The sequence below is a fragment of the Artibeus jamaicensis genome, unplaced genomic scaffold (genome assembly GCF_021234435.1).
Source record: "Artibeus jamaicensis isolate MK-2021 breed Jamaican fruit bat unplaced genomic scaffold, CSHL_Jam_final scaffold_584, whole genome shotgun sequence".
NCBI lineage: Eukaryota > Metazoa > Chordata > Mammalia > Chiroptera > Phyllostomidae > Artibeus > Artibeus jamaicensis.
Genome location: NW_026522048.1, coordinates 3,391,155 through 3,679,512, shown reverse-complemented (window position 1 = coordinate 3,679,512; position 288,358 = coordinate 3,391,155). Strand labels below are relative to the sequence as shown.

The 288,358-nt window shown below is 36.7% G+C and overlaps 1 pseudogene; it reads right to left on the bottom strand.

The window, feature by feature from the left end:
* Positions 1–249,563: 249,563 nt before the first annotated feature.
* LOC119050668 (importin subunit alpha-1-like) lies at positions 249,564–254,430 on the bottom strand (annotated as a pseudogene).
* Between the last annotated feature and the right edge of the window lie 33,928 nt (positions 254,431–288,358).

The following is a 288,358-nucleotide window of genomic DNA, read 5'->3' as shown; positions in this document are numbered from 1 at the left end:
ATAACACCATTGTTAATAGTGAAAATACACCACAGTGATCACGTTTGCTCTATGGATTACCTAAGTAACATAGAGATTGAGATTTTTCAATAGTACATCAAAGGAGTTTTTGTGTTTATCTCTGTTTTTGTTTAGCTTTTCATGGACACCAGAGAAAGGCATGCAAATCTCCCTTAACTATTTACTTAGCTTCCATGCCGTCGAATGCCCACTGAAGCAACTCGGTGTTCTATGAAAATGTGTTACATCTTTTACCTAAATTGTGAAAGAGCAAAAGCAGACAAAAACACATAGGTAGTTTTTGAACTATTTTATTAGTTGCTATATATTCCGTTGGTCTCCCAATGTAATATCCCCAGGTTTTGATTCTGTGAGTTTGTTCTCCCTGACTATGGTTTTACCCTGCTACACTCTGACACTTACACTGCTAACCTTGAGTTTCATCCAGAATTCTATCATTTTCTTAGGGAGTGAAAAGGGCTGAGGAGGAAAGAACAAGTAGAAGAGAGGAAAATGACTGCAAGCATAATAATGTTTGTTTGAAGACATAAGCTGTAGGCATAGTGAAGTGTATGTTGTACATGCGTACTATACTTAAGAAATAAGCAGTGCTGTGGAGAGGTATCCAGAGTTTAAAAGAAGTACACCAGGGTTGATGCTAGAAGCAGAAAATCCATGCACAGACTAGTTGAACTTTGGTTCAATGGAAACAACTAAAATAGACACTGAGTTTATATGTTGGCTATTCAAGGGAGGCAACACCTAATGTCATACCAGGGACTAGAGGTATGGGACTATGTAAGGTTCTCAGATAAATAGATTTATTGGCTTAAGTTCTGATTTTACCTGTATATTTTTAATGTTTCCTGGAGACTTGGGTCACTTATTGCAAGGATATAGGATGTGGCATTTCCTGAAATGTAGATCTTGTGACAGCACCTGCCAGATTGCAATATTTCATCCTCCACACAAACCTTTCACAACAAATTTAGACTTCTTGAGATGGCACATCATCCCCCTTAGGGCCTCTGTAAACTTCTCTCTAACTGTGACTATTTCACACACAACACACTCCCTCCACTGTCACATAATATATATGCAATTCTTGCAACAGGATAACTTTCTACACCTGTAGCCTTCACAGCTCAACACGGGCACCTAGGGCTCTTACCCACCTTTTCAATATTTATACTCAGCTAAAACATTTCTCTGGTCTCTACGGTTTAGGGAGAGTGTATCCGCAATAGCTCTACTATTCCGATTTATGCATACCTCCAACCAGTGCATCCAAGTCATTCTACCACAATTGCGGGGTCATGTTTCTACCGTTCCCAGTAGAGTCTAAGTGCCTTACAGACAGGGACCATGGCTTATTTCTTTATAATGTCTGACACATGGAACGCAAAAATGCATAAATATATTTGGTAGGATACATGATGAATTCATTAATGGAATTTATTATATGATATTATACATGAAAATTGGTATTTCTTTTCTCATTTTTGGATGTTTATTTTGAAAACATTTAGAAAATGAACTAAATATAGGCACGAGTTAAAATCATCTGTCATTCTACTAGTCAGAAAATAAATAATTGTTAGCATTTTAATTTCATGAATTTATTCACATGTCCCCCTGTGTTTATAATTTAATGTAAAAACAGAACATTCTAGTCCTACAATTTTTATTTTGTATTATTAAAAGGAAAGCAGTGGCTATTTCTAAAAAGATGGCTATAGCAATCTAAATTTCAGCATTATGCCAGGTTACTTTTAAAGAAGATAACATTTTTTTTTCTTGGAAGAAACTTGAATGAGATCTTTAGTTATTTTAAGGAGAGACTGGAGTAGATTAGGGAAACTGAGATAAATTGAAGCTAATTTGGTCAAGGAGAATGTAAAAGAAACTCCGCTTCTCACATTATAATAGAGTTGTTGATTTTTAGCTAAACACCTGGCTGCCTAAAGTGGAAACATCTCCAGGCCTTTCAGGTGAGATGACTAAGGGCTGCACAGTAAGATACTAAGATACAGCGACCTGCAGCTGTCTGTAGAGGCAGCTGGTGTGTATTTGTTGCCCCTTCTTCATTTGTTCCCTCTCTCTGCTTCTTAGAATGTGGTGTGATGGCTGGACCTCTATTTATGTGTAAACAATTCTATAATGACTTTTGAACGTGAATCTGATGCACATCTGTGTTTTGTAGAGGAACATTCCTAGAAATGGAATACACGTTGAATGCATTGCATGGTCATTATCAAATCCTACTCTAGAATAGTTGCAGCAAAATATAGTCAGACAAACAATGGATAAATATTCCAGTTCAAAATGTTCTAAATATTACTGGATTTTCTCATGTTTGAATACTTGTAAAATTTCAAACACAACATCTCACTTATGTTTTAATTGGCAAGGTTAAATTTTATTCATAATTATGCCTTTTATAATGTTTCTTAGTCTTTCTTTTATAACAACTTTTTTCTTTATTAATATATCACATTTTCCTAATAATTGAAGGTAGCAAGAATTATTTATTTATTTATTTCCCACACCCAAGGATATTATTTATTGATTGTAGAGACAGAGGATGAGACAGAAGCATTGATGTGAGAGAAGCATTAATCTGTTGCCTCTCATATGTACCTTTCAGTCAGTTGCCTGACCGAGTACTGCACGTGCAACCTAGTTATGTACACTGACCAGGAATCAAACTTGCAGACTCTCAGTGTACGGGACAACCCTCCAACCAACTGAACCACCCAGCCATGGCAAAGGTGTCAGGTATTTGGAAATGTAATTCTTTTTGCCATTAAAGCTGAAAATACATTTTTTCTAGTTTAAATTTTTCTTTAATTTTCATTATGGTAATATTTCAAGATACAAAATTTAAAGTAATGTTATAAAATATGCTTCTGTCAGAAATGTTTTTAGCAGAAGAGTGACTTGGGTTATTTATTTTTTTAAAGAAAAACCCTTATACCTATACATGTGTACACATACAGAGAAAGTAGGGGAAAATGTCCAACACTGACTTTAACTGTAGGTTTCAGTGGAATCTTCTATGTTGAGAACACCTGCCTGACTCCACACAGCTTAATAAATCAAGAGTTATTTCACAGCTGACATTAACAAGAGCTCCCTACTTAAGGAAGTTCCACACCAGGCAGATAAATTTGTGACTATTCTATTTTAGGAACTTTCTAAAAAAAATTTTGTCTGAATGATATACTGCATCAATATCTCCTTCTCAGGACAATATGTTACTCATTATGGTAAACATCCCCCTCCTTAAGGTAATAAATTATTTAACTGGGCCAAACTCTTGCTTCTCAAAAACCACTTTACTCATTAAATCCTTGTCTCACTGTGTCCACAAGTTCTAAACAACTCTATTATAAACATCACCCAATAGTAATCAAATTTCTGTATCAGTGAACTTAAAGGTGCCTCATACCAAATCACAATATCTTATAAATATATATAGCCTTGACAACTCCAGCCCCCATACACAGTTCAGAAGGACTACCAGAAAATATACCAAGGTGGCAAGGTTAAGTTTCCCTTATTGCAGTAGGTGATAAGCTTGTTTTAAATTGAATAATTGGTCATTAAGTTTATTTGGTGGATTCTTGGAGAGTAGATCATATGGACTGTCCAGGAAGTTGAGATTTTATTCGTGTTCCCTCTCATCTATTTAACTCCTCTTCCCTCACACCTTTTTAAAACGTGTCCTTTGATATCTGCTAGAGGGTATTTTCAATTCTAAGCACTAGAAAATCTTCACTTCCCTAAGGATCATCTTCATTTTTTTCTTTTACTTCTTTTACCTTTTTTTCATCTTTGACTATAGCATTGTTTTTGACTCATTCAGCTCTTTTAAGACCCTTCTTGGAAGAGTGGGCTATGGGGGCAAGAGTGTAGAAAAACCATGAAAGGAGTGGAAGACCCACAGCTGGCTAAAATGAGCTTTTAAAAAAATTGTATTTTGAGTTAGCTATCATGTTAAAAGGGGACTATTCTCTTCCTCTGTCTTGATTTACATGATCCAATGTTGCCTTTTTAATCCTAGTGGATAAATTTGGAGACCAAAAGCTACATCAGATCATACGTGACATTGTCAGGAAATCTCATAGACCCTGCATTGCTGAGTGACCGGGTAGGCATGGAGGGAAAAAGCACACATCACTCCCTTCAGTCCCCACAGACTGAAATGTTCCCTTCTATTATGCAGTAGAGTTTGCGTCAGAGTCGAATTTCAGCTTTGATGGCATTTCGCTGTTACAGCAAAGAAAATCATCTGGATTTTAGCAACAGATAGATTGCCATTTGGTTTGTCAGAAGCAGTATGAGTTTGAAATAAATGTAATTTATACAAATCTCCCTAAAGTTTTCTTCCATTTTATTAACATGCAATTGTAATGTTTTGTGAATTTCATTTATGCCAAGTCAATTGACTACTTTCAGCATTTTCCACAGGAATGTAATTCTTATTTTATCTTGTCTCATCATTCAGGTATCAAAGTCATATGTTTTTGTTCTGCATATGTAAATGTTTATGTAGACATCATTTTCACACAGTACTCATTACATTTTCTAAAGGGGAACTCACTTATACTTTAGTATTTCATAACTAAAATTTCTTCTAATATTTTATCTAAAAATGTAAAGTCTAGAGAAAACATACCAGTGATTCAAATTACTTGCATGATAAAAAATATTTAAAAATTTTCTTAAAGTAAGATTACAGAACAAAAACAAATAGCTTTTTCTTCAATTAACTATAAATATATCCAGGTGTTCTATTCTTGCCCTTAATCAGAAAACAGACCAAATTTTAAATTACAATATCCTTTTGCAGTTGCTATCTTCAATATTATGATTAATATTATCATTAAAAATGATAAAAAGCAGAGTTTACAGAAGCACATGCATAAATTCTAGTCCCAGTATTATATATGTGAGACTTATCACATACTACTTTATTTTATAAAAGCCATTTGAGTAACGAGGTTTTCCCTTAGTTTTTCTTTTTCTTAGGAATATTCAATTTACTAAATGTAGTTATAAATCTGTGCTAATATTTAGCTCAGTGAATATTTATTGAAAACCTACTATGTGCAAGATGCTCTGCAAAAAGTCTAAATTAGAATCTAAAATAGAAATCTAAATTAGAAATCTAAAATAGCTGTTGATTCAAGAAACTATGCTGTCATGTGAATAAAGGCTGCTAGCCAAGAAAGTGTTGTTAGATAAAATGCTACAGAAGATAATAAAGTAGTTTAGAAATCTCAAATTTTGGATAATCAGATTTGGGAAATCAGATTCAGACCTTACATTGTAGAATACACTGGATCTAGATGTGTGGAGTTGAAAAGATACAAATTATAGTTAATAGGCTGTGGAAGGAGACCATTAATTTCCAAATGACCCCTGAAAATGGACATGAATATTCCCATCTTGTCTTTCAAAAACATCACTACTCTGTTTTCATTGTTAACTTGAAATATATTTTATAAACTGATTTCTGATTATGAGATTGTCCTTTCCATCTCAAATGGCTCACAAAACACCAGAGAACACTGCACAGGCCGCACCAGGGAAGGAAGGGCATATGATAGAGCAAAGCTGGAAGGTAGGCCACATGTAAGAAATATGGACAGTAAGTCTGAAGAATGATTAAGCTGTACAGTGGAGAGCCTTATGAAAGGTCATATCTTCTTAGATAGATATCTCAGTTTACAAGTTAAGTCTTAAAATAATTGCAATTGGGGCCCTGGCTGGTGTAGCTCAGTGGATTGAGCACGGGCCTGCGAACCAGACAATCGCCGTTCGATTCCCAGTCAGGGCACATGCCAGGGTTGCAGGCCGGTTCACTGCAGGCCAGTTCCCAGCAGGGGACGCACGAAAGGCAACTATACATTGATGTTTCTCTCCCTCTCTCCTTCCCTTCCCCTCTAAAGATAAATAAATAAAATCTTTAAAAAAATAATTGCAATTGGCTTTATTAGCAGATATGTTTCTATTGCAAAAATTAGAGAGCTGCCACTACAAGGTGCCCTTCCCCTTCCGTGGTCATATACCCAAGTCCTAAGGAGCCCAGTTGAAATTAGTGAGATTCCTTGGCCGAAAAGAATATTTGTTATCACTCTGGTATCTCTTAGTAGTCAATAGAAAAAAATGGCATTTTTTTAAAGCAGGGGAATTATGTGATTAGAACTGAACATTGCTTAAAGCAATTTGGCAGCAGTGTCAAAGTTATATCAGAAGAAATACATAAATTATTTAAATAGACCAAGAGTAAAGTAATAAAAGCCAGCAAGAGGCATCCAAAGGCAAAGCTTAGGTCTGGATTTGAGAGGCAGCGTTAGAATTCACAGTGACTGCAACTAATTGAATAGAGAGAGGTGCTAAGGGAGGAAAAAATAGCTAAGTTTCAAGTCCTGACTGAGAAAATATTTGAGTTTATAGACAGAAAAATTCAAGAGAAAAAAGTAGTTTTGAGGTGGAAACAGTCAAAACTGAGTTTGTGCCCAACAGGGATTATACATAAATATGTTCAAAAGACAAAGGAAAATTAGATCTGACTCATGAAAGAAAGATGAGAATCAGAGATTTAGAGGTACGGATTTGGTTCACATGCACAAGATGAAAATTCCCCATTGCAAAAGATATGGTGAATGTATATTTAAAAAGTTTATATTTAGGAAAGAAACAGCAGATGGTTATTGTTGATCTTTAAAATATATCATGTTAACCTTCAAGTAAATGTCTTCCTAATTAAAACTTTGAAGATAATGCTAACTTTCTCATGGTAATATTGGAATAAGAAACAAACAAAAAAATAATGGGACAAACAAGTTTAATTTGGAGACATTCTATTTTTGGCTACTCATAGTTTAAAGATTTAAAAGCAAAGATTTTTTAAAAACTTAAAAACAAATTAAAATAAATGACCCTCAGGGTTCAAGTATTGGCACTCATTAGGTTTACTTGCATCAGGAATCTCATAGCTTTGAATCTAGTCTGTTGTACCGAAGTGGGTAAATTAATGTGAAAAACTTCTACAGGATTTTCTTTTATTTTAAATCAAGCATACATAAAGAATTGCATGATATGTATTCTAGCATTTTGAACCAAAAGTTCAGTGTTTATAGACCTCAAGCAAATGTTCAGTACCTTCCAAAAGTATAAGGCACACAGTCAAGAGGAAAATTCTCTCTCCATTGGAGCCTACTAAATCAACACCTTTCATATGAAATCCTTCATCTCTTTCCATTGTTTAGAAAATAAAGGGGCTAATCTTAATGTGAAAGTTCAATACAAAAATTATATAATATATGAAGCTGGAATTGTGGTAAACAAAGCAAATCAGTTAATAGTTACCAACTATGATTTATTTATTATTGCAATTTAGATTTTAAAAATCTGAAAATTTAGAATCAACATGTTTTATAACTGGAAGGGAACGTCCTAAAAGAATATATACCACAAGATATACCAAGAGTTTTGGGGAATTTTGGAAGAAGCTTGGGTCATTCCACAAATGTTTATTAAAACTTAATTTTTAAAACCTGCAGTGACATATGTACACTGAAATATCATACACTAAATACCAATACATTGTTTTTTGTTAGTTTTGAGTTTGTGCTCTGGTGGTAATTCAGCCTGGAGAGAAATCTGTGGTAAAATCTCTCCATCGTGCTTATTTAATTGAAGAGTATGTAGAAATTACAAATTCCGTTTAAAAAAATGTATTACTATATAATATAAGTAACAGAATGTATGTAGGATCCCCTGCAAATAAAAGATAAATTTAAGTTTTTCAACATTTTAAGGAAACATATAAGAATATATACAACAAAGGTAAACAAACAACAAAAATAATAAAAAGTAACAGAAAATAATGACATCTTTAACTCCCTTTTTAAAATATTTTATGTTCATCATAACTAAACTATTATTTTGGTTGGTTGACTTTATAACTATTAAATGCTATAAATTTTGCATATAAAATTAAAATAGTACGTAAATCCGGCTTTTAATTTTGAACGCATGGTCACCTGCTTTCTATAGTTATTTATTTTAGTCGCCAGGTTGTTATAACAAAGTACCATAAACTGTGTGTCTTATAAGCAACAGAAATTTATTTTTCAAAATTCTGAAGGTTAAAAGTCTGAGTTTAGGGTACCAGCATGATTGGATTCTCTGAAGACCCTTCCTTGAATGCAAATTGCTAACTTTTTGTATCCTTATGTGGAAGAAAGAGAGAAAGCTAGCTCTTTGTCTTCTGTTTATAAAGGCACTGGTCCCATTTATGAGGACCCCACACTCATGACCTAATTAACTGTCAATGGCCCCAACCACCCAATATCATTATGTGGAATTAGAGTTCAACGTATAAATTTTGGGTTGACACAAATATTCAGTTTCTAACAGTATTTGATTAGTAGTATATAATGATGATATTTTATTTATCTCTATTGCCACATCATACCATAGATCACCAGTGCCCTCTTTACCAGTTGATACAGTCAAGAATGCCTTTAAATTCAATCATATTGGAAAACCAATTTTTTAAAACCCAGAACCAATTCCAAAAACTCATCTTTAAAACTCTGTTTAAATAAATCCGACAGAAACCAGAGGGGAGGTGGGAAGGGATAATGGGGGTAAAGGGGGGAAGGGTTTTTAAGAACAACTTGAAAGGAAAATATTAATTAGTAATACATAGGACAAGTGAAAAACAAATAACAAGAAGGAACACTGAGGTTTGCAGATCCAAGACAGCAACAATGCAGGTGAAAGGTACATGTATCTCCTCCCAGACCAAACTGGAATTACAACTACATTATAGAACAATCATCCTGAATAACCAATAGGAGACTAGCTCCAGAGAAATTTTATAACCAAGGATTTACAGAAGAAGACACATCAAGACTGGTATAAATGGCAGAGACGTGAAAGGGGCTGGCCCCGCTCCCCCAGTGGCAGCTGAGGTTCCCGAGAGATATCTCATCTGCAGGGCCTTCCCCCTAAGGAGCATGGATCTAAACCCTAAATCGGCCTCCAGGCCCACAGCACCAGAGCCAGGAAGAGGTACCTACATAATACCTGGCTGTGTAAAATGGCAGGGATCGTGTCCACTAAGGAGAGGCAGGAGTCTGCTAGAGACACAGGTGCACTCCTAAAGGGCGAACACACAAAATTTTGTTCACAATCACTTGGGCTGGGTTCTGGCAGAGGGAAGGTAGAGTGGACTAGAGTCACAAGAGTAAAGTCTGGGGTTTGTGGCCCTGTGGAGAGTGCCTAAGCGATAGCTGCCAGGACCCTGTGCTGAATCATTCTGCCAAACTACAGACATCACCATCTAAGGTGAAGACCTCCCCTTCATAGGCATTAGCCTGGAAGAATGCAACAGCCTCACTCTTGAAAACTCCCTTTCAACCCACTCTGCCAAGCGCATGCCCCACTGTGAAGTCTGCTGCCTTGGCCAGAGTGTAGAGATCTGGGCAGAATCAAGGGGTGTCAGTGACTGAGTTGTGTGGCTTTAGGTTGCGGGCATTTCCCCCTAATTTCCTATGAACCTGACTGGCACTTCCCCTTTATGGGAAATCTGCTAGAACCTCAGGTTTCTGGCAAACATACCCACTGGGCTCCAGAGGCCCCACACCTGCCTGACTCCTAGTGGCTCTACCCTGCTAAGGTCAGGAAGAAAAATTCAGAATAGACTGAGTTGTGTGACTCTGAGACAAGAACCATAATCCCCACTTTTCCTGAAGCTTGACTGGTACCTCCCCTTCATGGGAGATCCACTAGTTCTATCTTTCTGACTCCTGGTAGACCCACCCTGCTTAGCTTCATCTCCTCCTGGCAGAATCTGGGACAGAGTTATGAGGGTCTAGGAGAGAGGCCATTTTTCCATTGCATGCCAGAGAAGAGCCATCCATTCAGAGGGTCGAATCTTGGTCTACTTGTGCCTGATAAACCCTGCTGGCTTCACCTTGACAACTCTTTTAGACGTCACTCCACTACAAAGTTCTGTGGATAGGTGGCAAGGGTCAGCCAGACTAATATACCAGGGACATTTGTTGAGTGGCCTCAGACCCAACACTGGCCCTGAGTTAGAAACTGTATTGATCTAGCGAACAGCACACTCCACTACCTGGAGACAGACTGAAAGCCTAACTAATGCAATTCAAGTACAACTACAGGCTCTTTCACTGACTGAGCCTAACAGGCAGCCAACAGACAAAGGCAGGTGGAGGCAGATCATCAGGTGACTCGGGACTTTTGCCGACATGCCCCTGGGCATATAGTGTTGATGAAAGCTGGCTTTAATATTTCCCACACACATCCAGGCCCAGCAGAGACAGCCACACATTTATAGCTTATAGCTCCAAAGAGGTTGCCTAGGGCCAGTCACAGGCAGAGTTTGACATTGGACTGAACCAGAGTCCCTCCCAAGAGGCTCAGAACCAGCACACCCAGCAGCCAGCTTCAGACATTACAGCAAGACCAATAAGCTTCACAGGCAACATATCCAAAAGGAAAATACCATGAACAACTATATGCCAACAAATTGGACCATCTGGATGAAATGAATAAATTATTAGAGACATATAATTTTCCAAAACTGAATCTGAAAGAATCATAGAATATTACAACTAGTGAAATTAAAGAAATAATCCAAAAATTCCCAACAAACAAAGCCCTTGACTGGATAGCTTCACAGGAGAATTTTACCAGTCAAAGAAGAATTTATAATCACCCTTCTCAAACTATTATAAAAAATTCAACGGGAGAGAAGAGTCCTAAGCTCATTTTGTTAGACCTGTCCCAAAAGTACCCAGCCATGAACTATGAAAAATAGAGACATTTAGTGAAGAAAGATACAAGATACAGGAAACATCATATGCAGCACAAGGGTGGCTCAGTCCCCTTCTGGGCTGTAGTGGGGCTGAGTCACCTGGGAGATTTCTGATGTTCTGCTAAAAATCTCTGGACGAGACATGTTTCATGAGTGGGTGTGCTGTCATGATGAAGCTGCTAATCACCAGTTGCTCATTCCTGTGGCCTTCTGAATTATCCAAATAGTTCCCTTGGATGAATGTTCAAGCCTAATGCAAAATTTGATGCATATTTGTTGCTCTCCTTGTTCAGTCATTTAGAGCATGATTGCCACAGAGCTATACATGCTCACTCAAAAGCATCTACCACCCACACTGACTAGTGCACTGAAGTCACCATTGCTCACATCATTGTTCGCATGTGCACTCCAGTCCACTCTCCTTGGTGCCGGGTTACATCGATGTTGCGTGAACTGTACTGGTTTTATTAACAATGGCTGGACTTTTTTCTGGACAGATATCATATAAGTCAAAGTAACAAAGACCACATATGACAAACCCACAGCAAACATTATAGTCAATGGGCAAAAAATAAAGCATTTTTCTTAAAATCAGGAACAAGATGGGGATGTTCACTTTTACCACTCTTATTCAACATAGTACTAGAAGTCTTCACCACTGTAATCAGACAGAAGTAGAAACAAAAGGCATCCAAACTGGAAAAGAACTGAAACTGAAATTATTTAAAGATGACATGATACTCTACATAGAGAACCCAAAAACACCACTAGCGCTTATAAATGAATTCAGTAAAATATCAGGACACAAAATAAATGTAGAGAAATCAGTTGCATTTTTTTATACCAATAATGAAATATCTGAAAGGAAAACTAAAAATACAATTCTACTTTCAATTTCATTTAAAGGACGCATAAGAGTAAATTTAATCAGGAATTGTAATAGACCTGTACTTGAAAATTATAAGACACTGAAAAGAAATTGAAAAGATACAAATCAGTAGAAGCATATGTCACGTTCATAGATTGGAAAAATAAAGATCATTAAACTATCCGTACTGTCCAAAATAATCTATAGATTCAATGCAATTCTATCAATATATCAATGGTATATTTCACCAAACTAAAACAAATATTTCACAAATTTATTTGGAACCACAAAAGATCCTGAATAGCCACTATAATTTTGAGAGAGAAGAACAGAGTTGGAGGAATCATGCTACCTAATATCAAAGTAAAATATAAGGCCATAGTAATTAAAACATCATGGCACTGGCATAAAAACAAACATAGAGATCAATGAAACAGAATAGAAAGTCCAGAAATAAACCCACAGCTTTATGGTCAACTTACACTTGATGAAGGAAGCAAAAGCCTACAATGGGGTAATGATAGCTTATTCAATAAATGGTGTTAAGAAAAATTGGACAGATATGTACAAAAAAATAAAACTAGACCACCTCTTATACCATACACAACAATATACTCAAAATGGATTAATGACTTAAATGGTAGACTCAAACCCACAAAACTAAAAATAACCATAGACAGTAGTATCTCCCACATATTTTATAGCAATCTATTTTTCTGATATATCACCTCAGGCCAAAAAAACAAAAGAAGAAAATAAATTGGACTACATCAAACTGTAAAGTTTTCACCATAGCAAAATAACTTAGCAACAAAATGAGAAGACAACCCAAAGAATGGGAGAACATATTCACCAATGATAGATTTTGATAAGGGGCCAATTTCCAAAATCTACAAAGAATATACAAAATTAAACAAAACAACAAACAATCCAATTTAAAAAATGCTCAAAGAACCTGAATAGACATTTCTCCAAAGAGGACATACAGCTAGCCACTAGACATGAGAAAATGTGCTCAGTATTACTAATCATCAGAGAAATGCAAGTTAAACCATGGTGACATATCACTCCAAACATATCAGATAGGCTATCATCAATAAATTAATGAAGAATTAAGTGTTAGTGAAGATGTGGAGAAAAGGGAACCATTTGCACTGTTGGTGGGAATGCAGATTGGTGTAGCCACTACAGAAAGCAGTATGGAGATATCTCAAAAAATTGAAAATGGAACTGACTGATGACCCAACAATTCCACTTTTAGGAATATATCCACAGAAACCCAAAACACTAATTTAAAAGAATACACATTCCCCTATGTTCACTGCAGAATCAGTTACAAAGGCCAAGATTTGGAAGACACTCTAGTGTTCATTAGCAGATGAGTGGATTAAAAAAAACTGTGGTATATTTATACAGTGGAATACTATTAAGCCATAAAAAGGAAGCCTGACCTTTCTTGACAGCATGAATGGACCCAAAGAGCATTACATTAAGTGAAAAAGGCTAGGCAGAGAAAGACAAATGCCATATGATTTCACTCATATATGGAATGTAATGAACAAAATGGGAACAGACTCATAGGTAGAGAACAGACTGACAGCTGTCAGAGGGGAGTAAATTTATGAGGCTGGATGAAAAAGATGAAGGAATGAAAAAGAAAAAAAAATCATAGACACAGACAACTGTATGGTGAGTACCAAAGGGAAAAGGCAGGTGTGAGCAGGTATAAGAAGGTATAAATGGTGATGGAGTAGAGGGTATAAATGGAGACATGCATGGTGATGGAAGGAGACCGAACTTGGAGTGTTGAACACAGGACACAATACACCGATGATGCATCATGGAATTTTACACCATTAACCAGTGACCCCAATAAATTCAATAAAAAAGAAAAAAGACGAAACACTGAAATCTCACCTAGTAGTAATTTCATTCAACGTAAAAAGTATAAATACACTAATTTTTGGTAAAAGGCAGGTATTTGCACACTGATTATCAAATGGTACTGAACTACAAGCCATCTAAAAGCAATCACCTTTAATGAAAAGTCAGATATAAAAGTGAAAAGAAAAGTGTTTATTGTGAAAACCCAAATAACAAGAAAAGTAGAGAGGCTATATTAATTTAAGATAAAATAAGCTTCAGGAGAAAAATATTACCAGAAATAAAAAGGAGCATTTAATAATGATAAAAGTATAAATTCACCAAGAAAATATATAAATATGTATGTAAATAATAATAAAAGTTAAAGAAATTTTGACTTTTAATTTTGAAATCTTTGAAGCTAAAGATTTTAAATGGTACTTATAATTTCCAGTAAGTTGTTAGTATGGAATTGAAATATAATTTATGATAAATGTTATATATTATACATTTCATATAATATATATTTTACATAATATATATATGTATTTATATATAATATACATTTTCCTCAGTGAAAAGAAAAGGACACAGAGAGCAATGTTATTATTTTCCTTATAGTACAAAACATGCTGTGTGGTAAGTTTTGGTCCCAAAGGAATCAGCCTTTCCCATTTTATATTCAGAAGGTGAATGAATTACGGTTGAACCGAAGCACAGGAAAGTTCTGTTAGTAAATACCACTTTGAAATGCTGCCCTGAGTGATCATATAACTTTACCGCATTTTTCCCATTTTAAAGCCAACGCTGCAAAGTTTCATACAAACTGACAATCACTCTTTTGTCAGTTTGCGAATTCAAATAATACACTATACAGTGAATTATATTTGGAAAACAGTTTTCCTGTGTAACTAATTTACTTTGCTTTCAGTGTTGCTGGTAGACACAGAGCATTTTCTATTCTCCTCAGCAAGGACAAGAAATACAGCTTTTAACATTAAGTCTGACAAGAATTTGAGAGGTTAGAAACAGCAACTAGGTTCTCTTTCTCTCCTCTCTGTCAGTCACTTACTGCACACTAAACTAATCTCCTCAGCAAAAACAAAACACACATCAAAGCCAGGGACTTTAAACATAAAAATAAATGAACTTTAAAGACAGATTTTTGTGCAGAATATGTGATTTCCACACAATTCCCCAAAGCCCAAAGTGTTAATTAAAGGAAGATAATGACATTTCAACACAAGCAGGAATCATCTTGAATGGGAACACTCCGGCCCCCTCAAAGTAATAGTCACGAGTGCCCGGCATACTAATATACAGCTTGTGAAATTCATGTATCAGTAAGCTGTCACCGATGTTGTTTATATGCCTTTTGGTTTAGAGGTTACAATATGGTCTGACAGTGTAATGTGCTATTTATATGATTCCTAGGTTACGTTTCATATTTCGATTAGATATATAAGTGGTGCTGCTGTCAGGTGCTGAATGCTGGTCCTCTGCAAGCAGATGTTTAAGAGGAGGGGGGAGGAGGGAGGAAAACAACAGAAACCACCAGGGGCGTTAGTTTAACGTGTTTCTGGGAGCACAAAGGATTCTGCTCTTGGCACATCTCATTTCAGCCGCATGATATAAATTCTTCACCATCAAACGTATCTTGATATTCATTTGCCCTCTCTTTCAAAACCCAGGGACGCAAAAAGGGTTGTTCAATTAAACTTTCGTTGACTTTCTTTTAGAAATCTAATAGATTCCAGAGCTTTATGCACACTAGACCATTTAGTAAAAACCTAGTAGACAATGATAACTACTGCAGCTGACAGTTTCAAAGTCAGTGCTAAGTCTTACACTCCACCTGCCTAAGAATGATCTGGAGGGAATGTTAAAACACACTTTGGGGGCCCGAGTTTGTGCCTGGACATGTGAACTTGCATTTCCATAAAGTTCCTGGTGATAGTAATGCTGCTGGCTTGCAGACGACACTAAATAACGATGCTCTTGTCATCATCTGGAAATATTTATATTCAGGTAGAGTAAACAATTACCTATGTTAAATTCTGTTCCATTAAAAAACAGTCAGATTCAGCCTATAAATTTTTAGCAAAATGCTCTTTCTTTGTATAGGCATCAGAGAACACTAAGAAAGCTGAAGACAATTTATCTTTCAGGTTCACAATTCTAAACAAGTGCCTCAGCCCTATGAGATCCTTAGATGGTAGATAAATGAGTTTCATCACAAAGATGACCTTTATAAAAAGTGAGAAATATGTCTAGTACTACATAAACCATTAGCCCCATGGTCACCAATGGCCACAGCTGTATCTCTACTTTAAATGGGTTTCTTCCAACAAAAGCAAGACATAGGCCCTGAGGGGTCATGATTAAGGCATGCTGAAGAGATCTCAAAATCCACACTAAGGATTGTGAATTTTAAAGTGATTGTTATGAAATTACAGTATTAACTTTGACATTTATCCACCATTGCAATCTGGGCTCAGTAAGGAGACACAAAACTCCACAACAGCTTAAACAAAGGTCATTTAGTGTAAAGAATAATTATTTACAATAAAAGGGTAACTATGACATATAAGGATCTCTGCCCCTAGGTCTCGCTGTCAGGCCTGAGCTGCTCAGCAGTTTCTGGGCAAGCAACAGGCCACTTTAGAATGCAGACAGTCAACAGCTCATGGTGTGCAAGCATTCAGTGGAAGTCCAGGCACTGATAGGAAAGGGTACATGCAAAGAGCATCGGCCACGGGGGGAGTAGCTGTGAGCAGGCTGCCAGATGCTTCCAGAAAGAGTTCAGGCACAGGACGCTTGGACAGGAGACCCTCAAATCACACTCTCTGTTAGAGCCTATCATTTCAGTGCTCAAGGATGGGGAACGGTTATAATCTCTAGGCCAGTGCTGAAAGATCCCGGAGACCTCCTTCTGCTCCTCTGCTGAGACAGTGCTCAGCGGCTGTTCTCAGGCTCACACTCACTCTTCCTCTTCAGCATCTCCTGTGTAAGGAGGAATGTCATTTACACCTCCAAGACCTAACAACAAAAATACCACTTACCTTTCCTAACTCGAATTTAAATGGTAATCTGGGAATCATAAAAATAACATCTGTCCTATAACATTTTAGCATCTGTCAATGTTAAAACCTTTTAAACCAAAGCCATATAAACAAAATCAGAGAATGCTTTGTCATGCACAAATTTCACAAGCATATAATTAGTATGCGGGCTATTTGTGACTATTAATTTGAAGAGGCTTAAGTGTTGCCATTCACGTTGAATAATGTGTTGATTTTATAGTTTTCTATTGTATTTCTATTTCTATTTTTATCTTAATTGTTTTCTTCCTTCCACCTTTTTGGGTTAAATTTATAAATTTTTAGCTCTTAAGGTACATTCTCAGTAGCCTAGGTTACTGATCTCGAACCTCTCTTCTTTTTCTTTTAAACTTTGTTTTATTGTTGTTCAAGTACAGTTGTCTCCATTTTCCCCCCTGTACTCTCCCCACCCCAGCCATCCCCACTTCCCACCTTGATCTTACCCCCCTTTAGTTTTGTCCATGTGTCCTTTATACATGTTCCTGGAAACCCTTCCCCTTTCCCCCCATTATCCCCTTCTATTTCTCCTGTGGTTACTGTCAGTTTGTTCTTAATTTCAATGTCTCTGGTTATATTTTGCTTGCTTGTTTGTTTTGTTGATTAGGTCCCACTTATAGGTAGTTGTCTTTCACTGCTTAACTTATTTCACCCAGCATAATGCTTTCCAGTTCCACCCATGCTGTCACAAACAGTAGGAGCTCCTTCTTTCCTTCTGCTGCATAGAATTCCATTGTGTAAATGTACCATAGTTTTTGATCCATTCACTTCCTGGGGGACACTTAGGTTGCTTCCAGCACTTGGCTATTGTAAATTATCCTGCTATAAACATAGGGTGCATACAAACCTCTCTTCTAATAGAAGTATCAAAGGAAAAAAGTATCAAAGCACAAATTTTGCTCAAAATATTGCTTTTTCTGCAACCTACAAATTTTTGAATAATTTATTTTTATTGTACTTTTTCAATTACCATTTAGCCCCTCTAAACCATCTTCTACCTCCACCCATGACCCTCCCCTGCAATCACCACACTGTTGTTGTCCATGTCTATGAGTCCTTTTTCCTTCTTGCTCAATCCTTCCACTCTCCAAACCCCACCCTAGAGCTGTCATCCTGGTCTCTATTGATGAGTCATTCTCTATTTTGCTTGTTAGTTCAATTTGTTCATTAGATTCTACATGTGAGTGAAATCATATGGTGCTTGTCTTTCTCTGACTTATTTCACTTAGCATAATGTTCTCCAAGTCCGTCTATGCTGTTGAAAAGGGTAAAATGTTCTTCTTTTTTTATAGCCAAGTAGTATTCCATTGTGTAAATGTACCATAGCTGTTTTATCCACTCATCTATGGAGGGACACTTGTGTTGTTTCCAAATCTTGCTATTGTAAAATATGCTGAAAATTTTAACAGATTTTTAATTTTTTTATTATGTTTCAAATATTTTCTAACTTCCATTACCATTTTGCCTTTGACTCATGAGTTGTTTAGAAGTATTATGTAAAGTTTCCAACTATTTTCCAGATTTTTAAAAATTTATTTCTAATTTAACTTTATGTTCTCAGAGAACATTCTCTGAGCGATCTTCATTCTTTTAAACTATTGAGGCTTTATGGCTAAGCATATGGTCTATCTTGGTTAATGTTCCATGTACAATTGAAAGTGCTGTGCACTCTGCAGTTGCTGGGTATAGTGTTCTATAAATGTTAATTAGGTTAAAGTGGTTGATAATGTAATTCAAGTAGTCCACCTTCTTCCTGATTGTGTCTACTTGTTCTATTAGCAATAGAGGAGTCTTGAAATTACCAGCTTTAATTGTGGATTTATCTACTCCTTTCAAAATTATCAGGATTTTTTCACATTTTCTAAAGTTTTTATATTTTGTGTATATACATTTAGGCTTATAATGCTTCTTGTTCTATTTACTCTACTATCATTGGGAAATGTCACCTTAGTATTTGGTAATATTTCCTGTGCCAAAGTCACCTTTGTCTGATATTTATATAGGTACTCCAACTTTCTTATTATTAGAGTTTGCACAGTATATTCTCCACCATCCCTTTTCAAAAATCATCTGTGTCTTTATAATTAAAATGTGTTTCTTGCAGAGTAAACTTAATTGGGAAAAAAAGCTTTGTTTTATCCATTCTGAAGATTACTGGCTTATAATTGTCATGTTTAATTCATTTATATTTAATAGAATTATTGATGTAGTTCCATTAACTCTACCTTGCAATCAGTTTTCTATTTATCTCTTAGAGGTTTTCTTTCCTATTCTTTTCATTTTTTTCTTCCATCATTTAGGTTGAGTATTTTTGGTTTTAAATGATATCTCTCCTCCTGGGTTAACTTTCAATTTTTTATAGGGCGTTCTATTGGGTAAATATGCATCTTTAACTTACCAGTGTTTCAATCTTATCATTTTTGCAATTATTGTTATAAAATTTACTTCTCCTAAACTATAAACCCACATATATTTTCATTATTTTGCTTCAAATATATGATTTTTCAAAGTAATTTTAAAAGTAAAAATACAATGAAATTTATTAAGTTTACTAGCATGGTTATCATTTTGTACAGATCTCATTTTATATAAATCCGTCTGTTTTAGCCCTATTCTTTTTCTTCATAGAATTTCCTGAGTTCTTAATATGGCCACTTCATTCTGACTGACCATACCCAAGGGCCTCTCAGCCTTTTTCCAGTTCTGGTAATGTTTTTGGTTTGAAAAACTCATCATGATTATTTTTTTCCCATTGTTATTCTCTGCATGGCCCTGTGAAATCTTACCCTACACATAGACAGTTTAGTATTCAAAGACTCAAGGAGAAACCTATGCAGATATTGGAAGTTCTTTTTTCTGCACAGTTTAAACAAATACTGAAACCAAATGCATTCCAAAATGAATTATAAAAATCTTCGATTTATTTAAATCTAATCAATCCCCACCTAATATATATATATTACTTTTCTTTGTCACTTTTTTTCTATCTAATTTTTATAACATCAGAAAAAAAGCACAGCTTTGAGTTAGGAGAATATGGCAGTAATTAATTCAGGTGATAAACAGCAATGTTTTAGAGTAGTGGTGACAGCAATGACCATGGTGGAGAGGAGAAGTGGTTTGATTTGGAGTGTTATAGTGAAGGCACTGAATAATGAATTCCCTTTTGGACTAGCTCCGGGTTATTACAGAAGGAAGGGAGACAAGGCTGACTCCAACCTTTAGAAATGATTAACTGGTAGATTTACACTGTCATCCACTAAGGGAAAGCATTAAGGGAGGAGCCAATTTGACCTGTAGAAACCATGAGTTTAATTCTGGAGAATTTAAGTTTAATAAATCAATTAAACATGTAGGTGGAAATATCTAAAATTAGATGTGAAGCTAGAATTCAGAAGAAAAGGTCAGCACTGGAAATAAAAATTTGAGAGCTGTCCACGTGTACATAGAATTTAAGGACATGAAACAGGATACAATCAACTGGTATAGTTTATGTAGACACAATAAAAATTAGCCTGAGGGGGAATCCTTGGCCATGGCAATATTAAGGGAGTGGAAGGAAAAGTGAATCTAGAAAAGGAGACAGAGTAGCCAGCTACCAGCTATGTAAGAGGAAAAGTGAGAGAGTAACATCCTGTAAGACATCTGAGGAAAGTATTTCAAAAGAATGAAATGGGTCAAATACCATCAATAGCTTAAGTACTTTCAGGTGAGGTGGCGGTTGGATCCGTTACTTTTAGAGTTTACAGATGTCAAATGAAAAGGTGTGTGTCAGTGGAGCAAAATGACAAAAGCGTAACCGGAATTGATTTAAAGGGAAATGAAAATGGAAGATGTGGAGTCAGCTAATAATGACAACCCTTCTGAGGAGTTTTTCTATGAAGAAGAGCAAGAAGTATATTGGAATCTCAGTAGATTGGGAAAAATCCCAACCAAAGCAGTGTCCTGGAATAATAAGTGGCAAGAAATGAAATCCAGAGGAAAGATGGAGGGAAAGAATTTAGGTAGCATTTTAATCATTCACTAGGAAAGAAGGGAATGGAAATGCTGATACATTAAGTTGGTAAATTTGATGCTGAAGTGGACATTTTGTTATAATTAGTACTATTTTGCAATGGTAGGAAGGAGAAAGAGATAACTTGATTACTGGTTTCCAGAAGGACCAGATGAAGAAAGGAGATCCCGGCTACACACATGATTTGCAAAGTCCCAAAACATAAAATATCACCACCTCCTCACTTCTACAAACATGTACACTTAACTCAAAGACAATGTTGACTTTTTGTAGGAATTCTTAAGTTTCCTATGGCCTGAAATGACTGTCAAGTAACTTTGAAATCAAAATTATTTTAATTACTTTAAAATTTTAAAAATTGCAATGAAAATATCTTTTAAAGATATTCATATGAGCAACAACTTTTCTATTCCATGCAAAATGTAATTAATGCAACCTAAGGTGCTTTAATAACATGAATCAGAATATAGAGTAATCACATAGTGGAATGATACATGATTGCAAATATTTATAAAGTTTTGAGAGAGGTAGGAAGGCTCTTTATCCCTGAATGGTTTGATATAGAATAAAACAGGGATAAGGAACTCTCCAACTACTACCTTCCATATAATTTCTGAAGGCGAATTCAACAACTAAAGGAAAAGGGAAGAGAACACAGATGTTCCCTGTCAGTAATGAAACTGAAACAGAGGAGGCCCAGGGAGAACTACATGAAACACAGGCTGTCTCCTGGATCATCTCTCTAAGGATAGGAGCGTTAACATGAAGATTTGAGTCAAGATGGAAAATGATGAACAATCATAATTAGGTATGCATTGGATGGATTTTCTTTACTTTGATTCTGTTTAAAGGGAATAAATAATGATTTACAATATATTCAGAGTGTGGATTTTTGCTTCTAGCTTATAATTCCCAAAGGAATTCACTGATGATTACACTACAGCCAGCAAAGCTATCAGTTCTCTATTTGCTAGTTTCACTAGGATTTTGTTTTTATTCTTTCTTGCTTGTTTGTTTTAACAAAATAAAATTGTACCTTTCCAAGATTTTTATTTTTTCATCATATATATCTGTAAGACATTCACTTCAGCATTTCCATTTGCAAAATAATTGTTTTATGTGTATGGTGAGCTACTTAAAAGTAAATAAAATTAAATACAGAGAATGCATTTTTATGAAAGCATATGTTCAGGGACTGGGAAATTAAGAAGCTCCCTGAAGTAAACAAAGCCTCCAGGATAACACGGAATGGGTGGGTCCCATATCACAACCAATGGAACAGGGGATTACAGAATTTTCACCAGACACCAGTTGTAAAAAATAGTTATTTTCCAAAAATCATTCTCCATAAATCAGACATACTTAAAACAAAAAGGGTTTCCCTTGTCTAACTACAATTTTAAAATAATTATCTACATATGCAGAGAGAACAAGATTTGAATTATCCAGATAACTCTAGCTAGTAATAAATTTGAAGAAATGGTTGTATCTGGGTAATTGCTTTCATTCTCCACTGCTTTTACATGATTGGAAATGAGGTGTTTTTTTTAAATTACATTGCAAAACAGTGTGAAATAAATGATCAGAGCAATGTCAGCAATAACCTAACTCTTTATTACGAGACCACTCTTCAGTCTCACATTGTTGTACCCATGATCCTTTTATCTAGTTTTCTAATCTTGTAAGACAGTTAAAAATATATTTCTTGCCTATCTTTCAAATGTTCTTTGTGCCTTTCAACAAAGATTTCCTAAAACAACAGTTAACAGCCATTGTTGAAAAAATAAAGTCGTCTGTTCATAGTAAACTTTGTCTACACTTATCATCAGATTAACTTTTTTCCACTGTTACTGGGAAAACAATGACTTTATTTTTCTAATAATTAGCACTTCTATGGAGTTTGGTCCCAATGTGTATTGCCAAATGTACTCCTTTTTATTTCCCAGAATTAGTGATATCTACAGTTCGGTCTGATATCTTGTTCAAAGGATTATTTAGATCTTTCCCTTAATCTACTATAGCATATATTCATAATCACATGTTTATATGATTTGATGATTTCTTTAAAAATTAGGACATTGTTAGAATAGTTCTGGTATAAAATCACAATTTCTTCTAAGAAGTGTAAATATTTTCCAACTGAACTTCTGACATTGCAAGGATATTGATATTTACATAGAATTTTAAATGTTTAAAATTGACTTCGTAATTTTATTTTGTTGGCTCAGTAGAATTATTTCTATGCAATTCTCTTAAATATCTACCCTGGAGGGATTCTTTTGCTTAGGATCTAGGCTTTTGATTTTTTTCAAGATCAAATACAAGGCCATGTCTTTCAAAACTGTGAAAACCAAAGGGAAAAAGAGAAACAACATAAAAGAAATCCCAAAGGGTGCAGTGAATTCTGCAAATTTATGCCTTAACACCAAACCAAACACATTGGCTTCTTGTCGATGACTATGCTGGAAAGGGAATTTCCAGAAAATGAGGAAAGTGAATACAAATTCCAAATTTGTGATACAAACAAAAATAACTTATCTTTCTTTGCACATGTTTCAATATCTGGTTACCTTCACAATATGTACCAGACCACTAAATATACACTCTTTTGAACAATTAGTTCTTAAAAGAGAAACCCACTTATTGGAAAAGTAGAAACCCACTTATTGGAAAAGTAGATGTTAAAAGACTTCCGCATACTGAATTACTTTCTTTATTTTCTCCACAAAAGGATAAGCTATTTCCTACTGATGGAGCTCCATAGGCTTATGAGCCCCATTAATTCAGATAATAAAAACAAAAAATACAAAATAAAGCTGCCTGTCTTAACTTAGTTCAGATACTTGATAATCACTGAGACCACAAAGTTCTTTTCTGAGGAAGGCCCCTGAATCAGAAAATATCAGATTTGGTATTGTTAAAACATTATTCTGATACTTAGTAAAGTGGGGAAAAAAAGACTTTATTCACAACTACTGAGATCAATGTCAAGACTATCATAATAGGGAAGAAAGATATGGATGGTCCAGGTCCACATACAGTGAAGATAACCGAGGATGTCCAGCCAAAGGACAAAGTGCAGGACTCAGTAGGTGGAAAATTATTAAGAGGGGACGTTAATGCTGGGGGAATTCTTGCTAAACTGACAATAGAATTTTTGTTGAAGGCAGGTCAGAGAATTACACATCAAAAGTGGAGGGTGAGGGACTTGATCAGAAACTGTGTGTCAGCAGATGTCAAGCGTATGGGGATTCTTGTTAAACTGACTTAGAATTTTTGCTAAAAATGTGCAATGTGGGCCTGGCAGCACAGGATGGACACAGAAGGCCAAAGTTGAAAAGAGGGCTCAGAGGAACCTCAGGTTTTGTCAGGAGGGTCTTTGTCAGTAGCATGATCCGGAAGTACAAAATTCACAGTAGCTTATACAGGTATAGATTCACATTTTCTTTTATCACAGCACAAGGCTAAGATAAAGCTTCATGACTTTAGGAAAATAGGCTCATAACTTGCTAGAGCATGTCCTTAAGACATGGCTTACAACTCATGGTCAAAAATGGCCAACTGAAAATAAAAGTCATCTGTTCATCCTCCCACCCGGCATATACAGAACATGTCAAAGGCTTGTGTGGCTCCTTTTGCTCCAAATATTGCTACCTCAGATGGCACTAATATTGCTGGATTATTCAATGTGGCCTCACATACTCATCTGCAGGGGGAGAGAGGATGGAAAGTAGGCATTGGTATTAATTTTTTAGTGGGGAACTCTGTTCTTCTTCAGGGTCCTCTTTCCTCCTTTATTATCTCTTATCCCCAGGGTTTCCCTCTCTTCACATAGCTTTCTGGGAAGATTCAGGACATCTTTGAATAAAAGCTGGTTTCCAAAAAATAAAAACGGGGACTATAAGATCTCTTAACACAGCAGCCAAAAGATATACTATATTACATATATCACATTGTTCTTGTCAAGTGATGTCAAGGTAAGCCCAGACTCAAGAGAAGAGGAAATGAATCCTCTGCTATGTGGGAGAATTATTATACATATACAAGAATAAAAGGAATTGCTGGCAGCCATCTTTGCAGACAACCCACCACAGTGCATCTTCAGACACTCAAACTCTATTGTACTTTTCCACTTTTGACTAAAAGCAAACTCTGGGAACTTTTTTTTATCATCTCTTACACATTTTGATCAAACCCAGAACCTCTTCATACATTTCACATTTAGCTAACATGGTACCTTTGGAGAGTTTTTGTTCCTCCAGATATATATTTATTACTAAAACAAGTTGAAAACATGTATCTATGATTAATTAATGTTTTAACATCAAACTCCAGTATATGTATTCTTATTAACATCAGGCACCATGACAAAACATGACAGAGATGGAATAAGTAGTGAGGTATTTGTAAGTGCAGCATGCTTCCCCAAATTATTTCTATCCCATTACAGAAGTTTAGAATTATATGGTCCTTAAAGAGATAAAATTACTCAAACTGATGAGAATTTCAAGCCCTTCATCCAGAAGAAACATTTTGAATTGTGCTCTGTGCGGAGCATAGGTGCAGTATTACGCCAGATCCTCGGGATTGCTATCAGAAAAGGACACTGATGATGGTGAGGTACTCACTGAAGTGATCATGGAAGTATGTGTTATGAGGAAAATTGACATAGTGAAAGTCAGCCATCTTATTTATAGATGTGTGTGAACAGTAATATTTTGTATTGTTTCAACTCAATCAGAAGCAGTGGTAAAATTTTCAAAGAGATGCACCTTTTCTTAAATTAAGAAGCAAGGTTTGGAACAATAGAACCACAAAAAAATGGTTGTACTTCAGTCACAAGAGATACATACCTAATTCAACACATGACAAAGAGTAAGTACTTACTATAATTTTTTAAATGAAATACTGAATGGCCAAGTAAGGGGTAAGGCAGAGAAATAATTCCTCAGTGAGCAGTAGGAAGAAATAAGGAGAACCTTTGAAGCCCTTTATAACTCTGCAAACATAAAGGAGGCAGACTCCCTTTGAATCTCATCTAGAAAGGTTCAGCAATGAAAGAAACAACAATCATGTTGTAAAACTGCCAGATATTATGCCAGCCTGGACCACTGAGCAAATTATTAGCACAACTCCAGTACAACAACCCTGAAAAGACTTATTGGTGTAGTGATGGCATTTTATCTTCCTGCTTATCACTTTAGTTCTTCTCATGATTTTTTCCTTAGATGTGTTTATAAAAATGTGCATGTCCTTGTATATTTTATTCAATTTCCATGCTTATTAAAACTTATGTGTTATAGGCTAATGACCATATCTACTTAATCTCCTTTGTATTAAACTCAAGTAGGCATCAAATAAATGTTAATTCAAGGTTACTTTCAAGATGATTTATCTCCAGTGATGATTTGATTTTTTCACAATATCAGACACTAAGCCAATATCTCAAGTCTGGAAAACAATATAATAAGAAGACACTATTATTATAAGTGTATAAACTCATGCACATTCATACACACATACACATACACAATAATTAATTTCAAGTGCTTTCACATAAGTAAGAGATTTTATTTTTCCTCAGTCTCTACTGAATATATTTATTTAATAGTGAAATTACTCATAAGATACTTCAGGAAAAACTGGACTTCTCGAAGCTCAGGAAACTTTTAATCTGAAATAGTTTTAAAACTCCAGAAGCCTGCAGGAAAGTACACAACAGGCATTTCAGAAGTGCCACCTCTACCTTTGTGCCAGTTCCGCTTCATCATTGGGAAGTGATTCTTAGGAAGGGAGAATGGAGAGCCTTTACTCTGAGGGCTGAGTTTTGTAATTCTTGCCCACCATATGGTTAGGCAAGGATAACGCTCTTTCTCAGATCCATGAAAATAAAACCAGTTATCAATCTTTACCCATTCTGATGCTCATTAATTATGTATATTTTAAACACTTTTTTAGTTGATATACGGAAGCTTCTCTCTTCTCCCCTGTGAAAGGATAGCATTTGTAAATATACTTGACAGATCATTAGCCAGGCACTGGCTATGTCATTTTCTTTATAAAAGTGATATTTATTTTACCCACCAATAATTTATCATTATTGTCAATAAATTACCATTAAAATAATGTCATTTTCTTAAAGTCAAAAATTTCAGAGCAAAATAAAAAACACTTTTACTGACTTTTTCATTTCTATTAAAACTGGCATCTTGATGTACATGAATCAAACAGTCAGTTATGGACCAGAAGACTCATAAATAGGACATTGAGTAATGTATAAGAAACACACTGAAAAAAATCAATCAATTCATTTAAACATCATTTCAAGTATAAATTTGGATACTGTAGTCAGGAATCAGAAAAAATAAAGGAGTTACCAAGTAATGTTCATACAGTGGTTAAGAGCATGGACTCTGATGCCCAGTGAAGTAGCTCTGCTTCTCGACAATTACATAGTCCTGAGCAAGTTTGTGTCTTTGAGATGTAGTTGCTTCGAATGTCAGTATGAAAAGCAATGCTAAATTCTTGAGTAATTGTGTGCATTAAATGCAATAAAACATAAATTGCTAACAATAGATCCTAGCAAACAATAAGCTCTCAATACATGATACATACAGGGTCCAACAAAAGCCACGCCTGCTTGAGTGATAGGGTGAGTTGAGGTTGATAGGGTGACAACATGGGTGTAATCATTTTTAGTTTAATTTGAACATTTCTCCTAAAATGTCATATGGTATGCTTGAGTGGGATACTATTATCTTAAAGAATTACATGCTTATGATTCTATAATAAAAATGTAATAAAAGAGGGTGTCATTCGTGCTGTACCATATATACATAAACATATATATTCATCATATATACATACATGATGAATAATAATTAACTGTCAATTAATGCAACAAATAAATACTGGCAAAAATCCTGTACCAAAGATTAAGTTAGACATTTAGGCATAATAATAGAAGAATGAGACAAAGCCCTGTCCTTAAGCGCATACAAGAATCATCAGGGACCCGCCAAGTTAAGTAAATGGGCTACTAGGTGACAACTGTTATAACAGAGGTCTTCAGAATGTCACCTTACTGTTACTGAGGAGGACAGGTGGACAAAAGACTGCTGATTTAGGCTGCTTCACCTGAGATATTTTTTGTTTGAGTTATCTAGATATAACATTTCTGTTTCACTTTATAGGTATAGCTAATAGCCTAATTTAATAAACTGTTTCAAAGGCACTTAGCTCCCCTCCTGAATTCTTAAGCCAGAGGTCAGTTCCATGGTCATGGTGAGAAACTACCTATGGATTTCTGCCTGAATTTAAGAACTGGCCTTACATCTCTACAAAAAGAGTGAAGTAAGATTTTTTTGTTCCTTTTCCAACCTACAGAGAAAATATTGTAGTAATCCCAGGAGCCAAAAGAAAAAAATGCCCTTTTTTTCCTTTATTATGAGCAATCTTAATTTCAAATTTAAAGACAGACTGGAGGGGAAAAACTCTAGCTAAAATGACTTCAGGGGATACTGAGTAAAAAGTATATTTTACAGAAAATACTTAGTAATATGATACATAAATCATCACACTAAAACCCAAATTGGAAGTTGACTCAGGGGAAGTTACAAAGGTTAAAGCTTAGACAAGTAATAAATGAGAAAATCATCCTTATTACCTTAAGGGGAGGTGTTGTATCAGAACAAGGTTTTGTACAGAACTGATTTATAATACTTTCAAGCAAAAATGTACTAAAAGCCTTGTTCATAAAGATCACGCTATAACTATTTGCATGAATGCCGTGTGTGTATTTGACTCTTGGACAGAGATTTTCCATAAAAAAACATGACCCAGTATTTGCCTAAGCAACAGAGAATCAAGAAAATTTTACATATAGAAGCACCCATTTTCACTCTGCTAAAGAATGTTACTCAATGCCTATATTTTAGATTCAATAAGACTGAGCCAGGCAGCTGTGTTTCATGTCAAAATAAAAAGAACCATCATCTGTCTTTGTCAGCCAACCTCAAAATTTGAAAATTATGTTTTACTTACTTGCCCCCAAAACACCATTTAGCTATTTGTCAAGCCTTGTCAAAGTTGATTCTCAATATATCTCTCGTATTGATCCCTTCTTTTCCAGTCTCTCTGTAAAAATGAGAGTGCAAATATCATGACCTTTTACCTATTATTAGCATAGTCTCCTAATTAATTTTCCTAACACCCAGATTTCTCTTCTCCTTTTCATTCTTCTCACAAATACAAAATTATTCTGTCTAAAATATTTCACTGATCACACAACTTAATTGATTCAAAGTCTTGAAAATTTCTGAGGGAAAATAGCTTAGATCTACCATACTTTATGCACAGAAGAATTAAAAATATATAAACCTTCCATCATTTAATTCAGACAGAAATTTGTTTCAAGAAACTACAGATACTGAAATATTTATCAACACAATGTTGTAAGCTGAACATATAGGATGGTAATAATTAACTTACAATGACATCACTGATTCAGGACTAATTAACATTACTTGCACAAAAGGACTTTGGATAGTCATTTGATATTGGGAAAACAGATAAAGGCAGAGTCATAGAGTCACTTAAAAAAGGTTTAAAAATAAAATGAATTGCTTTGAATAGATCACTGTCAAACCAAAAAAAATAAAAATTTAAAAGAACCTTAATTTCTCACCATAGCTCTTAATGTCCAAACCACGTCCTAACTGCTATCCACTCATTCCTTTCCACCAGCACCATGGCTCCTTTGAATTTTCTTCTCCAAGATGTACATTTTAAGAAAAACACAGGATCACAAACTACATAGAGAATAAGTATATGTTCATTTCTGACTGGTTTTGTCTTCATGTTTTTCCTCTTACTCTGTACTGAAGTTTCTACTACCAGTAGATTGGTCATTTTTGCACTCTTTTGTATAAAATTGACAGACTCTTCAAACTTTCCACATAAAAATCCCTGATCTAGGTCTTCACCTAATCCTGGTGCTCTAAATGACATTACTGTCCTGGTAAAGAAAAAGGGAAGACCTACTGCTGGCCAAGCTTCCTAGTGGCACAGCTAGGCATTTCCAGGGTGGAGTAAACACTCTAACAGGCAGCAACCTGGGTGCATGTTTATATAGCAGCCACTTGTGAGAATTGATAAACAGTCTGAATAGTCTGTGAATTTCCAAAATATCAAATCTAAAGGTCCATGCCAGAAAGACTTAAAGACTTATATTCTTCGGAATCAATCACTCATTCATTTGACAAAAATATGAGGTTTGTCTAGAAGGTATCCAGCCAATGTAATATGAAAAACAGAGACATTTATGGAAGGAGATAGAAAATACAAGAAACCATGTATCCTCAGTCCTCTTCAAAGTAGGCACTTTGGGACCTCACACAGTTTTCCCAATCACCATCAGCTGCCCCATCATATTTTTCTGAATCTCATCGAAGGTCTGAAATATCTTCTCTTTCAAAGGTGATTTAGTTTTGGCAAAAGCCAGAAGTCATAAGGCACCAAATCTGGATTGTACTGGGGCTGAGTCACCAAAAAAAAAACTGTATGAGGTGTGTTTACATGAGCAGGCATCTTGTCATGATGAAGCTGCCAATCATCAGTTGCCCATAGCCGTGGCCTTCTGAATAACCCAAATAGTTTCCATGGGGGAATGTTCAAGCTTAATGCAAATTTTGATGTAGATTCATTGCTGTACTTGCTCAGTCATTTTGAATGTGACAGCCACACAGTGCACATGCTCACCCACTGGCATCTACCACCCCTGCAGTACAGTGAAATTGTCATTGTTCAAGCATTCCAGTTCACTCTTCTTAGTTACCAGGTTACACCAATGTCATGCAAACTTTTCTCATCATATTAACAATGGCTGGGCTTTTTCCAAACAGACCTCATATATTAAAGACAAAATAACAACAGTAAAAATTGGAAATAAATAGTAACCAAAGTAGAAATGATAAAATATGCCTTCATAAGGTGTAAAATTAAGATAGTCAGATAATAAAACTAGACTTTACTCCCACAATCTGAATAGTGTTTTGATAGAAGTATAATATGCTATGGGCTAAAGAAAGAAGAAAAGGGTCAAACAGAAGAGGCATTAACCAAGCCGAAGACATTCAAGAAAGACATGTATAGGAAATACAATCTAAATTGAAATTTAAACAAACCCACAAAACCTTGAAGGAAGCAGAGTATATCATAGAGCAAAAATAAAATAATAAAAGATGCTTACACCAATACAAACTACCTGTCATGAATTGACCCTTTGACTATCCTCCTGTATTTTATAGTTTTACAATATCTGTAAAACTATAGCATTATTATGAGAAACAGAATAAGGATCAACACTTTTTTCTAAGGTATAATGGAACTAGAGTTATTTACTATAATGATTCGATCCATGTTATAGTATTTAAGGCCAAACATTTAACCAGTCACCAGTGTTTCAAGGACAAATAGAGAACAAATATTTACTATCAGGGGAATAGATCATACATGTGTAAATAGGGTTGTTTTGATAAATTATTGGTAGTTCCCCTATGACCAGGGTACAGCCAAGGGGACCCCAAATAAGGATTTTTAATGGGATCCAGAACTCAGGGTGTCCAGGAAATACTAGAAAAAATATATATATGATGTCCTCACCCCCACCAGTCTGAACTGGGGGATGGGACACATGGAGCAGGGCCATTGAAAGTTGTTTTGCATACCAACCATTTTATAGCTAACCTCTGCCATGATCATTTAACATATCTATAACTTTTAACTTGTTTCTTGGATATGTTAAATAGCTGTGGCCATGCTTTGAGCCAAGGAGATGGGAGTGACTTGAACCCAGGATGTAACTGGGAGGCAACTCCCCCTGGTTATAGGGCCTGTATGAGGGAGAAAAAGAAACCTTTTCCCCAAAAAGGTTGGGGCACACATGACTTTGGAGTAGATTTGGACCATGCAACTTTGGGGTGCTCCCTTTTGCCATGTGGCTTAGAAAGCAGGAGAGATCTTGCTGGGAAGGAAACCAGTGAAAGGACTCTTGCTGGTTGGCCATGAGAAAGTGCCATATGGTCTTGGATTAACTGGAGATCATGGTGGCAACACAGCTGATGGTGCCAGAAACCAAGAGCCTGCGTGAGACACAGACTTCTACTTCTTTTCCTGAGGTACAGCACCCAAGACTAGGCAGAGGGAGAAGGAAGGACTGTGTGTGTTTAGGATTTTTATGAAGACATTAAGTCATTACTCTAAGTTTGTAGAACTTTTTGAATAAATAATTCCTTTCCACCAATCTCTGGCGTTTGAGAAATGTCTTTCCCTGGTAGCGGACAAGGTGAACCTACTATGGGGTTGAGGTGGGGAAGCAGAGCACAAGGAGGGTCCATTCAGTAATGGCTTGTTCACCCCCTGCTGGGTCTGTTATGTAACACCCCATCTGAGTGAAAGCTATGACTACACATTAAATAATTTAGCCTAAAGGGTCAGAAAGGCTGGGGAATGTTTCATGATCAGAAATAGTAGTGACTACCATTTTTCTTGACCTTAAATATCTGTGATGAGATTTCCCCTAGAGTAATCTTCTCAGTTTCTCTTCAACTAATGCCTCCACCCCCACTGAAACACATGCACATACATTACTTCTCATGGTAGAAATTACTTGTGTGATAATGAGTTAAGAGAAGTAACTGAGCATTTCAGTCCTATCATTTCCTCTCTGTTAAAAGACAGTACACTCTGGCCCATCCAGGCCATATGGCAATCACTCTGTGCCTCTGAAGGATGACCGAGGTGCCATGGTTGTCTCCACAATATAGCACAGGGACCAGAGCAATAGGGACATGGGTAAGCATTTTTTCTTGAATGTTCAGGTAGGTTAAGGACAACTGAACTAGAAGCTGCTCAGCATTTATTCTGTGGCCTCTTATAAACCTTGCAAACACTAGCATGAGTTTAAAAAAATAAGGGATTTCTCTGAGTAGCTTGAATTCTGAAATTTTAAAACTGAAAAAAAAACTTGGAAAACTTCTGGAGCATTATATGCATTCTAAATTTAGAGCTCATTACTAGCCATCCTTAGCAAAATGAATTTCTAGTCATTCAAGCAACAAGTGTGTATTATAAATATTCATTATTTTTCTTATTGAATTCCTACTGTGTACTAATATTATTTTAAGCATTGGAGATAAAACAGTGAACACATAGAAATCTTTATATGTGTATATGTGAGTATGCGTAGGTGTGTAAACATGGTACATTAGTGATGAATGCTGAGGAAAAAAACATTCCTTACTGATGACCGCTGAGGAAAAAAGGAAGGAGGATATAAAATGTCAGAGGTGGGAGATGAAGCAAGTGATGAATCATGTAGAGAAGGTTAAACTGGACATGAGAGCTCACAAGTAGGCTAAAATTTGAGACTGCTTTAAAGTTTTTGAAATATGTTTTAAATATTTAGAGGACAGTTTGAGTGTTGTGTAGAAGAAAGGAAGAGAATGAAAGGGTTCATCTCACACTGTTATTCAAGGACATTTTTGTTAGCCCAAAGCTTTAGGTTCCCATCAATCAAACAAAAGCCCAGTGGTTGCTGGAATCATCCTGACAGAAAGGCAGTTCACAAAAGATGCAAGCTCACTGTGTAGAATTGTCCTTTAAAGGAGTTTTGGTAAAAACAGTTTTCTTCATCTCATTATATTACCAACCATGTTGCACGATACTTTGTGAACAGAGTCTCCTGAGAGCTGACTGACTAGCTGATGGACTTCTCCATCTGGCTCTGGGTAAAAGTGGTGAGGCAAGTCTGGTTTCCACTCCAGGTGAGGGGAATCACAAGGAGTTTCATGGATCTGGACTAGAAGCAGGATTCAGAGAAACTTGGCCTAAAGGAAAGGAAAAACATTTACCAACTTCATAATTTAGGGCTATAGCTGCAAATGCAATGCCTACCAAAGTTATCGTTTTACATAGGATATCTCTAAATTGTTTTAAATGACACTTTTCTCTCTCCTATTTCTTTCTACATGAAATTCTAGAAAGAGCTCATTTATATCCTATCTTTTACAGACATATGCCCCTATTTACTGCCAATGGGTTTATTTGCTGCTAAGTGGAAAGAATTATAATGACGATGGCTTGCAGCTTCTTATTTTTATGTAAATGTTCAATTAGAGCTGACTAAAGGAACCTCTCATATTCTCCTCCCCACACATTTTTCCATGAAAAGTTTGGTAGATTAGGCTCTCTTGCTATCAAATTTATCAAATTGACTGTTTTTTATGTCTGCCTCCATGTTCACAGCAATTTCTTGGCTTCTTTTGTAAATTTGCCAAAATCTTAATTGCATTTGCAAAAACAATCAAGTTAAATACTTAAAGGAATATACCAAAAACAGAGGTTTGATGAAAGGAAAATATAAAATATAATGAACTAGAGAGAGGAACAATTAAGGCTCATTTTATTTTTTGACATTTCCAACTATTACCTCATTAATATGGACAAAGGACTTTGGTTGTCTCCAGAAAAGAAATAAAAATTATCACTTTCTAAAATTAAAACTTTTAAAGTAATCCTTTAGCTAGTTGATTCAAATCTCAGTACCTGAGTGTTCATGCCAGAGCAATTAACAAGATAGCTTATTCGGTTGTGGAGAGTCTAAAAAAAGTTCCAAAAAAGTAAAAAACAATAAATTAAAATTTTTAAATATTAAATGAATCTTTTGTTTTTTCTTTGTAAAGTTTTTGTACTTCATATCTACTTATAATATATTTTGTAATATTACCTTTCAAGTATAAAGAAAACATTAAAAATAGATACAGCTTTATAAAAACATGAATATTATTCTAAAAAGTCACTCTAAGAATCATCTTCTCTGACTTAAAGCAATGAAACTAGATTTAATCAGAGTAGAGAGGTCCTACATAATTCTTGCCATTAGAATAACTAGTTGATAACAAAACACCTAACAAAAGCAGCAAAGAAATGAAAAATATAGAGCCTCTATGTTCCAAGTTGACAAGATATATTTGTACAAGAATAAGCATTCTTAACAGCTGCTTTCGAGGCTTAACATGCTAATGAGAAATAATATAACTTGGCCATAAAGTTGCATTCTAATTTTTGCCACCATGTGACCTAAGAGAATTTAACTCCAAACATCCTTCCAAGAGCTCAGACAAACTTAAAGGCTAATAATATCTTTAATTATTGTAAGTCATGCCATTACACTTCTCATAGTTTAAGTAAAATAAATCTGACTACCCCCATGGTAATCTAATGATTAGTCATTAGTCATCACTTATTTTACATTTGAAGGGGTGAACCCTTAAACATCTCTATACTTGTAATAATTCAATTGTAGGTTATTTCTGTAATTGAAAGCTTTTAAACCGGTCAGTCAATGAATCAGTTAAGATTCTATGTGCTGAAATTGACATAAGACTCAACCTAAACTAGGTTAACAGGGATAGTTCAGGTCAAGTTCCATAAAGTTTTACCTAAGACTCAATTTATGTGCAGCCAATTATGAAGTGGTTCCCAGTAATTCTAGTATTCTAGAATTTGTGCCCTCCCTCAATGTGTGATCAACAGAATACTGTAGTAATAGTCATGTGGAAATTTCAAGACAGCATAAAAGACATCACCTTTCACACTAGCCTTGTGGATCACTAATGCTGGGAAAAACTTGCTGCTATTTTGTGAGGAAACTCAAGCCATCTTGTGGGAAAGACCATCTGTTAGTAAACTGAGACCTTTCACAGCAGCCTGTGCCAACTTGCTGTCCTCAGAGGCAAATCCTGCAGCTTCAGTTCAACCTTCAAACAAGTGCAAGACTGGCCACAACATGACTGTAACTGCAGCCCCATGAGAGACTCTAGTCAAAACAACCCAGCCAGGCCACTCATTAATTCCTTACCCACAAAACTGTGAGAGATATTACACAATTATTGTTGTTTAAAGCCATGCAGTCTTCAAATAACGTTATGTAACAATGCATAACTAGTAAACTCTGCCACCAAGAACAAGTCTTTGTACATGTCTTTGCTTCACATATTCATATTAGCTTCAGTCTCAGGCTTCAAAAAGTCTAGGATATCTGCTAGCAACTGGGAGGAGTGTGATATGAAATTAGAGAGTGTAATGAAGAAGGTCATGAGGATCATTATAAAAATTTTGGCTTTTGACTTTTAGTAAGATGGGAAGCCACTGAAGGAATTTAAGCAGAATTATTATTTTATCTGGCCTTCATTTGAAAGCATTATCCTAGGTTCTTTGTAAAGAAGTCTATTGTAAACATCAAGCATAAAGATGATAGCACTCTCTTTTTCTGGAACCAACCATGCCTACTTCCATTAGGTGCGTCTTTTTTCCCTTTCTCTCTTAAGTTCTCAGGGCCCTGGAGAGACTTACAACTGGGGAACAGCAGACAGTGGCAGCTCATTTTGGGCTGCCTCCCATCTTGAACCTGTCTCCAAGATGCCCTTTTCTCTGACTTTTCAGTCAGTGAGCTAACACCAGCCAAGCTTTGGCTCACTTCTGTCACTATGATGTTCACTTCCCAGTGAGTGCAGGCAGTCCAGCATGGCTCACTTCTTACCTATAACATTTCTAGGGAGCCAGTGCAGCCCTGCCTAGGTTCTCTCCCATTGCTTGTCCTACCCTAAGCCCTTTCTTTGTTTCATTGTTTCACTGCCCCCAGATTTAATAAAATTATTCTCAAAACAAAAAAATAAATAAATAAATATGATGTACAAGGCAAGAGCAATAGAGATAGTGAGAAGTCATCAGAGTCACGCACTACTTGCAATACCTTTGGCAAGTTACTAAACTCTCTGAATAGGTAACATGTTTTTTACATAGAAACTGGAAGCAGTAATACATTTCTCACAGCATATTACCCAGTATTATACAAAAGAAGAATGGAACACAGTCAATGGGACTTGCCCCCAGTCTCAACCAGTCAGGAACTCTTAGTAAAAAAAATACATGCATAGAACAGGACAGCAGAACTCCGAGGCTGTAAGTCATTGGATGAGGCTACTTGAGAAATGTTTAGAAAACCCCTTTTTTTTATAAGTTAACACTTTTGTTAAAATTAGGAAAATAATAGAACATTGCAAAAATAACACAAAATGAGATTTTTTAATTCTATAGAACTTCTCCACTGAAGTAACTATGAAATAAAAGAAAATTAAGTTGTGCCACCTTAATATCCCTCAAAATAATATCTTGTCAATAAATTTTATTGAAAGCTGCTAAATCATTTCAACTTGAGGCTGTTGATCTTCACTACTATAGTTCAGAACATGAGCAGAGGTCAGTGTAGACGTAGATAACCAACATGATTCCTGAATCGGAAGATCAAAGGTAGAGCCCCAAGGATCTCCTGGATGAAAGGAGCTTTGGTCCTATCAATGTGATAAAAGTGGGGTCTTGAACACTGAGCCAGGGGTCTCTAACTTTGTGGAAAAGAGTGTTATAAAAAAATAAGATCGAGCTTGATATCGACCACTCAGTGTCTTCCTGTACATACAGCTGTAAGCAATTTTAGGTTAGTAAATATTGAGGTATTTGGGGGATATCAGAAAAAAATGAAGTGCTAAATCATTTTCAAAATATTTCTAATGAGGGTCAATCCACTTATATTCTAGTCCATTTGCATTGTTTCTTTTTTTTTAATATTTTCTTTATTTATTTTTCGAGAGAGGGGAAGGGAAGGAGAAAGAGTGGGAGAGAAACATCAATGTGTGGTTGCCTCTCATGCATCCCCTGCTGGGAACTGGCCTGCAACCCAGGCATGTGCCCTGACTGGGAATCGAACCGCGATACTCTGGTTTGCAGGCCCGTGCTCAATCCACTGAGCTACGCCAGCCAGGGCCATTTGCATTGTTTCTAATGGACTTGGTGTGTAGTGAGCAAAGTCAGCAAGGAGCTGTCATCTGAACATTTTAGCCTTTCTTACCTTTCCAAACATAAAACCAAACTCAGATAAAAATATATGTCAAATAATATAAAATATAACCCAAAATATACTTATTCACATAATTGAAACAAAGACAACACTTGAAAAACATGCATAACCCCTATAAATTCCTTTTTAAAGACTGGTTAAAGAATGAAATACAAACAATATAACACTAAATCTGAGAAAGAAATTAGCATACCAAATTGCAGACAGTTATTTACTTGTATTAATGCTGTTTCCTGTGTTACTTTTAACAATGTGTTGCTACATCATATCCAATGTATATAATTGTAACCCATCTTTACTGTCTATAGGACAGCACTGTTTTTTATCTGTGAGTTCACACAGCTCAATATTGTACCTGACTCGTCTTAAAATAAGCCATGATTATTGTCCTAAAGAATCTCACAGCAAGGCCAGGTTATGAAAAAGCCTGGCTCTCTGTGTAATGACTTCATATGACACATTAAATAAGCAGGTGGGGACAAGAAGAGCTTCTACTTGAGTATGCATGTCTTTAAACAGGCAGGAAAATTTCCCAGAAGTCATATGACCTATGAAGTGGCGGATACTAATATGAGCATCCTGTACACTTTGGAAATTATGATTGCATGGCAAATAATGCCCACCTTCTTTAATGACAGCACAGGTGATTTTTGTTCCTTACCACTCAGAAAGTTTTGTGTAAAATATCCCCTAGATAAAGACAATTTTTAATAACACAATTAAAAGTGTTATTCTATGTAGTATGCTGATAAAAGTGTGTGAATGAGGCTGATGATAATGTTATGTTAAGATTTTACTAAAACACACTTTATGTGTATATAAAATATATCACTAAGGAAATCTCTATATTATGCCTTTTCGTGTAACTGTGTGTAAATGAAATGTCTTCATAGGACAGCTGTCACACCATCTACAAAATGCAGTTGTCATGCTTTCTGTTCATCCTGAGTTAAATCACTTACATTTTTAGTAAAGGTTTTTACTCCACCCAATGCAAACATCTGATGACAAGATAGAGTACCTTTTCAATTTATCTAGTGTGTTTAATTAGCCTGGAGATAAAGAGGAGGCACTTAGTCCTGCCTAAGCCAGTGACTGTCTGATAGGAGTGGCAAAATCTCTACCTCTTTGTGGCATGGATTCCACATGTAAAATGATTGGTGGTGGGCTGTTTATTCCCAAGACGCAAGCTGTTCAACACAGTGGTCACTTCCCACATGCAGTTCCTAAGCATTTGAGATGTGTTAGCCCAAACTGAAATGTGTTGTAAGGGTAAAAGGCACACCACATTTCAGAGACTTAGTACAAAATACAAAGGTAAAAACATATCAGTCGTAAGGTTATGTTGATTACTTTCTGAGATGATAATATTTTATACATGTTGGAATAAATTCAATAGTGTTGGGAATCACTCTGCCTGGTTTCAGGAGTTGCAACTGCCCCCCCATGGCTAAGACTGAGTGAGTGAACTCCGGAATGCAAGCCACTAAGGAGACAGAGCCTGTCTCTGGTAGCAAAGACAAAGCTTGTCCCCTGCTCCCAGTGCTTGGTTGGTTAGTCAGAGATGGGTAAGACCCCTCAGAGGAGGGGTAACCTAAGCCAGACACGATCACTAGGGAGGCCATCATGGAAGGACTCGGAGGGGTTCAACAAAGAAGTAATGGACCCTTGCCCCAGCCTATTCGGACGTAGCCTGAGTCCCCACATCCTCTGGGAGAAGTGCTTCCTAGCTCTAATGCACTTAAGCCTGAAAACTTATGATGTGGGAGGCAGTGCCAGCTAGAGTGGGATCTGGGGTGATCGGGCATAAGAAATAGTTTCTAAAAGTCCCGTGAAGCCTGTTTTCCTAAGAATGCTTTCATTCATGTGTTAAGCATCTGAGCAGGAAATCAGTATGTCTCCCAAAGTTTCTGCAACTCCCTTATCTGATAGACACTGACTCAGACTAAGCCCTCAGATTTCTTTGAAATGTTATCTACTGTTGGATCCTTACTGCCTGTATTCCTGTGTATTACAACCCAATAAAAGCCCCTAGAGGAAGGGGCTTTTGGCCTTTTTTCTCTGAGAGATTGGCCACCTCTCCTCCCCAAGCAGATCATGACTTGGTAGTGTTACTTTCATCCATGGCAGACAGGGGGACTTGCTGGCAAAGTTGCCCCCACACAATATAATATAAGATCATGTTTACCTGTTTTGTTTTGTTTTGTTTTTTCTTTTCATGTGACTACTAGAAAATGTAGAATCCAAAACGTGGATCACTTTCGCTCCTCCTGCTCTATGGCTGTTAGATGGATGGCACTGCTCCCATCTTCCCCACACTCCTCCAGGCACCACAGCTTTTCAGGGGGTTACAATTCAAAGGGCAAAGTACATTTTAATCCAACTACCAAGTAATGGCTTTCTTAGTTCTCACATAGCTTTCTGGGCTGGGAGTAGTATGAAGATGCAATGAAAGGAAATCTATCTTCAGATTCATTCCTTTAATAGAATGAGTTAATCAATTTATTCTTCTGGGAGGGTTAGGGACTGGTTATTGCTTGTCGATGCCACCAGTTGATCTATGGAAGATCCCTGTCTTTACCAATGTGTATTCCCGCTTAACAGAGTGACAAAGTTAATTTCTACCTTATAAAGCCTCCAAGAACCTCTGTACTTCTTTTCTGTCTCCCATCATTTAAAGTACTCACAACCCATTTGAGCAACACCCTTCTCCACACCCAGCCTTTAACAGAAATTGCAGAGTTCTGCTATTTGTCAGCCCTGACATTTCCCTCGAACATAAATGACCCTGAGCTCGGCACCATTTCTGCATCCTTTTGGCACCTACATCCATTTCTCAGATGACTGGTTGGGGCCATAGAGTGCCAAATTCTACCTTTAGTGCTGAATTAAAGCAAATGCCTTAATTGTAACTTGCTTTGTAACTCTGAAGTCCTAGAATTAATACTTCAATATTTATATCAAAAAAGAACACCAGAAATGTATGTTTTCTATTTTGTATTTGCTCACTTTTATGAGAATTAATTTGCATAAGTTTGAGATGTATTTTTCTTTTCAGCTTTTTAAAATCATATTTTTCACCTACATATTGAGCATATGGCATCTAATTTCATACAGGAAGCTGGCTTGTTTTTCTGTTCTCATTTTACCACGTACTCCCTAGAGTTGTCATGTCAGCAATTCCTGACAGAAAAAGAAACAAATATTCCTACCACTCTGTTGCAACTAAGCAAAGGCAATGCTTCTACTCTAGGTTCACAGAACCTTTAAAAAGCAAGGCACAAAGAACTATAGAAAATGCTGACTTTGTCAACGGTGAAGTTCTGTAGCTCTTCCATGTTTCACTATAAAGTACTGTGGCATTTTATCAAAATATCTTTTAAGACTATAATGAGAAGCATACAAAATTGTTTTTCATAAAAGGATATATAAAAGGAAAAAGGAAAAAGTTTCACAAGTTTATTCATTTCTTTATTCATTTCTTTGTCATTTCATTTTTAATAAAGAATAAGCCATTGGTAGAAAAATGAGCAAGATTGCAAAAATAGCCTGTTGATTCACAATATAGCAATGAGCAAATCCTCGAAAGTGTAAAAGGCAGAAAGAACTCTGCAAAACCTCAGCAGATTTGCTTTAAGAACATCAGACAGAAACTGAGGAGATTTAAGTCACTTGAAGAAATGGAACAAAAATGGGATTTTTTTAAGCCACAGAGAGTCAAACTTAAAAATGAAATGAACCAGAGAGGATCGCAGTTCGATTCCCAGTCAGGGCACATGCCTGGGTTGCAAGCCAGTTCCCTGCAGGCCAGTTCCCAGCAGGGGACGCACTAGAGGCAACCATACATTGATGTTTCTCTCCCTTTCTCCTTCCCCTCTAAAGATAAATAAATAAATATTTAAAAAATGATCTCTAGAGTATTAGACTCAGTATTTTAGAAGAAGCCTCATTCTTAAAACTATATGCTATAACCATAGATTTTACATATTAGTATAGATACCCAGGAAAGTTAATGACTTAGATCAAAGGTTATTTTTATTTTGCAAGTTTGGGCCAAAGTTCACATGAGATTCTCTCATCCTTGAGAGAATCTTAAATTACACATTAAAACTCAATAAAGTTCTAATGGAAAGGCACAGACACCAATCAGATAATGAATTAGCACTCTTTTTTATTTATTTTTTTACTTTTTCTGAAGTGGGCCTATTTGCACATAATTGAATAATTAATCATAATTATTGGTTTCTCTATAGTCTGTTTTATTGGTGTATTGATGTGGAAGGCAGAATTCCTAGATCTCCTGCTCTTTGGTATATGCACCCTGCCTAATCTGTCAGACAATGTCATGGAATTTTACTTCTGTGATTAAATTATGTGGTCTGGCCCAATTAGCCTTGAGATAGGGAGATTATCCAAGGGGGCCTAAACTAATTATATGGACCTCTTAAAAATTAGAAGTTTTTTCCAGCTGATTGCAGGAGAGGAAGGGATTCAAAGCCAGACAACCACTCAATATGCCTTTGACAGAGTGAAGGGTCACAGAATGTAGGGAGCATCTAAAAACTGAGAGGACCCTCAACTGACATCCAGCAATCCTATAGCCATACAGAACTGAATTCTACCAACAGCAAGGAGGACACTAATAGCACAGTTTACCCCAAAAGCCTGTACACAAGAACTTAGCCTAGAAAACACCATGGTTTTAGCTTTATTCTCCTGATGGGAGAATCCAGCCACACTGGGATGAACTCCAAATCTAAACCACTGTTAGCTGACAAGTAGTTGTTTTTATAAGATACTAAGTTTGCAGTAATTTATTAAACAGCCAGAAAAAACTAATAAAATATATTCATTTTGTATGTATTAATATGTAACATTATCTATATATGAATATATGATGTGCTATATATTTGTATTAATATAACAGACATCTATGAACTCACTACCTAAGCAAAAAACTAGATGTCTAAATATAAATAACCCTACCCATAGTCTCTTTTCTTTGCTTACACCCTAACTCCTCTCCAATATCCCAACTTTTTATTAGTCCTTGCTTATTATTTTTATCAGATATACATGTATAGGTATATAAATAAAAGTATTGCTTGAATAAATTGTTTAGTTTGGGATTATTTTAAACTTTACAAAGTGGGGGTTATTATGGTTGAAATATTCCAAGACTTCTTATTTTCACAAAAATTGCATCATTAAAATTTATTCATATCACTTTATATAATCATACATTTTCAATTTTATAACTATATTACATCCTGCCTACTTCTTGATATGGACATTGGGGTTTTTTTACAATATTAAAAGACTACATTACTTAGATAGGACTATGCATCTCTCCATGTACATGTATATGAAGTTCATTTCAGATGTGCCTAGAGAAAGAAGTGCTAGATTGGAGGAGATATAAATGCTCAATTAAGACACTGCCGAACTGGTAGAGCAATGGTTAAGGAATTCCTTTTTCTACATTTTCTCCAACATTTAGTATTGTCAGATTTCTTATTTTTTGCCAATAGAATGACATCTCTTTGTTGTCTGTTTGTATTTTCATGGTCCCTAATGAAGTTTGAGTCTTTTATGATTTGAACCAAATAGGTTTTCTCTTCTGTGAAATACCTTTCCATGTATTCATTTTTCTTTTAGATTGTTGATTTTCCTTATTGAGTTTTAAAGTTCTTACATAGTCTCTATAATAATTTACAATTAGTTATATGTGAAAAACATGTTCCCCAGTTTGTGGCTTTTTGCTTTCTAAAAACAAAAAGTTCTTATTTTTTAAATAGTCAAATGTTTCTATTACAAATAATGCTGCAATGAACACAGGCCACATCTATTCTTTAGAATTAGTGATCCTGATTTATTTGGGTATATTTCCGGAAGTGGAATTGCTAGATTATAAACTAGTTCTCCTTTTTAATGTTTTTGAGCAAGCTCCATCCTCTTTTCCGTGGTGAGTGCACCAGTCTGCATTCCCACCAACAGTGCACAAGGGTTTCTTTTTCTTCACATCTTCGCCAGCACTTATTCATGATAGCCATTCTGACGGGCATGAGATGGTATCTCCTTACTGTGGTTTTAAATTGCATCACTCTGTTGATTACTGATATATGTCCTCATTTTGGAGAAGTGTATTCAGGTCATTTTCCCATTCTTAAATTAAATTGTTTGGTTTTTGGTGTTGATTTTCTAAGTTCTTTGTAAATTTTGCATATTAACCCCTTATCAGATGTGTTCTCAAATATGTTCTCCCATTGTGCAGCTTGTCTTTTCATTTTGTTGATGGTTTCCTTTCCTGTGCGAAGACTTCTGTGTTCACTGCAATGGTATTTACAATAGCCAAGATTCTGGAGCAGCCCCAGTGCTTATCAGTAAATGAGTTGATAAAAATGCTGTGGTATATTTATGCAATGGAATAATACTCAGCCATAAAAAAGGAGCACTTACCTTTTGTGACAGCATGGGTGGACCTGGAGAGCATTATGCTAAGTGAAGCCAGTAACAGAAAAACAAATATCATATGATTTCACTTACATGTGGAGTCTAATAAACAAAATAAACAAAGTAAAGACAGAATCATGGATACAGAGAAGAGACTGATAGCTTTTAGAAGCAAGGGAGTTGGAAGCTGGGTGAGAAGGGTGAAGGGATTAATAAAGAAAAAAAGAGTTATAGACATGGACAACAGTATGGTGACTGCCAGAGAGGAGGGGGGTAGTAGGAGGTAGATGAGGGTAAAGGGGGGATAAATGGTGATGGAAGGAGACTTCACTTGGGGTAGTAAACACACAATACAATGTACAAATGATGTACTATAGAATTATTTACTCCAAACTTATATAATTTTATTAACTACTGTCACCCCAACAAATTCAATTAAAAATAAAAATATTAATTAAATAAAATAGTCAAATGTTTCAATATTACAGAATTTTTTGTATGTTATGAATTATTCTTGACCCAAGATCAGAAAGTTACTCACCTTTATATTCTTTTAAAATGTTAAAGATTTGCTTTTGATATTTTAAGGCTTTAATCTGGGATTGGAACAGAGGTGACAGCGTTGGGATCTGGGTCACCTGTTTATGCCTCTTATCTGGCCCTATCAATGCTTTATATTGGAAGACCACTTTTATATTACAATGATTTCTCCTGGGCCTGCTGATTACATGACTTGGTGACATCTGGCAAAATCTAGACCATGATAGCAGTTTGGCTTTATGGGTCCCTTGTACCCCATCATCAGACACCCCATCTCTAACACCTCTGGTGTTAGTTTGCCAAAAACAACTCTACTCTTTCTATTTGTCCATCTGTTACTTAGATGCATAAAACACAAGCAAGGAATTTAAGGCCAAATAAGTGAAAAAGACTCTGAATCCTTAATGACTGCAAAGAAAGCCGTCTACCAGACAATGCGTGGAACTCCTAATTGAGAGATCTGTAAACTTATATTGGTTTTACATTTCAGAATTTAGTTTACTCAGTATAGAAGATTTTCTGCAAAAGGTGGAGTTTTTATTCCAATAAAAACAAGTTCTCATAGCATGTGGCTAAATACCAAGTTGTAGGATTATGGGATTGTATGTTAAGTATATAATTAACTTTAAGAGCTGTCAAAGTATTTTCCAAAGTGGCTAAATCATTTTGCATTTTCATTACCAGTTGGTCTGCATTCAGGCCAGAATTTGGTGTATGTGTATATATGACAGGATGTGCCAAAAAGACAGGGTTCTGTGATTTTGTCACTTTAGTCTTTCCCAGTGAAACCAGGAAACTAAATTATATGGTACCTCTGTTAGAGAAATGCTATTCATAGCAAATTGCAAAAATGACCATAAGCCCTTATCCTTTTATGTATTCATGCCCTTTTGCAAAACAATTTTGCCATTATTTCTCCACTCCTTATATCTGGGCTAGCCTTATCACTTGCTTTGATCAATAAAATATATAATAGCAGAAGTAAATGGCCAGTTTTGAGCCTGGCCCTCAAAAGATTTTGCATGCTTTCACTCTGGCTTTTGGAACCCTGTGACTAGTATGTGAACAAGGCTAGGAGAATATGCAAATACACAGAGCACACTCAGAGCACCCTAACTGAGGCCATATTATATTAGCCAGCCTACAAACAATCTGGCAACTGACCACAGACGTGAGAATGTACCTGTTGGGAACCGCTGTGCCTGGTTACAAGAGTTGTAACTGCCCCCTGTGGATAAGGCTGAGTGAGCAACCCCCAGACTGTGAGACACTAAGGAGACAAAGCTTGTCTCTGGCAGCAGCGCTGCTTCTGCTTCTTCCCCTGCCCCCAATGCTTGGTCCATTAGTCAGAGACAGGTAAGACCTCTCAGAGAGGGAGCAACCTAAGCCAGACAAGATCACTTGGGAGGCCCTCAAGGAAGGACTCAAGGGGCTGCAACAAAGATGGAGCAATGGACCCTTGCCCCGTGGCTATTCTGACATATCCTGAGTCCCCATGTCCTCTGGGAGAAGCGCTTCCTGGCTCTAATCCACTTAAGCCTAAAAACCTATGATGGGGAAGGCAGTGCAGCCCTGTGCTGGAAAGGGTGGGTTCCCCAGCGTAATCAGGCCTAAGAAAGAATATGTAAAATTCTGTGAAACCTGCTTTGTTTAGAATGCTTTCATTTAAGTGATAAGGGTCCAAGCAAGAAGTTTGCTCCTCAAAGTTTCATGGCTCTTTAGCTATCTGACCCCGACTGAGAATAAGCCCTCATAGTTCTTTGAATGCTATCTATTCTTTGATCCTTACCTGTATTCTTGTGCAAAATGAACCCACTAAAAGTCCATTGAGGAAGGGGCTCTTGGTCCTTCTGTGAGAGACTGACCACCTCTCCTCCCCAAGCAGATCATGTCTTGGTAGTATTCATTTTCATCCGGGGCAGATGGGGGGACTTGCGGGTAAAGTTGCCCCCACATGTACCCCGTCAAAACTGAAAGAACTACTTAGCTCAGCTCATAAAAAATTGCCAAACCATAGAATCATGAAGTGGGTATTTTAAGTCACTGAGTTTTGACATGATTCATTTTGTTGCAATAGCTAATTGAAATGCTGTTTCCTTCCTAACCTGTTTTTATAATCCAGAATAAAATGCATGCTGCTATTATTAAACAAAATTAATGTTCTTACTAGCTTCTATTCATGGGACTATTCAAATTTGAAACAAAAAGGGGTTTTCTTTAAAAATAAAAAGGTACTTCACAAAGTATGTACTTTGGTTTCTATAAACAAGCTATACTCTTGGTTCTGCCAATTATAAACTATATGATTTTAGAAAAATCATTTAACTTTTGTTTGCCTAAGATTCTTCATAAATAAAATAAGGATATTGGAAAAATCACATTATAGCAAAGGAAGTATATATATACGAGGTCTGTCCAGAAAAAGGCCAGTCATTGTTAATATAAGAATGATTTGTGTGATATCGGCATAACCTGGCAGACAAGGAGAGAGGACTGGAGTGCTCGTGCATGAATAGTAACAACAGTGAAGTTGTTGAGATAGTCAGTGGGCGAGATAGACACCACTGAGTGAGCATGTGTACTGTGCGGCCATCACCTTCAAAATGACTGAGAGTAGGGCAATGAATCAGTATCAGATTTTGTATTAAGCTTGAACATTCCTCCAAAGAAACTATTCGGATAATTCAGAAAGTTGCAGCTATGGCCAACTGGTGACTGGCAGCTTCATCACCACAAGCCTGCTCATGCATCACATCTCCTGCAGTTTTTTGGTGAAACATCAAATTACCCAGGTAACTCAGCTCCACTACATCCCAGATTTAGCACTCTGTGACTTCTGGCTTTTTCCCAAACTAAAATCACCTTTGAAAGGATAGCGATTTCAGACTATCAATGAGGTTCAGGAAAATATGATGGGGGAGCTGATGGCAAATGGGAGAACTATGTGAAGTTACAAGGTGCCTACTTTGAAGGGGACTGGGGCATCGTTTTCCTATGTACAATAATTCTTTTTTAAAAGATTTTATTTATTTATCTTTAGAGGGGAAGGGAAGGAGAGAAGGAGAGAAATATCAATGTATGGTTGCCTCTCGTGAGTCCCCTGCTGGGAACTGGCCTGCAACCCAGGCATGTGCCCTGACTGGGAATCGAACTGCGATCGTGTGGTTCACAGGCCCTGTGCTCAATCCACTGAGCTACACCAGCCAGGGCAATAATTCTTGTATCTTGCCTTTTGTTTAATAAATGTCTCTCTTTTTCATAGTACATGGCTGGATATCTTCTGGACAGACCTCATATATTCATATATATGAATACATATTATATACATCTATATATAGATACTACACACAAATATACCCATATGCACATTTGTATGGTTCTATGTGTATGTATATACTCTCGCATGTATGTATTTTTGAAAGATCATAAAAGAACAAGCTCTAAATTGAGTGGAGTCAGAAAAGGTGTTAGTGCCCTCAAGATATATAAATCAGGGATTCATATTTCTGGACCATCTTGGAAAGCCCCAAATACATGTGAGTTTATAATTAGTAGAGAAAGACAAAGAAATAAGGGCAGTAAAAATGTATAATATATATTCTAATACAACCATCTCTGTGACTGATAAGAAAAGCTTCTGTGGTTAATACACGAGTGAAAGATGCAAGTAGAACTTCATATACAGCACAGTGAGAGCAAACCACAAGTACTCAGTAAATGAATCATGATGGAGCTTAAGAGGTGGCAGAAACTTTAAAAATCAAGTTTAACTTTCAGAGGTTTTTAGACTGCCTTGATTGAAGTCATTTCACTCCAACAAAGATTTTGAAAAGCTTTTTTTGTGAAGCATACTATGCATATATTATAAACATTCTATTTTGGAGAATCCAATAACTTACATGAAGTCAACTAGTTAGAAGTTAAGAATAGAAAAGAAGTTTCTTGTGTTCCACTGTAGTCTTTCTACCATGTGAGGTAACTACTTCAAGTAAAAGCTCTCACTCTCTCTCTGGCAAGTTATTATTGCATATTAGTTACATATTAAATAAAAAAAGAATTTTAGCATATTGCAAGAAAACTAGTTATTATTTGTAAATTTATTTTGAAAAGATTTAAGAGAAAAGAAGGTGAGGAAAGTTTCCCTACTTAACTAAAAGACCAATATAATCAAATTCCTCCATCTCTGTTGGATTTCTGGGATCTTATCTATGTAGAATCTAAATTGTTCTGCCACTCACAGTTAGGAACTGGGTTATAAACTGCTGAAATCAATTTATACCTTGCCCACTTTGCTCCATATCTTTAAAAGGATCCCATCAGCACTGTACCAGGAGAAAACTTCTCTTTTCTGATACCAGTTTTCTTCATGCTACAAAACTTTCAATCATCCTATGTCACAAAGTCTTCAAATTAATTCTTCTTTGAGTCACAATGATTTTCTTTTCCCCTTTAATTTTTCAAGTATACTATACCATGGTATCTGGACTATTATTAATTTGAGATTACATTCCTGTTTAGGGGAGGCGGAGAATGTCCAAATTCTCTTGATTTTATGAAATAATGGTGATAAAGAGATGGTAGTTTCCTTTAAATGTTTCTACTTGCAAAACAAACAAACTGTTAGTTAGGCCTTAGGCATGTGTCCTTAACTATTTTCCTCACTATTTCAGGAAATTCACAAGTCTAGGAATCCAACAATAGGGTCTCAAATTGCCACATTGATAAAGCAGATATAAATTCTCAGAAGAGTTAGCATACCCTATTACTTGTTGATTTTTATTCCAACAATGAAGCAGATATATATACATACACATATATATGTATATGTGTATATACATATATATATATATAAAACACCAAAGGAATGTTTAATTTCATCAAATCAAAAAATAAAGGAAAGTCAACTTAGTCAAATTAATGGTTGAAAATAAATTATTAACAAATAACATTACTAAAATATGTTATAATTTCCTAAAAACTTTCACGAATAGTATATCTTTTGGTAAAGCCAGACCATTTTTCTGGCCTCATTTTACATGAAAAAAGTGGAGTTAACAAAAGTCAACTGACTTACTAAAGATCTAATAATTCTTTTGATTAAATGAGGATCTAATGAGGAATACAGACATAAATCATTTGGCTTTAATTCTGGCATTGTTTTCATTGCCTTCGATTGTAAATAATATTATTTCTGAGAAGAGTAATCTTGGTTGTAGGTTTCTTACTTTTCATCGCCTTGAATATTTCTGGTCAATCCCTTGTGGCCTGCAAAGTTTCTGTTGAGAAATCAGCTAACAGTCTTATGGGAGCTCCCTTGTTGGTAATTAACTGCTGTTCTCTTACTGCTTTTAAGGTTTATCTTTATTTTTAAACTTGGGCATTTTACTTGTAAGGTGACTTGGTGTGGGCTTTTTAGGTTTATCTTGTTTGGGACTCTGCTTCATGGAATTGTATGTCTGCTTTCTTGAGAAGGTTATGAAAATTCTCTATCATTACTTTTTCAAATAGGTTTTCAATTTCTTTTTCTCTCTTTTTCCTGCACCTCCATGATGTGAATGTTGGTATGCCTGAAGTTGTCCCAGAGGTTCTTACACCATCACCATCTTTTTGGATTCTTTTTTTTTTTTGCTGTTATCATTGGGTTTTCTCTGTTTCCTTATGTTCCCAATCACTGATTTATCCAATCTACTATTAATTCTCTATAATGTCTCCTTCATTTCATTTAGTGTACTTTTTATGTCTAACTTTTTAATGTTCTCTATCTCTATTTCTATGTTTCCTGCCCTTTTTTTAAGTTCTCACTAAGCTGCTCTACTCTTCCCCTAAGTATACAGAGCATCCTTGTAAATACTGCTTTTAATCTGCATCTGGTAGATTATTTATCTACACTTTGTTTAGTTCTTTTTCTGGAGTTTTGTTCTGTGCTTTCACTTTGAATATGTTTCTTTGTCTCTTCATTTGGCTGCTTCCCTGTGTTTGTTTCTATGTGTAGGTGCAGCTGCTATGTCTCTTATTCTTGGACATAAAGATAAGACTCTCTACTAGAGGCTACTCATAAGGGCCTAATGGTACAGCATCCCCAATCACCTGAGTTGGGTACTCCAGGTGTACCTCCCTACTATGTGGTCTGTGGGCACCACCTATTGTGGTTGAGTCTTGATTGCTGTTGGCACATCAGTGGAAGGGATTACTCCTAGTCCCATCAGCTCTAAAGACTGCCTGCAACCATCTTCAAGGATCTGCTGTACATGGGCCAGTTCCACAGAGCAGAACTCACTTCAGCGGGGCTCTGTTGCCCACTGTGTCCACCCCTTGAGTGCATTGCTGATGGAGGTGGTTGGGTGCTTCAGCATTGTCTGAATCTGTCCACAAGGTGCGCTGGCTCTGACGCGTCCTGGGATGTGCAGGCCAATGTCAGCCTCCACCTGGGCCATGCCTAGGGCTACTCAGAATGAGCTACAAAGCAAGCTGCAGGTGGCTAATACTTGTACTAGACTTAGAGGTATATGGGAGAAGCAAAGCTGCAAACCAAGACCATCTGTTGCTAGTGCAGGGCCTTAGGCCACGAGGTATGAAGTATGCAGAGGCCAGATACTGCTCGTTTGAGAAATTTTTAGGAAAGTCAGCAGCATAAACCAAGTCAGTATATTTTCATGGAAAAGAAAGTTGGATGGACCTAGAATTTGAGAGAGGTGGGGTCTCGGGGAATCAACAGGGCTAGGTAAACCATACTAACCAGGTTGATGGTGCCTACCTTCTGGCTCTATGGAGGAAGGGCTCAGAAAAGGATTAGTGGTCTCTGCTAGAACTTCTGTCTAGGGGAAATCTACACCTTTAGACCTCAACCTGGTTTCAGACAATTCAGTTCCGACCCATGTATTCCTGATGCCTTTCAAACTGTTATCCCCATGCTGGAGCCCAAAAAGAATGAATTCAAGAAATTCTATGTGAACCCTAAGAGGAACACATGAGATTCCAGGAGGCTTCATTCACTCAGACACAATCCCCACTAGTTTTCACAGCCAGAAGTTATGGGAACTTTTCTTCCTAGCACTGGAACTCTGGGCTGGGTGGCCTGGTGTGGGGCTAGGAACCCAGACTCCTCGGGGGCAGGGGAACCAATGCCACTGAGAAATCCCTCCTGATTTTTAACTGCCGCAAGGTGTGAGGTCAGCCCATTTTTGCATCTCTGTTCCTCCTGTCAGTCTTTATGTGGTTTTTTTCTTTACATCTTTAGTTATATACCTTCTGTTCAACTAGATTTCAGGTGGTTCTTAATGGTGGTTGTTCTGTACTTTAATTGTAATTTTGATGTGATTGTGGAAGGTTCTGCGTACCATGTTTACTTACCTACATTGCCATCTTGACTGGAAGCCTATAAAAATACCATTTAAATTGAAGAACTTTATGCTAAAGGTAACTAGGAGAAGAGAGCTGTAATGTGTAAAGCAAATACACAACATATGCTTTCAAATCCACAAGAAAAAGAGGACAAAAAAATGAAATGGCAATTTACATACCAGCAATCCAATAGCTAAAAAATATATGTAGATATGATCATTTGCATATGAACTTTTGCATAGAAATGGAAAATAAAATGAAAATGATATCTTGCTTTATATACATCCTAGTGGTATTTAATGTATAGTGGTATTTAAATAAATAATATCAACCTTCAGCAAATATGAGGAAGTGAAACCTTCATGAATTACTGGTAGCAATATCATTTGGGATGACAATTTTCATGAGAATTCAGGAGATATATCTGTGAATTTAATATGCATATAAATGAAGAATCCCACTACTGTATATGTACAGCCAAGTAATTCTGTCACTAGACCATAGGAGACATGGGAATACGTCTTAGCAAGGTGTTCATAGTAGTGAGTAGCTGATATCCCTAATTAATGAAATGAATATTTGATAAATATTTGATAAATATATACATATGTAGATTATGTAGAGGTTTGCATGAAATATCATGCAGTAGACAGAAAAAATTAACAATATAAACTCCAGAAATTTTAACATAGAGGTATTAAATGAAAAATTTTTTTAATTATAATTTAAAAGATGACAGATATCCACAAGTGAGAATCTCAATATACAATTCTATTTTCTACTTATATTTCAGAGCAAAATAGATAAAGCAAAAATATTTACCGATAAAAGCAATGTTTCTGGGCTACATTGGTCAATCAAAACAGCTTTACAAAAATGTAACATAACACATAAGACTGACAGGTTATATAGTAAACAACCTCTAGGTTTAATGTCTAATCCAATTCAAGTTTATTTCTTGCATACACAAATCTGCTACAGTATGGACGACATTGCTAGAAAACTGGCCTCCCTAAAGCCGCTGAGCCATCCAGGCTGCTTCTGTATTAAAGTACTCTATCTCAAAGTGAGCACCCACAGTTTCTGTGGTGGGGAAATAAAGCCCAGAAAATCACAGAGCAGCTCTTATATGTACATACACATCCCTTCTGCTCTTGGCCCATTAACTAGACTGGCAGCATGGCCAATTATCAAGAATGCTAGGAAATAATAGATTCCATATGTCCAGCCAATGGAGAGGAACAGATATACTGGTGAGCACAAGCAATATTTCTTCGTTTGATATATAAATCTCTTTTGTGTCTGTACTCAGTAACATAGTTCAGACAAATTTGTAGTTTGAAAATTGATGATTGTGCATTTGCACTTATTCATCTAGAATGCAGGTGACTATGTGGAAGAAAGACAATCCTTCCTTAAATCAGAGGTCTGTAGATTATGGGTATAGTCTAGATGCATATATTTATTTATTATGTGATCTTTAGGAAATTAATTTATTTATTTGGGTCACAATTTTATTATTGTGAACATAATAACTTATATAATTACACTGTTTTGAGTGTTTTTCCTGTCAAGTATTCTAATGTTTTGCATATATATAGCTTAATTAATCCTCACAGTAACCTCTGAGGTTCTGTTAAGTACACTATTTTTCAGTTGAGGACACTCAGGGAGGTGAAGGTTAAGAAATCTGTTTGAAGAATGAAGACTAGAACCCAAGCAGGCCGACACCAAAGCTCATGCTTTAATCCTAGCATGTGCTCTTCCTCCTACTAGTGGCATTCTAGTCTCTTCATTTCATGTGTCTGATTAGAATTTCAAATGAGATTATAAAAAGGTATACATTGAAAAGCCCTGTGCAAAAATAGATGGTCAAATCATCTACTCTTTTCCACATTCTTTACCAGCCATTTCTCTGCTTGAGATATAAAATCCAGTGTAAAGTGTGATATTTCCTTGTTATACCTTAAAATATATATTATATATTTTCCCAAAATAGGTAGAAATTATTCTCACCATAATCCTTTAAAAATACATGCATCGATGGATCAAAATATGACAGAAACTGGAGAATTATGAAAGCATAATATTATTTGATTTCTACATTTTCAAACTCTCTTCTACAATGTATGAAAATATTTATTTTTAAAAATGTGCAATAATAAGGTTACAGATTAACAATATGAAGATGTGACTATTTTGCCTATAATTATATAATTTTTCATTGTTTGAAAATGAAGCAATTCTTTCCTGAGCTCATATCTTTCTTATAATATCTCATTAAAGATAAGCAGTAACAGCAACATGGGCTAGAGCATTCTGGTTCTCAGCAGTTTCCCCTCAGTCTTTACATTCATAGGCACATGGTCACTTCCACGGTTACCCCGGGCCATGCTTCCCCATGGCATTCCTGGCATGTCCTAACCTCCACCTCGTTTTCTTTCTTGCTCTTTATTGACAGCCACCCAACCACTCAGCTGTGGCCACATATTTTAGGTTTGTTGTAGCAGCACCCCACTATTAAAATTTTGTATTAGTTAATGTCATTTGCTGTACTAAACACATATAAGCTATCAGTGGCTTCATAAATTTCATGTGTAAGTAACGATCTAGTGCAGGTGTTCCAAGTTTTAGGCGCTGGGGTCTGATCTGGACTCAGGATGACACAGACAATGTCACATTTAATATATGAGCCATGTTTTCTCTGCACATTGACATTTGGCCAAGAGAGAGGAAAAAAAAAGATGTTTGGAGAAGATACATTCTTCTTAACTAACAGGGTCTAAGGGTGGCATACATCATTTTTGGTAGCATTCCCTTAGCAAAAACAAGACACAGACCCTAAATTCAAAGAATATTGGGAAATAAAATCATTGTCTAAGTAGACAACACCGAGCAGTAACACTATATTACAGAAGGAGAAAAACCATCATCGTTGGACAACCATGCATTTCTGCTACACAGAGACCATGATACACTTAGCTCTCCATGAACATCAGCTGTTTTTGGTTGACTATTGCTATGATGTTTTTAGTCTAGCATCCACTCACACTTGCATTTCTGTACCCCAGGATTATCTTCCTCTAACTCAGTAATTATTCCTTTACTTGGCCATGTTTGAATACTTGAGAAACTTTAATGAATACCAATGTCTGGAGCTAATCAGTCTCTGGTTAAGGACCTAGGCACATTATTTTGAAAAATCTTCCCTGAGTTTCTAATTGGCTACCAGAGTTGATGTTCTATTGCCTAATAAGTTGTGGGAAATCAGAACTTTTGTATTTACATAACCCCTGAGCAGATTTTTTAGTCAGTACTCTGCTGCCTCTACTGTAGCCTTTTGTTTACTCTGCAGCTATTTTTTTTCTGAAATGCTGTTGCCTCTTTATTGGTGCCAGCAGAAAAGTGGGTGTGGGGAACACTACAAAGAGTTACAACTCTGGTGCTCTGTATGGGTGTGCAGGCTTAAAATGTTGCATCTTGGAACTGGTTTTAAACCCTTCAAGTTACTTTATAAGATTTAAAGTTTTCTTTTTTTTTTTTTTGTCTTTTTATAGAAGGACACAATACATGACACAGGTAAGCTGGATTTGTATAGGGGGCAGTTGATGTATGGCAATCAGGTTTCTTAGGCTCCCTGAGGATTGGCTAATGTAAATAATGCTATGGATTTAGGGCTCTGTCTAGTTATCTTGTGCCTGGTCCACACCACAGTTAGGGTAGCAGCATAGAGGCTCCACTGTGAGAGCCCTGTAAAGAAGGTGGTGGGGATGTAGATTTAACCAGCTGCTCAGGAAGAAGAGCTGCCTGGCTTCCAGCCAGGGCTTTAAATTTAAGTCAAGATAGCATTGCACACAAAAAAATCTATATCACAGATTGACCCTGTGATGTCTTGGCAGAAGTTTTGAATTCTAGTATTTCAAGTATTTGAGTTGCCTGAATAATAGAGGAGCCTTCCAGAGAGTAGGGTATATGATGTCCTAAACAGTGTAAAAAAATTTACCACCAGAGTAAAAAGGAGGAAAACAAGTGAAATATAAGTAATCCTTTGTAAGGCAGCCCACAACCAAGTTCCCATTTATATGGCATTAGCCAAGAAAACAGATCTGAAATTTCTAGGGTCTCTAACAATATCTTCGTATAGCCATCAAGTGTTTAAAAGTATTAGTTATGTTTTTCATGACAATATCTTGCTGTATCCCTTGGGTCAAGCTGACAAGTCCAGAAGTTGTATTGTTGGAAGATAAGAATGTATAGTTTGGTGAGCTAGTGTATTTAAAAGTTGTGGTATCTTTTTTGTAACTAGGAAGGAGGAAGGGATCATTGTGATGGTTATGGTCAGAGATAAAGAATGAAAGGTTTGGTGGAAAGCTAGAGGGACAGACTAATAAATCATGCTGGAGAGTAATAGATCCTTTCACCAGAAGGATGGACTCACAAGAGACAGTTACCCCCCTGGGAAAAGCAATAATCTTCATTATTTTTTTAGAGTGGCAGACAGTAGTATCTGCTACTAGATTTTCCTGTACGCATGGCAGTGTAGGGGTATATGTTTTGACAGATAAGAAGGAGTATACCGGATCATGGGATAAGCAAACAGAAGTTCAGAAAATGTGATAGAATCTGTAATATTGATGGAATAAAAGTAATAATTGTTCCATGACATGTCTGTCAGTCATTAGAAGAGGTAGGCCCCCAGGTATTGCTGGGACACTGGTCTAAGTGTCTAGAGTGAAGTTCCCCACCAGTGCAGGGAGAATGTTATCCCCAATGTCAAGTACTTGGGCTGGGGTATTGTCATCTGAGGCAACATGTTGCTAGTGATGAGTTCCAGAGCCAGGCGAACCCCATGTTATATCTGTGATATGCGGTTAAAGTACTCTTCCCAAGTGGCTATCCACTCAGTTTGATGTAGGTCATGTTTTTGTTACTCTGGTGTTATAGTAAGGCTGACCTACGTTTGGAATTTAAAGGCAACATTAGGTCTGGAAGCTTGATTTGCAGATATCTTGTAAGTTAATGAGTTCTGTGGCTACAGAGCTTGCAAAAGTGATGTGTCACTGCCATAATCTGTGACACTGTCATAATTGAACAAAAGCATTGGAACCTGACTAGTAAATTTAAAACTCCAGCTAAGTATGGCTATACCTAACCACTCTCAACAATCCATATGATTTCACCTATAATTGGAACCTAATCAACAAAACAAACAAACAAGCAAACTAGAACAAGACAAAAGGAAATAAAGAGCAAACTGACAGTAACTAAAGGAGAGGACAAAGGGGGACAATAGTGGAAAGAAGAGTAAGACTCAGGGAACATGTATAAAAGTCCCATAGGCATAGACACTGGGGTGGGGATTGACTGTGGAAGTAAGGGGGCATGGGAGAGCTATGGGGGAAAATGGGACAACTATAACTGAGCAACAATAAAAAACAGTGACAGTGAGAAAGGTACTTGTAAAGCATACCTTTGAGCCAATAATTTTAACTCTCTATTTAAAAGAGTTCATTTAAACCTGTAGATTAAAAAAATCTTTGAAAAAGAAATATTAAAGTTTAATAATTTTTTACTCCTACTGCTACTGTTTCCTTCTATCCTTTTTTTCTCTTTATTTTTTTTCCTTTTTTAAATTGTAGTGCAATTAGTTGTCCCCATTCCCCACCCCCACCCCCACCTCCCACATTCAATCCTCCCCCATTGTCTTTGTCCCTGGGTCCTTTACACATGTTCCTTGATGAATAAATAAAGGCTCTCAACATCAAGGTCCTGCCATAATGTAAAAGATGATAGAGATTGTGCTGAAAATGGGTTTCGAGTCATGTAGACTGCTTTGGGTATATGCTGTTAACAAAGTAAAGGATTGTTTATTAAGTAAAATATCTGTGGCTGAGATGGCTGAGATTGGACCTCTAGCCTTAGCTTGTTATCAGCCCTCTAATGTAGCTCATTGTTTTGGGTCCTTTGTCTCAGCTGTCAGTTCATTTGGTGACCCGCAAACCAGCAAGGTTTTGGGGCTGCATGGCTCTCATTAGCCACACTCAGTGGCATGTGGGACTCAGTGTTTGCCATGTCTGGTTGAAGAAAACAATCGGACTCAAAGTAACAAGACCTATACCCAAATGTTGTGAATTTTGTATAGTTGCACTTGACAGTCTTGCTGTCTGATGTTGATTTTCCTTACCAAGGACGAACTTTCATTGTTGTTGCATATGATATTGATTCCATTATTACCTTTAAATGCGATTTTAATTTACTAAGTAAAGTCTTCTGTTTTCTTCTTTATAGTCCATACTATCTTTGTAAATGGCCCTGAGACTCCAATTTTAGTGTCCTACAGGATGTCAAAGAGAGAGCCTGAATTATCCACCCCTTATAATCTGAATATTGCAAAAGGTTTTGGGTGGTGTTGAAAGTTTTGGACTCTGTTAAAATAGTTAATGTGGTCAAATTTAAGTAACAACTTGACCCTTAAAGATTCAAAGGTACCCTATACAAGAGCTATTCATGAATGGCTCTCCCACTACTTTTCCACATGACAGCCCCATTTTACCTGTCCTTAAACATAGAAACAATGAGCGATGCCTCACAGTGGGTTACTACAACTTCCCTGCTGTGTCTTATCCATTAAAGCCCTCATACCCAATATCATATAAATGAATTTACTAATTTCATCAAATCAGCAACTGATACATATTCTGCTACTACATATTTGGCTAATATGTGCTATTCAGCGCCTACTTCTATAGGCTGTCTATCACTTTGAAGAAGACTGAAAGATCAATTATAAAATTTTGGCACTATATGAGGTTCCTTCCTCAAGGGGACACAGCCACCCTTTCCTTCAAAGAGTTTTGGGTCTATATCTTGCCTCAATTTGGGAATTGATGGAGGGTTCATGACTCTTTCTATGATTCATATTAGACTTTAATTCACTTGACTTAGAACTTTTCTGTTTATACACATGAAGTAAGAATTTAGTAGACCTCCTATATACTTCACATTTAGGAACACCATGATCAGCTGGCCAACACCACAGGTCTGAAAACATAAGACTATTCTGGTTACTGCTTTGACACTGCTGTCCACTAGGGAAATCACGCTAACCTTCCCTTTGTTGGCTGAGTGTTGCCACTTGACCTCTGACATCCCAGAATCCAATTATTCTTACTGCATTTTGATTTCCCAATTCAGAGATTACAGTTTCCACCGTAAGTTCTGGCCCACAAAGAACAATCACAGAGCTCTTCATAGATGCTGGGGCTCCACTCAAAAATGTACTTCTCAGAATTGGTGAAAGGTGTGTTTTCTGGATATTCCCAGTGTGGGTGAGTGCATAGTAAATGACAAATCCACTCCCACATTTCAATAGCCCTAAATTTTAGATTCTTTCAATAGCATTAAATTAAAGTAGGTCCAGCATTTTCAGCTCACTCACTGTGAGCCATCTTTTGGTCCATGTTTTAGCTAACCAACCAAACAAACTCTTGGAGCTCTTTCTAACTTCCTGAGGCATGGTATTAAATGCAGAATCTCTGCCTAGTGAGCCCATTTCAATAAATTCAACCAAACTAATTTTATGGTCCTCCCAGAATTATGCCACATGTTTAGTGTCCCTTGCCATATATATCTGTGTCCTCCCTGAAATTCACACATTGAAGTCCTAAGCCCCATATGATAGTATTTCAAGATGGAGCCTTTGGTAAGTAATTAGGGTCAGATTACATTATAAGGATAGGTCACTTGTGATGGAATTAGTGGTGTTTTGAGAAGAAGGAAAAAATCAATCTCTCTCTCTCCCTCCCTCCCACCCCCTCTCTTCTTCTTTCCCTCCCTCTTTCTCTCCATGTGAAGACATAGTATGAAGGTTGCCACCTTCAAACTAGGAAGAGAGCTTTTACCAAAACCTAACCAAGCTTGCACCTTGATCTCAAACTTCTAGCCTCCAGAACTGTGGGAAATACATTTCAGTTTTTAAGTCACCTAGTCTATAGTATTTTTTGTGGGTGTATATAATGCATATCCAAGAAAAGTTATGCATTAACACAGTTCATATAAATACATGTACGCTTTTGCCATGTCAGATGAGTTGGCCTAAAAGAAACAATCCAGAAGCAATGAGCACAGGTAGTTCACAGATCTTGGTTTCTAATACCACTCTTCAGTAAAGTTACTAGGGATCTCTGAAGAAATGCCTGATTCTAAGATTAGGAAATGAAATACAAGATGAGTCTAGAGCAACTTGTAGTGCCAGAATACAAGAAAATGTCCAAAAAATACACAAATAAGAACCAAAATGAAAAAGTACCAAAAAACAAATAATTTAATGTGGTTGCTATTCTGGAACCCCCAAAAAAGACAAGATAAAAACTAAGAAAATCTAAATAAACTACGGACCTTAGTTAATAATAATATCTTATTTTATAACAATCTTAGTTATAATTAAGATTTGTTTCTAATTATAACAATGTATCATACTAATATAAAATGTTAATACTAAAACTTAGTGTGTAGTATATAATTCTGTACTCTTCTCAGTATGTGTGTCAATCTAAAGTGTTCTAAACAACAAGGTATATTAAAAATATGTACTCAGTCATGTGTTTATTTTCATGTTTTTTTATCAGAGTTCTCAATATACTCTATTTTCTTTGATATCTTCCCCCCAAACAATCATTTTCAAAGTGTGGTCTTTGAGCCAGCAATATCATCATTAATTAAGAACTTACCAGAAGTGTAATTTCTTGCATCCCACTCCAGAGTTACAAAACCATTAACTTTGAAGTTAGAACAACTGGTGTTTTATCAAGTCTCCTGGGTTATTCTAGTACATGTTAAAATTTTCAACCCACTGTCCTATATTATTATATACTTGTCCTTAAGGATAAAAATAACTTTAAAAATAACATAGCTATTTAGGGATGCGAACATTCTAGATCTAAATACTCCAACACAAAGAAAATATTTATTTAGAAAACAATAATCATATTTTAATTATCCAGAAACTTGATAAACAATGATTTGATACTATAAAATATGTTGGAAGAATTTCCATTAAAAAAATCACAAGTTAAATATTATGACTCAGTTATAAGTCAAGAAGAGAAATCAGAAAAATTAAGTGACTTGGTCAACAAATTTGACAGGACTTTGGTTAAGATTGCAGATGTTTGATTAAAAACGAGAGCCACAAAACTCTAAAATAGGTGTTCTTGTTATTATACCATTTGCTTTTTACTACTTTTTAAAAAACTTGAATATACAACACCATTAAAAATTGATAAACCAGAAGTTTGAATCTTTGTTCAATCACTTTTGCTCTGTGACTTAGTTATTAAAATCACTAAGTCTCAGTATCTTCATCTTTAAAATAAGACTGATAATATTTTCTTATCACACCAGCCTCTCACAGAGAAGGGTTTTAAACATTAGAGGACAAAAATTAAGTTGTTATAGTTCTGACTCCTTTACCAGTTCTTAGTACCAGGTTAATGGGTCTTGGTTGTCAGGGTTACCTCTCAGTTTCTTCACAAACATGGGGACTCATGAAATGTAAGCAAAGAGCAAAAATGGGGGAAAGAGAGGCACATATTAAATGTGTTCTAGTTCTATTTCTTATTTCTTTGCAGATAGTAGGGGATTCTGACCAGGTCTGTTGCCTAAGATTATTTAGGTCCATTGGCATGGATCATCTAAAACTCTCAAATTAAGCAACTTCAGTGTAATCTGGAAGTGTAGAAAAAATCTATATTATCTATTGCATAAATTGTATTTTTTTAAATGTCTTATTTATTTATTTTTAGAGAGAGGGGAAGGGAAGGAGAAAGAGTGGAAGAGAAACATCAATGTGTGGTTGCCTATCATGGGTCCCCTGCAGGGAACTGACCTGCAACCCAGGCATGTACCCTAACCAGGAATCAAACCAGCGACCCTTTGCTTCACAGGCCCATGCTCAATCCACTGAGCTACACCAGCCAGGGCTATTGTGTAAATTTTAAAAATCATATTTTAAAGTCAACTTAGATGTATATTTAATACATTTATTATGATATTAAAGACATGGTAATTGTTAGTAATGCAGAAACTGAGTAGAGGAATAAGAAAATGGAATAATTATAAGCCAATCGCCTTAATTAATACTAAAAACAGAACACTAAATAGCAAAGATTAGAACTGATCCTATGCAAATTCATTTAAATGACTTACATGAGATTTATAGTCAAGAGCCAGAAAATAATACAAGCTCATAGTTTGATCTCAAGAATGTAAATTTAAGCATGAAATCATACCGACTCTAATATCTTTGATGGGGTTGTTTGATAGAATGAGCTTTAAATAGATTATCTTAGCTTTTGAAATCTCTCACTTTTAAACAAGGGGAAAGAATGACATGGTTTTACTTTTGATCTAGCAGAGACAGGTTATAGTTTCCTTCAAAAATACACCATGAGGAAGTTCCAGAAGAAATCAGTACCATGATCATTACTAGACATTTCACAGGTGTGCCGTCATGGTTCCATCAGGGAGGCTGAACCACTAGGTGTGAGGCAGAATAAGTGATTTATTATGAAGATTACATTTTGGCCAATTTGTGGGAGCTCCTAAAGAACTCTAAGAAAGCTGTTTCTTTTTTTTTTTTTTGATTGTTGTTCAAGTACAGTTGTCTGCATTTTCCTGCCACCACTGCCCGCCCCTACCCCAGCCATTCTCACCTCCCTCCCCTGATCTCACCTCCCTTGGTTTTGTCCATTTGTCTTTTATAATTGTTCCTGAAAACCCTCTCCCTCTATTCCCCCATTATCCCCCCCACCTCCCCTCTGGTTATTGTCAGTTTGTTCTCAAAGCTGTTTCTTTCCAGTCTGGGAGTATTTCTAGAGTTACTATGGGGAAGAAAAGCCAGAAGAAAGGAAATAAGGCTTACAGAAACTAGGGGGAAACCATGAAAATCTGGCACCTTCAAGAAAAACTGCAACTCACTAGGACAAACAGGAATTACACCTATATTTCAAAGCTCCAAGTTTTCAGATCTGCATAGTATGCAGAAGAATCTGGCACCTTTATCACAGCACTGCTCCCTCATTTGGCTAGGGACTCACAGAGGATAAAGGCGATGAGGCCCCAGGGCCTGTCCACACCAACAAAGTTACCGAGGACATCAGCACAGTGGGGCAAGCTTTGGTGCTGCCTGGACTTCAGTATTGACCTTCGGAACATGATGACTGTTGATTTGCTCCTGCCTTCCAAATTTTGTGTGGTTTCTCTTGTGGTTAACCTTTCTTTACCCAGAACTATGTGGAGAAAGAAATTCTGAAAAACGTAATTCTATCTTAACTACTCGACAGTATAAAACCACCGTAACAAGATTTTGATCATCCCTTTCCAAATAATAGAGAGCCTAACACTAAAAGAGGCAATGAAGCAGTGGAACAGTCCCCATCCACTCAGAATCAGATGATCCAGCTTTGCACCCTTCATTCACTCCAACACTTTCAGGTTATGGGACTTTCTTGAAACAGTCACTTCAGCCTTCCCCATACTATTCATATGTTATCAAAGTATAACATTATGTATTTAATAGGCCTGCTGTGAACATTAAATGAGATCAGTTATATAAATCATCTAGTACCATTTCTTACTCATAGTAAGTGCTCAACAAATAGGAACTATTAATCAGATGACTGATACCCAAAATAAGCCTTGAAACATGGGGACACATGAGTTTCATACAGAACTTCAGCTTCAAGTTTAAGTTGTGCATGACTTGACATTCACCCAAATATTTTATTGAACTACATCAACGCAGTGATATGGAACAAGTTCTATATGTCAGTCAAAAAACAGCCATATGATCCCAATCTCTATAAAATAAAAGCTATCACAGAAATAAACTGCTCTTTATTTTATAGTTAAAATTAAGGATAAAGGGACCAAATATTTCCAGAAGAAAAGTGAAATTTTGTAAGATTATCATCCGTAAGTATGCCTAAGAATTACAATTAGAAAAAAATTATCATCTTCTGGGATAGCTGTGGTGGACTAGTTATTAATTATCCCAAATTTCCTTTGTATAGAGCATATGAGGACTTATGTTTATGCTATTACCATTAATCTTGATCTTCAGGGTAATCTCTTCCTAACTTTAAGTACAACAGTGAAAGCATGAATGAACATTTGTACGCAACCTTGTCTTTTACAGTTGTTATCTTGACGCTCTTTCCTCATGGACCCACACTTGCTTCTGTGCTTCAAAAGTGCCACTGTCATACTTCTCGATCATTCCAGAGAGGATCACTAGTGAGTGCTAAAACTGACTGAAACGTATTGAAAAATTAAATTGTCTATAATATATGTATGTAATTATCTTTTATATGTGTATTATTATAATTATAAATTATATTTTATATATGTGTAACCTATCTATATATAATTATATTTTACTAAAGTTATGCTCCAAGTTCAATAACTCACCCTGAGACTCATGCCCATGACTTCACGGTTCATTACATTCTGTGTTATCAAGAAGTCAACAGTTTTGCCCATGATCTGTAATTGCATCTGCTATTCTCCTTGCATATCCCAATAAATGAAGGACAGAATTATATGATCGGAAACTCTACCAGAACTGGGAAGTTTATTGAAATGAAATTGCTGAGGTCTGCCTGCTAAGTGTTCTTTATATAATGCAGCACAAAATACTGAATATTTTGTGTTTAATAAGAATATGATGACATTAAACTGGAGAGACAAACAGGAAAGGATTAGTTATCAAAAAATAAATAGAAAAAGGCAGTTTTCCACAGGTTCAAAAATCTAAAAGAAGGAGAAGACTACTATATATTCGGGGAAATTTAATATTAATCATCTCAGATTGATTCTAAATATATCTAATAACTAAAAATACCTAATAACTAAAGATATTAAAAAACAGCAATTATCCAGTAGCTGACTGTTCATCTAGTTTCGTTAATAATATAATTGAGTGAGTTTGCCAATACAAGCATCCCATGTCTTTATAAATAGTGGTACATTGAATTTTTATGTTTTCTTTCAATTTTCCTTCCTCAAACCATACTTTGGGCACTATTGAAATCAATACACTAGTATTGCATAATATAATCTTAAAACACTGTGTGAAAAATTTTTTGCTCAGTAACACTCTGATGTTAAGTTATATTGATTCATAGATGGTTTTTAGCTTGCAGTTCATAAACATTCTTTTTTGCCTTCATCGTCCCCTTTTCTCCCATCTCCTCTGCAGCACTGGCAGATGCTGTGTTACCCAGACAGCACACATACACTTCTGCTCCTCAAATATCAGTGGAGCTCTGAATGTTCCTCAGTGCTTCATCCACATGAGCCACAGACCACTGAACTGGTAGTTAATTACAGTCATGTAATGCCTTTTAAAAAATATTCCTAAGCATCACCAGCAACTTTTGTCATGTTACTTTAGGATCTCTTTGGAATGAATAAGTATGTTCTCTGACTCTCATGTTAATTAATAGACTAGCTCTCTGTAATTCAGTTAGGAATATTATTACTTATTAATAAATTTCTCATCATTTGATTAGATATAAGATACATATCTTAGTGATATTTTCAAGTTTTTTTTAATTAGGGGAAAATAAACACACACAGGCATATCACCGTGTAAGTTTCCTATTCTGACCACTAAGGACATATTGAGAAAAGCTATTCCAAGGAGCTTGAAAACAATGAAAATATTTCCCTCGGCTAGCTTTTCCCTGAGATAAGCTATAGAAGATTTCTCAGAGGAAGTAGCACTTAAGGATTTTTTTATAGAGAGCTAAAGGCACACTAGGTCCTCAAATTTGAGAATGAACTTGAACAGCAGTGTAAAGAATTTCCTTAAACTTCAGTAGATAACTAGAACTTTTTTCAAATCCTGAAACTTCACTTGTTAATAGTAAAAATATAAAACTTCATTTGCCTAATATAAGTAATTATAAATTATACTGATAAATAGCTCATAAATAGGCCTAGGACGAACTGTGACATTGAGAAACAGTCTAAAACTAAGACTAAAACAAGGTAATTATTCCAGAAAAGGATTGCTTAAAGTCCAACTTTTCAGGCATCACTTGCTATGGCCACCCTGCCTGAGCTATAAAGCAAGCTGAGATGGTTGCTGCTGGTGCTGACAGGGAGATTCCTAGGCGAGCCAAGCTGTGAAACTAATATGGCTGCTGCCAGTACCAGGCCTGGGGCTCACTGAGGCAGCTGTTGCTTATTTGATAGGATTTAGGAGGTTGCGATACATTTGCTGAGACCAGACGTTCATACGGAAAAGCAGCTTGGATGGGTCTGTAAGTTGAGTGGGCCAGAGTCTCCGGGGATCTCTTAGGTGGGTCAAACAGTGTTAGCTGGGTTGATGGAGTCTCGGGTACTATACCAGTCTGCAGCTCTGTGGAGGGAGGGCCCAGGAAAGGGACAATGGCCTCTACTCACTTTGATGCCAGACACCTCAGCCTCCCCCTGCATGTCACTGGTGCCCCTCAAGCCACCTCCCTGTGATACAGGGTGCAGCCAGGGGGGCCCCCCAAAAGATTTGGAATAGTGTCCAGAATTCAAAGTGTATAGGAATATTGGAGAGACATATAAGATGTCCCCACCCCACCCCAAGGGGGAAGGAACGAATGGAGCCAGGCCATTGAGAGCTGTTTTGCATAGCAACAGTTTTGGAGTTAACCTCTGGAATGGTTATTTAACATATGTATAACCTTTAACTAGTTTCATAGATATGTTAAATAGCAGTGGCCAAGTTTGGAGCCAAGGAGAAGGGAGTAGCAGGGGACTCAGGAGAATGTAACTAAGGTCTACACTCCTGAGTGAGAAGGGTTTGGACTCAAGATGGGAACTAGGATCTGCACTCTGGAGTGAGGAGTGCCTGTGTGGGAGCTTGGAAAAGACTGGCTCCAAGACATGAAGGGTCCCCACTTGGCCAGATGGGGAGAGAGCCACGCGGTTTCAGCAGAGTGAGGACCCCCTCTTGGTGAGGTGGAAGAGGGAGCCACATGGTTTTGGCAGGGTGTGGACCCCCTCTTTCCCAGGTGAAAGGGAAAAACCACGCAGCTTTGCCAGAATGGAGATCCCTGCAGCCAGGTGAAGAAGAAAGCCACATGCTTTTGGTGGAGTGCGGACTCCTGCAGCTTTGGTAGAAGTGGCCCACGCGGCTTTGGGGTGCCCCCTTTGGCCGCGGGGCCTGGAAAGCAAGAGAGACTTTGACTGGAACTGGGTACAAAGGACTCTTGCCAGTGGACCATGAGAGGGTACCACAGTACTTTGGATTAACTCGAGATCCTGCCTGCATGGTGACACAGCTGACAGTGCCAGCGGCCTGCAACACAGATGTGTGCTCTTTTCCTGATTTACGGTACCCGGAGTTGGGACAGTGGGAGAAGGGAGCGCTGTGTGGGTGTAGGTGTATACCCTAAAGGACTTTGATATTTTAGTGGTGGCATTAGGCCTGAATAGCATTAAATAAACATTTTGTTTCCTTTTCACAAATCTCTGGCATTAAGAGATGTCTTTCCAATTGGCGGCGGACAGAAGGGCCCAGTAGATTTTAGTATTTTGTTTTTGGGAGGGGCCCATGTTGTATAGCAGTTTTAGGCATCCCTAGGTGGGCCAAATATTGTACTGCCCCTCCCTCGGACCTCTTGTTCGGTAACACCTGTGCCAGAGCCCAGAGGGAGTGAGTTTGAGTAGGTCAGTCTGTGTGTGGGTTTTTTAAGAGGAACTGCTTGGGGCTCCAAGCAATTGGGGCCAGAAGTTCTGGGGACTTATCTTCCTGGCACTGGACTAGGAAGCCTGGGACTCCTCACTCTTGAGATATCCCTCCTGAAGTTTTATCCACCACACATGGGTGAGAGAGGAACCTGTTCCACATCTGCGCCCCTCCTACCAGTCTCAACGAATGTCATTTCTTTAATTTTGTAGTTGTCAGACTTCATTCAACTCGATTTCTGACCATTCTGAGTGATGGTTGTATTATATTTTAGTTGTAGTTTTGATATGATTGTGCAAAGAGGTGAGCTGCCATCTTGACCAGAAGCCTTGATTCCAAATATTTTCATCAAATATTCACACTATATTGACTCAGAACACGTATTCTTGATTACTAGAATTTTAATACCACTACCACTACCACTTCCACCAGCACATATTTCTCATTATTAAATGCCCTCAAAATCCTATTGTAATCTGGCTCCTATAATATTGCTTCTACAGACTATCACTACTCCTGGGCACAAGCCCCCGTAATGGTAACAGTAGGTAGAACAACCTTCTGACCAGGTTACTCTCTTTCCCTAATTCGGTACCGTAGTGTTGGGATCAATCTTTTCCCATGATCCCTGACATCAGAAGTAACCACTTCATCCAGGGAAAAGTGAATCCTACCTACACAGAGATTCTTTCTTTGTGACTTCATGGGAACAACTAAATTATATAGAGTTCAAAAGAATTTTTTGGTTACTCAATCCAAATCTTAGGATTGGTTGTATACTGAACGCAATTGTATGTGTTGTATATGACTGGCAGCACAGTAGGTTTGTTCACACCAGCATCATCACAAACACGTGAATGCTGTGCTACAACATGGGGTGGCTCAGACGTCACTAGGCAGCAGGAGTTCTCTACATCCACTATCATCCTATGGGGCCACTGCCATATGTGCAGTAGGTCTGGTCACTGACTGAATCTGTTATGCGGTTCGTGACTGTAGTTTGTATTGAATTGTCAGAACCATCCAATTCCTTTTCAGTTTCTCCTTTTAGTCAAAGTTAAAGAGGACAGACTTAGAATTTCCTTAATCATTCTCGTTTCTGTTCCCAAACCACTGTGAGAAACTTGGTGGTAAATACCTGTAATGTGTCTTCTCAAGAGCAGACAGCTCTTGAGAATCACACCACTCGCTCACATGTGAGCGAGAATCACACCACTTGGAGATTTGATGTTTCATGACAGCATCTCTGCACTGGACTGGAAGTACAAGTCAAATCCTTAATCAGGAGACTGAATGACCAAATAGGACCCCAGTTATAGGCAACCTGGCTGTCATGGCCTCAGTAGGATTAACCACAAATGTAGTGTGATGCCTTATTTCTCGAGGTCTGATTGGTTTCAGACCCATACAGGAAGATAACCCTTAGTCAGAGATTGTGCAGTGGGACAAGAATCCAGAAAAATCCAGAAACAAATATATCTTCTTACGTTAATATTCTGATTTAGAGATAGAAGTCCCCTACCTATTTTCAAGAGTTTCGACAACACATTCTAACTATAAATTTTCTTATATATTAGGTTTAATAAGTGCCATTAAAATGCATCTTCTAAATCACATACTCACATTAAAGTAGGCTCTTATTAAATTTAGACTTCTTAATTTAAGGTCGTGATATTAGTTTCTATACCTTCTTGCTCTAGGAATACTATAAATGCATTTTTCTTGGATAAATCAAGCTGCATAACTTAGGCAGAACAGTTCACTCCAGCTCAGGGTAGAAATGTGATCTCTTTCATGGCAGTCAACCTTATTATCTTTTATTTTTATTCTTCCCATCAAAAGGGCACATTCATACCTTTAGAAAGATCTTATTAAAATAGACTTCTTATATTTTCATACTTCATTAAAACTGTACATACTATGAAAAAGCCAACAACATTATTGCAGTTCCTATTGAAATTAACTTCTTTTATAAGCAGAACTATAAAAATATTTTACTTAGGGTGAAAAGCTTGACCCTCTGCCTCTTACTAGCCGACCTTATTTTGTAGCAACTAACATTTGCACTTCGGTCGGTCAGTCCACTAGTACTTACTGTCCATCACAGGTCACATTCACCCCGATAATGGGGCAGTAAAGAGAACATGAATAAGTTAAATTTAAGACAAGCTTCCAACTTCATCAAATCAAGAGCTTCAGGATACTTTCTTAATCAAATATTGGATAGGTCTGACAAATAAAAAAACTATTTAGGTTTCTCTATTCTTCCAGAGGATTCTAAAGATAGATGGCCCAATACAGAAAATGGCATGTAAGGTAGGGTAAAAATATATTATCATCTAAGAAATCAGCCTATTTTCAGTATTTAAAATAAGAAAACATATATTGAATAAAGGCAAATAGAATAAGATTATGTAGTTACCATTAAAACATAATAGCTCACATGATTAACCAGATTAGAGACAAGGAAATATCTGACTATGTAAAGTGAACTAAGGAAAGAATATGTCCATGGAAAGAACAGGGGTAGTATCTGGTTAGCACTGGAAATTCAGAAAAAGGAGTCTCTGTGGAAACATTGTGTTTTCCCTTTTAACTGCCATCTAGAGAACATCAGACAGCATAGTTTAAATACTCTGATTTCAGTACCCAGCCAACACCTTGGTGAAACTAGCTAAGCTGAATGTTATTAAACGCATGCATCATTTCTGACTCCTTCCATGCTGATTGTGTGGTCTATTAAACATTTGTAATATTTGTGGTAGCCCTGCATGTTTTGAATAGTCATTCTTTATTTGTTTATTTCATTAATTTCTTATATTTTATATAACTATAATGTTGCAAATTTGAACTTTATGAGTAAGGTTTCCTTAATATAAAAATCTAAATTTAGCTTCCCAGATTTCTCATTTCGACTCTGATTTCTAAGCAGAGTTAAAATGAGCTCAGAAGCTACCATTAACAAGACAAACAGCTGAACAAACTGAAATTCAACATTTCTTTGACTCATGGAGAATACATGTTGCACATTTAACCATCACCCCAACATCTGAAGATACGTCTGAAGGCAAAATCAGTGAGACACAGATTTTTTGTTCTGGGACAGAGGCCCCTGGATCCATTAACTGGTATGAAAACTTAACAGTAATTTTGATGAATTAGCAGAAACTGCATGTCAACTAGAATGAGACTAAAAATCTCCTTGGACTAGTTTTAAGGGGGATCTCACATTCACCAGGTTAATCTCCAGAATGTTCACTTTTCAATGCGAAGAGTCAAGAAGAATCCCATTCTAGATCTGACACTGGAAAGTATGTTCAGTTTTCTCCACAACAAAGGCCTGCTGTGTGGGTCCGGGGAAGACTCTTGACAGCTGGGGGAAGGGCATTTCTCCCACTCCAGCCACTAAATACTAAAAGGGGAAAAAAATCTCAAAAACACTTGTGAAAGTTATTGTGTGAGATTAAGTTATAAAATTAGAGAATGCTTCCCTTCCTCCACATTTTATCACCACACAAAGAGCTCGAGTATGATAACTAGTTTTATATATAACTATATAAACTATATAAAAACTACATATAAGCTATGTATATTTCTTTCATTCTTAATTAATCTAAAAATGACTTTAAAGTAATAATACTGATAAAGTATTGGGTATTAGAGCATATGGATAAATGAAAGGAATGACAGCAATGAATTGGAAATACGCTGTTATAGGGTACCAACAGTACACATGAAGCATATAGTGTCACTTGAAGGTTGATCTAGATTTGTTGTAAAGTATACACAAATGCTAAGGCAACCTGTAGAAAATGTTAATGAAGTATAATTAACATACTAAAAAAGAAAGGAAATATAAATATACAACGTGCACAGGTAAGATCAGAGAAAACTTGCCTTGACCTTGACCAGTGTGGCTCAGTTGCTTGAGCAGGGTCCCTCAAAGCTAAAGGTTGCAAAGTCACAGGTTGGATTCCTCATCAGGGCATGTGCTTGGGCTGCATCCTGGTGCCCAGCTGGGGCAGGGAGTGTGTGTATGTGAGGAGACAGATCCATGTTTCTCTCACACATTGATGTTTCTCTCCCTCTGTTTCTCCCTCCCTTTCCCTCTCTCTAAAAATAAATAAGTCTTTCAAAAAAAGATTAGAGAAAGCTAAAAGAAAAAATATGACTACAAAAATTACAAAGTATATATATTAATCCAACTGTCAATAATCACTTAAATGTGAATAGTCTGAAAATCCTAATTGAAGGATAGAGAAAGATATACGCTGTTAATAATAATAAAAGAAACCTGGATTAATGATATTAATTTCAGAAAAGCAAACTTTAGTACAAGGAAAGGTATCAAGAATAAAGTGGGCAGTACATAATAACATTTATGCACCTAACCAAGTGTCAACATGTGTGAGGCAAATCTGATAAAGCATACAGGAGCAATTATACAAGACACATGGACAATAATGGGGGGTTGGAAAGGGGAGGGAGGTGGGGAGGACTGGGGTGTTGGCCTGGGGTAGAGGGAAAAGGCAGAAAACTGTACTCGAACAACAATTAAATAAATAAATAAATAAAATTAAAAAGAAGAAGAAATAGACAAATCCACTATTATACTTGAAACTTTAGAACTCCTCTTTCAGTAACTTATATATGATTCAAGCTAAAAATCATTAATTATATAGGTGATACAAAACTATTAATCAAATTTATCTAATTGAGAATTATAGAAAACTGCATCCAACAATAACAAAATATACATCTTTCTCAAGCCCATGTGGGGCATTCTCCAGGATAGATCACATTCTGGAACATAAAGCATACTTCAACAAATATAAAAGCATAGAAAACCTGCAAAGTGTATCTAATTAATTAAACTAGAAGTTAGTAACAGAAATCTGGTTGAAAATAAATAATTGTTTAGAAACTAAATAAATTACACCACACATGCTCAAAAGATGTCTCGAGGAAACAAAAATACTTTGAACTAAATAGAAATAGAAACATAACACAAAAATTTATAGGATGCAGGGAAGGCAATTCAGAGATGAAAATTTCTAGCATTAAATGCATATTTTAGAAAAGAATGAAGAGCTAAAATCAGTAATAACCTTAACTTCTACTGTAGGATCTACAGAAAGGAGAGCAATTAAAGCCTAAATAAGTAGGAGAAAAAATAGTAAATGTGGAGCAGTAATGAGTGAAATTGAAGACAGAAATATAGTACAACAAATTACATCAAAATTTGTCTTTGAAAAGGTCAATAAATGTGATAAGCACCTAGATACGCTAACCAAAAAGAGACAGAAGATGCAAACTACCAGTGTTATAAATAGAACAGGGGGTATCAGTACTGATCACGTGGACACTGAATAATAACAAAGGAATACAGACAACTTCATGTCCACAAGTGTGACAAGTTAGGTGAAACAAACCAATTTCTTGAATAGCACAAACTATGAAAATGCACAAAAGGAATAATAGGAACTATAAGTAGGCCTATATCTATTAAAGCAATTGAATTGGTAGTTTAAAATTTAAAAAAAGAAGGCACTGAGAGTGATACAGGGTGCAGCCAGGGGGGTCTCCAAAACAGATTTGGAATGGTGCACTGAATTCAAAGTGTATAGGAATATTGGAGAGACATATAAGATGTCCTCACTGCCCCGCCCCCAGGGGGAAGGGACAATGGAGCAGGGTCATTGAGAGCTATTTTGCATAGCAACAGTTTTGGAGCTAACCTCTGGAATGATTATTTAACATATCTATAACCTTTAACTGGTTTCATGGATATGTTAAATAGCTGTGGCCAAGTTTGGAGCCAGGGAGAAGGGAGTGGCTGGGACTCAGGATGTAACGAGGGGCTGCGCCCCAGAGAGAGAGTACTTGTGTGAGAGCTTGGAAAAAGATGGGCTCCAGGACATGAGGGGATAACTGCCCAGGTGAAAGGGAAAACCATGGAGCTTTGCCAGAATGGAGATCCCTGCAGCCAGGTGAAGAAGACAGCCACATGCTTTTGGTGGAGTGCGGACTCCTGCAGCTTTGGTAGAAGAAGCCCACACGGCCTTGGGGTGCCCCCTTTGGCTGCGGGGCCTGGAAAGCAAGAGAGACTTTGACTGGAACTGGGTACAAAGAACTCGTGCCAGTGGACCATGAGAGGGTACCACATAATTTTGGGTTAACTAGAGAGAGATCCTGCCTGCACAGTGACACAGCTGACGGTGCTAGCGGCCTGCAACAGACGTGTGTTCTTTTCCTGATTTAGGGTAGCCGGAGTTGGGACAGTGGGAGAAGGGAATGCTGTGTGGGTGTAGGTGTATACCCTAAAGGGCTTTGATATTTTATTGGTGGCTTTAGGCCTTAATAGCATTAAATAAACATTTTGTTTCCTTTTCACAAATCTCTGGCATTGAGAGATGTCTTTCCAATTGGCAGCAGGCAGAAGAGCCCAGTAGATTTTAGTATTCCATCCTTGGGAGGGGCCCCTGTTGCTCTGTAGCAGTTTCTGGCATCCCTAGGTGGCCCAAATATTGTATTGCCCCCCCCCCCCGGACCTCTTGTTCGGTAACAATAGTTTGATGAATTTTACCAAACAGTAGAGCAGAAAATAACAGCAATACTTCACAATTTCTTCCGTAGAAATCTGTTTTCCAGCATCCTGAGCAGATAGGACATAGGTGTGTGCTCTTCCTTCTGTAAATACGGCACACATTTAGCAGATGACACTCAAAGGAAATGAGAAGGCCGAGTCCGGTGAGAGATTCCACATGTAGTAGTTACTGGTTGGCGTTCTTGAGGAGGTGTCCCACTGCCGCCTATTTCTTGGACTCGGGTGCAACAGAACTGCACCTGCCAGCAGGCTATTGGAATTCCTTTAATAATGCTTCTGACTGGTGTAGCCTTCAATGATTCTGTGATCTATACTATTTTTATTAAGAATTCCATTCCTGATTAAACAGCCAAAGTGAGTTCTATGATTTGCCCCTAGACCACATGAAAGATTCTGCTGACCACAAACCTCTAATATTTGGCTTGATGATACATGGACTCAATTTAAAGAGGGAAGATATGTTTGTCCCATCCACAAGCACTGAACAGTGCATTATAGTTGCAAGTTAATACCATTTCCCTTTGGACAAAGTCCTCCGAACAGTCCCTCACAGCAGTGTGCAGAATTGTGCAGGGGCCGGTTTGGTTTAGGGGATTAAAAAAAAAAAACGGCATGAGTTTATCACCAGACAGATCTTGAGACTTTGGGTTCAATTTTCGCTGAACTTTTTCTAGCTCTATTATGTTAGAAGAGTTACAAAGACTCTCTACATCTCTACTCACCTATAAATACAGACAATAAAATGTACTGCTTTTGGAAGACACTACTACTTGCCTACTCATCAGCCATTTCTTTTTATTCTTGATTAACACAGCTCTAATCTTATTCAGATATCCGGTAGCCGTGTTCTACCCCAGGTGACATCTCTGGATTGATGGTAATCTTATTCTCACTACCAGTTAGTAGTTTACTTATTGTTTGATTCATCAATAAATAATCCATCAGTCTCTGTCTTTTTTGCTTAAAAAGCCCCTAAGACAGATGGTGGATATCTGGAAAAGATTTCACTCCCTGAAAAAGACAGAGAGAGAGGAGCTTTCTTTCTCCTCCCTGCCTTTGAGGATAGTTGTGTAAGGGTGTAATTCTTGGCTTTGCAGCAACCCCTTTATCTCCATGTATGAAGGGAAGACCGTGAGTATAACATCATGATGCCCACACAATTAAGTGTCATTAATTTGCTAAACCCTCTTAGGAACCACCTCTCTCCACATCCTAGGAGAAAAATAAACCCTTACTGGGAAATACAGTTTTATTTGGTTTACTTGTGCCTAAATGAATTCTTATTGAAACCGTTTCACGGGAATTTTATAAGGACTGCAAAGATAATCCTTTTTAAACTAAAGACTGACAAACTACTCCTCCACTCTAACTCCTCTCAGAGAACCAACTGTATCTGTCAATGATACGTATCTATCAATGATACACTGAAGAAAGGTTTATTCTCCAAAATATAAAAAGAACTCCCACAACTTAAAACCAGGGAGACAATCCAATTAAAAATGGGCGAAGGTCCTGAATAGACACTTCTCCAAAGAGGACATACAGATGACTCACAGAGGTAAAAAATGTTTAACATCACCAGCCATCAGAAAGATGCAAATTAAAACCAGAATGAGATATCACCTCACACTATTCAGAATGGTCATCATTAATAAACAACAAACAACAAGTACTGATAAAGATGTAGAGAAAAGGGAACCCTACTACATTGTTAGTGGGAATGCAAACTTGTGCATCCATTGTAGAAAACAGTATGAAATTTCCTCAAAAAAATAAAAAATAGAATTGCCTTTTGACCTAGTGATTTTGTTGCTGGGAATATACCCTAACAATCTTGAAACTCCAATTCAAAAGAACTTATGCACCCTTATTTTCATACCAGCGCTATTTACAACCGTCAAATGTTGAAAACAGCCTAAGTACCCATCAGTTGATCAACAGATTAAAAAATTGTGGTACATTTATACAATGGAATACTGTGTAGCACAAAGAAATAAGAAGGAATTCCTACCTTTTGTGACAGCATAGATGGAACTGAATAGTGTTATGCTAAGTGAAATAAGACAGTCGGTGAAAGACAAATACCATATGATCTCACTTATAAAAGAAATCTAATGAAGAAAAGAAACTAATGAGCTAAACAGAGCCAGGACATGGAAACAGGGAACAGGCTGACAGCGGCAAGAAAAAACTGGGGGTGGGTGGTAGAAAGAAGGGCAAAGGACTAGCCAAAGAACATGTATGAATGACCCATGGACATGGACAACAGTGTGGGGATGGACTGTGGGAGTAGGGGAGGGCTTGACAAAGAAGGACAAGGGCAGGGAATTGGGACAACTATAATAGAATAAACAAGAATAAAAAATATGTTATGGGAGAGTGTTTCTGTGTAGAACTATGGCCTCTTACTGAAATTTCTATGAACTATTCAGAGACTTAAACAGGTTGCTTTTTAAAACTGTGTAATTGTGGTTATGACATGGAGGCAAAGGATACTTCCCAGATGCGCCTGCTGTTGGAGTGTCTAGGAGAACAGACAGACTGGCTGAGGCCAACCAGCCTATATTTGGGCTCTGAGACCATGCTGCCTCAGATCCTGGAGTATGCTTTTCAGATGGCTGGCTGATTTTGGCTTTAACAGCACAAGCATGGAAAAAGAACACTAGAGTAAGCCAGAGCAGGCCAGAGGAAAAGGCAGAATCCCTGCTGAAAAAAAAAAAGAGTAGTTTTTGAGCACATCTCAAACTCTGAGAGCTCTTTGAGCTGAGAGGAACTTGATTTTACTACATCTAAAAAGTCACCCCAGCTATTTACAACACTTGCTGTTAGTGATTCTTCTACACCACAACGTAGTAGAAAATAACTGTAACTAGACACTCATACAATCCCTCTGTCTGCCATGCATAATTTTTGGTCCTCTGAATTAATCTGTTTTAAAAACCTCTCTTACATAATTCATGTGCTATATTTGTCACAAAATACTTCTAACTTTTATTTAACTTTTAATTTTGAAATATTTATAGATTCATAGGAAGTCGCAAAAATAAGAGTGATCTGGTGTATGCTTTACCCCACTTCCCCCCATGGTTACATGTTAAAGTTACATGGTTACAGTTACATAGTAACTGTAGTACAATGTTTAAACCTGAACATTGACCGTGGTAAAATATGTGTTTAATTCTATGCCATTTTTGTCTCCTGTAAATTTGTGCGACCACCATCAAAATCAAGATGCAGAACCAGTCCATCACCATGAAGCTTTCCTACAGGAGATTACATTTTTATAGTCGTACTTCCACCCTGCCCCCAAATTAATCCTTCCTAAGCCCTGGCAACCACTAATCAGTTATCCCTATTTATACTTTTTTCATTTTGAGAATATTATATAAATCGAGTTATATTATATGGTATATGCCTTTTTTTTCACTTTGCATATCGCCCTTGAGATCTACATTGTTATAAGTGTTAATTCATTAGTTTTTACTTCTCAGTAGCATTTTATGGTATGAATGTACCACGGTTTGTTAACTATTTATCTATTATAGGACACTTTGGTTGTTTTCTGTTTGGACTATTACCAACAAAGTTACTATGAATATTCATGCAGAGAAAAAAAACACAGTCTAAACTAACAAGTGCTCTGGTTTTGTATTCTTTCACATGCTGATGTGGTTCAAATAATTCATTTGTTCTTACATGATGAATAAATAAAGGTGTTTGCACAACATGCTCAGATCTGAGGGGCAAAAGGTGTGTGATGGTCACCGGTCAAGAAAGTAAGTCGATTAAGCACGCTGAACCTGCGCTGTAGAATGGAAGGTCAGAACTGTACCTTGAATTACTGTACAAACAGAAACTCAGAACCATGCCATGAAGAAGACAGAAGGATGGGTGCCTCTCCAGAACATGAAGGAAGTTGGTCTAGAAGCAAAGTACAGACATTATGAGTTTGTAGAAACAGAATAATATAGGCAAGGACAAAATACTTTTTGATAACCCTATTCTTACAGAGGTTATAAAATATGGTGTATGTTTAATATAGGTGAAATTATTGAATTATCAAAAACATTAAAAATGACTCTTTAAGAAGTTATTCTATTTGATTTTTTCTTTGGTAAAAATATTGTCAGACAATATATTTTTAATGCAGAAATTTCCAATTCTCAATAGCCGTCATAATGCCAAGTAGAGAAGTTATTCATCCATGAAAGCTTCCTTTGTTAAAATACAGATTGCATTATTTATACAATATGAATGTTTAATGAATGCATACAAATTCAAATGTCAATGTAGATAAAATAAAATTACATTTCTGTCAAGAAAAAAAGCTTTTTCAATGAAGAACAAGACTTTGTTTTAAGATAAAAAAGTTAAAGAATAAATCCTGAATTGTTTTTAAAGTAAATGACAGAGAAGTATATGTGGATTTCCTTGAAGTTTATCTTAAATATAAATGTGAAACCATATCTTTAAACAATGAATGGGGTAGCCATTTCACTTTGTGTTTTAGAGAATAAATTAAAACAATAAATTTGTATTTCATATCATAAAAATTATGGTTAAAATCATTATTATAAGGATAATAGATAACATTTTTATGCATCCAGACTAATGACTCAGGTTTTGTGTTTTTGTTTTTGTTTTTTAATTGTTGTTTGTTGGCAACCGCTCTGCCTGGTTTCAGGAGTTGTAACTATGGCTAAGACTGAGTGAGCAACCTCTGGAATGCAAACTACTTAGGAGACAAAGCTTATCTCTGGTAGCAAACACTGCCTCAGCTTACTCCCCTGCACCCAAAGCTTGGTCGGCTAGTCAGAGACAGGTAAGACTCCTCACAGAGAGGGGCAACATAAGCCAGACACGATCACTTGGGAGGCAACATGGAAGGACTTGGGGGGCTGCACCAAAAAGGGAGCAATGGACCCTTGTCCCCCAGTTATTCTGACATAGCCTGAGTCCCTATTTCCATTTGGGAGAAGCACTTCCTGGCTCTAATCCACTTAAGCCTAAAAACCTGTGATGGGGAAGGCGGTGCAGCCCTGTGCTGGGAAGGGCAGGTTCCCTGGTTGATCAGGGCTAAGAAAAAATGTATAAAAATCCTGTGAAATCTGCTTTGTTTAGAATGCTCTCATTTAAATGATAAGGGTCAAAAATAAAATATTAAATACTTATGTATAAAGCTAATAAAATACATACAGAATCTCCATGAAAAATCTATAGAACTCTGACAAAAGGGATCAAAGATCTAAATAATAGAGAGCTATTGTGTGTTCCTGGATATTGCTAAGAGATCAGTTCTTCCCTACATGTTCTGCAGATCAATTGCAACTCCAACCAAATGCCAGTAATCTCTTCTGTAGATAACAAAATGACTCCAAAGGTTACATGGAAAGACCTAGACTAGTCAACGTAATCCTGAACAAACTGGTAGTCGAGACAGTGCAGGATTTACAAAAGAATAGACACATAGATCAAAGAAGTAGAATGAGAACTCAGAAACAGACCTACACTAATACAGACAACAGATTTGAAAAGGAAGTAACAGTGATTCAAAGGAGAAAGAATAGCCTTTAAAGAAACAGTGCTGAAACAATTATACATGCAAAAAAATGAACTTGGATACAGACTTAATATCTTATACATAAATTAACTCAAAAAGCATTTAAAACCTAAGTATAAAATTTAAATCTATAAATCACTTAGGAGAAAATCTGTGACCTTTGGTTCACTAAGGAGTTTTTAAGCAGAATACCAAAACTGAAAGAAAAAATTGTAAGTCGAATTTTATTAAAATTAAAAACTTCTGTTCTGTGAAATACATTGTAGAGAATCAAAAGCAAGCCACAGATTGGGAGAAATATATTTGCAAAGTATATATCTGATAAAGTACTTGTCTCCCAAGTACCCCAAAACTTCTAAAATTCAACAAGAAGAATACAAACAGCCAATTTTAAAATGGGTAAAATACTGGAAAAAATTACTAAAGATACTCAGATATTAAATAAGTATATGAAAAGTTGCTTCACATTATCTGCAATTAGATAATTGCAAATATTAAAACCACAATGAGATACCAATATACAGCTATTAGTATGGTTAAAATACAAAAACAAAAACCCAACAATATCAAATATCAAATGTTGGCAAGGATGTGAAACCATAGCAGCCCTTATAAAAAATGATACAGCCAGTTTGAAACATACTTTTCAGTTCTTACAAACCATCATCTGACCATGTAATCCAGCAATCTCAACTGCACGCCTAGTCATGAGCCAAACTTATTTAAAAATTTAGGCTTATACAAAAACCTTCATGAAAACTTTATCACAGCTTCATTCAAAAATTTCAAGTACTGAAAACAATGAAAATGTACTTCAACAGATTAGTGGATAAACAAACTGTGACACAGCCATACAATGAAATATTGTTCAGCAATAAAAAGAAATGATCCATAGTCATTCAACAACTAGACAAAGAACACGTATGAATGAACGAATGAGCCACGGACATGGATGAGAGTGTGAGAATTGATTGTGGGAGTGGAGGTGGGGCAGAGGAGGGCAAAGGGGGAAAATTGAGACAACTGTAATAGAATAACATTAATAAATGATTTTTAAAAACTTGAATGAATTTTAAATGCATATAGATAAATTGAGGGAGCCAGTCTTAAAAGGCTACCTGCTTTATGATTCTGATTAAGTGATGTTCTGATAAAGGTAGAACTAGAGCCACAATAAAAAGAATTGGAATACTATAACTGGGAGAACATGACATTAGGTATTAATCAAAACATATAGAAAATTTTAAAGCATATGTAGAACATATTTAAAACATATAGAACATTTTGAAACATGTTGCAGGAGCTTGGAGAACCCAAGCATGGAGTGCGGAATGTGACGAGATACTAACTGCACGGCAAACATGTGAGAGACCCTCCAAGGAGGGAGCTGGGGGAAGGTGCCAATAAGTGGAGTTTCTATGGCTAAAGGCAAAAGAAACTCTCCATAAGTACTGAATTATACTGAATAAAGTAATTTCCTAGTGACAGAGGCTAACAATTGTGACACTGCCGTATGTGTACACTGAAACTGGATAATTAAACAAAAGGATGGCAGGTAGTGGAAGCCAGTTTTCTCACTATTAAACTAAAAGTTTACAGGAAAACAAGTTGAGGCTGTAATGATCTATATAATGGGTTAGCATTGGATACATCAGTGTGAACTTACATTATTCTTAACATAGATGCAAGCAGTTACATATAGAAATATTTACATATACATACATATATAAGCATTAGTACATAAATACATATCCCTGTGCTACCACAGCTGAAAGACCTAGGAGCAACTACAACCAGTCACAATGAGCAACCAGTCCCAAATCTCAGTTTCTAATACCATTCTTTAATAAAAGGAACCAGGGCTCCTTGGATAGCCAACTGAATCTAGAACCAGGGGCAGTGAATAAATGCCAGGTGGCTGTGGAACAACTACTCGTGCCAGAAAGGGAGTGTTATCCACACACACACGATGACAGAGAGATGTCAAAGAGACACAGGAGTCAAATGAGAGAGCACCCAATGGCCAGTGCAGGGACAATCTTAGCAAATTAACAAACACAGTAGTACTTATTATAACCAAAAGTATAAAACAATATGCATGATTCCATACAGGTGGAAGAGACTGAATCAATAGATAAATAAAGGAGAAAAGACAAATCTGTAGTGCAAAAGAATTCCAAATAATTTATGTACATAAATGTACCCTCCAGGAGGTGGAGTATAAATCCCTGCTCCTTAAGTGTGTTCTTCACAGTGAATTCTTCCCAAAGAGCATAACATGGAAGGGAGCAGGGGGAGGAACCTTAGCATACAGGAACTTGGCACACATTGTTTCAGCCAAGTGATCAAGGTTGGCATCAACAGTGGTAAGTCACGTGGGCGTAAAGCAATGATAATGGAACTTATCACAAAAATAATGAACTCTGTGCTCTTCCTCCCAAGGACACATAAACTCCAGCATAATCATGAAAAAAACATCAGATAAACTGAAATTGAAGGACATTCCATCTAATATTCAACTACTACTCATCTAAACTATCAAGGTCAATTTTTTTAAAAAGAAGAAAAAATCAAAGAAAGTATGAGAAACTGCACAAATCCGAAAGAAGGCACAAGTGCACATCAGTAGATGAGTGGATAAAAAGCTGTGGTATATTTGCATAATTGAATACCACTCAGCCATAAAAGAAAGGAAATCTTACCTCTTCCAACAGCATGGATGGACCTGGAAAAGCATTATAAGTGAAAGACTCATAAGCCACTCAGAGAAAGACAAATACCATACGATTTCACTTATGTAGACTCTAATGAACAAAAAAACCTAGCAAATGAAATAGACTCATAGATACAGAAGACAGACTGACAGCTGTCAGAAGGGAGGAACTTTGTGAGGCTGAGTGAAAAAGGTGAAAAGATTAGGGGAACAAACCTCATAGACACAGACAACGGTATGGTGATTGCCAGAGGGAAAGGGCCATGGGGCAGCAAAGGAGGGTGAAGGGGGAGTAGATGGTGATGGGAGATTTGACATGAGCGGTGAACACCACACGATATACAGATGATGTGTTATAGAACTGCACTTGAAACGTACATAATTTTATTAACATCATCCCAATAAACTCAATATTTTTTTCAATAAAGAAGCTAAGGATACGTGACAACTAAATGTAGTGTGCTATTTTAGGTAGGACACTGGAACAGCAAGAGAATATTAGGCAAAAAGCAAGGAAAGGTGAATAAGATATTAAAAGAATGGTTTAATATTTATGTGTTAATTTTAACATGCATACTATACAAATAATAAGTGCAGTCACTTTAAAATGGAGTTGTAGCTGCCAATCCAGAGGAATTGCCTTTCAAGTCTTACTCCTCAAACCTTAGGAAGGTTAAAACTGAGCAAAATAATCTTCAGGCTGCGCCTGAAGTGACATCATATGCCATACAACCCTACAAGACAACAAGAAAGCAGATACAACTAATGGACTGAAAATTAAATATGGCCTTTAGAATTAACCTCACTATGTTCGCTTATCTGCATTTACAGAAAAGCCTTCCTTCTACTGATGTAATTATTCCCCTTGATTGATATAATTTTCTCCTTCATTAATATAATTGTTCCCCTTCCCTTTTTCAAAAAAAACCCCTTGTCTTTGTTCCTAAAGGGAACATTGGGTTTCTTTTTGAATTAGTGCTTCCAGAATAGCTATTTTCTTGGATCTCAAATAAATGGTTGTTTCCCCTCACTTTGGCCTTTTATTTTCAGGTTGAAAGTACCATATAAAAGCAAGATGTTAATAATCAAGGAAAGCTGTGTGTAATATAATGTAACCCTTTACTGTATTCACACTTTGTAAATGTAAGTATTTTCTAAAACTGAAGTTTATTAAGAAAGAAAATTTTAAAAAATAAGCACTATAAGGAAGTATGTAGGCAACTTTGCCTGCAAAGTCTCCCGGTTTGCCATGGATGAAAGTGATACTACCAAGACATGATCTGCTTGGGAAGGAGAGGTAGCTGATTTCTCAAAGGAGAAGGGCCAAGAGCCTCTTCTTCCATGGCTTTTATTAGGTTGTTATACACAGGAATACAGGTAAAACTCATCATTGTCAGACAGCAAGGATCAAACAGTAGATAACATTTCAAAGAAATCTGAGTCAGTGTCTGTCAGGAAAGGGGGTTGCAGAAACTTTGGGAGACATACTCATTTCATGCTCAGACCCTTATCATATGAACGAAAATACTCTTGGTAAAGCAGGCTTCACAGGACTTTTAGGAATTCTTTCTTTACCTGATCACCCCAGATCCCGCTCTAGCTGGGCAAGGGGCTGCATAGCCTCCCCTATCACAAGTTTTCAGGCATAAGTGGATTAGAGGCAGGAAGCACTTCTCCCAGAGGACATGGGGTCTGGGGCTATGTCAAAATAGCTGGGGGTTGGGGAGGAGGATCCATCACTCCCTCTTTGTTGCAGCTTCCTGAGTCCTTCCTTGATGGCCTCCTAAGTGATCATGTCTGGATTAGGTTGCCCTCCCCCTGAGAGGTCTTATTCATCTTTGACTAACCAACCAAGCCTTGGGGGCAGGGGATGAAGCAGAAGCAGCACTGCTGCCAGAGACAAGCTTTGTCTCCTTAGTGGCTCACAGTCCAGAGGTCACTCACTCAGTCTTATCCATGGGGGGCAGTTACAACTCCTGAAACCAGGCAGAGTGCTTCCCAACAAGGGGGGACTAAAAAAATGCAATTAATTCCTGGAGGGCAGGCCCCTTGCAGTACAGGCTTCCCCCCACTAGGTGAATATTCTAGGAACCCATCTGTATCAGTGTACCAGCTGACAGTGTGAAAGGCTGTGTTTGGCTTCAGTGAATTTTTTTGGAAGACTCAGTGTGTTTGCCCATTTCATGATGGGTGATTTACAGGTAAACACACCTGCCCACACCATGCCGAGCATTCAGCAATTTTTGACTAAAAATGGCATGGTCCCCAAGCCCCACCCTCCCTATTCACCTGATGTCACCCTAAGTGACTTTTTTCCCCCAGATGAAAAAAAAAATCCTCAAAGGAAACATTTTGCTGACCTTGAAGAGGTGAAACAAAAAAAATCACAGAAGCACCAAAAGGCATCAAAATTGACAAGTTGAAAAACTGTTTTTGAGAAGTGGAAAAAAAAAGTCTTGATAGGTATATTGCATCAAATGGATAGTAGTACTTTGAAGGTGACTGATATTTAAACATTTAAGCTGAAATAGAGAACAAGTGGGCAGCGACCAGAGGGTAGAGGGAAGGGAACTTAAGGGGAAAAAGGGGGAGGGATTTTGAGGAACAAGTATGAAAGACACAGAGATGAGGACTGGGGGGGGGGGGGATGGGAGGGAGGGGGGGAGACCGGGCGGGGGGGGTGGGGTGGGATGGGAGAAATAGATTAAAAAAAAATGTACTTGAAAAGTAACTAAATAAAATTTATATTAAAAATAAATAAACAAACAAATAAATAAAAGAATAAATATGCAATTTTCTATAAATAAATTCTGCGGTTTTTGGTCTCCCCATACACTAAAATTATCTTTCATAAGGTTCACCTTACAAAATGTAAAAAATAATTGTCAGCAACTTTTATGAATTCTCCATGGAAGAAGAAATTCTTGCTATGCTCCTAACAAAGGAATCCTTTAACAAAATAAACTTTAATGACATACATAAAAGGAACTGTGGGGGTTACTTTGCCCACAAGTCTCTCCATCTGCCACGGATGAAAATAACACTACCAAAACATGATCTGCTTGGGGAAGAGAGCTGGCCAATCTCTCAGAGGAGAAAGGCCAGGAGCCCCTTCCTCAATGGCTTTTGTTGGGTTGTGATACACAGGAATACTGGCGATAAGGATCAAACAGTAGATAACATTTCAAAGAAATCTGAGGGATTAGTCTGAGTCACTGTCTGTCAGGAAAGGGGGTTGCAGAAACTTTGGGAGACATACTCATTTTCTACTTGGACCTTAACATATGAATGAAAGCACTCTTAGCAAAGCAGACTTCACAGGACTTTTAGGAATTCTTTCTCATACCAAATCACCCTGGATCCCTAGGTGAGCCGAGCAAGGGGCTGCATAGTCTCCCCCATCACAGGTTTTCAGGCTTAAGTGGATTAGAGTCAGGAAGTACTTCTCTCAGAGGACATGGGGACTGGGGCTACGTCAGAATAGTGGGAGGGGGGGACAAGGGTCCATCACTCCCTCTTTATTGCAGCCCTCAAGTCCTTCCATGATGGCCTCCCAAGTGATCGTGTCTGGCCAAAGTTGCCCCTCCTCGGAGGAGTTGTACCCATCATTGACTAACCAACCATGCGTTAGGGGAAGGGGAGGAAGCAGAGACAAACTTTGTCTCCTTGTGGCTCACATTCTGGAGGTTGCTTATTCAGTCTTATCCATGGGGGGTAGTTACAAATCCTGAAACCAGGCAGAGTGGTTCCCAGCAAGAAACCTAAAAACCCTTTCTCCACAGTGCCTTTATTGGGGTGTTAATGAAAGGGAAATAAACCATATTTGAGCCTCATCTTCTCAATGTATTTATATCAAATTTTTCATATCTTTCCTCTTTTCATATTATTTATGATTGTCCTCAAAAGTACCATTTAAAATTATGTAATGTTAATTTATGAGTTGTTATTAAGTTTAGCCAGGAGTTTAAAAAAGATTTGTCTCAGATTTCTCAGGAATGATTGGTTTCAGATTTGCTTAGTCTATTTATGGGAGAAAATACTGTTGGTTTGCAAATTCAAGAGTTTCCCAGATGATACCTGAAATTGGACTCTGTACAGAAAAGGGAAGGACGAACCAAAGAAAGAGGCAGACCACACCAGATTGGTAGATGGCAGTTTTAATAAGCAAGGAAATGTACTTATAAGGCTGGTCTTGGGTTGTCAGAAAATTCTAAAAGCTTACAGAGAGGCCTTAGCCAGGTTCAGTCATGCATAGTTTGGGTGGTGTCGATAACACATCAGCTGAAGGTTGCATCAGTTGATATAGCACTAGCTATGCAACTGGTGGGCAGACCGTACTTTCCAAGGACAAGGGCAGGGGTGAGGAGCATCCGATCGCCTGGGTCACTCACTGGTCAACTGTACAATCCTCTCAATGACCTCCTCCAACAAATTCTGTCACAATGGAATATCCAAACTTGCCAGACTTATAGAGAAATATACAAAAAGAAAAGAAAATTTATTGAAGAGAAAGCTCCTGGTCCTGTTATAAAGAGAAATGTGAATAAATAGCATATTGGACTCTAAGGCTCACTGAAATTTGCTGAAGTAATGACAGCCAAAAAAAGAACAATGATGAGTCCAGAAAAAGTATATGTTTTTATCTGAAAAAAACAAAGGTAATGTTTGTGTAGTGTATACAAAGTGCATAATTTTTGTGCATGAAAAAAAGCCTATGCCATATTCTGAAAAAAAAAAAAAACTTTAAATCAGTCTAATCACATCCTACCCAATTAATATTATCCACATCTCATCATTGACAATTCGGAATTAAATTCTCCCAAGATGGCAGAAGAGTAAGTGGAAGCTATACAAATCTCCCCCAGGCCCAAACTGGAATTACAGCTAAATTGAAAGGAAACCATCCTGAATAGCCTACTGAGCACTAGTGGGTGAGAAGCCTTATAACCATGGGCAGATGAAAGAAGCCACTTGGACACAATCAAACTAGGAGGGAGTGAGAAGGATGCTCAAGAGGGCTGGCTGGGTTCCCACTGAAGGCCGCTGAAGTTTTGGAGGAGTAGTTCAGTGTCTGGGGATTCACCCTGAGAAGTGTGGAGTCTAAACCCCAAGCTGGCCTCCCCAGCCTAAAGCACTAGAACTGAGAAAAGAACACCACTAGCATCTGCTGTGAAAAGCAGTAGAGTTTCTATCTGCCAGGAAGTGATGGCTGGAGATGCAGAGAGACGCTTAAGAGCCAAAGCACAAAATTTTGTTGATGGCCACTTACCTGGGCTCTGGAAGATGGAGGGCGGAGTATATTAGAGGTGCATGAGGAGAGATTGGGGTTAGTGGCTCTGGGGTGAGAGATGAAAGATCAGCTGCCATGATCTCTGGGCTCAGCCACTCCCCATATTACAGAAGGCATCATTCTCAGGCAGAACAATCCCCACCCTGTGGCAGTGAGTGGCCTGGACGGAATCAATAGCCCCACCCACAGGAATCCCTCTCACCCCACCCTGTGAAGCTTAAGCCAGGCTGCTGAGTAAAGCTGGAGGCTATTTCAGTGATTGAATGTTACAGCAAAGGCAGATATCTGGAATCTCTGAGACTTTGGCTGACTTTCCTGTGGGCCTGGTGCTGGTAGATGCCAGCCTTGATATGCATTCTGGCTTTTTGTGCACACACCCAAGCCCAGAAGAGGAAGCCATCAGCTGTGGATTGCTGATGGCTCCAAATAAATGGCCCAGGGCCAGTCACAGGCAGCATCCAGCACCAGAGTCTTTGCAGATCTACCTAACACATAGAAAGAAGCACACAAAAAAAGTAGCCAAAATGGGAAGACAAGGAAACAGGCACAAAATGAAAGAACAACAGAATCCTCCAGAAGAACTAAATGAAATGGAGGCAAGCAATATATCAGAGAGAGTTTAGAGTAATGATTACAAGGATACTAAGCACCATGTAAAATTACAGAGAAACCATAAAAAAGGACCAATCAGAAATAAATAAGGCACTATCTCAAATAAAGAGTTAAGTTAAAACTAGCTAAGATAGGAATTTATTTTCATACAATAAAATGCTTGTTTAATTAAGGTAAAAAATTCATTTAGTCTGTCCTTTTAGATATCTCAATATTAATGACTCATCAATTAATTTCTCCTTGAATGTTCATGAAAGACCCATAAGTGAGTTGATACAAGTTAAATCACTAGAATAAAATTCAGTGTTTTTTCCTATTACACAACTAGCTTTTGTTATAAGAATAAATTGAAAGGATCTAGAGAGGTTGCATTAAATCCAAGTGACTTTTATAAAGAAAAAGAAAAGGCTTCACAACATCAATGTTACACAAAATTTTAGAGTTTCAAGTAAAAGAAGCCTTGAGATAGGTTTGATGAATCTTTCTGTTCAAATTCAGGCCTAATCATGTCTCCTAAAGGAAGACTTACCAGCAAGATGTTCAAAAGAAAATATTGACTTGCTCATATAAAGCTTTAAATCTCCTACCAAGAAATCTGAAGACTAAATAAGGATTTTGTCTTTTCTTGTGGGATGAAGGTATAAAACAACCTTAGAAAACTGAATACTGTCATTATGGATTAGTGAAAAGACTTGTTCTCTTCTTCAAATTAAACATCTTTACAACTATGATGTGTTATTTTTATCTGAAGGCCACAAGTCAGAATAATATTACGAAAAGTTATGTCATATGTAATTTTGCATTTATTTAAAAAATGAAACGTTGTTACATACACATTTTTTGAGTTTTACTATGAGTTATTTCCAAAAGAAAACATTGCTTCATGAGGGAAGATTTTAATTTTTTTCTTTTTCTTCTTTTCTCTGGCTTTACTATTGTTTCACTTTCCTTTCTAACATTACATTTATTAGAAACCTAGTGTTAATTCTTGATGATTTGGCCTGCTTGTAAAAAAAAATAGGACAATTTATTTAACTTTATTTGAGGACGAATAAATCTCTGTTGATCTAAATCACATTATTGACAGAACCATGCAATGACAGATAATTTGAGGGCCACTGTCCTGGAGTTATCTTTCATAGTCGGAAATCCCCACTCTTTTCTCTTTGATTAAGGAACCAGTTTCTAGAAGGCTACTACTGAGGTATGAATATGCTACCTCACTATCAGTTTTTCTATGACTAATTATTGAGTGCTCCTTTGGAGTACTTCATTTTTGTCACTAAAGTGTGTTCTCCACCAAGAAGTAAGATACTCAAATTATGGCTCTTTGTTTTAAAAATTTAGGCTTGGACATAGCAACACCATGAGAAATCCCAGCAGTTCAGAGAGTACAAAAAGAACCAAAGAACAAGGAGGCTCTTTGGATCTTCTGGACCCAGTTCCAACAAGAGTATTGGGAAGTGGGATGGGTTCCCACTACACCAACAGACACCCAGAGTGTTTAAGAATTCAACTAAATTCTGACACCGTCTACCTGGAGATAGCATCAGTTTCTGTGGGTTAAGGGTTGATCCTACACCAAATAGGCTATATCAAAGCTGGATTTGTTAGCCTGTCAATCAAGAAAGAGCTTTTCACACCAGAACAACTTTGGAGAATCAATATGTAGGGCATGTTCTAAGCACAGACTCAGTTTTCAACAAAGTCTAAAAAAGCTTTGTAATTTTCCCTGTCTTCTACGAATATAGAAAAACAAACACCCACAATGTAAACCAGCAAGGAGAATCTTTAAAATATAGGTGAGGATTTTAATTTAGCTCCTTGTTTCATTGGGTTCCATGGTTAACTTTGACAGAAGCGAGATATGGTAGAGCTGTTGATATTAAATAAAAGTGTGCTAGGTTCTCCAATTTAATCTAATTTAAAATTCTTAGAAGCTCTATCTTGTCTGAGATGTTATGTAATTTTACCAAGAAAGAGACCAATTCTCATATTATGACATTTTCATTATTATCTACCTGAAAATCTTTTCCCTGGGCCCCTGGAAGTTGAGAGAATGCAGGTTTGTGTGGTGATAAAACTCATCCTCTTTCCTCCACAGCATGCAAATAAAATAATTCTGTCATGCTTTCTGTGAGACATTAGAAGTGTTTCTCTTTCCTTGGTACAAGACACTTGAGGTAAAAATAACGTGGGGCATCATTAAAATTATTTATTTTTTGTCAAAAATGGTTTAAAGTAATTTCCAAAGATATAACAGCTTGCTAGTGAGTCTGCTTTTCATATCTAAACCAATCAACCCTGAGTTTGTACCCCCAGGTACACACCAAGCCAATATTTCCCCTGCCCTACGTCATCCTGAGCCCAGACACCAGACAACTGAAGACCCACTGCTACAGCCTCTCTGTTTTCTTTATGCAGCTACTAGCACCAATCTGAACATTTCACTACTGTTTTTACAGCTACCTTCTGAGAGGTTTGCCAGCCCCTGACAACTTTTCCTCAGTAAGGACTGCAGAGCTTCAATTGTTTGTAAATTTAGGAAGAGTTTTTTGTAATACTTGGTAGCATTTTCTTACTAACTTTTATCTTATCATAATATGGTAAATTTTTAGATATCACAGAAATATCTTCCCAGCTCACTTGACTCTAACATTTTGGCTCAATCAAGGGATGCTCGTCTTTAAAAGATTACACACTGTTTATAAGGGTTATGAAAATATAGAAATCAGTCTTTATTTTTATGTACTCTGAAACCTGAGTATTTGAGCATACATATTTGGCAATTGTTTTTGCCAACCAGTAGTCCAAGCCTCAAGTTGTATACAGCTGATATCTAGCCCTTATTGTACATTATCATGTCTTTTTCCTACAATGGGCTTTTCTCAAGGTTGCTAAACAAGCACACTGTAAGAATCCTACAGAAATCTCACCATTTAACATTTCCTCAGCAAATGCCTCTTGGTTTTTCTATACCTATGTTCTAAAAACGTACATATTGGATATGATATAATAAACTCAGTGCTGCCACTGCAGGAGATGAGAACAAGACTTGGTAGGAAGAAGCTTATTATACTCACAGATTCCAGAGAGGATCACTGCCATGTAGAGTCACAGGTGGTCAGGAGGTAGGGTGGTCAGGAGGTAGAAGACAGGGGCTAAGGTGGAGAGGGTAGGCCACAGTCTTACTGGTGTTTCCACGGGAAAGGCAAGACTGAGCAGAGTAAACAGTTAAGGATTATCTATTTTGAACAACTCCAGCAGACGTTGGGCTATAGCAGTGGTCTTCAGTTGTCTGGTGTCTGGGCTCAGGATGATGTAGGGCAGGGGAAATATTGGCCTGGTGTGTGAGAAGGCACCTGGGGGTACAAACTCAGGATTGATTGGTTTAGATATGAAAAGCAGACTCACTAGCAAGCTGTTATTATCTTTGGAAATCAGCTAGCTCTGGGAGGGGAAATTTCTCCTCAGCCAGAAAAAGTATTTTAAAATGCCAAAACATAATATAAAGGAAAAAAATACAAACACCAATACAAGCTAAATTACAAAAAGATATACCTTTGAAAACATCTCCAGCCAATGTTCATATTGAGAAAAACTATAAATTTTCATCCACAAAATACATACAATATTTTAATTTAAAAAATACAGAAAAATCTTGAGTTACACTCCAAAAAGAAGTGTTGAACTGTCAGAATCAGGTGAAGATATTTATTTAAGGTGCCATACAGAGGAGAAGCACCAGGTGTATCATATACAAAGCACCTTTTATTATAAACTGTTGCTTGGTGGTGAGAACATCATATTTTAAGTTTCTTAAATTGTAATATAATAGTATGTTGGTGTGTTACTTATAGGCATTCCTCTATATTTTAGTTACATTTTGGAAAATGTGTTGAAGTGTGGGTTTTCATGGAATGCCCTATTTTCTCCACTTAAGAATAAAGAAAAATAGGCTCTTGGTTATTGTTTCCATGTAGAATATCTGATTTTCAGGAAGAGATTACTAGCATTCAATGGAGATAACTATATTTGCTGAAAATTATTTTAGGGCCCCAAAGTACCAATACCATGAGTTAAATTATAATGTGGGACAGTTACCTTCACTCTCTCTATGACTACCAGTTCTAAGCTTGTAAATGATGCTATTGCCATTATACTTAAACCTAAGTTCAAGCAAAAGACTTTTCTAATTTCTTCTCCTTGGTATCTATATTTGTCATCTGTCTGTTGCTTATTTACTCAACCTAATTCCAGAAAAACTTCCTGATTTTCTTCTGAGAAACTACCTTCCACCAGTTCTGGGATTGGGAGTATAGCTTGATTTCATCTCTTATTTCCCAGATGGGCGTTTGATGCATATATATGCAGTAAAACTACTTCATTACCTTAACAAGCACTGATTGGTTCACAAATGGACCCAAGGTGACCCAAGCAAGAGCCGTAAAAAGCTTAGATATTGTTTTGGTTGAGTTATTGGAAAAAAGCTGATTGTTCTTTCCTTTTTTTAATTTTTAAGGTAGTAAGCTATAAACCTAATCATTTTGGAAGTCATCTTGCTACCATATAGAAGAGCTTTTATAAAAATACATAAAAGCAAGAATAGATTGAATCCTAATGACATCATCTGAGTCCATGGTTCCGGGCATGACTAAAGTCCAGACATCCTTCTAGATACAGGTGTGAAATGTTTGTTGTTATTGTTTAACACACTTGCAATAAGAGTTGTGGCTCTTTCAGAACATCTTTTAGGTTAAAGTAAAATGTATTTTGATTCAGTCTTACCCACCAGATACTCAAGAGAAAAAAGTATTTTTGAACATTGATACTAAAATATAATCATGGAGGATGCCACTTTATTGGATTTAATTAACACAGAAAAAAAGAGAAAAAAAACAGTGATACTATCTGTTGTCCTCCATTTGAATTCTTATCTCTGATTCTAATGGGGAAAATACTCTAAGGCATATACCATAATGACCAATAATGAGACTCTGAAGCAAGACATCTAGAATTCAAATGGCAGCTCTACTCTTCTTCAGCTATGTAGCCTTATGTTGGAAACCACTCTGCCTGGTTTCAAGAATTGTAACTGCCCCCCATGTGAGCCACAAGGAGACAAAGCTTGTCTCTACTTATTCCCCTGCCCCCAATGTATGGTCAGATAGTCAGAGACGGGTAAGACCCCTCAGAGGAGGGGCAACTTAAGCCAGACACGATCACTTGGGAGGCCATTATGAAAGGACTCAAGGGGCTGCAACAAAGAAGGAGTCATGGACCCTTGCCCCCCCCACTATTCTATCATAGCCCCAGTCCCCATGTCCTGTGGGAGAAGCACTTCCTGGCTCTAATCCACTTAAACCTGAAAACCTGTGATAGAGGAGGCTATGCAGCCCCTCGTCCAGCTAGAGCGGGATCTGGGGTGATGTGGCATAAGAAAGAATTCCTAAAAGTCCTGTGAAGCCTGCTTTGCTAAGAATGCTTTCATTCATATGTTAAGGTCCAAGCGGGAAATGAGTATGTCTCCCAAAGTTTCTGCAACCCCCTTTCCTGATAGACACTGACTCAGACTAAGCCCTCAGATTTCTTTGAAATGTTATCTATTGTCTAATCCTTATGACCTGTATTCCTGTGTATTACAACCCAATAAAAGCCTTTGAAGAAGGGGCTCTTGGCCTTTCTCCTCTGAGAGATTGGCCACCTCTCCTCCCCAGGCAGATCATGTCTTGGTAGAGTTACTTTCATCCATGGCAGACGGGGGAACTTGCTGGCAAAGTTGCCCCCACAGCCTTAGGAAAGTTACTCTGTGCATCAGTGTCCTATTAATAGCATTGAGGCAACATTATATGGGGTTACTTTAAGAAACGAAGATACTATATGTAATGTACTTAAAGCAGCAGCAGGCATATTTTTCATAGTCAGTAAATTGCCAGGCTCTAACAGATGTGGCCTAGTTGGTTGGGCATTATCCCACAAACCACAAGGTCATAGGTTCAATTCACAGCCAGGGCATATACCTAAATTGTGGGTTCAGACCCTGATCGGGGTGCCTACAAGAGACAATTCATTGATGTTTTTCTCTTACATCGATGTTTCTTTCTCCTCTCTCTAAAAAAATACTTAAAAATACCAGTATTTGAATATTATTTTTCATTGAAAGTATATATTATTTTCATTTATTCAATTATTATATATAATTATAATACAAAGAATGCCCCCTTCTAAATCTCTTGTAATTATAATCATCTTTCTTGCATATTTATCCCTCTTCCAAAATCTTTGTCAATCATAGCAAGCAAGGTTCTGATGGGTCCATTCATCTCATGGCTTTGATATTTATTAGATTTACTATGTTTAAAGCTCTGCCTGTACACTAGAAATATAATAATAGATAATAATTTAAAAATGACACTTCTCTTGTGGAATGCACTCTCTACAGGTAACATAGAAACCAAAATCAAGTCCTTATTTCTAATTTTGAAAAATATTATGCAGAAGAAACACAAAATTACATAAGAACATATTCTGGGGTACCTACTCTAGGTCTGGAAAGTCAAAGCTTTTCTGTAAAATTGGTTTTCAGTTGAGCTCTTCATAGTAGTAGGAAAAGGAACAGATGAATATGGGGAGTAACTTGTGAGAAAGACTATCTTTTGGAAGGAGAATGTTAGCATGTTGAAGGAATGAGAAGGCTATTCTAACCTAAAACACAAACAACAAATGAAAGGATGGCAAAAGAGGAAATTCATAAGGCAGCTAAAAAGTAAAGTCACACAGGAACTTTCAAGCACATAAAAAGGTTCTGATTTTGTTATTTTTAATATAATAAAAGAAACAGAAATCCCTTGAAGGGTTATTTTTTTTTAAATCATAAACAGTCACCCTGGTAGATTGTACCTAAAAAGGCAGAAGAGAGTAAAACACAGTAAAGGTTCAAATATATTTCTATAGTTGTAGTAAGATACAAGTAAAGATGAGGCATATTTTGAAGGAGAAATAGAAAAAAATTAATGGGTTAATGATACATTTAGGAGTTAGAATCAACTGGCATTGACAACTGATGCATTGTGAGAACTGGAAGAAGAATAAAAAGAGAATATTCAAAGATGCTTACACATACCTAGATTTTTACAAGGTTAATGGTATAAATTAACTTTGTAGTTTGTAGTAAATTGCCTTTCACTAAGATAGAAACAATGCTGAAAAGAAGAGCTTTCTATTCTGGGAGGGAAGGTAGAAGATACTGACAAGGAAAGGCTCACTCTGTAAACACACACACACACACACACACACACACAACATCCTCTTTCAGGACATTGAGGAAAAATTGTAAATACATCACCGAAACTTCCCCTTCAAGAAGTTAAGAAAGAAAAGAAAAAGACAAAAAAAGTTAGAAGAAAAGAATGATATCATAACAAAAATCAACAAAATAGAATGCATACATACAGTAGAAAAACCCAATGGATTCAAAAATAAGTTATTTGAAATAAATATGGAAATTGATAATCCCTAGCAAATCACAGTAAAAAATAAATGACCAATCTCAGGAATAAAACTGTAATATCATTATATACCCTTATCATAAAAAGGAAAATATTTTGAACAAAAGTATAACAATGAATTTTACATTAGGGAAAAGGGCAAATGCAAAGTATTTTGTTCAAAAGTATTTGAACAAAGGTATAACAATTAATTTCACATCAGGGAAAAGGACAAATGCAAAGTATGAAACAATAAAGAGCTGTGAAGTATAACCAGAGACATTGAAATTAAGAACAATCTGACAGTAACCAGAGGGGAAGTGGGGGGAGGTAATGGAGGGAGGGTGAAGGGTTTCCAGGAACAACTGTAAAGGACACATGGACAGAACCAAGGAGGAGTGGAATCAGGGGAGGGAGGTGGGGATGGCTGGGGTGGGAGGGAGAGATGGGGGAAAGGCAGACAACTGTATGTGAACAACAAAATAAAAAAATGAAAAAAAAAGTTGTGAATAGCTCTAGGTCTGTTAAATAAAATGAATACATGTAGAGAATCTTTCCCAAAAAGAAAATTCTAGGAGCAGTTGGCTTCACTAATGAATTCTTGCAAACCTTTCAGGAAGAAATAAAACTTTTTACAAAGACTGATCCAGAAAATAGAGGAAATTTTCCAATATATTTTATTAAAATATCATAATACTAATCCAAACCTTACTAGCATATTACATGAAAGAAAATTACATACCACTATCTCTCAGAAACATAGCCACAAAAGTCTTAAACAAATTATTTTTTAAATTATTTTAATTACTTTTAAAAATAAGAGAATAAGTCCAAGTAGACTTATTCCACAAATGCTATGCTATGCTAGCCTTAAATATGAAAATTAATCATTGTTGAATTTCAAAATTAACAGGTAGAAAGAAGGCTGAGAATTAATAGCTAGAGAAGTAGGACAATAAATGAGAGACCATGATGTTAGAGCTCAAGGACAGAAAGCAGTTGAAGAAGGAGAGCATGATCTTTATCATAAAGCCATTTAAGTGGCTTTAATGCTCCTGTTCATCTCAGCCTGTGCAGTCACTCAGACTTTGATGCCAAATGCTGTGTGCTTCACCAGGAAAGCAAGCCCACATCTTTTTCTCAGATGCTCAGAAGCCCTGCAATATGTAGCACTCCTGTTAAGAGTTGCCATGTTGAAGCTAGCAGAGCTGTGATGACCTGTGTTGTGAGATAACTCCAAGTACCTAGAGACACATGGTGAGGCAGAGATGTGCCCAGATAATGCAGAGAGGCACTGCGATGACCCTTTAGTCTCATGGCAACACCAAGAGTGGCCGTGGTAATGCAAGAAGAGCATGATGGCACAAAAGGTACATGGTGAAATGGGAGACTTTGAAACAAACACATGGATTGCTTTCCAGTTCCCCCCCTGGGTCTTCCAGGTGATGGCCTTTCCATTCTGCCAGGACCTCTCAGGACTTGGGGCTCAAGGCTTTCCATGATCCAATCCACTGACTCCTTCCTTTTAGTATTTAGGTTTTCCCTTACCCAAAGGAATTTTGAAAAACTATGCACCTGCTCACACACTAAAGTTGACATCTAAGAAACGTGCTGTCATAAGTTTAAATATTTCCAAAGAAGAAAACTTTCCTTTGTTATCAAAGTTGGCTATTTTTGTGTAATGAGATAATATACATAACATGAAATAGACTATTTGCCTTTTTTTCAGGGTACAGTTCAGCACTTGACCTTGCATTTCCTTCCAGTAGAAGTGCACCTTATCTCTTGACTTTGGGCCTGGTCATGTGACTTTCTTTGGTGAAGAAGTGATAATGTGCCATTTCCAAGGTGAGGACTTTAAAAGACATTGCATATTTGTTTTTTCCCTTGTACCTCTGCTATGGATGTGAGAGATACGTGAAGTAGACCCAGACTGACCTTTGGTTTATAGCTGTCTAAGTAAACCCAGACTGAATCATTGCTTTAGCCCAACTTACTCATTGATTAGTAGCCAAAATAAATACTGTTATATATCACAGACATTTTTGTGATGTTTGTTATCCAGCAACAGATGACTTACACAGGCCTGAACTTGACTCATGGCAGTGGGAAAGGAGTGAATGATAAAGATCATGCTCTCCTTCTTCAACCGCTTTCTGTCCTTGAGCTCTAACATCATGGTCTCTCGTTTATTGTCCTACTTCTCTAGCTGTTAATTCTCAGCCTTAAGCAGGGCTTAAGGCTGGGGCTAGTCTTAAGCAGGGGCCAGAAGGTAGAAAAGGCCAAAGGAGTCTGAGCCCGCATCTGTGCTCCATGGGAAGCATGACCATCAGACCCCAAAGGCTGGCTTTATGGACTCTTGTGAGCCCTAGACACCTTCATTTTGTAGGCCCCTTCCTCATATAAAAATTATATTTTACAAATTCATTAGTATAAAGATTATATTAATATTATAGTATTATCTATTAAAACATTTTTTCAACCTAAAAAAATAATATTAAAAGGCATGGGTATGGGAGTGAGTGAGCAACCGGGTCAATAATTCAATCTACCAAAGACCCCGCTGCCTGGGCTCACAGGTTTTCTAAAGCAAGCCCACAAACAGAGCCTTTGCAGTGCATTGTCCTTATCTAAAAATACCCAAAATGCCTCTCATATTTACAGACACATTTTTGAGAAATTCTTTTTGCAGCAGTTACCATTCATTGTGCTACGGTGGTTTACCACTGCTGACATGGTTGCTTTGGATCAGTGATAGATTCCATCCCAAGGAGAGCACACAGAGGAAGTGCAGAGAGCTAAGAGGCTGAGGGGCAGGAGAGTTCTAGCTGAAGCACTCTATACTGGATAATGACTAATAAATCCAGCCAAATTCATTATCAGTTGACAGTCTGAATTTGAGATTAGAAGAGAGCTTGGGTCCTGATAAATGGAGACTATGTGATCTGTTATTAGTTGTTCAACCTATTTTCAGCAAAATGTGACTCACATTGCAAACTGAGCAGCAATGAATGATATTTCCGTTCCCGTGTGACTTGGCTGCATTGTTACTGAGTATTTTTCCTGTCTTTAGACGTATCTCTTAACATATCTCCTTGTCTCCACTATCATTCTTCTCCAATCTAGCTGCTAATTTTTCAACAGATTATTTTAAATTAAATCTTTCATCACCTACAGAGCAAAGGTATGCTTTTAGTAAATAATGTCTAAATTTTTAAACACAAGGAACCTCAGATAATAATGAACCTTAATGAAATGTATGCAGAATACAGTGTGATATTATTTATGGTTTTATTTATCTATGATTTCTAAACTTGAAAATCAAAACAAAATCCTGTCAAGCTCAAGAACTATTACAGACCTTTGCATGGAATGGATATTGAAACAGTGATAATGTTAAAGCTAATCAGAATTTCCTATTTGTGTGTGTGTGTGTGTGTATATATATATATATATATATATAACACATATTATCCATAAAAATAAATATACTCAAATCCAAACATTGATTATACCAACAGAGAAGTGCAATTTAGAAAATCATTCATTTTTCCCACATTAGTCAATTGCATTTTTAAAAATTCATGCACTACTTTTTATATTAAAGCCTCTCTTTACTGATCCACATGTTCAGTGTTCTACCTGGTGCACAAGAAGTAATTGAGAAAAATATCATCCGAGAGCCTATCCTTGCAGTGAACTTACCTCAGAAGCAAAGGAAAAGAAGACAACAAAGGACAACATTATGAATGAATTTTGGGAAATATAAGTATATTAAAAACATCATTTATCATTATTGGTTTTGGAGGTGTTTTCTTTGATGAAATTAAAAGCTAACTTCCCCACTGAGCAGGATCACATACTCAAGTAATACATCATTTTTAAAGGTCATGGATTAATTCCACTCCAATCTGAACCCACAATGTATTCATCTTTAACATATATTTTAAAAATATACTTTAAGAAGTTGAATTTAAAGTGCATTTTAAAAGATAAATTTGTACAAAAATAATCAAAAGTACAGTATTATGGTACTGACATTAAAGCATTAAAGAAAAGTAAAATCATTCTGTGATTATGAAGTTACCATAACTACACAAAAAGTCAACCTTTTAACAGTATAATTAAATGATGTTCCTTTCAAAAGGATCTATGACATACTAAGCTGTCATGAAAACTGTTATGCAGCAGTGAATATGTGCAAAAACTTTAGTTAATGAGGTACTAGCCCTTATAAGGTTGACATTCTCTTAAAGTTTCATAGGTCTTTATGAATAATTCCTTGGTTTTGTATTCATATATTTTCCATTATTCATATAACCTCTTTATTTAATTATTTATTTATTTTACCTATTACTTTGACAGTGACACTAAAACAGGCCTATTTAGAGAAACATCCTTACAAAAAATTGAAATGGGTCAATGGGTTCACTTTTAATGGTGTCATTTATTCTTCCATCACATATTCCATTCTTTGCCACAAAAAAAGATTCAAAGCTGTGTCTGCCACATTGCAAGTCAAAGCAGTTATCAGCTGCACTATCTTCATTCTACTCGTAAGTGGTTCTAAGTGGAACACTCTGCTAATTCAAATATCCCTCATATCATGTCCTAATTTCTGCCCAAGGGTAATTCAAACTTTCTTTGTTTAGTCCAAACTTCTTATTGGGCATTTCAGATTCCTTATAATCAAGCAACAGACTTTCTTTCCAGGCACAATTCATATCACTCCCAACTATGACTTTTTTATTCCAGCCCTATCAAATTTCTTGCTACTATACAAAATGTGAAAATGCCACATCTCCACCTTTTTCCTCCTTACCGAAACTGCCTATCTGTTCCGTGGTTGTCAAAAATTACCTCTTAGCTCTCATGTTTGATATTCAAATACCCTGTCCCATGGGGACATGTCCCAAAATACTAACTGACACAATTGTCTGCTTAGGGTTCTACTGTGAGAACTATTAACTATGGGCCTATCATGGATATAGTTGAGCAGTTTGTGCACTGCCAAAAGGTACTATGGGGAGAGAATGACAACTCAAATTCAGTCAGAATTCCACTTGCTAAGCCTGTGTTCTAGCCCTATGCTCCAGGGAGGCAAAAAGGTTGAGGAGGGTAGGAGGGTACCTTTTTATACCCAAAGAGCCCTCCAATTTTCTGAACCATCCAGTGATAAGATTACCTTTGCTTAGAGGGAGAGCTTTTTTTAATGTAAGCATCTTAAAAGTGAGGTTCTTTCTTCTAATTCACACAAAGTTGTTACATAGTCTAGCTTATAAACCTTGCTGGCTCTAATATCTCTTAGCTGTATATACAAAGTTGCCCTTCAATAAATTATAACTTGAATATGCACTAGGTACTTACTAATGTAATAGTAACTACCTAGAGTCTGGCACATATGAGACACTTAATAAATGCTATATATTCAACTAAGTATTCCTTTGGAGGACAAAACTGGGGAAAAAAATTATGTTGACTTTAACATCTATGGATGAAACCCTGCCACAAATTTTCCAAGCATATTTTATTCAATTGGGAGTTAAATTACTCACCATCTTTTCCAAAATATGAAATTAAATTAGTAGTAAGTTTTAGGATGCCTTTGAATTCAGAATATATCAATTTCAAAATAAAATTGATTTGTTTTAATTTCATCTACATAATTCATTGGGATAAAATTTTCTTATTAGTTTCTTCACAGGGAAGACAAATGCCTCATTAATTTTAAACATATCAATCTGAGAATGCTATGCACATCAAATAGAATAATGACTGACATTATAAGGAACACAATAAACTGCATACCAAAATCAAATTGCCCATTATTCACTCAGAACAAATACACACTTTTATTTGTACTTTATAAGCTTCGTGAGGAGAAACTGAATTAGATATTTAAGCCATAGTGAGAGCTGGAGGATATTACAATGGGAAGACTGTCATTCTATCATTAGCAGTAATATCCTGCATAATGTGTACTATATGTATGTAAGGATCTCCCGAGTGAAAATAGTTCTTTACTTTTAGAAATCATTTAACTAAGACACATCCTTTTATCCAGTTTCTAGTTTGAGCCAACACCATCAATCACAATAGAAATTTAAAAAGGTATTTAGTTCAATTTCATATGCTGCTCTTTTACCCAATTATTTAAAATATACTCATTCATGTATTAAATCAACAAAATTAACCATTTTGTTTCTTAAAAATTTTAAGCTTTTCATATGCCTGCTGGCCATCTGTATGTCTCCTTTGCAGAAGTGTCATTCAGGTCTTTTTCCCATTTTTTAAAATGGGGTTGTTTGTTTTCTTGATTTGAGTTTTATAAGCTCTTTATAAATTTTGAATATTAACTCCTTATCAGATATATTTGCAAATATGTTCTCCCATTCAGTGGGTTGTCTTTTATTTTGTTGATGGTTTCCTTTGTTGTGCAAAGCTTTTTAGTTTGATATAATCCTTTTTTTCCTTTCGTTTTTCTTGTCCATTGAGATACATCAAAACAAAAGCAGAAAACATTGCTATGAGAATGAGCCAAGATTTTACTGCCTATGTTTTCTTGTAGAATTTTTACGGTTTTGAGACTTGCATTTAAGTCTTTCTTCCATTTTGAGTTTATTCTCGTGTATAATGTAAGGAGGCGGTCTAGTTTCATTTTTTCGCATGTGTCTCCAGTTTTCCCAGAACCATTTATTGAATATACTCTTTTTACCCCATTTCATGTTCTTACCTCCTTTGTTAAATATTAATTAACCATAAAAGCATGGGTTTATTTCTTGGTTCTCTATTCTGTCCCATTGATCTATATGCCTGTTTTTATAACACTGTATGCTAATTGTATTTTAATAAAGAATAAAAATAAGTAAATAAATCATTTTAAAAGTTTGATAATTTTAAAGTATAGACAGTGGCCCTGGAAAAGCCTTCCAGAATGCTGACAAAGTTCTATTTCTTAGCCTACATGAACCATTACAAACTCCTCACAATGGTATTTTTTTACGCAAATGCCCAAACTATAATTTTACAAAGCTGTTTCTTTCTCAAAATCTTTTTATGGCATACTTATCTCACTTGTAAAAGTTCAAAGTTCTTTCCATGGTTTTATAAGATCCTGAAGACTTAGCCCCTTCAAACCTTTTGTTCACCAGCCTCTAAAACACATGAGAGCGGTACCGGCTGCGGGGCCATGCTGCACCCTGTGTCTTCAGCCTTGAACGATCCGCTTCGGGTCGTCATCGCGGTTCACCCACTCACTTCAGTCAGTGTCTGTGTAAATAAATGTCAGCCTTTCAGAGACACCTGCCCATCACTGCTGTCTTCATACCCTTTTATTTTTTTTAATGCCATGTATCACAATCTGAGAAATGTTATATTAATTTACACATGATTTCATCCTCTAAAATATAAGCCCTAAGAGCAGAGACTTTGTTTATTTCTGTATCACTATAATTTATAAAAATACACACCACATAGTACGAGCTCAACAATCTTTTATTAAGTAAATAAAATAGTCTCATGGACTGTGAACCTTTTATACCTAATCTACTTGAAGTTGTGTAGAAGAATTTAGCATCATTAAAGATAGACTGATATAGTTCAGACCAATAATTGACAAGTCAATTTGGTCCATCAAATGAAGTGTGAATCTGATCTATCAGGTTTCTTTTTCTTTTAGTATATTACTAATGCTTTTAAAATAAATTTAGGGGAGAAGACTTTATGTACTTACAATTGGACTTTTAAACTTTTGTCATTGTTCTTAATTTTTATGCATGTCAGATAATAAAATAACTGTAACATAATTAGTAGGTGAATGTTTTCTCCAGAGAAAGCAATATTATTTGTATAAGAATGCTCACTCTGTTTAAAATTTGAACAGTGCATATTTTCAAAATCTGCCCTTGTTGTTTGCTGTGTGCCAACAACTGAATAGGAGAGGCAATGTAAAATGCACTTTGTATACCGAGGATGGATTTGATATGATCTACAACTTTATAACTATTTTTGCACCACTAGTCCCTGTGATTAGATCTGTGTTAAGGGTATTTTAGCCATAACTGCAATTACCTATTTATTTTAATACTAAGGATTCCTGGGCACCAAGGGAAATGTTTAGAACATTAGTAAACAGAATTCATGGGGGATTTTCTTGTATAAGTGAATCCATATTGAATATATTCAAATCTGTAGGTTTGTTTTTGAGGGAAAGAATTAAAAAGAACTAGTGATGTTAATGTATATCTCACTTCTTTCCTTTTCCAAACAAAACCTATGAAATCCACCATGTTTATTATATCTATATCTGGTTCCACAGATAAAATTTCATCCACAGATAAAATAAGTTCTTCCTCCAAAATTATTACATAGTCATTCCCCTTTACCCATGAGGGACACATTCTAAGACCCCCAGTTGATGCCTGAAACCATAGATAGTAGAAAACCCTATATATACTATGTTTTTTCCTTTAAATACACGCTAATAATAAAGTAACATAAATTAGGCATAGTGATATATTAACAACTATAATAAAAGAGAAAATTATAATATATACCGTAATAGAAGTTTTGTGGTCTCTCTTTCACTCTCTCAAAATATCTTATGGTTCCATCAGATATGCTTGTGATAATGTGAGATGAGAAAATACCTACACAATGAGATACAGTATAGATTCAGAGTGGTGAGCAATTTAAGATTTATGAATTGTTTATTTCAAGAATTTTCTGTTTTTATTCAAATAGGAGCAAAGTTTGTTTGGAAATTCACAGAGGTAGAAACAGTGAGCCATAGAAAAAAATGAGACATCTGGGATGTATGGCCTCAGGACACAAGTTACAGAGCAAAAGAAGGGCCCTTGGACCTTAGGAAAAAGAAAGCAGAGGTATGCATCTTGAGGAAAGGAAGAGGGAGGGAAGGTGTGGCTGTGCTTGAGAGAGAGAGAGAGAATGAGAATGTACTTGGTCTTCCATCCTGAAGATCTTTATCCCCTCTCTAAAGATGGACCTTAAGGGAAGTCTCAGGGGAGAATCTCAATAGAATATTCATCAGCTTTCCAAGTATGCCCTTTCAGGGTTGTGGTCTCCACCAATCGGGTGATGCCGGGGCAGGCAAGGAGTCATTATTTATCACTTCTGGTCCTGATGTCAACCAGAACATTATTCTGCCTGGCCTTGCCGCTTCCCCCTGCCTGGAGCTGAAAAGCAACTGAGGTCTAGATATTATTGCTAGTTTGACCAAAATTCTATCTCCATAGTCAACGGCCTTGAGGCTTTGTTCCTAAGATTATTTGCTGTGAGTCAGAATCTCATTGTCCTGGGGCCTTAAGGTGTAAGAGAGTAGTATTCAAGGACCTGTATGGGAGTCCTAAGAGGCTATTCTCTAGCTGCCCTTACTTCTTTTCTGAGGGGGTCTAGTACATGACTAGCAACATGGTAAGGGAGAAAGGTTAGAGGTCTAAACTGTGTGACTAGCAATATGAAAGATCAAGGGGTCAAAAACACGTGACCATTGATATTCTCGGTGAGGAAAAGTCACCCTGGGAGCCAAGAATTTGTTTTCCCAGTTTTGCCCATTGCAAGGCTTTCCCTCTGAGGCTTTCTGCCCTGGTGACCTTCTCTACCTGACCTGTGGCCCCTGCTCTGCTCATTTCTAACTGCCTACCACACTCCCTCAAGGATTATTGGCTCTGAATTCTTTAAGGAAAAGGGGTATACGATCTCTTCTGTAGCTGCTTCCTGCTGTAGACGAATAAAGTTTGCCCTCCAAATCAAGTGATGCTTGTTCTCTGGCAGATGGACGATGAGGCCTAGACACAGAAGTAGGTTGTAATGGTGTCTAGAGCAGGTAAGGAATGGTATTTCCAGTGTATGAGTAGGGTTTGTACCCCGGTGGAGGAAAATTGTGTTATAAATCTCAATAATTTCAAGTCAAATGACAGGAAAAAAATGAAACATCAGTTTGGGGGGTTGTAGCCAAACATGTAGAAAAGCTGGAAAAATTCAGGATCCAGTTCAGTTCATAGGTGCAAAACAAAACGTTAAAGAAAACTAACTGAACTAGAATCAGAATTTTCCATTTAATAGTTCAGACTGAAGTTGACCATGGATAACTGAAACTATGGAAAATGAAACTGAAAATAAGAGAGACTACTATAGTTTTTGTATTTGAAGAAGGGAATTTTGTTTTTGGCTTACAGCCATTTATTTATTAGGCAAGATTTTTAGGCATATAGCATGTATTGATACTGTGTTTGGTGTAAGAGCACAAAGATCATTAAGACACAATTGCTTTTTCACACAGCTCCCAAATTTCTGGGATCAAGAAAAAACTCATAGACAGACAACAGTGTTGTGAATACCAGAGGAAAAGTGGGTGGGGGCAGTAGGAGAGGATAAACAAAGGATAAAGAATGATGGAAGGAGACCTGACTTTGGGTGGTAAACAAAGGATAAATAATGGTGGAAGGAGACCTGACTTTGGGTGGTAAATACAATATACAGATGATGTATTTCAGAATTGTTTACTTAAAATCTATGTGGTTTTATTAACTAAAGACTCCCCAGTACATTCAATAAAAAATGGGCTGGTGGCACTTAGTGAGAGAATACAATGGATGACCCCTGACATTCATTCATTCCATCTCTAGGATTCTATTAGAAGCCCCAAAATATGAGAACAATTACTCTAAAAAGACACAATTGCTGCCCTTTAAGGGACATAAAGCTGAGTAAAAATCAGTCCCCGGCTGTAACGGATTTATAGTCCAATGAGGAAGACAGGCATATAAAAATAAATGTCACAAGTATAATGGAGCCTGCACAATATATTACAGGGCCTCAGAGAACCTGGGAGCTTTAGAAATGGCTTTCCAAGAATTCTGGAGATGTCTCACAAAGTCAGTAGAAGTTATACACAGAATGAGTTATGGAGGGTAATGCATAATGCCATTTCACAGAGTACTGCAAAGCATCATCGGATGAGGAACAATGAAGCTAGACAGAAATCAGGGCTCACATCAGAAAGATACCCATAAGCCCACAGGGGCTGAGACAATCAGCAGGTGATTGGCACGAGCAATGTGAGTGTGTAGAGAATAGACACGAAGAGACACAGACTGATGGTAGAAAGACCAGTTGGGAAATGTGAATAAATATCCAAGAGAGAGACAACTAAGGCCTGATTAGTTTGGAGCAATAAAAATAGAGAAGAGGACATTTCAGGGGGTCAATCAGGAGGGAGAACCTTCTTGGTTTATTGGAATTAGAAGGCAGGTGAGAAGAAATGAAAGAAATAAATGACTTACATGGTTCAAGAGAAATTGAACAGAAACACAGCTATAGAATTGCCAATAGCAGAAGTGGATTAATTTATTCAAAATATTTGATGCTTGCTCCCTCCAGGTTAATTAATTATCCATTACCAGATGTTGGCATCTAGTTTTTTTCCTGTGACTTGCTTTGGGTAACTAAATGGGAACAGAAGTGAAATTATCAGTTTTCAAAAATAAATTTTAAGAACAATTTTAAGGTTCTATTATGTTCTGTTTTTCCTCAAAGATGAGGTTAACAATGTCTCAGCTCAAAGCCATTCTAGTTCAACTCTGGGCTGAAGACAACATGCACAGCACAGCCTTCAGAGCAGAGCTGCCACTGACCCAGAATGCGCATGTAGCATGAGAAGGAAATAAACCTTTGTTGTCATAAGCCACTGTAACTACTGGAATGTTTATTTTTGCAGCATATGTGAACCTCATTAATTCAATAGCTACCCTAATATTAGTCTAGGAATAAGTAACTCTTTGAACAACTTAATGAGGAGTAAATGGAGTGGGCTTGATAGAAGTTTAGAGTATATGAGGACTAATGTTAGAAAGAAAATTGTTATTAGGAAGCAGTACAGAGGCTAGTGGCTTAGGTTTAACTCAAGTAACCTCAAGGAAAAATGCCCTTAAGCCAAAGAGTAAGCTCAGGATCCAAAAAGAAAGGGTCTTTACTTTCTGTGATAGCACTAGAGTTTAAAAGGCAGCTGCGTATTGGTCTAGATAAAGACAAGGACCTAGAGGACTAGGTCCTAGCCAAGGACATGGCTATATGTAGCCAAGTTCACTTTGTGAAACTACATTGCAATCAACTGAACATATACAGTTTGTATCCTTACCTAACTCTGCAATACAACAAAAGGTAGGTTGGGCATTTTTATTTTTATTTATTTTTATTATTTTTCTTTTTGGTTTGAGCTGTTACCATTGTTCCCATTTTTCTTCTCTTCCCTTCCCTCAGCCATTCCTAACCTCTCCTCAACCCAGGCCAATCCACACATTGTTGTCTGTGTCCACAGACTTGTGCATAAATGTTCTTTGGTTAACCCCTTCACCATCTTTCATCCTATTACTCCTCCCTCCTTTCCAGCAGCTGTCAGTCTATTATATGTATCTAAGTTTCTGTCGCATTTATTCATTAACTTATTGTGTTGATCAGATTCCATACATAAGTGCGATCATGTGGTATTTTTCTTTCACTGACTTGCTTAATTTTCTCCAGGTCCATCCATACTTTTGCAAAAGGTAAGAGTTTCCTCTTTCTCACTGCTGTGTAGTATTCCATTGTGAAAATATAACACAGCTTTTTCATCCTCTCATCTACTGACGGACACTTAGGCTGTTTCCAAATCTTGGCTATTATAAATAGCACTGCTATAAACATAGTGGTGCATGTATTTTTTATTAGTGTTTTAGAATCTTTGGAATATATTCCCAGAAAGGGCATTGCTGGGTAAAGAGGGAGTTCCATCTTTAATTTTTTAAGGATACTCCATATTGCTTTCCACAGTGGCTGTACCAATCTGCATCCCCACCCAACAGTGTACCAGGGTTTCCTTTTTTCCACATCCTTGCCAACACTTGTTGTCTGTTGATTTAATGATCATAGCAATTCTGACATGTATAAGGTAATATCACATTGAGGTTTTAACTACATTTATCCAATGATTCATGATGTTGAGCATCTTTTCATATGTCTATGGGCCCTCTGTATATGCTCTTTGGGGAAGTGTCTATTTAGGTGTTTTGCCCATTTCTTAATAGTGTTGTTTGCCTCCCTGGTGTTGAGTTGTATTAGTTCTCTGTAAAATTTGGAGATTAAAATTTTGTCAGATGTATCATTGGTGAGAATGTTCTCCCCTATAGTGGGTTACTTATTCATCTTGAAGATGGTTTCTTTAGCTATACAAAATCTTTTACATTTTAATTTATACAAATTAAAAATGCTTTTTAAGTTGTTGTAGTACCCTTTGTTTATTTTCTGCTTTGTTTACAGTGCCTTATGAGATATAGTGTCAAAAATATTGGGGATCATACCTCAGTATAATAAAGGCCATATATGAAAAAGCCCACAGCCAACATCATTCTCAAAGGACAAAAACTAAAAGCATTCCCTTTAATATCAGGAACAGGACAAAGATATCTTCTTTTACCACTCTTATTTAATATAGTTGCGGAAGTCCTAGCCATAGCAATCAGACAAGAAAAAGAAATAAAAGGCATCCAAATTGGAAAGGAGGAAGTAAAGCTGTCACTACTCCCAGATGACATGATATTGAACATAGAATGCCCTAAAGCCTCTACCAAAAATCTACTAGACCTAATAAATAAATTCAACACAGTACATGTTACAAAATTAATACCCAGGAATCAAAGGCATTTTTATATACCAACAATGAGCTATCAGAAAGAAAATCTAAGAACATAATTGCATTTACTATTGCAAATAAATAAATAAGGCAACTAGGAATTAATTTAACCAAGGAGGTAAAAGATCTGTACTCAAAAAACTATAGGCTACTGAAGAAAGAAATGAAGGAAGGTACAAATAAGTGGAAGCATAAACTGTTTGTGCATTAGAAGAATTAACATCATAAAAATGGCCATTCTACCCAAAGCAATCTATACATTCAATGTAGTGCCTATTAAAATACTAATAGTATACTTCACAGAACTATAACAAATACTCCAAAAACTTATATGGAACCAAAAAAGCCTCAGCAATCTTGAGAAATACAAGAAAAAAAAAAGTTGGAGGGATCACAACTCTTGATATCAAACTATATTACTGGAATAAAAACAGCCTGGTACATTTAACAACTGCTAAAACTGACATATAGACCAAAGGAACAGAACAAAGAGCCCAGGAATAAACTCACACATGTATTAACAGTTGATACTTGACAGTGATGGCACAAGCATACAGTGGAGCACAAATAGTCTGTTCAATAAATGATGTTGGGAAAACCAGACTGGTACATGCAAAAAAATGAAACTAGACCACCAACCTATACCACACACAAAAATAAATTCAAAAAAGATAAAAGACTTAAATGTAAGATGTAAAACCATAAAAATCTCAGAAGAACACATAGGGATCTTGGGCATTTTTAAATTGCTAGATGACATATGCTCTGTTGTAGCAAGTGGGATGGAGGCTGTCATAGAGAATGAATAGATGTAAAATCCAAGAATAGTCTCTCCAAGAGTGTTTCCACTTATCTCTGTTATATTCTTTTGTGTAGTAGCAGTAAACACTTATCCAAGATAGACTATAGACATATTTTGATCATTGAAAATTCAGAAAGCATGTAACATAAAGCTTTGCTTAGGAATGTACCTGAAGATGGTGCTTTAAAAATAAACAGGAACTGGGCAAAAAAATGAGGAAGATGTGGCCCAAGAGAATTAGGCCAAGAGAAGAACATGTAGTGAAATGTGTCAGGTGAAATGCTGCACTATATTTCTCTCTAGCTAGTGGGCTCTGTATTAGTATACTTTGAATCAGCCACTGTCAGATGGTAGCTCAAAATATTAATTTGTTGAGAAAAAATCACATATGAGTTGCTGCAACATCTGCATTATTTTCTCAGACACCAGCCATATATGCGATAATAGGCATGACAGGATATATGAGTTGTAGCTGAACAGACTGCATTAATATTCTTGTATGTGTGTGTTGTTGCATAATGGCATCACATTGTAAAATAACTACATTTGCTTTTTCTTCCAACAATATGTTCTTGAGATTTATCCACAGTCAGAGAGATAGATCGAATTCACTCCTTTCACCATTAAGAGTCTCTCTAAGATCTGAGTTTTTAAGCTGTTTTACATTTATTCTAATTGTAAATATATTTTTAATTATTTATAATAATTTATACTTTCTATTATAATTTTACTACTTTTTTCTCTTTTCTTGAATTTTTATGTTTATCCTTTCACAGCTAAGAAATATGTATGTATTTTCTATAATTTCATGGTAGCTTTTAACTTTATAACATACTTTTCTATTGTAAGTAGTGCTGCTGTGAACACAGGGGTGCATAAGTTCTTGGGGTGTTTTTTGTGCCTTCTTAATCATGCATATAGTTTTTTAAAGACTTTTTTATTGCTATTTTATTACAGTTGTCCCAATTATTTCCCCTTTGCCCTCTTCCACCCATCCCACCCCCATTCCCACACTCAATTCCCACACTGTTATCCATGTTCATGGGTCATTTATACATGCTGTTTAGCTAGTCCCTTCCCTTTCTTTCCACCATTATTCCCCTCTCCACTCTTGCACTCACTGTCCATTTGTTCCATGTTTCCATGCCTGTGGTTCTGTTTTGTTCATTAGTTTCTTTTGTTCATTAAATTCCTTGTATGAGTAAGATCATATGGTATTTTTCTTTCACTGACTGTCTTATTTCATTAGCATAATATTCTTCAACTCCATCCATGCTGTTGCAAAGGTAGGAGCTCCATCTTTCTTTCTGCTGCATAGTATTCCATTGTGTAAATGTACCACAGTACTTTTTATGCATTCATCTACAGATGGGCACTTCACTGTTTCCAACACTTAGCTATTGTAAATAGTACTGCTGTGAAGATAGGGGTGCATAAGTTCTTTTGAATTGGTGATCCGAGATACTCAGGGTATATTCTCAGCAATGGAATCACTGGGTCAAAATGCAGTCTCATTTTTAATTTTTTGAGGAAATTCCATTCTGTTTTCCACAGTGGTTGCACCACTCCGCATTCCCACCAAACAGTGTCCTAGGGTCCCTTTTTCTCTACATCTTTGCCAACACTTGTTTTTTGTTGACTTGTTAATGATGGTCATTCTGACTGGTATGAAGTGGTATCTCATTGTGGTTTTAATTTGCATCTCTTTGATTGCTAGTGATACTGAGCATCTTTTCATATGTCTATAGGCCATCTGTGTGTCCTCCTTGGAAAAGTGTCTGTTCAGATCTTTTGCCCATTTGTTAATTGAATTTTCTCCCTGGTGTTGAATCATATGAATTTTTTAGATATTTTGGAGAACAAACCCTTTTACAATATATCATAGGCAAATATGTTCTCCCATATAGTTGGTTCCCTTTTCATTTTGTGGATAGTCTCTTTAGCCAGGCAGAAGCTTTATAATTTGGTGTCATCCCATTTGCTTATTTTTCCCCTATTTCGCTTTCCCTAACAGATATATTGGCAAAAGCATTGGACCAAAAAACTACTTGACATAAGTAAATTTGGTAAAACAGTGGAATACAAAGTCAATATTCAGAAATTGATGGCATGTTTGTACACCAATAGTGAAATATCAGAAGGAGAAACTAGGGGGTAAATCCCACTTACTATAGCAACAAGAAAAAGAAAGTACCTAGCAATAAATGTAACCAGGATGTAGACTTCTACTCAGAAAACTATAGAACACTGAAGAAAGAAATTAAGAAAGATACAAATAAATGGAAGTATATACTGTGTACATGGAATTGAAGAATTAATATCATTAAAATGTCCATACAACCCAAAGAAATATATAGATTCAACACAATTCTGATTAAAATACTAATGGCATATTTCACACTCTAGAACAAATACCTCAAAAATTTATATGGAAGAAAAAAGGCCCTGAGTAACCTCAGCAATCCTTAGAAATAAGAACAAAATAGGAGGGATCACAATACCTGATATCAAACTACACCACAAATCCACTGTAATCAAAATAGTTTGGGGCTGGCAAAAGAGCAGACACATAGATCAATAGAACAGAATACAGAGCCCAGAAAAAATCCATGTCTCTATGGTCAATTAATATTTGCCAAAGGGGGCATGAGCACACAAGGGAGTAAAAATAGCCTTTCCAATAAATGGTATTGGTAGAAAATGGACAGCTACATGCAAAAAAAAAAAATGAAACTAGACCATTAACTTACACCATACACAAGAATAAACTCAAAATGGATAAAAGACTTAAATATTAGTCATGACACCATAAAAGTCTTAGAAGAAAACATAGGCAATAAATAAGACAGGGCCCTTAACAGATCTTTTTTCAGTAAAATTCCCTGCAAACAGATTCCATTTTTTGTAAACTAGAGTTTTTTATTCTGACATCAATTCTTTAATGTATAACTGTTTCACTCTTTTTTATTTAAGTTATTGTGGTGACATTAATACAATTCATAGGTTTCAAGTGTACGATTTTATGATACACCAACTATGTATTGTATTATGTGTCTAACAACGAAAGTCAAATATTTTTTCAAGCTCATATATTTGACCTCCATTACCTTTTACTGGCCCTTCCCCTTCTTCCCTCTGGTAACCACCATTACATTGTACGTATCTTTGAGTTTCCGTTTGTTTTTCTTGTTTGTTCATTTGTTGCTTTCAGTTTTATATCTCACATATGAGTGAAATTATATGATACTTGGCTTTTCCTATCTAACTTACTTCACAGAGCATATTTTCAAGATCTATCCATGTTGTTGCAAATGGCAGTATTTCATCTTTTCTCATAGATGAGATGTAGCCCATTGTATGTACATACTACATCTTCTTTATCCTATCATCTATCAAAGGACACTTTGGTTGTTTCTATGTCTTAGCCACCATGAATAATGTTGCAATGAACATAGAAAATATATATATTTATAACTTATTCTCAATATGGGAGGATAGATACACAAAAGAAGGGTTGCTGAGTCATATGGTAACTATTCTTAACTTTTTGAGAGGCTTCCATACTCTTTTTCATAGTGGCTGCACCAGTTTACATTACCTCAAGCATGAATGATCTTTCCACAACCTCTCCCACACTTGTTACTATCAGTCTTGTTGATAATTTAGGTCATTAAATACAACTAAAGCCAGAGGGTGAGCAATTTGAAGAAGAAGCAACAGAATTAGAATTCTAAAAAAAAAATGTCAAAGAGATACAGTGATTAGAAACTATTCTGGGGGAGGGCAGGCACCCTGACAGTTGTTATTCGGTTGACATGGTAGCTATTTGTCCACAAGGACCTTGATTCACAAAGCTAAACAGATGTAGTCTAATAATTTAGTTTATCCATACAACTAATTCTCTTTGTTCTTCAGGCATGCTTCCGATTATAATTTGACTTTTCATGATTCATTATAAATCTGTTCCATTGTTCATTCTAATCTCTATATTTCAGTCCAAATAACTCTGAGGCACATAGAAGGTCTAACCCCTGGCTGATTCCATCAAGGTTATGATGCTATTCCAAGGTCTCTGAGTATTCAGCCCATTTTGCTGTAAAATGTGACTTCTTTAAATGTACCATGAGATGCTAATCTGGTCATCGCTTGTCTCATTTGCACTCATATTTGAGGAAACCCTGGCTACTACCTACATTAAATGATCAAATAACTGCATAATGCAGCCCTACCCATTTCAAATGAACTAGGGATGCACAACTGACCTACATACAGCATGGGATAGTGGAGAGGGGAAGTCCATGAGCTCTGGAGTCTGCTTCTAGGACTCAAATTTGACTCTCCACAGGGGAGCCGAGACCTTTGCTAAGTTACTTTAAAATGCTCTAGTTTTCATATCTACAACATGAAAATAATAATATAATGTCCAACCCTAAGAATTATACATATTAAGTGAGTTAATACATGTAAAATACTTAGAATAATACAATGTATGTACTTAGTACTCAATAAATATTAGTAGCAATCGTAGCAAAGATGATATGAATATAATGGTATCCAGTTCAAAAATGATAAAGAGGACTCTTCAGAATATCTCTCGTATGATTCACAGAAAAGAAATAGAAGAGACTTATACGTTTCTGGTCTGAATTAGGTAACATCATGCATACTGGTTCATGAGTCAAATAAGCCTGCAAAAAAAGTAGTCAAGAAGTAAAGTAAAATAAAGCATACATATGGAGATAAAGCAAAGATAAGAGAAGCCATAAAACTCCTCAGATGTGCAGAAAGGATCCTGTTCTGAATTTTTCAGTTTCCTGGTTGGTCTCTTTATGTAAAACTCATTTTTTTTTTATTTTTCTAGATGAGTATAAAATTGACAGTCACATTTTAATAACACACAGTGTTTTTCTTCCCACCCCCACCTCTAAGCAACTTAACTGGCTTTCTGATTCTTGCACCTATAAAATTTTACTTTTTGTTTGAAATTTATATAACTTAATTTTTTGAACCTCTTCAGTCTTTTCCATCTTGTTGTGCATCTGTCACTCATCATATGCAACTGTCATATCCATAGTGTGAATAGGATCATAATTAGAAATAACCATGATCTGAAACTATGGAAATTAAGCTGAAGTGAATAGGGGGAATACATTGACTTCCCCACACAGGATGAATGTTTACGGGCTCCATGTTAAGAAAAACATACCTCCCCCAACATGTCACCAGGACATAAAATAGGGATATTTAATTATTTGGAGTCATCATTTCATTAACACAAATTTATGACACTTGCATCCACCAATCTCACCCTCAGCTTTCTGTTTATCTGTCTCTCTTTTTGTCGGTCCCTCCTTGCTCTGTTTCTCTCTTTTGCTCTTTTTCTTTAATATGTGTCTGAACTATCACTTCTAAAGCACTGAATTTTAAGCGCCCTCTTCAAATCTCTGAGGAGGCTGCCTACTTTTGAAAAACATTAAGCTGCATATCATACAGCGCAGATTCTAATGGTTAAATATTTAGTAATGGGAACAGGTTGATAATAATTTGCTTCTTTAATTAAAGTGGATGATGGAATGGCATTTTAAATAGCAATGTTGTCCTCTAAAACTGACATAGTTCCATTATAAGAAAAAAAAAAACTAAGTCAAACCTAAAGTTGAACAGTTTCTCTTCTAGTAATAGGGACACATCAGTTTAAATTTTTAATCTTCTTACAAAATATTCACTGCCAAAGAAGAGGCCCTTACCCAATTCTCATTTTTGCCTGAATTCTAGCACTAGAAGTCAGGATTATTTCCATATATGTTAAAAAGTAAACCCTAAGTGTTCTGTGACTAGAGGAAATGGGAATAAATTTCTAAACAAATCTAGTGGAATGGCTACAAACTAGATTTTTCAGAAAACAGTTATTTTTATTTCTTTTGACAGGTACATCACACTCTTCCTCTGTTGTCCCTTGCATCTTAGAAAGCAGCCTAGGGCCACTGGATGTTACCACTAGAGGGAGCTGTCCAGCGATGTACTCAGTGCCAGACCACTTGGTACCGTAAAGCCAGAGCCAGAATTCTAGATTTTGGCAGCCTACCCAAGGCATTTTTCAACCATATTATGTGTTATTTGAAGATCATTTCCAATCTCTTATACCACTCTTTCAGTGTTCTCTTGCTTAAGTTCTTACTATATAGAAGTTAAATTCTGATTTTGGCTAGGACATTAAGCTAATATTAAAATAATAAGAAATCCTCTTCTTTTTTTATTTTTAAGTTTAATGTTGTAGGAAAGTAAATCCAGGAACATCAGTCTGTAAAGGAACATGAATAGAAGACTCATGGGCAAGGACGATGGCACAGGGTGAGGGTGGGATTGACTGTGGGGGTGGGGGATATGGGTTGAGCAATAGGAAAAAGGCAGGATAACTGTAACCAAACAATAATAAAAAATAAAAATAAAAACAGAAACCTTTTGAGGTCAGATTTGTTAAAATAGAAGATGAGTTTTGTTTTGTTTTTAAATAGTAAAACAATTCAGATATGAATACAAATACACGTAATTACAACTATATATTCATCAAACACCTAGTTCTGTAACATTTTAAAATTTAACCATGTGTATTTCAGCTTATTTTTAAGTTATAAAACATAGCCATAGGTCAATTTGTGTATTACTCTTTGATCCTTTTTTTTAAAAATTATTTATCTTTGGAGGGGAAGGAAAGGAGAGAGGGAGAGAAATATCAGTGTATGGTTGCTTCTCATGCGTCCTCTGCTGGGAACTGGCCCCTGCTGGGAACTGGCCTGCAACCCTGGCATGTGCCCTGACGGGAAATCAAACCACAATCCTTTAATTCTCAGGTCCATGCTCAATCCACTGAGCTACACCAGCCAGGGCCTCTCTGATCCTTTTTTTTTTCTTCAGGAGTAGCCACTATCATATTCCTGGCATTTATCATTCTCATAAATGTTTTACCTACTTAATGTCTGTATATCCATAGGCAATACATAGTGTTTTATTGTAATACATAGCAATACAAATGACTGCATATTAAATGTTTTTGGCAACTTATTGTTTTCTCTCCTTTGATAAGTACACCTCTAATTTATTTGTTTGAGTGACTGTAAGTTTTCCCATTTCATAAATATATTGCTGTGTTATCTTTTCTACTATAAATGAACACATGGTTAGTTACAATTTTTCTTATAAATAACTTTGCAATGAACATTCTTATACCTCTTTCTGTACCATGTTCATTATTGTAGCATATACTTAGTAGAGGATACCTAGGCCATTGATGTTTTCTCTTTCAAAATGACCATATCATTTTAGACTATACTTATCCCTATCAGAAGAAGAAGAGAACAAGAATTCTAATCTCTCTACATCCTCAACCATACATGTTACATGTTATTGTCAGATTTGTAATTATTTGCTCAAAAATGGGTGTAAAATGATACTATGTTGTCTCTTTTTATTTGAATTTTCCTGGTTATCAGAGAGGGAAAACTACTATATTAATTTTCTATTTTTATTATAACCAATAACCATTAACTGAGTGTCTAAAAATAACACAGATTTGTTTTTCCACATTTCTAGGGGTCAGAGTCAAAATGGGTTAGCAGGGCTACAACCCTCCTAGAAACTTCCAGGGATAATTTCCCACTTTTTCTTTTTCAGAATCTAAGTCAACCTGTATGCCTTCATTTGTAACTCCTTCGAACCCAATCCAACTCCAACCTCTTCCTTTGACCATCACGTCTCCTCCTACTACTATTCTCTGATCCTCCTGTCTCATTAATCTTAAAAGGAGCTTTGTGATTACACTAGGCCTACCACATAATCCAAAAATGATCTCCCATCTCATAATCCTTTATCTATTCACAAGTAAAATGTCCCTTTTATCACTTGAGGTAAAAGAGTTACAGGTTCCAAAGATTAGGATGTGGGCATCTTTGAGAAACTATTAGCTGGCCTACCAAAAATAGATACTGACAACTTGAAACTTTTTCTAAGGAAACTACCTATTTATATCAACTTGTCTATTCTTTTATTTGGTCATCTTTTCTAGTTGATTTGTTAAAGATGATTTGAGAGAGCTGATTTGAGGAAATATTTTATAAATACTAAAAGTTTGTCAGTTGTAAGCATTGAGAATGTCTTATAGTTTATGGTTTGTCTTTTCATTTCTGATTTTGTGCAAAGTTTTAAATTTTATTGTAATCAAAATTTAGCCAATTTTTTTCCTCTAGAGTATGGTCTTTGCATCTTGTTTAAAAGATTGCCTTGACTCTTCTTGGTACTTTGCTTTTCCCTACAAAATTATATTTTCCTTGACTTTCCTTGTTCCTTGAAACATCCTATTGGAAATTTCAATGAAAGTGATTTAAATTTACAGATAATGATGGAGAGTATCAACATCAGTTTTTTTTTATAGCTTTACTGTTTTACACTTTTCTCCCACGTGGCTTTCCTCTTCTTTACTTAAACGTAACTTAGAGTTCTTGTTTATATAAAAACTAAGGTTTGTATTTTTCTGCTTACATATTCTAATTAATTATCACTGGTACTTAGGAGAGGCTTTTAATAATTTGTCTATAGACGTTCCTGTAATTTTTATATAGACAATCATATGTGTACATAAGGATATTATTTTCTTTTTATTTCCAATTCTTACACCTCATACATAGATTTTTGATTATGCAGGGCTTCCTAGACTTAACTAGAAACATAACCTCATCATCCTCCTGAATGTAAGGAAACTTCTAGTGTTTCATCTCTAAGTGTGATGTTTCTTGCTGATTTTGAATGGTATGTTTCATCAGGGCAAAGAACTTGGCTTTTTCTAATTACAAGTTGGATAAGAGTTTTTATCTTGAATATTGAACTTAATTAACTGCTTTTTTCATTTATTGAGAGCTTCATTTGCTTTTATCTATTATTTCTTTATTAATATAACATCTTTGCAAAAAAGCATCCATAAATTCTAAAGATAACTCTTCTTAATTAAAGCATATTTTCTTTGAAAACTGCTGAATTCACCATATAGCAGAATAAACTCAACATGAATAAAATACTTAAATATAAGTTGTAATGCCATAAAAGTGCTAGAGGAAAACATAGGCAGGAAAATTTCAGATATCCCATGTAGCATATCTTCGCTGATAAATCTCCTAAGGCAAGGGGCATAAAGGAAAGAATAAACAAATGGGACTACATTAAAATAAAAAGCTTCTGCATGGCAAAAGAAAACATCAGCAAAATGAATAGGGAACAAACTCTATGAGAAAATATATTTGCCAACGATACATCAAGGGTTTGATCTCCAAAATATATATAGAACTCCTATGACTCAACACCAGGAAGACCAATCAAGGAAGGAAGGATGGAAGGAAGGGAGGGAGGGATGGAGGGAAGAGAAGAAAGTGGGATTAGATTATGGGCTACTTGGACTTTTGATTAAAAATTCAGGTATTTAGTGCTTACTGTCTTAAATTTTGTGTCTTCTTGAAGCAATTTGATAGTTTCTTTTAAAAAATTATCCATTTTTCTTAGATTTTCAACTGTGTTAAATGCTGTTGTTCATAGCATTCTGGTTACAGGGCTGTTTTTGTTATTATTATAATCATAACTTGCATATCTTTTTCATTTTTTAAAGATTTTATTTATTTATTTTTAGAAAAGAGAAGGGAGGAAGAAAGGGAGAGAAACAACAATGTGTCATTGCCTCCATTGGGCCCCCCCTACAGGTGGCCTGGCCAGCAGCCCTGACTGGGAATTAAACAAGCCACCCCTGGGTTCACAGGCCAGCACTCAATCCACTGAGCCATAGCAGCCAGGGCTACATATCTTTTTCCATATGAGAAGTCATAAATCTTCTTTGTCCACTCCTGTATTTTTAACTTCTACCATATCAGTGTTCCCTTTTTTGTGCCTCGTCTTGTTGTAATTCAATTGGTCCTGTTAAAGATTTGCTCATTTCTTTTTAGTTTACCTTTTCTTTTTTATAATTTATTTTCATACAACAGCTTTTGTTTTTCTTGTTCAACTCAGTATTACTTTTTCCTCTGCTTTGTCAGTAATCGTCCTTATCTTTACCTTTAACATGCTCTCTTTAGCCTTATTCTCCAGCTTCTCAATTTGTGTAACTAATATATGTTCTCTCTTTGTTCTTATAACTATAAAGATTACATCCATACTTTCTTTGATATATTCTATACATTTTGACACATGGTAATTTCCTTCAAGTTTATTTATAAATAGTTTGTATTTTTATTGTGATATAACTAAAAGGAACTAAGGAGTACAGTTTTATTTTAAAACATATGGTTTTGATTTGTAAAATCATCTCTTTGTTAGTGAATTCTAATTTTACTTTTCTTTATGGACTGTGTTTTTAAAGACTTTTTCATAAAATATGCAGTCAATATTTGCAGAGGTTGTATAGTACTTGATAAAAGCTATGTTTTTTTTTAAATGTGTTAGGTACATGTTATAATACCTACCTCACAGGTCTATTTTGCTAACTCAGCTATGAAACTATTCTACACTCTTACACAGTTTTCTTTCTTTTCTCACCTATTAGTTTTTTATAGATTTGTGTTAAAAAAGGTTTTTTTCTTCTGATTTCACATGTTTTCTGAGTCACTATTCTTACATTTTTAAAAGTTGGTTATCTAATAATAGCAATTCTCCCTCCTAAATATAATAAAGAACTCAGCAAACTTTCCCATCAAGTATAATTATTTTATTATCGCTTCATTTTAGTTTTCCTATTTTTAGCCCCAAATGGAATATTATTGTTAATTTAAATTTAGGTAACATACTTTATCAACATGGGTTACTGTGTTTGCTCCTTAATTCAGCCATGCCTCTGAATTTTTCTCTTTTTTATCCAGAAATAAGCTTAAATATCCCATGGAGGGTTGAAGATGGTCTTAGTTTTTACAAATGTGAAAGCTAACTTTTACATCACCCTCGCTCTCAAATAATAGCTTGACTGTTTATGCTATTGGAGAAAACTTGTTATTTTTTCTAAGCATATTGACCACATTTCACCATCCTTGTCCATCCTCTATTGCCCTTGCCAAGAAATCTGATAAATCCATTCCCTTTATACAGATATTCTGTCACTTTGCTCTTGTAACTTTCCAAATTCTAGAAGCCTACCTTTCCCCTTCCCTACCTCTCTAGCCATCCATGTATAAAATCTATTTTTAATTAAGAAAGGAAATTTTGATGGGGGAATGCCAGAGTTCAGGTTTCAAATTTTTAATTTGTATGTAATGATGACCCAACTGAGACAGAATATCTCAATCATTTTAGTAAATAATTATTGAATCATATTCACCAGACAACCAGCTAGACACTGGATGTTGTGTCTCTGACATCAGCATGTAAGGGTCTGGGGATGGTGGCATTGTCAGAATTATGTTGTGTGGTTCTGAACTGACAAGGTTAGAATATATGAGCACTAGTCTTTTTCATAATGCTTATTGAATAATTCTCATTTCAATTTAAGCATTCTTTGAACTTATTTAAATTATGCACTGAAGTTTACCATAAAGGTTCTGACTAATTTACTCTATGAAAGGGTAAATTTATGTATAATTATGTCCAAGCATCTCAATAAAGTGATTTTTTAAAAATCTCTCATCCAAGCCAGTGTTTCCTACAAAATCATCCTTACTGATTACACTAAATATATTTTTTAATATTTTATTTATTTATTTTTTAGAGAGAGGGGAAGGGAAGGAGCAAGAGTAGAAGAGAAACATCAATGTGTGGTTGCCTCTAATGTGTCCTCCAGTGGGGACCCTGCTGGCAACCCAGGCACGTGCCCTGACTGGGAATTGAACCAGTGACCCTTTGGTTCACAGGCCTGTGCTCAATCCACTGAGCCACACCAGCCAGGGCTGATTACACTAAATATATTTTAAGACAACTGTTTATCCCCGGAGCCACTAGCACATAAAACTGGTGTCCCATCCATGCAACTGGGATTTCGGTGGTAGGTAACAGTGGCCCCATTACCTTGGCCTCTGCTATTGTATTATGGTAGACATTTGACACAAACCTGGAAGGTTAGTTCTTTTTCCAATAATTAGTGTGCCAAACACTGGTCAACTTCTGCCATCACTTTGAATTGTAAACTTAACACCAATGATGAGGTCAAAATTCCCCCTTTCCCAGAAAATCAAAGGAAACTGGCCTGTAGAGGCACAGAGAATCCAAAGTGGAGATAAAGGAGGCCCAGAGAGACTTGAAAAGGGGATTGGTTTGGTTACTCATGGGTTTTTAGCTTCTTGGCCCAGTCATCACAGGCCAACAAAACATCTTGTCTTTCAGCTTGTGACAGAGTTCTTTGATATGAGATAGTCTTGCATTTTATTTAATCTAACTTAAGAAGGTTTCTGCTATGATGAATCTAAAGAATAATGTCTAAGTGAAATACATTTATTTATTTAACACAATTTTCCACAACAAATTTAATTGATATTAGTAATTTCTTAAGGGTTCTACAATGCTTAGGTTTAGATAATTCTATATAAATTCCTCAATTAAGATAATATACTCATGAAGGAAAACAAAGTATATTTAAGAATATTTCTCTGTAAGGATCAACAATACTATTGTCCATGTTTTCCTAAAAACAATACTCAAATTAAAATGAGATTTTCACCAATCCTTACTTGTGAGATCTTTTTTTTGACAAAGAACACAAGTAAATTGTAAGATATATTTTATTAATTCAAAATATCTCCTTTATTCCGAGCCATACTTTTCTCACTGAGCATTTATTTATATGTACCTTCTTATATAATACTAAACAATAATGCTGAGTGTAAATAAGTCCACAGAAAAAGACTTTGGGAGCCAGTATGTTTAAGTGAGTTTCTTAGGTTCACAAGCACTTATACTCATGGAGTTAGGTTTAATATTTACCTATTTTGTATTCACGTACAGTTGTTTCTTTATTTTTGTTTTCCCCCCATTATAGTAACAATCAGTTTATGCAGAGTTTGTAAATGGTTTCAACTACAAAATCATATTTTCCAGATGGGGCCAATTTTTAAAAGGAAAAAAGAGAACATTAGAATGATAACATATATCCTAGTTGGTATTCAAGTTTATGTAAAGTCTTATATCTGCACTGTTTGTTGACTACTCTATTAATGTTTTTTTGTTTTGTTTTGTTTGGGAGGATTTTGTTCATTTTAATCTTTATTGTATTTTTATTATCATTTAGTCCCTTTATACCAACATTTCCCCCCAAGCAATCACCACACTGTTGTCCATATTTTTCTTTTTCCCTCAATTCCTCCATCCCTACCCCCCAAACACTACCTGTCATCTGCTCTCCATCTATGAGTCCATCCCCATTTTTCTTATTAGTTCTTTTTATTCATTACATTGCACATACGAGTGAAACCACATGGGATTTGTCCTCCTCTGACTGGCTTATTTCGCTTAGCATCATGTTCTCCAGGTCCATCCATGCTTAAAGAAAGCGTAAAATTTTCTTCTTTTTTATAGCCTAGTAGTATTTCATTGTGTAAATGACCCATAGTTGTTTGATCTGCTCATCTAATGATGGATACTTGGGTTGTTTCCATAAACTGTCCACTGTAAATAATACTACAATGAACATAGGGGTGCTTATGCTCTTTAGAATTAGGGCTTTAGGTTCCTTCAGCTATATTCCCAGAGGTAGGATTGGTGGGTCAAAAGGCAGATCCATTTTTATTTGTTGAGGTATCTCCATACTGCTTTTCACAGTGGCTACACCACTACACCAATCTATATCCCCAGCAACAGTGCAAAAGGGTTCCCCTTTCTCTACATCCTCACCAGCACTTGTTTGTTGATTTATTGATGATAGCCATTCTGACCAGAGTGAGAAGGTATTTCATTGTGGTTTTAATTTGTATTTATTTAACAATTAGTGACATTATCTTTTCATATGTCTGTTGGTAATCTGTACATCCTCCTTGGAGAAGTGTGTATTCAGGTCCTTTGCCCATTTTTAATGGGGTTGTTTGTTTTTTGGTGTTGAGGAACTTTATAAATTTTAGATATTAACCCCTTATCAGATGTATCGATGAATATGTTCACCCATTCTGTGGGTTGCCTTTTTACTCTGTTTATGATTTGTTTTGCTGTGCAAAAACTTTCTAGTTCAATGTAGTCACATTTGTTTATTTTTTCTTTTGTTTCTCTTGACTAGAGAGATATATCAGATAAAATATTGCTATAAGCAATGTCCAAGATTTTACTGTCTATTTTTTCTTTTACAATTTTATGGTTTCAGATCTAACATTTAAGTCTTTGATCCATTTTGTATTTATTCTTGTGTGTGGTATAAGAAGGTGGTCTAGTTTCATTTATCTGCACATATCTGTTCAATTTTCCCAACCATTTACTGAATAAACTATCTTTGGCACATTGTATGTGCTTGCTTCCTCTGTCAAATATAAATTGACTATAAAGGTATGGGTTTATTTCTGGGCTCTGTATTGTGTTGCTATGTGTATGTTTTTATTCCAATACTATGCTATTTTGATCACTATGGCCTTACAGTATAATTTTATATGAGGTAGTGTGATTCCTCCAAATTTGTACTTCTTTCTCAAGACTGCTGTTCCTATGCAGGGCCTGTTGACTATTCTATTAAATTTTTCTTGAAAGTTTTTGAAATAATCACTTGTTTCAGCTGAGATCATTATAAATTAACCAAAAAGTGATTCAGGAAGAAAATAATAAGCTTCCAAAAATGAAGAAGTAATAAAATTATCTCTTTATAACTACCAAATGGAAAAATATGAAGTTAAGTTTATAGTCAGCATTTTATGAATATTCAGAGTAAACAGAAAAGGGAACGAATTCCATTTCCTAGGTGTGAAACATACTCTTACAATTTGTATCATTATAATTTTTCATGATTCTAAGGGGTGAGTTCAATGGTTCAGTATATCTTCTTTGACTTACTTGAGGATATTTTGTATAAACTCAAAGTTGAAAAGAATAAAACCTTAGTTTTATCTTTGGGGCTAAAATCCTAAAGTATTTGGAATCACCAGTAAAAGAAATTATTTGGCACTCTATATTTTGAATAAGAAAACTCTTTTGAAATAGGTCTGGTCTCCACTAAGTTTCATGAAAATAAAAATTTGCAATGTGCTGTGGCTTGAATTCTTAGGTATGATTTTGCCAAGGTTTGAATTTCCCAGAAATAATATAGAGTCAAATTTTCTCTTGAAGGCACAGATACTTCTCATTTAAAATATAAAAGTATACTTGTTTCCAAAATAAAATACTATTTAAGTAACCAACTGTAGAAAAACGATAGAAAAATCCATAAAGAAAACTACAACTAGCCTTTAACATGGTCTAGGGTGCAAAGTTAGTAAACATGGAGATTTGTGTACACGGACACTTCTATGGCAGCCCCCAGTGGTTCAGCACATCAGAATTACCAATATTCTGGTGACCAACTTCACCCATAAAAATCCTCATAGCTATTGATCTACTTCTTTCATTTCTGGAAATCCAGTGTCCTTGTATCCATCAAACACTTGGTTTATAATCCATCACTTGGCAATCAACCAAGTGCAAATATCTCTTTACTGCTATTCTTTTAATTAGCAACATTTGTTTTCTATTCACTTTTTCTCTTTTAGAAGCAGTTCATGCTAAAGTTTGATTGAATAACAAATGCTGATGCATACCAGATTGTAAGTGTGTCTTTGAGAATCTACATGTTAGTTCTCACTTTGTCCTCTACTATCTCTCTCTGACTCAAAAGCGTGTATGTTCCCAGAGCATTTTCAAACTTACTGGCTAGCCTCACAAAAACTCATAGGTCAAGAGTTCCATTGTTCAGAACCTGAGACTCAAAGCTAATATTTAATCATCACCTTCTCCCTGTGCTGATATCATGCAATCTCTTATCCTTGGTCGTCAATTTTGGGATTAGACAGTGATGGGATAGTCACACATGTACACTTTACATAAAATCAAAATAAATTGTTCTTTTTTGGATGTTCCTTGTGTTGTCACTGACATCTTCAAAGGTTCAATTGCTTTGGGAGATTAGGTTTAACTTCAGAGAATTTAAAACTGTCAGTGTAGCCAAATGTGTACTGTTGTTGGCTCTGTATAATTAAATAGCTCTATAAAAGTTGTATCTTTTTCACTTTCCATACACCTTTTAAAAAAATTACTATTTGCTTTGTATATTCCTATATTTCTTTGGCTTCATTAATTCTTGTAACACCTGTACAACTTCTTTTTTAGGACCCATTTTAATCCCTTCATAAAATTTTTAGAAATCATTTTAACTTCTTAACATCTCCAAAAATATGGGAACAGATATACAGAAGCCCTAAAATAATCTCAAGAAGTCCTGATATATCTGTTCTTTGTATACGTAAATACCAAAGTAAATTAGAATACAGAATATATATTTATATATATTTTATTATTTAAAAAGTGTGCATATGTTACTACAATGTCAAGATTTATTACTTTGTGAAGAATTATATCGGTATTATACCTAAAAATGAAGCTTCTAGAACTTATATGGAAAAAAGTTGCCAAAGTTTAACATTAATTTTCAAATCTGCATCACTTTAAATTTTAAACTATTTTGAAAACTGGAGTTAAGAAAACACAAATTATAGATAATGGAAAAGGAAAATGTGGCATACGCAAAAAATGGAATATCATTCGGCCATAAAAAAGAATCAAATTTTGCCATTTGCAACAAGATATATGGACCTTGAGGGCATTGCACACAAATAAGTCAAAGACAAATCCTGTACAATCTCTGTGATATGTGAAGTCCCAAAAGATTATAAATAAACAAACAAGCAAGCTCATATACACATAAAACAGACTGACAGTGGCTGCCAGAGGTAGGGGGCCAGCAGGTGAAAGGGGTGAAGAGAGTATGAGTGCAAACTTCCAGTTATAAAGTAAATAAGCCATGGGCGTGTAGAGTGCAGCATGGTGACTACAGTTAACAATATTTATTGTGTGAAGAGTATATAATATCTATTGGGTATCTGAAAATTATTGAGTAGACCTCAAAAGTCCTCATCACAAGAAAAAAATTGTAACTATGTATAACGAATGGATGTAAGCTAGGTTAATTGTGGTGAGAATTTCACAATATATACAAATATTGAATAATTGCATTGCATATCTGAAACTAACATACTGTTATATATCTAACTATGTAAAAAGGGAAACATACAAATTTTAAAAAATCATAGCATCCTTAAAATAATAGAATAGTATGAAGCCAGTCATGAGCAGTAGTAACCAAGGCAAAGAAAGGGATATGCCAAGAACTTCATAAGGCAAACCGTCAGGTCAAAATGTCTTATGAATTAGTATCCATAGTCTGCACTAATGAAGATAAAGAAATACAAAAAGCAAGTAGGTTTCTTAGAAATTCGGGAGCTTAGGAAGAATGCGACAGGAGCAAGCGGGTCAGCCTGCAGGGGGTGTCATGGAAACCAATAAAGTCCAGCTAAAAGAGGGAAACATAACAAAGAGCCAGAGCAATTAAAATAGGACAATAGCAGAAAGAAAGGGTTTAGATTTGAAGCAAACGCTTCCATTACTCACTAGGATCTTCAGGAGAAAAGAACCCAGTGCTTTCTGGTAAAGATTAAGAAGCCAAAAAATATCAGTTATCTCTCTTATAAGATACACTTTCAGTCTTTCCTCCCAAGGTCTAGCATCTTTGGAACCTAAAAATCTGAACTATGAACTGTGTGAAGGTGTCCAACCAATCTCATTCTTCGTGTCAGTAGAACATTATGAACCGTGAAATTAATGTGAAGGAAATGAAAAAAGTATATACCTAGCTGTTCTTCATTTCCTCCCCACACTTGGCTGTTAAAACTTTCCCCCAATCCACAAGCAGCTGCATGTTGGCAGCTAATGTTTGGTTTATGGTATTTGGGAAAGATCAATGTATAAATATTACAGTCTAACTAAACGAAATATGATGGGATTTATTTTGCTTAGAAATGTCATTCTGTCAGCTTCCTGAAGCTGTACTAAATTCCCTTGGCTTCTGCAGAGATAACAGTGCCGTGTTTATTCTTCCTTAACGCGGAGGAAAAGGGCAGTGACAAGGGATAGTCCCTGAGAGGCCCTAGCATTGTGTCTGCAAACAAAAAGCCAATTTGCTCAGTTCCGTTCCCCAGGTTCACTTCCACCAGGTCAGCGAGAAGTTTAACTAACTCCAAGCATTTTCTCTCCATTTCATACTTCCTGAAGTCATGGGGTTAGAGAATCGAGATCTCATGAGAACTTCTTCCTCAAGCCACTGATACTGACAGCAAATATCTTATTCAATCTTTTGAGATAGGAAAAATTTTTATATTTCCTATTACCACCATAAAAACTGCTCCTAATCTTATGCTAGCACAAAAGTGTTTATAGCACCAACTGATAGTAAAGCCAAACATTTACCTTTGGGAATATATGACTGCCCTGAACTGCATTCCATGAAGAAATTCAGCCCTATAGAAGATAATTTGATTGACTATTTTCTCAGTTTTCTAATTTTACATACTTACCATCCCACATGTGTAAGAGAAAAGACAGTTCATTGTATACAGCAAATGTACTGGGGTGTTAGGATTTAATTTTTCCATAGAACCCATTTGGGAATAACTGCAGAAAGCATCTGAGCTCACATAATCTTCAAGAACTGTGAAAGATATGAGACTGTATCCTTTTTCCTTTTAACAAATTAGCCTGTCACAGATACACAGATGCTGGCAGAAGACAGAAGCCTCCTGGACCAAAGCATTGGACTGTGTCATTTACAGCATAGTTTCATGGTGGCACTGTGTTCCTTTACCCCAGAACGTGGTTGGTGATGTGAGGAGCGGTCCAGGTAGATGCCACACATGCACTAGTTTTGTGTGACAGCTAAAGACCCCAAATTTCAGAAACCATAATCTCTGAAAGAGGCTCCTAACAAATTGCCCAATATTTTCCCTACAGAAGAACATTACCTACATTAGCTGTATTATTGTAACTAGGTAAAAAGTTCAGCCCTCCATTCCACAGGTAAACACAATCTCTGTCTTCCTAGGTTGTTTGCTCTATAAAATTCCTTGAGAAAAACTGGTCTGAAGCAAAATGCATCAGTGCTTCTTCCCAAGACATGCAGAAACTCAAGACACCCAAGGAGAATTGAGCCAACCTCACAAAACCAGAGATGCTTCATTCCCACAGCTATGCTTTCCCCATTCTCTGATGGAAAAGCTACAGAAAGAGGAGTAACAATGCAAAAAATCAGTCATGAAAAACAACACCTCAAGAATGTCTCTTCAAAGGACTGAGAGACAAAGTAATCTTAGCAAGCATATCACAGGCAAGGTCAGGTTGGATTTATAAAGTCTGCACCGTAAACCGTGTGTTTGTTATCTTCCCACCATAGTATATGAATAAAACAAACATTAGATACAATGCATAGTCCAAAGCTACCATATTTACTTACTTGTGTGGGGAGCTATAGGCAGGGCTGCAGCTAAGCCAGTCAGCCAGGTCTCTGAGAGTTGTCCACAGCAGTGGTAGGAGCCTCTTCAGGGCAGGAGAACATCTGTTGTTACTAAAGAATTCTTGGCACAAATTTCGCCAATGACTCTAGGGAAAGATGTTATTATAATTTCAGTTTCTGTTGTAAAATCTTCCTTGTATATGTTTTCTTTTTCAGTAAATGAGTGAGAAGCTTGACAGAGTTCTGAAGCCTTGGCCACAAGCCCTAGGAAGGGCTTGTACTAATGGAAGACATAGTAATTGACCCTTATTGATGAATGAATGAATGAAGGATAAAATTCAACAAAAACTTAACAAAAACATAGTCCTTGTACTGTACCCAAAAGGAAAAATTTTAAAAGACTTGAAGTATGTGAATCAAATATGATAAAGAAGGCAATTTAACTATTACAATTTTATTAAAATATCTTTATTTTTATTCTTTAATCATTTTTGTTTTTAATTATATTTTATTGATTATGCTATTATAGTTGTCCTGATATTTTCCCCTTTGCCCCCCTCTACCCAGCAACCCCTACTCCCTCAGGCAATTCCCACACCATTGCTCATGTCCACCGGTCATGTGTTTTAAGTTCTTTGGCTAGTCTGTTTCCTATACTGTATTTTATATCCCCATAGATATTCTGTAATGACCTATTTGTACTTCTGAATCCCCCCACCTCTTCACCCATTCTCCCCACTCCTACCTGGCAGTCTTCTGGTAACGAACTTCTTTTCTGTTGCTTATAAGAGTCTCTCTTTATCTTTAACCTTTGGCACTTTAATTATGTGTCTTGGAGTGGGCCTCTTTACATCCATCTTGTTTGGTAATCTCTGTTCTGCCTGGACTTGCATGTCTATTTCCTTCAGCAAATTAGGAAAATTTTTTTCAGATAGATTTCCAATTTCTTGCTCTTTCTCTTCTGCTGACACCCATAGGATGTGAATGTTGGAACTCTTGAAGTTGACCCAGAGGCTGTTTATACTATCCTCATTTTGGGGGGGATTCTTTTTCTTCTTGTTGTTCTGCATGGTTGTTCTTTGCTTCCTTATGTTCCAAATCATTGATTTGATTCTTGGCTTCATCCACTCTACCACTGTTTCCCTGTAAATTGTTCTTGATTTCAATTAAGTGTATCCTTCACCTTTGACTGGATCTTTTTCATGCTGTTGAGGTCTTTGCTAAGTTCCTTGAGCATCCTTATAATCAGTGCTTTGAGCTATGTATCTGATAGATTGCTTTATCTTCATTTTGTTTAGCTCCTTTTCTGGAGTTTTGATATGTTCTTCCATTTGAGCCATGTTTCTTTGTCTCTTCATTTTGGCAGCCTCCCTCTGTTTATTTCTATGTGTTAGGTAGAGCTGCTCTGTCTTGGTAGCGTGACCTATTGTAGTAGGTGTCCTAGAGAGTCCAGTGGCACAACCTCCCCTATCACCCAAATTGGGTATTCGAGGTGTACCATTTGTGTGAACTGAGTACACCCTCCTCTTGTAGTTGAGATTTGGTTGCTGTTGGCAGATCAATGGGAGGGATTTACCCAGGGCCAGTCAGCTGCAAGGACTGGCTATAACCACTGACCTCCAACCTCTGCCCTCTTTGGGGAATCAGCTGTTCAGGGATAGGGTGGTGGTGCTCAGATTTGGTCTGCAGTTGTCCACTGGGTCTGCTGGCCCTGGGGTTTCCTGGGTGGTGCAGCACAAGTTTAGCCCCCACCTGTGTTTTGCCTGGGGTACCCTGCCTGAGCTTTAAAGCAATCTGAGATGGCTGCTACTTGTTGTAGACCACTCTGCCTGGTTTTAGGAATTGTATCTTGACCCCTTGTGGCTAAGGGCAAGAGACAACCTCTGGAATGTGAGCTGCAGGAGACAAAGCTTGTCTCTGGTAGCAAACCCTGCCTCAGTTTCCTTTCCCTGCCCCCAAAGACAATGATGAGTAAGATCCGTCACAGCAGGGGACAACCTAAGCCAGACTCAATCACTTGGGAGGCCTTCATGGAAGGACTTGGGGGGCTGCAACAAAGAGCAATGGACTCTCACCCCCCTGGCTTTGACATAGCCTGAGTCCCCATGTCCTCTGGGAGAAGCGCTTCCTGGATCTAATCCCCTTAAGCCTGAATACCTGTTGGGGAGGGGTGCAGCTCCTTGCCTTGCTAGAGGGTGTCCTGGGGAACAATCTAGCATCACAAAGACTTGCTGATAAACCTGTGAAATCTGCTCTACTAAGAGTGCTTTCATTCATATGTTAAGGGTTCAAGCAGGAAACCCTAAAACTCTGTTCCTGACAGACTTTGACTCATACTAAGCCCTCAGATTTCTTTGAAATGTTATCTGCTGTTTGATCTTTGCCATCCTATATTCCTGTGTATTATAACCCAAAAAAAGGCCCTGGAGGAGAGGGTTCATGGCCTTTTTCCCCTGAGAAACTGACCACTGTTCACAGCCTTTTGCTCTTGGAAAATGGCCATTTCTCCTCCCCAAGCAGATCACATCATGTCTCAGTCATGATTACTCTCATCCATGGCACACAAGGGCACTTGCGAGGAAAGTCTCCCCCACAGCTATTTGTGCTGGGCTTGGAGATTCTCAGGTGAAGCCAAGCTGTACCTCTAATCTAGTTGCTGTTAAGGCTCACTGAAGCCAACTATTGCTTCTTTGATAGGATTTAGGAACCAAGACCAGCTCTTCTTATAGAAAAGCAGCTTGGTTGGGCCCATAAGTTGGGCAGAGTAGAGCCTCTGTGGATCTCCAAGGTAAGTTGCACAGGTTAGCCAGGTTGATGGAGTCTCAAATATGGGACCAGTCCACTGGCTCTGTGTGGGGACGGCTCAGGAACAATGCCAGACACTTCAGTCTCTCCCTGTGTGCCACTGGTGCCCTTCTAGCTGCCACCCTGGTGCTAGAGCTCAGAGGGAGTGAGTCCGAGTAGGTGAGTCTGTGTGTGGGTTCCCCAAGAAGACTTAGGGCTCCAGCTGTCTCCTCCACGAACTCAATCTCTGCTGGTTTTCCCAGCCAGAAATTGTGGGGACTGATCTGGGCACTAAAGTCCTGGACTGGGGTGGGCGGTGCCTGATGCGAGTCTGGGACTCCTCCCTCCCAAGATATCCCTCCCCAATTTTTATCTATGCGAGTGTGGGGCCAACCTGTTCAGTGTCTGCACCCCTTCTACCACTTTGGATGGATGTGGTTTCTTCAGTTCCATAGTTGTCAGACTTTCATTCAACTTGGGTTTTTTTTTACACTCCTAAGTGATTGTTGTTCTATATTTTAGTTGTAATTTTGATGTGGTTGTGTGAAGAGGCAAGCCATGTCTGCCTACATCACCATCTTGACTAGAAGCCTTAAAATATCTCTTTACATGATGAAAGTTAAACCTTAAATATGTGCCAATTAGAAAAATATATTTATTAACAGCCTAAATTATCTTACCTATTCTCTTTAGAAAATAACAAAATGGAATTATTAAAAACATCCCTAGTTAAAAAGAAAATAAATAAAATTCTTTCAATCTCCATTTATTGGCTACAATTAAATAGTATATAAAATAGGATTGATTCCCACCCTCATGAATCTACTCATTTTATTTATTTCCTTCAATATATAATTTTACTGTAAAAAATAATTTTTAATAATTTGAAGCTAATACTAAGTTGATTTAGCCTACTCTTCTAAAAGAAGAATCTAATTCTATACCTCTAATTTTAGAATAGTTTTTATCAATCTAAAACCACTTCCCTCGTAGACCTACTGTCTTGTTATTAGAAACCTGCATATATAAGTGGAGATAATCCAAGGAAAAGCTGTTTTATGTTTACATAAACAGATCATCAATACATTGTCAAATACATAATTAAGTCATACTATTTAAAGAATGGCATAAAGTTTCAATATCCAAAATTCACCCGGAAACATTTAAGAACTAAAAATTAAATAAAAGTGGGATGTAGGTAGGTTATACATACCTCTTTATGCAATAAACCATTACAGGTGCACTCATTTTGGTTTATACATATTTCTAAAAATTAAAATTTGCGGTTGCCAGAATTACAAAAAGATAGAAATATTTAAATTGTAATAGAGAAAAGCACATTGCAAGGCAGAAGAATGAGCATTAAAATAAAAATAGGCCAGTATGCAGATGAAAATGTGTTCCCCCTCATCAACATCACACGGAATTACCATAGGACTTCGTTACTCTAGTCCTTGTAGTGTACTCAAGGAAAACACAAAGCTTGTATGTGAATGTCCATGGCAGCATATTGATAAAAGCTAGAAAGTAGATACAGCACAACTGAAGTGTTGAATAGATTAATAAAATTGTATATATCCATACAATGGGCTGCTATTTGTAATGGAAAAGGACAAAGTATTGATTCATGTAACCAGAGAGATAAACCGTAAAAGCATTACATTAAGTGAAAGAATTGAATCTCAAAAGACCATATATTACATGCTGCTCTTTCTATGAAATGTCTGGCATACACAAAGCTACACAGACAGAAATTAGACTAGTGGTTGCTAAGGAAGGATGGGAGTAGTTGGGGAAATGGGGGTGACTTTGAAAGGACTTTTACTAGAAAGTTTCTTTAAAGAGGGATAAAAATGTTCTAAAATTGACTGTTAATGGCTGTACAATGCTGTGAACAAACTGAAAATCATTAAATTATACACTTTAATGGGTAAATTATATGGTAGGTAAACCATACCAATAGAGCTGTTGCAAAGTAAATAAATAAAAATAGATCCCATCACGAAGAGCAAAAGTGATCACTATTAAGCTCTCTTGGCCCATTGTTTCATATAGTCTTCAAAAGCCAGAGAATTACTTTCCATAGTTTTATATTTCTGTTCAAGTGAATTATAACATATTATTTTTAATGTGAAATATATCGGATGACTTTTTTACAATGATTTTTTAAAATAAACAATATTTTAATCTCCTTATGTTGGTTGAAAGGGGAAAATCTACAAATTTCAAGTAAGATATTATATAACCTAAAAATATCCTAGTCCCAAGAAATTTAAAAAACTACATTATTAATTATATACCCATCTATCAATATTAAAATAGGAAGATAGAAAAATGTTTGGTAAGGATATCAGGCATATTTTTTCCAATTTTGGTATAACCATTTATATTTATTTCTCTAGTCACTTTACTGAAAAGAATGCCAAGCATCCCCAGATATAATAAAGAAACTGAACTAATGTAAACTTCTGTTGGAAAGACTCAAATCGTTTGGAACTAATATACATTGCTGCTCTGTTCTAGTGTATCCTCATTTCTGTCCGCCCTCTGTTACTATTGGTAAGTGATACAGTGTTGGGAAAACTAGCCATTGCAATGTCTATAACAAGAGGTACTTAATGTGGTTTCTGGTAAACTCTATCCCTGAAATGTGTAACTCTGGTTCCCTTAGTCTATCATTCAACTGACTGCAGTATAGTAGTTGACACAGCTTCTCTGTGTTATTAAAATGCATAGTGGAATACAGCTCTTCTTTTACCAATGGTTTGCATTATTCAAGGGTTGGAGTATTGGAAGTAATTTGCATTCTTTAGTGAATAGTCAGGAGTAGTATATATTTCTAAAAACTGACTATAGATGCATCTATGGGAAATAACAGCTTTAAATTTAACACACACACATGCTCACTTGTACATAAACACACACGTACATAGTTAAAAAGAAGTGAAGGTTTTAAAGGATGAAAACAGCTCTCAGAGTAAATCAGGCCATTGTTCCCCAGGATGTAGCACTAAAAGAATTTGTGAAGGTTTGAGCATTAAAAGGCAACTCTTTTGGAGCCTGACAGTTATAAGGCACTATTTTAGACTCTGAGGATTAAATTTGTTTAGACAAGAGAATCAAGATTGCTCATTTCAAGTGACTTTCATTCTAATGAGGAGAAAATGACATTAAACAAATAAATACATAACACCAGGTCTTTTAGGGAAATGAACAAGAAATGAAGCAAAGAAACAGTATAAAAAACAATGAAGTGTGCATGCTGATGCAGACAGGGAGGACAGGATAGGTTATGGTGATGAAGGGCTAAGTAGAATCTGATTAAAATGAGAGTATGACCTACAGAGGGAAAACATTCTAAGCAACAAAATGCAGGCTCAAGGCAGGAGTAAGATTGAGCTTCTCAAGAAATAGCAAGAAAGGCAGTGTGGACAGAATGGAATTTATAAAGGAAGAATAATTAAAGGTGAAATTATGAAGTAGCAGAAACCAAATTATACAGCCATAATTTAACTGTTTTGTTCTATGTATGATAAGAGGAACCTTCGAAGAGCTCTTGGAGAAGAACTAACTCTAACTTGATTTTATTTTTAAAAGATTACCCTGTCTACTTTGTGGAGAATAGGTTCTAGGACAATAGAGTAGGTGAAGGAAGACTGGTTAGATTAAGATCTGGGCAAAATATGAGGGTGACTTGAATTAAGATTCTGAGGTAGACTTGGCCAGTGAAGCCAAGCATGACATATATTTTGAAGCCTAATTCAACATGACTTGTTCATAAATAGTTAGGTCAAAAAATTAAAAAGAAAAAAGAAAAGAGAAGAAAAACACATTTTCTTTCATGAACACCTATGTAAAGAGTAATGTTATTTAATGAAATAGAAAAATAAAGGAAGAAAGAGTTGATTCAGAGAACAGAGTTAATCAATAGTTCTGACTAACAGATATTCAAGTAACAGTGTTGAGTAGGCAATTGGATATATGTCAAGGGTTCAGAGGAAATGGAAGGGCTAAAGATGCAGTTTTAGAAGGCACCTGTTTAAGGTCAATATATTTGTTAGAATACAATCTAAGCAGCTGCAACAAAGAGATCCAAAATGTAGTGACCTAAATGAGATAGATGTTTACTTTTCTTTCATATAAAAGTCTAGTGGCAAAAAGTCTATTCATTTAACCTTTGAATTTAGTGTTATTTCTAATTAGACTATTTAATTTTACTCATCAACCCAAGATTAAGCTATTACTCTTTTAGAGAAATAAGGTCTTTTCCTGGCTTGACCAATAGAACTCCTATTTGTTTTCAAACCAAATCTACTTTTTACATATTCAGTCGCATCATCTAATTTGGTATCCTATTGTCATTGTCCTCAGGTACCCAGACTGTATCCATGAAGTGCCAGGCACTGTGATAAACTGTCAACACACAATAGTAAACAAAAGAGATTTAGTCCCTTTCTTAGAATAAAATCTACAGAATAGACAAAAGAAGAGGGAATTAACACATAAAGTGATGCAGGTCTACGGAGGAATACAAAAAAGACACCTAGGAGGGAAAAGTCTTTAGGCTCAACTCCCAAATTGAACTTGTAGACCCCTACCTGCTGGATTACCAAATCCTCTGTTTTCTAACTTAAGACTTTCCTCTATATTCTATACCTGGCATTTTCAACAAGTTCTATTTCCCATCATAGAATATCATCCCACTTGACCCAAATGAGTTCTTTTTTTCCCTCAGAATAGACCAAAAATTACTATAATGTATTTGGAGCCTCAAACATTGAGAAATCAAGGAATTATAAGTGGTCTACAAATCTATCCATATAGCAAGCAATGTCTTAGACTGAAGAAATACTGCTTCTTGTCTACCTACATGTTGGGCTAAAATGCAGCTTCCAGTCTGATTAGTTGGAACCTCTGTGATTCTGTTTACTAAACATTTATTTTTTATTGCCCCTATTTTCAATTTAATAAACATTTTTAAATGTCACACCTCACTTATACACAATACTTACAAAATTATATGAATACAATTATTTATATAATTATCACATGTAAAATCATGCAAAGCAATAATAAATTCACAATAGCTTCTGTGGTTGCTCAATCAAAGGAAGTATTGATTCTGTGGTTTACATTCTTGGTCTCAGTTTACAGTCTAATCTCCCCCATGGCAGCTAAAGTGAATCTTTTAAAAACTAAATCCAGATGATGAACTCTGTTCAGAAAACTCCAATGTCTTCTCGTTTCACTCAGTGATTTACAAGCTCCAATAAGAGCTGCCCTCACTACTGCATTTCTCATTCCCTTCTGTCCTCCTTGTTCACCCCGCTCTAGTTACACTGGAAGTGGTGGTGTTCCTCTAGCCAAGCGAGTTCTAGTCTCAGGATCTTTGGCACAATTTCTCCCATGGGGCCTTTCTGGTCACTGTTTTCTCAAGCTGGAATGATTTAGGTATCTTTCTCCCTTATGTTTTCATCATATTCTCATTATGCAAGTAGACACTATTGGAGCTCCACTGAGATTCCTTATATGGGTTTGTGCATCCATCCCCAGCTGTTGCCACCATTAGCTAGATAAGAACACATACATAACTGCCCTTCTTTTATCCAGCTAAGTGACTTCAGCCAAATGATAGTGCCATTTCTTCATGTCATGTATTGTTGATAATACATGCTACAAAAGGCCAAATCCTACCTCAGCTGGAACCAACTCTGTGTGTAATCTGTACTCCAGAGCTTTCTGTGATCTACCTGAAAGTCTCCAGCTGAGACCACATTCTTACTGAACTTTTCATCCATCTCTATCCTGCTTGCTTCACTTCCCTTCCCCTGACCATACATCTCTCTCCCTTTAAGAAATCTTTGAACAAGAATCTCTACCCCAGGCTGTCCTTCTAGGGAAACAACCTAAGACAGATACCTTCCTTGACTACCACAAGCCCAGGTTTACATAGGACCTATTACCACATTGCACACTATATTTTTTGCAAAATCTTTATATTTATTCCCTTTATCTTCCAATAACATGTAAACCCATAAGGGCAGGGACTTTTTGCCCACTACTATATTTCCAAGCCTACAAAACTACCTGTTTGCAGTTACTCAATAAATATGCATTGCCAGATGCATGAATAAATGGAGTAGCACAATGAATTTATTTTATCATGTTTTTAAAAGGATATCCTATTCTTAAAAACATTGAGAATCAATAGCCTGGATTAAGTAATATGCAATAAAAAATGATTCTTTTAGGGAATGTTCTATGTTCTATGTCCTTTCAAATTGTCTCACTAGGGAAATACTAGTCATTAATAAAATATTTTTATCAACTGATTAGTTCATTAGCACACTCATGTCCAGCCTTGCAGACTTTAAATTCAAAGGCTTTAATCTTATAGCCTAATAACCAATCAAGTTTTCCTTTAGATTTATTAAGTAGCCTTTCTTTCTTACAAGACTTTATTTTTTCATTTATCAATATCTTGAAGCCAGATCTTAAAAGTCCATATTGAAAACATCTAAATGAAAATGTATATATAAATAATGAAAATCATTAATAAGATAGAATACCAAGAGGAAGTAGAATTTGCCACCCCAAAATATGCCTCTTTGAGATATGATTTTTAAGTTGGTTTTTAGTAAGAGACTAAAGCCACAGGAAAAATACTTGATCTCCCCCCTACATACCTAAAATGAATTTAAAGACAGGACCTACTCCAGGAAGGGAGATACCACATTTAACTATAGCTTAATATGAACTACTGTGATACATAAAGAACCTAGAATAGAATCATTACAAAGATTCTATTTTCCTATAAAGTCAGCAAAGGAACAGAGCTTACCTCTGAGCTCCTTCATTAAGAAAACACTGCAGTCAGATATGACATATTAAAAACATTCAAATATCAAACAATGGAGACTCTGGCTGACTTTCAGCCCTTCGGTTTGCCAGAACTCAACCTTGACAAGTTCTTCCAGAAAATCATCTACGCTGTCAACCACACTCTACAAAAAATGACCTGGATAATTTGACTGTTACAGATTTTAACAGTCAGAAAGGATTTAAAGTTGCAATCCAATTCCACAGAAGTCCTTTCATTAAGCAATAAATAAAACTTGATTTAATTTTTCTCATAAAGAGGTCTTTGTCGTCATGAAAGCCTGCTGTCTGCTTCATTCAGAGTAAAGATATCTTCTGATAGAATATCAAGCATATTCAAATAAAGACCTTGCAAAGATGTTTCATTCTAATTTTGGAGTACATAATGAATGTACTTCTTTGCAACTACCACTTAATGCCAGTGCTTTTATGGCTTATGACATGACGTTTGTTTCTTTTTATTCAACAGAAAAGGTCAACATGACTTATAATTAGAACAACAACTCTGAGTAAAGAAGACTGTAATTAGACTGTTTTCAACAAATAATAAAGTGTCAGATAAAAAAAAGTGAATCCTTGGTGTCAGCAAAACTAGTTTACATATAGACAGGAAAAGTGATTCTTTCATGCAGATGCTTGTTTAGGTGACTTTGTCCCGGTAATCTAACTCAAATAATAAATATACCTAAGAAGTACTATCTAGACATTCAAACCAGGCAGTGGTGCTCATAGAAGTGTTATTTTGCCTGCAGGTGATAGTTGTCAATTTCTGGAAACTTTTTGGTTGGTACAACTGGAAGAGAAACACTGTCATCCAGAGACGGAGGCCAAGGATTCTTCCAAACATCTTACAAAGCACAGGACAGTGCCCCACGAAAAAATAATTGTACAGATTCAAATATCAATAGGGCCAATTCTGAGAACCTCTGAACGAATGCCCTAAAGCTTTCTTGATTCTAAAATTAATGAGCTTTAAAATAGTCGATAGTTATCGGAGCCCTATAGTGAAGTGGTTGTCTACTGAAATAACCAATGTCACCCATTAAGTTCAATAAAAACTTTCAAAATAAAACACAAATCAATAAAATTTAAAAAGCAGAAGTTAGCAAGCAGCCAGCAAAAAATCTTTAAGCCTTTTCCAAATTCCACTGCCTAAACAAAGGGGCTTGTGTACCTTCTAATCTGTTGTTGTTAAAAATAAAGCCATTATGCCATTTCAAAAAAAAATAATCACAGTATCAGAACACTGTATGGCTATTTTAGTCTGAAGAAAAAATGGGAGCTGTTAGGCTTTCTAGAACCCAGCACTCTGAGATCACATTAGGATTTGGGACACTTAGATGTCACCTCAGTGTCCTCTGGGGCTGTGCCAGTTTGTTAAGGCTGCCATGATGATGTGCCACAGACTGGGTGGTTTGATGCCAGGAATGTATGGTCTCACAGTTCTGGAGGCTAAAAGTCCGGGATTGAGGTTGCCATGGGATTGCCTTCTCTCCAATCTTATAGATGCCTTCCTTTGCTTATAGGTGTCTGTTTCCTTCCTCGGTCTTCACATGGTCTTTCTTTCTGTGCCTATGTTCTAATATCCTCTTCTAATATTCTCAGCTAAGGACACCAGTCATATTGAATTAGCACCTACACCAATAAAATTATTTAATTGTCTATTTACATACCTTGTGTCCAAATGCAGTCACATTCTGAGGTACTAGAGGTTAGGACTTCAACATGTGGATTTTGCATGGGACACAATTCAGCCTGCAGCAATGGCCTTGGCATATCTTTGGTCAAGAAGTTCTCTAGAGAGAGAAAATATCTGATGGTCAGTGTGAAAACCATCCAGACTTTTTACTTGGCTAGAGAGCAGGCGAGCACACACAAAAGTGAGCCTCTCTGAAATCAATTCTTAATGTTTATAAATAACCCTGAATTCACATGAAATTTTTGTAGGAAATCAAAAGAAATTAAAAATGATTATCTTTGAATTGTAGAACTCATTTGTGTACATAATAGGCTTTTCTAAAGCAAACTACAGCTCAGAGAATGAGTTTTAAACAATGATCATGTTGACCAGGACACCCCACGCAGTACCCAGCATGGAATAAGACCTGGATATATGTTTCTTACTGACTGCATGATTGGATGAAGGGCATTATAATGAACTGCCAATAAACTAATCACTAGTGTTATTTATATGTGAGTGTATCATCTTAGGGTCACTCAAAGAGGCATTTAATTCTGATCAGAATTAACATGAAGGTAACATAGAATGTTATAGAAATTAGAGAATAAGAAATTACCTGACATCTGGGATACAATATATATTTAAATGGGTCTCTGGGGCTACTAACAGAGTTAACAAACACTGAATTCCTTGTTACAGTTGAAATATGAGTGTCCTCTTCAATCATTGCTTCTGTTTGTTGTGTGCTTTGACACTACACACAAACTTCTTAAGCTAATGTCTTTCTTTCTTTCTCTTTCTCTCTCACTCTGTCTCTCTGTCTCCTCTTAAACTAGAGCAGATTGAATATACCATAAGTACGAATCACTCAGCCATTCAGATCTAGCAGGCACCAAGTGTACAATCTGTTCACTCCACCCCGACTCCCTGAGTGAAAGACCTCAGACACCTCTTCGTCAAATCACTGCAGTTGCCTTTGATTATGATGAGCCTCTTAGTATTTTATAACACCTTGTTTTCAAATTTATCTTTTATATTACATTATGGGCTTCTCCAATATTATTTATGTTTTCATTTATAGTATTTATTCCCAATGTTTGTCACTGAATAATTATTTATCAAATAATATTCTATTTCTGTATTTCATCTACTCTGTCAGAATGTGGTTATGTGACTGTCATCCTCCCCACAGTCTCTTTCTTTTTGTGTCTGCTTCTCATTTTCCCTCATGTTCATCATCAGTGCTCTCTCCTCCACCTTCACCTACTCCCCTCTTGGCCATGAGCTCATCTAGAGCAGAGCAGAGCTATGACTTCCCACTTAATTGGGCCTTTCCAGCACCTGGCTGGCACAGCTGTATTATAGAACTAAATGTTGGTTCATGAACATTCCTGTGCCACAAGCAGGAGCCTAGGACCTAGAATATAATATACTACACACACACACACACACACACACACACACACACACACACAGCTTTTTAAAACCATGATGAATGGATGAATGAATAAATGCTTATTATTCCTAGCCATTCTCTGAATACCAGACTTGGAGTTTATAATCTACTAGTCCACTTATCTATCTGACACAACATTTTGTTTATTCTTTTCTGACATCTGCCTTATATTATTTATTACTTGTGCATGTCCGTGAGCTTGGGTTTGCATCTCTCCTTTCCCTGTCTCACCACTTATCACTCACCCTACCCACAATGCAAGTTTTTTCATGAGAGGAATTATATCTTAACTACTTACTTTTGACTCACAGAATATCACACATTATAACCAGAGAAGCATTCATTTGTAATAACAACTACTTCTTTAATTGTTTAAAGTAGGTTAGTTTTGTATTTTCAACAAGGGTAAAATATTCTTGATTTAAGCATACTGTCTTATCCTTTTCTGTGTCCTCAAGACTTTTTACTATCTTGGGTATGTAATGGCACAGTCAGAAATATTTTCCAAATCATTAACTTTAATTTCCCAGGTGTATAAATTATCTTTGAAAAGTAGTTTCAACACCAAGGGTTTTGACTTATTTGGCATCTGGATTTGTCTGACAGATGATTTAAAGTCTTATAATTATAAAATATGATTGTTTATTGAGACAGATGTACATATGGTGCACCTTTTGAAATTAAATAAAAAGTGCCTGAGTCTAACATCTGTGTTGAAGGCATCCATCACAGCCAGTCTCCCAGGAATTATTTGGTGCTTTCCTTGCTTGCACTAGTAATAGTCTTTCAGCAGGCCTCTTCTTTAACAGCTTACTCTTTTCTTTCAGAGACATATCCTTACAGATTTGGTTTTATTTCACAATCCTAAATGTCCTTTACAGCCATAGGTTTATGAGGTTAAATTATATGTTGCTAGGATATACATTAAGCTGCTATAAGAAATTCTAATCTATAAGATTTTTATTATGAATTCATTTCTTTCATATTTAAGGGTCCAGAAGTGACCAGTCCAAGCTTATTTCATGGCTCTGCTTTCATAGGTCATTCAGGAACCTAGTTTAACTCCTCCTACTGCACTATCACACCCTAGGTTGTTGTTCTTGTCTTCTTTGTCAAAGCTGGAGCCCCCTTCATCAATAATCTAAATGAAATAATTGAGAAAAGATTTCCCAAACAAACATCTTTTTTTTAAAGAAACCATTCATAAGTTACTCACATAACTTCCTTGCCTATCCTATGGCCAAATTTAGACTCAATGCTAGGTTTAACTTCAAGAAAATTTGGGAGTAATCTGTAAGCTGGGTAAACAGGAGGCCAGGGAAAGCCACCAAAATTCTATTACAAGAAGAAAATGTAAGGAACAGACATTGGTCAACAGTCTGATGCAGCCTGCTCTTCTGGCCACACCTCCCACGAACACCCTCTTCCTACATGCAGACTCTTTCCTTCCCTAAATGAGGCAACCAAAAGTCTAGTTATTCTATCCATACAAAAATTGAGGAAGCTGGACCAAGTGTTGCATTTTCTTCTTTGTCAGCTTTGACTTTTGCCCTTCACAACTCAGTAACTCATAAACTAATACAAAACTTACATATATCTCTGACACCCAGTACACAATTGTGAAGCTGAAACAGAATAACCACCATAAGTTCCTATTAGAAAGGGAGCAGTCACTGTTCTATAGAAATGACAAAAATGTGGTATGCAATCATTTTCAGATATTTATTCTAGTACTAGAATAAATTGCTCAGCTGGACTTTTCTCCTGATCTCTGCAAAAGACTCCTGATCTTTTTCCTTCAAGTTCTCTGACTTTTTCCCTCTGGAGTAGGATTGGATCTTTTTGCCCATTATCTTCCCCTTCTCCACCTTAAATGGGCCTTGAGAATACATGCCCCATGAACACTGCTTCAGGGTTCATCACAAGCTCTTGCTGGTCTGATCTGTGCCTTCTTTGGCAATATGGGTCCCTCAAAAACATATTAAAATTCTGGTCTTTGGTCCTAATAAAATCCTTCTGAAAGTCACCACATTCAAATTACCTTTATTAATAGTTCTTAAGTTTCTGAGATATTTTATTATTTACTACATCTGTGCTGGAACCCCTCTTTCTTTTTTTTTAGATTATTTATTTATTTATCTTTAGAGGGGAAGGGAAGGAGAGAGGAAGAGAAACATCAATGTATGGTTGCCTTTCATGCGTCCCCTGCTGGGAGGTGGCCTGCAGGGAACCAGCCTGCAACCCCGGCATGTGCCCTGACTGGGAATCGAACCGCGATTGTCTGGTTCGCAGGCCTGTGCTCAATCCACTGAGCTACACCAGCCAGGGATGGAACCCCTCTTTTTACTTTCAACTTAACACTAGCTAGTTTAAGGTCTTCTAAAAGTATAGATTTCAAATAAGAAGTTAATCTGAATTTTGTCCCTGAGCTGCTCTTATTGTTTCACTTAAGAGTCTTACTGGGAGAATTTAAAAATAGTTGACTTTTCCAGCTACATGAGACCATACCTATCAAAGTAGATAGAATGCCACAGGTACAAATTATCTCCATTAAGAAGTCTGTCTTCTTCAACATCTACAAACTAGTTGTATCACATCATCACAACTAGTGTTGTCCTCTTCTACATGGATTGGATGCAGAGAAAAGAGGAAGTTGAGAGAAAATTAATTCATCTTCAAAGTGATAACTCTGAAGATGCACATATTACTTGTGTTTACACCCATCTTGTCAGACCCAGACTCAATCCCATGGCCACACATAGCTGCTGTGAAGGATGGGGAATGAAGTCTATGTTGGCGATCTGAACTCCATGTAAACTAAACTAGTGGACTTCTATTATTTTTTTTAAAGAAGGAATCAAGGAAGGGAAGGAGGGAGGAAAAGGAAAGAAAAGAAAGATTATTAAGTCATTTTAGCAACAAAATAAAATGAAATTTTTTGCCCATTCATTTCTAAGTTGAAGCATTAGTAACAAATATCTTTGGTGATTACTAAAAGTAGGACATAGGAAATTGTTCATACTCTTGGAATGTCATCAAAAGTACAATCAAGTGGAGCACTTTTAAAATGTGGAGGAAATATTCCCATCACAGCTATAAGCAAACACTAAAATTATTATTTTGGTAGTAATACAGTATCTGTTAACTGATTTTACCTTTTTTTCTCAGAAAGAATTTATTTGGGTCACTGCACTTTTTATATTACTCTTTAATATATTCTCTACAGAATTTTCAATTGACTGCAAAAATGATTAACAGTAGGCTCCCCTGATGCTCAACTCAGTCATTCATGACTTCACCAGATGGTTTTGCTTTTTGGGCCAATGTTTTATTTTTTTCATATTGATTTCCCCCACCTATATTCAGTCAAGATCCAGTATGTGACACTGACTTTTAATTTCATGATTAAAATATGAAATTCTATGCAGATACATCTTTTATTTTTCTGTATATTTAAAGCTAGTGACCCGAATATTTGCTGTTACTTGCAAGCAAGGTCATTTTAAAGTAGACTTATTTTCCTCACTTTCTTATTTACTCTTATTCTCTAATAATTCAAGTGGCATTAGTTTTTACCACCTCTTACAATTATCCCTTTGGTTATCCTATTACTTTTGTAAATTTGCTTTATTTGACAAGTTTATTTAATGTGTTGATCTAAGTCCTGCTGAGGAAAACTCATCAGCTGTTACAACTCTAATTATTTCCAGTCTATATAAATAGTACATAGTTTAAGATACAGTTAAACAAAGGAACAAGAGAGAGATTAAAATGCCTGAAAGTTTCTTTCATGTTTTAATCTAGTCATGCCAATCTATTAGATAAAACATTATGAAACTTTAACTCTTTCACTGGCCATGTGATATTTTCAGTTGTTATGATCTAAACATATATGATTCTTAAGCAACAGCCATAGTTTTTAATGTTTTACTTTATGAATTATAAATTTCTTATATTGGAAAACCTTTCAGAGATCTTCTACTATGTTAACTTATCAAAGTGATTAACTTAAAGTCTGCTCACTAGTGACCTCTAAAAGATGAACCTTGATGATGTATCTAAAATGTTTTTCTGACATGGAGAACTAGTTTAAAACTTGGTAAAAGATTTGCCATTATTTTCATCAAAATATAGAAATTCAGCTTGGGTAGAACTGGAAATCACTTAGGTGAACTTTGTCATTTGTCCAGATGGAGATCTGGGTATCGATGGTTTAGATGCCTTGTTTAAAAGCACATCCTCAGCTGGGGGACAGTGGGGGTGAGATCTGGGTGCCTTCACAGTCCCTGCTCACCCAATATCCATCCATTGCTTTTTCCTTTGCACATTTTTAGATTCATAGTGTAAATCACAGTTGCCCACACTGAATAATTGTCAATTAATTTATATTAATTAAGTATTAAATTAAACACATGAAGGATGCATTATTCTCAAGAAACAGAAAATATTTGCTTTCATTAATTACTGACTTCAAAAAAAGCCATCCTGAATGTAGTGAGTTTGAAATGATTACATTTATTTTATAATTAAAAATAAATAAAACTGATTTTGCCCTGGCTGGGGTGATTCAGTGGACTGAGTGCCAGACTGTGAAGCAAAGGGTCCCCAGTTCAATTCCTAGTCAGGGCACATGTTTGGGTTGTGGGCCAGAACCCCAGTAAGGGGTGCGAGAGAGGCAACCACATAGTGATGTTTCTCTTCCTTTCTTCTTTTCTCCCTTCCCCTATCTCTGTAAAAATAAATAAATAATCTTTAAAAATATTGATTTAAGTAAAATTATTTTTAAAAAGCAACTTTTTACACATTATTTTTGTCAGTTTTTGTCTTTTTTAGTCTCTGGTTTTATATCTTCATTTGCCTTTGCAATAGATAGATCTAGCTACTGTTTGCTACATGTATTCTAGAATACATTTTTTTGAAGTCGTGTGTCTTGCATATCTTTTGTTATCATATATCTAGCACCTAGATAAGGGTTCTGACACAAACTAGATAAATATTTGTAAATTGATAAATGAATACACAGATACATATATTTGTGAATGTGTTTACATATACATATATACATGAATACATAAATTAATATATATATTAGTGTGTATATATCACATATACACTTAAATACATGTGTATGTATTTTATTTTACTAACCACCTATAAAGTTTTATAAGTTAGTCTATTTAAAAATATTACATTCTTTAAAAAACAGTGTTATACATAAATCATATTTGTGCAGTCTTGAAGTATGAGGAGTTACTTGGGAAACTGTGAAAGGAAGGAGAGAATAGGCATTATAGATAGATGAAGAAGTATATTCAGTGGACATGTGACTACCAATGACTTGTTGCTGTGGTAACAGATAAGGTAACATGAGATTGGAGACTGGGTAGGAGGCAAGATAGAAGCAGGCTACAACTCTCCGTCATAGACTTTAGAGGTTCTAGGGAACTGATACTGGCATAGAAACCTCAGAGGAGGGCACTTATATCCTCCACTCCACAGCAAACCTAAAAATTAATGCCAATATTTCTACATGTGAAATTCTCCTGCTGGACACTCTGCCACTACAAGCTATGTTCACTTTTCACTCACTCAAAAGTCCAGTCTAGACGTTTTCTTTTACTTTCACCTTTTTTTCATCCTGTCAGTCTCCTTCCCTTCCCACCTCTTCTTGGGAACCTGCAGGTTCACTTCTGTATCTTATTGGTAGCAAATCAGCAATTATATATATTTTTCTTTTTAAAAATTATTGTTGTATTTTCCCATTATGATTTAGTCCCCTTATATGACCCCCTTCCATTTAGTAATCATCACACTGTTGTCCATGTCCATGAGTCCTTTTTCTTTCTTGCTCAGTCTATTCACCCCTTAACCTTCCCCACCAGAGCTGTCACCCTGCTCTCCATCTATGAGTCTATCTTTATTTTGCTTGTTAGTTCAGCTTATTCATTAGATTGCACTTATGAGTGAAACCATATGGTATTCTTCTCTGACTGGCTTATTTCACTTAGCATCATGTTCTCCAGGTCTATCCATGCTGTTGGAAAGGGTAAAATTTTCTTTTTATTTATAGCCTAGTAGTATTCCATTGTGTAAGTGTCCCATAGTTGTCTGATCTACTCGTCTACTGATGGACACTTGGGCTGCTTCCATAAACTGTCCATTGTAAATAATGCTACAATGAACATAGAGATGCTTATTTTCTTTAAAATTAGGGCTTTGGGTCCCTTCAGCTATATTGCCAGAGGTAGAATTGGTGGGTCAAAAGGCAGATCCATTTTTAATTTGTTGAGGTATCTCCATACCGCTTTCCACGTGGCTGCACCAATATGCATTCCCAACAGCATAACTTTCTCCACAGCCTCATCAGCACTTGTTTGTTGATTTATTGATGACAGCCATTCTGACAGGTGTGAGTGAGATGATATCTCATTGTGGCTTTAACTTGCATTGCTCTGATGATTAGTGACATTGAGCATCTTTTCATCTATTGGCCATCTGTGCATCCTCGTTAGAGAAGTGTCTGTTCAGGTCCTCTGCCCATTTTTTAATTGAGTTGTTTATTTTTTGGTTTTGAGTTTTGTAAGTTCTTCATAAATTTTGGATATTAAACCCTTATCAAATGTATCAGAAAATATGTTCTCCCATTTTGTACGTTATATTTTCATTTTATTGATATTTTCCATTGCTGTACCAAAACTTTTTAGTTTGGTGTAGTCCAATTTGTTTATTTTTTCTTTTGTTTCCCTTGTCAGGGGAGATATAGGTGATAAAATATTACTACAAGTAATGTCCTGGATTTTCTTGTCTGTGTTTTCTTCTATGATTTTTATGGTTTTGAATCTAATATTTAAGTGTTTGATCCATTTTGAACTTATTCTTGTATGTGGTGTAAGAAGTGGTCTAGTTTAGTTTTTGTGCACATATCTGCCCAATTTTCCCAACACCATTTATTAAATAAACTATCTTTAGTCCATTGTATGTTTTGCTTTCTGCGTTGAGTACCAATTGACTATCAAGTTGTGGGTTTATTTCTGAGCTCTCTATTCTGTTCCATGGTTTTTATGCCAGTACCATGCTGTTTTGATTACTATGGCCTTAATATTATAGTTTGATATTGGGTAGTGTGATTCCTCCAACTTTGTTCTTCTTTCTCAGGACCGCCGTTGCTATGTGGGGCTTTTTTCTTAAGCATGTACATTTGGTTTCACATTTCACCTCCATAAACCAATCAAAGTTGTTGTATTTATTTTTTTAAGATTTTATTTATTTTTAGAGAGGGGGAAGGGAGGGAGAAAGAAAGGGAAACATCAATGTGTGGTTGTCTCTCGCACACCCCCTACTGGGGAACTGGCCTGCAACCTAGGCATGTGCCCTGCCTGGGAATCAAACCAGCAACCATTTGCTTCACAGTACAGTACTCAATCCACTGAGCCACACCAACCAGGACTCAAAGTTGTTTTTATTTCTCCTCAAGAAATACTGATAATTACCCATAGGCAAGAATCCCCTTGCCTAAAATAATTTCTTCTTCTGAATACAATGTGAATGATTTAATTTTGTTTATTATTCTTTAACAAAGCATATGTGTTATAATCAAGAAGTGGGGGACTTTCCATTACATGCACAACTTGAAAGGTCTACTGGCATTGTAGCAGCACTAAAACAGACATGAACAAGGGCCTCTAGTTTCTGCCTGGCCTTTTATCCTTGTCTATGACCCCATCTTGTAAACCTTGACTAACTGGCCAACCATAAGCACTGTAAAAGAATTTCTCAGAAAGTACTGTTCTGACAGTTATCAAGATAAAATTGCACCAAAAATCCTACGTAGGTGGCATCAAAATTAGTGCAAGTTTAAACTGCAATTTTTGCAGCATTTAAATACAAACATCTTTAACCTGGACCCAACCATAAAAACACATACGTCTCTCTTTTCCTCTCCCAATAAAACTCTGATCTTGTTTCAGCTCAGGAAGTTACCTAGTCCTAAGATACTCCCAATATACATTAGATGGCTAAAACCTGTATCCTCTCTTTGAGCCACTTAAATTATATTTTTGATGGTACAGAAATACATTGATAAGTTTCACACACAAAAACATAATGTTTAACATGTGATCAATCGATGACAAAGAATAATAGAAAATCTGCTTTTCTTTATATCTATGAGAGCAAATGGTTGGCACTGTGAACAACTAAGTCATTTACTTCAAATATTTGAAGATGAAGAAAGTAGAACCAATTAATACCACCTTCTTAATGTCTGAACTAGGCTCTCCTCTATGGCCTACCTTCTTGATGCTTCTATATGCTGGTGGTCCATCCTCATTTACAGACATGATAGGCTCATGGAAAATTTCAACTGTACCCAAATTGATATGTGTATTATCATATCCTTAGTACCCTAGTCCAGACCTCTCCAGAGTCACAACTGGGATCTTTAGAACTTATTTTTTCATTATTTTTCTATTCTGTTGAGAATTTTTACTACTTTTTCTGTGAACCTTTTTCCTTTATGCCAAGAGGATAATTTGTATTTACTCTTGAACCTCTATCTTTACTCATCATCAGATAACCTCTATCATTATCACATTATATACTTAATTTAACAAATAGTTCCAAACATCTACTATGTGCACTGCAGAAAATCAGACCTTATTAGGTTCAGAGTGAATTTACACGTTAGAAATTTGAGGAGAAGAAAATGGTAAGGCAGAAAGGATAACATCTCAGGCAAAAGAAATAGCACTAGCTAAAGTCCACAGCACCCTATTGAAAAAGTACTCCACTTTGGCTATATCACTGAATATTTATAGGGGTAAAAAGAGAATAAAACAGTAAAGGCAAGTGATAGTCATTTTCTGCAAGAACCCTTGGTAGAATGAAGAAGTTTTCACATAATTTAGTAGGTAATGACTGAATGTTTTTGAGAAGATTAATTTAGCAATTATGCACAGAAATTAATGGAAGAAAGAGAATCATACGGAGAAGAAATCAATTAGGAAGCTTTTGAAATAGAGAAAGGGGAGAAATCAAAGGAATGTTTAAAATATAAACCTATAAAAGTTGACAACTTAGAGGTTGAAATAAAAAGAGAAATGGAATTAAAGATGATTATAGATTGTGAGCCTGTGTGACAGAACATCAGTGCCATTGACAGGAATGAAGGAGGCAGGAAGAAAAGCCAATCATGATAAAATCATGAGCTCTCTTTTAGTTATGTGTAATCATGTTGCCAAATACTCACCATACTTTAGACTTATATTGTAAAGTAATTTCTGTATTTTTTTCTGTAATCTGGCCTGTCTCCAGAGCCCTGTCCATTTCTGATTATCAAGGAGAAAAAAGAAAATAGCAACAAATGTGCAATATAGTTTAAAGATTAATTTGAATACAATGTCTCTTAGATAAAATGTGCTCAGATAATTGACTTCTTGCTTCTGGGGGAAGAGTACAGCTCATCAACCGTATAGTAAGACAGAGCAAACATCAGATCCTCTGATGCTCATGTCATCTCACTCTTACTCCTCTAGTTTTTCAGCAATGCCCTTGGCCTCCCAGATTCTTCTTATTATTCTGCTCCCTTCCGATGCCAAAAGTCTGTGGCAAATACTCCTCATATATCTCAGAGGTCAAGCATTTGACACAAAAACTGCTGCTTTTGGTGTTCACCTTAGCTCTTGCTGTAGAAACCTCTGAGGTCTCCCTCAATTTTGTATTTGGCCCTGGTTAGGGTGGTCCTCCTATAGCCCTCACTTCATTTTAACAATGGTGACCCCCTTCTGGTAAGATTAATATGAGGAGCAAGAGTGCCTGAGAAAAGCCAGTATCAGAATCATTGTTTACCTCAATAGACTACACTGGCCTTATGCCTTTGAATTGGTTGTGCATCAGTTGTTTACAGGACCCCACTACAAGTATCCTCCTGAAGTCTCAATAAAAAACAGGGGTCTCCCTCTAACTTTGCTAGTATTCTCTCTCTTCTAAGGTACCTTTGGACCAAAGCTCAGAGAAGAGAAAATGTGGACCTACTGTGGTTGCTTTACTTTCTCTCTTTGTTTCTATCTTTCTTCTCTCCAAAATCTGCTGGGCCAAGACTCATGGAGGGCACAGTTATGCTCTGTATATTAAAAAGGAGTTCTGAAGTGCTACTCCAAGATGAGTTACTTGCAAGTATGGGGGATATAAAAGTAATAAAACTCTTCTCTTTAGAACAACTAATTAGTTTGATTTACCATTATGGGAGGAAACTGCCAGTACTACCCTCAACTCCAAAAAACCTTTTTTATGACACACTTCTTTATTTCTTTATCCATTTTATTTTGGGGGAAATTTCTCTGCATTATTTCTGTAACAATTCCTAATGTCCCCCAGGCCTCTTGTTGCCTCAGGCAAAATAACACAATTTTTTTTAATCTGAAAGGCAAAATGAAAAACCGCATCAATAATTTTCAAAGTATTACCCCATTGTACATGTTTAGTTTAAACTACCTGCAGAACACTTAGGAAAGTAATCCCCCCTTGGTAATCCAGAGAGATTTGTTTCCTTATTTTAATTTAGAGTCTAAGCAATGTTCTAGTTTTCATCTGGCCTCTTACTATGATTAATCATCACTAATGTAGTTTGGCTGTAAACCAGAGGAATTTTTATACCTTTAAACTCATATAGTTTTAAGAACACATTTGGTTTCTTGGAAAATATGATAAGAATTTGATATATAAAACCATAATTTTTTAGATACCAGAACTCCCAGAATCCACCTCAATTTAACAGCAGTAATTACCCTGTTATGTTGGCACTATAAATATTGGTGGAGAACATTCACAAATGGGTCATCAAACCTGGAAAAGCAAAGGGAGGGACAATAGAAGAGAGATAAAATAGTCAGATTATACTGCCAAGAGTCAAATATGTCTTAGATACCAAGGTCAAGGCAAACCAGAATCAGGACCTGATATGGCAAAAATTTGGAGCCAAAGGCAGCAAGAGAGAGGGCAGACTGCTCACTAAAGCCAGTTAGAAACTCTCCAGACTGGCAAAGAGATGAATGATGCTAATGACCACCAGACATGAGGGTAAATTAGTTTTAGGAAGCCATGGGATATGAAATAAGGATTTAGGATTAATATTCTAATCCTTTTTTTTCCTCACAAGAACTGGTGATAGACCATTGAGAGGCAATAAGCATTTTTCTTGTAGCTGAGGTTATTGCCAGCATTTGCCTCACACAGTAACTGCAGATTCTGTCATCTATGTGGGTGAATAAGGCTGGACTTGAGGAAAGAAAAAATTGAGATCCATAAATCAGAGGGTCCAGAGTGACTTCACATGAGGATGACTGTTGGGGTGACAGTACTTAAAGTTGAGGGGTAAATAGAGATGAGATCAGAACACAGCAGAGCATGAATTGAATGACTGTCTGTAACATTAAATGGAACCTGTGAGTTGCCGATGGATTAGAAGATTTAAGATATGAGTGGGAATAGGGGTTGCAAGACAGCAGTGAAGTAGAAGCCTATATTGCATACCTCCTCCTAGAACCAAATTGGAAATAGAACTAAAGAGAGGAACAGACACCTGAAATAAACTGAAGATTACCAGAAAAAAAAACTGTTAACCAAAAAAATAAACACCACAACTGATAGTAAGGGTGATATCATTCAAGGGGCTGGCCCATTCATAGTGGCAGTAGGCTAAGGCGGTGGTGCAGCTGTGGGAGCTTCCCCTTGAAAAGAGATAGGCCAAGACCACAAACCGGGCTCCCAAGCACAGAATGCGAGTGCCAGGATTAGCAGACCACATAGTACCCAGGGGTGAAAGGATGCAGGGTTTTTCTCTGCTGGGGAGAGGCAAGACCCACTGGAGGCAAAGCCACTACTTTTTTTTTCTTTTATAATTCTTAAAAGGACCAAAGCACAGGTTTTGTGTTCACAACTACTCACCTTGGGCCAAAGGGAAGGGAGGGTGGTGTGGACTGGAGTCCTGCAAGATGAATCTGGAGCAGGAGACACTGAGGAGAAATGTGGGGAATGGCCATGGGGTTTTATGTGCTGGGATATAGCTGGATTCCACAGCAGCCATCTTTCTTGAGAAGAGCAAGCTTCTCCCAGGAGAAAAGCAATTACCTTACCTGTGGGATACTGCTCTCCCAACCTCTGGAATCCTATTCTTCCCACATTGCATCTGTTTTGTTTGTTTAGTTCTGTGTGTTGTCTTATTTAGTCTGTCTCTTTTTCTTTTCTTTTCTTCTTTCTTTTCTCCCATTCTGCATCTTAACCCCTGCTGAGGAGACAGCATACACAGACTCCAGGGGGTGTCAGAGATGGGCGATAGGGCACAGATGTACCATACACTTTCCAGGGAAACAGACTGGTATTCCCCCTCATTGTAGAGCCATAGAAATACCCTCCCAGTTTCCAGCAGACCCAAAATCTGGGCTCTGGAGGCTCCACCCATTAGCCTAGTAAGGGCCCTGCCCTGCCAAGTACACAGGAAAAGTACTGGATATACTCAGACTCAGATGGCTCGGGAGCATGGGAACATACCCACCATCTTCCTTAAAGTCTGAAAGGCACCTGCCATGGGAGATCCAGGAGTGTCAAATCCACCCTGCCCCTGATACCAGCAGAAGCCCTCTCAGCAAAAGTCGGGTCTACAGCTAGTCTAAAACTGACAGCAGGCTGGTAGGGAGAGACAGGCAGAGGCAGATCCTGTAGTGACTTGGGACATTTGCTGACAGACTCCTGGAACCAGTGCTGGTAGAATCCACCTTAGCAAAGCAGTTTGGCCCAACCCAGATATAGACAAGCCCAGAGGAATCAACTGCAAACTATGGGTCACTTACAGCTTTGAACAGGTTGCTGAGGGCTAGACATAAGCAACCCCTGAATGGATTACACCAGTCTCACACATATCAGAGCCATACCCAAAGGGAGAACCCAGCAGACTAGCACTGAACTCTGCTGAGATGAATCCTACTTTGTTTTTCATTGTTATTTTTTCATTTTTCATGGCCTTTTTATTATTTTTCTAGTTTTTCCATTTTATTTTTCTTTCACATCTCTTATTTTTACTTTCACCATTGTTTACCTCATTGTTTCCTTCGTCTTTGCTTGTCTTATTTTTGTTATTATTCTCCTTTTTGCCCCTTTCTCCTGTTTTCTTCTTTCAATTTGTTATTCCTATTAGTTTTTTTCTCTTTTCTCCTACCATAATCACTTTGCTGTCCTTTGGTCTTCTCTTATACTTTTTCTTTTATTTTCCCCTTTCCCTAATATTCCACTTTTCTTTCCACATTTAGTCTTCTCTGATATTATATCATTAAAATTTTTGTTGTTGTTGGTAGGGTTGCTTGTTTTGGTTTGATTTTCTTGTGTTGTTTTGCTTTGTTCTGCCCACATCGGTACAACAGTGTAAAAGACAGGGTAGCTTTTGGGCCTCTCATTCAGCCAGCCAGAGGGGAAAATCCATCAACAAACAAGCCAACATTCAGGACCCAAATACAATAGGAGAACCTACATAATCCACACAAAGGGCATTTGTACAGCATCCTGATCAAGAGACCAAAGAGTCTGCAACACTGGGCCCACAGGACACCTACCACATAAAGGAACCCTACAATGCAGGGAGTCAAAGCAGATCTATCTAATACAATGGAACAAAGAGAGACAGCTAAAATGGGTAAACAAAGAAACAATCTCCAAATGAAAGAAAAGGAGGCATCCCCAGAAAAAGAGCTAAATGAAATTGAGGCAAGCAAATTATCACACATAGACTTCAAAGTAATGTTTATAAGGATGCTAAAGTAAATTAATGAGAATTACACGAGGATTTAAAAAAGACATAGAAGATATGGATAAGAGCCAGTTGGAAATGAGAAATGCAACTCTGAAATGAAGAATACACTAGAAGAAATAAAAAGCAGAATACATGAAGCAAGGATTGAAGCAGTGATTTGGAAGACAGGGTAGAAAAAAAGAACATCCAGTCATAGCAACAAAATGAAAAAAAATTTAAAAAGAATGAGAATGGGCCCTGGCTGGTGTAGCTCAGTGGATTGAGCACAGGCCTGCGAACCAGAGGATCGCGGTTCAATTCCCAGTCAGGGCACATGCCTGGGTTGCAAGCGAGTTCTCTGCAGGCCAGTTCCCAGCAGGGGACACACTAGAGGCAACCACACATTGATGTTTCTCTCCCTCTCTCCTTCCCTTCCCCTCTAAAGATAAATAAATAAATAAATATTTTTAAAAAAATAAAAAGAATGAGAATGGTTTAAGACCTCTGGGACAATATGAAATGTAGCAACATTTGCATCATAGGGATACTGTAGAGAGAGCAAAAGGAATAAGAAATAGAAAGCCTGTTTGAAGAAATGACAGAAAACTTCACTAATTTGGTGAGGAAAGAGTCACACAGATTCAGGAAGCTCAGAGAATTCCAATCAAGATGAACCCAGAGAGCCCTATAGCAAGACACATCACAATTAAAATGGCAAAGTTTAAAGACAATGAGATAATCTTAAAGGCAGGAAGGGAGAAACAATCAGTTACCTACAAGGGAGCTCTAATAAGGCTGTCAGATGATTTTTCAACAGAAACATTATAGGCCAGAAGGGACTGGTATAAAATATTCCAAGTAATAAAAAGCAAGGACTTGCAAACTAGACTACTCTGTCCACCAAGGCTGTCATTTAAAGTGGAAGGTGAAATACAGAGCTCCCCAGACAAAAAGAAAAAAAGAAATCTAAAAGAGTACATTTCTACCAAATCAGCATTGCAAGAGATGCTAAAGGGACTGCTTCATGAAAGAGAAAAAAATAGAAAGAGAAAGGAACTCAGTTACAAAGGTGAAAAAATGGCAATGAATAAGTGTCTATCAATAATAATCTTAAATGTAAATGGATTAAATGCTCCAATCAAAGGAGATAGAATAGCTGACGGGTAAGAAAACAACAACCTACACATATGCTGTCTACACGAGACCCACTTAGAACAAAAGATCTACACAGGCTGAAAATAAATGGATAAAAAAATGTTCTATGCAAATGGAGACAAAAGGAAAGACAGGATAGCAGTACTTCTATCTGGCAAAAGACTTTAAAGCAAAGACCATAATAAGAGACAGAAAAAGTTACTACATAATACTGAAGGGGTCAGTCAAAGAAGAGGATATAACCCTAGTAAATATATGTGCATCCAATACAGGAGCACATAAATATATTAATAAAATCTTGGGGGACTTTAAGAAAGAGATCAATAGCAATACAGTCATTGTAGGGAGTTTCAGCAAACTACTGTCAACAATGGACAGATCTTTCAGATAAAAAAATCAACAAGGATATAGCAGCATTAAACATCATTAACCATTATAATGAATGATTTTAATGGATATCTACAGAATATTTCACCCCAAAGAACAAAAATACACATTCTTCTCAAATGCATATGTGTTATTTTCAAAGATAGGCCACATGGTAGGACACAAAGTAAGCCATAACAAATTGAAGAAAATTGGAACTATATCAAACAATTTCTCAGATCATAATGTCCTGAAACAAGGAAAAAATATTCAACATGTAGACTAAATACCACATTATTAAATAAGGAATGAGATCAAGGCAGAACTCAGTAAGTACTTGGAAATAAGTGAAAATGATCATACAACAACCCAAAACCCATTGGACACAGTGAGAGTAGTCCTGAGAGGGAAGTTCATAGTTTGTCAGCCTACCTAAAGTAGATAGAAAAATCTCAAAAACCACCTAAATTGACACTAAAAATAAATGGAAATACAACAACAAACAAAGCTCAGAATGAATAAAAGAAAGGAAATAATCAAGATCACAGTAGAAAAAAAAGTGACACAGAGACTAAAAAACCAATTTCAAAAATCAATGAATGCAGGAGCTGGTTGTTTAAAAAGATAAGCAAAATTGACAAGATTTTACCCATACTCATCAAGAAAAAGAGAGAGAGGACCCACATAAATAAAACTAGAAATGAAAGAGAAGGAACAACAGATGCCACAGCAATAAAAGGATTGTAAGAAATTACTGTCAACAATTATATGCTAGGAAACTGGACAATCTAGGCAAAATGGATAAATTTCTAGAAACATACAATTTTCCAAAATTGAATCAGGAGAAGCAGAAAACCTAAATAGACCAATAACAACTAGTGATATCAAAACAGTAATCAGAAAACTCCCAGCACAAAAAAAGAACTAGAACAGATAGTTTCACGGGCAAATTTTATCAATCATTCAAACAGCTAACACCCATTCATCTAAAACTATTACCAAAAATTCAAGAAGAAGGAAGACTTCCAAATTCTTTCTACATGGTCAGTATTATTTAATTCCAAATCTAAGTAAAGACACAACAATGAAAGTAAACTACGGCCCAATATCTCTGATGAACATCGATGCTAAAATCCTCAACAAAATGTTAAGAAATCAAGTCCAGCAATACATTAAAAAGATCATACACTATGATTAAGTGTGATTTATTCCAGGGATGCGAGGATGGTAAACTATCCATGAATCAATATACATGATACATCACATAAACAAAATGAAAGACAAAAATCACATGGTCATATCAATAGATGCAGAAAAATCATTTGGTAGAATCCAGCAACCATTTATGATAAAAATACTCACCAAAGTGGGAATGTTCATTCCTCATCATAATAAAGGCCACATACAAAACACCTACTGCCAACATCTCAAGGGGCAAAAACTAAAAGCATTTCCCTTAAGATCAGGAACAAGGCAGGCATCCACTTTCACCACTCTTATTCAATATAGTACTGGAGGTCCTAGCTATAGTGATCAGACAAGAAGAAGAAATAAAAGACATCCAAATTGGAAAGGAGGACGTAAAACTATCTTTATTCATAGATGACATGATACTGTACACAGAAAACCTTATAGACTCCACCAAAAAATTACTCTAACTAATAAGTGAATTTGACAAAGTAGTGGATACAAAGTCAATATTCAGAAATCAATGGCATTTTTGTCATTGTTGGTGTAGGTACACCAACAATGAACTATTAGAAAGAGAAACTAAGAAAATAATGACATTTACTCTAGCAACAATGATAATAAAGTTCCTAGGAATACATTTAACCAAGGAGGTAAAACACCTGTATTCAGAAAACTATAGGACACTGAAGAAAGAAACTGAGGAAGGTACAGATAAGTGGAAGCATATACCATGCTCGTGGATTGCAAGAATTATTAAAATGTCCATATTACTCAAAGCAATTTACACATTCAACTCAATTGCTATTGAGGTATCCAAGGGCATATTTCAAAGATCTAGAACAAATATTTCAAAAATTTATATGGAAACAAAAAAGACCTCAAATAGCCACAGCAATCTTGAAAAAGAAGAACAAAGTAGAAAGGACCGCAATACCTGATATCAAACTGTACTACAAGACCACTGCAATCAAAACAGTCTGGTGCTGGCGTAAGGACAGATACATAGACCAATGAAAGAATAGAGAGCCCAGAAATAAACTCATGTCTTCATGGTCAATTAGTAGTTGACAAAGGAGGCAATAGCATACAATGGAGTAAAGACAGTCTCTTCAATAAAGGCACTGTGGAAAACAATATGGAATTCCATAAAAAAAATGGAACTATCTTTTGACCCAGCAATTCCACTGCTGGATAGAAGGGGAGGGAATTAGTCAAAGAACATATATGAAGAACCTATGGAAATGGACAATGGTAAGGGGACTGATTATGGAAGTGGGTGGCAGGCTAAGCAGAGGGGGTTAAGGGGGAAATAGTCAGACAGCTGCAATAACACAAGCAATATTTTTAAAAAAATAAAATGAGTGGGTCAAACCGAATGTAAATAGGACAGCATTTGTGCTGAATCAGTAGGAAACTGGATTCCAGAGAGAACCAAAACAAAATCTCTGGGTGGCCCTAGTACAAGGATATTTATGTTATCCAGCAAGTTATTTTTTAGAGAAATAAAAAGTTCATTTAAAAAATGGTACAAGACCCAATTCTACACGATATAAAGACAAGTTTTGTTTGTCTAGTCACTTTCCAGTTTATACATCTCAACAGTAACTGATTAAACTCCTTTCAGTAATAGCCAGTGTGAATTCAGTTGTTATCAACAAGCACTTGAAATTCCTCAAGTTAGCAGTGGTTGAGTTCCTAATAGACACCTTTTAATTGTTGTAAAGTATTTTACCATTTATGTAAATGCCACTATTTTCTGAGTTACCATCAAAGATATGAAGTCAGACTCCTTCCTCTCCATAATTGCTACTTCTCCTTTTCTTAATCTATCATTTCATATAAAACATGGTATTTAATGTCCCTCTTCATTCAACCAACATCTACCTGTACCTCCTATTGACAAGCATTCAGCTCTATTCTGGGAAGGATATAAAGATATATACACATAGTCCATGTCCTCAGCACTTTGGAATAAATATAGTTGGAGATGAGAGAGCATTGTTTGGTAATGTTGCTAAATTCCTTTTTTTTTTCTGGAAAAGCAGATATTTTCCAGGACTAGCAGCAGGTTTTAATTTTTAAAATCACACAACTTCAATAGTAGATGTTCAAAGGAAAAGGCAGGCTAAATATATGAAAGGTCTACTTGCAGTTCAAAATGGGTTCCTTCAAACTGTCGAAGTATCACCAGCATGAATTCCTTTATGTGAGGTGAGGAGAGAAAGAGAGGACTTTATTTATTGTATTTATCTTTTATAAAGCTTTTATGAAATGTAATTATGATTTATATCTATTTGATTGTTTGCAGAATGCCTGCTTTTCCCATTTGACTGTCAGCTTCATGAGCATTAGGACCACACTGGTGAGATTCATTATCTCTCACTCTACTCTGGGAAAATCTCAAACATGGAGATAGCCTTTAAACATTTTTGAACAAATAGAATTTGGGCTAAGTTTTAGAACTCTGAATATGATATGAAGTAGGTTCCAATAAGCTCTCCAAACCTACAGTAATTGGGATTGTGTTAAAGGCAATGCAATACCTTGCTGAGCTCAAGGTCATTCTCATTTTGAGAGATGTCAATAGATCAGATTTGTTTGAAGGCCCCTAAAAGACCTTGATCTTTTCTGGGTCACCCATGCCAGTAAGGACACAGGCATTTTCTGAGGGACCTTTGAGATAAGGACCACTTGAGAGCAGAGGGTCACCGTTGACATTCTGCCTCATGACACAGTAACAAAGCCATTTAACAAGCAGGTTTTGTAGAGGGTGTTCAGCCCACACTATTTTCTATCCTGTATCAGATTTAGCTCTTCCACAGATCAGCATTTCGTAGTCAATGAATACTGCCCTTCAACCTTCGAAGGATTTTATAATCCAATTTTATGGGGAAACAAATGTATTTTTTCTACTTTAAATTCATCTTTTCGTTGTCTCTTATTGCTGAGTTTTTATGTAACATTCTAGAAAGAGCTTCAGACAACCCAGCAGGGGGTTGTATTACACAGAAAATTATTGCTTAACTGACATCAGTTTTTGGACCCCTGCCACTTATGTATAACTTCTCATTTTTGCCCTTCAACTGAACTGTATATAAATAAACTCAAAATAAACTCATTAAGGAACTGGAAGTTGAACATATGTCTGAAATGTCACAACATTCTTTGCAGCCAATGCAAGATTGGCTATAGATTACCATTTTTATTTTCAATAATAAAACCTTTTTCTCTGAAGTTTAGTTCCAGGATTTAAAGCACAGCTCAACAAATTTTTGTTTGATATAAAGACACTATTTTTTAAACTCTTATTTCCTGCCAAAGTGGTACCACTGGGAATTTTATAATAGTTAAATGACAAAAATATATGTCATAACTCCCTTAGCACACATAGGTTTTTTTAAGAGTTCAGCACCAGTCTTTGGCTTTATGTTCTCATACTGCAGAGTGACAAAGGTAACATCAATCAAACATTTTCTACGTATATACGTGTAGATAGTTCTCAAATATATTCAACTAGTTGTTATTAATGGAACTGAATTTTCAGAAAAGGAGGAGAAACATATCTGAAATAAAAACTTCAAGTTAAGACCCTATATGTTTCAAGTGCAGGCTACTGATTAATCGTTAACCTGTATACTCATATTCAAAGATGTTTTGGAAGTTGAAGAAACATATATTAGTAAGAATTCCCTTCATCTTGCTTTGGTAACAAATACCGCCCAAATCACAATGGCATAATATAACAAAAGTTTACTTCTCACTTAGCTAAGGTCCACTATGCATGCAGCCTTCATAGTGTGCATTTTCTTCTCAATTCCAGGTTTCATGCTTCACTGGAAGAAAGCTGAGCAAAAAACTTTCCACTCCAGATGTTAAGTTGTTAAGCCCCAAAGTAATTCCTATCACTCCCAGTAACAGGGTACTGGGAAGGACTTAGTCACATAGTTCCACCCGCACAAAGGGGCAAGAAAATGATGCTTTTCATAAGCCCAAAAAGCTGAGAACTGGTGATGCTGATTGACACTAACATGTTAACCTCAAACCTCCATCAAGTAAGAAAGACTTGACTTAAAGCTACACAGCTGTAATGTCCCCCAAATTTTATGTTTACTGGAAACCTTAGAATGAGATCTCATTGAGAAATAGCATCCTTGAATATATAATTAATTAAGATGAGGTCATACTTCATTAAAATGGGCCCTAAATTAAATTACTGATGTGCCTATAAGAAGGTCATTTGAAGACACAGAGAAATACCCAGGAAGAATGCTCTGTGAAAGTGGAGGTGGCCATTAGAGCGATGCATGTACAAAAGCCAAGGAATGCCACTGACTGCCAGCAATCACCAGAAACTAGGTATGGAACAGACTTTTCCTCAGAGCTTCTACAAAGGATCAGTCTTATAGAAGATCTCACAGGTCAGACTTTCAGCCTCTAGATCTGTGAGAGAATTAATTTCTGTCATTTTAAGCCACAGAGTTTGGTAATTTGTTATGCTAGCCCTAGAAAACTAATATACCACTCCTAAAACAAAGTGGTCAGTAGAGAGTTCAGTCTCTTCTCTGGTCCTGCAGAATGACTTTCACACCAACTCCTTTCAGAAGCCTGGCCTTATTTTAACAACTGAGAATATTTATCCTGAGGAAATGGTCTTAAAATACATTACACTGCATTACTTAAACTCAAAAGAGACACTATTTAATGATCAACCAAAGGATTAGTGTACTTTCCTTAAGTATTTATTTATTTATTTATTTATTTATTCGTTCATTCATTCATTCATTCATTCATTTATAGAGAATGGAAAAGAGAGAGAAAGAGAAAGTAGGAAACATCAATGTGTGGTTGCCTCTTGAGCACCCCCTGTTGGGAACCTGGTCCACAACCCAGGCATGTGCCCTGACTGGTAATCAAACCCACTACACCCTTTGGTTCTCAGGTCAGTACTCAATCCACTGACTCGCACCAGCTAGGGCTCTTATGTTAATATTCCATTAAAGTACTTGCTCTGGAATTCAGGAAATTTATGAAGAATTTGAAGTCTCTTGCAAAGCTAAGAACAATTAAAATAGTATTAATGGTCTCTACATTTTCTTGTATTGTTACTGCTTTGCTAGTGATCAAGAGGTTAGACATACTGAGTTGGGAGTTAGGGGGCAGGGTAGAATTACTGTTAAACATTTATAAAAATGTCAGAATTTCTGTGCCAACGTCACCATTTAACAATTTCAGCTAAGTGAGATGCCAAAAGTAGGTTGTAATAAAAGCCAAGTAAATGGGAAGATAGAAGTAAAGTACTTAAATTATTTCTTCTTTTAAAGGTATGTTAAAAATGCTGTAAGTTACCACCTGTTTTCTTATGAGGAATAATTTATTCTCTATTAATGTTATCTTCCAGCATTAGATAAAATCATGCAATTTCCAGAATGTTTTCAGAATATTTTGCTTTTCTAGGAGTACTTTTCCTTTAATATTGATAAAGCAGTAGAAAGAAACAAAAAAAAATGCAACTCCCGTTACCTCAATTTATTGACACTAATATTTAGTTTGACTCCACAAATGCAGCCATTTTTGAAGCTGCAAAAGCACTTTTGAAGCATGCTTATTGTTCTTTGCTGCGTCTTATTTCAAACTCATTTCTTTCAATGTTAGCTTTTGAGCTTTTGTGGCATATCTAGTTACATGGAAGAAAAATCACTGAAATGATCTATTGCAGTACTGATATATATTCAGCATTATCTCTGAAGCACTGCTATGACAGTTACTTAAATAGTAGCTCTAAGGGTCTAATTCACTTCAATGATGTCTTTATGATAACCAAAGGCTGATGTATGCACTCTGTGTTGGGAACTGCAATTAAATACATCCTTTTAATGTATGCATGTAGATGGATGTAAAATTCTGAAGTCCATAATAACTAGTGTCATGATATTATGAAAGCTAGAAATTTTACACTTATATTTCTACTAAGCCCACATGGTTCTCCTAATAGTGTAGCTGGTTTTGACATCACAGTACCTTAAATAGACTTAAATTGTTCTTTGCCATGATTGCTATTAAAATGAGTAGCTGAGAGAGAGAAAGTGGGGTCGGGATGAAGAGACGCCAGCCCTTTGATTTGCTTACTTGATTTGGAATTGGGAGAAGATAATCATTCCTTTTTCTTTACATACTTCATGTAACTAGGTGCCTCATGTTCTCTTCAATTTGCACAAAAATCAGCTTTTCTTCCAATATTTCACTCAAGTGTGTGATAGCTTTTTTTCCCACCATGTAGTGTAGTCTAAGTTTTTTATAACCCTTATACAAATATTTGCCATGAAGTTTCCTTAAAAAACATTTTCTTTCTACAGTATGTACAAAATTGTCTTGTTTTTGGCTTACACTGTGCTCTTTAATCTCTAATTTTTGTGCAATGGGTGTATACATTGCCTATTTGATCATATCTGTCTGTCTCATGTTCCCACTAAAATAATAATTCTTAAGTTCAAAAAATGACTAACAAGCATTGTAGGACTATATTTTTAAGTCTCAGGACCCTTCTGAGAGTAGTTAGGGTAATAGTTTAAAAAATATAAATTATCTGGCTCCTTGTTTATTGAATTTACAACAAGCATTACATGGCAGGGATAGATGCAAATATGCTTGAGTGACTTCTGTACACACTTACTGCATGACACAAGCATGAAGAAGGCACATTTGGTACCTGCCATCCTGGAGTTTACAGTATAGGGAAAATGTATATACAGCACAGTATATATATTTTAAATATATATATGTATATATTTAAGAGCTCTTATTTAAAAGCTTACATTTAAAAGCTTTCTTTGAATTCTTACCAAAAATATTAATGTCAGCTAAACCCAAATGACAAAATAATTTAGAATATTTGTTGAAACAGATTTAAAATATCCTTATTAGTTGAGGCTTCTTTTTTGCTAGATACAATCTATATGTCCTTATTATTAGTCCACAGTATATGAGTATACCATCTAAGAATACCTTGGGAGGCTTCACGGAATATCAGGCTTTTAAAAACCACTTTCAAAGATAGTAAGCAATCAAATTTTAATGTTGGATAAAAAGCAGAAAAGGAACTGGTAATATTTGTAGAATAGAAATCCAAGAATATACTTTTTCCATCTCTGTAGTAAGAAATTTAAAAGTAGAAAAGGAAAGATTGCAAAACACATTCTAAAATTTTTAAAATTAATTTTAATATTTAATCATTAAATTAAATTCTTATTTTTCTTTAATAAGCATATATCACTTTTAAAATAAGTATATATGAGTTCTAATTACTGAAGTTATTGCCCTAAATATTCTTTTTAAAGAGAATCAGCATTTTTCCATTTTGGTGGGTGAACAGCACAAAGAGAAACATTAGACCAACAAAGAAGGTCACAGGAATATATGCTTTTAGGGTGCTAGAACTGTTTCACACACTTTGTACAAATCCTACCCATTTCTGTGAGAAGACAGTAAATGAGAAAAAAAAGAGCTGGTGGCTCTCATCAACAGCCAGAAGATTGAAGCTAGAGCCTTGGGACAAAACCCCAAAAATCATAAGCATACATAGTAAGCAATGGGTTCTCCTAAAATATCAGCAATTAAATATCCTAGCATTTCACACTTTTTACCATCCTTTAAGGAGTTATCTTTACTTGCTAGGTAATAGAAATTTATCAAAGAGAAAACATCCTTCTCGTTAGACACATATATAAATTACAACTAAAGAATGGATATTAAATATCTGCTACTGAATGGGTTGCCATATCAAATTTTGTCTTATAAACATAACTGAAATATTTCTGTGTAGCAATAAGAACACGCCTCCCAATGTTGTCCAGGATACTAATCATGCAAACATAAGTTTATCTTTTCCTGATAAATTTTACTGTCTTGGTTACAAAGATTATGCAAGTTTGACTCACACTGAATTAATTCAATTTTTTTAATAAATATAAACAGAGATGCCCTCCCATATTTAACAAAGATCATTAATCTACCTTCCAGAAAGACAAGAACACATTCGTACCTCTGCAACAAAGATTTTGGTCTTATCTACATGTAGCATTCAACAAAATTAAAATAGACAAATAAAAACAAACTTTAAAATTAGCCAAATAAATAAGACCCTTGAGCTATAGAGAACGTATCGGAATATTTCCCTGATGACACAGCTATGATGAGAATGACTCAGCTAATAACGGAATTTCTAACATGAATAGGAAAGGGATAATAACAGACATACATTGAAACTATTATTGTAAAACACCAGCTTCGCCAAGGCTAGCTCACCGGGACATTCAGTATGCCTTTCTGTCTGACCCATTCTAACCCATTTTTAAAAAGCTGGCTAGCCCAATGCAGAAAAGCACAAGGTAACCACTCACAAACATAGCCATCTCTGCCTCTCAGAATTTTCCCATCTTCCTTCTCCTATTCTGGCTTATTTTCATTATTCTTGGTTTTCTTTTTTTTTTTTTTTTAATCTCCAGAGTATTTGTTTAATTTTTTCAAATTAAAAAAAAAAAAAAATAAATAAAAAATAAAAAAAATTAATGTATTCTTGGTTTTCTAATTACTCCAAGATTTACTCTGACCTCCTTTTCAAAGCAAGCACATTCATCTCTTGACAATACAAGTTGGTCAAGATCTATATTCAACCTTGAATTTCTCTTAGGATGATCCTGCCTCTCTCCTCATTACCACACAAAACTATACCTAATATCTACCCACAATTCTATGGAACTAATATGCTGGACATTCTTCTCACTTAAGGGGAAGGACAGAATACTATTTCTGTGGAGCAGCTGACACCCAAGAGTCTCACCACTCTGGGAACAAAGTCTCACAATGCAGTGCTAGTTCATTTCCTGGGGCTGGTTCACATCACTTCATGAAAAGCAAATAAGGAGCTTCTCTTCCATCTTTTTGTATTCCATCTACATGTCTCACTGAAGGGATATTAAGCATGAAATAACTGATAAGAAGTAATATCTGGGCAGTTATACTACAATTTCTCTTGAGAGAAATAAGTAGAAGAAATATAAGACTTATATTCAAAAGGAAATGGGCAATTGCCATATATGAGAAAAGGCAAGTATAAACAAATGCCAATAGATCTTTTTCATATTGTCTTATCAGCTATTCAAATATTTTGCAGTTGTGATCCTTCAAAATTAGTGCATATTATTATGTCAGTTCTTAACATAATTTAAAACACCTAGGCTGTGTTTAATTTTTGTGGTTTATTTTGCCCAGTATCTCAATATATTTTTTAACATAATACAGCACTTCTTAAACCAATATCATAATAACTACTAGTTACTCATTTTTAAAGATTTTATTTATACTATTTCATCACAAAAATTAAAATTTTAATTAATAAATTATTCTTTTATTTGTATGGTATAATTAATTATATAGATGAACTCTTGCCCATACGTTCTGAATAGGTAATATAGTGTTTTAACATGAGCCTCCAAGCATTTGAAAGCACACAAAACTGGATCATGTAAGAGAGCACTGATACAGGAGAGAGAAGCACGTCAATTTTAGTGCTGCATCTACCACATTAAAAGCATGTGTCCTTGGACAAATCACCTGAATTCCCTGGGCCTCAGGCTTCCTAATGAGAAAAATGAGATAACACTTTGAGCTGTTTCAGAGGATTGTTTATGAGAATCCAATGTAAACATTGATATAAAATGGCTTGTGAAACATTAAAGAATAGTATAATTATTGATTTAATGGCTTCTATTTAGTTTCCAATACCTATATCTTATAAATTGTATTCATATCAGAAATATCACCCTTAACAGCTTTATTTTTATGTTTCATACTTTAAGCACTTACTACTGTACAAATAAGTAACCATTACTTTTTTCCATTTTTCTATTGAGACTCTAAAGCAATCAATATCTAATAATTCTCTTGACACAGAAACAAAAAAGCATACAAATCATTGCTATTCATTATATTCCTCATCCTCCTACTCAGGTAATCACCAGCACACTCTGAAAAATGTCATTAAAAATTACATTTTCAATGACTCTTTCTTTTAATTAACTCACATGTGAAAAGAACATCAAAAGTATCAGAATCTTGGAGACTTTTTATGTATTTCTCTTTATTACATTCTGCTTCAATGCAACTATTAACCTCTAATTCTATTCGAGAAATAGAATATCTGGGAATCTTTTAAATGGTAGAACTCAAATAAAGTCCAGTGGAATGTATGTACATTGGTTTATAGTACAGAAGTAATTCCTGGTTGCGCTAATGAAACTCACTTAAACTTTGAATTAGCAAATATAAACTCAATGAATACATACAGACTTAACATTATTGTTTCATGTATATTTTTAATAAAGCCATGAAGATTAAAATTGGATGCAGCGAGTGAAAATGGGTATTTTATCAGACCAGCTATAAGATCCCATGAGAACCTCAGAAAACAGAGTGTCAACAGTAAGAAAAACTAAACTACTAAAATCAATTTCGGAGCATATTTATGGATGTGACTATGAAATAGGATCATGAGCCTGCAGCACTTTTAAATGTAAAATTGTGTGGGTGAATTGATTTGAAAGATTATAAACACATCTCACCCATCCAGACCAATTTATTTATAAGATAAAAAATACCTGATAACCATCAAGTTATTTCATGTATCTAATGCCTGCCAGACTGACTGAATACTTCACATGGAAAAGAGTTTTAAGTAAGATTGCCAGATGCATAGTAGGAGAAGATTGTCTCTGGGAGCCGGGGCGGGACAGGGCAGGGGAGACCAATGGGGGGAAATGGGGACAAGTGTAACTGAACTGCAATAAAAATTAATATAAAATAATAAAATAAAATATTTAATCACATGTTAGAAATATGGTGATACTAATTACTGTGGAAAGGCTGTGATAACTCATTTTCTCCATAAGATTTTATTTAAACTTTTCCCCAATAGTATATATCTAGTTAAAACGAAGCTCCTTAAAATAGAGTCTTCTTTAATTTAAATCAAACTTTTTTCCCAACGTACAATAATAAAACCTAAAAGGATGAGGAAAATGAATATTAAAGTCATCTACTATATCTGTCCATTTTACAGACAATAAGGAAAAACTGACCCAGACTACTGCTACCTCAGCAGACCCATTGTAGAAAAGCTAGATCTGAAAATCCCATCACTTCAAGTCCATACTTTTTTCATTACAATTTGCTGCCTCAAAGGTTGTTTGTTTAATTGTTTAAAGTAATATTTGATGATATAATTTATGAAAAATTTTACTAAAGACTAAGGTAGCATTTTCATTTATCTGAAAAACAATTATATTTTTCCCTAAATCAGTTAATTTATTTTTTCAAGTATTCCTTGCATCTTACTTTTTTTCCTCTTCCACCTCAGGATTAAAACTTGTTAAAAGCTTATGGAAATACTTTCCCAGAAGGCTTTGACTTTCAAACTTAATATCTCTAATAGTACTACTATTAGAGATAAATCCATGTTTTCAATGAATTTTCATAATTACAGTAACAAATTACTTCTAAGATTAATTATTGTGACAACTAAATTAAATATTAAGATTAGCTTACTGTCTTTAATATGCAGAAATAGAATATAAGGTAAAAATGACATGTCACTTTCTAACCTCATTTAGAGTAACCATTCTAAATTACTGGCTCCACCCTTTATTTTTTTCTCCTTTACATAATGGATGATGATATGATAGACATATCTCCTCTGTTATGTGCAAGATTATACAAAATTCACAAACTTGTAGATTTACCCTTCTCTTATTAATTTAAGAAAGCACATAAGAATGCAAATGAATGAAATATTGTAAAACAATCAACCTAAAATCCCTCCTAATGTATTAAAAGAAAAACATTCACTAACATCTGTATTTTAAGTATTCCTAGTTACAAAAAATTTTCAACCTACCACACACCAATTGTGATATCCCAGGATGTTTTGGCATGTATATATAGATAATTATCAACTAGAATGACAGGGATTGAGTGGATAAAGTAGAAACATAAAATAAAATTAGATTACTGTCAAATACTCAAGTATTTACCTTGGAAGAGATAACTGACAAATAACAAAGGAAGGACTCTTGCTTCCATCCATGATAGTGAAAGTGGTACCAGGCTTCTCAAATGGAGAAACTTTTGAGGCAACTATTTTTTGGCATTGGAAATCAGCCAGTGCAGAATTTTGACCACTAAGAGTAGAGAAACACAGGAGATGAGCCCTATGTTTAAACCACTGTTTTTACCAGGAGCACTTTCTGGACCAGAGCGTAGAAAGATAGGGTCCAAGCAGAGTATGAGAGGTTAGCTAGGGTGAGAAGGCAAAGACAAAAGTTTGGGCTATGCCGGGACTGAAAACTGTGGGTTAGGTCCTGGAGAAGACTAAAGTGGCAGAGAGGGAAACAAAAATGTCGGCATGGGATTTTCTTATTGGTTCTTGAACTAGAGCTGGTCTGAGTAAGTGCAGGGCAAGAATCCACAAGATTGAGACTTTTGCCAAGATGAAGGCATAGGTGGAGACGCCGTGCTTTCTCACACAACCAAGTTTAGAGACAACAAAATATTAGCAACAGAAAACAGCCAGAACACAGAAAATTGAACTTTTCGGAAGTCTGATAACAAGGAATGCTTCAGCCTGACCAGTAAGAGGGGTGAAACCAGCAGCTGGTGGAGCGGGGTTGCACAGGAAAACTCAGTCAGAGGGACTCAGGCGCGAGGATCCCAGGCATGGGGTTGCAAAGGGTGGACCCAGTGAGCGACCCAGTGAACGACCAGCGGATCTGGCGAGGGCGAAGGGCCGCAGGTTGACTGTGGTGGCACATTCCTGCGCATATAGACCAGCCAGGGAGTGGGCAGTGAGACGGGACCAAGCGGGTACTAGGGAAGAGAGGCAGCAGAGCCGGCTGCCATTTCCTGGCTCTGACCCCGCCCCCATATACAGCTTCACAACCCAGTGCCCTGAGCAACCCTGCCCTGGTGAACACCTAAGGCTCCGCTCCTCACCCAGCAGCAGTAAGCAGGAGAGGGGGACGCCATTTCCCCACTCTGACCCTGCGCCCACATACCACATCACAACCCAGTGACCCCACTCTGGAGGCCCCGCCCCACCACTAAGCCTCTGCTCCTCATACTTACTGGGTGAGAACAGACCAAAAATGGCTCTAGAAGATCTCAAAGCCCCAGAGCCCATAACTCTAAGCGGCGAAGAAATAGCAAAACTTTCAGATGCACAGTTCAAAACACTGGTGATCAGGATGCTCACTGAACTGCTTGATTTTAGTCACAAATTAGAGGAACATATGAAGGCTAAACTAATTGAAATGAAGGGAATTGTACAGGAAACCAATAGTAATGGAAAAGAAACTGGGGCTCAAATCAAGAGAGTGAACTAGAAGGAAGAAAAAAAATGACCAAACAGGAAAATATGAAGAAACAAGAATTTAAAAAAATGAGGAAAGACTTAGGAACCTCCAGGACATCTTTAAATGCTCCAACATCCGAATTATAGGGGTGCCAGAAGGAGAAGAGGAACAGCCACCTGTGGAAAACTTATTTGAACAAATAATAAAAGAGAACTTCCCCAATCTGGCAAAGGAAATAGACTTCCAGGAAATCCAGGAAACTCAGAGAGTCCCAAAGAAGTTGGACCCAAGAAGGAACACACCAAGGCACATCATCATTACATTAGCAAAGATTAAAATGAAGGAGAGAATCCTAGAAGCAGCAAGAGATAAGGGGACAGTCACCTACAAAGGAGTTCCCATCAGACTGTCAGCTGATTTCTCAAAAGAGACCTTACAGGCAAGAAGGGACTGGAAAGAGGTATTCCAAGTCATGAAATCCAAAGACCTACAACCAAGATTACTCCACCAGCAAAATTTTCATTTAGAATGGAAGGGCAGATAAAGTGCTTCTCAGATAAGATCAAGTTCAAGGAGTTCATCATCACCAAGCCCTTATTATATGACATGTTAAAGGGACTTATCTAAAAAAAAGAAGATAAAAAATATGAACAGTGAAAGGACAGCAAGCTCACAGTTATTAATAACCTCATCTAAAACAAAAGCAAACTAAAAGAACAGCTAGATCAGGAGCAGAACCATAGAAATGGAGATCACATGGAGGGTTAGCAACAGAGGAGTGGGAGAAGGAGAAGGGGGGAGAGATACAGAAAATAAGTAGCATAGATGGTAGGTGAAAAATAGATAGGGGAAGGGCAAGAATAGTATGGGAAATATAGAATCCAAAGAACTTGAGACACATGGTCATAAACTAAAGGGGGAAATGGTAGGGGAGGGGGGTGCAGGGTGGGGGGATGAAGGGGGGAATAGAACAACTGTAATGGCATAATCAATAAAATAAAAATTAAAAAAAAAAGAATCCACAAGATTGAACTGAAGGACTGAAAGAGATTAGCTGAAAGGACAGAAAGAATATATATGCAAATGGGCCCATGGACACAGACAGCAATTGGTAAGGCTGAAGAGGGAAGAAGAGCTGGGTGGAGGGAAGCAAAGGGCAGCAAAATGGGGGACATCTATTATAGTGTCAACAGTAAAAAGAAATGTAAAAAAGAAACTGAGGAAGATACAAATAATTAGAACAATTTACCTTGCTTATGGATTGGAAAGATTAATATTGTTAAAATGTCCTTACTATCTAAAGCAATATGCTGTCCTGGCTGGTGTAGCTCAGTGGATTGAGCACAGGCCTTCAAACCAGACAATCGTGGTTTGATTCCCAGTCAGGCCAGTTCCCTGAAGACCAGTTGCCAGCAGGGGGCGCACAAAAGGCAACCATACATTGATGTTTTCCTCTCTCCTTCCCCTCTAAAGATAAATAAAGAAATAAAATATTAATACATAAATAAATAAAGCAATATGCAATTCAATACTTTTTTGAATTTTTGTCAGAATTAAAACAACTAGTGTTAAAATTTATATGGAGCCACAAAAGAACCCAAATAACCATAGAAATCTTGAGAAAGAACAAACTGAGAGGTATCATGCTCCCTGATATCAAACTGTATTACAAACTATGATAATCAAAACAATATTGTACTGTATAAAAGTAGATATATAGATTAATAAAATAGAATAAAGAGCTAAGAAATAAATACTTGCTTATATGGTCAATTAATCTATAATAATGAAAGCAAGAATATACAATGGGGTAGATATAATCTCTTCAATAAGTGATTTTGGAAAAAATGGGGCAGACACATGCAAAAAAATGAAATTCAACCACTTTCTTATACTACAGACAAAAGTAAATTCAAAATAAATTACAGATGTAAATGTAAGACCTGAAACCATAAAACTCCTAGAAAAAAAAAAAACATAGGCAGTAAACTCTTTGATGCCATTCTTAGCAATATCTTTTTGGATATATCTCCTCAGGCAAAAGCAACAAAAGCAAAAATAAACAAATAGGACTACATCAAACTAAAAAGTTTTTCAACTCTGAAGGAAACCATCAACAAAATGAAAAAACTACCTAACTGCATGTGAGAAGCTATTTACTAGTGATAAATCTAATAAGAGGCGATATCCAAAACATATAAGAAAAACATAACTTACTACCAAAAAATCTAATTATAAAATGGTCAGAGGACCTAAATAGACATTTTTCCAAAGAGGATATACAGATGACCAATAAACATGAAAAGAGGCTCAACATTGCTAATCTTCAAGAACAAGAAAATAGAAGCCACAATGAGTTATGACCTCACACCTGTCAGAATGACTATTATCATAAATCAACAAATAGCATGTGCTAGTGAAGATGCAGAGAAAAGGGAACACCCATACACTGTTGGTGGGAATGCATATTGGTGCAGCCGCCATGGAAAGCAGTATGGCATGATCTCAAAAAATTAAAATAGAACTGCCATATAATTGGCAATTCTACTTCTGGGTATTTATGCAAGGAAAACAGAAACACTAACTCAAAAATATATATGTATTTACATTTATTGCAGCATTGCTAGTAATAGTGTAGATATTGAAGCAACCTAGATGTCCATCAACAGATGAAGGATAAAGAAGATGTAATATATGAGGTCTGCCCAGAAGGGATCCAGCCTTATAATAAGAGAAATAGAGATATTTATTGAAGATACAAGAAACACTGTATACAGGGCAATGACACTTCAGTTCCCTTCAGAATAGGCACCTTGGACCTCACACAGTTTTCCCAATTGCCATCAGCCATTCTGTCATTTTTTTCCTGAGTCTCATCAACAGTCTGAAATCTCTTCCCTTATAAAGGTGACGTTGGTTTTGGGAAGAGTCAGAAGTTGTGGGGTACCAAATCTGGGCCATAGGGGGAATGAGTCATGTGGGTGATTTAATGTTTTGCCAAAACACTGAATAAGATATGATGCATGAGTGGGCAGGCATGTTATCATGATGAAGCTTCCACTCACCAGTTGCTCATAGCTGTGGCCTTCTGAATAGTTTCCAAGGAGGAATATTCAGGCTTAAAGCAAAATTTGATTTAGATTCCTTGCTCTACTCACTCAGTCATTTTGAATGTGATGGGCACACAGTACACATGCTCACTCAATAGTATCTACCACCCCTAATGACAATGAAGTCATCATTGTTTATGCATGACCATTCCAGTCCACTCTCCTTGGCTGCCAGGTTACATAGATGTCATGCAAACCATTCTTGTTTTATTAACAATGGCCAGACATTTTCAGGACAGATCTCATATACACACAGTGAAATAGTACTTGGCCATAAAAAAGTGATATCTTGCTATTTGTGACAATATAGATGGACCTAGAGGGTATTATGCTAAGTGAAATAAGTGAGACAGACACAAACACCATATGATTTCCCTTATATGTGGAATCTTTAAAAAAACAAAACAGAAGTTGACTCAGTATAGAGAATAAGTTGATGGTTGTCAAAGGGGAGAGCAGTGAGGGAAAGTGTAAAAAATAATAGTCCACAAGGTCTCATGGACAGTGTTACTTACAGGGTTGTTAACTAAGTGGAGATATCAGTGCTCATACAATGCTGGGAGATAGAGCCCTAGCCAAGAAAAATGAAGAATCCACACAAAGCACTTTGGGCATTCAGTTCAGATCCTGGGAAGGTTATATTTTATAAGAAAATCTCAAAACCTAGTGCAAGGACCACATACAAGGACAAAGTACAAAATCAAAATAGATGAGCTTAATAAAGAATAAACCAGACCTATCTAGATCAAAACTATTTTCTATCATTAGTCAACAGAAGATGTAAAATAAAATCTCTGACGTGGGAGAGCAATGGGGGTTGGGGGAAATGAAGACAACTGTACCTGAACAATTAAAAGATAATAAATACATATAAATAAAATATTTTTAAAACCCTGAGATAGCTCTTCATTCACTAGAATAGCTAAATTTAAAATGACTTTTATTTTTTTAATTTTATTGATTATGCCATTACATTTGTTCTTTTCCCCCTCCATTCCCCTCCAACCTGCACACCCCTCCCCCACCATTCCCCTCCTTTAGCTCATGAACACGTGTCTCAAGTTCTTTAGATTCTATATTTCCCCTATTCTTACCCTCCCCCCTATCTATTTTCTATCTACTGTCTATGCTACTTATTTTCTGTACCTTCTCCCCCCTTCCCCTCCTCCCACTCTCCTGTTGCTAACCATCCATGTGATCTTCATTTCTATGGTTCGCTCCTGATCTAGCTGTCCTCTTAATTTGCTTTTGTTTTAGGTGTGGTTGTTGATAACTGTGAGTTTGCTGTCCTTTCACTGTTCATCTTTTTTATCTTCTTTTTCTTAGATAAGTCCCTTTAACATTTCATATAATAAGGGCTTGGTGATGATGAACTCCTTGAACTTGACCTTATCTGAGAAGCACTTTATCTGTGCTTTCATTCTAAATGAAAACTTTGCTGGATAGAGCAATCTTGGTTGTAGGTCTTTGGTTTTCATGACTTGGAATACTTCTTTCCAGCCCCTTCTTGCCTGTAAGGTCTCTTTTGAGAAATCAGCTGACAGTTTGATGGGAACTCCTTGGTAGGTGACTGTCCCCTTATCTCTTGCTGCTTCTAGGATTCTCTCCTTCATTTTAATCTTGGCTAATGTAATGATGAAGTGCCTTGGTGTGTTCCTTCTTGGGTCCAACTTCTTTGGGACTCTCTGAGTTTCCTGGATTTCCTGGAAGTCTATTTCCTTTGCCAGATTGGGGATATTCTCTTTTATTATTTGTTCAAATAAGTTTTCCACAGGTGGCTGTTCCTCTTCTCCTCTGGCACCCCTATAATTTGGATGTTGGAGCGTTTAAAGATGTCCTGGAGGTTCCTAAGCCTCTCCTCATTTTCTTGAATTCTTGATTCTTCATATTTTTCTGTTTGGTTATTTTTCCTTCCTTCTGGTATGCTCCCTTGATTTGAGTCCCAGTTTCCTTTCTATTACTATTGGTTTCCTGTGCATTACCATTCATTTCAATTAGTTTAGCCTTCATATGTTCCTCTAATTTGTGACTAAAATCAACCAGTTCTGTGAGCATCCTGATCACCAGTGTTTTGAACTGTGCGTCTGAAAGTTTGGCTCTTTCTTCATTGCTTAGATTTATCAGCTCTAGGGTTCTGAGCTGTTCTTGAGCCATGTTTTGATCTGTTTGTGCCTGTTACGTATGAGGAGAGGATCCTTAGGTGTTCACCAGGGTAGGGCTACCCAGGTCTCTGGTTTGTGATGCTGTATGCGGGGGCAGGGTCAGAGAGGGAGCAATGGCGGTCCTCTTAGCTCACCCCCACCTGTTTATCTGAGCGCAAATGTGTGAACCCCCCACCCTGCACCACGTGGTCTCAATGCTCACCTCTTCAGTGGTTTATCTGCATGCAAATGAGCGACCGACCACAGACAGACAGCCGCGCCTCTTCCCTATGTCCGCCGGTAGCTAACCGGCACCTGGGATCCGTGCCCTCAGCTGCCTTCACACCGCCCAGGTCAGGGATCTTTTTTGCCCGAACTGCTCCGCTGCTGGCTTCACCCTTCTCACCAGTTTAGCTGAGCGGTCGTTATTTTCAGACTCCATATTGTCGACTTTCTGTGTGGTTTGGTTGCGTTTATTATTGTTAAAACTTTATTGTTTTTAGATTTGGTTGTGTGAGGACGAAAAGTGTTTCCACCTACGCCTCCATCTTGGTGGAAGTCCTAAAATGACTTTTAAAACCCAATACTAGAGCCCTGGCTGGTGTGGCTTAGTGGATTGAGTTCCAGTGTGTTAACCAAAAGGTCACTGGTTTGATTCTCAGTCAGGGCACATGCCTGGGTTGCAGGCCAGGTTCCCATTTGGGGCGCACAGGAAGTGACCACACATTGATGGTTCTCTTCCTCTCTTTCTCCCACCCTTTCTCTAAAAATTAAATAAATAAAATCTTAAAAGAATGAACACAACAATATTTTTCAAAAAACAATACTAAAAAGTATATGGAGCTCTCAGACATTGCCAATGGGAAGATAAAATGGAACAACCACTTTAGAAAACCACTTGGTATTTTCTATAAAGTAAATGCACACCTACCCTAAGACTCAGCTATCCTATTTCTCATAATATATCAGAGAGAAATAAAAAACGTGTATTCCAGAGGCTCCTACAAGAATGTTTTTTGCAACTTAATTTATAATTGCCAGAAAATGGAAAAACACCATGGATAATAAACAAATTATAGTAAATTTATGGTATATTCACTTAGTAGAATGCTTTAGTAGAATTCATCACTTTTTAATTGATAAAAAAGAAGTAAACTAGTGATAAGTCAAACAGCATCAATCTCAAAACTATTATATTAAGCAAAAGAAGTTAGAAATAAATGAGTATATACTATGTGATTCCACATTTATGAAGTTCAAGAATAAAATATAAAGAACACACAAAACTAATCTATGACACAGAAATCATGACCTTTGTCATCTATTGTTAGAGGACTTGCCTGGAAACACAGCCCAAGTAAATTTTCTGGGATATTAAAAATGTTCTATATTTTAACACAATATTCATGATTTAATCATTTATTAAAACTCACTAATGTGCATACATAAGATATGTAAACCTCAATATATATACATTTTACCTTAACTTTAATGAATGTAGGAAAATTATAGAGAAAATTCGGGTTAGTCTAAAAAGTCCTTCAGGAACCTAATTAGTTTTTGAAGTATGCTTATCTTACTGTTGGAACAAAATCAGCATGAGAGGAAAGCACTGGGGCACAAGTTAATTGAGATGGAGAAAAAAAGGCTTCCTTAAACGTTGAGATCCCAGGAGACTAACTACACATACATGAAAGGAAAAATAAAATCTTGGAGGCAAGAAAGAGAAAATACAACTGATCCTTTTTCAAAAAGGAGAAACACAAGGGAAATGAAATATTAGAGATATATCACACTGGTAAAAAAAAATGTAGGAAGAAAAAAGTGCTTGTCACAGCCTAGAAATTCAAAAACTAAGGAGACATAATCTTGAGGTTACATGGCAAGTTAAATAGTCCTCACTCAGTTCTTCTTGGTGTATAGTTTTCAAAAACATCAGCAGCAGGTTCAGCTTAGCAACCTGCTGATGATGATTCTCCAGTTTAAAAATAGGATAGAGGAATAAGGAGAAAGCTTTTCCTAGGAAATAAGTGTGTATGCATAAGCACTTGTAGAGCGAGAGGCAGTGATAGTGGCCATTTTTGTATGTAACAAATGCCGTTTCTCACTGGGTGTGAAAACAATGTCACTAGATGGAGTCCACATCTTTCATGAGTTTGGGCTGTCAATATGCAGAGTTGAAAAAGGCAATGTTAACAGAAGGATCTGAATCTATTACATAGGAAAGAAAGGCACTTCAGTGAGTTCTAATGTCTGGGTCTTCCATTATCAAAAATACATAAATGCCTCAAATGCTCATAACTGAGAAAAGTAGTATTTTCCCCTTAAATATGGCAAATGAATAGTGCTATTGAGTTTTCCAGACATGTTGTTAAACTAAAACCAAGAAAATATTCTTGTACTTTCTTTCCCTTATACACAAATAAGTGTCTTATGTGATGTTTGGCCAAAAATAATTAACTAGTTCCTTCTTGCTTTCTGCTCACAGCCCACTGGCCAGATCAGTCCCGTAAATCACACTAACTTTAAGGATGATTATATAAGTCTTTCAGGAGTCCCAAAGGTCAGGACACAAAATTAATTCTAGCTAATGGGACATTTTTGCAATGCCTAGGGACATAGAATTTGAAAGCCAGTAGTGGTTATCAGCATCTGGGATCAGAGTGCCTGGGTTAAAATTCTGGCTCCATCATTGAACAACTGGGAAACTTTGGGGCAAATTACCTAATTTCTATGTGCCTCAGTTGCTCTTCTATAAAATAGGAATAGTAATAACATCTATTATGTACAATTGTCATAAGAATTCAAAAAATAATACATGCAAGCATTTACCACAGGTGCAGACACATAGAAAGCATTCAGTACAAACGTTGGGTACAATAACGTAACTGTACTCTGCCCAGGCAGCTCTTTAGTCAGAGTTGAGATGGTTTATAAACACTGTACTAACTTGTTTTGAGCTTCTAACCTTAACCTCATTTCTCAAAGTGTGAAATATGAAGCCAGTATTAAAAAGTCAGAAAAGCTTAGAAAAGGTCTTTCAGATTCACTTTTATAATTTTGAAGAATGTTCAGTTGGTATATAAGATGATTCGAAAAAAAACAGGTTCTTCTAAAGTCAAGTTAAATATATTTTAATAGAAAAATAATAATAATAGCCAACATTTGTGTAGCTGCCATTTGGTGTGCACTTGACATAATTTATCTCACTTAAGCTTCACAACAATTGAAGGAAACAAATACTCTGGGTAACCGTATTGTTTAGATGAGCACAATTTAAATGAAGACTACAAAACAAATCTTTTGGTCACAGAGTTTGCAAGTAGCTGACCTGGTATAAATTGAATCTATCTGATCCTACGTAACTGTGAGTAAACTATTTAACTGTTTAATGCCTCAAGTTGTCCCATCTGCAAAGTAGGAGTAATTACATACTTCCTCCATAGACTCTCCATAAGAAAGGAGTTAGTATATTCAAACTACTAGAGCAGTGCCTGGCACTATATTACAATTGTGGTAATTCTGGAAGAGTTGAGAACATGGGTGACTAAAAGCATTAACAGATCTTTATTTCTATTGAAGGCATGGCCCAGTAGAAATGACAGTGATGATAAGGAAAGATTCCCTTCTCACCTAGCTTTTTAAGTGGCAACACTGCAAGTTAACAGAGTAGAGTTTATATTCATCATAAGCGAACCACTGTGGAGAATATAAATTAGAATTGATTCCTCAGTATATGTAAGAGACCAGTTTGGGACTCCTCAAGAACATAGTAGTGGGTAGGAATAGAGGAATATGTACTTTTTAATAGAATTTGAACCAAAGAGATTTAGGTTTAAAGGTGATATGATAGGATATTTGAGTCATAGATATTTTATGACAACTCAATCCTACTAATGAAGATTCTATCTACCTACAGCATGTGAGCTTATTGCCTGAATATGCCAGCTATCAAAGATGAAAAAATAAGAAATGCAGTCCCCAATAATAGCAGAACATTACTCAACCTAGTATATACAGCCCAAAAGCCAACAGCATTGCTTAATGGGATTGTGTTTAATCTGAAAGCACACCACCAGAGAAAATGTAAAACAATGATTGGCCTCAAGTGGCAGTGAAATAAATCAACTCCTGGACTGGGGAAGCCCTAGAATGCTGCAACAATTCAAATAGTTTAAATTGGTTTCACTTAGAGCCATATTTGTGTTGCAAATGTTATTCCACCCAAGTTTCCTGTATAGGTTTATCCAAAAGGGGATCATGCCTAAGCAACTTGTGAAAATATAAACTCCAAAGCTTGAATTTGAAAAATGTGTCACCTAGAAAAGCTTACTAAAGATTAAGCCTATGAGTGTGTTTATTTTAGACAAAATAAAAATATCAGTAATGCAAAAGCTGAAACTATAAAAATCAGCACATTAGTAAATGCTGGATCCAACCAAGATATACACATAGTAAGAAATGAACAGAGTATATATCTAAATGCAAAAAAAAAGTCTTCATGCAACAAAGGGAATAGGTGATTTTGGTGGGTCAAAAGTTCTGCACAAGTAATTTCTGTCCTGAAGCTGTAGAATAAAAACAATTCACATAATTCACATGTATACTTCTAAACCTATATAGAATTTTTAAAGCCTATTACCTATGAATAAAGGAGCACATCTCATTTCCAAATGAAGTACAATGAACAGAGCAACAATTAGTTGATTAATTATTCAGCAGCATAGTCAGTGTTCTTACAAAGTATAAAATATACCAAGCAATTGCCCACATTTTCTCACTTTTACAAGGGCTTTGCTAAGTGCCTATTAAATGAATATAACTAATCATGGTATATGTGTGCAAATTGTGCATAAATCCATCAAAATCAAATTACCACTCCATTCAACCCATAAAATCCAGCAGGTGGCCAGAAGAATGTTCAACAACAACTAATCTACTAAACAACCTCTATACCCAGCTAAATAACTTCCAGCCAGAACCTTAATGATGTGCAGGTGCAAATGACTGTACCCATAATACAGTCAAATGCCCATACCCAAGGTACTAAGCATATACATGTAATTCTGAAGCTGAAGATAGAAGGAAATGAAACTAACCTTTATTGAACCAAAGCTCTAAGATAACTTACTCCATCACAAAAGACTAGGATAACTGGAGTTTTAACCTAGGTCAGTCCAACACCAAAGTCTATATATTTTCTACTTCCTCACTATGTGTTTTCATTATGCAGAGCCAATTGAACTTATTTTGATATACGTCTGTTCTTGAATCTTGACTCACTTCTCCCTACTGGTTGCCTTGTTCAAATCTTCTACCATTCTTGTTGCCCCCAATAACTATAACCATCTTTTTACATACAGTTATGAGGCTTCCAGATTCATAACTTTATAATATAAAAATATCAACCATCTTCTCTCAAAAGTCACCAAAAATCAAAAACCTAAAACAGACATGTAAATCCATCTTTGAAAAAATCCTAGATGGCATTTGTGACCCTGAAGCACAAAGTATGAAGATGGAAAGATATGGAGAAGTCAAACTACTTGGCATAAAGGAGAAGGCACAATGCTAAGTGCCTGCACTTAGTGGGTGTTTTGGTGGGTTCAATTCAACAAGTTCAATTTCCTCATCGATAAAATGGAAAAGATAATAGCACATAACAAAGCACTGTAATAAGAAGGAAATGAAAAGAAATTTGGCATGGGATGTAGAAATGAGCTGTGGAAATACCTACAGAAAATCTCACTGAAAAAGTTTATTGGACATATTGAAGCAGATGGAAATGCAGACCTGAATGAACCTCAGGAGTGTTGCCGGGGCTGCTGCAACACATTTGCAAACCAGGAACACATAAGTGAGATTGAAGTTGTGTGAATGAAATATGTGGGAGAGGGAAGAGGTACAGCAGATGGGACAAATAGGAATGCACAAAATTAAAATTAATCAAAGTAACATTTGTAGTAACAATAACAATAATTTTTAAATGAAAATTTAATGCCAGGCACTGGGCTAACCACCTCATTCATTTCTCCTTATTTATTTGTCAAAAACCATATTTAATAGATGCTATTATTCATATTTTACTGATGAGAAAACTGAAACTTACACAGTAATTTTATAGCTATTAATATTATTGTCTTTCTGAGAATATATGATTGTGTGTTGCTGAAGAGAGAGCTTTTAAGAGTCAAGTGGCCAAGAAAATTCAAGGAACAGGTACAACTGAGCACAGATGGGCAGTATCTCAGTTTTACCTGGAAAATGAAGGAAGAGAATATCTCCAAATAAGAAATGAGAAGGATTTGAGAATGTCCAGCCTGTTTCTAGTATATGGTAGTGATCTCTCCTTCAGAAATAAGACTTTAATAAATGGCTGTCCATTTCATAAAGGAGCAGGACAGACAGTGGTGAGGGACAACAAAGCAGATGGGATAGGTAGAGGCTGGGTGAGTGGAATACACCAGAATTGAAACTAGGAAAAGTTGTTATTTGTTTAGAAGAGATAGCTTCCTCTGCTAAATCAAAGCCAAGTCAATCTGTTTTAAGGATAAGTTCTAAAAATAAACCTACTTATATAGTGCAGAATTAGAATCATTCTATGTATTTTTGCATAGATAAATGTGAATGTAGTTCAGAATCTTAGCATGTTAGAAGAGATTGTCAATTAACATGCCTCTGTCAGAACAACAGATTGTAAACTTCTTCACAGACACGAGTTGTGTGGAATTCAATAATCATAAGGAGGATTAATTTGGAGATGTGTAGTTTATCATAAATGTGGGAATAATTCAGTCTCAGCCACACTGAGAGGCCAGTAAAGAACCTTTAAATGCTCCTCTTCCTCTTGCTCTTTCTGCTTCCTCTTAATTCAACAAAGACACCCGTTTATTTATTTTTCTCCATGGTTTATCAAACCTGCTTGCAAGAAAGGATCAATTAGTCAGATATAGTTCTCAAAAGATTCAGCTACTTGACCAAATGCAAAAAATTCCTAGGGGGTAAAAGGAGTATTTTTTTTCATGTAGATATAGCCAAAGTGCCATGAGCATGCATCACCATGTCACTTTAACTGTAGAAGAACCACTGACTCAAACATTTGGTTTAAGTAGAGGCTGTCTGAAAGACAGCTAGCTGTCTATCAAAAATCAGAGCTTCCCCTCTCAAGGCAGGCAGAACCTAAATATAGACTGTATTACCTACCCATCCTTGAACTGAGGTATAGACACAGGAGTAGATTCCACCAACAGAATATTCATAACAGTGATGTTTGTACTTTTGAGGCCACATTTTTTTAAAGAAAATCATAGTGAACTCCCAGAGGCTGCCCACTGGAGAGAAACAACTGCATTTGACAGTTGTATGAGTGACAAATATTTGATCGCGCTAAGCCTCAGAAACTCAGTTTCTGACATTTTTTTATTTCAACAGTATCATGAATATGTTTTCAAAAGTTACTAGCTTTCATTTTGTTTTGTTGTTCATCTAAGGAAAAGGCTTTAACTGCTATGAGCAGAATGTCTAAAAATGTCTCAGGGCAAGAACCTTCTGATATTGTAAACATGTAAGTATTCTTATAGGTAAATATATTAACATATATTGGTTATCTGCCATTGGTAAGCATTATTCTAACCATTTTCCATGTATTATCTCATCATATCTTCACAATAGTCTGACATAGTAAGTGCTATTGTTATCCATTCAAAAGGAGGGAAGGAAGTATCAGGCAGAAGGGAGCAAAGAGGGAAAAACTGGGACAACTGTAATAGCATAATCAATAAAATATAATTTTTAAGTGATCAAACTGTTACGAAAGACACTAAAAATTTTATTCACAATTACCCAGTCTTTTTTTACTATCAAGCTTAAATACCTCTGTATACAGAAGTATAGTTCTGACTGTCTACAAAATACTCTCTTTCAGTACTGGGTGGCAGCAGCAGATGCTCCGACTACTGAACGAAGCCAGCATTTACAATATAATAATCAGTTTTCCACTGACTGTAAGCATGTACCTGAAGGTGAAAGGTATTTTAAAATGGTAAATATGAATGATTTTCATTATCTCTCTCTCTCAGGACTTGTTTACAAACCTCAATATCTGACAAACAGCCTCTAACAGTATCGTTGTGATCTTCTTTCCATTATAATGGGACAGTGCAGGTGGTTTGGGTCAAACTTTGGGAAAGGAGTTTTGTGTGATATTCTACCCTAGTTTAGTTATGCTAATAACCACAGCCTGAAAGCTACTATAAATTTTCACACCTGAAAACACTCAATAAATACTTGTAGGTAGGTCTTTTTTTTTTCCTTCAACATTTTGCTACTTTAATTCTTAAGAAAAGAAAATATTAAATCCCTCGATAATCCTTTGTATACACATCACCAGCTTGGATACAGGAAATGCAATCACTGAAATTGCTGTCTGACTATGATAAAATATTGATGGAAGACTATCATCAGTTTCTATGGATACAGACACATATTTTTACATTTTCATTATAGGTGATGTGAACAGTCAACAGAAATATATGGATTTAATTCTATATGGAACAAGAGAAATTTTAAATAAGTAAATATGACATATTAAATAAGAGAGGCTTAAAGCTGAAATATATGTTAGGGATAATTAAATAAAATCCTGGTCAGGTAATACACATAATTTATAGAAGTGCTTTATACAGGGCTCATAGTTACTTAGAAAATTATGAGTTTAAAATCACTGAGCTCCAGTCAAAATGGCAGCAGAGGTAAACAAGGCTTTCCTCCTCACACAACCACATCAAAATTACAACTAAAATATATAACAATCATCACCCAGATGATCACTACAGAAATCAAGTTGAATGAAAGTCTGACAACTACAGAATTAAAAAGACATGGAAAGGTCTGGCCCCACACTCACATGTGGTGGATAAAAATTCAGGAGGGTTTTCTGGGAAACAAGGAGTCCTATCCTCACACCAGACACCCCAGCCCAGGGTTCCAGTGCCAGGAAGATAAGTCCCCATAACTACTCATTATAAAAACCAGTGGGAATTAAGTCAATGGAAGAAATTTCTGGAGTCCCAGGCAGTTTGTCTTAAAGAACCCACACATGGACTTATTCTGATGGATTCCCTCTGAGCTCCAGCAACAAGGCAGCAGCTTGAAAGGCACCAGTGGCATTAAGGGAGGAACTGAAGTGTCTGACATCAAGCTGACAGCTGGAGACAGCTTTCTCCAGACAGAAAGGTGAGCAGAGGTCACTGTCTCCTTTCTGGAACCTTCTCCCTCAAAGCCACAGAGCTGGCAGGCAGATACCATATTTAAGACTTCATCAATCTACCTAACACTGTTTTCTCCACCCTGGAGATCACCAGAGACTCTGCTCTACCCAACTTACCAACACAACCAAACTGTTAACAGTGACCTTTCCATATGAATGGCTGGTCTTGGCTCAGGTTTCACGATTTCCTAAATCCTCTCAAACAAGCAATAGCCAGCTTCAGTGAACCCCCCAGCCTCCTGTACCTCTTGCTAAGTGACTCCAGGCCCAGCATTAGTAGCACCCAGATTAGATTTACAGTTTATCCACACCTGGGAATCTCCAAGCCCAACACAAATAGCAGCCATCTCCGATCACTTTAAAACTCAGGCAGGGTGGCCCCAGGCAGAACACAGGTGAGCAGTGACCTTGGATAGCACGACCCAGGAAACCCCAGAGCCTCCACCACCCAGTGGGCAGTTACAGACCACGTTTGAGCACCATCACCCTACCCCTGCACAGTGGAGCTTCCACAGAGGACAGAGGTTGGGGGTCAGTGGTCACAGTCAGTCTTTGCAGCTGACTGGCCTAGGTAAACCCCTCCCATTGACCTGCCAACCATAATCAAGGCTCAACTACAAGTGGAGGGTATATTCAGACCACCTGAAGGGTACATCTTGAGAAACCTGCTTGTGGGATAAGGTAGGCTGTGCCACTGGACCGTACAGGACACCTACTACAATAGGCCATGCTACCAAGGCAGGGAGTCATAGCAGCTTGACCTAATGCATAGAAACAAACACAGGGAGGCTGCCAAAATGAGGAGACAAAGAAACACGGCCCAAATGAAAGAATCAATTAAAACTCCAGAAAAAGAGCTAAATGAAATGGAAATAAACAATCCATCAGATGCAGAGTTGAAAACACTTGTTGTAAGGATGCTCAAGAAACATAGTGAGGCTTCAACAGCATAAAAAAAGATCCAGTCAGAAATGAAGGATACACTAATTGAAATAAAGAACCATTTACAGGAAAACTACAGTACAGTGGATGAAACTGAGAATCAAATCAATGGTTTTTGAACATCAGGTAGCAAAAACAACCAATTAGAACATGAAGAAGAAAAAAGAATCCAAAAAAACAAGCATAGTAAAGCATCCACTGAGACAACTTCTAGTATACCAACATTCACATCATAGGGGTACCAGAAGAAGCAGACTAAGAGCAAGAAATTGGAAATCCATTTGAAAAAAACAGTGAAAGAAAACTTCCCTAATTTGGTGAAGGAAATGGGCATGTAATTCTAGGAAGCACAGAGAGTCCCAAACAAGCTGGATGATAAGAGGCCCACTTCAAGGCATAGCATAATTAAAATGCCAAAGATTAAAGATAAGGAGAAAATCTTAAAAGCAGCAAGAGTAAAGGAGACAGCTACCTACAAAAAAGTTCCCATAAGACTATCAGCTGATTTCTCAAAAGAAACTTTTCAGGCTATAAGGCATTGGCAAGAAATATTTAAAGTCATGAAAAGCTGAGACCTATAGCCAAGATTGCTTTGCCCAGCAAAGCTATCATTTAGAATCCAAGGGCAGATAAAGAGCTTCCCAGACAAGAAATAAACTAAAGGAGTTCATCATCACCAAACCATTCTTATATGAAATATTAAAGAGACTTAAGAAAAAAGATCAAAACTATGAACAAAAAATGGTAAAAAATTCAAATCTATCAACAATGTATCCTAAAAAAAACCCTATGCAAACAAGAACAGAGACAGAATCGTGGATATAGAGAGCATTATGATGGATACTAGATGGGAGGAGGTTGTGGTGGAATGGGTGAACAGGTGAGGGGATTAATAAGTACAAATAGGTCGTTATAGAATAGCCATGGGGATATAAAGCAAAATATAGGAAATGGAGTAGCCAAAGAACTTGTACGTATGACCCATGGACATGAACAATGGCATCAGGGTTGCGGGAGGAGTGAGGAGGAGCTGAGCGCAGGAGGACAAGGGGGAAAGATTGTGACAACCATAATAGCATAATCAATAAAATATAAGTAAAAATTAGATAAAATCATTAACATGGTACAGCAATGTTTAGGAAGACATACAATCTGAATTCACTTAAACTAGATAGATATAGGATACATACATAGATAGATAGAAGCTAGGTAGGTAGATGGATAGATAGGTGCTAGATGATAGTTAGAGAGATATAGAGTCTGTGTGTATAGTTTTGTGAAACATTTACTTTTTATAAACTAGACTATTTTTCCATGTTTATAGTGCTCCCAAAGTGAATTTGCTTCCAAAGCATTCAGTCTAGTCAAAATGATTCATTTTATCTCTGATTGAATAATTTAGTATCTATTGCACAGTCTTTGGAGGAATGACAGCATAAGCTGAACTGAAGGTTAAACAGATAGGAAATGTTCTGTTCTCTGGGCTGGAAGAAGCTTCCCAAGGGAAGCTTCGGGCAGATTTTCTTTAATGTTTTCTTTTTTCAACCTGTGTTCAGGAGAAAGGCTGATTGTCACATAAACAAAGAATTAAGAGAATAACTATTGCTTATTGTATCAAGAAATTGCTTAAGGTCCGGCCCCAGACTTGCATACCCCACCAAGAAAAAATGTCTGCAGTTCATTGGATCAATTATACTCTCAGAATAGCCACCATGTATTTCACTAAAGCAAAACTCCTGAACTCAAAGGTCTCATTAAATATTCTTCAGCCACAGATAATATGCTTTCTGAGAGAATTTCTGTTAGCAATAACTTTATTTCCATGTCCTTACATGGTACTTTGGCATTATAATAATACATTAATGATCTTTATAGATTGACATCTCAGGCAACTTCCCCCCAGCCCACACATTAATAAAGTGTGTTACCCAGTGTATTATTGAAATATGTGTGTTCCAATTTGTTAAGGAGGCAAATGAAAGGCAATGAACTAGAACAGAGAAATATAAACTGCTAAGTGGTACAGGAAGTAAAAAAGACAAGGTATGGAAGGTAGAAAAGAGTGAGGGTGTGATCGTATACCTTTTCTAATAGTTACAGTTAATGTCTTGAATTCTTGATTTTTATTTCAACTTCAGCTTGTGTAAGAAGGGCCTGATAATACTGTTATTTGTGTACTTACCACTTCTTTCAATTTAAAAGAAATCTGAAAATAAGAACAGCTTCCTGTTTATCTTTTCACCCTCCTAAGCTTTTATAAATATGCATAATGTTGACTGAATTTAATGAAGCAAACATACAAATGAAGGTAGAAAGGAATTTCCGTAGTCAGATCTTAAAAGCATAGACATCTTAGAACCTGATCAAAATTTGGTGAGATTTGGCTGAAAATGACGACGAAAGGAAATGACTGACTTTTGAAGTTGAGTATAGTTGGGGAACCTGAGGAACTCTAAGAACAAGGTATTAAAGAACTTGATTAATATTAAGGATTCTTGGTTGCTACTATAACATTCAAGATTGGGGTAATATATGAACTATGAGTGTTAAATATGTTGAAATAGTGTAAGGATAAAATGTATACTGGTAGACAATCATAATAAAAACAGGGAAAAGTGGAATGATTTCTTGGCATGGACCATAAACAAAGAGGCCTGGTCAGTGATGGTCTAGAAGTGACAACAGAGAGCATGGAATTTACTGACTTCACCTTTGATTTGTAAGATTTGAAGATTCTTTTGGTGGCTGTACACAATACTGACAGACAGATGCAACACAGAACCCTTAGTTACTTAGAGCTCCAAAGTAGAGAAGGCGGCCTGTCGGGGTCACAAGCAGAACAGCAGAACAGCAAACAAGTGGAAGGAGGCAGCTTGTGGATAGCACGTAGAGTTACCCAGGGCTCCCTGTGGATTGGCTAATTTGCACAGAGGCTGTCTCCAGTTGTCAGTGCCTCCTCCTAGGGCAGCTGGGGGTGGGAATGGTCCTGGAGTGTGAGAGACCAATAAGAAAGTAGTTTGGGTATGGACTTCATCAGACAATTGAGAAGAATGGACTAGATTTAGGTCAAGACAGCTTTTTAAAAACAAAACAACAAATAAAAAGTACATTATAATCTTGACTAGTGAGTTCATTAGAGGAGGAGCTTCTTTCCTTTCCAAGGGTAAAATCCACAATCAGTTGCTCCATCAACAGAATTATCTGATGATATTCTCTTTAGAATTGTGAAGCCACATTAAGGAAGAATCTTAGGAGTATTTGATCAAAGTCTATTTCATGTTGTATCAAGCTTTAACAAATACTGGAACCACAGAATTAAAGTTGTCCCTTGAGGCTTTAGAAAGATAATTTTAGAAGATACTAAAGTAATACTATACAAAACCAACTATCAGTTATCAGCAATACCTAAATCTGAGCCTCTAATATATCAGTTGCAGATCTACTGTCAATTGGTCCCCACTAATTCCAATCATATTGACTGTGAATAGAATGTGTCCCTAAGATATTGCATGGGAACTGTGAAGAAAAGGTCCTGTAATTCTGTTCATTTCCCAGAATGCCATCTATGCCTCCATTTCACACACATACACAAATACACACACATGATCTCTTTTAACATTTTTCTGGAGAAATTATTTAGTAGTTTTGATAATCTCTCTCTAGAGAGAAGATAAAACTTCATTTTTTAAAGATTTCATTTATTTATTTTTAGAGAGAGAAACATCGATGTGTGGTTGCCTCTCAAGCATCTCCTACTGGGAACTTGGCCCACAACTCAGGCATGTGCCCTGACTGAGAATCAAACCAGCAACCCTTTGGTTGGCAGGCTGGCACTCGATCCACTGAGCCACACCAGCCAGGGTGAGATGATAAAATTAATAATTACAGAAATGGTTGCAGTATATCCTAAACATTTTAAGTTAATATTCACACAAAAAAAACATAGTTGGTGCTGCTAAAATGACCTGGCCAAAATGACCACCAGTGTGACCTATTGGAGCATAATTTATGTTGCACTATCTATCCATTGAGTCTTAAAAAATGAAACTACTGTCAAAAAAAATTGCACCAGACAATTTAAACAGCAAGGAAGACTTCATTCAAGGCTATTGTAATACAGAAGAGAGATGGAATTCAACTCCTTTAAAGAAAAGCAGGTGAGATTTTTTCCTTTTTAATATATTTTATTGATTATGCCATTACAGTTGTCCCATCCCCCCTTCATTCCCCTCCACCCTGCACACTCCCTCTCCCACCATTACCCCCCCTTTAGTTTATGTCCATGTGTCTCAAGTTCTTTAGATTCTATATTTCCCATACTATTCTTGCCCTCCCCCCATCTATTTTCTACCTACCATTTATGCTACTTATTCTCTGTACCTTCTCCCCCCTTATCCTCCTCCCACTCCCCTGTTGCTAACCATCCATGTGATCTCCATTTCTATGGTTCTGCTCCTGATCTAGCTGTCCTCTTAGTTTGCTTTTGTTTTAGGTGTGGTTGTTGATAACTGTGAGTTTGCTGTCTTTTCACTGTTCATATTTTTATCTTCTTTTTCTTAGATAAGTCCCTTTAACATTTCATATAATAAGGGCTTGGTGATGATGAACTCCTTGAATTTGACCTTATCTGAGAAGCACTTTGTCTGCCCTTCCATTCTAAATGAAAGTTTTACTGGATAGAGCAATCTTGGATGTAGGGAACTCCAATATCCAAGTCTGTTTGTGAACAGACCAAAACATTATAGCTCAAGAAGAACAGCTCAAAGCCCCAGAGCCAATACTTCTAAGCAACCAAGAGATAGGCAACCTATCAGATGCACAGTTCAAAACACTGGTGATCAGGATGCTCACAGAGCTGGTTGATTTTGGTCACAAATTAGAGGAACAAATGAAGGCTAAACTAATTGAAATGAAGGGAAATGCACAGGAAACCAATAGTGATGGAAAGGAAATTGGGACTCAAATCAATGGAGCAGGTGAGATTTTAAGCACTGGAATAATCTACTGGAAAAGTACTGAAGGGAAGACTTTAGAGGCGAGGTTAGGAAATGCAATCAGACCATCAGTGTCTACTAATTGGCAATTATCTAAAGTTAGGCCTCCATTCTTCCATGGAGACTGGAAGATAGGGGTGTTATCTTTTTGTTGGTCACTTTTCAAAGGAATGTCTCCCAGGTCCAAAGAGCAAGACATTCCTGGCTTATAAAGCTGGCTGGAGGCTGGAAGACTTAAATCTAAGAAAGAGAGAAACAATTTATAACTGCAAGTAAATACTCTGAGAAAAAAAAGGGCAAAGCCTATAGTTCTGAAGAAATCTATCTAAAATCCAGTCAAACCAAGGGGATTACTAAAACCATTTTGGTCACTTTAAAAAGAAATTTTTATCCTTTCAACTACATAATAATTTCAGTTGCTTGTTTTTTGATCTGTGTAATCTAGTGCCTCTTCATACAATATGTATTCATCAGTTTATTTACACACTTATCAGATTTCATTATCTGGAAAACACTGAACTTAGAGTGGTTGTAAACTTAAATAAGGAATTAAAATATTAACAAAACAAAGAGGGAGAAGCAAATGAATTACTCCCAGAGGGCAAGAAGTTCAGTTGCCAATTAACGTGTTCTTGTAAGACAGGTATATATTTAATTTTAATAAATGGTCATTTTTCGAATGATTTGGTATAATTTACTAAGTGGTGGAGATGAGATTGAGTTTGAGTAAGTCCATGTGTGGGCCCTTTAAGAGGAACTGCCTGGGACTCCAGAAGCCTTTATTTCACTCAGCCACAATCTTAGCTAGTTTTTACAGCCAGAAGTTATTGGAACTTCTCTTCCTCGCAATGGAACCCTGGGCTGGGAGGCCTGGTGTGGGGTTGGGACCCTCAATCCCCAGAGGGGACCTCTGCAGCTAAGATATTCCTCCGTATTTTTATCTACCACATATGGATGTGGGACCAGCCAATTCCACATCTCTGCCATTTCTCCCATCTTCAGTGTGGCTTTTTCTTTAAATCCCTAGTTGTAGGACTTCTGTTCAGCTAGATTTCAGGTGGTCCTGAATGATGGTTATACAAGCATTTTCAACTTTGTACTTAAAGAAGCATTTTGCAGCTTTTCTTTGGCATATTGCCAGCATCACTGCTCTTGCACTTTGGAGGCATTATTAAGTAAAATACAAGTTACTATACCAGTCAATGTGATAATCAAGATGGCTCCTAAGAATCTAAAGAAGCCAAAAACACTGATTTGAAAGAATATATGCACCCCTGTGTTCACTGCAACATTATTTACAATAGCCAAGATGTGGAAGCAGCCCAGGTTGCCCATCAATTGTCAAGTGGACAAATAAGTCATGCTACATATATACAATGGAATTTTACTTGGTCATAAAAAAAGAATGAAATCTTATTATTTATGACAGCAAGTACAGACCTAGATGGCATTATGGTCATTAAAATGAGTCCATGACAGGGAGATAATTACTGTGCAATTTTACTTACAATAGAATCTGGAGAACAAAAGGAAAAAACTAATAGGATTAAGATGGAGTTGTAGATACAGAGAAAAGACTGACCGCTGCCACAGAGGAGGGGTCAGTGGGGACCTTGGTGAGGAAGATGAAGATGAAGATGCTGAGAAGTGCAGACTGGCAGTTGCAGAGGGTTTATGGGAATGTGAACTGCAGTAGGGAAGGAATACAGTCAGTAGTATTGTGATGACTGTGTATTTGTGCCAGGTGACACTGGAAATATTGTGGGAACCTTGTAAAGTATATGATTTTCTAACCACTACACCATACACATGAAACTAATACAAAATAATGTTGGATGTATACAGTAATTGAAAAAATAGAAAAGCACTCAACTACTATGATCACATAGCATATACAGCCTGGATGTACTGAATGAAGGGACGATTCGTGTCCTGGGTGAGATGGAGTGGGGCAGTGTGAAATTTCTTCATGCTACTCAGAAAAGCGCGCCATTTACAGGTTAAGAATTGTTTATTCCTGGAATTTTCAATTTAATATTTTCAGACTACAGTTAACCATGAGTACCTGAGATCACAGAAAGCAGAACTGTGGATAAGAGGGACTACTGTACATGTATAAATAATACATTGTTCACCACTGAAAGCCAGTCTCCTGAATGACCAATCAAAAGACCGAAGACTATTATTCATCTTTGGAGCTATGCTCTTTAGAAGGGATTTCTAGATAAAGTGTTTTAAACCCTTTTTATTTCCATTAAATATGCCCATAGTTATCAGCAAAAACATACATTAAGGTGTAAAAATGGAGATGCAAGAAGGCCACGTTTCTGACTCGTTTCACAACAATAACATTCCCTTCGCACCTCCTTTACAGTTCTGAAACACTTTAAAACTTTTCATTTCATCCCATTCCATTGTAGAATTTAAAGTATGCAATTCATTTTACCAGAAACAAACCAAAACAACTAAATACAGTGATATTCTATGCCACCCACATATTGAATTTTGCTTTTTGTTATATGATATATAAAAAGCCATATAAATTATTGAATGCCTAACAAAATAACTGAACTTGATAATTTTCTAAAAACCACATGTAAAAACTCAAGTTTTCTGAGAGCAGGGCTTTTCATGTGAGTGGCAAGAGGGAAACAATTTTAAGGCAGAAAATAAGTAGATTTTTCATATATAGAGTCAATAATATTGATTTAAAAAATATTAGTTCTTATATGGTGAGAGTTCCACCTACTGCTAAATACATTAAACCAGGTGCATTTCAGCAATTCTAACAAGGCAGTTTTCCTAATTCTCCATCTTTCCTTTAACTAAATTCTAAGAATGCAGGCTGAAATAGGAGAAAATTGTTATAATTCTAGTGTGGAGCTTCTGGAAAAGTATAATAGGGTAATTTCACAGCTTGTCTTCTGAAGACTGCAGACTCTCAGCACAAAGGTGATCAGCGTAGACCACTGTGCTCACTGCCTGCCCACACAGGTGAAGATTCTTGACCAAAGCTCAGCATGGCCCTGTCAGCTCAAGATGTTGTCCTCTTAAATGCCTGCCTGAGAAAGCTCAACATTGCCAAAAAAATTTACTCTGTTCCAGCCAAAACCTGACTAACCTCCTTTTTCTTAGAGCATTATTTAAGAAAGCATGCAATTATAAATCCTTCCTCTGTCCCTTTGAGATGGACCATAAACAACCTAGGAATGTCTTTCTCAAGGGCTTTGAAATCATTCATTTGAAAAGTAACCATCAAGAAGGCTAGGGTCCATCCATGCTGTTACAATAGGTAAGGGTTTTTTTTTTCTTTTTTACTACTGCCTAGTATTCCACTGCATAATGAACCAGAGCTTTTTTATCCACTCATCTACTGATGGGCACTTAGGCTGTTTCCAAATCTTGGCTATTATAAATAGTGCTGCAACAGACATGGCAGGGCATATATTTTTTGTATTGGTGTTTCAGGATCTTTGGGGTATGTTTCTAGAAGTGGAGTTGCTGGATCAAAAGGGATATTCCATACTGTTTTCCACTGTGGCTGCACCAGTCTGCATTCCCACCAACAGTGCACTAGAGTTTCCTTTTCTCCACAACATCATCAATACTTGTTGTCTATGGGTTTATTGATGGTACAGCGTGAATGGACTGAAAACAATTATGCTAAGTGAATTGAGCACGTCAGTGAAAGAAAAATACCACATGATCTCATTTATATGTAATAAACACAATGCACTAACAAACAAGATACTAACAGAAGCTTGGATACATAGAACAGACTGACATCTGCTGGGAAGGAGGTGAGGGGATGGGATGAAAGATGGGGAGGGGATTAACCAAAGAACATTCATGCATAGCCCAGGAACAACACTGTGGAAATTGCCTTGGGGTAGGGAGAAGGTGGGGCTGGGTGAGGGAGGAGAAGGGGAGAAACGTGGGAAGGACTGTAATAGCTTAAGTAATTAATTAATCAATTTTGAAAAATGAGGGTGGGGTCAGACTCCCAGTTTTTGTGGGAGGACAGGAGCCTAACTCTGAAATCACCACATAGCAGACACAGATGGCCTAATCGTACTGACCTGCTTCCTCTACCTGGCAGCCTCCAGGACTTTTCCTTTAGTCTTCCCCAGCACTTGAAATGTCTCCCATATTTTGTTTCTGGAGATTTGAACTCAGTTTAAATTGCAGTCTCTCTTCCCTGCTGCAGTAGTCTGAAAAGAATCTCTTACACTTTTAACACAGTCTGTTTCACTTTGACATTTCCAAGCTGGCCACATAGGATGTAATTCAGAAGACTGAAAGGAGCGCATACTAATAGAGGTTCCCAGATAGCTTTCAGTAGCTGGAAGCTCCATCCACTTGCTCCCATCCACAGACCATTCTTGAAGCTACACCACAGAGCAATCAACTTGAAAATCCAGCTGAGTGTGAGTGAGTGAGTGAGAAGGTGCATGGAGGGGTGTGTGGGTATGTGCAAGAGTGTTCAAGTGACTGCAAGGGCACTCAGGGGTGGGCAGCCCAGGCTCTCCTGGTAGAACTACTGTGGATGATGATTCTGCTGCTCTGTCCAGTAGTTTCTACTATTCAGATTAATAATGGGAGCCATTTTGAGGAAATCACAATATCGTGCTTATAAAGAAGCCACTGGAGCAGCTGGGCCCAGGCATCCGGACTTGGCTATGTGCCCTCCGCCTTGGGCAGGGCCATGCACCCTGCCACTGCCAGATGCCAGGGTCTGGAGGCTGCAGTACTTTCTACAGAGGGTGCTGCCATCTCCTTGGTCTCAGCACTGCCGGAACTGTGTGCGGTACAGAGTCTGATTAAGGAAGCTGCGGTTCAACCAAGGAGCCAGGAGGTCCAAGGGTGAAGACGGGCAGCTGGGGCAGCACAGGCTGTACTTGCTATGGTGGCAACACAGCAGCAGGACTGAGACTCACTGCAGGGAGTGGCATGAACCATCCACGACTGTCCATTGTTACAGTTTTTCTGCTGGAATTTTCCTTCCTTCCCCCATGCCATCAGGATGATATGAGATTTGAAAGACATGATGCATACCAGATATAATCTATTGATTTGGGAGAGAGGGGATGAGGCATTTGTGTAAGAGAGGCATTGGTAAGTGGCCTCCTGTATGTGCCTGACTGGGGATCCAACCCACACCTAGAACCCCTCTGAAGATAGAGTCAGAGGTGGTAGGCATTGAGCCCCTTAATCAGCCAGACCAGAGAAAAAGTTCCCATCAATGAATAGGCCAATAAACATCAGATCCTAAATACAACAGAAGAGTCCCCCTAACCCACACAGGGAACATTTTCAGAGCACCCAGATCAGGAGATCAAGGAGTCTGTACCACTGGGGCTCTCTGCTCTGGGGAGAGATGAAGCACGCTGGAGACAAACCCACCATCTTTTTGTTGTTGCTGTTTTCCTTAAATGGACAAAGCACAGGCTTTGTGTTTGTGACTACCCACCTTGGGCTCAGTGAAGGGAGGGTGGCATGGATCGGCATCACAGGAAGAGAGTCTGGAGTGGGAGGTCCTGGGGAGAGTTTTGTGGGAGCAGCAGTGGGATTTTCCAGGGCCAGTGGGATATACCTGGGCTCCACAGCAGCATGTTTCCTGAGAAGAGCTACCCCCCTCAGCAGAAAGTCGATGACCTTACCCTGTGGGATGCTGCCCCCTCCCCCACCCCACCCTCTGGAAATCCCCTCACCATAACTTCTGAAATCCTATTTGCTCCACTCAGGAACTTGTTTGTTCTTTTTTTCAGTTTTGCTCTATCTTGTGTTCTGGTTTGTTTGTTTGCTTGTTTGTTTTTGTTTCTTTTCTCCCATCCTGCACATTACCCCTTGCTGAGGTCACAGCAACATAAACAGACTTGGGAGTCATCAGAGACCAGGGGTAGGGCATGGCCAATTTATACACTATCTTGGAACAAAGACCAGTGCTCCCCCCTCACGGGAGAGCCACAGGAACACCCTTCTGGTGTCAGGGGAACCCAAAATCTGGGCTCCAGAAGCCTACTAGGGGCCCCAGCCTGTCAAGTACAGATAAATAATCCCAGACAGACTCAGACTAGTGGCTCAAGGGAGGGGGGACACAATGACCATCTTCCCTGATGTTTGAAAAACACCTATTATGGGAGATCCCAGAATCACATCCCCTTGTTTCCACCAGATACCCCTTCAGAAATAGTCTCGTCTGAGACTAGTCTAAGATCGACAGAAGGCCAGCAGTCCTAGGGTGACTTGGAACATATGCTGACAAACCTCTGGACCCAGTGCTGACAGAAGCCAGCTTTGAAGAGCATCTTGGCACACTCTGGGAACAGCAAAGAATGAAGAAATCAGGCACAAACTGGATCACCTGTAGCTTCAAAAAGGTAGTCAAGGGCCAGACATGGAAAGCACCTGACGTAAACTTACACCAGACTCAGATATCAGAGTGGTATCTAAGAAGACAGGATCTAAACTGTGCTGAGACAAATACATTTGGTTCTTTTTTCATTATCTTAGGGTTTTTTCCCTTGCCTTTTTATTTATCTTTTTATCTATTTTTTATTTTTGGTGCTCTAATTTTTCTTTCACATTACCTAATCTACACTTATCTTTGAGTATTCAACTATTCTCTTATTCTCTATTTTTATTTTTTACACTTTATGTGTTCCTTTTACCTATTCATCTCTTTCAATTCACTAAGAGTAGTAGTTCTCTTCTCCTTTCTCCTCTCAGAATCACTTTTCTTTCCTTTGGTCTTCTCATATTCTTTTTCCTATTCCCCTTTCTCTACTATTATATTTAGCTTTCTGCTGATATTATTCTTTGCTCTCTTGATGTTGATATTGCTGTGGTGGTCAGAGGGGTTGATTGATTTTTTGTTGGTTCTGCCATCACCTATACAACAGCATACAACACATGGCGGTGGTGGTTGAGTCTCTCAGCCAGATGGAGGGGAGTTCCCAACAATGAATGGGTCAGTAATAATCAGGATCCAAATACAACAGGGGAGTCCACATAAACCACACAGAGGTTATTCCTAGAATATCCAGATCAGGAGATTAAGGATTCTGCACCACTGGGTCTCACAAACTCGTAGTGCACAGGGTCACTCCACAAGACACAAAGTCAAAGCAAATCAATCTAATACATAGAAAAAAATAGAAAGAGACAACTAAATTGGAGAGGCAAAGAAATAACCCCAGAGAAAAGAAGGAAACTCCAGAAATGGAGCTAAGTGAAATCAAGAGAAGCAATTTATCAGACATAGAGTTCAAAGTAATGGTTATAAAGATGCTCAAAGAACTTAGTGAGAACCACAAGGAACTTAGTGGGACTTACATCAGCGTGGAAAAGGACATAGAAACCTTGAATAAGAACCTGTTGGAAATGAATAATATAATATCTGAAATGAAGAACACACTAGAAGAAATTAAAAACAGGCTAGATGAAGCATAGGATCAAATCAGAGAGTTGTAACACAAGGTAGATAAAAACACCAGCCAGTGCAACAAAATAAAAGGCTCAGAAAGAATGAGGATAATTTAAGGGAACTGAGGGAGAACATGAAAAGTAAAAATATTTGCATCATAGAGATACAAGTAGGAGAAGAAAAGGAGCAAAGGATACAAAATCTGCTTGAAAAAGTAATGAGAGAAAATTTGCCTAACTTGGTGAGGAGAAAGTCACACAATGTCAGAAGACAGAAAGATTCCCAATCAAGATGAACCCAAAGAGGCCCACTCCAAGACGTATTACAATCAAAATGGTAAAATTTAAAGACAGAGAGAATCTTAAAGGCAGCAAATAAGAAACAGCTAGTAACATACAAAGGAGCTACAATAAGGCTATGAGCTGATTTGTCAACAGAAACACTATAAACTAGAAGTGATTGGCACAAAATATTCCAAGTAATGAAAAGCAAGGTACTGTAACCAATACTAATCTACCCAGAAAGGCTTTCATGAAAGATGAAAGGTAAAATAAAGAGCTTCCCAGACAAAAAGAAGTCTAATAGAGTACATCTAACAATCCAGCACTGCAAGAAATCCCAAAGGTACTGCTTTAAGAAGATGAAGAAATAGAGAGAGGTGGGGTGGAGCAAAGAGGCAGAACACAGGTACAGAGGGAAAAATGTCAATAAATAAGTATCTATCAATAATATCCTTAAATGTAAATGGAGTAAGTGCTTCAATAAAAAAAAAAACATACAGAGGCTGAATAGGATAAAAATTCACAGCCCACATATGTGCTGTCTAAAAGAGATGCACCTCAGAAAAAAAGATATACACAGGCTGAAAGAGAAAGGATGGAAAAAATATTCCATGCAAATAAACATGAATGAAAGCTGGGGTAGCAATATTTATATCAGACACAATAAACTTCAAGGCCATAGGAGGAGACCAAAAAGATCAGTACAGAATAGTTAAGGGAGTAGCCTATCAAGAGGATATAATTCTTAAAAATATATGTGCAACCAATATAGCTGCACCTAAATATACACAAAATATTGGAGGACTTTCAGAAAGAGATAGCAATAAAGTCATCATAGGGGATTTTAACACCCGCTGTCAACAATAGAAAGACCTTGCAATAAAAAAGTCAACAAAATCTTTCAATATTAAATGGCACTGTAGATCAAATGGACTTAACTGGAATTTATAGAACATTTCACCCCCAAAGAAACAAAATATACCTTCTTCTTAAACACACATGGATCATTCTTAAAGACATACCATATGGTAGGACACAAAACAAGCCTTAACAAATTCAATAAAATTGAAATCATACCAAGCATCTTCCCAGATCACAATGTATGTCTTGAAACTAGAAAACAACCTCAAAGAAAAAATTCAAAGACATTCAAATACATGGAGGATGAATAGCATGTTACCAAATAATGAATGGATTAACAATGAGATCAAGGAAAAAATAAAAAAGTATGTGAAAACACATGACATGAACACATAAGAACTTGAAACCTATAGGACACTGCAAAGGCAGTCCTGAGAGGGAGGTTCATAGCAATACAGGTCTACCTAAAGAAGAAAGAAAAATCTCAAATGAAACTAGAACACCAACTTATACCATACACCAGAATAAACTCAAAATGGATAAAAGAATTAAGCATATGCCATGATATCATAAAAGTCCTAGAGGAAATCAGGCAGTAAAATCTCAGATATCCTATCCATGCACAAATATTTTCACTGATACATCCTTTGGGGCAAGGTCTATAAAGGAAAGAATAAACAAATGGGACTATATCAAATTAAAAAGTTTCAGCACAGCTAAAGAAAGTATCATCAAAATGAAAAGGGAACCAATTGTATGGGAAAACATATTTGCTAATGATACCTAGGACAGGGATTTAATGTCCAATATATACAAAGAGCTCATACAAATCAATGCTAGGAAGACAAACAATCCAGTTAAAAAATGGGCAAAAGACCCAACAGACAATTCTCCAAGGAGGACACAAAGATGGCCTGTGGGCATATGAAAGAACATTCAATATCACTAGCAGTAAGAGAAATACAAATTAAAATCATAGTGAGATATAACCTCACACCACTCAGTATAGCCTTCATTAACAAATCAACAAAAAAGTGCTGGGGAGGATGCAGAGAAAAGGGAACCCTAGTGCACTGTTGGTGGGAATTCAGACTAGTGCAGCCACTATGGAAAGAAGTATGAAATTTCCTTGAAAAAATTAAAAATGGAACAGCTTTTTGACCCAGTGATGCCACTGCTGGGATTATACCCTAAGAATCCTAAAACACCAATTCAAAAGAATCTATGTACCCCTATGTTCATAGCACTATTTCTAATAGCCAAGGAAGCAAACAACCAAGGTACTCATAGATAAATGAGTGGATCAAAAAACTGTGATATGTATACACAATAGAATACTATGCAGCAGAAAAAAAAAGAAGGAATTCCTACCTTTCAAAATAACATGGATGAATTGGAGAGTATTAAGCTAAGTGAAATCAGCCAGGTGGCAAAAGACAAATACCATATGATCGCACCTATAAGTGGAACCTAACAAACGAAACAATCAAATGAGCAAAATAGAACCAAAGGCATGGAAACAAGAAACAGACACACAGGGACCAGAGTGGAGAGAGATAATGGAGGAAAAAAGGGGAAGGGCCTAGTTAAAGAACAAGTATAAATGATCCGTGGACATGGACAACAGGGTGGGGATTGACTGTGGGAGTAGGGAGGTGGGCAAGATGTGAGAGAGCAACATGGAATAATTGGGACAACTGTAATAGAATAAGAATTTAAAAAGCTCAAATAAACCACCTAATCCTACATCAAAAAGAACTAGAGGAAAAACAAACAAACAAATCCCAGAGCAAGCAGTAGGAATGAAATGACCAAGGTCAGAGCACAATGACATTGAAACTAAAAAATCAACTCAAAGGATGAATGAATTTAGGGGTTGTTTCTTTGAAAATATAAACAAAATTGACAAACTGTTCATCACATTCATTAAGAAAAAAAGAGAGGGAACCCAAATAAACAAAATCAGAAATGAAAAAGGAGAAGTAACAACTGATACCAGCGAAATACAAAGAATTATAAAAGAAAGTACTATTAACAGCTGTATCCCAAGAAAGTGGACAACCTGGGCAAAATAGATAATTTTCTAGAACATACAATCTTCCAAAGCTGAATCAGGAAGAAGTAGAAAACCTGAAGAGACCAATAACAACTAGCACAAATGGAGCAATAATCAAAAAGAACTATATACAAAAATCCTGTACCGGATGACTTCACAAGTGAATTTTAGCAAATATTTAGTGAAAAGCTAACCCCTATCCTTTTCAAACTATTCAGAAAATCTAAGAAGAGGGAAGACTCCGAAACTCTGTTTACAAAGCAAGTTTTATTCTAATCCAAAAGTCTGGTAAAAACACAACAGAGAAAAAAAATTACAGGCTAACATTTCTGATGAACATAGATGCCAAAATCCTCATAAAGTACTAGCAAACTAGATCCAAATACACTAAAAAAGATCATATACCATGATCAAGTGGAATTTATTCCAGGGATGCAAGGATGGTACAATATTTACAAATCAATGAATGTGATACCTCACATAAACAAAATCAAAGATGAAAACCACATGATCATGTCAATAAATAAAGAAAAATATTTGGTAAAATGAAGCACCCATTTATGATAAAAAACACTCAGCAAAGTGGGTATAGAGGAAGATTTCCTCCATAGTAAAGTCCATATATGAAAAGCCTACTACCAACATCATACTCAATCAGCAAAAACTAAAAGCATTTCCCTTAAGACAAGGGACAACACAAGGGAATCCACTTTCACCACTCTTAGTCCACGTAGTGTTGGAGATCCCAGCCACAGTGATCAGACAAAAAGAAGAAATAAAAGGCACCAAAATTGCAAAGGAGGAAGTAAAACTGTCATTATTTGCAGATGACATAATAGTGTACATAGAAAACCCTACAGGCTTCACCAAAAAAACTACTGAACCTAATAAATGAATCCATCAACATAGTGGGATACAAAGTCAATATTCAGAAATCAATGGCATTTTTGTACACCAACAATGAACTCCCAGAAAGAAAAACTAAGAATACAATCTCACTTACTATAGCAAAAACAACAACAAAAAATTACCTAGGAATAAATTTAACCAAGGAGGTAAGAGACTTATACTTGGAAAACTATAGAATACTGAAGGAGGAATTGAGGAAGATACAAATAAATAGAAGCATATACATACTCTGTTGCTGGACTGGAAAAATTAACATCATTAAAATGTCCATACCACCCAAAGCTATCTATAGATTCAATACAATAGATTGAATTCCTATTCAAATACCAATGGTATATATTGCAGATCTAGAACTTATACTTCAAAAATTTTTATAGAACCAAAAAAGACTCCAAATAGTGACAGCAATCTTGAGACAGAAGACCAAAATAAGAGGGATCACAGTACCTGATATCAAACTACACTATAAGTCCACTGTAATCAAAACAGTCTGGTACTGGCATAAGAAGAGACACGTAGATCAATGGAACAGAATGGAGAGCCCAGAAATAAACATATGTCTTTTGATTTAATATATGCCAGTAACTTAGTTTAATATATAGTCAATTAATATTTGACAAAGGGGACAATGGAGGGTAGACAGTCTCTTCAATATACTGTGTTGGGAGAACTGTACTGGTACATGCAAAAAAAATGAAATTAGATCACCAACTTATACCATATATCAGAACAAACTCAAAATAGATCAAAGACTTAAACACAAGCCATTGCACTACCAAAGTCCTAGTGGAAAACATAGTAAAATTTCAGATATCTCATGTAGCAATATATTTGTTGATATAAATCCTAGGGCAAGGGAAATAAAGAAAAAATAATCAAATAGGACTACATCAAATTAAAAAGCTTCTTCAGGGCTCCAGAAACCATTATCAAAATAAAAAGGGAACCAACTATATGGGAGAACATATTTGCCAATGATACACTGGACAAGGGTTTCATCTCCAAAATATATAAAGTCATACAACTCAACACCAGGAAGACAAATATTACAATTTTAAAAATGGTCAAAGGACCTGAATAGACACTTTTCCAAAGAGGACACACATACAGATGGCCCATAGACATATGAAGAAATGCTCAACATTACTAGCCAGCAGAGAGATGCAAATTAAAACCACAATGAGATATTACCTCACACAGGTCAGAATGGCCATCATTAATACACTAACAAACAAAAGTGCTGGTAAAGATGTGGAGAAAAGGGGACCCTAATTGCACTGTTGGTGGAAATGCAGATTGGTGCAGCCACTGTGGAAAGCAGTATAGAATGTCCTAAAAAAAAATGAAAAATTGAACTGCCTTTAGAGCCAGTGATTCACTGCTGGGAATAAAGTCTAAGAATCCTGAAACACCAATTCACAAAACAACCTATGCAACCCTATGTTCATAGCAGCATTATTTACAATAGCCAAGTTCTGGAAACAGCCTAAGTGCCCATCGGTAAATGGGTGGATCAAAAAACTATGGTACATTTACACAACAGAATACTACACAGCAGAAAGAAAGAAGGAATTCCTACCTTTTGTGGAAGCATGAATGGAATGGGAGACCATTATGCTAAGTGAAATAAGGCAGTTTGTAAAAGGCAAATACCATATGATCTCACTTACAAGAGGAATCTAATGAACAAAACAAATAATCAGAACAGAACCAGAAACATGGAAACAGGGAACAGACTGACAGTTGCCAGTGGAAAGGGGGCAGGTGTGGAAGGATGGAAAGAAGAGAAGGGATTAGTCAAAGAACGTGTATGAGTCACCCACTGACTGTGGGAGCAGGGAGTGGGCTGGACGGAGGAGGGCAAAGGGGAGAAAACTGGGACAAGTGTAACAGAATAAGCAAGATTTTAAAAAAATAAGAAGGAAAGAAGCTTGGAAATCAGCAGTTCCTACTACTTTGGGGCTGTAGTTTGATTTGGTCAGTGTAGAAAATTAAACATTTTCACCTTATGCACTGAATATGACTTTTTGGCTTTTCTTAGAAATACTTCCCAATATTGAGTTTCTCTCTCACTTCCAGTAAATGCCGTTAGTTCTAACTAAAACCCCACATGTTATAATCTAAATTCTTTTTTTCTTGTTCCTTCCTCAGCAGAACTAGACAAAGAATTTATGGATCATCTGGCCAGTGCTAAAAGAACTGCTACAGATAAAGTAGACCACTTCACAGAAGCTCAATTTTTTAAAGTCAATTGCCTAAATTAAAAGAGCAAATTGATGCCAGAGAGGGATTAGCCTCCAGAAGCTGATTTAAAGCCTAGCAATCTTTCTACTACAGTGTGTCTTCCTCCTTCCAGCATGGTCTCTGATAATTCTCATCAAATACCTCGAGATGTGTGATTTGCCTTCACTCTGCTCTTCTTAACATTTTTAAAAATTTAATTTTATTTTATTTTTTAATTTTTATTTAGTTATTTTTCAAGTACAGTTTTCTGTCTATTTCTCCCATCCCAGCCTCCCCCGCCCCGTGCTCCCCACCTCCCTCCCATTTCCACCTCCTTAGTTCTTGTCCCTGTGTCCTTCATACTTGTTCCTCCAAATCCCTCTCACTTTTTCCCCTTAAATTCCCTTCCCTCTCCTCATTTTTTAAAATATTTTATTTATATATTTTTAGAGAGAAGGGAAGGGAGGGAAAAAGAGAGAGAGAAACATTGATGTGTGGTTGCCTCTCACATGGCCCCCACTGTGGAACTGGCCTGCAACCCAGGCATGTGCCCTGACTGGGAATCAAACTGGCAACCCTTTGGTTTGCAGCCTGTGCTCAATCCACTGAGCTACACCAGCCAGGGCTCTAATTAACATTTTAACACTTAATCTCCCCTCTGACACCTTTCAAAATTCTTTTTTCCCAGTATATAATACCCAGTACAGCATAAATACATGACAATCACTCCATAGTTATTGTGTGTCTCCACCCATCCTAACTATATTGCTAAAATTCTTTTTTCCCTCATATTTCAGTTTGATATATGCTCACCAGAAGAAAACAGCCAATGTGTGTACATGGCTTGCAATGATTATTGTTTCATCTGATATATACTAAGAGCAAGTCATCCTTACTTTTATAATCCATCAAGTAAGACTTTAGCAAAGTACGTCATTAAATGTGGAAAGTGATGATTTACCCTGTGAAAAGCGTGAGCTTCATATTCTCTGATGGTTTATATAGTTATAATGATAAAATTTAGTGACAGAAATTATGATTCCTGTTTTGTGGTTTCTCGTACAGAATATTAGCCGTGTTTATACTGCACCTTATTCCTCACTAACCTGAAATGTATATGCCTTTGTCAACCAGCTGAAGGACTTGGCATTTCTCCTTACTCATTGCTACATTTAATTTATCAACCACAGAGTAAAATTTATTATTAGTGAGCCATGGTTTATGGGTTTTTTTAATTTTTATGTATTTATCTTTAGAAGGGAAGGGAAGGAGAGAAATATCAATGTATGGTTGCTTCTGGTGCATCCCCTGCTGGGAACTGCTCCCTGCTGGGAATTGGCCTGCAACCCAGGTATGTGCCCTGCCGGGGAATCGAACTGCAATCTTTTGGTTCGCAGGCCTGTGCTCAATCCACTGAGCTACACTGGCCAGGGCATTTTATGGTTTTTTATTGTTGTTGTTCCTAGGACAAATTCCTACTTGTACATAAAAATATTCATTCATTCAGTCCAGAGTTTTCTGAAGATATCAGCTATTCAAAAATGTTAAAGAAAGGTCTTTCAAAGACTCAAACTACAGTTCATTTTTCTGCTTTTGATACCACTTAGAGCTACTAATCTAGAAGATACTTATATCTAGAACCAAGTGTTCATTTTATGCCAACTCAAACATACATGAAGTGGCACGCAAAACCTCAGCATCACCCAGGGACAATAACGAAAAATAGAATGCTGTGTTTCCATGAGATATGTGAAAGAAATCTTGTGAAACTGAGCGATGTGAAGTCTAAAATTGTCTATAATGATGTAAGACAAAAGATATGAATTCAGCCAACGCCATTCTTATTCATATCCAACAACATATTCTACTGCAATTTACTTTATTTCTCTTTTACTTAAGCATTACTGTTCAATTCAAAAAATATTCCTTAATATCTATAAATAATTTTTAAAATCTAAAGTTGTATGTAATATAAACAAAAAAATATATTTTCTTGTTCAAACAAAAAATACAAAATCGAAAATAACCTAGAAATCAGAGGTACTTTAACAATCAAACAATCCCTTAGGGGTTTTAAGAATAATTGCAGCTGTAAAGAAAATATCAATATTGGTGATAGCATACTTCTACCAGTACACATAGAAAGCTGATTTTAATTATCTACCAATCTGTCTCTCCTGTTACACTAAGCCACTTCAGGGCCTCTATCTTATTTATCTTCATAACCACATCATTGAACATACTATCTATCACATAGGAGTTCAATAAATGTTTGCCAAAGTAAACTACACCTAAGTGCTTATTGAATTGATAATTAGATTCAGAAAAACCTTAAGATTTTTTCCTCTTGAAAATTCAGTAATCTGCACAGGTTGGTATTTAAGTTTTGTGTCTGATATCAAACATTATATATAGCCTAGAATATGGACAAAAATACAGTCAAAACTTTTTCTTTAATTTTACATATGTTGAATCTGATATTAATAGGTTAAAATGAAAAAAATCTCTTTTAATTCCCCTACACGCCCCTCAAGTTCTTACCATTCAGGGCCCTGTGTATATCTTTTCCTATCTCATCACCCAATTTGACTATGATTATTATCCAATGCTCAAGGCCCATCTCATAACATACCTCACCAATGAAATATAACATCCCATTCATAAGCAATGAAATTAGAAGGGTGTGATTTTCTGAGGTATACTTCCTTTTTCTGTAAAATGTAGAACATCATTATGATGAAAATATCCTATACGCCTAACACTGCACCCCCAGATTTTGTCCTGGGGTCCATCATGCCATAGCTGCCACCTGTGTACATCCGCAAACCAGCACGACTGTCTAGGCCAGCAATGTTCAACCAATGTGCTGCAATAACTTTTAAAACATGAAATAACTTACTGTTCACTCAGGGGCACTGACCTCTTCTCCCTTAGGTTGTCAAATAAAAAGTGACAATAGCCAACACAACAATAGCCATCCAGTGTGAATGAATCAAAATTATACCTATTTTTGTCAGATCTGAAAAAATATATAACACATTTTTTGGCATGCTGTAGGATTTTAGTAATTACCTTATGTGTGCCATGAAATGAAAAATGTTGAAAATCGTTGCACTAGGCATTTCCCTAACTTTCAATCTTCTGTTCTCATGCTCACCTGCCCAGTTTTCATTTATGTATCACCTGTACTCTTGTCCTGACATCTGCTTTGTTGTGGACTCCAAGCTTTAATTGAGTTTCTTCAACTCTTGTTTCCATATTTTCCCTAGCCCTGTTATTTTGTGACCACTTTAAACCTTAGCTGAAAAAGTCCTTCTGTTTCCAGCACATCCTATCAGTCGTTTCAGCTCCCATACCATTCAGGAAGGAGAACTTGGGTGGTATGGACCGATCGTGTATCAATTACTGTAAGTGAACCTGAGAACATCCCCAGTTAAAGACCAGACTCCTCTTACATAGAAGTTTCATTTCAAATTCATGAGCGTGGACAACATTGTGATGATTTGCAGGAAAAGGGGGATATATAAAGGCATTAAATGGTAATGGAAAAAAATACAATAAAGTTTTTTTTAAGTGGAATGAATATCTTACTTAGTGGAATTCCAGAGAGCTAAGGATTCTAAAAAGAGGATGGGCCCCACACTATAGGAACAGCATGAGAAGACAGAAAATAAAGAGGGGTGCTAGTTGAGATGAGTATTCATAAAAGGCCCCTCTGAGCAGACGATATCTGAATAGAGACCAGAGGAAGTCAAGATACACACCACGTGATAATCTGGGAGACAAGCACCACACGACAATTGTGGGGGCGACCTTCCTCGCAAAGTCCCCCGGTCCATCACAGATGAAAGCAAAGACATGATCTGCTTGGGGAGGAAAAGTGGCCAATCCCTCAAAGGAGAAGGGCCAAGAGCCCCCTGCTCAAGAGGCTTTTATTGGGTTCGTTTGCACAAGAATACAGGTAAGGATCAAACAATAGATAGCATTCAAAAAACTGTGAGGGCTTATTCTCAGTCAGGGTCAGATAGCTGACCAGCCATAAAACTTTGAGGAACCAACTTCTTGCTTGGACCCTTATCATTTAAATGAGAGCATTCTAAACAAAGCAGGTTTCACAGGATTTTTACGTATTCTTTCTTATGCCTGATTTACCCCGGATACCCGCCCTTTCCAGCACAGAGTTGCACAGCCTTCCCCATCATAGGTTTTTAGGCCTAAGAGGATTAGAGGCAGGAAATGCTTCTCCCAGACAGAAATGGGGACTTGGGGTATGTCACAATGGCCAGAGAGATGAGGGTCCATCGCTCCCTCTTTGTTGCAACCTCTCCCGACCCCCCCACCGAGTCCTTCCATGATGGCCTCCTAAGTGATTGTGTCTGGCCTAGGTTGCCCCTTCCTGAGGGGTCATACCCGCCATGGACATCAACCATGCTTTGGGGGCAGGGGAAGAAGCAGAAGCAGAGCTTGCTACCAGAGACAAGCTTTGTCTCCTGTGGTCTGCATCCTGGAGGTCACTCACTTAGCAATGAGAGGCAGTTACAACTCCTGAAACTAGGCAGGGCTGTTCCCAACAGACAATGAAGAAAATCTATGGTTTCCTGATGTTAAATCTGTCTTATAATTTTTAAGTAACAAAAATCAGGCCAGCTGGCAGGAGCATTGTGAATCAAGAAGATCAGAAATAAGCTCAGAGAAGCTAGCTGACATAAATCCTTGTAGGTGATAGAAAAGACTTTGGAAAACTTGGGAAATGTGATGGTATAACAGGGCACAGCCAAGAGGGGGGCCCCAGAAAAAGATTTGGGATAGGGTCCAGAGCTCAGGGTGTCCAAGAAATATTAAGATGTCCTCACCCCCCCACCCAAGGGGAAGGGACAAATGGAGTAGGGCCATTGAGAGCTGTTTTGCATAGCAACAGTTTTGCAGCTAACCCCGGGAATGATTATTTAACATATCTATAACCTTCAACTGGTTCATAGATATGTTAAATAGCTGTGGCCATGCTTTGAGCCAGGGAGAGGGGAGTGGCTTCTACCCAGGATGTAACTGGGGGCTGGTCCCCTGAGTTACAGTGCTTGCGTGAGAGCTTGGAATTGATTGGCTCCACACCTTGGGGCCATATCTGCCCAGACTAATGATGGCAGCCCAGTGAAGCTGGGAGGGTATGAGAGTCCTGGCAGGTGTAACTGATTATAGGAGGAGTCAGAAATGGGGCTGCAAAGGAGGATGGGTGCAGAGATTTAAATGCAGATGCGGCAGCCATTGGAAAGAGAGCCACATGGTCTCAGCTGAGTTAAGACCTCCTGTTGCCAAGGAGAAGAGAACCATGCAGTGAAGAGGAGAGAGAACCATGCGGTTTTGGCCAGAGTGCAGACCCCTGGAGCTAGGTGAAAGGGAGAGCCATGCAGTTTCAGCACAGTGAAAGAGTACCACTCAGCTTTGCCAGAATGGGGACCCCTGCAGCCAGGTGAAGAAGAAAGCTACACGCTTTTGGTCAGAGTGCGGACCCCTGCAGCTTTGGTAGAAGAGGCCCACGCAGCTTTGGGGTGCTCCCTTTGGCCACGTGGCCTGGAAAGCAGGAGATACTTTGCCTGGAACTGAGTAGAAAGAACTCTTGCCAGTGGACCGTGAGAGGGTACCACAGTACTTTGGATTAACTCGAGATCCTGCACAGTGACACAGCTGACGGTGCCAGCGGCCTGCAACACAGACGTGTGCTCTTTTCCTGATTTACGGTACCCGGAGTTGGGACAGTGGGAGAAGGGAGAGCTGTGTGTGGGTGTAGGTGTATACCCTAAAGGACTTTGATATTTTAGTGGAGGCGTTAGGCCCGAATAGCATTAAATAAACATTTTGTTTCCTTTTCACAAATCTCTGGCATTGAGAGATGTCTTTCCAATTGGCAGCAGACAGAAGAGCCCAGTAGATATTAGTATTCCACTGTTCTGATATTAGTATTTCCCCATCCTTGGGAAGGGCCCCTGTTCTGTAGCAGTTTTTGGCATCCCTAGGTGGGCCGAATATTGTCCTCCCCCTGGACCTCTTGTTCGGTAACAATGGGAAACTATTAAAATGTGGGAACCAGGCAAGCAACATGATCTGGTTTATATTTTTAAAGTAACTCTGACTTACATATATGTGTAAGGCTCAAAATCTTATGAAGAAAGTGTTCAGGTGGACACAAATGAGACCCTATCAAAATCAGTCTCAAGTGAAAAAGAGTGTTCCAATTACGCAGACCAGCAATGGAAGCAGCAACAGAAAGAGGAAGTAAACTGGAAGAACTTAAAAACAAGCAAACCAACATTCTCCAAGCAAAAACTAGAAAAGTTTTTGTGGAAATCATAGAAATAATAGCAGTAGAAAGCATAGACATCATACAAAAGAGGGAGTGAGTAATTCTGTCTGATGAAGCGACACCTGAGCTGGTTGGGAGGGAGGTAGATAGCAACCAGGGATGGGGAAGGGACATTCCAAACCAAGAGAATAGCAAGAGCAAAAAAGCATAAGGGTGCAAAGCAACAGGTTGGAGAACTACAAAAAATTCTGAGAATTTTGCATCTTTACCTATCTAGCTTTTGTGTTTTTATTCAGCAAATAATAATTGCTAAATATTTGCACATTACTAATTGTTCATGTTTGTTATTTTGCAGTAATCTTAATTAAAAGGTACTCTTACTACCCACATTTTATAGATGAGGAAACTGAGGCTTTGAGATTTAAGTAACTTGCCCAAAGTCAAATAGGTAGTAAGAGATGGAGACAGGATTTAAACCTAGGCAGTAACACTCATCTAGAACCTGTCAAAAAAAAATCATCACTGTGTTAAGTGTTATACCAAATATACATAAAAACAGCTTATTTTCCTCTCATATTTTTCTAAGATTATCTATTTTCAACTTATGATTCAGGAAACTATAAACTGTAAATATATGCATGTATGTGATACATAAACACATATAAATACGTGTTGATTGTTATTTCACTTTTATACAAGTTATAATAATATGTAATAGTCAAAGTTGATAGCAGAAGCCTAGTACTTCAGCTCAAATATTTAATTTTATATCAGAAGTACTATTTTTATTATTAGATCATAGGAGAAATAATCCATAAATGTTGTAACTTGCTGATTTTATCAACAAAAGGGTTGTTATAAAAGAGATTGTCCCTATGAAACATTTAGACCAGCCCCTGAAATATGCTGAGCACCTCTCACATGTCACATGTGATTATTACTCCTCAGTCACCTGTGTTATTGCCATCAAGGCACAATGAATCTAAATAAGATGCAGTTAGGAAGAAGGTATTTATTAAACTGTGTATACTCTGTGTCAGTTAAACATTAACCTATGCCCTGGCTGATGTGGCTCAGTGGATTGAGTGCCAGCCAGCAAACCAAAGGGTCACCAGTTCGATTCCCAGTCAGTGTACATGCCTGGGTTGCAGGCCAGGTTCCCTACAGGAGGTGCACAAGAGGCAACTACACACTGATGTTTCTCTACCTCTCTTTCTCCCTCCCTTCCCTCTCTCTAATAATAAATAAATAAAATATTTTTTAAAAGTTAAACTATGTCAGAAAATAATGCATGAAATAAATAACATACCTACTAAAATGTTGACCATAATATATAAAGTTAAAGAAAAGCACAAAAGCAAGGATTCATTTTCCTAGGAATGTTATAAGGTAAAGTAGATCTATCCTGCCCTGGCTGAGTTGTGGGTTCAATTCCCAGTCAGGGCACATACCTAAGTTGTGTGTTTGATCCCTCATCATGATCCCATGGAGATCATGTTACCGAACAAGAGGAGGTGGTCCGAGGGAGGGGCAATAGAATATTTGGCCCACCTAGGGATGCCCAAAACTGCTATACAACAGGGGCCCCTCCCGAAAACAAAATACTAAAATCTACTGGGCCCTTCTGTCCGCCGCCAATTGGAAAGACATCTCTTAATGCCAGAGATTTGTGAAAAGGAAACAAAATGTTTATTTAATGCTATTCAGGCCTAATGCCACCACTAAAATATCAAAGTCCTTTAGGTTGTACACCTACACCCACACAGCGCTCCCTTCTCCCACTGTCCCAACTCCGGGTACCGTAAATCAGGAAAAGAGCACACGTCTGTGTTGCAGGCCGCTGGCACCGTCAGCTGTGTCACTGTGCAGGATCTCGAGTTAATCCAAAGTACTGTGGTACCCTCTCATGGTCCACTGGCAAGAGTCCTTTGTACCCAGTTCCAGTCAAAGTCTTTGTTGCTTTTCAGGCCCCGCGGCCAAAGGGGGCACCCCAAAGCCGTGTGGGCCTCTTCTACCAAAGCTGCAGGAGTCCGCACTCCACCAAAAGCATGTGGCTGTCTTCTTCACCTGGCTGCAGGGATCTCCATTCTGGCAAAGCTGCGTGGTTCTTCCCTTTTACCTGGGAAAGAGGGGTTCCACACTCTGCCAAAACCACGTGGCTCCCTCTTTCACCTCACCGAGAGGGGGTCCTCACTCTGCTGAAACCGCGTGGCTCTCTCTCATCTAGCCAAGCGGGGACCCTTCATGTCTCGGAGCCAGTCTTTTCCAAGCTCCCACCCAGGCCATCTCGCTCAGGAGAGCAGCCCTTAGTTACATCCTGAGTCCAAGCCCTCCTCACTCAGGAGAGCAGCCTCTCAGTTCCCATCTTGAGTCCTCCTAGTTCCATCCTGAGTCCCTGCTAGTTCCATCCTGAGTCCCTGCCACAAACTTCTCCTTCAGGAGTCCAGCTCCTAGTTTTTTTCTCCTGAGTCCCAGTCTTTCTCCCTCCGGAGAGCAGCCCTTAGTTCCCATCTTGAGTCCCCTAGTTCCATCTTCAGTCCCTGCTAGTTCCTTCTCAGTCCGGAGAGCAGCCCTTAGTTACATTCTGAGTCTCTGCTAGTTCCATCCTCCTCCCTTCTGCTCCAAACTTGGCCACTGCTATTTAACATATCTATGAAACCAGTTAAAGGTTATAGATATGTTAAATAACCATTCCTCCAGAGGTTAGCTCCAAAACTGTTGCTATGCAAAATAGCTCTCAATGGCCCTGGCTCCATTCATCCCTTCCCCCTGGGGGGGGGGGGGCGGTGAGGACATCTTAATATGTCTCTTCAATATTTCTATACACCTTGAATTCTGGACACCTTTCTAAATCTTTTTTTTTTGGGGGGGGGGGCTGTCGCTGCACCCTGTATCAGTTATGAGACAACCAATCAATATTTCTCACATCTCTTTTTGCCCCCCCTCTCAAATCAATTAACATATGATCAGGTGAGAATTATTTTAAAAAGTGGATCTATCCTTATAATTCTGAATATTGAAGCACATGGTTTAGGGTCCTTCTATGACCACTTTTATCAGGTCAGATCTTGTTTATCTTCAAGGGCCAGCTCAAGTGTCTTTTGTGCACCTCAGCAGTCCATCAAAATAGCTCTGATAACATTCCTATGTTTATTAGAGCTCATTAAAAATGGAGAGCAGAACTAAACAGTTCACAGAAATCCTACACAAAGCACTTATCCTCCACTTTAGAGTGCACTCTGGCAGCCTTCTTACAGCCGGGGCTGGGCGTGAGATCTGAGAGAAATGCCTCCTGGGCACTCTGCGCTTTCAAGCTCGCCCCTCAGGTGGAGATCTGGTCAAAAAATAGAAAAGGAACTCCCCTGGTACAAAAAGCTGCCAAGGTAGCAACAAAGAAATCAAGTCATCAGATTCCAAGCCCTGATGAAAGGAAAATCTCAATTTGGTCCCCAAAATATTTGAAGATAGTGGTGAACTAAATTTAAAGGTGCAACAAAGTTTTAATACAGCTAAACACATATTGTATTGATTCATCCCCTACCCAAACTAGCAACCTAACAATAGGAGAGGCATTTGTTTTTCTGGAGTAAATACTATTCAGCTACTATTCTTTTATCCCATAGTATAAAATAAAAATTATAACGTGTAAGAAACTGTTATTCATTGTAAAGAAATAGCCAATAGAAACAGAACCAGAGATAAATCACTTGTTGGAATTACTGGACAGGGAATTTAAAAAACTGGTATATAACAGAAAGACAGTCTATTAAATTTTTTGTTTCCATACTTAATTATCTTATGTGGCTGAATATTCCAAGCCAAGGGTAGAGGAAATTGTTATTTATCTATGCATCCATAGACTAAATCCATTGCCTTATCCTTAGTACTATTCAATGGATCTTTTAGTCAATGAATACAATATATAACTATCACAATGTATTTTAATGTCTTTGGGAAAATATGTATGCGCACTAATTACGCATGATGAGAGAAAGAGTATGTAAACTGATGAATACACAGTATGGCTACTCCCAGATGAAAGAGGCTCAGCTGAATCTCATCAATGTCAGAATGTACCAAACTGCTTCAAGTTTCAAAGTCTGATCAAGAAAACTCTGAGAATAAAATATCAACAGTATTGATTTATATTTTTAAGCTGAAAAAATAAAATCATTTCAGGTATTTGAATTACATTACAATAATGGCAAAGTCCAGGACACTAATCAACTGAGCAGAGCTATAAGCTGCAATGTTCTGCCAGAGGATTAAAGTAGTATCTACAGATAAACTTGCTGGCAGTGATATATTTACTTATAACCAACACCTAAGTAATTAAATGTCCTAAAGTAATATAAAGGGAGTATCCCTGGCCAGGTGGCTCAACTGGAGAGTCATTCCATGCACCCAAAAAGTGGTGGGTTCATTCCTGGTCAGGGCACATACCTAGGTTGCAAGTTCCATCCTCAGTAGAGGAGCATATAGCAGGCAACTGATAATTTTCCCACCCTCCCTTCCTCTCTTTCTCTATATATAGATACACACACACACACTCATATGTATATATTTACACTCTCTCTATACAAATATATATATTCTCTCTATATAAAGGTATATATACATTTTATATATATAAATACATTTAACATTTATATACTAATAAATATATACATTTAGTTTCTATTATAATTTTTCCCTTTTAAAGGAGAGTGGCAGTCTGATGATTATCTCAATATCATTGGAATAATATTTAATATATGCCAAATTTCTATCATGATATCTCTTTTACTCAGAATCCAAAAAAAAGGAGCAGGGCATATGGTATAGGGGAAGTTGGGTCAAAGGGGACAGGATATAGAAGCTGGGCCCTCTCTCCACCGTACTCAGTGGAAATACGGGAGAATAAGAGAGAGTGAAGAGTGTAAAAGGGCAGATTTGGGGGTTCTCGTTCCTTTCACTTCTCATGACTAAGTTGCACATGGGTGATGGGTGGTTTTTCTAACCAATTGCATACCAGGGTGAGATCACTATTAGCATATATATAGGGATGCTGAAGGCCTCCAGGAAATGTCTAACAACCAGCTCATTGTTATGGGCATCACAATATAGGAGTAGTCCAACGTTGGCAAGAAAATGTTATCAGGAAAAAGAGTCCGTGCTGCACCCTGACTCCACATGGCCACCCACAACAGAGTCAGAGGATTCAGGGACACCACCCCAAATTACATAGGCTCCTGCTGTACCCAGACATCATCTTGCATAGAAACAGATTGTTGGAGAAGAAAATGTGAAAAACAAAGCACTTGCTCAAAAGAGATCAAGTCATCCAGAGGACACCATTTCAACCAGAAGAAACAATGACGTTGTTGAATGACATGCTTAAAGTTCTCCCTCCAACTTAATACCCTGTAGGGTCAGAAGTAGGACAGGAAGATTAGATCTGTTATAGAGTCAAAAAAAAGATTACATTCTTTTTGCTAGTTTGTAATTTGAGTAAATGTTACTGACTCAATGCTGCTACAAACATAATCAAACAGATTAATTCATACATGATGACAGATTGATACAGGCAGATAAATATACCCAATATATAGGTATACATGATCGACAAATATATAGAGTATAAAATAGAGTTGGTATAGATACAGATGTAGGAATGTAGAAATAAATATTCATATAGTCATGATATAAAATATCCCACCACAAAACAATAAATAGTTTTGTGTGAAATTTTTATTTCACAGATTTTTTCATGAATACAAAACTGTCGAGGAGACTTTATACATGCAACTTCAAGAATAAAGTTTAAAGGAAGGAAATGAATACTATCGAACATTTAAAACATGCCAGGGTTTTGGGTTTGGGGTTTTTTTCATATGCTATCTTATGTAATCCCCAAACAATCATGAGGTGGATACATTATTAGTCCCATTTTATTGTTGAGAACACAAAAAAAATTAAAAAGTTAAGCAACTTATTTAAGGCCAATGAGCTTCCAACAACAGGGCCACTATGTGGCCAGGTTTGTCTGGGTTTGCCATCTGAAACTGGCTCCCAAAAAGAAAGATTTTAGGAAAATTAAAGAATTCTTTTTTCAGGACTCTGATATATGGATTCCCTTAGAATAACATGGTACAACCTCAGGAATTAGCCAATTTATTATATTTTCATTTCCTGGACCACAGTGTCATGAGCTTTTAGGGGTTTATAATTCCTCTGCTTTTTCTGGAAATACAGAGCAATTATAATATAATATCTACACAGTAGTAAAAATTAAACATTCCTAGCAAAATAACAATGTTTTAAGTTGCTTAACATTAGAATTAAATTATATTCAACAGTTTAGCAAAGCTTTTAATATTCCATCAAACATAAAATATTATATCATAGGTGTCAGCTTTATAGTCACAAAAGAAAATAACCTTACCATTTCATTAGAAGCCTGAACATCATGAAGGAACTAAAGTTAATCATTCTTTCTAAAAAAGATTGATTTTTTGTTTTTCATTTTTATTTAATCTTTATTGTATTTTTTCATTACCACTTAGTCCCCTTAAACCCCCTCCCCTCAGCAATCACCACACTGTGGACCAGGCCCATGAGTTCTAATTCCTTTTTCCATAATCCCTCCACCCCTAGTCCCACACAATAGATGTCAGCTTCTGTCTATAAGTACGTCTATGTTTTGCTTGTTAGTTCAGTATGTTATTTTTTATGGCTGAGTAGTATTTCATTGTTTAAATGTCCAATTGTTGTTTTATCCACTCGTCTACTGATGGACACTTGGACTGCTTCTATATCTTAGCAATTGTAAATAACACTGCAATGAACACAAGGGTGCTTATGTGCTTTCAAATTAGTGTTTTGGGTTCCTTCAGATACATTCCCAGAAGTGGGATTGCTGGGTCAAAACGCAGTTCCATTTTTAATTAGTTGAGGTGTGTTCATACTGCTTTCCACAGGTGTCTTCAATCTGCATCCCTGGCCACAGTGCGAAAAAGGTCCCCTTTCTCCACATCCTTGCCAGCACTTGCTGTTTGTTGACTTATTCATAATAGACATTGTGACAGGTGTGAAATGGTATCTCGTTGTGATTTTAATTTGCATTTCTCTGATGATTAGTGATGTTGAACATCTTTTCATATATCTATTGGCCATCTGTATGTTCTCTTTGAAGAAGTGTCTATTCATGTCCTTTGCCCATTTTAATTGGGTTGTTTGGGTTTTTTGGTGTTAAATTTTGTAAGTAATTTATAAATTTTGGATATTAACCCCTTATCAGATATATTGACAAATATGTTCTCCCATTTTTTGAGTTGCCTTTTTATTTTGTTGATAATTTTCCTCACTGTCTATTTTTTTTCTTTTATTTCCCTTGACAAGGAAGATATATCTGATAAAAAATTTCTACAAGCAATGTCCAAGATTTTGTTACCTATATTATCTTCTAAGATTTTTTACAGTTTCGGGTCTAACATTTAAGTCTTTGATCCATTTAAAATTTATTCTTATGTGGGGTGTAAGAAGGTGGTCTGGTTTAATTTTTCTGCACTATCTGTCAAGTTTTCCCAACATTATTGAATAAACTATCTTTAACCCATTGTATGTGCTTGCTTCCTCTGTTTAGTATTAATTGACTCTAAAGGCGTGGGTTTCTTTCTGGGCTCTCTGTTGTGTTCCATTGATTTATTTGTCTGTTTTTGTTTTGTTTTGTGTTTATGCCGGTACCATGCTGTTTTAAATAATATGGCCTTGTAGTATCATTTTATATTAGGTTGCATAATTTCTTAAATTGTATTCTTCTTTCTCAGGTTCACTGTTGTTATGTGGGTCCTTTTGTGGCTCTATATAAATAATTGAAATATTTGTTCTAGTTCTGTGAAATGTGTCTTGATACATTGTGTCTAGATACAATAGACAGATTAGACCTAATTGAAATTGAAGCAGTAATCAAATACTCCCAACAAACAAAAGCCCTGGACCTGATGGCTTCACAGGTTAATTTTAATGAACATTCCAAGAAGAACTATCACCTCTCCTCAAACTATTTAATAAAATTCAAGAAGAGAAAACCCTCCCAAATTGTATTTACAAGGCCAGCATTATCCTAATTCCAAAACCAGATAAAGACACTACAAAGAAAGAGAATTTTAGGCCAATAACCCTGATGAACATAAGTGCTAAAATCATCAACAAAATATTAGCAAACAAAATACAGCAATGTATCAAGAAGATCATACACCAAGATAAAGTGGGATTCATTCCAGGAATGCAACGTTGGTACAACATTTGCAAATCAGTAAATGTGACTCACCACATAAATAAAATGAAGGATAAAAACCACATGGTCATATCAATAGATGCAGAAAAAAACTTTAGATAAAATCCGGCACTGATTTGTGATTAAAACTCTCAGCAAAATGGTAACAGAGGGAACATAACTAAACACAACACAGTCCATATATGACAAACTTACTGCCAGTATCATATTCAATGGGTAAAAACTACAAGTGTCCCCCTTAAGATCGGAAACAACACAGGGATGTCTGCTTTCACCTCTCTTACTCAACGAAGTACTAGAAGTCTGAGTCACAGCAATCAGATGAGAAGATGAAATAAAACATATCCAAATTAGAAGAAAAATGGAATTTTATTTGTAAAAGAGATTGATTTTAAATGATTCTGAAATAAGACTTTGCGGTGGATTCTGTTCTTAAAAAAGATATGCAAACACTCCACGTTAATAATACAAAAAGAGAAAGACTACACATTCCACGTGCTGACTTGTAAAGAAGAGAATGTGTTCACAACCAGTGCTGCTTTACCTTATATGTTCTTGATATTATTGAAAAAAGGAGGAATATTTAAAATTGATCAATAACACAATGCTGTTTTTCTTATAAAATGATAAAAAAATACTGACATAACCTCTGCCTGACTCTACACTTAGAACCAAGTATGATGTATCTAATATCACCACACACTCACAGAGAAACTAAAAAGTATAAAATTTACTTAAACTAAGAAGTAAATAAAAATCATTTTAGAAAATAATATACTTTTCTCTAAATAATTGGAGGCAAGGAAAAAGATTAATTTATTTTGCACATTAAAGCAAAATCTTCTTCTTCCCTAAGACCCATCTGTAAGATTTTATTTAAAAATCTATAAGACAAAAACAAGTTTTACTTTTAGTTTTTCTTACTGGCGTTTGGGGTTTTTTTTTTGTTTTTTTTTTACCAAGTCCATGTATTAAATGTAAACTTTTTAATTTAAAAATTCATGATTGTCATTTTTTATTGAGTTGACAAGTCCATTTAAAAACCCTAGTTTCCTAAATATCATAGTGTTTTAGAGCAATGCTGAATTGTTTCTTAGTGATTTACAAATAACATAAAAATGGGAGAGTTTAGAAGTTTTAATGGAAAAATGACATTTTTTATCTGTTGAATCTAAAAATAAAACATATGAGCATGCATTGCACTTCTCTAGCAATTTGTTTTTATTGTACTTTATAAAATCTTTGGCCTGCAATAGTTTGGAGGAATAAAAATGGTATGTTCCCACAGGTAAGTTTTAGAAGCATGATTAAGGACAAGCTTTGGTAGCAAATAGAAGGTGTTTTGAGTTCCAGCTCTGCTAAATTCTAGTGGTATGATGTTGTGTAAGTTACTTAATTTCTCTAGGTTTCAATTTTCTCATCTGAAACATGAAAACCTACTTTATATGGTTGCTGTGTGTTCCATAACCAAAACATCAAGATCACTCAGGTGTTGTTATAAATGGAGATTCTCAAGTTTGCTTTAGACCTACTATATTAGAATCAGCATTTTAATTCCTCATATCCATGAACATAGTATATACTTCCACTTATTTGTATCTTCCTCAATTTCTTTCTTCAGGATTTTATCATTTTCTGAGTAGAGATTTTTTATGTTCTTGGTTAAATTTATTCATAGGTACCTTATTTTTCTGTGATGCAAGTGTAAATGAAACTCAATTTCTCTTTCTGATCATTCATTATTGGTGCATAAAAATGTGGCAATCTATAGATTCAACCAATTTCTATCAAAATGCCAATGGCATATTTCACAGAACTAGAACAAATATTTCAAAAATTTATATGAAACCATACAAGACCCTGAACAGACTCAGTAATCTTGAAAAAATTGGAAGTATCCTGATATCTGATTTAAACTATACTAAAAGGCCATAGTAATCAAAGCAGCATGGTACTGGCATAAAAACAGATATCAATCAATGGAACACAATAGAAAGCACAGAAATAAACCCATGTCTTTATGTCATTAATAGTTAACAAAGGAAGCAAGAAATACAATGGGATAAAGACAATCTATTCAATAAATAATGTTGGAGAATTGGACAGACACATGTAAAATGCCATTAGGCTACCTCCTTATACCACACACAGCAATAAACTCAAAATGGATTAAAGAATTAAATGTAAAACACAAAACCATAAGAACACTAAAAGAGAACATAGGCAGTAAAATCTTGGATATGTCTCATAGCAATATTTTTTTCCGATACATCTCCTTGGGCAAGGGGAACGAAAGAAAAAAATAAATAAACGGGACTACATCAAATTTTTAAAAGTTTTTTCACATAAAATAAAACTATCAGTAAACTAAAAAGACAAACCACTGAATGGGCAAACATATTTGCCAATGATACATCTGATAAGGAATTAATATCCAAAATTTATAAACAACTTAACACACACACACACAAACTCAGCCCAATTAAAAATGGACAAAAGACCTGAAGAAATACTTCTCCAAAGAGGACATACAGTTGGCCAATAGACATATGCAAAAATGCTCAACCTCATTAGTCATCAGAGAAATGCAAATTAAAACCACTATGAGATATCACCTCAAACCTGTCAGAATGGCTATCATCAATAAATCCACAAAAGACAAGTGTGGGTGAGGTTGTGGAGAAAAGGGAACTCTTTTGCACTGCTGGTGATAATGCAGACTGGTGCAGCCACTGTGGAAAGCAGTATGGAGATATCTCAAAAAATTAAAAATGGACATGCTATTTGACCCAGTGACCCCACTTCTTGGAATATACCCCAGAAAACTCAAGACTTTGGTTTGAAAGAATATATGCATGTCTATGCTCATTGCAACATTATTGACAGTAGCCAATATTTGGAAGCAGACTAAGTGCCCATCAGTAGATAAATGGATAAGAAAACTGTGGTGCATTTACACAATGTGATGCACTTACTCAGCCATCGAAAAGAAGGAAATCTTACCTTACGCAACAGCATGGATGGACCTAGAAGGTATTCGAAGTGAAATACGCCAATCAGAGAAAGACAGATACCAAATGATTTCACTTACATGCATACTGTAATTAACAAAAGAAACAAATAGAAACAGAAGCATGGAGAATACAGTAGGTAGTACTGTGAGACTGGGTGAAATAGGTAAAAATATTAAGCCCCTCCAAAAATTGCATGGACTTAGACAACAGTATGGTGATTACAGGAGGAAGGGGGTGGGGCCAGGTGGAAGAGGTTAAATGGAGGGTAAAGAATGGCAGAGGAGATGAGACTTTGGATGGTGAGCACACAGTGCACTGTGCAGATGAGGATTTGTTGCAGAATCGTATGCTTGAAACTTATATAATTATATTGACCAAGGTAACCTCAATAAATTCAATTTAAAAAAGAATCAGCATTTTAACAAGATTCCCAGTCCCCAGGTGATACATTGTGTACAAATACAGTGTTTGACATAAAGCATAGGATCAGGAACTATTTACTCTTATTTATTCATAATAAGATATGTAAATATTATTGCTTGAAATAGAGGATGATATTCAAGACTCATGCAAGCATAGAGGCATAAAAATCAAACAATTATCTTTCTGATATTTTATAAGTACCACAAAAGAACAAAATAGAATGCAAATTCTATGGATATTAGTAACAGAGAACATATACTTCTCATCATCAAAAATCCTATGAGCTAAAATATAAGCCAGGTACATCCAGTGAACATAACAAAGTATTCTGATTTGTTTCACTAGCCATAAAAATATTATTTGCAGAGAAAATGAAGAAATCAAGACAATGCTACTCTTGCACAAAGAATAAATTTTACTTCAACTGAGAAAAGAGAGAGAAAGGAAAAAATAATTATTCTGTGCTCGTCCAGTAAAACTTCTGTATACTCAGTCATATGTCAAAAATAACCTGAATGTTTGAGGATTGAAGTGATAGCTCCAGTCAAATTCCTGGTCCTTTAAAGTTACCCTGAGTGACTAGGCAACACTGAGGTCACACACCATTTCAGCTGCAACAGCAAAGCTCAGTGGGAAACAAAGAATGAAACATATTGCTACTTTTCTCTAGATCCTCTGTCTAGATTTCTGAGAAACCATACTAAGGAAGCAAATATAACTTAGTAATGATTTTTTAGAATCAACATAGGAAGGTTAAGACAGATAAGAAAAGGAGCACATTGGAATTTGCCATTTTTACAAAATGAAGGTGCATCCAGATAATTTATGCAAGGAGTGTACCTCAGACTAATATTGCCAGTGATGCTCCAGAGGCCACAGCAGATACCTAATATGATTAGTTTAATATTTAATACACACTTGGGTGTTCTCCTCTGTTAAAATCATGGGCAAGGCTTGCCCAGGGCAAAAAACACATAAACACTGGTAAGTCACCATTTCACTTACAAAACCTGTATTTTCTTTTCAATTCCATGTCGTTTGCTTTTGTAAAGGCTGAATATTCACAAATTGGAAACTTCAGGTATTAACAGAGAAGTATTTTTCTACTCTGCCAAATGCTACCAACATACTTCCCAGGTGTGAGAAGTCTGAGCCCCACCAAATGTATCCATAGTTTGAAAACTCATATCACACTAAAAATTATTGATTTATAAGTTTTATAAAATTTATTAAAATTGAATAAAATTCAGTCACACTTTTAAAATGTATAGAAAAAATCATTTTTTATAACTTAAAAATTTTGTATATGTTACAAGGGTGAAAATCATTTGAAAACACCACAATTCTTTGTAAGCCTGATCTCAAATATATTATCTTTATTATTAAAATATGAAATAACAACACTTGAATGTATGTGAACAATTCAATAATTAGTTTTATACTCCATTCTTACCCTTAATAATAAATTATCATTTAAAAAATGGTTCCAAAGTTTAAAGTTCTATGATTAGTATTTTTACTTTGTTTTAGCCCAAAGAAAGAAGTTGTGGAAACTTTATTTTAAATATCATGGCATTGTCTAATTTTCTGTGAAAGAATCTTCCTAAAGTACATGTGAATAATTGTATTAAATTATTCATCATGAAAGTTAATTGGACAGTTAATTATAATAAAGGAGAGGATTTTCTGAACGTAATCCAGGACTTTAATGCCTAAAGTAGAAACTACCTGACAGAACTTGTCCTTGACTGTGACCTCAGTGCTATATGCTGACCCTCAGATTAACATTTCATACTTTTATGAACTAAAAAGAGTGAGTATATTTTTGACAACACAGAGTATGCTGATTTTTATCTTGGAGAGGAGCATAGAATAATGAAAGTTGAACATGTTTTGGACTGACCTCCTAATTCCACCTCTCATCAATTGTGTGATTGGGGAAAATGTTTAACTATCTGAGCTTCGTGATTTTTTTCCAGCTATAAAATTGATTAAGTTATGCAATTTTGACTTTGTTGTGATGATTTAAAAAAATGAAAAGCTGCTATGTCTTTGCCTAAAATATAAAAGGCACTCAGTAATTATTAGCTCCTTCCCCTTCTTTCTCTCCCTTCATATTGGAGTGAAGGGAATAATTGTAATACCCGCAGGGCCCTCAGTAGAATTTTTAAATTTGTGTTTTATAACATTTATAAGTTAATTTTTAAACATGCATTAGCTCTGTTAATGTTTCCAGTAACCTTGTGTTATGGAAAAAGCAGATAATTATTCCTTTTTTGCAGGTAAATAAAAAGATTCAGGGAAGTTAAACAAATTAACCAAGTTCACATAGCTATACAATGACATCATTGGGAAGCAAACCCATTTCTAGCTGATTTTAAAACGACTCCCTGTCCCCGAGGTCAGTGGTTTCCAAAGCCCAGGCCTACACATCAATATTCAATGGTATAAAATCTTTTCTAAACTGTAGAAAAAATAAGAAAATTGGTATAATTAGAGAGTTTTTCTAAAAGTAGAATATATTCATATTTTTAAATTCAGAGGTGATGCTCTTTTTAAGAATATTTTTTTTATTTTAAAGCAGTAGTGAGAGGTGAGAGTAGAAGGTGGATGTTTCTCACTTCTTATTTAAATAAAATTAAACAGTGCCATGCCTGTATGTCTCATTTTTTTAAAGTTTACTAGATTATGAAAAGTAGAAGTGAGGAAACCATATCTACAGCATGCTACTTTATTACTCTCACTAGTCATAAACACTGAGATTGTACTGAAATAACATGAGGCTTCCCAATAAGGCGCTGGCTCTGGGGAGTGTAATATGATGACGTGGGCAACCTCTACTCTTATCATCTATAGACTAAAAGCGCCAAAAAGGGTACTTTAGAGTATGTAATGATTACAATGGTGGTAGTTTCAACGAAGCTGTGACGTTTGGTAGTGTCAAATGATTCAGTAGTAACAAACTATATACTGATTGGATAAAAGAGACTCCAGTGACTGTGGCTGACTATTACCAGGCCTTCCCCTGGCAGAGGCAGTGGACACACACCTGGCACAGTAACACAGTGTTTGTGATGACTTCCTGCATTGAAGAGCCAGGGGACATCAGAGTAATAGCACCTCGTTAGGGTTAGCAAGGCGCTGTCATTGTACCACTCTGGTTTTCTAGATTTCTTTCTATATATCCATTTATCTTTTATAACATGGAATTCTCCATCTTCATTCATTCCTAGCCACATCCTTGAAGTATCTGGCTGGGCAAAATAATGTTTTAAGAGTCCAAGATTTAGTAACTTTGTATGAACAGTTTAGTATATATTCAATCTTCCTGTTTTCCTCAGAAACAAGGCTGGGGTGCCCTCATACAATCCAGGCTGCCTAAATACCCTGTGCAAATTATTTTCATTGCACTTCCACCCTACATCACAATTTTCTCTTTATTTTCTGTGTCATTAGTACCTACAAGTTTCCTGGCACATGACTGGCACTCAGAAAGTAAATAGATGGACTAAATAATTAACTAATTAATGCTATCTCAAGTACAGATACATCAGAGTAACTCTTGTGGCTTTTCTCTATAGAGATGAGATCTAGTGATTCACTCCTTGGGAGTCCCGGCATAGGGTGACCCCAATACATTTCGACAGAACTTCAGCGCCAATGAAACACCTTCAAAATTTGAATACCCCTATTTCAAATTTGGTCTACATTTATAAAACTCAAAAGATCTTAAAGTGATATATGATGTTACTGGTTTTATAATTGCATAATCTTCCAAATTAAGAGGAATACAGAAATATCTCATTTGACATCTTTACCAATAGGTTCTTCAGTAGGTTTCCTTGATGACATAAAGAGCATTGTGTAATCAAGTTTTTAATAAAATGACACGAAACACATTCACAGTGAAGGGTAAAATGCATGCTGTTATTTTGATAGCTTTACAAGCAAACCTAGAGATATCAGAGTAGTTGAGAACTCATATGGATGTAGTATGTACTTTCAAAAGAATTTTTTCCCAGAGGAAATTATAAACAAGAAATCTAGAAATTTAGGGGGGGTTCTTTAAAATAAAAGTATAAATTAAAATAACATATAAAAATCCAGGGTATAGGTTAAGTCAAAGGAAGTTAAATCGTGTAACCTGTGCTCTCAGGACTAGATTAGCGGAAGTCCTTGGGACAACAAAATAAGCTGCAATATACCAAAAGGCAGAATTCTAAACTATGATAAGACAAATACTTTTAAAGTGTGAAGAAATGCAGTATCAATGTTTATGACACTGAAGCTTTCTCTGACTGAAAAAGACACACTAGAAACATTTCTTTCACTTAAGCAATGATTGGAATATGCTTAATGAAATGTGTTTATGAGAATAATATTTCCACTAAGTAAAACACATAAATGCCTCAGTACCTCAAGTCATTTTAAAATTATAATAATTTAAAGAAATTAAGAGATTGCAGATAGAAATAGGTACTGTAAGTTATTATAAAATTCATTTAATGGCTGATGCATGAGAAAATTCAACATTCAGAAGACTTCCTATGAAGACAGACAAGGAAGTATGTCAAGAGCCATGAAGAGGAGGTAAGTCCTTCTGCCCTCCTTCCTCCTTTCACTTTTCCAGTGGCAGAACCTAAAGGCAAGCTGGTATCAACAGATGCCGTGCAGTTAGTTGGCAGAGTCCCAGTCTTCTAGACCTACAAGTATGACATTAGATACTAAGTAAATCACTGGGAGAGCTGGCAAGGATTGCACCAGAAACTTAATGGATGTATCAGTAGCCATCCTTTGACTTTTGTCTCCTCCATGTTGGTTTCATTCTTAGGTAAAAAGCTCGTAGAAGCTTGAGACACATATTTCATGCTCAACACAATAAAAAAAGAGAAAGTCTCAGGGACTTCTGGGCATGATGGTGGTGTAGGTAAAGTACTTGCATCCTCCTACAACCACATCAAAACTAGAACAAAGCTATGGAACAACCATCATTTAGAACTTCCTTTAATCTAGCTGAATGGAAATCTTACAACCAAGGAATTAAACAGAAACCACATCACTACTGGTAGGAGGGATGGAGATGCAGAACAGGCTGGCCCTACACCATATGTTGCAGATAAAAATTGCAAAAGATATATTGGCTCTGGGGGTTCCTCAAGAGAAGTGAGGTGTCCCAGCTCTACAATCAACCCTCAGCCCAAGTTTCCAGTGCCAAGAAGAGAAGTCCCTGTAACTTCTGACTATAAAAACCAGCAGGCATTGAGGGTGAGGGAGACAGAGGGCTACTGGAGTCCCAAGCAATTCTTCTTAAACAGCCTGCATACAGACTTTCTTGGACTTCCTCTCTGAGCTCCAGCACAGGGGCAGCAACTTGGAAGGCACCAGAGACATATGGGGAGAAACTAAATTGCCCAGCAACAGTTTGAGGACTTGGGGGTGGAGACAGCTTTCTCCCAGGCAGAAGTGCTGGCAAAGGCCATTGTTCCTTTTCTGAGGCACCCCTTCACAAAGCCAGCAGTCAGGAACCATATCTAAAACTCCATCAACCTGACTCACACTGTTGGCCCCACCATGGTGACTTTCTGAGGCATGTTACATCTAATTTTCAAGGCCATCCAAGCTGTGTCTGGTGGCTTTTCCATACAAATAGCCTGTCTTGGCCCATGCTTCATATATGTCTAAAGTCTCTCAAACAAGTTGTGGCTGGCCTTGGTTCAAAGCTTGGCCTAACCTGGGTACCTCCAGGACCAGTGCAAGTAGCAGTCATCTGTAGGCCGCTTTGGAGCCCATGCCTGGTGTCCCCAGAGTTAGCACACCCAGTGGGCAGCTTCAGCCCATGTTAAAGCATCAACACCCAACCAAATCCACAAACAACACACTTAAGGGGCAGACTCAGTGGGTAATAGAACCCTGCTAAAGTAAGTCCTATTCTGTGGAGTGGGCCCCTGTACAGCTGACCCTCCACAGTAAACAGAGGTCAGAAGTTGATGGTCACAGATAGCTCTTACAGATGATCTTCCTTGGGATAAATACCTCCCATTGTTGTGCCAATAAGAATCAACACTCAACTATAAGAGGAAGGTATACACAGCCCACATGGGAGTGCACCTCAAGTTTGGGTGAAAGGGAGGCTGTGCCACTGAACCCTTTACAACACCTACTACATTAGGCCACTTTACCAAGCCTGGGAGACAAAGAAGCTCTACTAATACATAGAAGCAAACACAGGAAGGCTGTCAAAATGAGAAGACAAAGAAAAATATCCCAAATGAAAGAAAAGAACAAAACTCCAAAAAAAGAACTAAACAAAATGGAGACAAGCAATCTACTAAATTCAGAGTTCAAAACACAGGATATGAGGATGCTCAAAGAACTTAGTAAGAACCACAACAGCATTAAACAAACAAACAAACAAACAAACAGAAATGAAAGACACACTAACTGAAATCAAGAATAATTTACAGGGAATCAGCAGTAGTAATGAAGCCAAGAATCAAATTAGCAATTTGTAATATAAAAAAGAAGAAAACACCCAATCAGAAAAGCAAAAATAAGAAAGAATCCAGACTTTTGGACAAGATGAAGGTGTAGGTGGAAATACTGTGCCTCCTCGCACAACCAAAATTAAGGACAATAAAGATTTAGGAACAAAAATACAACCATAACAGACAGAAAATTGAACTAACTGTACGGAAGTCCGACAACAAACCATTCAACCAGACCGGTAAGAGGGGCACAGTCAGCTGCTGGCAGTGAGGGGTAGAGGCAGGAAAAGGCAATGGCTGCCAGACCCAGAAGCATAGGCAGTGAGAGGCTAGCAGGCCCTGGCACAAGGAAGAAATAAGCAGACCCAGTAAGGCATGCAAGGTGGCTGGCTGACCACTGTCACATAGTCGCACGCAGATAAACCAGGCAAAATGCACAGCAAGACAGACCTGGCAACCCAGGGCTCCAATGGTGGGAAATAAAGCCTAAAAGCACCGATTGAAAAGGTGCCAGAAGAGACTCCCAGCCTCATAGCAGAATTTGTTGGAGAGACCCACAGGGTCCTAGAACACACACAAGACCAACTACCCAGGAACCAGCACCAGAAGGGCCCAATTTGCTTGTGGGAAGTGGCAGAGGGGATCAAAATCCCAGAAAAAGTGGAGCAAGGGCCATCATTCCCTCTCTGACCTCACCCCCACATACAGTGTCACACACAACCCAGAGACTTGGTTGCCCACCCTGGTGAACACCTAAGGCTTCGCAACTCACTACATAACAGGCACGACCAGACCAAAAAATTATGGCTCAAACAGAAGAACAAATCAGAGCCCCAGAGCCAATACTTTTAAGTGACCAAGAGACGGCCAACCTGTCAGATGCACAGTTCAAAACACTGATCAGGATGCTCGCAGAACTGTTTGATTATGGTTGCAAATTAGATGGAAAAATGAAGGCTACACTAAGTGAAATGAAGGAAAATGTACAGGGAACCAATAGTGAAAGAAAACTGGGACTCAAATCAAGGGAGTGGACCAGAAGGAAGAAAGAAACATCCAAACAGAAAAGAATAAAGAAACAATAATTCAAAAAAATGAGGGGAGGCTTAGGAACCTCCAGGACATCTTTAAATATTCCAACATCTGCATTATAGGAGTACCAGAAGGGGAAGAGGAAGAGCAACAAGTGGAAAACTTATTCGAACAAATAATAAAGGGGAACTTCCCCAATCTGGCAAAGGAAATAGACTTCTAGGAAATTCAGGAAGCCCAGAGAGTCCCAAAGAAGGTGGACCCAAGAAGAAACACACCAAGGCACATCATCATTACATTAGCCAAGATGAAAGTGAAGGACAGAATTCTAGAAGCAGCAAGAGATAAGGGGACAGTCACCTACAAAGGAATTACCATCAGACTGTCAGCTGATTTCTCAAAAGACACCTTACAGCCAAGAAGGGATTGGAAAGAAGTATTCCAAGTCATGAAATCGAGACCTACATCCAAGATTGCTCTATCCAGCAAAGCTTTCATTTAGAATGGAAGAGTAGATAAAGTGCATCTCAGATAAGGTCAAGTTCAAGGAGTGCATCATCACCAAGCCCTTATGATATGAAATGTTAAAGGAAATTATCTAAGAAAAAGAAGATCAAAAATATAAACAGTGAAAGGACAGCAAACTCACAGTTATTAACAACCATACCTAAAACAAAAGCAAACTAAGCAGACAGCTAAAACAGTAGCAAAGCCACAGAAATGGAGATCACATGGAGGGTTAGCAACAGAGGAGAAGGAGGAGGACAGAAGGGGAGAAGGTACAGAGAATAAGTAGCATAGATGGTAAAGAGAAAATAGACAGGGGGAGGGCAAGAGTAGTGTGGGAAATGTAGAAGCTAAAGAACTTATAACACATGGACATGAACTAAAGGGGGGAATATAAGTGGGAGGAGGTGTGCAGGGTGGAGGGGAATGAAGGGGGGAAATGGGAAAACTTTAATGGCATAATTAATAAAAGTTAAGAAATTTAAAAAAGAAAGAATCCAAAAAAATTAGGGTAGTTTAAAGAGCCTCTTGGACATCTTCAAGCATACCAACACTTGCAAGAAGGCAGTGCCAAATGAGAAGAGACAGAGCCAAAAATTAAAAACCTATGTGAAAAAGTAATGAGAGAAAATTTTCCTAACCTGGTTAAGGAAATAGACAAACACATCCAGGAACTGCAGAGAATCCCAAGCAAGATGAACTCAGAGAGGTCAAATCAAAGACACATCATAATTAAAATGCAAAAAGTTAAAGATGAATAGAGAGTCTTAAAAGCAGCAAGAGAAAAGCAGTTAGTTTCCTACAAGGGAGCCCTCATAAGACTTCTAGGTGTCTCAACAGAAATTTTGCAGGCCAAAAGGGATGGACAAGAAATATTTAAAGTAATAAAAAGCAAGGACCCACAACCCAAATAACTCTGCCCAGCAGAGGTATTACTTAGAATCAAAGGACAGAGAGCCTCCCAGAAGAGAAAAAGCTAAAGGAGTTCATCACCACCAAACTAGTATCGCATGAAATGTTAAAGGGTCTTCTTTAGGAGAAGAATTTAAAAAAAAAAATAATAATAATAAAATGGCAATAAACACCTATCTACCTACGAGTAAATCTAAAAACAAAATAAACAAGGGGAACAGAAACAGACTCACAGATATAGAGAACATTTGAACAGATGCCAGATGGGAGAGGGGTTAGGAAGGAGGGTGAAAAAGCAGAAAGAATTAAGAAGTACAAATTGGATGCTACAAAAATAGTTATGGAAATGTAAAACAGCATAAGGGATATAGTCAATAATATTCTAATAACTATGTATGGTGTCAAATAGGGGTGATATTTACCAGGATGATCACTTAGTAAGTAATGTAATGTCTAATAACTGGTGAGTACACCTGGAACTAATATAACAATCAATATATATCTACTGCAATAGAAAAATAAAATAATGGGAAATGGAAAAAAAGACATAGTGTGACTGAATGGATGAGAAAACAAGTCCCATATATATATATGCTGCTTATAAGAGACCCACTTCAGATCAAAAGACACACACAAACTGAAAGTAAAGAAATGAAAAATGTTATTTCATGAAAATGGAAATAAACAAAAAAAAGATTGGATAGCAATATTTATACCATACAAAATAGACTTTAAAACAAAGCCTATATAACAAGAGACAAAGAAGGACCCAGTGATTACACTTCTGAGTATTTATCTGAAGAAACCCAAAACACTAATTCAAAAAGACCTGCATCCATATGTTTATCACAGCACTATTCACAATAGCCAAGGTAGGGACATAACCTAAGACTCATAGATACAGAGAACATTTTGATAGTTGCCAAATGGAAGGGGGTTGTGTTGCCACCCTTCAAGGCCAGGTGGATTCATGGTACTTGTGCAGATGGAAAAATATTCACAAAACCATTGGAATGTCTGACATGCCTTTATTCATAAGTGGGCGAGACATGCACACTGCAAGCTGCGTGTCTGTCTGCATGTCTCATATTGTGGCCTCTGCTCCCCAGCGTGGCACCCATCATGGCACCTGCCCCCTTGTATGTCTCTCATTATCATCACCCCCAGCAGGGAGTCCTTACCTGTTTAAGTACTAGAGGGGAACAAAGCTGGAAAACTGAGAGAACATAACATAACATGATTCTGCACATGGGAGCTCACTTCATGTCATGGGAACAGTTTATCGGACCCAGTCTCAAGGCTGTGAGAATGCTGCTCCCCTTAACTACCCAGACACCTGGGTGAGGAAGCCAGACTGCCTCCACATACCCCACAGGGGTATAGATGGAATGTGTAAAAAAGGTAAAGGGATTAAGAGGTACAAACTGGCTATTAGAAAAGATTCATGCAATGGAAAGTACAGCATTGGGGATATAGCCAACAATACTGTGGTAACTATATGTGGTGTCAGATGGTTACTAGACTTATTGGGGTGATCACTTTGTAAGTTATATAAATGTTTAAGCACTATGTTATACACCTGAAACCAATATAACATTGTACATCAACTATAATTGAGTAACAAAAGATTATTTTACAAATAAAAAAGAGTGCCTCTGTTTTTGTTCATGCATGCAGTATTCTGGAACTAGACTTGGATCATGTGACATGCCTTTCCAATCATGTTGCTTCAAACAAGTTATGATTTGATTTGCCATGTCTAGGTCTCCAGGTAGAGCTAGTTCCATCTAATTCCACCCAAAGTACATAGATTGATAGTGGTACCCAGCTATACACTGGAACATATAAGGCACTGTGATAGATATAAATGAGAAACTAGCTCCAGAACAGTTTTATATGCCATGCATTTTTCAACTTTAACTGTAGTAGATAAGAAACCATTAAGAGATTTTTTAAAGGTTTCAAATTTGCATGTTAGAATAACTGTGGTAGCATTGTGGAGGATGTTTCCAAAGAGTTACATTAGACTTGGGGCAATGAGCTACAAGACAATTCCTCTAATATAAAATTAAAATGATGAGAGCCCCATCTAGGAGCAGCCAGAGCAACAGTGTTGCATATTAATTAAAAGTGTGAGGCAGAACAAGCAAGGAAAAGATCAAAACAGGGATTTTAAAACGTAAACTTAACCTAAGTTTAACAATTTCTTGGGAGACTTGTTAACATGCCATCCTCAGATATTTTGTTAAATCAGTGTACGATGGAAATTATGTTTGAAATGTTCATTTTGAATTAGCACATAGGTTCTAAAGACCAGATTTTAAGAAAACAGGCTTAGAATGATCCTCGGTGATATGGCTCGAGTAACAGTTTTTGGGTAGTTATATTAACCAAGATAAAAATAAAGGAAAAGGAAAAAGATAAAACAAAGGTAGGGTGACTAATCATTCCATTTTGTGTGTGATTATACCAGTATTAGTACTGAAAGTCCTTCATTCTGAGAAAGGCCTCAGCCCAGGGCAAAGCCAGATGGTAGTTCACCCAAAATTTGGAAGAGATAAATGTAGTTAGTTGAGCAAGAGCAGCTTGGAGAAAGTCTAAATATAGATGTCTAATAGGCAAGTACAAATTTAGAAACTAAGAAAAGAAATAGCTGGAAACACACATTTAGAAGTCACTACCATACAGGTCAAATTTAAGTAATAAAATTAAGTGACACCAGTCAGAATAAACTGCATAAAATAATAAAAATGAAGAAGACAATGAGGATGATGGAGAGAGAAAGAGGACTTTTAAAATTTTAATGAACATCAATATTTAAATCGATATCTAAGAAAAGACATGGGCAAAGGAGAATAAAAAGGTACTTCCAATGATGAAGAGACAGAAGGGTGACAGAGGCACCAATGCAGGAGATGAAACCTGGGAAAAGGAGTGACCCAGAATACCACGTGCTACAGAGAGGTAGCCACTGGCTTTGGCATTTGGGAAATCACAAGTGAGTTAGGTAGAAGCATTTTTATTTACGTGCAATTTTATTTACAATTTAATTTATGTACCTCTGTATTATAATGTTTTGAAGAATTAGTAAGAAGAGAGGACGTAAGGACAATTAGACTATTCCAAAGACTGCAAACTAGCCCAAAATAGCAAGTGACAGGCTGAATTCAGCCTACAGAAATCTCTTACCAGACCTGCAAAGTTTTTTGTTTTGGTTTTGGTTTGGCTTTATTAGATAGTCAGTAGCATTTTACATTTAAGACATTTTAGATAAAATCCAGATTTCCAGGTTTTCTTAGAAAATGAGAAGCTCTGGCATCTGGATCAGCATGTCTGCATGACAGGGACTGACCCTACCAGGGCTGTGCAATATTCCATCATCTCCCCCAGGCTTCACATCTCTCGTTTCCATCAACAGCCAATGGCCTCCAAAGACATTTGAGAGTGAGACCGTTATAATACAGAATTCTAAAAGGAAGAAAAGCAGTATCTATAACAAATAATTGGTCCAGTAAAAGTTTTCACTTTATTGTCCTCTTCAAAGGTGAGATTAATGTGAGCTTATCTCTATGCTAACTCCAAGCAAGAGGATAATTACTGAAGCAAAGTCAACATGTGGGAGGGATGTAATGGAGAACAGTGATGGAGAAATCAACCTTGAACAAGCAGAAGGATTGCTTCAGTAAACCTAGCTGTATATGTAATGAAGGTATGATTTGAGAATATGATAGTAAATATGTTAACTAAACTCTCTTGAGATAAATAATCATTAAGTCTTCATTGTAGCCCTATACTGATGAGAATTCAGCAACTAAGAAATAAATGAAAGCCCCAACATTTTCAGCTATACCAGGAAAGTAGTATTCAGTGTTCTACGAGGCTCCAAGCATAGCTCATGTTTTTGTGTTTCTGGTGAATTAGACCCAGCAGTCCTTTACTGCCATAGTGTGCCCTCATATAAAGAACTGGAGAAAACACGTTTGTATAAATCCATGTTTCTATAAATCCACTTTGTAAATCAAGAATGCTACAGCACAAAATGACCCCTTTCCCAGACTTGCCTGAGACTATTCTTTTGCACATACATACCCTTCTCATAAAGATGAAATTTATTTTTGTTCTGGTTGAAAAAATCGAGCCAAGTGAAACCACAAAGTATATTACCTAAGTTGCAGTTTTATACGAATTAGTTAGAAAAAGTTGACAGGGACATGATTCTGAAGAGTAGGCTTGAATCTGCAATTGCTATAAACTGAACCTCTTATGGGATTGGTATATCACCTAGGTGCCTTCAAATAAAAATGCATGTTCTAAATAGTTCATTATTATTATACAGTTAATATAAAGCTTCTCAATCTAAAATCAAGATCAACCAAAATACAGCTTGATTTACATAAGTAAAATTCAAGAATATCCATTATCATCTTTTGTATTTGGCAGATAAAATTGTTTTCTGGATCACTATGCTTAGTTTGTGGCAGTTGTTCTTTTTCCATTAAAATGATGAGCTAAATGTTTTATTTGCCTTAAAGTCTCTGTTGGATCCACATTACGGCAATACTGCATCACTATAGATTTAGACATTGCTGTAATTAGGGTTTAGAAGTATAAAAGCTCTCCCAAAGAAAGTAATATGTAGATGCAAGCATGAATAAAATACTATAATTCTTCCAACTTTAGAGAAACTAACCCTTGATATATATTTGCACAAGTATTTGAAAATGGAGATGCATTATGACCACCATAATAATATTAAAAATGATTATATCAAAATGTCAGTTTTCTGTAGAACTATGGCCCCTTAACAGGAAGATTTTTACAGTAGATAAGAAAAGTATGTATATTGAAGGATGTGAAGTGAAAGTGAATTGAGAGACTTTTGAATCAATTGCCTATTCATTTTCAAGTAATTCTCTTTAGTCATGCTGAAACCATGTAGATCAGCCTAATGTAATCTTTCCTGGCAATTTGCAAATGAATTATCTTAAAATGTATCCATTTCTCTTGTGTGTATGCCTCTGAAGTTTTTCTGAAAAGATTTAGCAAAATTTGGGGCACAGCATGCATTTATTCTTATTCTCTTTCACACTGATTCACAGAGGAGAAGGTTAAATAGTCTTCTGTGACCCAATATGCACAGCAGGTCAGAGGGGCTAAAAAAAAAACGTGAGGTGAGACTAAGTCCCTTGCTCTTCAATGTACCTTTTTACAATTTCTCTCAGTTCATTTTAATTTAAACAGAATTTCATACCCACATTCTTTTCTCAGTACAGTAACATTCTTTACAAAGGCTTTATAATTCTTTACCAAAGATGAGAGAGCAATGAGAAAGTTATTGAAACTGAGGAAGAGTTACGATCCTTCCTAGCCTAGATACATTCTATAATTCTACAGTCAGATATCCTAACACCTACCTCACAAGTGTCATAACTTTCTAGCCTTCTCAGAATCAATGGCATCAGTATATCCATTTCCATCTCAGGAAGACTAACTCAAAAAGAACCCATTGTTATATATCTACTTCCTTTTTTTCTGTTCAAATTTTTTACTGTGTTCCAGTTTTCTATTGCTGCTGCAACAAATTATTACAAATATTGTGGCTATAAACAGCACCAATTTATTATCTTACAATTCTAGAAATTTGAAACCTAATGCAAGATCTCCCTGGCTAAAATCAAGGTGTTGGGAGGGGTCCTTCTGAGAGCTGTAGGGGACCTTTTCTAGCTTCTGGAGACCCGTATTTCTTGACTCATGGCAACCTTCAAACATTTTTAAAGGCAGCATGGGCTTCTCAGCTACCATCACTCTGACCTTGCTTCCATTATTCTATCTTTAACTCTCTCAGGTCTCCCTCTTCCACTTTTAAGAACCCTGTGATTGTATAAGGCCCATAGGGTTGGGAGGAACCCAGGATAATCTCTCTGTTTTAATATAATCTGATTAGAAATCTTAATTCTATCTTCAATTTTAACTGCCCTTTGCCATTCAACCTAACATACTCACAGGTTTTGGGAATTCAAATTTGATCATCTGTTGACAGCCATTACTCTGCCTACTATAGTCTCTAAAAGTTTTTTCCATAATTTCCTCCTAAAAATTCATATGAATGCAACATTTATTCATCAACACACATTTCATTTTTCAAAACTTTCCAAGATTTTAGGTTCTTGGCACCATGTCATTGTAAAAAAAGCATTGAGTGGTATTCACAATGCTTATACCCAAGTCCTGGGTATTCTACTAATTAGATCAAGATATTTAGTATTTTTGAACCTCAACTTATGCGCTTATTTAAAAAGTAATAAATAGTTCAAAACTTGACTATCTCATAGTGATACAGGGTGCAGCCAAGGGCAGGGGGGCCCCCAAAAAAAGATTTGGAATGGTGTCCAGAATTCAAAGTGTATAGGAATATTGGAGAGACATATAAGATGTCCTCACCACCCCCCAAGGGGGAAGGGATAAATAGAACCAGGGTCATTGAAAGCTGTTTTGCATAGCAATAGTTTTGCAGCTAACCTCTGGAATGATTATTTAACATATCTATAACCTTTAATTGGTTTCATAGATATGTTAAATAGCAGTGGCCAAGTTTGGAGCCTGAGGAAGAAGGGAGTAGCTGGGACTCAGGATGTAACTAAGGGCTGCGCCCCTGAGTGAGAGGTGCCTGTGTGAGAGCTTGGAGAAGACTAGCTCCAGGACATGAGGCCATAACTGCCCAGGTGAAAGGGAAAACCAGGCAGCTTTTCCAGAATGGAGATCCCTGCAGCCAGGTGAAGAAGAAAGCCACATGCTTTTGGTGGAGTGAGAACCCCTGCAGCTTTGGTAGAAGAGGCCCACGTGGCTTTGGGGTGCTCCCTTTGGCCACGTGGCCTGGAAAACAAGAGAGACTTTGATTGGAACTGGGTACAAAGAACTCTTGCCAGTGGACCATGAGAGGGTACCACAGTACTTTGGATTAACTAGAGAGAGATCCTGCCTGCAAGGTGACACAGCTGACGGTGCCAGCGGCCTGCAACACAGACTGTTATACCCAGCTAGGAAAATTACAGCTAGGGCATTACCCAACCCTAAATCTGCAGTTCCTGGAACAGGGTGATGAACAAACATCCGGGAACAATTGGGTTTAAAATTCTAGCCAAATAAGGTAACTAACCCGGCCTGCCAGAAAGTGCCCACCAGCAGCAGCAGCATCCACCAATCAGGGAAACTCGCCGTTTTTAAATAAGCCAACAGCTAACTGCCACCTCTGCTTCTGTATGCCTTTGCTTGCTTGCTAGAAAATATAAATACCCAGTAGTCTGTAAGCCAGGCGCGACTTCCATTTTGTAGCTCTGAGTAGCTACGTGACTCCGGTCACAGTTGGGGAAGTTCGCCCCTGCGCAGGAAAAATCTTTGGCCATTAAAATTTTTATCAATTCGGTTCCGGACTCTGAGAGTGTGTATTTACCCGCCGATCATCTACAACAAGATGTGTGCTCTTTTCCTGATTCACAGTACCCGGAGTTGGGACAGTGGGAGAAGGGAGCGCTGTGTGGGTGTAGGTGTATACCCTAAAGGATTTTGATATTTTAGTAGTGGCATTAAGCCTAAATAGCATTAAATAAACATTTTGTTTCCTTTTCACAAATCTCTGGCATTGAGAGATGTCTTTCCAATTGGTGGCGGACAGAAGAGCCCAGTAGATATCAGTATTTTGTCCTTGGGAGGGGCCCGTGTTGTGTAGCAGTTTTTGGCACCCCTAGGTGGGCCAAATATTGTATCGCCCCTCCCTCGGACCTCTTGTTCGGTAACAATAGAATGTTGTGAAGACAAAATGCATTGGTGATTTGGATGGTAACTTAAAACTGTTAAATTAGACAAATGGCAACACAAAGAACAGTGATGTAAACTTTAGAGATACACTGGCCTGTGTTGAAATCTTGGCTCTTGCATGTGATCAAGCACTAGCTTTTTAGAGTCTCCAAATTAGTTTGCCACCTATAAAATAAAGCTACCCTCTCAGGGGATCTTTATAAATAAGGTAAAACATGTTCAAGTACTTAGAACAGCGCTGAAATTATATTCTAAGCACTTATTAGTTTTTTTAAATTTTTACTACTTTTATTGGGCTTACATTGGTTAATAAAAATTGTATAGGTTTTGTTGCTGATAATTAATTAAATGATTAAACTAACTTGCTTATTGAGTTTTCCAAAACTTTAGTTTTTAAGGGGAGTGAGATTTCTTATTGTTCAATCTAGTTAGTTATGTGGTTGACGCATACCCTATGAGCCCTGAAACCAAAAGAACCTATGCACCCCAGTGTTCACAGAAGCACAATTTACAATAGCCAAGTGCTGGAAGCGACCTAAGTACCCATCAGCAAATGAGTGGATGAAAAACCATGGTACATTTACACAATGGAATTCTACGCAGCAGAGAGAAAGAAGGAGCTTATACCCTTTGTGACAACTGGATGGAGCTGGAGAGAATTATGCTAAGTGAAATAATCCAGGTGGTGAGGAGCAAATTCCATATGATCTCACCTTTAACTGAAACATAATCAACAACAGAAAAAAGCAAACAAAATATAACCAGAGCCATTGAAATTAAGAACACTCTAACAATAGCCAGAGGGGAGGGGAGAAGGGACAATGGAGGGAAGGGTTTTCAGAAACTACTGTAGAGGACACATGGACAAAACCAAGGGAGAGGGTGGAAGCAAGAGAGGGAGGTGGGTTTGGAGCGGGTGAAGGGGAGGTGTGGGGAGAAAACATAGACAACTGTAATTGAACAACAATAAAATAATTTAAGAATGTGAAAAAAAAGAAAGAAACATCAATGTGAGAGAGAAACAGCAAATTAGCCATCTTTTCATACACACCTGACTGGTGATCAAACCCATGGCCTGGGCATGTGGCCTGGCTGGGGATCAAACCCACAACCCTTCTGTCCATGGGAAGACTCTCCAACCAACTGAGCCACACCAGCCAGGTCCCCACTCCTATTTTAATTTAAACAGAATTTTGTTTCCATGTTCTTTTTCCAACACAGTAGTATTTATTTACAGAGGTTTTCTGGTACATCAAAATGCTTTAGGTTCACATTACCATTTTTCTGTCACAAACACAGAATCACCCATTTCTCCACAAAACTCCTGGTTTATTTTAATGTTAAATGTTATTTAGCAATGTAGATCTAGGCACCAAATATTCTCATTGTCAATTACTTGTTATTGATTCTGGCCCAGTTCCATGGATGAAGCTAGAAAATAAACATATATTTATAGTCCACAGGGTTTTCTTTACCTGGGGATTTCACCTATATTTTTTCCATACAAGAACCTAATTCTTATTACATCAATATATTTATTCATTTGTTTTAACGTTCAGGACACATAGAATAATTCCAGAACTATTAAACCAATATCATTATTATCAACAAAACTATTAAGTAAAATATAGAATTTGGGGGGGGGCATTTTTATCACAAGTCTGTAACTCACTAAGGCTGTTCAGAGAAATTTGTTCAAGTTTCTTGAATAACTCCTATTCCAGTCAAATCAATTTTCCCTGGACATGTTTAGTGTTCAATTTTCCTTGAGCTTTTCACAAATTATTTTGAGATAATTCTCTTTTATTTTCATTTCCGAAATGATATTTTCCTCTTTATTCCATTTCTTGAGTTTAGTTGCCTCAAAATGTTTGGTAGTTTTTCTGATATTTTAAGTCTTTTTATTTCTGTAGAATTTTAAACTTTTATTGCCTGATTTCTTCTTTTCTTTCACCAGCAAAACTCCAAGGGATACTTCCTACTCCAAGTCTCCCAACTCTACCCCAAAAGAAGTGTTTTTCTGAAATGCCACCACTGGTTTGATGCACTTCCTTATCTTTTCCTTCTTTAATCTTCCAGTAGCCAGAGCTCTGACCAACAAGTTCTCTGACTTGTTCTCAGTATGTCTTCATTACAGTTGTTGACTCTTATTGTGTGTTATTTTATCAACATTCATCACTGTTAGGTTCCTATCACTTTTCCTGTTTCCTGTTGAGTCTCTACTGGACTCTGCACAGCCGTGAATCCTGAAAATGAATGTGCTTAACTTGTGTGTTCATTTCACTACCTACACATAGTTTGGGATTTTCAGCAGTCTTGGTGTTCTAACTATGCCATATGTATCAATTATAGCTAATTTTATTTGTTCTTCTCATTAATTTGCATGTGTGGCTTTTGGGAAAATGGTTAGAAGTTTTTATTTAGAGAGCCGCCATTACCAATAGGTAGCTAGAATTTATAATCATCAATTCTCATTCCTGGCAACTACTTGATAGGACAGATGTAATATTGAGAAAAATAACCTGTTCAGAAGTCTAAAGATCTAGCTCTTCTTTAAAAATATATTTTTAACCATAACATTTCTGATGGTTCCCATCTGGTATGCAATGACCCAAAGCTCATCTGTTACTGATTTTCTTGGCTCTTACTGATTTCTTTAGCCCTTTAATTTTAGGTGTTCCTTTAACATTTATTTCCTGAATATACCTTTCCTCCATGATCTTAATGTTGTTTGAATAATTTTATTTGTTATTGAAACTCTGCCACTCAGTTCATCCCTCATTACTTGAGAAAGATTATGTACTCTTATAATATTATCACTCCTCTGTATTGCTTAAAAGCTTAAAAATAAATTGATATTATATAAGGACTTTCAAAGTCAAAGTGCTTTGAAAAGAGAAAAGAATAATATTTATCATTAACCTTACTCTATCTTAGAAAAAATACACTGAGGTGTCAACTGGTTAGCTCAAGGTGATACAGCAAGTTTACATTAATTTCTAGTCCTGGTTATTAACTCTTTGCCTTATATATCTTAGATATGGACATATCCTTTATCTCAATTATTTTTAAACTTCAGCTGAAATAGGGTTCTTCAGACTCTAAGACCACCAACTTGCAAATACTTTTACTAAATATTTATGTCTAAAAAAAGTGAGTATATTTTCTTTTTTTTTTTTTTTGCATAATTCTTTTATTTTCTTGGCTTCAAGGTGCCTTTCATGCCAGAAAGGTAGAGGTGATATAGCAAGTTCAGAATCAAAATTCCATGATCCCTGGTACTTGAAAGTACAGTGCAGAGTAAGTCAGGAGAGCCAATAAAAAGGAGACTGTGTGCCCTCCTGAAGACCATTGTTTTAACATAGCAAATTTATATGTAAAGAGGAAGCCACAATCTCCTTTTTGAATTTCTCGTGGGGAATCATCTCATGAAAATATTATGTCAGGTTGCCTTCTAATCATTCACAAACTGTGTAAACACAAGCTGTCTTCACAGGGAGAAATTAAACCACAAACACTTGTGCCAGGTGGGACTGACACATCAGTTTTCTAAAATAATACGTGATGTTCCTTTTTAAAGCTTTCACATTGACCTGGTTGTACACAGCTGCAGCTATCTTGCCAAGTACAAAAAAACAGTATCTTATTGATTAGAAATGTACACAGTGGGTCCAAGACAAAAAGGGCTTGGTGCATACCACATGCCTGTAATTTATGTCTTGCAATATCCCAGATCTTCCCTGCATAAAATTGACTGAAGGCATGCACTGTGTTCTCCATACCCAGGTCCATTTTAAATGAATTAAACAGATTCAAATAAGTAACGTAACACTTGCTTCCACTGCTGCTGGTGGAATCCATGATGTCATTGTAGGAGAGTTGGCCTTTTTTATAGAGGAGTACTGGACAAGCTCCTCCTTCACTAGAAGTCTTGACCAATGTGTATGTGCTACATCACCAAGAAAGTTGTCTTGAGTTTGTTTCTTCTGACATAGAACTCTGAAAAAACCATAGTCTTTGTTTTCTAAGCTGGTACATGAAAAACATTCTCCTTTTAATGGAAGCAAGGGGAGCCCAACTCATATTCTTTTCAGTGGACTTTTGATATTTGCACAAAATTATGTTATCAAATTTATTATTCAGCTTGACCACATAGAAAATTGTGTTTCTTAAAATTTCTCACCACCGACCCTTCACAGCTTTTCTCATCTTCCTCGGTTTGTCTCTTCTTAAATCATTTTGAAATAACCAAATTTAGAACAGTCTATTTTCTCTTCAATTTTTTAAAAAGGTCAAGAGTCTGTTTTCCCTTCAGTGTTTTAAAAAATGTTAAACAGTTCTATTACTAAAAACATTCTGTTTAACTTAATTGAAATTCTGGGCTCTATAGAACAGTCAACTTCCTCTTTAAATTTTAAAAAAACATTAAAGTCCATAGCCCCTTTAATTTTTTAAAAATGTTAAAAATAGTATTATTAAATACATATGGCATCTTTTTAACATAATTAAAATTTTTTGCTCTTCAGAACAGTCCCTTTCCCATCAACTTTTAAAACAATATTAACAGTCCATTTCCCTTCAATTATTCAAAATAAGCAGAACCTAATCATGAAAACAAACAAGCAAGCAAAATATAACCAGAGACATTGAAGCTCAGAACAAACCTACAGTAACAGGGGCTGGGGGCAGGGCAGGAGGGGATTAACCTGATGGGTTACAGGGAAGGGTTTTGAGGAACATCCATATAGGAACATCTATATGGACAAAACCAAAGGGAAAAGTGAGTATATTTTCAACCTTCCCCATTAGTACCCATCATCAATCTATCTACCACATTCTTATTTATACTCATTTTATTCTTGCATCCATCTGTGCCTATATTAATATCTTCATTTTTTCCAACAATTTAAACAACAATTTTCTTCTCAGTTTTTTTCTATCTCACTGTTTTTATTTTTAACTTCCAAGTATAGTCAGGTATTTTTAATATGCTGAAAAACTCCTGAAACATTTATAACTGAGGGAATTCCTACTCATTCTTGACTTTTTCTGTTACTCACTCCCCACCCCCATGGTGTCCTCTTTTTAATCTCATCATACATTCTTTCAGGCTTTCCATATTCCAATGCTCTCTTCAACAAATACAGTAGGAAGATCAGAATATTAATAAGGATCCACAGAAAGTTTCTAGAGCAATAAATTTCTATTCTCTAATGTCTTCTATGCCATGAGAATGTATTCAAGAGCAAGAAAGAAAAACTATGATTTTAACTCCACAGGTCTCACTGAATCTTAACATCAGACCAATTTGTGAGACAGATGAGCATCCCGAGGCTGGCAAATTGGAGAAGACAGCACAAGCACAAATCTACCTGGCACTCTGACATGTAAAAACTGAGAAATTATTATTTGGGAACATGTAATAGCATAGTAGTCACTGTGATTATATTATCCCATTTAAAGATGGGCTGTGCTTAAATATTCTAGCAGGAAAATCAAAGAAGCATGAGGATTTTTCCAGTGGGTATTGGTATGTGGGAGCAATTTATTTCTACTTGACTCACACTGAGTAATTGTAGTCCTGCATAAGAAAAGTTAACATTCTTCTAGCCTCTAACAGGGAGTTAACGTACTTGATAGAACACCACTTTTCTCCGAGATAATGCACAGTTGGCATAGTTGCCAAACTATAAAAATAATAGTCATTGCAGACTCCCTGCTTCTATGTTCACCAATTGCACTAAGACTTAGAAATACATTAGTCCGGTTCAGTTTCAATTATTCTGACTTCTCATTAGAGAAAGGATTGATAACTACAGATTTGCTAATAGCATAAAAAGCTTTCTGTGATCTAGATTTAATTTAGGCCAATTCCCAGCACAGTGTGAGCTACTACCGTATAGTCCATGAAATGAGACAACCTAATTTTCTCACTTTACCCAGTTAGCTCCACAGAGGCTGTGCCACAAGCCATTGCCAGTCACCACTCTCTTAATGAGTAGGTCTTAATTTGTCAGTTCAAAAAAATCAAAGTTTGCCTGTTTACAGAGTTACATGTTCAAATTAGAAGTGGGAACATTTGATACAAAGTAAATTCTAATATTTTAAATAATAATGAAATAAGCATAACTCAAGCTTCATTTTGTTTACATCAAATTCTCCCATAAGCATAATCATTTAAATTACGTGAATATACTCTACTGCTTCTCATCTAAAATGGTCTTTTCCAAAGGATATTCCAAGAAACACTTTTTCCATATATGTTAACAGATGTTATGCAAAGCACAATGGAAATGTTATATTAAAATAAAAACTATGCTTTTCTTTTATAAAAATTCTCATAATCTTTTATATGATATTGCATATTATTCATCTTTAGGAATACTGTGGAGTAAGTAGTGTTTCTCAGCTTGATTTGTCAATGGTCCTCTTTTTATCATTGGTTATCTCAAGGACTACAAATTATGAGCTGGGAAATTCTGATCCAATTAAAACAACTTCACCTTAAAATATATGAGAATGTGCCAGGCCTCTCTCTCATTCCTGCAACAGACATTCAACCTCTAGGTTCAAGAATGACTAAGCAACATCTAAGCCAAACTTAGACATTTATTCAAATGTGTATGATTAAGTATTATCTTTTACATACAAACCATACTGGGCCTTAAAATTAATGCAAAATTAATATAAAAATTGTTAATACATGATTCATATATGAAAAGAAAAATACAAAAGGAGAGAGGTTGAGGCAATCTTTAGAGAGAGTAATATATTTGTTGATGTTCCAGGTAAGATTCATTTTTTGATAAGCACACTATAATCCATCATTACCTAAGAGACAGCAAGATGATGAGACATTGGGAACTTGGGTCTGTTTCCCTGGGAATAGAGTGGTAGCAAATAAAGAAAAAAGGAAAATTGCAGAGCATGGACCATTGTGTCAATATGCTGAAATCATCATAACAGGCTCTATGAAGTCAGGAGTATCTCAAACCTGGTTGCACAGTTATAGCAAGGAGCAGCAACCAACACAAGGAAATCTAAAACAATCTGTTAATTTCACAGTTTTACCTATGAGCAGTATTAAGAAACAGAAAGAGAATTTTTTTTTTCTTTTTTAATTCTTTCAAAAGCTAGAGGCACCCACTCTTACTCACTCTCCATCCCATCTCATCTCTCTGGATATACACAATTTCTTATCAGAGGTCCAGAAATCTAGAAAGAGATATACAGAATGTGATAATGATAGAATATGGCTTATAATACTCAGTTGGCTATAGTGGCAAGAGTTACAGAAAATACCTAAGAATTGAAAAATAGGCAAAAACTATAATAATAATTACCACCTTAGAGATATCATATAAAATCTGCTACATGGCATGAACTTTTTAAAAAACATATTATTTAAATAAAATGTATAGTAAATAATTTAACTCTTAATACAGCTCTATGAAGTAAGTACCTCCATTACTCCTGTTAAATATAAATAAATGAATCCCAGACAAGTCACATATGTTGTTCAAATCCAAATATAGTATATGCACAAAGAGAATTCAAACCCAACTGTCCAATTCCATAGTCTTTGCTCTCAACAACTAAAATTGTTCTAAAATCTTTTCTGAAATTTGTTTAAATTTTTAAGTTTTAATTTCCAGAAGTTGATATATCTAATTAAAGTACTTCTTTAGTGTTAGAACTTATTCTATATTTACAGGGCATGTAAGATATAAAATGTCATATAGAATAAGAAACCCATTGAGAGGAGAAGTTTTATACAGTGGGTACAGTTCAGAACTGTTCAAGTATACTTTCATTGTAAAAAGTGCTACAATAACAAACCACATTTTGAAAGAGTTCTTAGGAGAGAGACAGTAAGACAAACTTATACCAAACATAGTACACAACAAATGACATTTTATGGCTCAGTTGCACAATGTAAAATTTGAAGGTCCCAGAAGTGCCATCCTGAACTTGGAACCTATAGCCATCAGAGGTAGTTTCTGGCACAACCTTTTGATCTTCCTCTTCCCCTAAAGAGAACTACTTCTCAATCAAGTTTAATGAAACTTTGTATACAGATTCATTTTCATAGTTTTGTAGAGCTTCTATTTTGTCCAGACCTCCACATTATTCAACCATAATACTAAGTTTCTCAGTTTCACCTCATTTCTCAGCAGTTTGGAAGACAATTATAAATGGCATCCAGAACAACTAGAGTGATTTTAGTAAGAGGTTCATCAATGGTTCTATTATCCGACAACGAACAAGTTATACAATCTTTTTAACTGTTCCGCCACGTGTCTAGTTGGTCACAGCCCATACAGCTTCCTTTTGTGTTTTAAAATCTGCCTTAGGGAGAACAACAAAGAGGAATGGGACTAATCCATGATTCACTACTTGCTGTATCTGATCCTGGGGGCCAGCTGTGATGTTGGACATTGCCCATGTAATTTCCTTCTGGATATTAGTCTTAGAGTTCATTAGTAGGCTGGGAAATATGGCAAGTGCTCCCGCACCTATAACAGCCTGAGTCTGTTCATCTGTCCCGGTGACAATATGTCCTATGGCTCTTCATGCGGGAGTCACAGTTGGCAATTGAGTAGCTCCCAGGAGCTTCACAAATTAGGGCACAGTTCCTGTTTTCTTTTTTTTTTTCAAGATTTTATTAATTTATTTTTAGAGATAGGAGAAAGCAGGGAGAAAGGGAGAGAAACTTCAACGTGTGGTTGCCTGTCATGTGGCCCCCACTGGGGAACTGGCCTGCAACCGAGGCATGTGCCCTGACTGGGAATCAAACTGGTGACTCTCTGGTTCGTATCCCCCACTCAGTCCACTGAGCCACACCAGCCAGGGCACAGTTCCTGTTTTCAATCCACCCATTTGGACCAACAGAAAGGTAGAAAATGGGCCAGCAGCTACCTGCTTATAATACTTCTGGGTCATCATGATGCAGGAGACAAACTAAAGTAGGAAGAATCTGCTTAACAGCGTCTAATGGGCATGCAGGATTCTTGTTGTAACAAAGGTTTGAAAATGTCCAGGTAAGATCACATAAGTAACCACATGCTAAAGATGACATATCAGGAACTGCAACAAAAGCCAACAGTGGATCAACTGCACCATACTTGATAACCAAGTCTCAGAAAACTGAGCCATCACCTGTGATGTTTCCTACAGTCCCTACAGCTAGTTCACTGATATGAGCATGGGAAGATGCCAACAGAGAAATGAATGCCAGGATGGCACCTCCATCTACTACACCCTTGGTCTGTTCCAATGTCCCAGAAGCAATGTTAGTGAGGGCCCAGGCAGGTTCAAACTGAATGGGATTACAGTCTGTACCGTCCAAGAAGAACACAAATTTTGGAATCCAATCAGCCTGGATTATGTTGTCTTTGGGTGGCTCTTTTTGCCTAGAAAACAGTTTCCTTGTAGCCTGAGTATCTTGGAGCTGGCTTTCCAAGTTGTTGCTATTTATGCCTTAGACAGTGTCCTCAACAGACTAATTTATAGTGCCCTGGTTGTTGCACTTTTACTGTAGTGGAGAAGTAGCACCATCAGGAAACGAGCTTACATTTCTCCTTTTCAGCATCTGTTAATCCTTCTTAGCTTTTCTCAGCTCCACATTAACTTCTATTCGCCAACATCTCATTTCTGTACTGTCTTTCCTCTCGTTCTTAAATCTGTTAAGGCAGGCAGCTGGTGATCTAGCATTGCCATTTGTGGATGTGGTTATGAGACAGAGGGAAATAGCTACACAGCTGGCTCAGGCTCTTCACAAGAGATGGTGCAAGGGCAGACAGGCTACGGTTCGGTAGCTTTGCAAATGTCCAACACTGATCAGCTCAAACACCATGTGGTCAAGTAATTAATTTTTAAACTCCCAAATGAATGATTAATCATGCACCTTTTGCCTACAGTCAGTTCACTACTTGCCAGTTTTCAAAAGCCTATTCCAAATGGAAAGGCAATGCCCAGGTGCTGTATGGCCATATGCTGGGATCTTACTTGGAGTAGAGAAGCATTTTTCTTCTGTCAAAATGAAGCTAAAGTAAAAAGACAGGAAGGGAAAAGCTTGATTTGGGTTTCATTTATCTCAGGAGCTCTCTGACAATCTGCTGAGCTGCTGTTTTATGCAGTGAGACTTTGCAGACCATGTCAAGACAGCTTGCAGACAACTCATTTTTTATTTAGGAAATGCGTGCTTAATGGCTTCAGTGTCTGAAGTTTCTTTTGAATCAAATTTTGTAGTGTGCTTGCTTTGGTTTCATTTCATTTGAAAGATGGCAGAAGAGGCATTGTGAATGAAAACTTTCCTTATTTATGTACTTTTCTCTGCACACAGAAGAGACAGAACATGAATTAATTATGACTCCATGTGAAACCAATGCCTTGGTGACAGAAATCTTGATGTGTCTTAATATATTTTATTATGATATTATATATATAATGATTGTATTTCCACTAATTCTTAATTTATACAATGAACAAGAATAATTTATACTGGTGTGATTTAATGTGTTCTGTTTCAGGTGGGGGTATAAGTTTATCTTATGCCAGTGTTTGTTTCTTCATGTGCACTCTGAAGATACGGAGTTTACAGAGCCAGCATGTTTCAAATACAAAGATTAGTTTTTCTTTCACTTATTTTCAACACGAATTTGCAGTATTTATTAAAAGAATAACAATCACAGGATATTCATATTAATTATATATCCAGAGTCTGCTAAATACATATGGATGTCCGCGCTCATGCCAAATTCTATATGAATTTTATTTAAGCATCAATGCCTGTGAAATATTAGTAAATCCATCCCTTGAATCTTTTTCAAGACCCTCAAATGAGCTTTCGAAGTCAGTGAATTCTGAATTATAAATCATTTTTTCAGAAATATAATAGATAAGAAACAGTTTCAAATACATTTGGTATTACTAATCATGGCTTTTCATGATCATTCAATTATGTGGATGGAATCTTACTTGGCAGAGGATATTTTCTTATGGTAGCTGATGTGATTCTCTCATAGCAGGTTCCCAAGTTTTGAATGCCTGACATGAAAGCTTTGATTTCTTTTCAAAGACAGGAAGAATCTTTTGCTATGTGCTATGCAGTTGTAAGTAAAAATGCAAAGATTTTAGAAAGTGGGTAATTGAGTTCTACTATCACAGGCATACCTCATTTTATTGCACCATTAAGAACATTCTTACTCTACAGGGCAAGGAATCAATTTAAAGGTTGTACCAGTTGCTGCGTATGTCTTTTGACCAATGCCAAACACCTCAGCATGTAAAAACATACTGCTTTGACCTATTATGGTTACCTAATCTCTTCTCATCATTTGTGGCAAATAAATGCCACTACTTTGTCCCTGATTTACTGAGGCAACATCATCTTCATTTAATTCAGATAGTCCAGTTTAAGGCAGCATTTCCCCCTGTCATAAATGCATACAGAAAACACCATTGAGCTCCTGAAAAATGTCAGTGCTCTCTTTGTTTGTATATTTCTCAAAGTTTAGGAGAATGGACATCTATATGACCTACCCAAAGGATATACTTAAGAAGTTGGCAAGTAGATCTTATATAAATCCATGTAGTGCTCTGATGTCTCTGAACTTTTTGAGAACTTTCTCCACATTATTCCATGGAAATGCTGGTATTTTAAGTTTATTTCCATATAGTCCAATTTTAGGTCCAGATATCAGAGAATCACAAAACAAACTCTTAAAGCCATTCCTACATACTCAAGCGAACACAGTGAATCCAGCATCTCTGCTTAGAGTATCCATGTCGACTTATACCAAATTAAATAGCACATTCCTTCCATTCTCACATTCCCTTGGGATCCGTTCTCACACATATTCTTCAGGCATTTGTTGATGTAAATGGGCAAAATCTTGCAAGTCTTTAGGTGTTTATGACATTGTCTCATTGTTGAAACTTTGTGTCTGACCTCTGGAGCCTGCCAGATCTTAAGTCTGGCCATAGATCAAGCAATGAGAGGTGATAAGGGTAAGTCCTTAAAAAGATCAACAATCTCCTACAATGCAACTATAACAGGGAAGACTCTTACAGTTTTTAAAGGCGAGAGAGATTAAACTCCACAGATCAGATAGGAAGTCATACTTTTGCTACAGAAAAAAACTCAACTTATTTTATGGGTTCAAGGTAACCTATTTCACTGGAATCTGCCATCAATCCCCAACTCAATTTTCAGTGTCCCAATCCTTTCTCACTGCTGCTCTAAATATTTTTAAAAGATACCTTATGAGATTGTACATTGAATTTTTATTGTAATTCAGACACATGCAGAATTAGATTTTGGATTTCCTTTTCAAAAATCCACACCACAGATTCAAGAGATAAGCAATTATTTTAGAGAAACTATAGAAACTGGTTCTATATCCTTGACCTGGAAATTTAAAGCTCTGAGGGCACGAATTTTTTTTCATGAGTTTTTCAGCATACTAAGAAGAAATAATTAACCCAATTATACTCTTTATTTACACTAAAATGTTCTTTTGTAGCAAGTACTTGGCCATACAAAAAGACAAAACTTCTATAGTCACTATGGTATAGGTGTTCACAGGTGGGAATTTAACTGTTTTTTTTTACCAGTGATCCTTTACCATCTGATGGAGAGTTCATCAATGCCTTTAAACTGATAGTACCAGAGAAGCAATTCCAGACTCTCAGTCCTAAACTTTTGTAACCTTAAAACCATTTCTGATACCAATAACTTTATCTATTATGGCTTAATCGGGTCCACAGCTCCACAGTGAACATTGTGGAATTATACTTCACATAACTGTAGAAGAGGCTAGGGAAGTAAAATTCTGAAAAACGAGTTGAAGAGTCAAAGAATATTCATGAGTGAGTCCTGATACAATTGAATGAGCTAAAGCTTGAAGAGAGATATGGAGGAAGCCTGAAACATCTGGCTCTTGGAAATGTTCTAGTAAGAGGAGCTAGTAAAGCTTTTCAAAAGACCTTGACTTTCTGTGATTACCACTTTTGTGAGTTCATAATCAAGTTGTGGTGGGCTGAACTGTTGTAGGTGAGGAAGGTGGATAGTTGGAGGGATTCTAGACATGGTGTGGGCAAGAGCAAGGACAAAATAAATCCTGTCCCCAACTGAGCCAGTATTCATTATCTAACCCACAATGATCTTCAGAGCATAGCTTCAGCTTCACTTTGTCTAATATCATGCAATTTCACTTTTAGCCAAGGCTGATCTGGTAGAACCCCAGGACAAAGAATCTGGGAAATATAATTTCTAATGTAACCATGTTAACAATAGAATAATCTTGAATACTAGGTTAAGAGAGTTTACTATGAGGCAGAGACTGGGATAAACTTTTCAATATGAATTATTCATTTAATATTTATAACAACTATATAATTAGTGCTATGTTTATCTTGATTTTTTACTTGAAAAATACCAAAACAAATATGATAATAAAATTACTCATAAATTCACCACGGATACATACAAACATAGAAAAAGAAAAGGTGATACCTCCCTCCTCCAATCCCATCTTCCACCTGTGTGCCATCAACCTAAATGTAACTACAGTCAGCCCCCCACCATATCCATGGGCTCTATATCTCAACCAACTACAAACCAAAAATATTCTAAAAAAAATTCCAGAAAATTTATACCTAAACAATACAACAACTATTTACATAGCATTTACATTGCATTAGGTATTGTAAGTAATCTAGAGCTGATTTAAAATATACAGAAGTGTGTTATATAGGTTATATGCAAGTACTATACCATTTATAGAAAGAACTTAAGCATCTGTAAATTTTGGTATCCTCCGGGGGTCCTAGAACCTATCCCCTGGGATACATAGGGATAACTGTAGTGTTCACCACTTGTATATTCTTCCTGACTCTTTTCTATGCTTGTGAGAGAATAAGGATTTCTAGAGAAATTTTGAGGGCTTGGTAAACAAAGAACCTCCCAGATTGTTTGTAATCTTTGGTGAGAGAATGGGAAAACATGAAATATGGTTGTGATGTAAATCCCAGAGTGATGTAGGAACTCAGAACCTAATATAGTTTAATTTATAAAAATAGAGAAATGTGTGTTTTGTTCATACCTGTGTTTATAAACTAATATTTATCCTGGTTCCTTCAGCTAGGATCCTTGCCCTAATTCCTTTCAACTCTCTCCTCCTGCTGAACAATATGGTAGAAATTATTCTAGTCAGTTAGTTTATGTAAAGCAGGTAACTAACTCATTGTACTCTGGACCTTAACTAACCCTTCAAGTTCAGCCCTCTTGGTCTCACACCTTTGTAATTTAGAAAGATCAGGAAAGAAAAATCTAAGTAAAGAATTTGTTCCATTATTGCTTAGATTTGACTAGTGTTTAAAAATTCTTCCTTTCTTTCCTCTTCCTTGTGGAGGAGGAAAAGTATAAATACTTTTCCGCCCCATTTGGGCTTGGCCATATGACCTGCTTTGATCAGTGGAATTTGAATAGAAGTGATATCATATAATTATTACCAGAAAGCTGATCTTGATCTAGAAATTAAAGCAAAGTCATCGGGGTGACTTTTTAAGCCCTGAGTGGGAACGAAACTTCTGTATTAAAAATCATAAGAGCTTACAATGGATTAATATGTAATTATTTTAGAGCAACAACTAGTTTTTCTAACTATGGGTGCAAAAGGGTAAAGGCTCCTTTCTCTAAATACATGGGAAAAAATCAATATCAGGTGTATGCTAATGATAACATGGTCATTATTATGTTGACAATAACATTCAGGAAGAAAAATCCAATAATAAAGAGTAGATGAAAGATAGAGATTTCTTTAAATAAAGCACTATTTTCTAGATTCTCTTTAATTCTTGGATGAATATAATAGCTGCTGGTAAGTTAACTACCAAAGTATATGGTTTATAGCCAAAGTTATAATAAAATGAAAATTAATAGTAGTAAGCATTTCAATTATTAAATTAAAAAGAGTGAAAACAGGTATTAATTTTAAAAAACCTACAACCTCATAATTAAGAGTGAAACACTAAGAAATCCCCATTAAAATCAGGAGGTTTTACCTAGTATCATCACTTTTATAAAATGAGACATTGTGGGACCCTTGCCCAATGAATAATATAAAGGACAAATGAAAAGCCAGTCCAATTCTTAATAAGGGTTATTTCCCAACAAATTAAAAAATACCCTTCTAAGAAAAAAAATTGTAAAACTAATGAGTTAAATACAAAGGTATATACTAAATAAGCATAAAAATATTAGTATTACATAACCTAGACAGAACAAACAAAATAGACATTTTAATTAGAATATAAACAATTCAAAATTGCTGACAAAAAGTATTAAATACATAAAAGTAACCTTAAGATAAAATATGCTGAACGTATATGAAAAATCTATAAAATTTCACTGAGAATCTGAGACAGGACTGTGGAATAACTACAAAACCACACTATGCACCCAGCTGAGATGATAACACATTAAGAGTCTTCTGTAATTACTATGTAGGTTTAATGCTATTTAAGTCATATCCCAAAGTAAATGGTGCAGCTCTGAAAGGTCATAGCATCATTTACTTAGACTGGTAAGAGTTGTTTGTGTACATGAGCCAGGGACAGGAAAAATAAATAAGATCCCCAGGGGGAACCAGTTCCATATTGCAGAACAGCAGAGTGCCATTCTAAAAGTCAGTGCATTTGGAAAGAGAAATGAGAAATAAAAACAATAAGAAGAAAAAGACTAATTATTGTTTGCAGTAAATATGACATATTTAGAAAACAAGAAATGAAATAAAAACCTATTAGAAACAATAAAAAAGTGGACCAGGAAACTAATTACAAAACCAAAATATAAAAGCAACAGCTTTACAATATATAAACCAAAGTGAGTTACAACATTTAATGAATAAGTAGATATTATTTTCAATAGAAATAACAAAGTAAGATAAAACTTTTAGGAAGAAACCTAACAAGAACTGTGTAAGTCTTATAGAAAGAAAACTTTAAAACCTTATTGAGGCATGTTAGAAAGCCTTGAAAAAGTGAAAACACATAACTTGTTTGTGAAAACCAACATTTCACACTGTAAAGGTACTCTCTAAGTTAATCTATTGAATCAATACTAAATTGAAGCACAATAATTTAACAGAAAACAGTTTTAAACTGTTAAAATAATATGCAGAACTGGTCAAGAAAAAATAAAATTGATGAAGGAGCTCAAAATAATATTAAAATATAATAGAGATACATAAATTGGAACAGCTGGGTAGAAGCAAAGTAATATACCCATGGCTCTCAAATAATGCAGAAGAACTAACTACCTAAGGTGCATGTTAACTCTGAAATTTCCCTGTGGGCCAAACATAAAAATTCTGGTTTTCTAGGTCAGGGTTAAGCTGTGGAAATATGCATTTTTATAACAAGATTCCCAGATGATTGCAATACAAGTACAATTATCCTTCCCTTAACTAATCTGCCAATTTGACTCTATCTTCACTATGAGACATGATGAGGCATCCAGTGCCGTCTGCACACTGAAAACACAACCAATCGGCTACACTCTAGCATCAGTTCCCATGGTTGAGTTTGTTCTTTCTCAGAGCTACAACTAAAAACTATGACCTGTTTATGCCTGCCTATTCCAAATAATTACCTACTTTAATTAAATATTACATAAACCCATGAAGTGAGTGCTCAAAAATAAGCTTGTTTATGTTAAAACTAAATTAAATGTTTTAGAAAAATGCAATAAAAGTAAATTGCTGAAAACAGTCTTTTGAGCAAATGTGGATAAGAAAATTGTAACATATTAGTACAAAAACTATAAAAAGCTAGAAGAATTCACAGATTATGCACAAATATCTTTGGGATCTTGTTGCATTTAAGAGAAAAATATAAGCATCATTAATGCAAACACGATAACAAAAAAATTAACAGAACTACAGTCAAAGAAAATGCCTGAAACCTAATTCAAGAAAACAGTAAATAAATGTGCATTCATGTTTTTAATTAAAATATTTAGGGTATTATTTTTTAATGATTCTCCACTTTAAGCAGGTTTTCAATCGACAGAGAAAATATTATCTCCAATAATTTAGGCTGAGATTACATCTTCTCTAATAAAAAAAAGCACAATTAGAGAAATACTAGAAAAATGGATCAAGGAAACAGTGTTCATAGATGGACAGGTTAAATTGGAAATTTAGAAAATACCTATTCCAAATAGATGGGGGAATGGGAAATCAATAAAGAATGTTTACAAATTCAACTAGTCATCTGGAAAAATATTATACAGCTGTATCTTTTTTGCAGGCTTCCCCCTAAAAAACTTGAAAAGGAAAACATGTAATAAGGTCAGAAACATATGAAAATGCACTAAATATTTTAATATAGTTGTGATGACATAGTTCTTTTAAGCATGACATTATATGTAAATCATAAAGGTGTTAAAAACTGGACAACCAAAAGGACAACTTATGCTAAACCCCACACCAGGAAATGGAGACAATTACAGTTTCAGCTGTCTCAGAAATGGCATCTTAAACGAGTCAGTCAGGAATCACCTGATCAGTCTTAGTTAAACAATCTGTCTGTTAGACCCCTGCCATTCTCTCAAGGAAAGTAATTTCAGAATAACCAACCTGCTTTTTTGCCTAGTGTGTATAACTTCCTTGTTCCTGTTCTCTTCTGCTTGTTTTTTCATTTGAACAGCTCTTCAGAGATCCTTTCTACCTGCTGCAATGAATGTGTCCAATTCCAATTAATTTTTGCCCAAATAAACTTTAAAAAATTAATATGTCTGTTTACCTTTTGAATTTTCTTATAAAGGAAAACAAAACTGAAATGACTGTCCCCCTTCCCCCTCCCAGTCCCCAGAATCAAGAAGCAACTGGGCAGGTACCTGTTAGGCCGCTTGAACTCCCTGCTTTCTCCCTGCCTCTGGTGGGAAAGTTTCTGGGAGCCACGTAGCTTTCATGTCATAAGCTCTCAGACTTTAAGCATTTTCCCCTAAATTTGGTCCTGAATCCACTGGATTCAGCCTAAGTATAACTTAGAAATCAGACAAGTTCTGGGCTCAGACGAGGTCCACTTAGAAATTACACTGAGCTGGATGGATGTAAACAGGGCTGGGCCCAGAGTGAGGCCTCAGGTGAATAAAATTTTATCTGAAGGCTGAACAAAAAGATTAACTTTACAAAGATAATCGTGAATTACAGTGGCCACAGCTGAGAAATTTCAACTTGGATAAGCTCATCTATTTATAAGGCACCCTAAGAAAAATGGGTTTCAGGACTTCCGCCAAGATGGAGACATAGGTGGAGAAACCACTTCGCCTCTGTGCACAACCAAATCTAAGAACAACTATTTTTAACAGCACTCACAACCAAGCCACACGGAAAATCGACAATACAGAGTCCAAAGGACAACTAGATACTCAGCTGGACCTGTACGAGGAGCGAAGCCAGCAGCAGAGCAGGTTAGCAAGAAAAAATTCCCGGGGCGGTGCGCGGTGCGTGGTGCGCGCAGGCAACCGAGGGGCGATCGCGAGCGAGCTGGCTGTAGGAGCGCACAGGGAAGAGGCGCGGTGGCTGGGTTGGTCGGTCTCGCGCATTTACGTGCGGAGAGACCAGTGAGAAGGAAAGCCAGCGCGGGGCAGCAGGCTCGCACAATTCCGATCGGATAAACAAGTCCCAGGCGTGTGGAGTGACTGGATGGCTGGGCGAGCAGAGAGGACCCCCATTGCTCCCTCTCTGACCACGCCCCCACACACAGCGTCACAAACCAGTGACCTGGGTCTCTCCATCCTGGTAAACAACTAAGGCATCGCTCCGCTCACTTAACAGCACGAATAGACCAAAAATGGCTCTAGGACAACTCAGAGCCCCAGAACCGATAGACCTAAGTGATGAAGAAATAGCCAAACTTTCAGATGCACAGTTCAAAACACTGGTTATCAGGATCCTTACAGAACTGGTTGATTTTAGTCACAAATTAGAGAAACATATGGAAGCTAAACTAATTGAAATGAATGGTGATACAAAGGATACCAATAGTAATAGAAAGAAAATTGGGACTCAAATCAAGGGAGTGGACCAGAAGGAAGAAAAAATGATCAAACAGAAAGGAATGAAGAAATAAGAATTCAGAAAAATGAGGAGAAGCTTAGGAACCTCCAGGACATCTTTAAACGTTCCAACATCCGAATTATAGGGGTACCAGAAGGGGGAAAGGCACAGCCACCAGTGGAAAACTTATTTGAACAAATAATAAAGGAGAATTTCCCCAATCTGGCAAAGGAAATAGACTTCCAAGAAATCCAGGAAGCTCAGAGAGTCCCAAAGAAGTTGGACTCAAGAAGGAACACACCAAGGCACATCATAATTACATTAGCCAAGATTAAAATGAAGGAGAGAATCCTAGAAGCAGCAAGAGCTAAGGGGACAGTCACCTACAAAGGAGTTCCCATCAGACTGTCAGCTGATTTCTCAAAAGAGACCTTACAGGCAAGAAGGGGCTGGAAAGAGGTATTCCAAGTCATGAAAACCAAAGACCTACAACCAAGATTGCTCTACCCAGCAAAACTTTCATTTAGAATGGAAGGACAGATAAAGTGCTTCTCAGATAAGATCAAATTCAAGGAGTTCATCATCACCAAGCTCTTATTATATGAAATGTTAAAGGGACTTACCTAAGAAAAAGAAGATAAAAAAGATGAACAGTGAAAGGACAGCAAATTCACAGTTATTAAGAACCACACCTAAAACAAAAGCAAACTAAGAGGACAGCTAGATCAGGAGCAGAACCATAGAAATGAAGGTCTCATGGAGGGTTAGCAACAGGGGAGTGGGAGGAGGGGAAGGGGGGAGAAGGTACAGAAAATAAGTAGCATAGATAGTAGATAGAAAATAGATGGGGGGGCAAGAATAGTATGGGAAATATAGAATCTAAAGAATTTGAGACACGTGTTCATGAACTAAAGGGGGAAATGGTGGGGGAGGGGTATGCAGGGTGGAGGGGAATGGAGGGTGGAATAGAGCAAATGTAATGGCATAATCAATAAAAAAAGTTAAAAAAAAAGAAAAATGGGTTTCAGCCAAGCATTCAACATAAAGGGTGAAGGGAAAATTTTTTTTCTCCTCTCTAGTTACCTGGGATCGAGATAAGATCACTGGAACCCCTGACTAGCTCCAGGGCCTGCAGACCAGATCCTGGAAAAACTGGCAGAACCAGCAAAGGGTGAGAATCCTTGTTAAAGTTAGCTTTCCAAGATCTCCATCTGTGATGTCTGGTCAAGAGAGAAAGGTAAAATTTCACATCATCCCTTCCTATCCAAATTTAGACTGACAACCAAATAAATAGTGAGAATTTAATCTTCAAACAGTGACTTGTGAATTTGCTTTCAGGTATTGACGGATTGTCCATCTGATCTTTCCCTCACAGGGACAACTGTTGCTTCATTGTTGGCCTCATTTTGTGTCCTGAGAACTTGTCCTGGCAGCTGTCAGATTTTGGAGCCCCAGTAGTACAGTAGGACAGAAATGTGGGTGGAACTCCACTCGCAGTTTGGGTCATACTAACTGTTGCTATCTCAGGAATCCTCGCATAGTGCATGCAAGTAGAAGATTCTCTAACAGCAGGTTATTGATTAGCCCAGAATCAGAACAAACCCACTTCCTTTTTATTAAATTTTTATTGTATTTTTCCATTACCATTCATCCCCATTATACTCCCAGCCTGCAATCACCACACCGTTGTCCATGTCCATGAGCCCTTTTTCCTTTTTGCTCAATCCCTCCACCCTCTACCTTCCCCAATACCTGTCATCCTGCTCTCTGTCTACGAGTGTCTCTATTTTGTTCGTTAGTTCAGTTTGTTCATTAGATTCCACATGAGTGGGATCTTATGGTACTTGTATTTCTCTGACTGGCTTATTTCACTTAGCATAATTGCTCTCCAGGTCATAAAATGTAAAATTTTCTTCTTCTTTTTTTTTTTTTTTACAGCTGAGTAGCATTCCCTTGTGTAAATGTCCCATAGTTGTTTTATCCACGCATCTACTTGTGGGAGGTATGGGAGGAACTCCGGCCTCCAGCATTCCTCCTGTCTACCATGGATGAAAAACAAATCATCCCGCACACAACCTTGCTGTTCTGGTGGGAAACGGGGTGGTGATTCTCTTTAGTGAAGAATGCCCTGAGCCCTTCTCCCAAATGGCTTTTATTGGGAATAGTATGTGTAGGTGAATATGGCATACATGCATAGATCATCAATCAGTATCAAAAAGGCTATAGTCATACAAAAACAGGTATTATCTATAGATAACAATTGAAGGAACACAGAGATCTGTCACAAGTCAGAATCTGTTAGTCATGCTGATGCCAGAGGGTCTTTAAGAGATGTTTAATGAGATAAGCAGTTTACTCCTTATGCCTTGAACTTGAACATCTGGTTTTTATCACCAAAGCTATACAAAACAAAGCAGAGCAAGCTTCAAAGGATACAATGTATATATCAGGCCTGATTCCCACAGGAAGCCTTGGTGTTAGAGTGAGGTCATGTCTGCGATCTGCATTTTTACCTGGTTTTCCAGGTAGACTTACTAGTCTCTTTCAGGGCTTGCTCTCATGAGGCTACAGTCTCAGAAACAACACAGAGTGGTCCCCAACAATCTACTGATGGACACTGGGGCTGCATTCTTATCTTGGCGATTGTAAATAACACTGCAATGAGCATAGGTGTGCTTATGTTCTTTCAAATTACCGTATTTTGCCATGTAAAATGCACTCCCATGTATAATGCACAACCACATTTTTTGGCCCAAACTTTCAGGAAAAAAAACTTTAATTTTTAATTAATTAATTTGTTTATATTGAGAAACAAAACCCATTATCATATTCCAGGGTATTATTTTGCAGATAGATATCATTATTGCTTTCAAAGTTACACTTTTAATGCATAAGCATGTGTAAAAGAATTAAAAACATTTATAAAGATATGGAATTAGCACTACCCATATATAATACACATCCTTATTTTTCCCCCAGAAATTGGGGCAAAAAGATTGTGCATCATACATGGCAAAAATATGCTAGTGTTTTGAGTTCCTTTGTATATATTTCCCAGAAGTGGCATCACTGGATCAAAAGGCAGATCCATTTTTAATTTTTTGAGGTATTTCCATACTGCTTTCCACAGTGAATGTACCATCCTGCATTTCTGCTAATAGCAAAATGGTTCCTTTTTTCCCACATCCTCACCAACATTTGCTGTTTGTTTATTTATTGATAATAGCCATTCTGACCCATGTGAGGTGATGTTTCATTGTGGCTTTAATTGGCATTTCCCTGATGATTGGTGACATTGACCATCTTTTCATTTGTCTATCACCCATCTGTATTTCCTCTTTGGGGAAGTGTCTTTACAGGTCTTTTGCCCATTTTTTTTAATTGGATTGTTTGAGTTTCTTTTTCTTTTCCTTTTTTTTTGATGTTGTGTTTTATAAGTTTTTTATAAATTGTAGATGTTATCTCCTTATCAGACATATCAGATGTTCTCCCATTCTGTGGGTTGTCTTTTCATCTTGTTGATGGGCCCCTTTGCTGTGCAAAAACTTGCACTTCCTTTTTTGGACCTCCCTGTATCCAGTTGTATCTTGGAATTAAGGATTCTCTTTTGAAGTTAAATTTATTAGACTTAGACAATATGTTTTCATATATTTATTAATGTTTACAAAACAACACTATCACTGATTGGACTGACCTCAAAAAGCTGAAGTTTTAGGTTCACTTACAGATGACTTAAGGATTGCAAAAGGGGGAAAATCGGTTGCCTTTTGGAAAAGATGACTTGAGAAGTCAGAAAGGTGTGTAATGATTCAGGAGGGAGAGAGACACTATGTAATCGAACAGCTTAAGTGAAAGTTATGTGTCCTTATTAAGTTTGGACTCAGTAACCAAAACTTTATTAATCAAATCACTCTACAGTGTGTTTAAAAAGTTTAGTGTTACTATATTTTTTGACATGAACCCCGGCTGGTGGGGTTTGAGGCATTATGGATGAGACAAGATGAATTCACACAGACTACTGAATCCTTTGGAGGAAAAGGGATAACACAGCCACTCTCTAAGAGGAGAAAAAGCCTCAGCCCTTGCCTCAACAAGATTTTATTGCTTTTCTGGGTGCATTACATGATGACCCTCATTTACTATGCACAGGTTCCCTTTAGGTGGTTAACTTTTACAGAAAACAAAGGAGCCAATGCTGTTAATCACATCACAGAAAAAAGATATTTGCAAATGAAAAGGGAAAAGTAGTTGAACTGGTTACACTGGTCCTTGGAAGGTTTAGCATAGATTTTAGAAAGTTACTTTAAAGATATGCGGTAAATGTTTGCTACCTCAATTCAGGGTGAGGGAGTTTTAGCAAAAGCAAGTCTCATAGCAGTCTAGCTACAATGCAGGCCTGATTCCCCACAGGAGAACCTATCTATGGGTGTGGGTCCTGTGCATCTCCAAGTGGGAGCTGGGCCCACACCACCCAGAATGGTCTCCTATAACTTTTTAGTTTTATTTTCTTATCTTTTACTACTTTAATTTTGGCAAAAACATGAGAAATTAATTGAAAATTTTTATTGCTAGTTAACTCAAATATTAACATCTGCAAGGTTAGAAATAAATTACTTGAAGAAATTTAATGTGTATTAATGTAAAGCTATATATTATATCTTTAACTTAATATTATTATAGCTAACATAAAAATCTGTATCTATGCTTACATAGTGGCTTTTAGAACATTTCAAACTATGATAGAAAATTAGTTAAGCAGTGTCCATTGTTTGAGGAAATTTGCTTGAATCTTTTTTTAAACCAACCAGATACTGGGTTTGGCATAATATTGGAAATCCCTAGTTGGTGAGGTCCTGGGGAAGAAGAAAGGCAGATTTCATTTTACTCTCCAAAACGAATGGCAGTTCCAAAACTTACTAACTCTCACTGTGCAGGAACTAGAGACAGATATTTGTTGGTAGTTGGAAGGGCTATTCAGTAAGTTGAGACCCAGGTATATGAGGTCTGTCTAGAAAAAGTCCAGGCATTATTAACATAACAAGAATGGTTTGTACAGCATCGATATAACCTGGCAGCCAAGGAGAGTGGACTGCAATGCACATATGTGAACAATGACAACTTCACTATACTAGTCAGTAGGGGCAGTAGACACAGTACACATGCTCGCCACTGAGCATTGAGTGAGCATGTGTACTGTGTGGCCATCACATTCAAAATGACTGAGCAAGTAGAGCAAAAAATCTGCATCAAATTTTTGCGTTAAGCTTGACCATTCCTCCATGGAAAGTATTCACATGATTCAGAAGGCTTTCAGGGATGATGCAATGAGTGCAGTACAAATAAAAGTGTGGCACAAATACTTCAAAGATGGTCAAGAATCTGTTAAAAGTGATCCATGTTCTGAAAGGCCTGCCACAAGCAGAACACCTGATAATGTTGAACATGTACAGGCTGCAATCAACAAAGATCAGCAACTGACAGTGTGAGAACTCAAAGGTGATCTGGGGATTTCAAAAACTACTGTGTCTGAGATTTTGACACAGAATCTTGGCATGAAATGTGTTGTGGCAAAATTCATGCCATAGCTTCAGCTGTCAGAGCAGAAGGAACATTGTGCAGCAGTTGCTGTGGACTTGATGCAAACTGCCACCAAAGAACCAGTTTTCTTTAAGGAGTTTATAACAGAAGATGAATTGTGTGTCTATGGCTATGATCTTGAAAAGGAAGTCCCAGTAGTCTCAATGGTAGTTGCCATGCCAGGAGAGGGTATGGCAAAATGAGAGCAAAATCAAGACCATGTTAACTGTGGTTTTTTTTTTTTTGATTGGGAAGGTGTTGTGCATCACAACTATGCTCCTTCTGACCAAACATTTATGAAGATGTACTACTTCAATGCTCTTCATTGGTTGAAAGATGCAATACAATAAAAATGGCTACAGCTATGAGCAACTGGTGATTGGCAGCTTCATCACCACCATGTCTGCTTATGCATCACATCTCATGCAGAGATTTTTGGCAAAGCATCAAATCACCCACAAGATTCAGTCCCACTACAGCCCATATTTAGTGCCCTGAAACTTCTGGCTCTTTCTAAAACTAAACTCACCTTTAAAAGGGAAGAAATTTCAGACTGTTGATGAGATTCAAAAATATAATCCTAGCAGTGAAATTGCCAGGTCAAAATACAGTTCCATTTTTAGTTTTCTGAGGAAATTTTATACTGTTTTCCACAGTGGTTGTACCAGTGTGCATTCCCATGAATGTAATCAACAAAACAAACAAGCAAGCAAACTATAACTAGAGACACTGAAAATAAGAACAAAATGACAGTAAACAGAGGAGATGTGTGTGGAGATAATGGGGGGAAAGGGTGATGGGTTTCCAGGCACAACTATAAAGGACACATGGACAAAACCAATGAGGTGTGGAATCAGAAAAGGGAGGTGGGAATGACTGGGGTGGAGGGGAGAGGTATGGGGGAAAGGCAGAAAACTTGAACCACAATAAAAATTTAAAAAATAAAAGAAAGAAAAATAAATATATGACAGGGCAGCTGATGGTGATTGGGAGAACCGTATGACGTCCCAAGATGCCTACTTTGAAGGGGACTGAAGTGTCATTGTCCATATGTACAATATTTCTTGTATTTTGTATCTTCCTCAATATATGTCTCTATTTTTCATAGTACATGTATGGATACTTTCTGGGCAGACAAAAGTGATAAAAAAAATGTCCAAGATCTCTGTGAAATGTGATTTATTCAACAGAAAAGGATATAGGTAAATTGAAAAGAACCAGAAATTTCAGTGAAACTGGGAGTTCTCCAAAGAGATATTTTTCTATCTTCCAAGAAATAAGTTAGCTATTTTGTATGATCTCAATAAATTTTCCTTTTTCTAAAGCCTTAAACAGACGGTAAATGTGGTAATGTCACTGAAAGCCTCTTTGGGGATTTTGCTAATGATAATTCGGTCTGAGGAGGAGCTCGTCATTCTTTTTATGTTATGTTTTTTTTCATGGCGCCACTTTGCATTTGCACTGTAGTATGTAGCTCTCTGTTTTCAGATAATCAATGGGAGCCTGGTTTCTCTTCATAATATGAGTGCCTTAGTGTCTTAGTATATATGGAAATTCCCTGGGGAAAAATTTAGGGCTACATCTAGCAGCAGTGAATGCTTAGTATATATAATACTAAAATAAGGTATATATTTCTCTCTGCATTTTTCCAAATAATACACACTTATTCAGGGGAAAACAGCCACCAGCCATCTGCAATAATAAAATAATACACACATACATACATGAACACAAATGCTCCTCCTCCTTTTACACACACAGGCACATACATAAACAAAACACATTTTCAGGGTTTAACAGGTACCAAGCCTGAAATTCATACCTGACATACATCAGAGTGTCATAAGTTTTGGCAAGTCACAAAGTTGTAGTGGTATGAAAAGAGAAGGTGTCCTCAATACAGAATAACAATTGTTAAGTAGATGTAGCTCCTGACCTACCTCTCATTTCATGGAGAGAAATTGCAAACATAAATAAACAATAAAAAACTTTTTTTAGAAAAAATGTGCATGACATTAGAGCCCAAAACTCACAGCTTTGGTAAGCTGAAGAAAACATAATTTTAAGGCCTTAGAGCAAGATCTTCCCTTCTCTCCAGCACAGATTATAAAAGAATGTTTTTGCTTCAGGAGTTCCAGAGGATGCCCTGTGGAGGAGGGATGAGGGTTTGTTGTGAGAATATAGTGCAACATGCAATAACAATCTATGAGAAGTAATAACAACAGACAACAAAAAAAGCTTCTAGAGCTCAGGGAAGGAGTCAAGTTGTATCACTTAGTAGAGTATAGAACTTAGCATCTGAATACACATGAGAATCTCCACAGAGTGTATTGGGGAAAAAAACACAATGACATATGGCTAGGAATATATATATATATATACACACACACACATACATATATATAGTGTGTGTGTATGATGCTGTTGTTAAAAAGTAAAATTGTGTGTATGTATAATGCAACATAAATAGAGGAGAGGATATAGAATCCATATGTAGACAAATGTGGTAAATGGTAAGAGTGGTTAATACTGGATGACTAGATGTGTACACTTTTAATATTCCTTTTTTCTGCAATATTTTGTCTGATATATCTCCCCAGGCAAGGGAAAAAAAAGAAAAAAATAAACAAATGGGATCACATCTAACTAAAAAATTTTGCACAACAAAGGAAGCCATCAACAAAAAAGACACCCTACAGAATGGGAGAACATATCCACTGACACATCTTATAAAGGGTTAATATCCAAAATTTATAAAGAACTTAATGCAACTTAATACCAAAAAAAGCAAACAATACAATTTAAAAAATGGGCAAAGGACCTGAATAGACACTTCTCCAAAAAGTACATACAGATGTCCAGTAGACATATGAAAAGATGTTCAATGTCATTAATCATCAGAGAAATGCAAATTAAAATCTCAGTGAGAAATCATCTCACACAGGTCAGAATGACTACTGTCAATAAATCAACAAGTGCTGGCAAGGATGTGGAGAAAAGGGAACCCTTTTGCACTGTTGATGGGAACGCAGACTGGAGCAGACACTGTGGAAAGCAGTATGGATTTACCTCAAAAAATAATTTTTTCTATAATTTCTGTTTTACAATTTTTTTGTGATTAAGAAGCATGCTTTATAATATGCAATGCTTTTTATATAAAAAGTTAACAGTGTTAAGATGATTTTTATCTATAATTTAGTGATAAAAATAATGAAAAGAAATTGGTGCATCATCAAAATCCTTGGACAGACATCCAGGAACACTAGCTATAGAAAATTTAAAGGTACCAAATTTTCTGTTTAAATTAGTGCTTTAATGCATGAGTTTCACTGTTATGTCCAATGTTGGCTCAAATTTATAAAATAACAGTACATAGTCTCTTATATTGTTGAAGAACATGTTTACCTACTGATTGAACTTATTTTTTATAAAGCTGCTTATTTTTTCAAAAATAAAATTGTAAAAATTTTACTTTAATCATATTATTGTTTAAGATTATATGGACACTTCTCTAGCTGAATTTCATCATTTATTTACTATCTGGATGCAATGAAGAAAAAAGTAAAAGGTGAAAATGCTAGGCTTTATGAAAATATTGCTAACATAATATTTATTTTCCATTTAAATGGCAATGCAGATGTACTGCTGAAGAAATATTTCCATACAGCATGCATAAACATCCTGGTTATTGATCCCTTAAGAGCTTTTGTGCTGTAATAAGTTTGATGACTGGGAGAATGTTTCTATAGCATTTCTCACATGATTACATTTTTCCTATTATATTAACTTTTCATTTTTACTTTAAAATATAGGAGGTAATTATTACTTTGTTTTTTATTGTGTTCATTGGGGTGACATTTATCCCCCCTTTGCTCTCTTCCACCTCCCCCCACCCTCTTTCCCTCCGGCTACCCCCATACTGTTGCCTGTGTATATACAGTTTTCTTGCTTAGTCTGTTCACCTTTTTTTACCCAGTCCCCCAACTGCCCTCCCCTTTTAACAGCTCTCAGTCTGTTCTGTGTATCTATGCTTCTGTTTCCATTATGTTTGTTGAGTTATTTTGTTCATTAGATTCTACATATATGTGACATTATATGGTATTTGTGTTCCTCCGCCTGACTTTTTTCACTTAGCATAATATTTTCCAGGTCTACCCATGCCATTGTGAAAAATAAGATTTCCTTCTTTTTTTATAGTTGAATAGTATCCCACCGTGTAAATGTGCCACAGCTTTTTTATCCACCCATCTACTGATGGCCACTTGGGCTGCTTACAGATCTTAGCTACTGTAAAAAAACAACTCAATGAACATAGGGGTACATATATTATTTTGAATTAGTGTTTCAGGTTTATTCATATCTGTTCCCAGAAGTGCAATTGCTGAGTCAACAGGTATATTTAACATTTTGAGGGGAAAAAATACTGTTTCTGCAGTGGCTGCACCAGTCTGCATTATTATATTTTATGTCCTATACTACTCTTAACTGCTGTCAAATGGTTGAATATTTTTGTACTACTTACCTTTTAACCCGGAAAACTAATATTTAAGCAGAGCCAAGGATGTATATTGCATATATGTTGCATATATGCATGCTGTATGTATACATATACACCCATATACATGTAGGATATAATGGGATTCATGCTAAAAATTTTTAAATAAATTATGGTAGACTGAATACTGGATAGAAAGAGATAACTGAGAAAGGAAGGTGCTTGCCCAAGGAGAATCAATGTCAAATTCAGAAAAACAAGTAAGAAGTTTGTTTTATTCTTCACCTCACCTCCACTTTTGATACAACCCTATTAATATAACATGTCCTATTGTGTTTCTCAGAAGCTTAATTTCTGGAAATACTAGTATGAAAGAAACCCATTTTGATCAAGAAATATAGAAAAGGTAGAGGAATTAAGAAGGGAAAAAACCCTCATAGACACGGACAATAATATGGCGATTACCAGAGGGAAAGGTGGGTGGGGGAGGTAGAAGAGGGTAAAAGGGGAATAAATGGTGATGGAAGGAGACTTGACTTTGGGTGGTGAGCACACAATTCAATACACAGATGATGTATTATAGAATTGTACTCGAAACCTATAGAATTTTATTAAACAACATCACCCCAATATATTTCATTTAAAAATGGGGAAACTGCATAATAGCTTTCAGCAAGAATCTGCAAGGTACATTAGAATATTAAAGGCTCTGTCTAAGGCCATACCACCCTAAGCACATCCAATCTCATCTCAGAAGCTAAGTAGCATTGGGCCTGGTTAGTACTTGGATGGGAGAATATTAAAGGCTCTGAGACATCCTCTGGTAAATAAATCCGTCCAGTTTTTTCCAAGCCTATATTGCAATGAAAATGTTTTTAAAGTAATATTCACCAGAACCCACAGAAACGCATTATCCAATTCCTACCTCTCGCTGTCCCATTTAGTTTTGAAACATTAAATTTATAAATGTTCTAATTTTCAATGTGATACAGTATTTTTCTGAGTTTTTCTCACATGCTTTAAAAAATTTTTTTGCATCTTTCCCATATTTCTTATTCTTTTGCTTGCTCTCACATCTTTATTTTACTAGTTTATTTATTATTTAATGCTTATTCAAAACACTTATTATATTTCTTTAACATATTTTTCATTCCTCTTCATTCATTTCTTTGTTTCTAATTACCCTTCTAAACACCCTGATTATCTTCATGGACCCTTCCATTTGTTTTAATTATCTTCCCTCCAACTTCTTTATCCTGTAAATCCTTACTCTTTATCAGGCCCTCACATATACACGCTCACAGAGGACTGAGTATATTCACTATGTGCTACCTTAGCACGGTCATGTACTTGTCCTTGCATCTATCTCTCATACTATAAGCTCTGAGAGTTAGAATCTACCATAGTGCTCAGAGTATTTATACAATATCTAATTGTGGAATGAATAAGTAAGTGAATGAATAATGCTGTTTACATGACTATTTTTCAAAGACTCTTGAACATATTCCTGCAAAGTATATCATAAATATTTCATTGTTTGAATGCAGGTGCTATTGTTGAGTAGGTCTGTGTTTTCCCTGATTGAATAGAAGTTTGTTTTATGGAGACCACTGATTTTAAAGAGATAGGTAACAGCACTTAGTAGTTGGGTTTAACAAATTCTTTTCTAATATTAACCTGAATCAATCAATTTTGAGAAGTAACTTTGTACTGATTGACATACCTAATCAGAACAGTGAAAACATCAAAACCTGTTTTTGTATAAAAATAAATCTTGTTTAAAATTTATTTAATTGTTGTTCAAGGACAGTTTTCTGTCTTTTATTCCCATCCCAACCAACCCCCAGCTCTCCCTTCCTCCCTCCCATTTCCACCTCCCCTTAGTTGTTGTCCATGTGTCCTTTATACTAGTTCCTGTAAATCCTTCCCCTTTTTTAATCTTTTGATTATTAATAAAGAATACAAGATTCCAAAAATCCCAAACAAAAATAAATTTAAAATCATCTACATTTGAATGACAATCAGGTGGCTATTAACTATATTTTATGCTTGGTTTATTTAAAAACAACATACAAAACATGATATAAGGACCAAAGTCTATCTACTAAAATTAAATTATAGCTAATTACAAAACAGAACACTAGAATTTTAAACATACAGAAGAATAATATAATTTTAAAAGTCATGAAATGCATCACTTCACTCCAAAAAAATATTAAAGATTTATTATGCTCTGATAGGTTGATTCATTTGTGGAGTCAATAATTAATCACTCTAAAGCTTCCAATCTTTTATAAATATCAAAATCTTAATAATTGCTTCAGAGATCCAAAATAGACTAGAATCCACAAACTCAATATATCAAGGGAAATGAATACATGTTTAAAAGATGGATGCTTTAAAATAAATAAGCTAAATCTCAAATGTTCATATTTTGAAATGTATGTTTTTATAAAAGAGATTAGTGTGATGACCGGAAGATAAAAACAACACTATTTCTAGGCATAGACAGAGCCATATGTATCAGCAAAAATGCCAACATAGCAAACTCACTGCCAATTTTTCTTTTGAAAATATTAAATATGTGTTCAACTCAAATTAGTATGGATTGAGGAGGAAGAAGAAAATACATAAATTAAGTTCACAAATTATCACTTCAGCCATTTGTATTAACTCTATTCTCCAACTAGATAAGAAATGTTAGAAATAATTACATTGAGTTTCAACTCCTCTGTATGCTCATCCTTCTGTTATAATAGCCATAACTTTTAGAATTATAATAATAATAATGATGATTACTATTGGTTTTATATTTATTGGATGTATACGCCTTACACCACAAACATTATATATACAGTCTTATTTAATTGTTTAATAACTTACTAATAGATTTTATGATGGCAAAACGTCATCATAATGTAATAAGTGATGTATAAAACTTTCAACTGCATAATGTATGAAATAAGGTTGTTATAAATGTAATGAAATGACTGGGTTGAGCCTGCTCAATATTTGAGGGGACAGGGATTTCTGAGATGCAAAGATACAGCCTTTTGGTCCCAACTGCAGCTTAATATCACCCGGTTGTTGTTTCTTTATTTTTTGTGGATTTAATATGTTGTTTCAGTATTTATTTTGCATTACATAAAAGTTATGTCTATCTGCCCTGGACAGTGTGGCTCAGTTTGTTGTAGGTTGTACTGTAAACTAAAATGTCATGAGTTCAATTCTCTGTCAGGGCACATGCCTCAGCTGCAGATTTGGTCCCCAGTTGGGGTGCGTACAAGAGGCAACCAATCTATGTTTCTCTCTCTAACATCAGTATTTTTCTCTCTATCCTTTCTTTCTCCTGTCTTTAAAATCAATAAGCATGTCCTCAGGTAAGGATTAAAAAGAGGTTACATGTATTTATTATGATATAAATGTACATTCTTCTTGCAGAAAATTCAGAAAGTACAAACAAGCAGAAAGAGGGTGAAAAGTCACTCATAGTTCTACCACACAAAGATGGCTGCTTTTAACACTTGGATGCTGTGTTAACTAACCTCCAAGATGGCCTCAATAATCGTTGCCCATTCTGGCTTAAATATCTCTACGTGCCTTGAAAATGGTAGTTAAGACTTCCAGGTCATAGGCAGCAGTTCCAGGAATTTTTCAATACCCATTTTGTCAATCAGATATAGGGTGACTGAGCTGAGAAAATGTGACAGGCTTGGGAATTCATCCACTTTCCCTCTTCCCCAAATGGACTAACCTATAATTCACACACCTGGCTTTTGCTCCTATCCAAATATTATTATGGCTTCCTATATATGTAGTATGATTAATAGAAGTTTGATGAAGAAAAACCCAATACTAATTGCATTATCAGAATTTTTATTATTAACAGGAGTTATAATTATATCAAACCTGTTTTAAGGAAATATCAATCTAAAATTTAAAGAAGTAACTTACCCAAAATATTGAGTAAGTAAGTAGAAATTGAGAATTAGTCCTAGGACTATTTTCTTTGAAAGTAGCAGAAATCAACACCCATTAATAAAACACAAAAAGATAAAAATTAGTTTATTATAAGGATCCAGGTATTGTCTCGACACTCAGAATTGGAATACAATGAAGATTAACCTGGAACAAGGTGATGGGCTACTATACAGGAGAAAGAAATGCCTAGTTATTTGCTTCTCTTTGTATGTCTGTTCCATTCTGTTGCTGTTGCAAAACAGCTTTCTTTGCTTCCCTTCCTTGTCACAGAAATAATCAGTAGCATCCAGATATTATTTTTTTCCAGTTAAGAGATCAAATAGAAAAAGTTAGGAGGACTTCCAGCCAAGATGGAAGAGTAGGTGGAAACACTGAGCCTCCTCACACAACCAAGTTTAAAGACAACCAAATTTTAGTAACAAAAATGCAACCAAAACACAGAAAATTGAACTATACGGAAGTCCGACAACAATGAACTGTTCAGCCAGACCAGTAAGAGGGAGGGAGTCAGCGGCTGGTGGAACTGGGTCGGGCAGGAAAAAGCAGCCAGACCAACCCAGGTGTGCAGACAGTGGTTAGCAGATCCCAGCCATGGGGTTGTGACAGACAGACCCAGTGAGGGCTCAAGGCTGCAGGCTGACCGCGGTCACACATTCATGTGCAAATAAACCAGGTGAAAGAGTGAGGAGTGGGACAAACCACGCAGGCCCCAGCAGTGGAAAGCAGCAGAGGGGACCACTATTGCCTCTCTTTGACCCCACCCCCACATACAGTGTCACAACCCAGTGACTGAGTTGCCCCCCCAACCCTGGGGAACACCTAAGGCTCCACCCCCTCATATGTAACAGGCTCGAAGAGACCAAAACATTACGGCTCAAGAAGAACTCAAAGCCCCAGGGCCAATAACTCTAAGAGACCTAGAGATAGCCAACCTATCAGATGCACAGTTCAAAACACTGGTGATCAGGATGTTCACAGAACTGGTTGATTTTAGTCACAAATTAGAAAAACAAATAAAAGCTAAACTAAGTGAGATGAAGGGAAATGCACAGGAAAGCAATAGTGATGGAAAGGAAACTAGGATTCAAATCAATAGAGTTCACCAGAAGTAAGAAAAAAAATGACCAAACAGAAAAGGATGAAGAAACAAGAATTCAAAAAAGTGAGGAGAGGCTTAGGAACCTTCAGGACATCTTTAAATGTTCCAACATTTGAATTATAGGGGTACCAGAAAGGGAAGAGGAAGAGCAACAAGTGGAAAAATTATTTTGAACAAATAATAAAGGAGAACTTCCCCAACCTGGCAAAGGAGATAGACTTCCAGGAAATCCAGGAAGCTCAGAGAGTCCCAAAGAAGTTGAATCCAAGAAGGAACACACCAAGGCACATCATCATTATGTTAGCCAAGATTAAAATGAAGGAGAGAATCCTAGAAGCAGCAAGAGATAAGGGGACAGTCACCTACAAAGGAGTTCCCACCAGACTGTCAGCGGATTTCTCTAAAGAGACCTTGCAGGCAAGAAGGGGCTGGAAAGAAGTATTCCAAGTCATGAAAACCAAAGACCTACATCTAAAATTGCTCTATCCAGCAAAGCTTTCATTTAGAATGGAAGGGCAGATAAGATCAAATTCAAGGAGTTCATCATTACCAATCCCTTGTTATATAAAATGTTAAAGGGACTTATCTAAGGAAAAAAAGATAAAAAATATAAACAGTGAAAGGACAGCAAACTCACAGTTATTAACAACTACACCTAAAACAAAAGCAAACTAAGAGGACAGCTAGATCAGGAGTGGAACCATAATAGAAATGAAGATCACATGGAGGGTTAGCAACAGGGCAGTGGGAGGAGGAGAAGGGGGGAGAAGGTACAGAGAATAAGTAGCATAGATGGTAGGTAGAAAATAGACAGGGGGAGGGCAAGAATAGTATGGGAAATATAGAATCTAAAGAACTTGAGACACATGGACACAAACTAAAGGGGGGGAATGGTGGGGGAGAGGGTGTGCAGGTTGGAGGAGAATAAGGGGGGAGAATAGGGTAACAGTAATGGCATAATCAATAAAATATATTTTTTAAAAAAAGAAAGAAAAAGTTAGAATCTTCAAGAAATTTACTGAGTATCTCTTACATTCCAGGTAGTTTCTGGGTGCTAGAGACACAGAAATAAATGAGACATAATTCTTGTTCTTAAGGAAGCCAGACTTTAGAGGAAAATAAATATCATGTATTAGCAGATAATGTCAACAAAATATGGAAAGTGCTAAAATAAAGGGTTTGGTTTTTTTGCACACTACCCACTGCAATCAATATACCTCATAGTTTACAAATCTGATGATGGAATTTCCCAGTTTAAATCTTCCAAAAGCTTATCATACACTTTGATTAAAATTTAAACTCATTACAGCCTAAAGTTTGTACAAGATAAAGCTCTGCTTATGTTTCTAACTTAATCTCCTACAATTTTCCACCTTGCTCCAGCCAGAAGCCAAGCTCATTCCTATAGTAGAAGACCTTTGCCATGGTTGGCGTGGTTCAGTTGGTTGGAGTGTCCTCCTGTAAATGAGAGGTTGCAGGCTCAATTGCCAGCAAGGGCATATACTTAGGTTACAGGTTTCAGCCTCAGTCCTGGAGCAGGTGCATGCAATACTGGTCCAATGTGTCTGATCCCAGGTCCAAGCATGTACGGAGGCAACAAATCAATGCTCCTCTCTCTCCCTTCCTTTCTCCCTTCCTCTCTAAAAGCAATGAAAAAAGGTGTCCTCTGGTGAAGATTAAAAAAAAAACAAAACAAAAAAAACTTTGCCCTCACTAATCCCTCCGAATAGTGCCGACATTAGATCTTGGCTGATTTCTTTCTCTAATTCATTTTATGTCAAATGTCACCTCCTCAGAGAGGCCTTCCATAACCAAGATATAAAAAAACCACCCCTTCTCTAGTTATTCTTCCTTATTGGGCCCTGTTTTGCTTTGTGATGGCACTTATCTATAATGTGTGCTTGTTTTAATTAATGTCTGGTACTCCAAAGGAGTCAGTTCTACAAGAGCAGGAATCTTCCTTCACCACTTGTTGCCTCAGAGTGTAGAACTGCTCCTGGCATATAGCACTCTTTCCATACAATTCTTAGTGCAAGGAGTGACTTAATGCACCATGTGAGGAACAGACACAGAAGAGAAGCAGTTGGATGAACACAAAATTCATGGAAGACTTCCTAGAAGGGACATTTTTTTTTTAGTATTTTATTCTGGCCCTCAAAATTTTAGGTGCTTCCAATAATTTTCATGGCATGGTTTCTAAACCTCAACAGCTTCACAAACCCAATGTCTATTTGACAAACTCCAGTTATCTGTCTCTCAATTTACAACAAAACTGAATGTGATAATCCCAAAAGAGTCTGTCTAGCACAGAGAACACTCAGATATATACTTGTTAGAAAATGTTCCTTGCATTTCTAATCATTCAAACTAGATCTTGGCTATTTCTTAAATTGCATAAACCAATAAAATACCTTAGGCTCAAATTCAGGTTATGGTGAATTAAACAATCACTGTACTGCTGCTCAGCCTTATTCTGAATAGTGACAATTCATATCCATACCCAGATACTGATGTTTACCTTCATCCCATTACATTTCATCTCATTTGTCTCAGCCTCTTTTCTAACCTATTGAGATCATTTTTTCTCTTTTATTGTGGAATAATTGACATATAAATTAAAATTTTCAGTATACAACATAAGGATTTTCTATATGTATATATGGCAAAACAATTACTGTGATAAGTTTATTAACATCCATCATCACATATACTTTCATATTTTTTTATACAATGAGAACTTGTAAGATCTCCTTTTAAGCAACTTTCAAATTTATAATATAGTATTGCTAACTATAGTCACTAGGCTGTACCTTAGGTCTTCAGGATTTTTTTGTATAGTTAGAAGTTTGTACCTTTTGACCACCTTCATTCATTTCCACTGAGATGATGTTCATTTTACAACCCATCACATTTGTTACCTCACCTAGCTCTTTATCAGCAGCAAATTTTAGTAGCATGGTTTCTTTGTCCAAATTATCAATTAAAATGTGGATGCTTAATCAATATTTTCTACTGCTAAACCAGCTCCAAATTGATCTTTGATCTGACCATTATATCTATTTTTCTACAATAATAATGAAATAGATTTTGTCATAGTCTTTTCATATCACCAGCCTCAATTCTTTACTGAAGTTTCTATACTTATCAAGGTAAAGGTTTTATAATTGATAAAAATATATATAGAAACCCAACAAATGACATACATGTTAACAACATAAATGATAACATATTTAATACTAAAAAATGTACTTTTATGCTACTAACTATAAGAAAAAATTTTAACTTCATGTTGGCCCAAAATATACTGATTTTAATTTCTAAATGTTAACATTTAAAATCTAGATGCTAATTATAAATTATTCACACATTGTGCTCTACAAATAAATATAAAGTTTTTTAAGTTGAAAACACAATACGGAGGAAATTATTTCAATTAAAAGAGAATAATTTGAACTACATTTTATTAGTAAATATTCAAATCTGAAAAAAATCAATAATTATTGTAGAAAATACAGCTTACCAAAACTGACAATAAAAGAAGTTAAAGGTATTAGCCAAAAGACATGCATGTATAACCCATAGACACAGACAACAGTGTGGAGACGGTCAGAAGGAAAAGGGAGGCAAGGGCTGGGTGGAGACAGGCAAATGGGGAGGGGGATAGGGACATCTATGATAGTGTCAACAATAAAAATTTAAAAATTTTTCCTTAAAAAAGTAATTTAAAACTGTCAGAGATACTCAACCTTCCAAAATAACTGTCAGTCCTAGATGATTCTGTAAGAAAAAATTACCATGTAATTTAATCTATCGAGGATAAAGAAAGAAGGTAAGTTTTTAAATTTTTTATCAGCTATATCAGAAATCAATTTCCTTATAAACAAAAAACAACTATTAGAAATAAATAATGGAGGGACTTCCAGCCAAGATAGAAGCCTAGGTAGATATGGTTTGATTCCTTGCACAACAAAAAGAAGGACAACAACCAATTCAAAAACAAAAAACAATCGGAACTGCCAGGAAATTAAACTATATAGGAGTCCAACAATCAAGGAGTTAAAAAAGAAATATTCTTCCAGACCAACAGAAGGGGTGGAGATGGGCCACCAGACAGAGAGGACATATGGCAAGGCAGTAAGTAGTTGGAGGATGAAGCAGGTGAGGTGGTGGCTAGTGGTCCCACACTTGTGTGCAGATAAACCAGGAGGAACAATTGGGGAGTGAGACATACCACTCAACCCAAATTTCCAGTGCAGGAAACTAAAGCCTCAAAACTTCTGGTGGTAAAAACCTGTGGGGGTTGTGGCAGTGGGAAAAACTCCCAGCCTCACAGGACAGTCCATTGGAGAAATCCATGGGGCCCTAGAATATACACAAGCCCACCCACCTGGGAATGCACTAGAAGGACCCAATTTGTATGAGGGTAGCCAGGGAAGTCACTGAAAACAGGGCAAGAGACCAGCAAGAGGCATTTTTCCCTCTCGGACCCCTCCAGCAAACACAGCGCTGCAATGAAATGGGGTGGGCTGCCCAGCCCTGGTGAATACCTAAGGCTCCACCCCTTACAATGTAACAGGTGTGCTGAGACAAAGATATGTGGCCCAAATGAAAGAATAGATCAAAACTCCAGAAAAAGAATGACATAATGAAGAGATAGCCAACCTATCAGATGAAGAATTCAAAACACTGGTAATCAGGATGCTCAGAGAAATAATTGAGTATGATCACAAAATAGAGGAAGAAGTGCAGGCTGTGCAAATTGAAATAAAGAAAAATATGCAGGGAGCCAAAGAGTGAAGGGAAGGAAACCAGGACTCAAATCAATGATCTGGACCAGAGGGAAGAAGTAAACATTCAACTGGGACAGAATGAAGACACAAGAATTCAAAAAATGAAGAGAAACTTATGTACCTCTGGGACAACTTTAAACATTTCAACATCAAAATAATAGAGGCGCCAGAAGAAGAGTATAAGCAAGAAATTGAAAACTTATCTGAAAAAAAAAAACAAATGAAGGAGAACTTCCCTAATTGGACAAAAGAAATAGACTTCTAGGAAGTCCAGGAAGCTCAGAGAGTCCCAAACAAGCTGGAACCCAGGAGAAACACACCACAACATATCATAATTAGATTACCCAAGATTAAAATTAAGGAGAGAATCTTAAAAGTAGCAAGAGGAAAGGAGAGGGTTACCTACAAAGGAGTGTCCATAAGACTAAACTGATTTCTCAGAAGAAGACTTGAAGACAAGAATGGGCTGTAAAGAAGTATTTGAAGTCATAAAAGACAAGGTCCTACATCCAAGATTAATCTACGAAGCAAATTAATCTTTTAGAATGGAAGAGCAGATAAAGTACTTCCCAGATAAAGTCAAGTTAAAAGAGTTCCTCATGCCTTGGCTGGTATAGCTCAGTGGATTGAGTGTGGGCTGAGAATCAAAGGGTCATCGGTTTGATTCCCTGTCTGGACTGTGAGCTGGATCCCCCTATGGGGGCCATGGAGAGGCAACCACACTTTGATGTTTCTCTCCCTTTCTTTCTCCCTCCCTTCTCCCTCTATAAAAATAAATAATCATCACTAAGCCCTTATTATATTAAATGTTAAAGGGACTTATCTAAGGTAAAGAAGATGATCAAAATTATGAGCAGTAAAATGACAACAAACTCACAACTATCAACAACTGAACCTAAAAAAAGAAAAAAAATCTCTGCAAATAACTAAAACAGGAACAGAATTCACAGAACTGAGATTACATGGAAGATTACCAGCTGAGCAGGGGCAGGAGAATTGGGGAAAATGTACATGGAATAAAAAGCATAAGTGGTAGGTACAAAATAGACAGCATAGTACAGGAAATGGTGAAACCAAAGTAAAGAACTTATTTGTGGCTCAGGCACCAGCCCAAGGTGCCCAAGGCATCATGGATGAGATATGAGACAAATTCACATGGACTACTGAGTCCTGTGGAGGAAAAGGGCCGGCACAGCTCCTCCCTCAAGGTAAGAGAGCCTCAGAACAGCCTGGCTACTCTCTCAAGGGGAGACTACACCAACTTTTGCCCAGACCAGCTTTTATTGGGTTTAATTTGTGCAGGAATACAGGTATAGCTCATTAATCATTGTCAGGCAGGATCAAACAGTAGATAGCATACAAAGAACTATTAGGGCTTTTTCTGAGTCAGGGTCTATCAGCTAAAAGGCTACAAAACTTAACTAAGAGCATTCTTAGCAAAGCAGGTTTCACAGGATTTTACATATCCTTTCTCAGTCCTGATCACCCAGGGAGCCTACCCTTTCCAGCACAGGGCTGCACCACCCTTGGTCATTGTTTCAGACTTAAGTCAGGCAGAGGAGGAAAGATAGCCAAGAAATTAGGAGACTTCTGGTAGACAGAATGAGGACTCAGGCTTTGTCAAAGCCAAGGGGAGAGTATCCATCACCCCCTTTCTCCATAGTCCCCCAAGTCCTTCCCTGGGGCCTCCACATGATCATGCCTGTCATAGATGGTTCCCTCCTTGGGGAATCTTACCTTTTATTCATTGTCTAACTGATCAAGCATTGAGGGCCAGTTATGAAAAAAGGAGCAGAAGAGGCGCTCCTGCCAGAGAGATAAGCTTTGTCTCCTTAGTGGCTTATGGTGCAAAGGTCGCTCACTCAGCCTCTGCCATGGGGGGTTGACAGCTCCTGAAACCAGGCAGGGTGGCTCCCAACATATATGTACAACCCATGGACATGAATTAATAGGGAAGAATGCTGGTGGGATGGGGGTACAGGGCACAGGGGTATAAAGGGGAGAAAAAATGGGATGACTGTAATAGCATAATCAATAAAATATACTTTAAAAAAGAAGTAAATAGTGGAAGAAACTGCTGCAGTTAAAATACCAGCAACCAATCATATATGTAGGAATCTTATCACAAAGGTTATGCTTAGAGTGATAAATATCCAAATGTCATTTGTTTATAAGAACAGATGTTTATTCTTCTTTTTATGTTCTTAGAGAGTTGCTTGCTTATATGTTCCACGTTCTCTTCATTTTGGCACGCAAGTTGAAGGAACATCAGCTATCAAGAACATGTTGGCCTACGGTAAAAGGAAAGACTGATGGTTCTTAAACACTCTGTTAGGGGCTAGCATATGTCACGGCTGTCCATATGGCCAAAGCAAGCAATGAGGCCAAAACTGGTATCCATGGAATGAGAAATTACAATCCTTCACAAGAATGAGTAGTGAATAATTGGTGCAACAACAACAAAATCTACTACATGAATTTGTTCATTGAACCCTCATAACAACTGAAAAAGAAATAAAAATATTCTTTTTTCTCACTTATGAATACTGTTACAATACAACTAAAAAAGACTATTCAAAGTTTATTACTTTATACCCAAGTGGAATTTATGCTACTCAAAGATAATTTAACAGTAGAAAATATTAAAATCAACTTATGAATGCATGTAGAAGAAAATATGATCAAGTACATAGACAATGAGAACACATTTGAAAAAAATTAACACATTTTTATTTACAAAAAAAATTTCATTAAAATAAAAACTGATGGATACTTCCTTACAACAATATGCTGGCATTATACTGAATGGATACTCACTGCAGGCTTTTAAATTAAGAAATTGATATGGCAAGCAGCATTATATGAGGTCTTTCCAGAGGAACCCAGCCATGTAATATGAAAAATAGAGACATTTATTGAAGAAGAAACATGAAAGATTGTACACAGGACAATGACCCCTCAGTCCCCTTCAAAGTGCGCGTCTTGGGACCTCACATGGTTTTCCCATTTGCTATAGCTTCCTGATAGTATTTTCCTGAATCTCATCAGTGATCTAAAATTTCTTCCTTTTCAAAAGTGATTTGGGTTTTGGGAAAAGCCAGAAGTCACAGGGCACCAAATCTGGGCTGTAGTGGGACTAAGTTACTTGGGTGATCTGATGTTTCATCAAAAATCTTTGCATTAGATGTGATGCATGTGCAAGCTCATCGTTGTGTTGAAGCTGCCAATCACCATTTTCCCATAGCCATTGCCTTCTGAATCATCCAAATAGTTTCCATGGAGTAAAGTTCAAGCTTAATACATAATTTGATGCAGATTCATTGTTCTTCTCACCCAGTCATTTTGAATGGGATGGCCACACAGGACACATGCTCACTCAACAGCATCAATCACCCCCATTGACTAGTACAGTGAAGTCATCACTGTTCATACATGCACATGCCAGCCCACTCTCCTTAGCTTCTGGGCTACAACAATGTCAAGCAAATCATTCTTGTTATATTAACAATGGCTGAACATTTTCTGGACAGACCTAATATAATGTAACATTCTACTAAAAGTATTAGCCAATGCTAATCGGCTAAGTATTAGCCAATTTTTGGCAAAGTATTAGCCAAAAAGAAAATTAAAGATATTAAAAATTAAAAATAGAAAAGATTAAACTATAACTACTTGCAGCTATAATTATCGTGTACCTGGAAACAGAAAAGAATCTACTATACTCTACAAAAGCAAGAGAATTTAGTTTAGTACTTGGGTATTTAGAAAGCAATTACCTCTGTTATACACTAGGAATAGTCATTAGGAAGCAAAGCCGTAAAGGATGCAGAGATTACAATTATAATAGCAGGAAATTGATAAAATACCTAGGAATAAACTTAATAAATATATATAAAATCTATGTGAGAAAAACTAAAGGGTCACAAAAATACATTTAAATAAATACTAAGATTTTCTACATTTATAATTAGGAAAACTCTACTTCATGGTGATATCTTAAAGGTTATATACTTAATATGAGCCCAGTAAAAAACACCCATACATTTTAATGATACTGTATAACTTAAAGTTTATACAGGAAAAAAATTTAGCAAGTCTGAAAATAGGAGATCAACTAGGTGGGAACAGTCCTATTGGGTATTAATATATTATAAAGCCTCAAAATTTAAGACAGTACGATAAAAAAATCCTAGAAATATATCCAAAACTGTATAGGAATTTGAGATATTAGTGAATGTTGTTGGGTAATTGAGTAGTGACCTTGAGAAAGATAAAGTTGGATCTTTACCTCACACCGTATGCCTGAACAAACTCTAAATCAAAAATCAAAGATTTAAGAATAAAAATAAAACTATGAAATATTTTTGTATATTTGGGATATGAAGGAATGGTGACTTTACAAATTCGGGGGGTGGGGGCCAGGGGGCAAGTAGAGGTTGAAATAGTCAAGGTACATTAGGGAAAGAGAACCTAGATAGCTAGAACATACACATATACTAACATATGCGCATAGACTTGTTGGAAGGAATTGTTTACACAGCTGTGGGATATGGGGAATTGGCTAGGTAAAACCAGTCTGGAGGACAGTCCATCAGAAAGGACAGGCTGGAAACTCTCAGGCAGGAGCTGAAGCTATAGAGAAAAGGTCCAAATGAATTTCTCCTGCAAAACCTGTTTCTGCTCTTAAGGCCTTTTGACAGATGGTTTCAGGCCCATACAGACTATTGAGAATAATGTCCTTTACTTAAAGTCAGTTGGTAATAGGCTGTGATTGCATTTACGAAATGCCTTCAAAGCAACATCTAGATTAGTGTTTGACTGATAAACAGGTAACTATAGCCTAAGCAAACTAACAAAAACCGCCCATTACAGGGGGAGAAATAACGTCCTGCTAGCAGGGCTGCTAGCAGAAATACTGTGAGGCAACTGATTAAAGTTCTTTAAAATTTTTTTTTCAATTTTGTTCCTTTCAATATGTCACAACTTATTCTTAGAAAAGTATGTTGGATAAAAATTCAAACAACTGAGCAAAATGTGGATAAAGAAACATACGTGAATGATTTCCACTTCAAGAAACAGACTGAGTTCATCCATTTGCCTTCCTTTCCTCTTCACCGGATTAGCACTACAAAAAAGGACACTTAAAGAAGCAAGTCCAAGAATGCATCAGGAAAACAAACAACTCTCTGAGCATGTTTTGTCCACAAACTCATCACTCCTTGTACCTCCTTTATCACTTGCTCGAATATCCTCTAGTTAAGAAGGTCTTTTCTAACTACCCCATTTTTTAATGCTAAACACAATCATCAATACTCTCTTACACTCCCTCTCTACTTCAGAGCAGATTTCTGTTTATTATACTGACTATTGTTTCCTCAGTGCCTTCAGCGGTAACTGCAACATAGTGGGCACTCGAAATATACATGTTACGTAAATGAATACGTTATATTCATTCAAATATATGAATGAATTGATGGTGTATAATTAGTAAAATATCGATTTTAAGAACATTCGCCTCGGTGAGAAACAGGGATCATTACTTTGGACCAATGAAGGTGGACTTGTGCTCCTTGCTTCCACTACAGGGACCAACAGAGAGTAATATTTATTGTATAAATATAATGTGAATGTTATATCCTTGTTTTCATATCTTTACTTATTCTGTAGATAAATTATATAAGACAATTATGAAATAAAATGTAAATGTTATTAATCTCAGCATTATAAAAATAGAAGCCTCACCAATAGATACCAGAAAGAGAAATGGGAAAGAATTAATAACCTTACTGTGCATAGTGGTAAAAAGAAAAATGAAAGTATTGTGTGAAGCCAGTGGAACAAGCAATGAAAGACTGTATTAAATTATAAAGGTGACTTGTGGGAAAAATGAAAACAATAACAATCTGTACCTTGGAGGATAGCAAAGGCCAGGTTGGACCAAAACAGGCAGGTGCCTGAATACTGGGTAGATTTCTATATTTTGCAGAAAGAAGTTTAAAAGTTGCTAATGAAGTAGCATATATATATGCTACTTATATATAAAATATATATAATTTATATATATAATTATATAATATATATAAATTTAGATTTTCAAATGTTGCCATCAGAAGAGCCAAAAAAAAATGGTTAAAAGAATTTTCCTCTAGGGTAAGGGTCTGAAAAGAAGGAAGGGTACTTGTTGTTATTCTCATAAGCTCCATTTTAAAATTTATTTTATTTACCATAGCCATAATTTCATTATTTTTTTAAAGATTTTATTTATTTATCTTTAGAGAGGAAGGGAAGGAGAGAAATATCAATGCATGGTTGCCTCTCGTGAGTCCCCCGCTGGGAACTGGCCTGCAACCCAGGCATGTGCCCTGACTGGGAATCGAACTACAATTGTGTGGTTTGCAGGCCTGTGCTCAATCCACTGAGCCACACCAGCCAGGGAAATTTCATTATTGTAAAAAACAGTAATAACAAAGTGAATGAAGAAAAATTATTTTAAGTGTAAAATAAAGCAATATAAAGTGTTCATCCTAGGGATAGTGAAATTAATTTGAACTACTCATTTTACTAGACATTCTTTATAGTTCACAAATAAATTTTCATCATTAAAATAAAAAAATAGACTTGTCTATGAGCTACTAAAATTGAGTGATGCACAAGGAAGTTTGGGAAAACAGAACATAGAGTGCCTCTCAACATCTTACTAGTCTTTGTGGCGCTCACAGATGTCAGAAGACTGAAGTAATGCAAGAAATCCTTATGTAAAATTTCCCAGTGCTCTTGCTGACATTTTTTACTGTGACCTCCCTCTAACTCTAATCTTACAGTTGTTAAGTTATTTTAGTTTGATTTTGTACAAACAGGAATTCAGTCCGTGAAAACTGTGAATTTGTGGGTCAGGAAGCAAGCAAACCTATTTATTTCTAATTTTGAAGTACAAAACATGTTTTCTGGAATTTTGGAGAAAAAATATTTTATTCTACTGGGTCTTATGATATTCAATTGCCTTATGAACTTTAGAAGAGTTGATGGTAACCTCCCTTCCTGAAACTTTCTTTCTGACTTTGCATTTAAGCCTACCTCCTAAGACTCAGCATAGCTGTAAATTTAGGAAATTATTCAACAGACATAAAGAATATTTTTAAAAGCAGAGTAATTGAGATGAATAGGAATCAGGAAATGCGTAGGAAGAGAAAAAAGTAGCAAAACTGCTTTGTCTCCAATCAAAACATATGATTAAGAATTAAGGAAATCACAAAATTGATGCACCACTAAATGCAATGTGGTATCATGGAACAAATCCTGAAACAGAAAAAAAGACAATTGACAAACAGATGGAATCATAACAGAGTCAGACATTTAGTTAATAGTAATATAGCAACATCCACTTAGTTTCGACAAATGTACCATGGTCGTGTGAATGGTAACATCTGAGGAAACCAGATAAAAGTTGTGCAGAAACTGTCTATACTACTGTCAATTCCTGGGTTGGGCATAGTGAGGTCTTGAAGAATTATTAGTGTGGCTTTGTGAAGAAACTACCTGATACAAGGGCAAAGTAATGAACCTGTCAAGTCCAGTAGAAGCAAGAAACACAAGCTGTCTTGACTTGGGCGGGCTTTTACATCGACTCCACTGTCTTAGTC